The sequence below is a fragment of the Castor canadensis genome, chromosome 9 (genome assembly GCF_047511655.1).
Source record: "Castor canadensis chromosome 9, mCasCan1.hap1v2, whole genome shotgun sequence".
In the NCBI taxonomy this organism is placed as follows: domain Eukaryota; kingdom Metazoa; phylum Chordata; class Mammalia; order Rodentia; family Castoridae; genus Castor; species Castor canadensis.
This window is the reverse complement of record NC_133394.1, coordinates 14,981,483-15,269,840: the sequence shown is the minus strand read 5'-3', so window position 1 is coordinate 15,269,840 and position 288,358 is coordinate 14,981,483. Positions and strand designations below refer to the sequence as shown.

At 38.5% G+C, this 288,358-nt stretch overlaps 1 protein-coding gene and 2 pseudogenes across 2 annotated transcripts; 2 read left to right on the top strand and 1 right to left on the bottom strand.

Moving 5' to 3' along the window:
• Positions 1–81,207: 81,207 nt before the first annotated feature.
• On the top strand, positions 81,208–273,866 carry Ttc29 (tetratricopeptide repeat domain 29). 2 transcript variants are annotated; one of them, XM_074041061.1, is made up of 13 exons: positions 81,208–81,313; positions 81,948–81,994; positions 86,443–86,540; positions 88,312–88,395; positions 111,907–112,130; positions 118,239–118,424; positions 146,139–146,351; positions 153,270–153,355; positions 183,804–183,895; positions 192,006–192,129; positions 200,988–201,216; positions 273,360–273,426; positions 273,747–273,866. In XM_074041061.1, the coding sequence occupies exons 3-13, from the start codon at positions 86,449–86,451 to the stop codon at positions 273,775–273,777; spliced, it is 1,428 nt and encodes a 475-aa protein (XP_073897162.1). In that variant the 5' UTR covers positions 81,208–81,313; positions 81,948–81,994; positions 86,443–86,448; the 3' UTR covers positions 273,778–273,866. The 2 variants fall into 2 exon arrangements, with proteins under 2 accessions (XP_073897162.1, XP_073897163.1); XM_074041062.1 differs by having other exon boundaries at positions 81,208–81,572.
• On the top strand, positions 153,620–153,734 carry LOC141411220 (U8 small nucleolar RNA; annotated as a pseudogene).
• Positions 234,650–234,743, bottom strand: LOC141411176 (U6 spliceosomal RNA; annotated as a pseudogene).
• Positions 273,867–288,358: the final 14,492 nt, after the last annotated feature.

Here is a 288,358-nt window from a genome sequence, read left to right as displayed (position 1 = left end):
AACAGAACTTTTGGGAGGAATGCACAGAGCACTTACAGTTGCCTGTTAGATCTGGTTGCTCTTGAATCCTCAGGTTCAAGCCCCCTCTGAGGCCTCTTGGGAATCTCAAGCCCCTTCGGAGCACTGGTCTTTCAGCCACTTTGTCCCAGCATGCTGCAGAGATCAAGTCCTTGCAATGGGATGTTCTTGTACTCTGAGAGACAGTTATTCCATATCATCTAAAACCTAATCCCTGAGGTCTAATTTTCCACCCCTGGATGAGGAACAGCCTCATCTCTGTCCACAGGGCCTCTCCCTACGGTTCCCACCCAGGCAATGAGTTAAAAATGCAACGAACAAATGTGGAGACATTTTCCAGTTTCTGAGCTATTCCCTCTTCACTTCACTCTGTTTTGGACACCTAAACAGAGCTGCCCAAAGTAAACTTTGGCATTCCCAGGCTTTATATACACACAAGGATAAAAGTAGCTGTCATGGCCTGCCTGACACCTTACAGTCTCTGCTCCCTACCTCTGCCATATTTTATATGTTACTACATTGAATTGTCACCACAGTGCTATGGAATAGGTGTTGTCATTGTGCATTTTATCATTTACTATGCACAAGCTACGAGATTAGGACTAGGATGGGGTCACATTCTGGATAAGGACAGTCAGGCTTAGAAAGTTTGAATGACTTGCCCAAGATTGGCCCAAGGTACACTCTCTTTACGCAGAGAGTACTCTGTGTACTCTCTTCCAATGTCACTCTCTTTGCCAAGGGCATTCCACTGTGCCTATGAACTCCTTGGCCATTTCACTAACTAGCACTGTGTGTAGTTTTTTATTTTTCTGGATTTACAGTGGGCTGTTTGGATGTGTGAGCATCTATCTTCAGTTCTATATCCACAGAAAGGTCACCAAACCACCACTTTCCCAAACATGTCACTCTTGATCTATTACCTATGGACAAGGTGGCCCTTATACCACAACCTCAGGCATCCACAAAGACCTCACCTGATCCCTCCATCCAGACATCTTCCTTCTCTACACTGCTATCAGCACTTTTTCCTTAAAAAAGAAAAAAACAAATAAAATAGCATTTCATTATTTATTACAAAAGATCTTTATTATTATGTACAGTCTTATAGTACACTCTTACACTTTTTATTTCTGGATATATAAGAATCATCTTCCACATGAAATTAAGACTCCTTCAAAGGCAAGGACCATGTCTTAATTTTTTTTTCTCCAAAGAATGTAATATTATACTAAGTATATACCAGATGATAAATGAATATTAATTTGATACATTGTTGATAGAAAAATTAAAAAAATGAGGAATTGGCACAAATGATTCAATAATGAATTCAATAATTCAATATGCTAAATAATGTTCTTAAATTATTTTTCATGAGGACAATAAATTTATAAGTGCTATAAATTACTAATGATAATTCTAAACTCTTTTTTTTTGTTTTCTTGGCAGCACTGGGGTTTGAACTCAGGGCTTCATGTTTGCTGGGCAGGGTCTCTACCACTTGAGCCACTCTGCCAATCCAAACTTTATCTTTCAAAATCATTTAAGGGAGATGAATTTCCTTACTTCATAGATAAATGGCAAAAAAGAAAGCAGACACTCATGGTTTTTAATAACTTGGAAAAAAAGAGTTAAAATAGTCTTAGGGTTTCTGAGTAATAATTTCCACACATGGTCTTATCTAACATTTTCTGAAGTGTTTCTGGATGTCTTTATCATCTGCTTTATATAAATAAATTGATAACATAAGCCTTGCAATTTAAAAAAAAAAGGTAGCTTTTGGTTTGATTTAGAAGACAATTGTTTAATAATAAAACTCAAATACCAGCACCTCTCTTGGAAGCATTTCAACTTCATGAAGGTCTTTTTAACATACATTTAATAAAATCCTGAGTGAAGAGCTTACTTCTTTTCCACATGCTTTTGGAGCACAATGTGCTCTTGTTGCCTATTTGGAAACTGTGCTGTTTTCTGATTACAAATGATACATCTTTTGCCTTGTTTCTTAATGTTTTTAGAATTAAAAAGAAAGCACATGGTAAAGTTAAACCTGCTTCAGGAACATTAACAAAAAAAGCTAAAGATTATCTTGCCATGGGCCATCACTTTGCCCTTAAATGATAAAAACTTGATCAAAATTAGATACGGAAGTAGACAACATTCACTAGAAAGTTTCCATTTCTTTCCTATTTTCTTAAAATCTCCCAGAAACTTGTTTATTTCAGCAAAGAGCCCCCTCTTCCCCATTCCCTTCCAAACACATCCGTCTTTCCGAAGCTTTATTTAAATGCCCTTGCCAAATGAAAGGCTCCTTTCATGCCATTTCAAGCCCTGAAGTACCAAAAGGGTAAATAACTTGAAGTATCATTTTTGACTGACTTGGCTTTGAACCAGGCACAGCCTGCGTAAACAGCTGCTCAGCTGTGAGATGCCTACCTGCCTCTCTAAACACCTCCCACCCCCATCAGTCCTGCTAATGTGGGTAACCATGATAAACACCCTAATTCACTGGATTAATGAGTTAGAGCCCACAGAAAAGGACAAAACCCCATAACTTTTCCACAAACTTAGTTAAATGTCAAGGTTTTTAAAGGCCTAGTTAGCAAGTATATTAGATGAGATATGTCAGTTTCCCAATTTACGACTCTGACTTGTCTCTTGTGATTCCTTATAGCCTCTAGCCATTCTCCTCTTACCTGAGGCGTTCTCTGGCAAAAACCTGATGCTTCCAGTCATTCAGCATTCCTGTGTTTCTTCAAAAATAATTGGACAGGCACCTTTCCATAAACAATCATCATTAGTTATAGACCGTACACAGATGAATACCACACAAATACATTTCAATGCAATGTCTTGAGCCATATAATAATAATTTGGCCTGCATGGTACAGATGTGATTGACAGAGAGTTAATGCACTTAGCACTTTTCCAGGAGGCTCTGGGAATGAGCTCCTTGATGCTCAGAAAGTCCTGCTCCCAGAAAAGTGACACAGACATTGACCATTGAGTTTGTTGCTATTCAATAGCCAGTTCCGTTTCCAGGCTCTATGATTAAAGTCATTACAGGAACTGTCAGCAGAGAGGAAGAGATGGGAACTGTCTGGAGAAGCAACTGTCTGAAATGCTAAAGATTTCCATAGAGTTTAACGGTTTGAAAGCAGGGATTTGAACTTAATGAATCAACCTAAATTGTAAAGCTGCAAGTTTCAAATATTTGCTGACTGATTACTCCCTACATCCTGCACTGTCCTTCTTGGGTTTTTGGTTTTTCTTTAAAAAAGAAAAATCCTCAAAAAATTTTAAAATAAAGCCCCCCCCAAACCTTTGTACTTACAGTTATGAACAAAGTTTTTACCAAAAAATTTACACGTTCAAGGGTCTTTTCTTAAAAGTGTGAAATTCTGCAGAAAAGAGACAGATGAAAGTTTAAACTCATTAAAACAAAAGCATATAATTTGAAAGATTTTAGCACTTACCTCTGTATTCAAAAACCATGATAATGCTAATATTTAACCAAACATAATATTTTTAATCCAATGAAAAGCCCAAACACATTTATAAGTTATTACTAAATCTGTTTTTCACTGAAGTTAAAATAAAAATTCAAGATTTGTAATTGAGATTTATTACTGTTTTATAATCTTATCTATACAGCATTGGGTAAATGTACTATTAAAATGATGTGTACGTTAAACAGTTTTTGGGATTCATGCATTTAAAAGAATTAAATTCTGAGTGCATTATCAAGTGTTTATCAGCCTGACGAGATTGTCGACTGAGTGTTTGGATTCATTGTGTAGTGTGTTTAAAGCAAGAGGGAAGTCTCAGAACCGGCCACAGACCAAAGGAGCCCACAGAGATATGACGACTAAATGTAAGGTAGCATCTTGAATGAGGTCTGAGAAGATCTCATAAAGGCTTAGGGGAACACTAATGAAACTCAAAGACGAGGGTCTGTTGACCTATTCTGGTTCTTTTATTGTGACAAGTGTACTATGGTAACTAGGGTCGCCATGAAAGATGCTTTGTTGTTTAGCTGAAATTTAACTTGGTTTTCTGCATTTATCGGTTAAATTTGGCCACTGATAATAATGAAAGATGCTAAGCATAGAGAAAACTGTATGAACAGGTACACAGAAAGTCTCTGTACAGATTCCTATAAATCTAAAATTGTTCTAAAATAAAAAAAGTGTTTAAATTTAAAAAGCAACTGAGAAAATATGAATGCATTTTGCTTTAATACTTCAGTTGGAGCATTTTACACACCTAAAAAAAAAAGATTAAAATCTGACACCAGCCAAAGCTTTGTCTTTCTTTCCAATATGTAAACAAGTTTGCCCTTTAAAAAATGTATGCTTTTAACCCCATTTGCCAGTGAGAGGAGACCCAGATACAATCATACTACGAGTAATTTTCTATTTATTTTTCCCTCTTCACCTGCTAGACCTGGGCTTTGACATTAAGAATATTGTGTTTGATATTTTCTGCATTAAAAACCACTTTAGGCTTTGGTTCCATTTTACTTCCAGTCAGAAAGATCAGAAAAAGCTCAAGTCACACAGTGAGAGACTTTATTCACTGAGTGAGACATTACCCATTCCACCAGACTGCAAATCAAAGAGTATCTCTTAGCCTGCTTAAAAATTCATTTTAAAATCTGATCCTGATTGTACTTTTATGGTAATTTCATACCATCAATCATCCTTTTACCTTTAGTCTCTGGGTCCACTGCTCTCCCAATAGATCTCATTCACTCTGCCTCATTATAATTCTTTAGGTGAGAAAACAGAGTACGAAACCTTAACAGAAAACGAGAGAAAGATGTAAATTTCTTGAGAAAAGTCAGGTTCACTAAGAAACACAGCTAATGATATGTTCTGATCTTTCTCTTTTTTTTGGTAATTAAATATGGGAGGAAACACACCCTCCCCCCAAAAAAGTCTCCCATGCAAATAACATAGGTGTAATCTGCATTCAATCTCAATCTTATACTTTATAGTTTCTTTGCTGTCAGGGTTCTGACTTATTTCTGCTATTTGAAGTGAATAAAAGAAATATTTTTGAAACTCTCCAGAACTTTCCTTTCATTGGGTGATGTTTACCTGTTCTTCATGGAGGCCTCCTTTCTGATTCTGTGTTCAGTAAGTGGAATTATCAGAGCGTGGAATGATAACCGCATGGCTCAAAGCCATGCACAGCTGGCCCCTCTCTAGGTACATAAGTTCATGTGGAATTATGGGAAATCAATAATACAACTTTGGTTATTATTCTCCATTTGGCAACGTATAGCTGCCTGCTCCGGGTAACAATTAATCACCTGAAGCGAATAGCATGAGTCTGTGCGTCAGCCAGAAAGTGCTCGTGGCAAGTGAAATGATTTCTAACACGCAGTTTAAGTCAAGCCTTCATTCAGCCTTTTCAGCATGATTCAATTTAACGAACAATAAGTGTTGTATTTTTGTTCCATTGATTTGAACGCTGACTCTGGTGTAAAGCATATTTCTTAGAGCAACAAAAAATGCAGTAGATAATAAACCCAGCAGCACAGGCAGCTCAGCCTTGGTACATTTAGATTGGAATAAAAAAAAATAAAAAGTGGCCATTAACCACAAGGGAAAGGACTGGTTTCTCTGAAACCCCAGGTTTGGCTGCATTACCACTTCCCATGTCTTTAGCAAAATGTTGCCATAAACCACAGATTGCCGATAATAGCAATAATCCTCCCAAAATGGATTGCAACAGCAGTTAGTGACCAGTTTCTTAGTTAAAGGCCTGAGGGGAAAGGCTTGAAGAAAGCTGTATTCACTATTTCCTCTCAGGCAATTTAACTGGATGCATTAAACTGCGTGTTCATTGGGATTTCAAAATGTTTGTGCTCTGACAAGGCTCTCATCAGAAGGTCTTTTGATTAAATCTCCATTTTCATAGTCTCAGCCCAAATAAGCAACACACCTAGCATGGAAGAGGGATCACTTAAAGACTCTTCATAACAACGTCAATGACCATCTGAATGATATAAATCATATATGATGATGGAGGATGGGGACGTTCTTTGTTTGTGGTTTCATGCTCTGCCCATTGATGAACTGTAAATGGAACCTCCATTCACTCATTCCTCTGTGGAGATTACAATTCTGGCTGCCAACCTCCCAGGGTTCCTGAGGGTCAAAGTGGATTGTATTTGTGAGACACTGGAAACCACCCAGAACAACCTGGGTACCGTTCATACTTGGCATCTTAATGTAAATATCCATAGAGGTGTTTTGTTGATAAATATTGGAATAGCTAAATAATATAATAATAGATTCAACGGTTACCTCTGGGGAGCTTCAAAACAGTATTTCTTGTGTCATCTTTTTGATACATTGTTTTTTCCTGATCATACCTGAAATAATTTCTTCTCCTGATTCATATTTTATATATCAAATGAAGTATAGCCACTGAAATACTTTTCTTATTTCAGTGCACTATATAATATATATATATATATATATAGGAGTATACTTCTAGATTTAAACTAAAATGTTTTGACACTATTAATATATCAATCATAAATCACTCAAAAACTTGAGAAGGTTAAATAGTGTTATTTAATTCATCTACTTCCACGGTCTATTGGTATTGAAAGAAACACTTCAAGTAATCGTTAATTGCAAGCATTAAACTAACTATATATTAAGACAACAATGATTGACATTACAAAGAAAACAGAATACATTAGGCACAGATCTACTCATATTCATTAAATCCAGTGCTAGCTCAGATTACAAACATTTTCATGTGTGCACCATGGGGACAAAAAAAAGGGTGCTCTTTCTCCATATGTATATAAATATGTATAGATTGTGTTATATTATGTATTGTAAGTATTATTTTTCTGTGTAATAAAAGTCAATGAATGCAAGCGAAGCCTTACATAGTAAGTTTATCAAGGTGAAATTACATTTTGAGGAACATGAGAAATACTCTTGATTCAGAAGTTTTCCTTTTCCTAGTAACCCAAGTTCAAGATTGGTCTAGCCCCCAGTTCCTTGGAACAGAGACTGAAAGATGATGGAGGGAGAGAGCTTTGACTTGTAGTGGATCTGTTAAGCATCAGAGGCCAATGAAGGGTGTAGAGGAAAATGGGGACTGGCCCGCTGAGGGCAGGAGGGAGCAGAGTCTTGCCAGATAGAGACCTGGACATCAGGAGCAGGCTTGAGCTTGGGCAGAAGAGGGCAGTGGGAATTTGCTTCCCTCAGTTTTGCTCACCACCCCCCAACCCCCCAGTGGCCAGCTTCCCCATATCTGAAGTTCCTGTAATGTCATGACATAGAGCTCCTCTTCCTGCCATGGACCTCAGGAAAAGAAGGAAAGGCTTGGCTGAAGGGCAGAATATGTGTGGTCTCTGAAGGGGAAGAAGGGAGCCAGCCAAAGTGTGGGCATGAACTTAGCACAGAGAGGCTGTAGGATCCAGCCTTTCTCTGGCTTCCTGAATTAGATACCATCTTTTGGTCTCTTTCAGTCTCACAAGCCCTCCCACCATGGTGTGACACAGGCACATCACTAGACTGTAGGACCCTCACTAGGGTTGAGCCGATGCCAGACTATGCTCCTGAATCTCCAAACTGTGTGCTAAATAACCTCTTTTCTTTTCTTTTTTTTTTTCTTGTACTGGGGTTTGAACTCAGGACCTTGTGCTTACTAGGCAAGTGCTCTACCACTTGAGCCACACCTATAGATTCTCTTTACTTTAGTTATTTTTCAAGTAGGGTCTAGTATTTTTGCTCATGCTAGCATAGATCACAATCCTGCTACTTATGGCTTCCTGAGTAGCTGAGATCACACGCACACACCATCATGTCCAGCTTACTCACTGAGATGGGATCTTCCTAACTACACCCCTTGCCCCATCTCAGGCCAGGATTCCCTCAATCTCTCCCTCCAAACTATCTGTAAGCCTCTTTTCTTTATAAAGTTAACCTGCCTCAGGTATTTCATTACAGTAACACAAAACTGATTAATATAGCTAATTAAATAACAAAGTCCCCAAATCCAAAAACAAAGACTTGAGTTTTTGCTGTGGCAGTAATTGAGAGTTCCAGCTCCCATGAAATCAGGCGTGGAAGGCATCTGCTTAGAAACACATTGATAATTCATTTGAATGTTTATAAAGTACCTGATACTGCAGTTATATTTTGAAATGTCAACTTAAAGTCTGCAAAATTTTAAAGTAAACATTCTGCAAATACATTTTCTCCCTGAAATATTTCCACACTGGCCTGGCCAGAAAAGTCTTTGAAAAGGGTATTTCTACCTCAAATAGTGGCCTATTTACTTTGCAAATATGGAAAAATTCAAATGCCCTTTTCTGAAATGTCTCCCTAGGATTCTAGTGTGTAAATTTCTGCTATTCACCAGTTTCCAATCTGCATTTACTTTCCAGACATTAAGAGATTTTCTAGGGACACATTTTCCCAAGGACTCTGACTCCAGCCTCCTGTGGCTGCTTATGGAAAGAGAACCACAAAGGCAAAGCATTTGCACCATGGACTTAACAAAATGTGGATCTGTTTTCAATATGCAGGGTTTTCCAGTGAGTAAAGCCACTAAATATGAAATCTCAACATTTCAGGGGCAGAGGGACTACTGAGAACTCACAGCCCAATTCCTCAAATAAGCTTGAAATTCATGCAGCTGGGGCATCTTTTACCTAAAAAAGCTGATTCTTTACCTCCTCGTGGAACTCTCTTATGCTACAGATATTTCACTGTAGGCAATTATAGGTGGTATGCAGATTAACAGCCCATGATATAAACGATTTCAATTAAATCTGATTGTAATGTATAAAAAACATTACACTAGGGCAATGAGTTTCAGACTCTTCCCATTCTGCAAGTTGGACCACTATTACAACTCAATGATGGTGGTATTTTCCAAATTTGTGAAAAAAAAAAAAAAAGAAAAAGAAAAAGAAAAATCAATTAATGGAATTCTCTCCACTAAAATGTTTAACTCACCATTTTTCTTTAAGCCCCTCCACGAGTCTTTCATATAAAATATGATCTAATTCAAAACTACATTATTTTGATGACAGTTGAAAACATTTGAAGGTCACAAGGAGGAGAGGCTGACCACGCCTGATATTTTGATAGAACTGACTATGAATATAGTCAACTATCAAAAATTTTATCACACAGCATGAATGTTCTAATCATGTTTCCATAAATTATAAATAATGCATTGTGAGTCAAAATGCACCACATCACAAATTATGAAAACAGAAAACAATAGGAAAATCCATAAAAAGAAAAGAAAGTCTAGTAGACTTTTCTTCCCAATAAAATGGGAAGAAAAGAGTCACTACAAGCTCTTCAAAGAACTTATAAGGAACTAGAATTTGAGGTCATTTTCTACATATCTAGGAAGGTCTTTAAATTGTACCTGACTTAGACTTTTAATTGGTGTTATTTATTATTGTTGATTCTGGCCTTGAGTGTGCTAGGTAAATAAGTGTTCTACCCCTAAGTTACACCCTTAGCCCTGAAATTTAAAAAAAAATTCCTAAGTCTCTTCTTGTCAGCTTTTGTTTGAGGAACTGTATGGTTCTTACTTGGAATTTCTAAACTCAGGTTAGGACTTCAGGATTTCTTAACTACTAGTTATGAGAACAGAGCTTAGGTGCTATAATGGGAGATGGTGCTATCATATATTAAGATTAGAGCCAAAGAAACAAGGTACCTGAGTATGTCATTTGGTCTCCCCAGCACAGTAGGTCAGCAGGAAAATAGGAAACAATTTTTCTCATAGCAGGTACCTAGGAAAGCTCTTCTAGTTGGTCCTCAATTGTCTATGAAGGATGAGAGGCTATCAATGTGATGAAATCAGCAAATAGAAGTCTCTGGAATATGAATGTGTCAGAAGCAGAACAATCAAACTAACTGCTAGAATTTTCTAGGCTTTATGTTTTAATCACTTGTGTGTGTATGTGGGGGGGTGTTTGTTTTGTCTTGTCTTAATTTTTTTTCTTTTCTTTTTCCTTTCATTTTTGTTGCTGTTTTGGTGCCTTTGCTATGCAAGACTATAGTACAAAAGAGTATCCCATCCAGAACTGGATTCTTAGGATGAAATGGTTTGGAGTTGATGCTGGAGACTGAGCTGACATTTCTTTCCACGTGATATCATCTCCTAACCTGGCTCTGTGTCTGACACATAGTAAGTGTATAATGACTACTGTTAATGAATAAATGGATGCATGCTAGATGTGTGGGATTCTGCAGAGTGAAGAGGCAGTGGAATTATAAGGTGGAATATTACTACTACTTCAAAATTGTGTCTTATTTTTTTTTAAAAATTTCCTCCCATCTCCCCTGTTACCACCTTAGTCCTGATCTTATCAGCTTTCCTGTAAATCACCACAGTCTTCATTCATGGCCTTCCTGCTTCCACTCTTGCCCCTTAACTTCTGTTCTCTATTGCGAGGCCAAAGTAATCACTTAAAAGTATGAATCAGGTCGTGCATGCCACACGCCCCTTCCCACCCATGAAGCCTCTGGTGGCTCCTTGTGACACTTAAAGTATAATCTGACCTGTTCACCTGGCCCACAAAGTTTCTGCCTCGCCAGCACCTGCCTTACCTTCTGTTATTCCATCTCTGTCTGCTTTGATCGTTGTGCTTTTGTCACACTTATCTTCTTCACATTCCTTGTGTGCTACACTTGTTCTCAGAGCTTTTGCATCAGCCGTTCTCTGCACCTGCTAAACACGGATGCTTACAAAGCACGCTCTTTCTTGTCATGAAGCCCTCAGTTGAAATCTCTTCTTGGAGAAGCCTTATTTGACCATCGGTCCCCATATAGCCCCCAGTGCTCTCGGAACATTATTCTGATTATTTTCATCACCATCTGCTCTCTTCTTATTTTTTCCATGTGCTGGGGATGGAACCCCAAGGCCTCACATGTGCTAAGCATGTGCTCTATTATTGAGCACATGAATTTATTTTATTATTATTGAATAATATTATTGAACTTATTTTCTTCCTCCCTGCCTTAAAAGATGAGTACCATGAGAGCCTGTTCAAATATGTGTACCCAGGAACCAGCACAGTCTAGCATTTAATTAGAATAAAAGGCCATTGAAAAATTGAATGAACAAATGTGTCTTGGCTTTTGAAGGATTCATAATGGAGAATCTTGATGAAGAATGGATTGTTCTGTGTGTTTCTGTTTGTCTGTACATGTCCCAAGTGCCCAAATAACATATTAAAACAAGGGAAGAATCAGTTAAGCAAGACTAATTCTTGCTATTACATAGGTATCCCAATGGCTTCATGAATGGTATTCTTTTCAGGCTCCTATTAGGAGCTCTCATCTGATATAAATTATTTGAATTATATTTGCATACACTTAAAGTTTGCAAGTGTCTATTTTCTCCTAATTTCTGACTTGCTCCATAGTGTGTGGGGTTTCAGGTGGTTTATGGAATGTATTGACAAATAAATGCTGCTTGTGTTGGAGGTAGCACATTCCTGAGTGGGGTGTTATAAAAGGAATTTGTGATGGGCTGGAGGAAGAAAGAAGGATGATGAAGTGGCAATCTGCCCACCCACACTGGCTGGGAAACCTACTTTCACACTCACCCAGCTCCAATGGAACTTTATATGGTTGTTACATGGAGTCTGTGCACTGTGATGGCAATGTGTCAGGTCTAATTGGGACCTTCTGAGAGCTAAGAGTCCATGCGATTCTAGCAGGAAGATGTTAATCCAGTCACAAACACTGTAGTCACAGCCCTCCCTGCTTTCCTTACTTAGCTATTCAAGGAAAGTGGTGCATATTTGCAAAACTTATAAAAATTTAAACTATTTGGGTGCTTTTGGAAATGAGTTACAGAGCTCCACTAAACAAACAAACAAAAAAATTCCTCCATGAAAATGAGACACTTAATAGGTCTTGCTCATACCTCTCTCCTAGACAGATAGGTTGAGCCAGGGAGCAAGCCACCTGGATTTAGAGGAATGACATTTGATTCAAATTCAAACCAAGACTACCCAGTAACCTGAGTCCCATGGGATGCACAGGCCTGAATATCAGCCCCCAATTTCCAATTTTAGGTGAGTGCTTCCCAAACCATTTCTGAAACAATAAGTAGAAAATAATATAAAGGAAATCCCTTGCTTCCTAGTTCAGTGGGGTGCTGGGGGCAAAGTCTATTGCCCTTGTTGATCTGATCAGTTCTGGAGTCACTATGACCCAGTGAGAGCCACGCTACAGGGGAACTGCCACACTTATGTCTTACATTTGTGCTTTGTTGGGGTGATGACCCAGGGACAAGGTACTTCTTCAGGTTGTGAGAAGATCCTAGGTGTTGTGACCATCATTTCACTATACTCACCAGCAAATAATCAGCAGGAAAAGCAGCAATGCATAGATGCAAAGAAACAATTTCCCCTTCCCTTCTGTGTAGTGCAATGTGTTCCACCATATAAAAAAGCCTTTACTGAGGAACCATGATGCTTACCAAGTAAGTCTACAGGAAACAAAGCAAGAGACCTCAGAGAGCTGTACTGTACCATGCTGTTCCTCGTATTCAGAAAATAGCCAAACGGACTCACATAGGCTTCACTGGGTATTGATCACTAAGTAGTCCTTACCTTGGCCTGATTTGCCCTAACGTTTCCCGATCTCTTACTGTACATGTATTCAACATCAGTGCTTTCCACACATTAACTCACACTAGCTCTGAGATGTAGGCACACCCATTTTTTAAGAGACAAGGTCACATGACTTTCAAATTTCAGAGTGCTAATGAATAATAAAATACCATGTAATTTATCTCTTTCAAAAAAGGATGTGAGCAAAACTGGAGAAAATATATAGTGTTGTAAGATTTCACCATTTCAGACAGGAAGATGCTTATGAAAGTACTTTGGAAAGGATGAGGAGCAGCCTTCCAGACCGAAACAAAATTCTGAGACATGGAGGCGAACACTCATACTCAGAACCTAGAGTTTGCAAGGGTCAGGAACCTCACAGTGGTACCTTTTCTTCTGCTACCTAAAGCAAACAAGGCTCAGGTAAACAGCATCAGCCATGCCTACTAGCTGTTTACACCTGCACTTGTTTTGAGTTGTGTAAACATCCATCTCAAGGATGCCAGAAGAGAGTCATGGCTTCCTTGTGTGTAGCATGTCACCACAAGTCATTTCCTATGGGTGATGTTTGGGACAGGGTGGGGTGATGTGTCCTGCCACTTTCCCCCAGATCAATTCTTTGTTTATCTAGACTTCTTCAAGATCATCTACAAAGATCTATATGCTTGTGTTTTGGTTCACCTATGTTTTATTTAAGGCACCTTGCTGAGACCAGGCAGTACAGAAAGGGACTTTGTGTTTTGTGACAAGTTCTCCTTTCAAGATCTCATGCTCAAAGAGAATTGACTACAGGGTGTCAGGTGACCTTTGCTAAGGCTTAACAAGCAAGGAGAACACTATGATCAGAAAATGTCCTACGCTCTCTCCACATATTCAAAGTTAGGAAAAATTTAGAAATAAATTTTTAAAATTCACCAAAAGAATTTGATTTTGTCTCTTATAATATTTTCCCTCCTGAAAAAAAAATCTATACAGAAGTAGGAAACAATATTTTTCTTTTCTACTATATTCAGCTCAGTAGGAAATAATGTCGGCCAGAGACATTAACTCCTGCCTTGTTGTGCATGCTAAAGTGTCCTCATTATCTACCATGCCAGATCTAAACTTATTCAAGGAGAAAAAAAAAATCAGATCTCAGCATGAAGCTCATTCTGTCTGCAGGGGGCCCCATGAACTGTGTTTAAAAATTCAGCAGAAATGTCCTCATCCCATGCATGAGGTTCTTTGTATGAACGCCTAAGTCTTCAAATTTTAGGAGCCATTTTATGATTGTTTTTCCAGGGAGCCTACGAAAGGAAGAAAAGATGCTATAGTATGTGGCATAGTCTGCAAGGATGGGTCTCCTTGTTGAGAACACCATGGAGCTGCTGGCGGGCCTTGTTGGATTTCAACACAAATAATCAATATTTTCAACATTGTCTTGTAAATGTCTTCTGAAACCAATGAACTGGTTGTGTTAGTCAGATTTTCATCACTGTGACAAAATACCTAAAACAATCAATTTAAAGAGAGGAAAGGTTTATTTTGGCTCAGGGTTTCAGAAGTTTTAGTTCCTAGCTGCTTTGTACCATGGTCTTTGGGCCTGTGGCAGCACAGTTCTTCATGGTAGGAAGCATGTGAAAAAGAAGATACTTACTTTATGGCAGCTGGAAGTGAAACAGAGACAGGAAGGGGCAGTGGTTCTGCTCTCCCCTTCAAAAGCATACCCCTGATGAACTAACTTCCTCCCATTGGCCTACCAAAAGTTCCACTGTCTCCCAATTGTGCCATAAGCTGAGGACTAAGCCTTTAACACATGGACTTTTAGGGGACGTTCAAGATCCAAACTATAGTGACCAGCCAGTGGCAAAATAAGGACTATTCTAAAAGTTTCAGACATTGAAAAGACTGGCTGGTGAGCATGCATATTACTGTGGTCTATCCCCACATACAACCCTGTGGCCAGCAAAGTGCTGGCCAGCCCTAGGAAAGTAGGGAACGACAGCATGAGGCTCAGGTACTCCACCATCTGTAGTAAGTGTGGAATTTCTCTTTTGGACTTGTTCTCTAAAATCCATCTCAGGTAGCTCTGTTTTTGTTCTTGTGCTTTAAGTATATCCATGTTAGGTCCTGGGGGACCCCACTCTCTCCTGTGGGTCTCCACGTAGTGGGTGGGTAGGATGGGATTCCTGGCACTGAAGGAGGAACTGAGGACTGACTGTGTCACTGGGCCCTGATGGTTTTCCACAGTGAGCCCACCCATTGCCCCTTGTAGACAACAAGGATTTCTTGCTACTTGACATAATCAAATTTAGATATTCCTCAGTGTCTTCCTGAGACTGAAATCATTTACTGTGAATACTCTTCTTTCTAGGAGCAAGGCAGTGAAAGGGTATAGGGGAAGAACTTGAACATGGCTGGGATACAGGCTCTTTGGCCTCTAGCACAGTGGTTCTCCAACTCTCTGCCTGTTTGAATCATCTGAGGAGCTTTTAAAAGTTCTCATATCAGCTAGGGTGTGGTGGTACATACCTGTAATCTCAGCTACATGGGAGGTAGCAGTAGGAGGATCTCAATTCAAGGCCAGACTGGGCAAAGTTAGTGCAACACCCTATCTGAAAAACAAATGAAAAGCAAAAAGGACTGGGTCATGGCTCAAGTGATAGAGTACTTGTGGAGCAAGCTCAAGGCCCTGAGTTCAATCCCCAGTGCACCACAAAAACAAAACAAAGTCATCATATCAATTGACTATGACTTTTGAGGAATGAAGCACAGCAGCAGGATTTTTTAATTCCTTAAGTGACTCCAGTAGGCAGCAAAGTTTAAGACTAAGACTGCCTTGCCCTTGTTATCTTTGCCACTCAAAAATACAGTCAGTAGCTTTTGGAAACTGCAGACTCTGATACCCTTCCCAGAACTTCTGAGTTTGAACATGAGCTCAAACAAGACTCACAGGTGATTCATGTAAACACTGAAGTTGGAGCAATACCAAAGGGGCATTTCTAAGAAGCACTCCTGTGATTCTTTGGGCCACTAAAATTTAAGAATCTCTGCCCTAGCCTCTTCATTTTACTAGAAAGATGCTGCAAGGATCATTTCCCCAGAAGCATGTAATTTCTTCCTTATTGATCAAATGAATCTTGTTTTATGCTCCATCAGTCAATTTTTCAGTCTTCCTTTATTGGGCAATACTTGGGTTTGAACTCAGGGCCCTGTGCAAGCTGGGCAAGCACTTTACCATTTGAGCCACACACCTAGTCCTTTAGCTTTTAGTTCACCTCTCAGATAGGATATCCCACTTTCTCCCGGCCAGCCTCAGACCACAATCCTCTTACTTCCACCCTTCAAGTAAGTCTGTGCCACCACGCCCAGCCAGTCTTCCTCTTCCTCTTTTATATCACTCTCCTCCTTCCTTGGCTAACTCAAACCCCTATCCCACTGAAGCGACCTCACTCCAGCTGTTCAAGACAGCTGTAAACACCACAGGAACAGCCAGGTAAGGAGAGGATTCCCAAGAAGCACATTTGGTATATAGGGCACCAACATATATCTTATGGTTCTTGACACACATAATTTGACTCAGGTATCATTCACATAATCTGTTTATAAGCAGTTACTTTTTCTTTCCTTTTTTTTTGGTGGTACTGGAATTTTAACTACTCAGGTCTTTACATTTGCTAGGCAAGCACTCTAGCATTTGAGTCACACTTCCAGCCCTTTTAGCTATGTTATTCTGGAGATGGGGGAGTCTCACTTTTTGCCCAGGCTGGCCTGGATTTTGATCCTCTTATTTTTTATGCTTCCTGCCATAGCTGGGATGACAGGTGTGCACCACTGTGCCCAGCTGTTAGTTGAGATGAGTTCTCCCAAACTTTTTGCTCATGTTAGACTCAAACCATGATCCTTCTGATCTCAGCCTCCCAAATAGCTAGGTGTTTATTTTTGAGACAGAGTCTCACTATGTAGCCCACATTGGTCTTGAACTAACAATCCTCCTGTCTCAACTGCCCAAAGGGTAGGATTACAAACATGCCCAGCTTGTTTTGCCTTTTGTGTGTTTGGTTTTTATACTTAAGCTGTAAGATTGTGCAACATATTTCAATAACTCGAGGCCAATCAAGAAGGCAGAAGTTACCACAAATCTGGTGCTTGAACCAAGAGAAGAGGGTCAAAACTTTCTAGATATGTATCCTACATTCCCAATTCTAATCTAGATAGCATGCTAACAGATGGAGGTGAAGCACATTAATGAATATTTTGGGAATGATAGACTATATTGTACAAATATGGCATTATGCCTTTAAATCCAGAACACTTAGCCATGCCAGTAATTTCCATCTACTCTTGGCCATTTGCTCTTATTCAACGTCAGTGTTAAGACCTTTAATAATTCACATGTTCCTAATTTTCTCTACCTAAGTTTCTTCTAAAATGCTAGAAAGATTCAGTGCCACACTATTTACTCTCATTATCACATCTGTGTTTACCTGGACATCAGAATGTTTATCCATGGAAGGGATTTGTCTACTTCTATAGTAAGACATTTGAAATATTAAAAGCCTTTATTTGACCTCATTGGAAGAAAGGCCATGAGGCAGGAAGGCAAGGTGGTGTATGCTTGTGATCCCAGCACTTGAGAGACAGAGGTAGGATGTTCACAAGTTTGAGGTCAGCTTGGACACATAGTAAGCTTGAGGCTAGCCTGGACTACACAGTGGGGTCTTGCCTCTGAAAAAATAAAAAAAGAATAAAGAAATAACATGAGGTGTTTCCATTGGCATTCCAGCATTTGACATGATGGCTCACAGTGGTACTCAGTAAACTCTAATTGAATTGCTTTTTAAAAACAGATTTTATTGCTGAAATTAAGCATGGTACAAACTAATGGATATTCACCTTGTCACACAGTCTTGTCATCCTCTCCTCTCCAAATGCTATGGTGTGGTGACTGGAACATCCTACAGTCAGTTCAAAACTGTGTTTTGAAAAAATTACTTGAAATAAAAATTAAGCCATTCTACAACATGAGATGTGCAAGCTTGAGAAGACTTTTAAACACTTCTTCAGTGGAAAATTGCTACTTAAGTATTCATATTGAATCTATCATATAGGAACAAGCTTTTATAAATTTCTATTTACTGTTAAGAGCCTCTTATCAAAATACTTCATTTTTCAAACTGTAATAGAAGAGCAAAGAAGGAGATAATATTCAAGTGGTCTTAAAGCATATGGAGTTTTGTTTAATTCCATGAATGATCTTAATAAAAGTGTGTATTGACAAGGACAGGAGTGTGTATGTAGATGTGTGTCACAGACTACCAGGCAAGGTTTTGGTTTGGGAGGGGACAAGGACAGAGCCTGGTCAGCATGAGATCAAGGGTGATGTCTTATATGTAATCAGGTACGTAGTAGGTGTTTTGTGAGTGATTAGTGAAGTAAAAACTGAAGGGTAACTATGAATATGAAACTCCCAGGGTGCAGGTCGTATCTAAGAAGCCACAAGCCATCCAATTGGGGTGTCCAGGTGGGGGCATGGACTTTGAACCTCCGTGTTCTTGAAAGTGTGGATCAGGTAATTCTTTGTTGGGAGAGGACTTCTGGCTGCATTTTAGGGATTTTAGCAGCATCATTGACACCCCTAATTCATGACAGCCACAGAGTCTTCAGCCAAAGACTCTCCAGGGGACAAAATCAGCCGTGGTGGTTACATCGAGTTGAGGAATTATTGGAAAACAGGGTTGGAGAAGAAAGTCAGCATCAGAATTTGAGAGAATCCTTAGGTCAGGATATGGTATTTGGACTTGATTTGGTAGACATCAGGTATTCTGGGATTTACAGAATCAGTATCGTGATTTGACAGTTTGTAGAACTGTTTGAACTTTTGTAAATCCAATGTATTTATGTTTTATACATCAAATAAGCAAGTCTAACTTCCTGTGCCTCAGTTTTCTCAGATGTAAGTGGGGATAATCATAGCATTGTGATGACAATTAAATGAAGTGATTCATATAAGATGCTTGGAACAGCGTGTGGCTCGTTTTAAGTGAAAAATAAAATATTTGCTATTATTGTTCATCTTAGTTATCAAAATGAAGGCACTCGTGACAAAACAGCTTTAAATCTGACCTAAAGTACAACTGCCATTTCTAACCTGAGCCACTATCAAGTCATTTCTTCCAAAGCTAAGTCCCAGGACAACCAAAATATTCCCACCCAGAGGGACCACTCCTCCCATTTCTCCTTAAATCCCAGAGTAAAATGGAAGAAAACATTCAAGAAGGAATGAAAGCTGGTTTTAAAGGATCTTCTCCAATACATCTTGGAAGGAAGGCAAGCCTAAGCCTACTCTGGGGGGTAACTTTGAATGGGTGGGCTTCTGCAGTGTAATTGCTAACAAGCCGCAGGTGCCAAGCCACAGGAGCAGATGATAGCCTGATTTTGAGAAAAGAAATGACAATTCTTTACCCATCATTCATCCCAAGGCACGCCTGTCATCTCTCATAGCACAGACCGAGTTACCTTTTTATTAGCGGCTTTGGAAATTTTTCTCAAGGAAGTAGCAGAGCAGCCATATCTGCAAAACTGAGCATAAATGAGACTATGCTGGATGGAAGGCATGAGATCCACCGCCAGGAGGATGAAAGGTGTGTATTGAGCTCCCAGGCAGTAAGATCAGGGGCTGCTTCCCTTTCTGCCTGTCTCCTCTCAGTGGCCCAAATGATGAGCGAATAGCTGCACTTCTCACATTTCACTTTGCTCTCTTCCCCCGTTTCCCTGACTGTGTATCCTCACCAGCTTGAAAAGAAGAAAGTAGTTTCCAGGATTAAAAATACAAAACCAAGTTAATTTTATTGGTTTGCCTGATAATACAATCTTACATTTTTAAGAAAGTTTTAAAATTGCTTTGTCATAAGTTATCTTGGTTGAGCCCTACAAAAACACTTGAAGCAGACAGCACAAGTGTTATTTTTGCCTTCTGGAAGGAAACTGGAGTTCAGGGATACTAGGTGACTTTTCATGGAAGTGAAGTCAACTTGATGATACAAATCAGGTCTTCTGACTCCTGACTTGGAGTCCCAGCAACAGCCCTACCCTGGGTCTCTGTCTAATATACTGTTCCAATCTGTTGTTTTTTAATTATCATACTCTTTAAACCCATTCTCTAAATTATTCCATGGGCAAATCACCTGTATCCAAGATCTTTCTGGCTCACTCTCCGTTTCTCTGACCCTGCATGCTTTGAGCTAGAGACCCATAGCACTAACTCCTTCATGAACACAGCTACCAGATGTGACTCAGCCATCCAGCGTGAGCATGGGTACAATTCCTGTTCTTTCTTCTCCACCCATCCCATTTCCTAGCATTTTTCTTGATTTATATTTCCCATCTCAGTTCATAGCTCAGCAGCTATACAATTATTTTCAACATAATTTTTAATACTCCTCCTTCTCTTTTTAAAGCCACTGGTTACCAAGTCCTATCAAGTTCATCTCTTAGTTTTCTTTGAGTTCTTTCTGCTGCTTTAGTCCAGGTCTTCATCATCTGTCTTCTTTCTGAACTCTTACCAAAACATGTGGACTTTAGTTTTATCTCCTGTTCATGGAGCAGTTCTCAACACAGCAATCCTGTGTGGTGGGAAGGAGGCGTAGACAATGCACAATGCTTAGCACCGATCTGGAGTAGTCTTCTTTCTTTCTTTAGTGACCATAATAGTAGTAACTATAGATGCTTCTAGAGGGTGTAGGATTAATGTGCTCTCTAGCTAATTCATTTAGTCGTCACAACTGCTCTATGAGAAAGGCACTGTATTCTGATTTCTGTCATCACAGATTGTTTTGACTGTTCTAGAACCTCAAGTACGTAGAATGATAGAGCTAGTCCTCTTTTAGGCCTGCCATCTTTTGCTCAGTGTGTCTTTGGGATTCATTTATGTTATTGAGTGTTTGAGTAGTTTATTCCTTTTTATTGCCAATTTCTATGTCATTGTATGAATAGCCTATTACTTACATTTTCTCTAACTCGATGGATATTTGACTTGTTTCCAGTTTGGAAGGAATATAAATAAATATTGCTACAAAGAGACTTGCACCAGTCTTCTGTGGCCATACGTCTTCGTTTATTTTCAGGAAATGCCAAGATTAGAATCAGTGGGTTGTAGAAGGTATGATTAGTTTTATGTGAAATATCAAAGAGTTTTTCCAAAGTGGATGCACAATTTTACACTCCTGCCAGCTATGGTAAGAATTCTAATTGCTCTGCTTCCTTGTATGAGTGTTGGTTTTAATTTTTTTTAATTTGTACCCATTGTAGCGAGTGGCTAGTGATCTCTCACTGTGGTTTTAATTTGTGTTTTCCTGATAACTGATGATGCGAGAACTTCATATGTTTATTGGCCATTTGTATTTTCCTTTGTGTAATGTGTTTAAGACTTTTTCTCATTTTCAAACTGGGCTGATTGTATAATAATTGATTTATAATAGTTGTTTTACTTCTGGATGCAAGTCCATTTTCAAGTGTACAAAGTATAAAAATTTTTGCTCTTTATAACTTGCCTTTTCATTTTCTAAGTGTGTCTTTTGATGAACAAAGGCTCTTCGTGTTGATGCATTCAAGTTTACTGATTTCATGATCAGTGCTTTCCAAGTAATCTTTGCCTATTGCACGATCACAAACATAATTGTCTAAGAATTCTTTTAGAAGTTTTTCATGTTTTAGAATTTACATTTATGTGTATTATATGCTTTAAATTAATTTTCATGACTGGGGTGTGTGAGATAAGAGTCTAGTCTACACTTTTCTAATGGAATCTAGCTGTGCAAGCCTTGTTTGTTAAGGAGATTTTTACTCCCCTCATTAGATTGTTTTTGTTCTAAGGTTAAAACTGAATTGACCTCCTAAGTTTGGATCTCTCTTTGGCTAATACATTCTACTGGGCTAGCTGCTTATCCTTCAGCTCATATTGTTCTATCATTATTGTTGTAGTTTCCTATCAAATGTCAAACTCAGAAGTATATGTATGTCCTCTAACTTTGGTCTTTTCAAAATTATTTTCATTATTTTGGTCTTTTGCATTTCCCATACAAATTTTTAGAGTCATATTGTAAATCTCTATAAAAACAAAAAACCAAAACAATTCTTTGGATTTTGATTGGAATTGTATTGACTTGCTAGTTCAAATGGGAGTGACTAAGGTTAAGACACTATTGGCTCTTTTCAATAGTTGACTTCTTCCAACCCATGAATATGGCACAATTTATCAATTACCTCTTTACTTTCTGTCAGCAATGTTTTTGACCTTTCCAGTGTAGGAATCTTTTATATCTTTTGTTATATTTATCCCAAAATATTTGTGGTTTTTTGATACCTATCTAGATGGCATTTAAATTTTTTTTATTTCTCAAATGTTCTCAATTGTTTTATTTCTCAATTTTACAATTATTTCAGCACGTTAGAAGTGCAATACACATTGATCTTTTATCTTGCGATCTTGTCAAGTTATTAGTTAAATTGTAGGGTTTTTGTTTTCGTTTTCTAAATGTATAACCAGGACCCCCTACATGTTTTACTCATTTTTGTTCATATCTTTATGATTTGCTTCCTTTTGACATAATTTACTCTTTTTCCAGATTTTTTAGAATGGAATTATTAATGATTTAAGCTTTTTCTTTTCTAAAACAAAAATCTCAAAGCTATGAATTTTATCCCAATGGCCTCTGTAACTACCACTTGAAATTTTGGTAGACTGTATTTTTATTATAATTAAGTTCAAAATAACTCTAATTTTCCCTGTGATTTCTTCTTTGGTCCATCTGTTGTTTAGAAGTATTTGCTTAATTTCCAACAATGTGGAAGAGTCTTCAGACACTTTTGTTATTGACATCTAATTTAATTCTATAATAAGCTAGAATAGACTCTGGGTAATTTCAACCCTTCGAAATTATGAGATTTTTTTTCTTTTTTTCCCCCAACAAATGGTCTATTTCTGTACATGTTCCATGTACACTTATAAAAGCTGAGTCTAGTCCACAGTCCTGTGCAGTGTTCTAGAACTGGTAATCGTGTTAATTGGCAAAATTATTTGAATGTTCCTTCTCTTTGCTGAGTGTCCAGTCTATCTCAGTGAAAATTGTGAGTTTACCCTTCCCACCTTTTTGTGGCTTTGGGCATTTTGAAGCTCTGCTACTAGGTGTGCACATAATTGGAATCCTTCTTTCTTTTTTTCTTTCTTTCTTTTGTTTATTCATATGTGCATACAATGTTTGGGTCATTTCTCCCCCTACCCCCCACCCCTCCCTCTCTCCCCCACCCCCTCCCTCTCTCCCCTACCCTCTCTCTTCCAGGCAGAAAGTGTTCTGCCCTTATCTCTAATTTTGTTGAGGAGAGAGTATAAACAATAATAAGAAAGACAAAGTATTTTTTTGCTAGTTGAGATAAGGATAGCTATATAGGGAGATTCCTAGCATTGCTTCCATGTACAAATGTGTTACATTCTAAGTTGATTCTTCTCGAACTGACCTTTTCTCTAGTTTCTGATCCCCTTCTCCTATTGGCCTCTGTCACTTTAAAGTTTCTGCATTAGGTTCCTTTGCCTTGAGGACATCAAATATTATTATGTTTTTTTGTGTTTCTTACCTATCCTCATACCTCCCTTGTGTGCTCTCACCTTATCATGTGACCAAAGTCCAATCCCCTTGTTGTGTTTGCCCTTGATCAAAAGTCCACATATGAGGGAGAACATACGATTTTTGGTCTTCTGAGCCTGGCTAACCTCGCTCAGGATGATGTTCTCCAATTCCATCCATTTACTTGTGAATGATAAGTTTTCATTCTTCTTCATGGCTGAGTAGAATTCCCTTGTGTATAAATACCACATTTGCTTAATCCATTTGTCAGTAGTGGGGCATCTTGGGTGTTTCCATAACTTGATTATTGTGAATAGTGCCACAATAAACATGGGTGTGCAGGTACCTCTGGAGTAACCTATGTTGCATTCCTTTGGGTATATCCCCAGGTCTATGTTTAGATTTTTAAGAAGTCTCCAAATATTTTTCCAGAGTGGTTGTACCAGCTTGCATTCCCACCAGCAGTGGATTAGGGTTCCTTCCCCCCACCCCCGCATCCTCACCAACACTTGTTGTTGGTGGTGTTTTTGATGATGGCTATTATAACAGGGGTGAGGTGGAATCTTAGGGTGGCTTTGATTTGCATTTCCTTTATGGCTAGAGATGGGGAGCATTTTTTCATGTGTTTTTTGGCCATTTGAATTTCTTCTTTTGAGAAAGTTCTGTTTAGTTCACTTGCCCATTTCTTTATTGGTTCATTGATTTTGGGAGAGCTTAGTTTTTTAAGTTCCCTATATATTCTGGTTATCAGTCCTTTGTCTGATGTGTAGCTGGCAAATATTTCCTCCCACTCTGTAGGTGGTCTCTTCAGTTTAGAGACCATTTCTTTTGTTGTGCAGAAGTTTTTAATTTTATGTAGTCCCAGTTCTCCATCCTTTCTCTTAGTTGCTGAGCTGTTGGGGTTCTATTGAGGAAGTCCTTGACTATACCTATTACTTCCAAAGTGTTTCCTACTCTTTCCTATACCAACTTTAGAGTTTGGGGTCTGATATTAAGATCTTTGATCCATTTTGAGTTGATACTAGTACAGGGTGATAAACATGGATCTAGTTTCAGTTTCTTGCAGATGGACAACCACTTTTCCCAACATTTGTTGAACTGGCTGTCTTTTCTCCATCATATGTTTTTGGTGCCTTTGTCAAAAATAAGGTGGGCATAGCTGTGTGGCTTCATATCTGGGTCCTCTAACTGTTCCACTGGCCTTCATGTCTGTTTTTGTGCCAGTGCCATGCTGTTTTTATTGCTATTGTTTTGTAATATAGTTTGAAGTTGGGCATTGTGATACCTCCAGCATTGCTCTTTTTGCTGAGTATTGCCTTGGCTATTCACGGTCTCTTGTGTTTCCTTCTTTCTTTTAAAATAACTTTTTCTTTAATAATTACACAATACCCCATATCTCTAGTAATACACCTTCCCTTATAATCACCTTTGTCAGATAGGAATATAACCTCTTCCTTAGAGTTTGCATAGTACGAATGTTTCCATTTTCTTCTAATTTATCTGTTCCTTTATATTTAAAGTGAAGTTCCTATTCACTGCATATAGTCAGGTCTTCATTTTTTTAGCCAAACAGACAATTTCTGCCTATAAAGTGAAATTTTTAGACAATTTACATTTAAGGTTTAAATCTATTAAGCCTCTTTCTTCTTTCTCCCAAGTAGCTGAGATTACAGATATGTACCACCAGGCCAAGTCCTCGTACTTTGTTCTTGTCTATTCTGTGTTTCTTTTTTCCTTTTTCTTACTTTCATTTGAATTAGTCTGGGTTTTTTGAGTAATCAATATTATTTTATTTATGGGCTTTTTAACTTTTCTGTTGGTTTTTCTAAGGATGACAATATGTGTCCTCAATGTGATCCAGTCTACCTTGAACTTATATCATTTCAAGTGTATTATAAAGATTTTCAACAGTACAATACTCCACTTGTCCCACCCCCATAATAAATGCTATTGTTGTCATTTATTTTAGTTCCTCATATGTTAGTAACGTCTTCATATACCATTATTACTTTTTATTTAAGCAATCACTTTTAAAGAAATTAAGATACAGGCAAAAAAAGTATCCTACTTTACTCTCTTAGTTCCCTTTTCTTGTGCTGTTTAGAAATTCCTTGAAGTAAATTCATGTTTCCCTCTGATATCATTTTTCTCCAATGCAAAGAATAAACTTTATCAGGTACTGCAGTTCATGACTGTTATTCACATATTCGAAAATCTCTTCAGTTTGCCCTCATTTTTAAGGGATTTTTTTTCCCTCTGAAAAGTTCCCTATGTCCCAATAACATGACACTGAAGACCAAGCTTTTAGCACATGGACTTTTGGGAGACATCCAGATCCAAACTATAGCAGGGGTGACATGATCACCTGCTTGTTCAATCGGTGGTGTGCAATGTTCTGTTCACTGCTATGTGAGGTCATTTAATAAGGCAAGAACTGACAAAATAGTGAAGGAGAGTCTTGTCTCACCCTTCTTATTACTAGTCCTCCTGAAGATTGTAGAGAAGTAAGACAAATTGTGGCTTCCATCTAATTTCCATTGTTGTCTTGTTCCAATCTTTGATCTCTAAAACTTAGAAGCATTGAATAATTTCCACAATGAGTTAAATGACAGTGACTTCATTCTCATTTGGATTCTTTTACTCGGTAACTATTAGTAAAGTTTTATTTCTTCATTTACTAGCAACTAATACAAGTTTATAATCGGTTGAATTTACCTTTTCAATAAAAATTTTGTTTTAAAAAGAAGACAGCAAAATGAGATTATATTTTGAGGAGCTTTGATTTTTAATATAGAACATTTTAATCTTTAAGGGCAACATTCTAATTGTCACTGCAATTCATTATATTCCCAAATAATTTTTATTCATCTCTGGCAGATAGTACATTGTACTTAATAATCCACTTTGCTCAGAATTTCAGGCTGGAAATGCTAGAACCAATGTGACTCTTAAAGTGATTTTCAAAGCCAAGACTTTTAGTTAGAGATTACACTTAATGGGACAACTGTGACTGCACTGTATTGGTCAGCTTGTGAGTAAAAGTCATGTTTCTTCAACTTTAAAAACAGTTAAAATATTGAAGGTTTAGTTTATCACCAAAAACAGTTAAAATATTGAAGTTTCAGTTTATCACCTGAAAGGACCTGAGAAAGGTGAATGGAAAAAATATAAACCAGCATAACAAATTGCCAGCTGTCTATAAAAGGTATCTTTTTTTTTCTTTTCTAGGTAATACTGGGTATTGAATTCATGGTCTTGTGCTTGCTGTACAAGTACTTTATCACTTGAGCCATACCTCCAGTCCTCTTCTGTGTTCTTTTCAACGGACTTGTGTTGACTTACTAGCTTTTTTTTTTTTTGTAAAGTGTTTCCTATAGGAATAGGAGAATGACTTATCACATTTTTAGACTCCTTTAATATTTTCACAGCACTTACATTGCACAAGTTACTCCATTTACTCTTTGCAAATCATGAGAAGATAATACAACGAGGAATATTAACCTCATTTTATTAATACAGTAAGCCCAAATTATTCACAGAATTATTACACACAGTTTCAATCAAGCATAGTCAAAATATAAGTAAAAAAAGAAATTTTATAAACAAAAATTGCAAACTCTCACAGGCTCATTCCACAGTCCAGCGGATAGGGAGTAGCTGTTAGTCAGTCCTGTGTCACCATCACTTGCATTTATTTAAATTATTGTGTGACCTGCTGAGTATTTCCCTGGCCTTAATTTTGTGAAAATCTGTCTCCCCCAAAAGCAAATGGTGCTCAAAAAGCAAAGCAAAAGTGAATTGCTTAATTCATCAAGTGACAATTTGAGATTTGTTGAAAGGTGTCATCTCTTTAGGGTTTGTTTGGCAGCGTTAAAGGAAAAACGAATCAAGCCTCCAGAGTACAGCACTGACCTCTATTTTTCCTGAGGATGCACGGATTTTCCTCAATGGTGGTCTCCTTGGCAACATATACCTGCAGATACCGAGCAGTGAAGTAAATTCCCCAAGGTCACATGGATTTGGGAAGAAATCCCAGATGATCTTATGGAAGCTATTTCATCGTCAGTGTAGCACACATAGAGTGGACTTTTGTGTTGTCTATGTTTATAGAAGTATGGATCTAAATCACCAATTGAGTTCAGAAGACACATTTGTAGATCATAAATTTAATCATATATTGTCACAGTTCTTTCAAAAATATGGCAAAATGAATTCAAATTTAGGCTGAAACAGAAAACACACAGCCAGCCTTTCCTAAACTTTTTTTTGTCAATATATGGAGTGCTGTTTGCAATTGCTGGTTTTAATTCCTCAAAGGAATAAAAATTGATGCTTTCAAATCCCTTCTACAGGTAACAGGGCAACAGATCATGTTGCCCAAACCAGGCTGAGGATGCAGCTCAGGCGGAGAGCCCTTGTCTAGCATGCACATGGCTCTGGGTTGTTATATTGGCCAAATCAATTCAACTCATTCAACTTTAGACCAAGTCATGATTCTTTCCTATCAAAATTGCTCTTCTGTACTACAGGAGAGGTGGCACCACATGGGCTTTCTTCACATTCTCAGCTCCCTTCTCCTTTCATTTTCTTCTCCTTCTTTGACCTTTCCCTTTCTTCACTAACAACCATTCCTCAGTCCACTCAAGCTTAAAGAGACTTTTGTTCTGGACTCAATCTGCCCATTTGATGAAGTTAATGGTTGAATTGGTAGCACAGGTGAAGGACAATCAAATGCCAGGTTAGTTACCTGTGACTAAGGATCTTACTTTGCTTTTGGTAGTTATATTATGTGTTGTCTTTTAGACAGCCCAAGGCTTATGTTTCTGTAAGTTTTATCATGTAGCCAAAATTTCATCAGCACTCAGTCAGTACAAAACAATAATATAGTATATTGAGCTATATGGACGCACACACATTTTTCATAATGCCTATTGGCCATGAGCTATCACATGAGTTTTTTTCCTTAAAATCATCCTATGTAACATTCAGCATTTATTACATGCTGATAGTATACTAAAAAGTGTGCTCCAAAGAACAAGTGAAACTCCTTTTCATACTGTATTTGCTATTTGTAATTCATTGAGACTAAAAAAAATAAATACCCAAGCCCACAATTAAAGTGCCTGCTCCCTTCTGTGCTCTGAAGAGGACTGCAAGCAGCATTCCTGATAGGGCAGGTGGTTAGCTAGGGTGCTGCAGGAGCTGGATCTTCTCTTTGCTTGGTTCATGTAATCAGAGACCAGAATGTTCTTAACCTTTTTCTGGTGGATGAACAACAAATTAGGACTTTCTAATCGCCTTCTCAAGGGTCCTCTCCCAACTAGGCAGCGAAGGTATTAGCAGAAACTGGTGCTTATCCAGGGTGATGTTAACTTTTTGTGAAATCAAGAGACCTTTGTTTGAAAACAGCTTCAATAGCTAGAGGCACAGAATATAAGAAATGTACTCCAGGCTGTAATAATTGCTGGCTGCCCTGGGAAACGGCTTCAAGGCCAGAACAGTCACGGCTCCATGCAAGCACATCCTCTAATTATGAAAAAACTGGTGTAGCGTCTCTATGTTAATCAGTCTCTCAGAGACTTCAGTTTTATGTACTTAGTGCAGATTTATGGCATTTTTCTTTTCCTGTTATTAAAACTGATATTTCACAAGGAAGAAACTATCTCCAGACAACTGTTAAAATGCAAAGTTTCAGTCATAAAAGAAAACTACAAGACTATTCTGAGAATATTCCATAGAGCATTCCAAACAAGGATAAGAAACAACACATCAAAGACAAGGGGGAGAAATTCAAAAGTAAAAAGGCCTGACTCTAAAATATTAACAAAAAGACTCAACAGTTGGCCCATAGAATCAAGAGGTTATAGTGTAATCAATTTGAGTGCTTGTTACAATTATGGAAATAAACATTTCATGCATAAATGCAAACTGAATTATACATAATTATGAAAGCACCAAACTAATTGGAACATTTGGATGAACATAGCAGAAACCAAATTGCCTTTTAAGCCAATGATACAGTGTTTTGCATGTGTCTTGCATGTACATGGCAAATATTAATTAATAACAGGAAGGGATATATCTAAAAATACATATTTCTACAATGTTAGAATTTTGTTTCTTCTGTATATAGTATGTTAAAAATTAAGCAACTATAGTGAAATATTGTGAAAGAAGTATAAGGGTAGGACTGACTGGTTATGCCATGTTTAACCAAGGTGTAGATGACCCCCGAAAGGACAGAGATGCAGGGTCCCAGACCAGGTTTCCTGACACTTCGCCACCCACCATAGTTTTAACAGTCCAGGCTCCATGGGATAATAGCGATGGGTGGCAGGAATTGGCAATCTGATCGATGTGGAGAGAAAAGTGCACTCAGTTGAGATGAGGAAGATTGAGGGTGAGGTTCTCCCTCAATAAATCCACGTTTGAGAATCAGTCGGACCTCCTAGATCCCTTTTGGCATTTTAAGGTTCTTTGGTTAATGAACTCTCTCCTCTCCTAGTTGCGCAACATCATTTTGTGAACTAAGACTGCAAATATTTATATTTATTGCTGTATGTAAAAACAGACAACTATTGCAGTACAAATCCTCTTTCTTCTGTCACTCAGAAACTTACATACTACAGAGAAGCTGATTCTGGTCATTGCTTGACTTCAGAGAATCAACCTGATGAAGCCACAAGGTATTACAGCTAAAATGACTGATAATCCCTTTTTAATTCTAGTGGTAACATCTTGTTAACCCTAATGAGTCAGTAATTATACGTGACCAGTCTCCAAGCCTTGCCATTACATCTGATAAGGGAGCATGTTAACAGTACTGGACCTGCTCTCACTGGCCTCTTTGACTCTCTGCATCCATGCATCATCTATTCTTTTGCCAACTCTTAATCCATGATTTCTAAAGTCTTGGGAAATGTCTTCTATGTGCTTAGATACAAGTTAGCCAGTTACAGTCCACAATGCACCCCCTGTGATTCTCCTGCCTGACTGCAACCACTTTCACTTACTCTGTATGTGTTTGTGTGTGTGTCTGTGGATGTGTAATGTGTATGTGTTGGAGATCAAACTTAGGCCCAATGTATGCTAACCATGGCCTGTTCTTTCTCTTATATGCTGCCTGCAAGCGTCTCACTCTGACCCTAACAATGCTGGCATTGTATGGACTGCTACTCTGAGAGTATTAGGAACACTCCTGGGACAGAGTTACTGAGTCTTCAGTATTAGAAAGCCATTGCATATTCTCTCTCATAATAGGAGAATGTTCTCACACTGAAATAACCCCAAACACCAATGTCTCATGGAGCTTTATAAAATTAATTCTTTTAGGGCCACAAATGTGGCTCAGTAGTAGAGCCTGTGTGAGGCCTTGGGTTTGATCTCCAGCACCAAACAAAAACTCAAAAAAGGAATAGTTCCTTTAGCTTCTTCCTACAAGTGCTCTTCATATAGGACTCAACTACAGATTCCTGGAGGTGGGACATATGAAACCGTAGACTTAAACTTTGAGTCTATTCACTCTTTAGGCTCTCACCTATGCAACTTAGTCCATGAAAATAGTTGTCAGCGGACCTTTGGTCCACTAAATCCTTTGACTTTCAAGTCTAGGACTGTGCCCGGCCTGTAGCAAGTGTTCAGTGAATCTTGACAGAATTGATAAGTGAGTCAGTGAAAGAAAAATGGATATAATTTGACTTTTAGTAGTAGACATAGTTTGGCAATCACTGAGATTGCCAAAGACATAGCTGTAAGTCAAATTTCCAGCAGAAACTGAGGAGAGTATAGAGGTCTTTCCAGCACTCCTAAAATCCACTCTGCTTCTGTATCTGCATTCACATGCCATGTACACATGAACACACACACACACACACACACACACACACACACACACACACACACACTGTGAACATCAGCTTAGGTTGGGTCTTTTCTGTTAAAGGATTTAATCAGTAAGTAACCACCGCTGTTACAAATGTTAGTCTTACTAATTCACTTCCCATACGCTCATTTCATGGACTCTGCTTAGCATGATAAAAGTTCTATTAAGAACAAAGGATTGTTATCCACAGCCCAGACAAAATTCTGCTAGATGCCCTGGTTCTGGAGCTGATAACCTAAACAGTTATTGCTTCCTTGAGCTTTTAAACTTCTTTGTCTTCAAAGCCCCCTCCTGATGTCCTCTTTCCAATTAGCTAGCTGTGTAGACTGTGAACCCAAAACCTGCCCAATTCAGGGGAGAGGCAGCATGGCATTAGAGATAAAACCCAAGTGCACTCCTTGCTAGGTGTGCTTGCTCTTTGTCTGTGGCACACCTTTCTGCAGAAGTAAATTTTGTCTTGCCTGTTGACTTCCGATTTGTGTCGTCTCTCTCTTATGACACCCGAATATCTTAAAGATATTTCTAACACACACACACACACACACATACACACACTCACACACACACACGAGTACTGCAAAGAGGAAAAGCAAAGTACTGATAGTCTTGGCCTCCGTCTCTTCTTTTTATGAGAGCCCTTTGGGTGAATGCTCTGTTGCTACCAGGGTTAATGGCAGGTCAGGCAATTATGGGCCACTGATCTACCTAATAACCTAGGAAAAGAGAATTATCAGATGATGCAGAATTGGAGCCACACGGCAAAGAATAAGAAACTGCAGGCAATAGTCAAAATGCCCAAGGGAATTAACTAGACCTGGACGCAGCAATGGGTGGGTAATAGATGAAACAACTTTTACTTTATTTCTTCATTTTTATCTTTTGAGATGCGAGGGTCTCACTGGGCAGCCAAGGCTAGCCTCCAACTTTGGATCCTCCTGCTTCAGCCTGCTATGTAACTGGGATTATAAGTGTTAAACACCACATCTGGCTTTGAAACAACTTTTTTGAGTACTGAGTATTTTATAATCCTTTCCTGGGTCTCTGCAAGGTTACAAAACTTGCCCAAAGCCACATGTCTAGGGAAGTTGACTCTAGTCTGTCTGAATCCAGAACAGATAAAATTTCTTCAACCAAGCAATCACAAATCCGATCCACAATGGAGCTGACAACTTTCCAAGACTACCATAGGCTGACTAAGGAGGAATGGGAGCATACATAGGCAAAAGCTGGTCTAGGCTATTAGAAAAGCCAGTTGACATGGGTATGAACCAGTAGGGGAAGAGTAACAAAGAGCCAGACTTTGTGTTTGTATTACTATGCCTTTTAACCAAAGACAATTGAGACTTCAAGAAGTTTAATAAGCGACTGGTCTAACACTGATGTCTGCACCTAGTTCAGACTAATTTCCACACCGGTGTTGGTAGGGAACCCTCACAACTTATCTGGGCACAGAGATGCTGAGTCTTGCATGACAGTGACAAAATGCAATTTCTACTAAAGAAGTAAAAGACTGGGTTTTTTTGGTGCCATTTGTGGTTTCATTGACAATAGTTCCCAATACCAAGTTCCCAATACCTGGGGATAATGATTTGGGGAGCATAGAGATTCTGGCTCCTCCCTAAATCCTCAGAGTTATGGGTCATAGAGATCCTAGATGATATTTTTTCGTTTCATTCTGTCTGCATTTTAAATATATCTCTTTCACTCTACAGATGCCTACATTTTATTTCTTATTTAATTTTAACTCTTACAGTAAATGTGTAGACCATTAACGTTCAGTTCTACAAATGGTACTTTTGTAAACTCTTCTCTTGTCCTGAATCTATTTTTTTTTCATCTACAGAATTATACTATTGTCCATCTAAGTGAAATGAGGTTATAATCTCACACCAGCTTTCTATTTATTAGAAAAATTAGCTTTAATTAACTTAAGTAAAATGTCTTCCTTTCTATTATCTTATTCCAATACAAAATCTCTATCCTTGATTCAGCAATCACTATGTGTCTGGCACCCTACACAGGCTATTTTATTTAATCCTCTACTTATTTTTACAATTATTTGCAACCCCCATAGTGTAAGTAAACAGACTAAAAATAGAATAGTTAAGTGTCTTACCCAAAAGTTCATAAACTAGAAGTGGTAGGGTAGAAGGTGAATTGGAGTTGACAAAATCTGAGTCCCCTCTCAATAGAAATTTGTAAGTGCCCCCTCCTTTCCCATTTCCAAATCACTCTCCATTTTATTGATAGCATTTTGAAAATCAACATCAACATCATGATATCATTTGCAATGCCATATCTTTTTTTTTTCCTTTTTCTTTTATTATTCATATGTGCATACAATGCTTGGGTCATTTCTCCCCCCTGCCCCCACCCCCTCCCTTACCACCCACTCCGCCCCCTCCCTCTCCCCCCCACCCCCTCAATACCCAGCAGAAACTATTTTGCCCTTATTTCTAATTTTGTTGTAGAGAGAGTATCAGCAATAACAGGAAGGAACAAGGGTTTTTGCTGGTTGAGATAAGGATAGCTATACAGGGCATTGACTCACATTGATTTCCTGTGCGTGGGTGTTACCTTCTAGGTTAATTCTTTTTGGTCTAACCTTTTCTCTAGTTCATGGTCCCCTTTTCCTATTGGCCTCAGTTGCTTTTAAGGTATCTGCTTTAGTTTCTCTGCGTTAAGGGCAACAAATGCTAGCTAATTTTTTAGGTGTCTTACCTATCCTCACCCCTCCCTTGTGTGCTCTCGCTTTTATCATGTGCTCATAGTCCAATCCCCTTGTTGTGTTTGCCCTTGATCTAATGTCCACATATGAGGGAGAACATACGATTTTTGGTCTTTTGGGCCAGGCTAACCTCACTCAGAATGATGTTCTCCAAGTCCATCCATTTACCAGCGAATGATAACATTTCATTCTTCTTCATGGCTGCATAGAATTCCATTGTGTATAGATACCACATTTTCTTAATCCATTCGTCAGTGGTGGGACATCTTGGCTGTTTCCATAACTTGGCTATTGTGAATAGTGCTGCAATAAACATGGATGTGCAGGTGCCTCTGAAGTAACCTGTGTCACAGTCTTTTGGCTATATCCCCAAGAGTGGTATTACTGGATCAAATGGTAGATCGATGTCTAGCTTTTTAAGTAGCCTCCAAATTTTTTTCCAGAGTGGTTGTACTAGTCTACATTCCCACCAACAGTGTAAGAGGTTCCTTTTTCCCTGCATCCTCGCCAACACCTGTTGTTGGTGGTGTTGCTGATGATGGCTATTCTAACAGGGGTGAGGTGGAATCTTAGCGTGGTTTTAATTTGCAATGCCATATCTTAACATGCCACAGTTGATATTTGTAATAGGTTATTTTGGTTGTCAGCTTGATTGGATTGAGGGATGCCCAGAAAATTGGTAAGGCATATTTCTGTGTGTGTCTGTGAGGATATTTCCAGATTGGTGGGTGGGTCAGTGAACTGAGTGGGAAAGACTTGCTGAGGAAATGAGAAGGCAGAAGGGGGTGGCTCATGTGCACACGCTCAACCATTCTTGAATGGGTGCATATTTGCTGCTACTGTTGCCCACGGACATCAAACTCCAGATTCTTTAGCCTTTCAGCATGAATTTGAACCCACAGCTGTCCAGGGAGCTCTCCAGAAGGCTCAGATTGGGGTTGTCTATTGGCCTCTTTTGTTCTGACACCTCCAGCTTCCTCATATGAGAAGTTGCTGGTTTTCTTTGCTCTTCTCCAGCCTGTGGAGGGCATTGTGGGACTACTTAGTTTTTGATCCTTTAAGTCAATCTAATAAATCCCCCCTCATAATTATGTATTCTATTGGTTCCATTCCTCTGGAGAACACTGACTAATAAGTACCTCTCTCACAGAGCCAGGAACTCATTTGCTGGCTGTGAGAGTCACCTACTGGACCCAGCCATGTCTCCCCTTCCTTTCTTAGTTACTCTTAGAAATTTCCATCCCTTCTCACTCACTGCACTTCATCTCCTCTACTCCCTTCTTTCACTGCAGGTGGAGTACCCAATATGGAGAAATTGGATATGATTTTTTATGTTTTTTTTCTTTATTCATTTATTCATATGTGCATACATCTTTTGAGCCATTTTCCTCCCCTGTCCCCTACTCCCTCCTTCTCTCCCCCATCCCCCTCACTTCCAGGCAGAGCCTGTTCTGTTCTTTTCTCCAATTTTTTTGAAGAGAAGACATAAGCAATAACAACAAAGACAAAGTGTTTTTGCTAGTTGAGAAAAGGATAGCTAAACAGAAAGATTCCTAGCATTGCTTGCACATGTGTAACACAACCCGAACTGATTCATCTCTACCTGACCTCTTCACTACTTCCCGGTCACCTTCCCATATTGACCTCTATCGTTTTAAGGTTACTGTATTAGCTCCTCTGCAGTGGGGACACCAAACACTTTAAAGTATTGGGTTTCCTATCTATCCCCATTCCTCCTGTATGTGTTCTCCCCTTAGCATATGACCCAAGTCCAACAACATTACTGCATTTGCTCTAGATCTGAAGTCCGCATATGAGGGAGAACATACGATTTTCGATCTTCTAAGCCTGCTAACCTTGCTTAAAATGATGTTCTCCAGTTCCATCCATTTACTTGCAAATGGTAAGATTTCATTCTTCTTCATGGCTTAGTAAAATTCCATTAGGTATAAACACCACATTTTCTTAATCCATTCGTCAGTGGTGGGGCATCTTGGCTGTTTCCATAACTTGGCTATTGTGAATAGTGCTGCAATAAACACGGATGTGCAAGTGCCTCTGAAGTAACCTGTGTCACATTCCTTTGGGTATATCCCCAAGAGTGGTATTGCTGGATCATATGGCAGATCTATGTTTAGATTTTTAAGAAGCCTCCATATTGTTTTCCAGAGTGGTTGCACTAGCTTGCATTCCCACCAGCAGTGTACAAAGGTTCCTTTTTCTCCACATCCTTGCCAATACCTGTTGTTGGTGGTGTTTTTGATGATAGCTATTCTAACAGGGTGAGCTGGAATCTTAGTGTGCTTTTTATTTGCATTTCCTTTATGGCTAGAGATGGTGAGCATATTTTCATGTATTTTTTGGCCATTTGAATTTCTTCTTTTGAAAAAGTTCTGTTTAGTTCAGTTGCCCATTTCTTTATCTGTTCATTGATTTTGGGAGAATTTAGTTTTTTGAGCTCCCTGTATATTCTGGTTATTAGTCCTTTGTCTGATACACAGCTGGCAAATATTTCCTCCCGCTCTGTGGGTGTTCTCTTCAGTTTAGAGACCATTTCTTTTGTTGTGCAGAAGCTTTTAAATTTTATGTAGTCCTGTTTGTCCATCCTTTCTCTTAGCTGCTAGGGTTCTATTGAGGAAGTCCTTGCCTATATCTATTGCTTCCAGAGTATTCCCTGCTCTTTCCTATACTAAATTCAGAGTTTCAGATCTGATATTAAGGTCCTTGATCCATTTTGAGTTGATACTAGTACAGAGTGATAAACATGGATCTAGTTTCAGTTTTCTGCAGGCAGATAACCACTTTTCCCAGCAACATTTGTTAAAGAGGCTGTTTTTTCTCCATCATGTGTTTTTGGTGACTTTGCCAAAAATAAGGTGGGCATATCAGTGTGGATTCATACTCGAGTCCTCTATTCTGTTCCACTGGTCTTCATGTCTGTTTTTGTGCCAGTACCATGATGTTTTTATTGCTATTGCTTTGTAATATAGTTTGAAGTTGGGTATTGTGATACCTACAGCACTGCTCTTTTTGCTGAGTATTGCCCTATTTGAGGTCTCTTGCATTTCCAAATGAACTTTAGGGTAGATTTTTCAATCTCTGTGATGAATGTCATTGGAATTTTGATGGGAATTACATTAAACATGTAGATTACTTTTGGTAGTATAGCTGTTTTTACTGTGTTGATTCTATCAATCCATGAGAACGGGAGATTTCTCCACCTTCTGTAGTCTTCCTCAATCTCTGTCTTCAGGGGTTTGTAGTTCTCCTTGTAGAGGTCATTCACATCCTTTGTTAACTTTACTCCTAGGTATTTGATTTTTTTGAGGCTATAATAAATGGAATTGTTTCTGTATATTCTTTCTTAATTTGTTCATTATTGGTGTATAGAAAAGCTATTGAGTTTTGTAAGTTGATTTTGTATCCTGCCACCTTGCTGTAACTGTTTATGGTGTCTAGGAGTTTATGGGTAGAGTTTTTTGAGTCTTTAAGATACAGGATCATGTCATCTGAAAATAGAGATATTTTGACATTTTCTTTACCTACTTGTATTCCTTTTATTTCTTCTTCTTGCCTAATTGCTCTGGCTAGGAATTCCAGGACTATGTTGAATAGGAGTGGAAATAGAGGGCACCCTTGCCTTGTTCCTAATTTTAGGAGAAATGGTTTCAGTTTTTCTCCTTTAAGTATGATGTTGGCTATATGTTTGTCATTATAGTCTTTACAATGTTGAGGTACATTCTTTCTATTCCTAGTTTTCTTAGAGCTTTTATTATAAAGTGGTGTTGGATCTTGTTGAAGGCTTTTTCTGTATCTATTAAGATGATCAAGAGGTTTTTGTCTTTGCTTCTATTAATGTACTGTATTACATTTATAGATTTGTGTATTCATCCTTGGGATGAAGCAGAGTTGGTCATGGTGAATGATCTTTCTGATATGTTGTTGGATTTGGTTTGCCATTATTTTATTGAGAATTTTTGCATTGATGTTCTCTATGGAGATTGACTTATAGTTCTCCTTTTTGGAGGTGTCTTTGTCTGGATTTGGGATGAGTGTAATACTGGCTTCATAAAATGAGTTAGGCAGTGTTCTTTCCCTTTCTATTTCATGGAACAGTTTGAGGAGAGTTCTTCTTTAAAGGCCTGATAGAATTCAGCAGAGAATCCATCAGGTCCTGGACTTTTCTTTTTTGGGAGACTCTATTGCTGCTTCAATTTCATTTTGTGTTATAGATCTATTCAGGTGATTAATATCCTCTTGGTTCAATTTTGGATGGTCATAAGTATCTAGAAATTTGTTCATTTCTTCAAGATTTTCAAATTTGTAGGAATGTAGGTTCTCAAAGTAGTCTCTGATGATTCCCTGGATTTCCATGGTGTTTGCCTTTTTTGCATTTCTGATTTTACTGATTTGGGTTTTTCTCTCCTCATTTTAATCAGATTTGCCAGGGGTCTGTCAATCTTTTTTATTTTTTCAAAGAACCAGCTTTTTGTTCCCTTTATTCTTTGTATGATTTTTGTTTGTTTGTTTGTTTGTTTCTATTTCATTGATTTTGGCCCTTATTTTTATTATTTTTCTCCTTCTGCTTGTTTGGGGATTTGCTTATTCTTGTTTTTCTAAGTTTTTGAGATGTAACATTAGGTCATTGATTTGAGTTCTTTCTGTCCTTTCAATATATGCACTCATGGTTATAAACTTTCCTCTTATGACTGCCTTTGCTGTGTCCCATAGGTTGTGGTAGGTATTAACTTCCAGGAACCTTTTAATTTCCTCTTTTATTTCATCAATGACCCATTCGACATTGAGCAATGTGTTGCTCAGCTTCCAATTGCTTGCATATTTTTTACTGCTGTGTTTGTTGTTGATTTCTAGTTTTAATGTATTATGGTCAGATAGAATGCATGGGATTATTTCTATTTTCTTATATTTGCTGAGGCTTGTTTTATGCCCTAAGATATGATCAATTTTGGAGAAGGTTCCATGGGCTGCTGAGAAGAATGTGTATTGTGCAGAAGTTGGACGAAATGTTCTGAAGACATCAGCTAGGTTCATTTGATCTATGGTGTGATGTAGTTCTAAGATTTTTTATTGATTTTTTTTGGATGACCTATCTATTGGCGATAGGGAGTTATTAAGGTCTCCCACTATCATTGTGTTGGAGTTTATATATATTTTTAGGTCCTTCAGAGTATGTTTGATGAAATTTGGTGCATTGATGTTGGGTGCATATAGGTTGATAATTGTTATTTCCTTTTCATGTGTTTCCCCTTTTATTAGTATGGAGTATCCTTCTTTATCTCATTTAATCAATGTAGGTTTGAAGTTTACTTTGTCCAAGACAAGTATTGCTACTCTTGCCTGTTTTTGGGCTCCATTGGCTTGGTAAATCTTCTTCCAGCCTTTCACTCTCAGCCAGTGCTTGTTTCTGTTGATGAGGTGGGTCTCCTGTAGGCAGCAGATTGTTGGATCTTCCTTTTTAATCCAGTTTGCCAATTGGTGTCTTTTGATGGGGGAATTTAGTCCATTAACATTCAGTGTTAGTATTGATAAGTACATGGTGATCCCTGTCATGTAGTTGTCTTTGTGGATTAAGGGTTTGATTGTGTGCAGCTGAATCAATATTACTCTTTACTACTTTCTTGCTTTTTCTTCTCCGGTGGTTTGGTATTGCCTGCCCTTTCATGGTTTTGTTTGCTTTCATTTTCTGTGTGCAGAATTCCTTGGAGAATCTTTTGTAGTGGTGGCTTGGTGGTCATATATTGTTTTAGTTTCTGCTTATCATGGAAGACTTTTGTTGCTCCATCTATTTTGAATGATACTTTTACTGGGTAGAGTATCCTAGGATTGAAGTTATTTTCATTCAGTGCTTGGAAGATCTGACCCCACGCTCTTCTTGCTTTTAATGTTTCTGTTGAGAAGTCTGCTGTGATTTTGATGGGTTTACCTTTGTATGTTATTTGTTTTTTTCTCTCTCACAGCCTTCAATATTCTTTCTCTAGTCTCCGTAGTTGTTGTCTTAATGACAATATGTTGTGGGGTAGTTCTATTTTGGTCAGGTCTGTTCGGTGTTCTGGAGGCTTCCTATACCTGAGTAGGCATAGTTTTCTCTAAATTTGGGAAATTTCCTGTTATTATTTTGTTGAATATATTATGCATTCCTTTTGTGGGGATCCTGACAGGGTGTGGATCTGGCACAGACCTGGGACCAATGGCCCAAGGGGCAGGGATCCTGGCGGGGTATGGATCCAGTCATCCCACTTGGAGCTGGGGCCCAGCAGGGCCTGAAGGGTGGGGGACTTGAAGGGTGGGATCCTGACAGAGTGTGGATCTGGCTCAGGGCTGGGGATCAGAGCAGCTGAGAGGTGAGGATCCCGATGGTGCATGGATCTGGCACAGAGCTATGGCCTGGCACAGCCCAAGGGGCAGAGAGCCTGGTGGAGAGGAGCAGTGGCTCTGCAGGTTTATGGGGTGGGGACTTGGCAGGTTGGCTGTTCGTGGCATGGAGAACCCCTCCACGATCTAAGGGTTTAAGAGTGCCATATTTTTGCCTTCCCTGGTGCTTTACCTCAGCAAAGCATGTCTCGTGTCTCAGAAAGTTCCCTGGTTCAGGAGTTCATGAGGTCTGTGGTTCTGTCTCTGTCCCCATCTTGGAAAGGGGGAAGTTCTATTTTGGTGAAGTCTGTTTGGTGTCCTAGAGGCTTCCTGTACCTGAATGGGCATAACTTTCTCTTGATTTGGGAAATTTTCTGTTTTTATTTTATTGAATATATTATGAATCCCTTTTTCTTGCACCTCTTCTCCTTCTTCAATGCCCATGATTCTCAGGTTTGGTCTTCTGATGGAGTTGGTGAGGTCTTGCATATTTTTTTCACAGGACTTGAGTTGTTTGACTAATAGCTCTTCAGTTTTTCCTTTAATTTCCATTTTATGTTCATGTTCTGAGATTCTATCTTCTGCTTGTTCTAGTCTGCTGGAGTGGCCTTCCATTGTGTTTTCTATTTCCATTTCATTCTTTTTTCTGAGGTTTTCCATATTATGGGTCACTTCCTCTTTAATATTGTCAATTTTCATCTTTAATTCATTTATCTCTCTATTTGTAGTATTCTCTGTTTCACTTTGGTGTTTATTTAGGGCTCTTATGAGTTCATTTATTTGTTTCTGTGTCTTCTCGTATTCTTTATTTTTCATGTCTTGAAATATCTTGAGTGCCTATTGTACATTTTGGTTAACAATGTCTAGTAACATCTCCTTGAAATTCTCAGTGATTACTTGCAGGATTTCTTTTTTGAGGGTGTTCTTGTGGGCATCGTTGGGTGCCTTGGTGTTGTTTATCTTTGTTTTGTTGGAGTCCGGAACTGGGCATCTGTTTTCTTCATTTCCCTCTGAATCCTGTATTAAATTATTTTGTGGGGGAGAATGGTTTCCATTTTTCTTCTTCCCATTGCTCCACTTGGTACCATGTAACTATGTTCTTGTAGACTACTTGGTGTTTTCCATCACCTGTTTTCTTTCCCTTGATTTAATTTTGTTTTGTGGCTGTATTAGTTTTTAGCTAAGTGTATATGTGCTATTTTTGTCCCTGATCTGAGTGTAATTTAATATTAACTAATTCACAATAATAAAACTAACAACAACAAAAAAACCCAAAAAAAATCAATGGGAAGAGATGAACAAACAAACAAGAAGCAAAACAAACAAACAAAAATCCCCTCCAGGTTCAGGAACAATAGAATTTCATTCAGCCTTAATTTAAGTTCTGGTGTTATTCCTCCACCATCTAGTCTTGGTGTTGGTATTTAAGCAGAAGCTCTGTCGTGGTCTCACCAGGTAGTTCGCTTGTGAGTAGTGTTTTTTTCTTCTGTCTTTCAGTGGCAGCTGCTTGGTCAGCTTCTCCCTCAGTGAGGTGTGGCAGTTTAAGTTTGCATGCTGTCCTCAGGTTCAGGAGATCAGCTCTGTAGTCCACCAGTTGTCCTGCTTTGAAATTGTGTTTTCACTGTGTTTGATTACTGGGGGCTTGTTTCTTTGCCTTGCCCCCTTTCTCTGGGGCAAGGTCAGTGATCCGTCAGCCAGCCCCTTGCTATCAGTGTGTTGTGATGGTTTGCTGATGGTTTTCAATTTTGCAGAGCCATTTGACTTTGGATGTTGCTCACTGGCCCATGAGATAAGTTTTGTGGTCTGCTACCTACCCTACTTCAGGCAGTGGCTTATCACCCGCCCACTGTCAGCCTTTCCAGCCTTTGTTTACTGATAGTTTGTGCAGAGATTAGCTCCTTGCCCTTCCCCCCTTTTCTGGTGCTCATTCAGTGTTCTCGCCCCTTCTTCTTTGTGCTAGTTTTCAGTTCATTGTTTATTATTCAGTTTGTGTGTGTGTGTGTGTGTGTGTGTGGGTCAGGGGATCAGTCTGCCCAGGGTGCTATGCTGGTTTATCCCAGGGGTGGCTGGAGGAATACCATGTGATGCTTGGCACTCACCTGTTTGATCTGCCAAATGCCTCCCAAGCAGGTTTGGAGCCAGCGTCTGGCGGAAGTGGCAGCCCTCCTGTTTTCCCAGTGTAACGTGGCCTGGGGAGGCTTCATACGGACTAGTGGCTCAGGTTGTCAAAGTTTTGATTCTCCTTGGTGCTTTATTTCTGCCAAGTGTGGCTCTATCATCTCAGCAAGGTCTTTGATTCATGGAGCTCACGCTGTCTGCTTCTGCACCCTAGTCACCATCCTGGACCTCTTGAATATGATTTTTTAAAGATGAATTTAGCCAGATACTCTGTTCAACTCTTTGCCCTGATAGAGTTCTCAGAGCAGGTGCATTTGCTTTGGGGGTATTGGGTAGAATGGGGCAGTGAGGCCAGCTGACCTCTTTGCAAGTGTGGACAAGCAGTTTTTGCTCTATGACATTGGTGTCTGCTTACTGGACATAAGTATCCACTTACATTTTAAGTTACATAGAACTTTTACTAGAGCTAATGTTGGCTACAATAGCCAATTCTACCAATGAGTATCAATGGGCAATCATTGAACAATCTTACCAATTTAATACTGGATTGATTTAAGAAAGAACTTTTTTTTTTGTTACCAGAGGATTTAGAAAATCAGAAAGAGGTGAAAATAATTGAATCCAACAATGATTGCATAAATATGCACAAATAATCATTTTATCTTAATCATATTAAATGTCATCACTTTAGATGAACACACTCACTATCAATTACAGACACTCTCTTTCTGTTTTGAGCAAGTGGAAAGTTGACAGATGCCTGCCCCCAACCCTGAGATTCTGACTGAGTACTTTGAGGTAGGGATTAGTTGTCCATATTTTTAAAAAAACCTCATAGGTAGAACAGATGCATGTATAAATAAATACCTGTCCAGGACTGAGGAGTACTAATATACTGTATATAATTCTCAATAGATACCATTTGCCTTTAAAATATATCTCAAGAAAAAGTGACCCACAATTGAAAAGAGGTAAGCCATCATCCATACTGGGTGAAATGACAACTCAAGGCTCTTTATGAAAAAATTAAGCACCACATCTTTCTTTGCCTCTCCTCTCTTTTCTGCATTAGTAGGAGACCAGGGCTGGGGTGAGGAAGAACCCTTATACACTGTAGGCCTGGCCTCTCACCATGACAGCAATGAAGCTAGCCTCATAATAAAGGGCTCATAGACCTTTCTCAAAAGGAAATTGAGGGACCATGTCAGTTCATAGGATCTAGAGAATGAGATGACTGTTCTTTCTTGACAAGGTAAGGCAAACCCAGTTCCTGGAGTTCTTCAAGTTGTCAGAACTATACCTATTCTTTTCATCCAGCCACTTGGACTTGGGTTTGCCACTCATCCAGAAGAAGTGGAATCAGAATGCTTTCATCTTCTTTTGAGTTGAGGATGCTTTCATTGGATGTCCCCCAGGTAGTGGGAGGGCATTAAAACTTGGTTTGGGTTTACTCTATCACAGGCTTTGTGCATTCTGTGGAAAAGCTTGACTTCATTTTGGAAACTAAAGAATTAGTGTTTCAGAAGATGAATACACTACCATAGTCCCCTTTCTACCTGACACAGAATGCTGCCATTAAAACTATTTTTACAAATTCAGACCACAATGTGGGGACTGTATTCTCAGTAAGATAAAATTTCACATGTCATTTGAGATAGGAAAGTAGTGTGAAAATGATAAATTCTTCTAGTAAATTTAAGACATGAATTAGGAAAAAATAAGATGGAATGTGTTTTCCAGGGAAAAGGAAGTAGCAGGGCAATGTTTAATCATCTCAGTTCTACTGTCAGTATGTCTGTCAGTTTGCTTATGGGCCCAATGCAAAGTGAAAGGCAATGGGTCATTTCATAGATGTCTTCCCCTCTTAATTGCAACATAAACAACAAGGGGCATGAAAACTACCAAAATAAAAATAAAGAATTATGAAATTGGTAGGAGAATAATTCTGAGTAATAATTTAGAATCACCGAATCCTAGTATACCACTTCTGGAGATGACCAACAAAATCATGCAGTCAATGCTCCTTTTCTTACAGATGGAAGAGCTGGCCACTAGCAAGGTTAAATTATGTGTTTCAGACTGCAAAATTTATTATTCATACTAGAATCATAGTTGCTTAATTTTCTTAACTCACTGTTTTCCATTGGTACAGAACAGCTTTAATTTCTAGCTGAAAGAGATATTTTCAATATAGTAGAAGTATATAAAAGTAGACTGTCTCTTGGTATAGTAGTATATAGAAGGTCACATATTTACTCTCAGATATTTTTACTTAAATTGGCTCTCCATATGATCCTCAATAAGTTAGTTAGCCCCTGTAGGCCTCAGTTTCCATATAGTTCTCCAGAATCTGAGACCATGATATGTGAATACTGTATCATTGTTAAATCATCAGAAAACAGCAGAGGTGGCAATGTTTGAAATATGAATATAGATTTGGAGGACATATATTCTAGAAGGTTAATAAACACAAAACTTTAATGGTCTTTCTCTTCTCTCAGTTTCTGAAGTACTTATTGTCCATGTCATCCATGAGGCATTTATCATTTGACTTCTATATGTTTACGAGTACATGTATATACATGTTTACACAACATGAGTTTATTTTAAGTCCCTGGAGAGTAGGAATTATGACTTTTGTTCTTTGAATTCTTATCACCTTGTATATATAGAGTACATAGTAACCTCTGCTGACATTAAGAAGTTAGATGCCTCATTACATTCTTCTTGGCTAATGAAATCATATATGGAAACATTTATAGATGATCTGTATCTGGCAATAATTGTCCCCTTACAACTTGCTTATGTTTCTACAGGTATGACATGTATCTCTTAATGATTTGTTCTTGTTTTGATGAATAAGAAAATAAACAAGGAATGAACAAATCTGCAGAATTAGTCAACAATCTAAATCCAGTCCCCTTTGGTGCTTGGGAATGAACCCATGATCTTGTGCATGCTAGGCAAGCACTCTCTATACACACTCAGCCTTCTTCTTTGTTTTCTGACAAAAGGAAATACACCTAACTTCAATATTCACTTCATGCATTGAAAAATGCACATCATGTGAGTAAATAAAAAGAATTTTACTCCAATACTAGAAATATTGAGTTGTGAGAACTTTTCTAGCCTGCCTTCCCCCTTCGTCTCTCAAAGTGAGTAGAGGAAGTGTATGAGGCCAAGAGTTTGAGTTAGATCCAGTCAAGAATATGCAACAATGTCTCTGTGCCCCAAAATCTCCTTTAAGTAATTATACCTTTTCAGGGAATTCTTTTGAGAATTAAATGGGACAATCCAAAGGATCAAAGATTGCCTGTCCATTGCAAACACTCAATAAACTACCTATGCCTTTGCCAAGGAAAATGGGCTGGAAAAACCACACTGCTTGGTCATTGTTTCCTAGCCAATCACTTTTATTCTTAAAACATTTGTAACAAATTTTACTTTTCTGTAAATCGCTCTGATAGAATGGAATTTATTTTTTACAATCAGGAAATTAATTGCATACATAGTCATTCATGCACACTTTTACTGCTATCCTAGTAAGTTAAGAAAATTATGTTTATGCATAGTTAAACACATGAATATGCATAGATATCATATCATTATTTAAAATAAACTTTTTCAAGGGCAATGAATCTTGGGCTTAATTTAATTTAGTTCTCTTGTGTTGTCATGGCTGCATAATGACACTTCAGTCAAAAACAGACCACACATACTACAGTGGTCCCATGAAAGTACATCACCTGCTGATGTCATGTCTTAGTGTGTGTAAGTACATTGTATAATATTTGCACAATTACAAAATTACCGAAAAGATGCATTTCTCATAATGCATCCGTGTTATCAAGCTAGAGTAAGAGTTTCACTTACCAGTGACTCATTTCTTGAATGTTTCACATTCTAACATTTTTTTCCTACCCAGTCCTCACGTCTCCTCCATGTGTTTGTCTTTGTATTTGCATTGTCTGGTAATTTGGATATTTTTATTTGAGATTATTTGGCCTGTGTCAGGTATTCTTCTCTATGGTCCCCAGGGTCTTGTATCTTGTTTTTAACTTCTTTTTCCTTGCTCTTTTTTTTATCAGATGTCATCCATTGTGCCTTGGTATTTTACCCTTGGGTGTTTCAATTATGCATGAATGAGATCTGCCTTTCAGTCACACGTTTCCATTTTCAGTCTAAATAACTGCACACAAGAATGAAAGTCTCTGCATTCAACTTGAGGGACTCTCAGCTGGTCACAGGCTTCATTTGGGCTCACTCTGGTTCTCTCTCTTAGCAGCAGTTTTGGGGATTCACTTAAATCAGCTGTTCTATTGCGGTCACCCTGCTCTGGAACTTTAGTATTAACCTTTTTTGTGTGGGTGTCCAGGCTTTTCCAGCTTTGGCTCCAATATTTCAACTAAGCCTTTATTTCCGTGTTTGTATACTTGCTATTACTATGGCGACTTTGAGTTTCTGTTCAATAAGAATCAGTTAATTTAGCAGCAGGTTCTCTAAGTCTTAAATCAATAGTGTTTCAGCAGTGCCAAGAAACCATTATTCCTCTGTTAAGGCCCAAGGTTTAAATCAGTCAGCATTTCTAAGATTCCAAATTTACTGTGTTTTTGAGGAGGCAGTAAGCAAAGAAATGGGAACTATTGTCTTGGTTAGATCCCTAAAAGGTGTCCATGCTTATGGCAAGTACGGAAAGGGCAATGGTGATTAGGTTTGGTTTCCTTTTGTAAAACATCAGTCTGGCCATGGATATAAACCCTTGGCACTCCCAGCTCAATCCTGACTAGAACTTCCCAGTCCTTATTACTTACTGCATTACACTTTTAATTGTGTGTCTCCCAGAGCACAAGATTTGACCCACAAAAGAAATGCAAAATTGAGTAGATAAATACAGAAACAAATGAATTGTAAGGATGTTAAAACTGTGACAATAGAAAGATTTATTATAGATCGAGGCATGATCCAAGTAGTAGAGCACTTGCTTAGCAAGTATGAGGCCCTGAGTTCAAGCCCCAGTACTGCCAAAAAAAAAAAAAAAAAGAAGAATTATTGTTATTCCACTGTGGTGATATATGTCTGTAATCTCAGCACCAGGGAGGCTGAGTCAGGAGGATTATTAATTTGAGGGCAGCCTAGGGTACACAGAGAGACACTGTCTTCAAAAAAGGAATTATTATATTATTCATTTTAATGGTACAATGTAAATTAGTGAAGTAAATCTGAGGTGATCAATAAAGTGAATGATTTGTAAAAATTATAGCCTTGAACTAGCATAAGTTTAGGTTTCCTTTGAATCCTATGTATAAATGGTTTTAAACATGCCTATCATCTTTGGATCAGAAGGCTTGTTCATTAGGATTCAATTGAAGGGCCATGCATAATTAAAGAAACAATACAAAATATAGTTGTTCATCACTTAAAGACATTGTTAAGTTTGAGGGATGCTCAGTTAGACAATTTCATCATGGAAGCATCAGAATGTACCTCCACAAACTAAGACAGCCATAATATCACCTGGCAATACAGTCTTACATACAACACTGTGGTATGCACAACTGCCATTGACCAAACCATCACTGTGTCGTATATCGCTGTAACTCCTTGCTTGCCAGAATAATGTGGACTATGCCAATTCAGAGACTCACTTGGTTTTTTTACAGCTCTATTAATGGTTAATTCTCTTCACTCTGCAGAGCCCCAGGTCCTGGTCCATGCTGTGTAAATAATCCTCATTGCTAATCTATACAACCTTGAGTGGGTTTTCCCACCAATCTTTTAGATGAGAAACAGGCTCCATGGCCAAGTGATGTGTGTACAGTGTTCTGGCTCTGTGCCATCACAGGGAAACATCTTCTTTAACAACTTGTGTCAAGCACTCTAGCCATGCCTTGTGGTGACAGTGATCAACAGTCTGCCCCACAAAGATGACAATCCTGTATTCTTCATTGCATAGAAGCTCACTCCGGCAACCTCAGAGGAAGTGTGACTAGAATTTCAAAGCAGCAGCATCAAACATAAGCAAGCAACACGGATGTAGGCGGCATTTCCCAGGCATTAGGATTTCATAAGACAGAAAACTTCAAAAATATTTTAAGGAGAATGAATAGAGCCCACATAGGACTGTAAACTTTTAATTGCAAAATGAGACTGTTAAATGCACGACACACACACACACTCACTACCACCACCATAAAAGAATGCACACGTTAAGGCAAAAGCAAGACAAAAAGATAAGAAAGGCAGCCTTTTAAATCGCAGTGCCCTTATTTTTCTTTTTTGGCTCCTGTGGTTGGTCATGCTGTCTTGGCAACTGCTTCTGGAGGTTTCCTGGTTCATTTTCTTCAGTAACAATCTCTTGGGGCACAAATTGGAGATCTCATAGCTGCTTCTGTTCAGTCCTTGATGGAACGCCTTGGAAATGTTTAGATTTTTGCACCAGCTTTGATACGGTTTGACTATAAAATATCAAACCATAACCTCACAGGCTCCTTGGTTCCCAGCAGATGGCACTATTTTGAGAGCTGATGGAAGCTAGGAAGTGAGGCTTAGTTGGAGGAAGCAGGTCACTGGAGGAGGGTTCTTGAAGGCCCAGACCACTCTCTGTTTTTCTCTTTGCTTCTTATCCCCCATGAGGTGAGTGACCTCTGCCATGTTCTCCTGCTACCATCGTGTTCTGCCTTACCAGGGGTCTAAGGACTATTCACTAAAACCTCTGAAATCATGGGCCAAAACAAGTCCTCCCTCCTTTAAGATGCTTTTTCAGGTATCTGCTCATAATGATTAAAAGCCTGACTAACACAATCTTTAAGTAACCAGATAAAATGTGGGTATGTACCTGAAGTCTTAAATATTCAAAACCTCCCTTGCCAGTATCAGTGGGGCCTCTTGCCCTATATAAATCCATAGACAGTAATATCAAGTAGTAATAGAAAACCAACACAGACTGGGTTTTGCTCACCTTCCAACTAAAGCTTTTCTCTTAAGAAGATTCATTGTCATTCAAACTGGTCAATTATTACCCTTGAGTAAATGTATTCAAAGATAATGAGCAAAATGTTTATGTGAAGTGATCAGCAGTGCTTGCAATGGGACATGCATGAGTAGCAAAGTCAATAAAAATCAACAAACACATGACTTTAAGAAAAATAATCCCTCTAGGGAACTTTGATTTAAAAAAAAAATCAACCTGCTCAAACAAAGACTGGATATAATTATTAGTTAAATCATAGTAATGAAATGTACAGATCTGCGTCCTCTTAGATAGATAATTCATGTGCAATTTTATTATTTCTCAAGGTTTAATTAAATATTTGCCTTTTGCCCAATCAACAGTGATTAATAAGAGATGCTTATATTCATACAAATTATAAGAAATTAGTGGCCTGCCCTGGAATTTTAGTGGTGGTCTGTACGAAAGCAAGGGTAAGTAATGGCCTGAGAGAACATGTGCCTGGCCCGAATGGGGAAACTGAGCATGAGTCAGGGCTCTCCAGAAAAACAGAGGTCATAGGATGACTGAATGCATATGTAAATGTGGTATTGTGATTTGCAAAATGAAATCTATATTTTGGTTCTCATCGCTGGTTTGGTTCCTAATCATCCTGGTTCCTGGCACAGAGTTCCTACAGCTCTTATAACATCCTGGAGATGGTAGGAGAATGTTTTGTTCTAATATTTAGTCTTTGGCCCTGGTTCCTGACATAGAGTTCCTAATGCTCTGACTTTCCGGGGAGATAGGAGATTTTGTTCTAATGAGGCCACTCTTTTTTTTTTCTCTTTTTCTTTTATTATTCATATGTGCATACAAGGCTTGGTTCATTTCTCCCCCCTGCCCCCACCCCCTCCCTTACCACCCACTCCGCCCCCTCCCTCTCCCCCCCAACCCCTCAATACCCAGCAGAAACTATTTTGCCCTTATTTCTAATTTTGTTGTAGAGAGAGTATAAGCAATAACAGGAAGGAACAAGGGTTTTTGCTGGTTGAGATAAGGATAGCTATACAGGGCATTGACTCACATTGATTTCCTGTGCGTGGGTGTTACCTTCTAGGTTAATTCTTTTTGATCTAACCTTTTCTCTAGTTCATGGTCCCCTTTTCCTATTGGCCTCAGTTGCTTTTAAGGTATCTGCTTTAGTTTCTCTGCGTTAAGGGCAACAAATGCTAGCTAGTTTTTTAGGTGTCTTACCTATCCTCACCCCTCCCTTGTGTGCTCTCGCTTTTATCATGTGCTCATAGTCCAATCCCCTTGTTGTGTTTGCCCTTGATCTAATGTCCACATATGAGGGAGAACATACGAATTTTGGTCTTTTGGGCCAGGCTAACCTCACTCAGAATGCTGTTCTCCAATTCCATCCATTTACCAGCGAATGATAACATTTCATTCTTCTTCATGGCTGCATAAAATTCCATTGTGTATAGATACCACATTTTCTTAATCCATTTGTCAGTAGTGGGGCATCTTGGCTGTTTCCATAACTTGGCTATTGTGAATAGTGCCGCAATAAACATGGATGTGCAGGTGCCTCTGGAGTAACAGTCTTTTGGGTATATCCCCAAGAGTGGTATTGCTGGATCAAATGGTAGATCGATGTCTAGCTTTTTAAGTAGCCTCCAAATTTTTTTCCAGAGTGGTTGTACTAGTCTACATTCCCACCAACAGTGTAAGAGGTTCCTTTTTCCCTGCATCCTCGCCAACACCTGTTGTTGGTGGTGTTGCTGATGATGGCTATTCTAACAGGGGTGAGGTGGAATCTTAGCGTGATTTTAATTTGCATTTCCTTTATTGCTAGAGATGGTGAGCATTTTTTCATGTGTTTTTTGGCCATTTGAATTTCTTCTTTTGAGAAAGTTCTGTTTAGTTCACGTGCCCATTTCTTTATTGGTTCATTAGTTTTGGGAGAATTTAGTTTTTAAATTCCCTATATATTCTGGTTATCAGTCCTTTGTCTGATGTATAGTTGGCAAATATTTTCTCCCACTCTGTGGGTGTTCTCTTCAGTTTAGAGACCATTTCTTTTGATGCACAGAAGCTTTTTAGCTTTATGAGGTCCCATTTATCTATGCTATCTCTTAGTTGCTGTGCTGCTGGGGTTTCATTGAGAAAGTTCTTACCTATACCTACTAACTCCAGAGTAATTCTTACTCTTTCCTGTATCAACTTAAGAGTTTGGGGTCTGATATTAAGATCCTTGATCCATTTTGAGTTAATGTTGGTATAGGGTGATATACATGGATCTAGTTTCAGTTTTTTGCAGACTGCTAACCAGTTTTCCCAGCAGTTTTTGTTGAAGAGGCCGCTATTTCTCCATCGTATATTTTTAGCTCCTTTGTCAAAGACAAGTTGGTTATAGTTGTGTGGCTTCATATCTGGGTCCTCTATTCTGTTCCACTGGTCTTCATGTCTGTTTTTGTGCCAGTACCATGCTGTTTTTATTGTTATTGCTTTGTAATATAGTTTGAAGTCAGGTATTGTGATACCTCCTGCATTGTTCTTTTGACTGAGTGTTGCCTTGGCTATTCGTGGTGAGGCCACTCTTGGTGGGCTCCTGGATGGCGGTTAGGCACCAGAAAGATCAACCCATGCTTGGGAGATTAGAACTACCCCGCTCATCCTCAGGGAAATAGAGAAGGGCTGTAGACTCAATTAATAATTGATCATGCCTGTGTGATAATGCTTCCATAAAAATTCCTCAGTTACAGAATTTGAAGAGCTTCCCTTTAGGTTGCTAAGTACATGTATTTGCCTGGGGAGGGGAGCACTGGAAGAGGGCATAGAAGCTCTATGCTCCTTTCCACATACCCTGCCCTATGCATCTTTTCCATCTGGTTCTTCATCTGTATCCTTTGTAATAAACTGGTAAATCTAAGTGAATCATTTCTCTGAGTTTTGTGAGCCATTCTAGCAAGTGATCAAATCTGAGGGAGGTGGGTCAATCTCCAATTTATAGCTAATTGGTCAGAAGTTCTAGAGGCCCAGACTTGAGACTGGCAACTGAAGTTGGAGGGCCACTCTTGTGGGACTGAGTCCTTAGCTTGTGGGGTCTGACTGTAACTCCAGGTGGAGAATGTCAGAATTGAATTGAATTATAGGACAACCAAGTGGTACCTGATAAGAATTGCTTGTTGGAAGAACCCCCTTCCACATGCATTTAAGTGATAATAAGTATTGTGTTGACAGTATAGTAGAGGAAAACATTTTGCCTTTTCCCCCCTAGACTATAGCATATATGCCTTCAACTGACTGGATGAGGGTAATCTATTTTACTGAAAGTCTAGTTATTTAAATGTTGATTTAATCTAAAAACATACCTTCACGGTAACATCTACGCTAGTTTTTGACCAAATATCTCGGTACTGTGCCTTAGCCAAATTGACGCATAAATTAACCATCATGACATGGAAAGAAAAAAAGAAATGAGGCTATTTATTTTTAAATAAGGAAGACAAAAGAATATTCCAACAAGGTAAATATAATAAATAACTTTTCTTTAGGTATAACATTTTTCTGCATCGAACTTACAGAGGAATTTGACTGGATTGAAAGGAAAAGGTACTAATGACAACTGATTAGAATCATTACAAGACTGTCATGGTGGCTTTCTTTATGGATATGCACTCCCAGCAAGTAAAACATGCACCGTTGTCACCCAGGAAGGCATAAAACTGCAAAATAAGAGAAGGGGCACTGATTAAATACATAAAGAACCAAGAATGTCATTTGTTTCATAACTCATCATAGAATAAATGATGACTTCTTGATCCTCAGCTTGGTGCCATCATTTCAAGCAAGCAAGATGACCGTTTTTAAAGCCTTAGTGTCTCTTGAGAATACAAAATCAAAGGAGGAGGATCATGATTAACAATGAACCACAATTATACCTTGTACATTTGGGCAGTGGAAAGCCCTTGAGCAACGCAAGAAGAAATGTTGAGTAACCCTGTGGTGGAAGTCTATTTTGCTTTATTTTAAACCATCTGTTGCTTCATTAAAAATAACTTGGAACAAAGATGTTTTTAAACCCCATTCCACAATAAACCAAGGTTTGGAGGAAGGGGGAAAAGCCAGATCCCAGTACAGAATTTAACAGAGCAACTTTAATTTGGATGTGAAGTTGATCATAATTCATGTGAAGAACTTATTCTGTGGCTACAGACAGCTTTAAAATCACCATTTCTTCATTTAAAGACATTGATATTATTTGGATGGTCATAAAATGGACAGAGAACTGATGCTGAGGCAGGACCCTGGCTATCTTACTGAGACCCTCTGGTTCAGGCAGATAAAAGGCATTCCTTCTGCGTGATTACAGCCCACCAAACTGATACAAGGCTTGGCCGGCAAAAGATACCTCTGTGTGACAAAACACATCACCTTTTCCTCTAGGGATTGCAGCCCTGGTTGTGGAACAAGGCAGACAAGTGGAAATGGGCTGGATTTCAGTTTTGAGAGCTTTTGGGCAAGGTCTGAAATACCTGGTAGATATTTGACCACAAGCTGGTGTAACTCGTGAGCCTAAAAAATGTAGTTAGCATGACCATATCTGATTGGCAAATTAAATCTGGTAGTTTGAGCTCCTTCTGCCAATGGAGGTGGTATCAAGTTTCACAACACTGTCCTGATAGATGGACTTACAGAGCTTTCTAACAAAGGGAGTGTTAACTCATGCAGAAATACACAGAAATAGAAGGAGGAATAAGCCATTCTCCAGTCTTACATGCTACCCACACGTCCTTAAATCTAAAGCTACAACTGCCAGGAAGGGTCACATGTAGTCTTAGATGCAGGAAATAAGTCCTCCCTCTCCCCCATTTACAGCTACTCTCTAGTGTAGAAGACGGGAAGCAAATCCAACTGTGTGTAAAGGAACAACTCACTTTGCAGATTTTGTATATCCTTTGCTTTCTCTCCTTTGTCTTTCAGCTATTTCACTGTTCATTAGCAACTCTGTGAGAAATAGAAGATAAAACTCAAATCAATTAAATCATATTACTTCTCTCCGATTTACTCTAATTTAGCTAGAGGGAAAGTTGAGCATTTTGACTAAAAAAGGCAGTTTGGTGCTTATTTGTGAATATCAATGGTCTAGCTTGTCTTTTGTGGGGAGATCACAAATTGCCCACCTCTCCAGCCTCTTTGTCACCCTAATGATCATGTTACAAGGAGCCAGTTGGAAGGGGAGCAAACTTATGGGTCAGAAAGCAGAGTCAGAAATCTGGCCTTGCTCTCATTCATTCCTCATTCTTCACATGAACCACCTTTCTTTACAAACTTCCAGGCAGTTGGAATTCTCATGCCTCACGGCTCTTTTTTTCTTTAAGTAATTATCAGAAGTGGCGTTCTCTTCCATCCTCGATGTTGGATGCGTGACTTTCATTGTAAATAATGCCTTCATGTCCATAGTTCAGGGACCTGGCTACCAAATCCATTCCCTTAGCACCTATGAGCTGCTGAATATGCAGCCATTAACTCTTATTCTAACACAACTCAGATGTTTATTTTCATCTAACACTAGCTCTTATCCTAACATAACTCAACATGTTATTTCTACCTCTCTTAATTCTTTACTATCATTTCCAAACAGTCCTGTTGCTATGTGGAGTCTTTAACCAGAAAATTCAGTTTGGGTCTGTTGTCTTTACTTTGTGGATATTAGCACAGTAGTTTGATCTCAGAGTGACTTTATGACTTTATTTTTTCACTAATGGTATGATGAAGGCTTCTTCATATGGAACTAGGGTTAATAACCAACTACACAAATGAATTGAAAAGACAAAAAAAACTTTTGGAGGAAAACTTTAATGCAGCTAATATACCATACTCTGAAAAAATTGCTATATAATATAAACTAGAATGATTTTGTTGAAATGTAAATCAAAAGCGTCATTTCTCCCACAAAAAAGTATTCATGATGGATAATTATCTCCATTCCTCTTACAAAGTTTTGCAGCAATTTCATTTTCAAACATTGTCTTCACTTATTTAAAAATAATTATGACAAAATTAAACATGCCTGAGCCTATTGCTGATGATAACCGTCAGTGACTTCACTCTGGTTCTCTGAGGACAGACATCGCTCATCATGTACCAAACTAGATCCTTTTCTGTTGCCACTTGTTCCCATTCTGTTTTACTTTTTCCCCCATAATCCCTGTTTTCATTCTCTCTCTGAAGAAATATATTGAAGTTTTTAAAGCTCTCAGACTCATACCTCATCCATGTGTCTTGAGAAATAGTTAGATGCAGTGAAAGAAGTATGATATCTTTATAATGATAATTTAATGGCTGAACTACTTGATGTTGGGAAATTCCTCAAAGTAAAATAGTCAGAATGAGATTACAATGTGTGCAGTCATTAAGAATATCTGATAGGCATGGTATGAATCATAGATTAAAATGTGTTCTGAGTTAAATTTAAAGCATTAGCTTAAACAATTCTCCATAGAATAAATAGTATCTTGACCTAGATTTTGATTATTACCTTTCATTCAATTCCAAGAAGACCTTCAAACTCACTTGCCTGAGGCACTCGTAAGCTCCAGGTTTTTCATGCTCATGAAAGAAAGATAAGACTCACTCTTGAGAATTGAGAAATTCTATAGTAAAAAATCAGTGTGGGGTTATCCCTTTGTATAGTAACCAAACCAATCTCACTTTTGTAAAAATCTTAATTTATCAGTATCAGTTTATTTGACTCTTTAACCACAATCCATGATATTAAACTGGCTGCCTTGTGTTAGTATTGTAGGCCCCAAAGTGACCACACAGAGAGGAGTGATCTGGCCAAGAGATTCTTTATTGCCTGGTGGGAGAGGGAGAGACCAGAGAGAGAGAGAGAGAGAGAGAGAGAGAGAGAGAGAAGCAAGGGCTTAAATACCGTCAGTGAGACTCGGCATGATCTGATTGGTTAGGATCTTATGGTTCATGCTGATTGGAGGTTGGATGCAGAAGGAGGGTTCAAGCTAGACTTGAGGCAGGACTGTGACCCTGGGAAATAGAAGCTTAAGGGTGCAGTAAGAACCAAAACCTATCGGCGCCATTATTGCCAACATTCCTTCCTTTTTTGTTTGTTAAGGAAGGGGGGCATTTTGTTCACTCTGGCTTCTTTGAGCTGGCAAGGGGAGGCGTAGGGGAAGGGAGGGTTAGTTGGCAAACAATGTTGGGGTGCTGAGCCCCATGATGGCATACACCCACGCTCCAAAAATGAAAATTTCTTCTTCCCTGAAGTTGATGAAGGTCCCTTGCAGCCACAGGTCATAAAGAGTCTCAAACCAGTCCTCTGGGCTCCATATGGTGGGTATTAGCCATCCATCTTTGTGTAGGGAGTTGAGGAATTGAAGCAGGCGTTCTGTGAGGGGTCCATGACACTTATAACCTGGTGTCCCAGTAAGATCCATCATAGGTGTCCTCCGGTTGGGCTATAAGGGGTTGATATCCTTGGAGGAGAAGCTGGTTGAAAGTTTGATTAGAGATTTTGTTTACCTGGGATCTGAGAAATTGTAGTAAACAGGGTAGGAGGGTGCATAGAGTAACGAGCATGAGCAAAGGGCCCAAGAAAGGCAGGAGCCAGGTGACGAGAGGAGAGCTCAGCAGGTCGGTTAGGGTGTTTTTAGTGGGTTTCTTTAGGAGGTCCTCGGCTAAGTCTGTTAACTTTTTGACATTCTGTTCTACAATCCCAGATTCATTGACATAGTAGCAACATTCCTCCTGGAGGAAGAAGCAGGTCCCCCCTTTTTCAGCCGTTAAGAGGTCTAGGGCCCTGTGATTTTGTAGGGCCACCTGGGCTAGAGAAGTGAGCTGATGTTGAAGGGAAGCCAGTGAGGCCGAGGTGGATTCGAGGGTGATCTGTAAGCGATCTTCAAAGTCCTTTGCTGAAATAAAACTATGGCCAAGGGCTCCCCCTGCAAAGCCTGCAGCAACAACAGAGTTCACCAGACTTATACCAACCATAATGGGCAAGAAGGTGGCACGCTTTGGTCAAGCACCAAATAGGAGGGAAAATTCAGCTTCCCCATGGAGAGTGAGTTGGGGGACTATAACTACCAGTATGCAGGGCCCGGGAGTAGCTTGAGTTATGCAAGAGTGTAGGGTGTTGTGGCACCAGAAATATAGCCCTGGGGGGTGGAGGGGGATGCCAGTTGTTCTGTCATCGTGAGATTCATATGACAGGAAAGAGAAAAGTTGGACCGAGATGCCGAGGGTGGGATATAGCAGGTGTGTGTGGAAGGAGGACCTGGTGTAAAGTCAGGTTCCCATAAAGGTACAGAGGGCAAGGGAGGAGCACATGAGAAATTTTGCAAGGCAGGGGAAGCTTTGATAGAAGACTAAGCACTAATGGGAACTGTGGCCATGAAAGGGTGCTGGAGGGAGGCACAAAGAAAGCAGTCAGTGACATTAATGGTCACGGTTAGGTTTAGGAGTTGTAGTGAGGCCTGAATAGTTGGAGCCAGGTTGGGGAGGTGGAGGGCTGGTGAAGGGATTTATGTAAGTTTTGTTCGGATTGTAGAACACTAGTAGCAACCTCCTTTTGAGCGGTAATTGGAAGGGTTAGCTCCCTGGATATCATAATGTGAGCCAAGGGTTTTGAGGAGTCACCCTGGGCATAAATGGCTGCCTGTTCACCCTGGACCCATCTGTTGTCCCATGAGTCAGGGATGTGGAGCATGGTAGTCCCATTTTTTCCCAGATAAAAGTGAAACTGGTTGACTGGTCCCTTTCATCCTAGTACCCAGTAGACCTGACAAGACCAATAGGGACATCCCCTATACTCCTGGATCCATTTGGCTTCCCTTTTACAGTAAATTTTTGTTCAGGTGAAGAAAAGGCAAGCGAATGCAAAGGAGCCACTCCTTAGGGTGGAACCAAACCTGGGTTTGAAGGGGATTGAAATAGGGACCTGATATCCCTTAGGATGACAGTCACCAGTGCCAACTAGGTTGGTGATAGAAGTTTGTGAGATGGTAGGTTCCCCATATCTTAAATCTCCAGAAGTACCCTCCAGTGCTAGTCAGCCCACCCACAAATAGGAGGTTGAGAACAGAGAACAAAAGGGGATGGTTAATGCACATCCTTGGGGACAGGGGAGGGAACACGAAGCCAAGAGATGTGAATTTTTAAGAGGTTTCCAAGGGAAGGGGTACAAATGAAGCCAGGAGAGGAAGTGGGGAGTGGAGGTGAAGGGCCGACGGGGTCGTCCTGCTGGTTGTCGGGGTGGGGGGGGGTCGGGCTGGCTTTAACCTGGAAATATGAATCCAAGATGTTAGTTTTCCTGGGGTTTCCTCTAACCGGGCTGTGGTAGGAGTACAATGGATGATTTTTAGGGGGCCTTTCCATTTTGGGGTAAGGGGTTTCTTTTCAGGGAAAGGAGGAGAGAAGTAGACCCAGTCCCCTGGGTTTAAAGGGAAAGAGAGATGGGTGTGTGAGGGGTCTGGAGATAAGGTGCCATGGTGTCACCATAGCTGGGTTCGAATGAAGGAGAGAAGAGGAAAGGCAAAGTGTCCTGGGAGGGGGCCCTGAGAGGAGGTGATTCCTGGAGGCAGAGCTGGACAACCGAACATCACCTCAAAAGGGAATATTTGTGTGGGTTTCCGTGGGAGTACCTGTAGGCAGAAGAGGGCTATTGGAAGGAATTGAACCCAAGGTGAGTTTAGTGAGAACCTCCAATAAGGTGCGGTTAGTGCGCTCTACCTTTCCTGATGAGGGGGGATGGTAAGGGATATGGAAATGCCATGAGATATTAAGGGTCTTGATAATTGTTTGTGTTACCTGGGATGCGAACTCTGGGCCATTATCTGATAGGAAGGAGGTAGGCACTCCAAACCTGGAGATGATGTGGGTTACAATAATTGAGGCCACAGTTGATGCCCTCTTATTGGAGGTTGGGAAGGCCTCTACTCATCCCGAGAAGGTATCTACTAGGACCAGAAGGTAATTGTGTTTCTTTATTCTGGGCATGTTTGTAAAGTCTATTTGCCAATCCACCCCCGGGATTTGTCTCCTGGCCTGGTGGGTAGGGAGTGAGCCAGGCCTTAAAGGGGTGTGTGGGTTAGTCCTCTGACAAGTGGGACATGTGGAGGTGTGGTGACATAAGTATTGGGAATCCTCTGGGGTAAGTGGGAAGAATGAATTTAAGAAGAGCTTGAGATTCTGGGTGCTAGTGTGGAAGATGGATTGTAAATATGAAAGGAGAATATGTCTAGGGAGTGACTCATGGGCCGGTTCAGTAGTTTGGTCCTGAGGCTTTGCAAGAGCCAGAGTGGAGTAATTCTCCCTTGCTGCCTGTTGGGCAGCCTGATCTGCCTTAGAACTGCCCATAGTTATGGGTGATGAATCTGTTTGGTGGGACCGGCAATGGGCGATCCCAATCTTAGAAAGAAGGAGAGAGGCCCGGAGAAGGTTGGTAATGAAAGTGGAGTTGTTGACAGAGGTGCCTCTTGTGGTTACTAATTCCCTTTCCTTCCAGATAGCTGAGTGGGAGAGGAGGATGTGGAAGACATATTTAGAGTCAGTGTATAGAGTGAGAGAATGGTCGGCTGCCAGCTCAAAAGCCCTCGTGACTGCAAACAGTTCAGCCTGTTGATTGGTAATACTGGGAGGGAGGGGCTGTGCCTCGATGACTTGGGTTAAGGACACTATAGCATAAGCCACTCTCTGTATACCCCCCTCCACATATGAGCTGCCATCAGTGAACCAGGTGTAGGTGGAGCCCTTTAGGGGCCCCTCCTGGATGTGTGAAGGGCTGGGGAGAAGGGCCTCCAGGGTCTTGACGCAGTAATGGGTAGGCATGGCAGTAGAGGTGGGCAGGAGGGTGGCTGGATTTAAGGAAGAGCAAGCACAGAGGGTAATGGAGGAGTCATGGAGGAAGGAGACAAGAAGTGACAAGATCCGGCAAGGGGGGAGGGTTCTCAAGCCCTTATAAGTTAGGAGTTCTGTCAGGTGATGGAGGGAGATGATTGTGATTGACCCCCCGAAAGTAAGTTTTTTTGCTTCTTGAACTAGAACATAGGCTGCTGACAAGGCCCGTAAACAGGGGGCCCATCCCCAGACTGTAGGGTCAAGTTTTTTTTTGAAAGATATGCTACGGGGGCAAATGTTGGACCCTTTTCCTGACCCGGAACTCCCAAGGCTAAGCCTTTATTTTCATGGACATAGAGGGTGAATGGTTTTTGGGTATCTGGCAAGTGGAGGGCTGGGGCCTGGAGAAGTGCCTGTTGAAGGCATCAGAAAGGGGTGTTGACAGAAGTAAGTAGGGGTTCAGAGGGGTCTCCCTTAGTGGCATCATATAAGGGGGCTGCCAAGAGGGAATAGTTGGGAATCCAGACATGGAAGTATCCAGCCAGTCCCAAAAAGGAAAGTATTTCCTTTTTTACAGCTAGGATGGGAGAGTTGTATGGGGAATGAGTGGGTCTGAGGAGCCCCTTGTGGAGTAAATCGGTAATGATTGGTTGTAACCCCAGCAGGCTGGAAGTAGGGAGGGGGTACTTAGGCTGGCATGGAAAGTAATGAGAGTCCTGTAAGAGGATCTTAATGTGAGGACAAGTTGCCAGAGAAAGAGTGTCAATGTCCCATACTTTAGGGTCCACCTCTGAAGGGAGGATTTGACCGGTAGAGTCAGAGGGGCCATCCGTAGCCATAAGGGCTCAGCCTGAGATTAAATGAGATTAAATGAGAGGGAGGCCTGAAATTTGGTTAAAATATCTCTCCCCAGCAAAGGGGTGGGACATTGGGGCATGACCAGAAACTGGTGGGCAAAAGGATGACCTGAAAAGGAGCAGGAAAGCATGGGAGTCTTTCTGGGAAAAATGGTTTGTCCCCCTACCCCAACAATAGGGGTTTGTGATGGACTGGTGGGCCCCCAAAACTCTGTCAGGACTGAGAAAGTGGTGCCAGTGTCCAGGAGGAGGCATATGGGGCATCCATCAATCAAAAGGCTTACCTTGGGCTCCTGAAATGAGATGGTAGTTGCTGGGAGGGAAGTCCCAAGGACCCTTCAGTCATCTATTGCAAGACCGATGAGGTCAGGACTGGAGCAAGAGTCTGATCCGGCCCCCCGCCAGGAGCTGGGGCAATCAATCGTCCAATGTCCACTCAAATGGCATCTGGGGCAAGGCTGGGTTGATGGCCTAGGATTTGGACAAAAATTGGGCCAATATCCCTCCTTTCTGCATCTGAAATAGGGACCAGAGGGGCCTTTGTTCAATGGATGTTGATGCCCTCTCTCGGTCCGAGGGTTTGGCCCTTGCATAGCCTGGGCCAACATTTGGCATTTTTGGCATCTTGCCTTTCCATCACAGGAGTGGAGCACTATAAAGGTGGCTGCCAACACCTCTGTCTGAGGAGTGAGGGAGCCTTTATCAAGTTTTTTAAATTTTGCCCTAATGTCGGGGTAACTTTGGGAGAAAAAATAAATCATAAGGAGTTGTCTACCATCTGTGGATTCAGGGTCAATGTTGGTGTATTGTTAGAGAGCCCTGGTTAACCTGTCTAAGAAGGTAGAGGGATTTTCTGTTCTGTCCTGGATGATTTCCTGGAGTTTTTCAAAATTAATGGCTTTTTGTGATGCCTGTTTTAGCCCTGCCAGGATGCAGGTGGCAAATTGGTCCTGGAAGGTAAATCCAGCCTGGGTGTTATAATCCCAGTTGGGATCATGGTCAGGCACCACAAGGGTACCTGTGGGGTGATTGGGGTTTATCTGATGGACCTCATCTGCATACATACGAACCTGTTCCCAAGCCCTTCTATGTTCCTTGGGCAGGAGGGTATTAGAGAGAATGATATAAATATCATGTTAGGTTAGGCTATAAGACTGGAGTAGATACTGAAATTGTTTGACATAGGCTGAGGGGTTAGTTGTATAGGAGCCCAGGCAGGCTTTGATTTGGGAGAGATGGAGCATGGAGAAGGGGACATGGACCCTGACAATTCCCTCTGATCTGGCCACCTCTCAAAGGGGTTCCAGGAGGGAAGGGGGGGCTGGGCAGCAAGTGCGCATGATCTAGTAGCAGGGGGACTGAAGGAGGGGGAGGGGGCAGAAGGGGCAGAGAGAGTAGTGGGGGCAGAGGGAAACGGCGATGAAGGGGACGAAGAAGGAGGAAGTGGAGGAGTCTCCAAAGATGGCGGAGCAGGTTGCAGAAGAGGAGGATTGGGCGGAGCCTGTCAACAGTATGGAGGGGGCTCATCGGCCGGGTCAAAATCCAAAGAGAGGGCGGAGGTTGAGGTTGAGGGCTTCAGAGCAAGAAGTACATGTTTAGGTTTGCAAATGGTGCAGAGAGCCAGATTTAGACGGAGGTATGAAAAGGCTTGGATATATGGAATCTCTCCCCATCGTCCCAATCACTCACAGTAGTTATATAGGTCCCGTAAAAGGTTGGGATCTAAAGACCCAAAAAGGGGCCAGTGACTTTGATTGTCTAAAGGATAAGTGGGCCAGATTTGAGTGCAAAAGCAGATTAAATTTTTTGGTTTTATATCTGGGGTCAAACCCAAGGTGTCCAAATTATTGAGGAGGCATCTCAGTGGGGAGTCAGATGGCAAAGAGGAGGTGGCCCCCATGGTGGGAGCCTGTTGGAAGGATATATGGAATCATGGGGCATCCCCATGCTGCTCGAATATCCTGAGAACGGTACAATGCACATGAGAAGCAGTTGTCACTGCGTTCAAGTGGCTTGTAGGGCCCCCAGGGCCCGGAGGCTGTGGGTCACCCAGCATCGAGCTTTGCAGATGAGCAGTCTCCAAGACTGACAACAAAATAGACCCAAGCCAAATGGAGGGAAAGGAACCTCCCTCTACCATCTGAGCCCCAGAGATAGCCAAACAGGGGAAATGCTGTAAACCTCAGAGACACTGAAGGGAGAGACTGCAAGGGGAGCCCAATAAGGGTATGTGGACTCACCAAAGAATGTCTGGTGTTGGATGCGAGCGAGGGCAATCGGGAGGATGAGTCCTGGCTAGTCACGTCCTCAGGGTGGTCGTGGGGTGAGTTGGAATCAGGGTCCCCACTAGGATTAGTGGGGAAACCCTATCCGAGTCACGGCACCAAATGTAGGCCCCAAAGTGACCATGCAGAGAGAAGTGATCTGGCCAAGAGATTCTTTATTGCCAGGTGGGAGAGGGAGAGAGCCGAGAGAGAGAGAAGGGCAAGGGCTTAAATACCCTCAGTGAGACTTGGCGTGATCTGATTGGTTAGGATCTTATGATTCATGCTGATTGGAGGTTGGGGCAGAAGGGAAATTCAAGCTAGACTTGAGGCAGGACCATGACCCTGGGAAACAGAAGTTTAAGGGTGCAGTAAGAACCAAAATGCATCGGCGCCATTATTGCCAACAAGTGTCACTACAAGTAAAGGATAAGAGAACTGCTGTGGTTTGAATGTTTATGTCCCCCCAAATTCATATGTTGAAACCTAACTCCCAAGATGCTGGTAGTAGGAGGTAAGACCTTTGGGAGGTGGGACATTGCAGGTGGGCTGCTATGAATATTATTAGTGCCAGTGTAGAAACCCTGACAGAGAGCCTCATCCCTTCTACCACATTGAGGACAAGGCAAAGAAAGTATCATCTATGGACCAGAAAACTGGACCCTTACCATACACTAGCCATGCTAGCATCTTGATCTTGGATTTCTCAGCTTCCAGAACTAAGAAAAATAAATTTCTGTTGTTTATAAGCTATCGTTTTATGGTGACTTGTTATAGAAACCTAAACAGACTAAGATAGAGAATACAGTTTAAATTTATGGTTTGGGCCATAATCCCAAAAGACACAATGCTGAATGTCATATTCCTGGATGTTGAAGTCTGGAAGATTAAAATCCGTAAGCTTTAAAATCCTGAAAAGTCAAAATCTGCAGAAATATAATTCTAAAAACTATTTTTAAAGTCTTTAAGATCCTTGCTCTTTTTGAAATTTTTCTATGATTAATGTACTCCAACACAGCATTCCTTGTTAAATTTTCCATCTTCTAGGCCATGGTGCTCTGTTTTGGGTACATGGAAATCCACCCTGCACACACTCATATATGACAGACTTGGCAGATTCAATGGTAAAATATTAGCCTACCTTCTTCAACAGTAAAATCTCTAGTCAAGAATAGTTCATGATTTAATGTGTTGTAACACAGGAAGAAACTCTATTTCAGCAAGTGTCTTTGGTTCAGAAAGACATAACTTTCCTTTTTAATGGAGAAAGCAAATTGTCAGTCAGAAAGTCTACAGATGAGCCTAGAATTAGTCCCTTAAAAGACAGGGACTCTGGCCATCTGTAGGATTGCTTTACTCTAGTGACATCTCCAGCTAGATAGCTGGACTTGGCCTTTGGAATCAGCACCAGTTTCTCCACATATTGCTGAGAGACTCTGCAAGGTCTCACTCACCCAGTACCTTCTGCTCTTTCTAGCAACCATGACACTAGCTCTCCTAGGTGACTTATACATCAGTGAGACTGATTATAGATTGCATTTCCCAAAAATACAACTAGGTCTTTGCAACCATAAATCCTCAGAAACACTACCTTTACAAGCCATTTCATGTAATGAGTTATTTTTACAGATGGTTAGTCTTGCTTACAAGAGTTGATTTTTTTTCTATTTTTTATAAACCTTAAAAAATTTTGAGTTTTACAGCTCTCAGTTTCATTTAAAAACTCCTTCCTCTCTCTGTTGATATACCCTCTTTGGCACCTATAGCTTCTATGAACTGACTGTATACATTGCTTTTTACTTTATTAAATAATCATCTGCTCAACTAGTTTTGGTGACACAAATAGGGAAAAGTGGAAAGTATTTTTATTATAAATGTCATCAATACTTAGAGGCATATACTATTGGAAAACATCAGCAGTTTTCTATCATAATTTTCAATTTTTTTCTCTGGAACAGAAAGTGATGAAGAGGACCATGAAAACCCTGAAATAAATATTTTGAATGTGAAGTTTCTTGAAAATATTTTATTCTCCCTTCAGTGTGCTGTTGGAACAGTGAAGCATGACACAGATGTGCTCTTCTGGAATTTAGATGTTTAATGACTTGCTCTATGATGAACTGTAACTACTGAAATTAACTATGATGATGTTTTATTTCTTCTTCAACATTGCTGCTGGCTCCATCTCACCTCTCAGTCTGAACTCTTGAAAAAGGAGATGCACTAGGAGAATTTTTCAGACTTATTATGTCATTTTTTCCTACTAGGAAACCAATAGGAATTATCAACTCAGCAATAATCTGCTTATGCAAAAATGTACCTTCTATCCATGAGTTTTGTGCAAAATTAAGTGCATAAAGTGTGGGTCTGTCTTATTTGTGGTAAGCTCTCATTCAACTAAAATAGCCTAGTCAGATAAGCTTCTGCACCTCTCAAGGCTGTTTTTCCCTTCTGCCATGTCAAAAGTAGGTTCTAGAGGAACTATAAAATCTTGTTACTTGTTGCTGGGATTGGCAAAAAGACAAATTGAGCAATGAGACAATCAAACCAGGGGATTTAAGAGGCAGGAAAGAGAAGCAGCAATGATTCTGGTGGTGGAAGCAGGCTGAACAGGCTGCTGAGACCATGCTGTTCTTTCTAGAAAGAGGAGGTACTTAAAATGTTCTTTCTGAAGAGAGGAGGTAGTTAGTGAAGGATACACTGGTGACAGGCAAGTGCACAGATATAAGCAGCACATGAATGATGTAAGATATTACATGAATGATGTAATATCCACTGGGTGGATATTAAAAGTTTCAGTAACAAATACATTTTGCTAATCAAACTGATGGCTAATATCTGTAGATGGTAGCCAGTCAGATAGCATGTAGACTTTATTAATGATGTGATTTTAGAAGGAGACTGACCTTCAAAAGGATGGTTCCCATCTGTGAGACATGATGAGTCAAAGCTAGCAAAGCACAATGATTGGAGCAAAGACTTTGGAGTCAAAATGCCTGAATTAGTGCCAGCTTTGTGGTTTATTACTGGGAGAACCAAAGCAATACAACAGAGGTGAACACCTATTACCATTTTCAGGTAGCTTCACAAAACAGAGGAGGGCAAATCCTGCTCAGACCTGCAACAAGTTACTCAGATGTCAGCTGGCAGATTGCTGCTGGCCCTGAATACACCATATCTCCCCTTGGACTTCTGATTCCACTGCTGTTGGCTGGAGCCATATACAATGCTGCTCTGAAGACTTCCTATGAGTGTGACCAAGGCTCCCAGTTCTTCCTCATTGTTATGTTCCATTTTGTGCAGAGTCTGGAGCAGATATTCTGAGTGGCTGAACCCTGGCAATGTGTCCATGCTCTTACTGCAATGTAGTCTGGAAAGTAACTTTCTGGCTTACTGAGCTTCTTCTGTAAATGAAAGTGAACTCTTCATAGGGTATAAGGTTTCTCAAACATAAGTAGAAGTTCCAGATTTTGAACAATCAAAAAGAATGACAAATTCTCATCATAACTTTCCTCCCTTGCTGCCTGACACCACGGACACCATTATTCTCACGTTCACACAATGTAAGTCCATTTTACACAAACAAAACCATGACCATTCAATTCCCAAACGTCATCTCATCTGTTACTACATACACATCCAAATGCAAGATTGCTCAGTAATGTCCATTCTCAAGTTCTGGTATGATTTCATATCAAAATTCTGGGTAGATGCAAGTTTGTTTCTGCAACTTGTAAGGAATAAGTTCATGTAAGGATGCATAATTTTCTCCTCTACTACCGATTTTCTTTTATTTTTTTCAATGTAATATCTCAGCTGGTCAAGGCTCTTTACCTGATAGAGTAACTTGAATATTGATTCCAAATGGGTACAGGTCCTTGGTGTTCCAAATAGTATAAGATTGTCATGATCTGCGAGTGGCTTTAACCATTTGACACAAAAATCTGGGAGGCAGTCCAGGACTTCCCTTTCTTTTGATAGTCAAGATCAGTCATCCTGTGTCATACCACACCCTTCTGATGAGCCCAAAACACTAGCCAGCAGACTCAGTATCCAATCCAAAGGGAAAAGTTGTGTCCATTAGAGAATCACTTCTCCATTTGGTACTAAGAACTCTAGCTCAGCACATTCTACAGTTGTGTTGTAAGTAGTAAATTTCTGCAGTGAGATATTATGTGTAATATCAAGCAGTACCATTCCCTTTTTCTACCTTTTGGTTCTTGGACCCAAGAATCCTGGCTCTGGGAGATAACACAACACATTGATTCACTCCAAACCTAGCTAGAATGCTGAGTCTTTACTTGTTTCTATTCCTGAGTAATAAGTTGTGGGTAAAAACAATGAAACCATGAACATCGAAAAACAACATTTAAAACAAACAAACAACAAAACCCTTACTACTTCCCCTGGAAGCTACTTGTATTCTGGTCATAAATGAACCATTTAGAGGTCTGAAGGTGAGGCTGCTGTCAGAAGCAAGTCAATCAGGAAGGCACATGTAGAATACATGTCAGCTTTATTTAGGACATAGCATATCCTCTCTGATGGAAGGGATATGCTATAACCAACTTGGTACCAGCTAGTAACTTGGCTGTCCCAGGATACTGTATCCTATCAGGAACTTGGAGCCATTCACCACTTCATACTCTATGGTCTCTCAGTAGTAGCAGAGGCCAGGCCATCCTCAGTGAGGGCAAGTTCTTGTTATGTCTTATTCAAGTGTAGCCTCCATTCCTGTCAGTACAGTCATTCTGCTCCTAAACCACCGAGTAAGCACTATAACAAATTGACTGGTCAGGAAATTATACCCACGTGGTTAGTAAGAGTCTCTTCCATCCATTCTGGGTGATTTTTAAGTAGACAAGAAGATATAAGATTCAATGCTGTGCTCCTTAACGGGTTATTCACAGTCAACTGGGATTCTGACCTTGTGTAAAATGTTGAAGAGAATTTAGGAAAGTCTTTAGACATATATATATCAGAGTCTTTCAAGAAGCTAATGTAGGGCTGGTGGAGTCTCTCAAATGGTAGAGTGCCTGCTGAGTTCAAACTAATCATTTAAGTTCAAACTGAAGTCCTGAGTTCAAACTCCAGTCCTGTCAAAAAAAAAAAAAAAGGATGATGTTTGAAGAAAACCTAAAAAGAATTCTAAAAAGAAGCTGGTGTAAAAATGAATAAATATGCAAGGGTCTTATTGCACAAAATGCATGTTTGAAAGAAAACATAGGGAGGGAGCTGAAAAAGGCTAAGAGAGCCAAGAGACAATGATGCAAGTTTGACCCCCAAATGGAAGAGAGAAGGAAAGGTTAAGTGAAGTATCTCAGACTGCCATGGTTTGGGAAAGCCATGGGAGAATCCTTATGGCAAAATTGGCCTTCAGAGCATGCCAGGGTCTCTGTGCTGCTGTACAGAGCCATTGGCTAGAAACAATCCTTAGGACACATAGAAGCCAGAAATTTCAAAACTTACTTCTGGGTCCCTGGGTTAACTAGAATGCACATAATGAGCTGTCTGTGCAGTGCATTCTCACGGCCAGTGCAACAGATAGTATGTGCTCAATTTTCCTGTTATCCTAGAAAAAAACTGAAGATTTTACTGCTAAAATTGTTTATAAAACTACTGAAGTATTTTTTAAACTCTTTGTCTTATCATCTCCAAAATTTTGCCCTCCTGGTTAGGTCATGCTGTAGTCTGAATGTATGCCTTCAAAGTCATATGTTAAAACTTAATCGCCAATGTTATAGTATTAGGAGGTGGGGCCTTTAGGAGGTGATTAAGTCATAAAGGTAGATCTCTTACGGATAGGAGTATGGTCCTTATACTAGGGTTTGAAGGAGTGAGCTCATACTTTCCACTTATGCACAGTGCACAGTGCCCATTCCCTCCAAAGGATGCACCCTCAAGGTGCCATCGTGGAGGGAAAGATCTGACCCTCACCTTGATCATAGACTTTACCCCTTCCAAACTGTAGAAATATAAATTCCTAGTATTTATGGATTACCCAGTTCTGTGGTATTTTTATGGCAATACAAATAGACCAAGAGAGTCATTAATCAAGTTTCATTGATATTCTATTTTCTTTTATAGCTACTTTTATGTGTACTTATATAAGTTTTAATAAGTCATGTGAATCCACAATTATTGCAGTTATTAGGAGGGTCAAGACAGCGATATCAGCAGGAGAAGTCAGTATTCACTGAACTGGCCCTCATTAGATGGTCCTTTCTGGATGGGCCACTCTCTAGTCAGAGTCCTGCTCTCCAGTTTTTCAGATCTAGAAACACTGTCACATACTCAGTGATCAATCTTAGTAAAGGATTTAATCTCAAATAACCAAATTCACACATGCTAATACATGTCCTAAAATACCACTACATTAAATTATGGCGACAATATAACTTGCAAGAGAACCTAAATATCCATCAGCTCATACTTTCAATTAATCAGATCATGCTTTCCATCCATCCTGGAATCTCTAGAAGAAGAAAGAAACTATAGTGATGTGGTTGCTTGATGAGTATGAGGTCAGAGGAAAGAAAGTTAATTAGAGGTAGATGATTTAGGAAAAAAGCTTTGGAATCAGACCAACTTTGTAGAATCCTCTTGTAAGTCACCAATATTACCCATAAAGGGCTCATGACTTTTTAATTGTATTTCAAAGTAATAACTTTATTTTAGTCTTTTGAGGATTATTCATAATTCTCTCATGTCTTGACTAAAGCTAATACTACAAAATCAATATATATTCTAATTCTAATCTTAAATTAAGTTAATGAACATATCATTGTGCATTCAGGTTTTCTTTGTCATGGAGCTTAAAACTTTGTATTGCTCATTGTTTGGGGTCTAGGCTCCCCATCCACAGGTCTCTGCCCTGTGTCAAGTGAGACATAAGTTCTTGCCATTCTGTTTTCCTTAGTATCCCTGGCACTTTGCTACTTATTTTTCAAGGTTTATGGTCACATTACAGGAATTATTCCCTCTGTGAAGTCTTCTGTGACGTCCACACTTTCATGAAGTTCAGGCAGCTGGATGGTCCCTCCTTGGAGCAGTGATTGTGATATCATGGTACTGGGGCCCCAAGACTGGGGGAATCCAGAAAGGGTACCTGTACAATGGTCTGTGCTGAGCCAGGTTCTACAGAGTAACTCCTTATGCAAACTGGAGGACTGAGGTCAGTACCAAGGGGGCAAGAATCAGATCTGGACAGTGAGTTTGAAATTAGTCCATAGCAGACAGAATCAGGAACAGATTGGGGAGCTGGGTGGGGACAGACCAAATCCTAAGATTTAGGCCATCTGGAAAATAAGGCACTGGTCCAGTTTGCTCTGTTGTTGGTGCAGGTGGATCAGAGATTAAAGCGTCTGTTTTCACTTCCAGGCTATGAGTTCACTGAAGACATGACCTACCCAGATCGTATTCCCATCCTGGCAGGGTACCTGATTTGTAGAAATATTGCACAGACAGATGGACTTAGCCTTTCAAATTCCATGATTAACACTAGTGTTCCACTTCCCCTCTGCTATGCCTATTTCAGCTTATATTTATACTTTTTCACCTCATCAGTGTTTCCCTGTGAGACTATACTGGAATTTAGAGAAGAATTTAACCAAATACAGTATTTGTCATCATTCATTACAGTCTTTGAGAAATATCATTATATTCTACATTTTGTTCATGAATTTAGAATTCCCCTTGCATATGAACAGTTACGTTGTTTTTTGTCTTTGGAAAATGAAAAGCCTCACTTTCAAATTATATTGGAAAAATACTAAGATATCACTTAATATCTTAGGATGACATTTGTGTACAGATAAGTAGCTGGATGGATGCTTACACAGGTAATGTGTTTAACACCATGTTGCTATAGTTTGGATATTGAATGTCCTCCAAAGGCCTGTATAGTAAAGGCTTAGTCTCTAGTCCATGGCACTATTGGGAGGCAGTGGACTCTTTAAGAGGTGGAGCTTAGGGAGGAAGTTAGGCCATTGGAGTCACGCCCATTAAGGGCATATTGGGGGACCCCTCTTATTGCTTCTTGGATACCATGAAAGGAACAGATGCACTCCCACCATGATGTACTGTGCCACCACAAGCCCAAAGCAGTAGGGCCAAGTAACTATTGACTGAAAAGTCTGAAACTGTGAACCAAAATAAATTTTCCTCATAATACTTCATTTACTTCAGGAATTTCTCACAGCATTAAAAAGCTGGCTTACACATAGTTAAGGTTTAAAAAGATTTGGAAAGCTATTGAAACAATTTGTGGAGACCTGTTTCCACTTGTAGAAACATTACCATTGTGGTGTTCATGTGCATTATATGAAGGCTAAAAATGATGAATAAAATTAGCAAGAAAATGTATTTGGATGCTCAAGATCAGATGGTGTTTTATTAATTTGATTTTATTTTTATTCTCATGTTATTATTATGCTGGGGATACATTGTGACATTTGCAAGAGTGTTATATCTTAGTTAAATTCACTCCCTCCTACTTTCTTTGAATAGTTCCAACAGTTCTAATTTTCCATTTTCATACGTGAGTATATAATATTTCTACTATATTCACTCTCATTTATCATTTCCTTATATCCTCTCCCCTCCCACAGGTACCAGTCCCCAGACAGGACTTATTTACCTTCCTTTGTCCTTCATTTTTGAAAAAAGACATTTTTGCTTGGTTAAGATTAGTAGATAGGAGTGTCAATATGACAGTTCCATGTATAGATCTCTTACATCTCAAATTGGTTCCTCCTCTTCATTTTTCTCCTTTCTCCTTTAGGCCCCTGTTTATGGTGATTTCAACAGGTTTAAATATTCTATATTCACTCTTGTATAGAAAGTACATCATCCATACTCACCTTCTTAACTTCCTTCTTTTACCCTCCCTCTCCCATTAGTGACTTCCCCTTAGCATGACATGTTTTTCATTTTTGTCCTTTGTTGTTTAGGTGTCTGTTATTGTTCAGTGGCATTTTTGCCTTAGTATTACACCTGTACATGCATTGTGCTTAAGTCAATGTACCACCCCTTCCAATTCACTTCCTTATTCTTTTTCCCCACCCCATGTTGTTTAAGTTTTCAGTGTGTTTTCTTGTGTCTTGTTACTACACAGTTGTGATATGTTTCATTACTATTCACTCTCTTTCTTTCCTTCTTTTCCTCCTCCCTTAGTAGTAGTGGGACTCTACCAGTCCCACCTTTGGGTACATGTTCTGTATATATTTGTATTTATATACAATATTGCTTGTTTTTTTAATTGCCAGATTTAGCAGCCTGGAAAGACAGGATTGCACCACAACAGAACCAAAAGTATGAAAAAGCTGAAACAGAATGGATAAATAAATTTAACAAAAACTTATGCGTGTAAGTATTATAAAGGGAAGTTGGTTCTTTGTATAACTTGATTTCCCTTTTAGCAGTACTAAATTAGAGTCAGGGTTTCATGCTTGCAAGGCAGGTGTTCTACTGCTTCAGTCAGGTCCCCAGCTAGTTCTTTGTTTACTTTGGATTTAAAATTAATGCATTCTATATATTTTGACAAAACCAACTGTGACTAAATTTAAAACCAAGGAAATACAGATTAGAAGCCAAACAAGGTTACTTAGGTTTCTGAGCTCATTCCTGAAGACTATCCAGGGCTTCTTAGGTGCTAGTGGTTTAAAGAAGTCGTTTTCCAGAGCCTCAGATTTTAAGTGAGCTCTGTCTTAACATTGGCAAGGCTGAGAACTGTGCCCTAGGACTGGACTGCCACTTCTCCTTTGCTGGTCCCCTTTCAGCTTGCAATGTCCTACCAAATGAGGGATGACACTAGAATGCCCAGACATTACCAAATCTATTAATTGAATCTTAAGAGCTATTTTTGAAAGTTTTTTTTAAACTGCAAAACACTTATGACAATTACAAAAGTGCTATACATATTGGTAAAACCTATAAAAAGTCTTTCTACTCTAAATTTAGTATAAAAATTATCACTTGCAATCATCAACAAGCAAATGACTTTTTGTTTTACCTTAAAATAACTAGTGCAGTGCACTGTTTATGTAAGATCAATAAATATTGACTTTTCCATCCGATTTACTATACAAATATAAAATGTTTGAACCTCAAAATATTTCACAATACTTTCAGTCAGGTTAAAAATACATCATCATTTGACACTAAGTTAAAAAATTGTTTTGGCCTCAACTTTTTAAACTAATTTTATCAAATCTCTATGTAAAAATAGAAAAATAAATGTAATTATTACACATGCTCTTTGATGGAACTTCTTAAGTGAATCTTAGAGTTTCAGCTATTATTTCAGAAAGAGTATAATATTCTAAAATGCTTCATGTGAGTAAATGACCTTATACGTAATTAACACTTACTAATTTGTTATTAAATGAAATTTTATTATTACATTTCTATTATCTAATAGTTTCTTAATTATCATTATTTATAAGCAATAGAAATCCATTTTGGCTAGCTTTAGAAAAGATACTTTATTGACATGAATGATATCAGGGGTCCCAAGATCACTGTGAAGCTGAACACCAGGCTTGAAAAAGGCAGATATCAAGGAGCCAGCAAAGAAGAGCTGCCCTGTGTCTCTGGATAAGATACAGCTGTGGAAGTGATAAGGCTATCATTCATCTTGGCCCCCAAAATGTAAAAATAGGCAAATTAGCATTTTGGCTAGGTGGCCAAATTTCAACAAATTATCCTCCATGTTGGATTTCCAAATATCTAAACACTACTCCTTGACTAAGGGAGGAAAGAAGGAAAAGAGAATGATAGAGAGTGAATAATATCTAAATACATTGCATCTATGTGGGAAGATGGAATGAAACACACTGAAAGCTGTTGAATAGTAGGGATAGAGAAGAAAGAGTAAGGGAGAGTAGTAGAGGGGGGTCAATCTGATTACAGTACAATATATTCATGGGTGAAATACCATGGTGAAAACCCTTTGAGCACTGAATATACAATTCTAAAAAATGAAGGACAGGCATATAAAATAGGTCCTGTTAGGGGGTAAATCCTAGTGGGAGGGGGTGGGTAAAAGGAGAGGGTAAGTAAGGGTGAATATTTTCCATGAACTGTATATGCTTGTTTGACAATAGAGCAAGGTAATCTGTTGACATCACCGTAACTAGAGGGACAGGAAAGAAGAGAATGTGGTGGGAGTGAACCTAACCACGGTACATTATAAGCCTATTTGGAAATGTCACAATAAAATTCCCCTGTACAACTAATACATACTAATAAAAATGTTTAAATAAATAAATAGACGCTACCCCTTAAAAAATTCCAATGTGATGAAAGATTCCTGTATTTTCATAATATGTTGGCATGTATTTATGGGATACCCTGCTGTTTCTCTCCAGGCCCATTAGAATATCTATCAGTGCAGTGATTCAGCGTGATGTTTTGTGAGATGATAAGCTATTTAAGGCTCCTGTAGACTAAATTACAAAAAAGAGCTAGCGTTGATGAACTACTACATTGGAAAATATAAGTACACTGCTATCCTGTCTCATTTATTAAACTGTAGGGAGACAGTATCTGTTGCCACACTTACCACACTGCTCCAGCCAAAAGTCACTGTCAGGAACAGCAGCACAATTAGTCATCATCAGATTAGCCTTCTCTTCTTCATGATGTACATGTATTTTGTCCAGCTAACCCAGAGATTAGATGGGAATATAAGAGGAATTATTTTCCCTATGTTTTCAAGTCTGAAATTTCCCCAGCAGTGCAGTGTTACTTTTGACTTACCACTCTGGTAGAAAAGAGTAGGATCAGCTGTAGCTTTATGCTTATCTCCAGGAATGCCTGGCCAAGATAGGAATTAAATGTTCTAGCTAGGGATATATAGTGTGTTGTCTTGGTCTGTGTTCTGTTGCTGTAATAGAATACCTGAGACTGAGTAGCTTATAAAGAAAGGAGTTTATTTAGCTCATGGTTCTGGGGGCAAGAAGTCCCAAGATTAAGTAGACACATCTGGAGGTGGTCTTGTGCTACATCATAACATGGTGAGGGACAGGTGAGAACATGCAGAAAAGAGAGACCTCAAGGGCAGACTTATTTTATAACAACCTACTCTAGCAGCAACTAATCCAGCAGGAAAGCATTAACCCTTCTTAATACTTCGTCACCTCTTAAAGATACTACCTCTAAACAGGCTAAACAGGCCACAATGGGAATCAAATTTTTAACATGAATTTGGGAGGGAACAAACCATTTTCAAACCACAGCACTCTTTAAAGTCTGAACTCCCCTGAACACACTCTGTACTAGCTGGTCTAGACTGTTTATTAAAAAATATAGAGAGATTGGTAATCTCTGTGTTTGGCCTGGTTACTAGCCTGCTTTTTTATACAGTTGAGTATAAATGATCCCTTGACAAACCTAAGTTATAAAGATGAGGTGCACACCGTATAACTATGGGAGGAAGAAAGAAGTTGAGCCTGGGTGTTCAAAGCCAACCTGATGTTGACTTGCTTTCTTCTCCCTGGTTCTGTGTGTCCCTTGCCCATAGGAAATCTTTCTGAATGAACCCTACAGAGTGAATCCTTTCAATCATCTGATCCAGTGCAATTGCTACATGGAAGAAGATTGATCCTGGCCTTCTACAGTAAACTTTTTCCCCACAGGTCAGGTAGCCACTAAAATTTTTGTCATTTTTTTCTATATGTATCTCAGGGAAATTCATTATAGGATATGTTGAGGGGTCTTCTGGGGGATATTTTAGAATTTTAAAAAAAGAAATAACTCACCTGAAATCTAATAGTAAGATTTCTCTGGGTCCCGAGAAATTAGTATTAGCTCAGAGTAAGTGTCTACTGTCTAAAAATCCAACAGTTTTGAATATACACCTTTCCCTAGCACTGTTACCTGGGTAATAAATACAGTTACCTTTGAGAAAGGATAGGAGAAAGATTCACAGTGTGCACTTGTGTTATTTTTTTATTCTAAAATATAGCGCCTTCATTCAGAGTATGTGTCTAGTCTTAGAAGATGGTGAAAGTCCAGTACTCTCTCTTCTCTATTGTACTAACTCAATCCAGGCCTCTGATTGCCAGATTGAGATTTTTTTCTCCTTTCCTCATACCAATCAAATTCTCAGCAATTGAGTTACCCATTAGTTTCTTTCCTTGCAATGTCATGAGCAATCAGTTACAGTCAGTTACAGTCACAGGTCTCTATAGGCCTTGCCATTCTAATTAGCACAAAGGCATGAAGTGTATATTATGGTAAGTACATTTACTCTCCCACTGAGACTTAATCATTTGGCCCTCCTATCAAGAAACATTGCATCTCCATTGAAGGCATGCTGCCTAATTTAGTTATACTACTTCTTGCCAGCACTCTTAGCCTTGGGAAATGAGTTAGCAAAGAAGTTATACAAGCTCTGGCATTTTCCTCTTTACAGCTCACATCCTTGGTGGACAAAAATTATCTAGATTTTCTTGTGGAACATAGTTAGGAGTTGATTCATCTATCATGTATGTACCCTAGCATTACTGTTTCTGAAAGACTTGAAATTTCTTTAAATTAAAACATTTTTAGCACAACTTACTTTTGGCCAGTTTTCATTAACCAAACCAAAGAAGTGTTAACTTCCTAAAATAGTATACGGAATATAGTCTCTGGAAAATGTACCCATTTGTCAAATCTATCCTAATGCTGTCTTCCATCTTTTTTGCTAAAGTTGCCTTAAAACCCATCCATAAGGAAAATAATGTCCCTACAGTTTAGCTGGCATAAACTAGCAAATTCTTATATATCCTTTCTTTATTCTTACTCCCTCCCACCCTCCCTCTATACCTCTCTTTCTCTCTCTCCTGTCCCTCTTCAAATGTGTGTGTGCATGCCCAAGAGTGTGTATATATTCATGTACACGAGCCTTTCTCAGAGTTTAATTTTTTCCATTTCATCCCTTAGGACATATTAGAATTCCTCTTCTAATTACAGATCTGAATATCTTGAGAGGTTTGTAAGAAAGAATACATAGTATTTTTCTTCAAGGAAACAATAGGCAGAGAAGATATAGTTATCTTCATGCAAGGAAAAAACAGCTACATCAGGCAAGAGGGAAATTTTCTGAGTAAAAATAGCTCCTCTATGGAAGAGACTTAATAAGAACTTAGGTTGTTTGGCTGCTCGAATTCTCTGACTATGCCCAGATGTACCCATTTCCGTTGTTAAACTAATACTCTTTTTTTGGCATAAGTTCTAATTCACATGAGAGATCTTCTTGGGCTACAGAATTGGTTTTGTTGTAATTTCCTTTTTTGTTTGATTTTTTTCAAGGTATTTACATGAAGGGCCTGGGTTTTAGTCTGTGTTCTAGGAACAGAATGTATTGTTTTGAATTTGTCCTTGTTTCAATTATCCAGTGTTACCAGAATCAGGTACTCTACCCAAATGCTTGAACTCTTCATTGTTTCTTGTGATTGGTGGTAGCTCCCTGGTCTGTTAGAGTTTTATCCTCAACACACAATTACTTACAAATAATCTCAGTTGATAATTACTAGCTGTTTCACCAGAAAACTCATGGTTTGCTGTTTCCTTACAAGAGCAAGACCAGGGCTTCATCAGTCCACCCAATGCAGGTGAGCAATTCCAAGAATATTCCATTTCTCTGAAGAGCCTTTGTCCACAATGCAGCGTGTAGAACTAACACCTTTATCAGTTAGGATTTAATCCCAAGCAACAAAATTTTACTGTAGCCAAGTCAACCTAAAGGAAATGAAGGAGTTGAAAAACTGGGTGTGGGAAGTAGAGGTATCAGTGTAGCTTCTGAGGCAAAGAGGGGCAGAAACCACAGTGATTTCTTAACAAAGATTATCTTGCTAGGAGACCACTCCTGGTAAGGAATAAGTGCCAAACATTTTAGGCTATTTGCTTTGCTACTCTAAATTCAAATTGCAAGATAGATACCTGAAACTACGTTCTGTCATATTCTTGTTTCTTGGGAACAGGAGTATCGAATACTAATACTAGAAAAGGAAATAGGCATGACAGTCAATCCATATGCAAATAACTTATTCTGATCTAAAGTTTTAGAAAAGTAAGTTAGTTAATTTAGCTGTATAAAAATAAGATGGGAAATTTGTGAATTGGCTATTATAAGTTGATCAAGTCTCTGTCATTTTCACCATATTTTCTATTTTTGTTCTATATTTTCACTTCCTCTTTTCCACCTTGTAGTTTGTTTCCTGTTTAATTTTAGAATTCCTTTCCTAAGAAAGAATCAGAGGCAAACAACAGGAGGATCTATTTATCTCCCCTCTCAAGATTCCAGGAAATAAGAATGCATGAGCATGGTGAACAAACATAGTGAGATTGTGATGAAGATAGGGTTAGGATGTGTTAATGGATAAAGATTTTTAAAATCTTCTGGAGACAAAGTGGGAGGGAGGTTGAAGTATGGAACAGGCAAAGAAAACTACAGCACTGAAAGTATCATGAGCAATTTTCCAAAATGAACCTTAGAGGGTTTATGCACCTGCAGGTAAACATGACAGGGAATGGGGATAGTGGGTTTCTCATGGCACACACCTGTAATCTCAGCTATGTGGGAAACAGAGGTGGGAGGATCAAGTTTGATGTTCTGTGAGTTGTGGCCAACACATTGTGAAATAAGCAAGGGCTATTATTCTGGATTAAGTCTTTGAAGTTAGTACACCATTTATTCCAATTATCTTCTTTCTACCACTGACCAGCAATGCTCCATGAGGTAGCAATTCTCTCAGCTTGATTCTGCTGTGACAATAACATGGAACAAAAACTAAGGCTGACTTGTGACAGTTGCATATTGTATTCAAGAAGCTTTGTTGTTTTAGGCCACTGAGATCTGTGGTTGCCACTATCAATACAGATCTTATTAAAAGATCACAAATAAAGGGAGAAAAAATGAAAATGGCACTAAACTTGTTATGATAAACACTAGGTACTAGGAAAAAGTAAAATAATACCTTTTAAAAACTGAGGGAAATGCTAGTTAACCTGGAATGTTCAACGCTTTGTCAAATGACCTTAGGAAAAATAAGGACAGTGTCAGACATGAAAGAACTCAAACATTTACCTATATCCTTTCTTCAGATGTTACTGGGGGATACATTCAGTAAAATACATGAGTAAAACAAGAAATATTCAAAGCAATTTTCATGCTAGAATTGATGATTGAGATACCAAAAACACTGGGAACAATTATGAGAAGCAGTTGTGATGTACTGGCGTCCACAGGAGAGTTAACATTTGCATCTTTGGGGAGCACACATAATCTAATAGAGCAAAGATCAGAAAACGACATTTGAGACATGACTAGGTCAGTGAAAGCCATCAAATGGTCAGTGGCATTGCCCTGTCCTTACCCTCGAATTCTAGATGGGGAAGGGAGAGGAAGCAATGAGAATTACATAAAGAAGAACCAGTTGGAAAAAATTCCATCTATCCTGTCATTCTCTCAGTAAATTCAATACATATTTTGAGCACTTACTATATATTGGTTTCTGCACTATTCCAGATAATCCAGAAAAAATAAGACAAAATCTACGCTTTCATATAAACTAATCAGTATGTAAGGTGATGTTGATATACTAAAGATAGTCTAACGAGAAGGAGTGGATAGATATTAATTCTGCATGGTAAGAGGTAGGTATGTCCTAGGGGCCTGGAAACTTTCTGAAGGGCACATAAACTGGCAGCTGAGGCTGGCATCCTTCAGTTGTGGGAAAGTTTCCTTCTTTTTTGCTTAAGCCAATTTGAATTTCCTGTCACTTGCAAACCAAGTTCTCTAGCTGAATTTGCTAGCTCTAAGGAATCTCTTGCTAAGCAGGAGAAGAATTAGTCAAAGTACTGTCAGTAGAGAAAAAAAAAATCGGCAAGCAGGAGGGATACATCCAAACAGGCAGAGAGGAGCTGAACACAGCAAAGACTGGGACAGAATTCACTAAATCACTGTGGAGTTGTGTAAAGGTGATGCTGAACGCAGGAAAATGGATTCCAGAGAGTAGATGGGCCTTCCTGAGGGGGAACCTGGTTATAGGCAGTCATGATGATGAACTGAATGGATAGTGGAAACTTACCTGGTGCAAATGATGTGTGATTCCTTACAGCAGAGTCCATGTGGGAATGACAGTGGATTATGGCTGTAGGCTTGCATGCTACATAGAATCAATTATGGTTAATAAAATGACTTAGGTGAGCAAGATTCCCGGCTCACTCTCCTACAGCGCGTGACAAAGGGCAACGGACAAAGCCTCACTTCCCAGCACATCTTTGTGTGGAAGTGGTAAGTGACAAGTCTCTTACCACTCTTTTGCCCCCATGTGTGTGAGAGAAGGAGCAGAAGGCCCATGCCCTTGGCCTTACATGCGACAGAAGAGATAGAGTGTAGGCTGGGATTGACAGGATGACCTTCAGTTAGGTAAATATAAAGCCCTGAGTTTCAGGTCAAAATTCAAAATAACTAAGGACAAGATGCAGAGACATCTCTCTGAAAGAGACCTCGAGCTTTTTGGTTGACTACAACTCAAAATCGGATTACCTTTCTGGAGACAGGATTGGGAAAGTTACTTGTGTGGCTTCTGACAGTCAGCAAAAAGGAAGAGGGCAAAGGATGATTTATTATGTCAATGGAGGTCATGGATGCGAAGCTGAGCGTCTTCTTATTAATCTCGCAAATAATAGGAAAATGTTGCAAAATACTGAAAGTGCAGTCATAAAGGAAATGATTGAGGCGGCAAAACCCTCGACTTAGGCTGGCTTTTCAAGCAGGTAACGCCAGCTCCTCTTGCGAGTCCCCAACCCGGCCCACAGTAGGCCCCGCCCCTCCCAAAGCCCCGCCCCCATTCCCTAAGAGCTACCCAATCACGAACCTTAGTTTCGCCTAGCTCCGCCCTCGGCCGGCCCGCCTCGCCCTCCGTTTCCCTGGAGACGCTCTCCGCGTCCCCTCTCTTCCTCCGGGGGAGCCTGACCTCGGAACCAGCGCGGAAGGAGGAGCAGCGCTGGCCACCCGGGCGGAAAACCAGAGTTGCTCCCCAGAGCCAGCCCTCCGAGGTTCGTGACGGCGGGAGCGAGCTAGACAGGACTCTGTCAGCTCCTAAAAGAGGGGGGCTGTTCTTCCAGGGAGTCGGTGTCTTGACCCCGAGAGACCTTCCTCCATCGGCGGGGCTCAGGCTTCCTCCAGTGGAGGCCCTGCCCTTCAGCTCAAGAACCAAATAGAAAGAGCAGAAAGAAAAGGCGCTCGTCTTGCTCCCGGGTTCACGGACCCTCAATTGAGGGCCCTGGAAAAAGAAACGAGCCTAGGAAGATACGGGTTAGTACTGTACAAAACGAGGTGGCAACAAAAAGGGAACAGAGATGCTCTCACTCCTTGTAAAAATAAGTCCATATTACAAATTTAAGAGAACAACTGATTGTCCCTAATGTCACTTTTGTGTTGGACTATATCAACATGTATACATATTTCAGATGTTTTGGTAATTTCTTGAATTAGTGATTAGTTTCATAGGGTATACACCTTGGATTTTTTTTTTTAAGTTCATCTAAAATACATACTAGGTCCTTAGTATTTTTTGTGTGAATGAGCCTTATTCCATGGGTTGGGGGAAGGCACAGGAGTTATTCTACTAATTTTTAATTTTTTTTCCTTTTCTCCTTTTCATTTTTGTATTTGCTTCCTGGTTTTCAGGCTGAGATCTATAAGACTAGAGGGACCTTCACCAGTAATCTGCCAATGTAAGTCGGGGACGTGGCCTGCCTTCAAACACTTTTGCTACTTTATATTTTAAAATGTAGCCATCAATAAAAGTCAGTTTGTAGGAAATGTGTGATTCCTATTTATTTAACAATCTAATCTAATTGCCCACCGCAGAATGCCAGAAGTGTCCAAAAATGATGAAATAAGGGCTAAACATTTAGTGGTTCTTTAAGCTTATTTATGTGAATTTGATTTTTTCTCTTTTTAAAGAGCATACATGTGGCATTTCTTCTGCTGTTTTCTTTCAACTTTCCTACTAAAGGAACCTGTGATATGAAAAGTTTTGGTTCTTAGGGTTTGGGCAGCGGTGGTAAAATATTTTTCTTGCTGTGGCTGGTGGATTGGCTTTATTTCTCTCTTCCCAGCTCTTACCCAAAGTGACTGAACCCCTGAGACACTGGTCAACCTCAGGCACAGTCCCTCCCCAAGTAGCCTCTGTCACACAGTGATATTCCCCCTCTCCTTTGTCTTTCCTGTTGAGGGTTCCTCTGGGGATAGTGGGCAGGAGGGTTACTCTTTGAAGAATTTTACTTGGGGGCCAGAAATTTAAGCTCACATGGTGCAACACTTCAAGCCTGAGCCAGAACTCCCAAACCTTTCATCCTGTATTTCTCCATTCTCATTTGTCTTTGCATGTGGGGGTCAAACTTAGAGGCCGTAACCAAGGAATGACAGTCAACCAACAGATCAAAGAGTACACCAAATCTCTTCTGAATACCAACAGTGGAATGCTTCGGGCAGCCTTTTGATCTTTGTCTCAGCCCCATGGTGCCCCATGTAGCACTGCCCACTTGCTGGCACCAGGGAGGGGTGGGCTGCCTTGGGGTCCTCCAGAGAGACTGCTGCAGCCTCAGTTCCCCCGCTAAGCTCATTTTGGTATCTCTCATTCTCCTTGTCCCTTACTCTCCTGACCCTGAGACATTCCCTTTCCTGCCATCTCTCCCACCTTGTGTGTTTTCCTCTTTGGTGAGCTGGAAGGGCCTTGATGGCCAAGGGGCATGGATTCCATTTCTGCTACTGTCCAGGGTAGTCACCATATAGCACAAGTGGACTAAATTCCTCATTGCTTAGTCTAGATTGGAGCTCACTTAGGAACTGGGGAGGCCCTCTGACCAATACTGGGGGAAGATGTAATTGATGTTAACAAAGAACAAAAGGCTTTCTTTACAGTTGTGACTAAAGCCTGAAGAGATAAGCCTCTAAACATGTTTGCATTTTTTTCTACTCCTATTTCCCTGGGCTGATGCTGTTTGCTAGAATATAGCTACTTCTTACTTTAAGACAATTCTACATAAATAAGATCAAATTTAGAAGGCATTAAAGAGATGCTGCTTATTTAGATAATAAAATAATTTTGAGCTGGAGGCCATAGCTCATGCCTATAATCCTATATACTCAAGTGGTGGAGATCCAGAGGACTGTGTTATAAAGTCAGTCCAGACAAAAAGTAAAACTCCACCTGAACCAACAAGCTGGTTCATTGGCTTTTACCTATCATCTTGGCTATGAGAGTTGTAAGTAGGAGGATCACAGTACAGGACAGCAAGAAAGCAAGAAAGGGCTGGTGGTGTAGCTCAAGTGGTAGAGCAGCTGCCTGCCACCACAAGGCCCTGAGTTCAAACTCCAGTACTATCAGAAAAAAAAAGGAAGGAAGGAAAGAAGGAAAGAAGGAAGGAAGGAGATATTTGCTACATAATCCCTTTAAATATTGGGTGCATGTCAAATATTGTAGCATCATGAAATCCAGACTCACATTATCTAGTGTATAAAATAGATGCAGTAATGGGTATGTGATGATTATGAAAAACACCCTTGCCTAACAAGCATAGACAGAGTAGGATGTGGGGTTTAGAGCAAGGAGAGAGTCTGCTTAGTTTGCACTCTAACTCTGAGCTTAAACTCTCCAACATAGATTGGTTGAGCACTATTTTTCCAACATTCAGTTAATAACCTTTTTCTCACTTTATAATTCAGCTCTGACCACCACCCTTTCAGAGTTTGTGCCTTGAGGCTTGCCAGCAGGGCTTGCAATCCTTACATTAAACTAAATTTAAGAGTAAAGGTGCCCCTGCTGCTCATGTGCTCAGATCAGAGGAGAGCAAAATGAAGGAACTGGCAGCTGAAACTTTAATGGTAGGAAGCATTGACTCAGAATTTGAAAAAAAAAAAATCGCAGTTGATCCGTGTGACAAAGAAGACCCATTTCTCTCTATGTCTATCACTTGCATTTGATTTCATAGAGGCTTAGATTTTCTAGCCAAATTTGTCTACCCCAAGTAATCATGACAAGGGAACAGTTATATAGAATAGACTGGAAGGCCAACTTTGGTGGGGGTTTGATGCACTTTGATGGGATATTTTGGCTGTATCAGAGCTCCTGGGGTCTGATACATGTATCTGTAAGTAGCTGAGTCTTCATGGTATTTGGGAGGCTTCTTGGTGAATCCTTCAAAGGCCCCTGCAATTGTGCAGGTATTACCCTAGCTCAAGGTCCATGGCACAAAGCCTTGGAAAGTAAATTGGGCCCTCAGAACAGTCTTGACTCAAGGAGGATGGAATGCCCTGACTCGAGCAAGTGTAGTTATGTTTTGCTTCCTCCCTTTTTGAAATCCACTAGGGCTACAGACATGAGAGCTAAGAACTGAGTGGATTCAGATTTACTCAAACATTGGAGCACTCTGGAAAAATCTCCATAGCTTCTCGGGAGTAAGCTGGTGGGAAGTGGATTTGGGGAGGCGGTGGTGTCCTTTCAGATCTATCAATGAGGTTTAATAGGTTTTACTGAAGGTTGTCTGTTAGTAAATTTTGGTTATCTGCATAAATCAACTGTTAATATAACATCTGATCTGAAAAATGCATGTTTTTAAATGAAAAAGAATTCAGTTATCATGAAGATATGCTGTGTAATACCACTTATTTCTGATATCTATTCTGTAGGAAAAGACTAACATTTGCTATTCAGACTACGTGTTTCAAAGCTACAAGTGCATAAAATAAGTAGCCATTATGACTCATATAGCATGTCATGTCTTGATAAACTGGGTAATAGAATTCTATAATATTTAAAACAAAACACAGATGTAAATTAGAATTATCTCTTTAATTATGTGGAAATTTATTTTTGGTCAAGGTAACAAAAGACTGCCCCTATCTGTATTACATTTCAAAGGATTTCCCCTCAATTTTTAGTACTCCCCCATCCCTACCCCAGCCTTATCCCACCATGGCTTTGCAGTGTCAGAGGACTATCATGGCTCAGCTCTCCACGGTTGTCTTTCTCTGATCTTCCTACATCTCCCTCACTCCACTTCTGTCCACATTACCATCCTTTCTCACCCAGATTTCCCAGCAGTCTCTCTGTTGTCTGCCCTTCCTTTCTTCCTTTCCCTACAACAGAAGCCAGAGTGACTCTTTCCAAGTGAAAGTGAGATGATGTCACTTCTATGATCTAAATCCTCCCATGGCTGCTTACCTCAATCAGAACAAAAAGAGTTTTGCAGTAACTTTCAATAATACACTGTCAGGATACTATAAAGATTCCCCCTAACTTCTTTGACCTCATCTCCTCCTGCTTTTTATTTATACTTCCACTACTGGTGAGCAAACGTTTAGGTAGTTTCCGGCTCCCTGCTGTATTTTTCTCTATGTGTTGTGGCAGACAGCTCCAGGTAAGGCTCCAGCTAATAGCACTGACCACTAGACATAGAAATGAAGATACTTGCATATGACTTCTGTCCCCCACCATCGGGTTACCCCAGCTTCTGAGTCTTCACCATAGAGCAGAAAAGAGCCATCTCTCTTTTGTCATGTCCAAACTCCAGAGACATGTGAAAGTGTGAGTGATAAAGTTGATCTGAACACTTTTTAAACCACTGCATTCTGAAGTAATGCATTATACCACACACTATAGCTACGTGCCTTCTCAGAGAAGCTGTTGAGACTCATTCTTAGTTTCTATCCCTTCTGAGGGAAGCCTTTATTTGTAAGTGATGAGGTTTTTAGAAAACAGCAAAGTATGATCTATTTTCTCTTATTGATTATAATAGCAGAGTGAAACAGAAACATTTGAAAGGCACAGCTACCCTAAATATCTTCACTCTTTAATTACAGCCATGTCCCTTAACAAAACCCTTACCAAAACTGCTGATTGTCTCAGTCTTCAATGCATTTTTCACATTTTCTCCTGATCCACATTGGTGGAGATGCAGACAAGTGATAAATTGACTAAAACGCAGACAGCATAAGACAAAATAACAACAGAAGCAGCCAGCAGAATCCAATCACTGAGCATGGCTTCTGAGTCATCCAGACTCTACCTAGAGAGGCATTCTCACCTAAGATAACAGGATGTGTGTTGCTAGTAATGTCTTAAAGTAGTCTTTGAAGATGTAGTCTTTAAAATACCACTTCTGCTTAATCTTTGCAGCCCAAAATGACCACTCTTACCCCACTGCCTGTGACACGTACAAAGCTTGCGGTCTTAGCCAGACAGAAGCTGCCCTGCTCTTCAGGGACAACTTCAAGGTAGGTGGCCCTGCTGCTCGTTTCTTTTCCTACAGAATAAAATTCCGGCAGGAAGAGATGTCACCAGCATGTCTCAGGAAAATAGACAAATACGCTGTTTCACTCAGATCTTCTAATGTGCTATTGCAAAAACAGTTGATAAGCCTAATTCAAATACCACAGATATATTTATCACGCCACTGCTCATTTAATCATTTTTTTCCTATTGCAATTATAGGACGCTTCCTATAACATTATGGGACATTTCATTTTTGAAATATGCACAGAAGAGAAAGTACAAGCTTTAAGAATGATTATGGCTTTTAATCCACAAGACTCCAAATGCTGACTTCTGTTTTGGGAGCATGAGACTGAAGCCTAGGTCATGGGGAAGATAGACAGGCATAATTTAGCTCCCGAAATGACACTGGGGTCTGAAAATGCATCATCAAACTACTGCCTCTTGGGGATGGCTGCTGAGCCCTGGAGTTCTACTGAGAGGATGCAGAGCAGAGAACTTGGTTCATTTTATCACATCTAGGAATATCGACTGGGAGTGTGTTACTTTGAAATTGCCATTTGTAATTTTAGTGACTTTTACTACTATACATATTATTTATCAATACACAACAATTTGCCTGTGTAAGATTGACAATTGTCTTTATGTGCATAGGTCTTGATTCCTGTAAGACATAGCAATCAATCTATTATAAGATGTCTTTGTTCTCATATTTCATTCTCAGTATTTCTTAGAAAGACCCAAGGCCCTGAACTAAAATAAATACATAGCTAAACTAACATAAAAGTTCTTTTAAAATGGCAAATCAAGTATTTTTTTATAGCTGAGAAATCTTTCAGTAGATGGAAGACTCTATGAAAAAACATGTATATGTGTGTTTGTTTGTGTCTGTGTCTGTTGTTCTTTTCTACTCTTGAAAAGTATGAAATATTTACAAAGTCTGAAAAAAGCTTATTTTTCCCATTTTTTTTTTAATGATTGAGATTACATTTTTTTTTCAAGGTGAGCAAAAACATAGCCCAGACTCACCACCCTAAAATCATATGGATTTTAAAGAAATCTTCCTCTTGAAGAAAACATTTTAATCATTAACCTTTTAGGGCAAAGTTTGTATAAGCATTCTTTCATAAAAATGTTCTAAATAAAACAGGTGTTTAGGAGTACTTAGTCCTAAATCCCCATGTTTATGAGAGGTTAACATGCTTATTGAGTATGTTCAAGGGGCTGTGAAGAAACAACAGACTACAAATATATTTCTCAGTAAAGTACTTTTTTATCATTTGCATTTTGAATTCGTAAGAATTTGAGTTTTATGTGTGATTTTAAAAAACATTCAAACAGTATCTCAGGGAAAATCTTATCTATGTGTGGAACAAATGAATTTTAAATGTTTGTATCAAGTAGGTGTTCTTGAGTCAAGATTTTACGTCAAACCAAATATGACTGCCACAGCTGGTTACACTGCAAAATACCATGAATAAGATGGAAGATCTTGTAAGCCTGGAGAGAAACCTCTTCTTACTTAGGAATGTGGATTGTTGCAATGTGTTGTATTTTATTTGTTTATACACTAGGTTTAATATTCTTCCCTATCTTTTTTCCATTTAGGAAAATTGAAATTTTGCAGTTATCCATCAGCAACCCGACAGAACATTTATGATCGATGCTTTTACACCCTAAATGCTTCTGTTCTCCTGGTGGCACTTTATGTGTTTGGTAGCTTTTTAACTTGAAAAGGCAGTGCACTTTCTTATTTCTTTCCATTTCATTTAGGTCTCAATTGATCAAAGAAAAAGATGACATAGATCATTACCTGGAGGTGAATTTCAAAGGATTGTCAAAAGAGGAGATTGCCGCGTAAGTATAACCTCTTAAAGACTCTTTAATATAAAGTTTGTTTCTTTTGTCTTGATTCTTTATTGAAATTTCAATTTTCCCGTGCAGTGCACTTTTTTCATTGGAACATGGCATTTAAAAATTAAAGGTCATATTAAATAGTGATAAGTCATGTCTATTGATCTTACACATATCAAAGTCTTTAATTTTATCACTTTCAAAATTTTTATATTTACCAAGATATAATACTATCACATTTCCAATGTTTAGTTAGGTCCAGGTCATTAATTGTTTATTAGCTTCCATTTTAAGGTATATTGCCTCCATAGGGGAGAAAAAAAGAGAATGATTTATATATCTTTTTCCTTGATAATTAAACAAAAAAACAGAAATAACTCTTACTATTTTGATTCCCCCACCTCCAAGAATTCACAAAAAGAATCAATGTATCATAGCTCATTGCTAAATTTAAAAATAATTCCAAATTATCTGGAATTATTTTTCAAATGAACAATGTAAACTTTGCTATTTTATCACTAGTTAGAATGTATGGAATGACTGAATGTGTTAGACAAATCCATGTTGGTTAGAGAGAGACACGAACAGCAACCTGAAATAACAGCTAAGCAGATTTAATATACTATTGTTTTCCTATGGACTGAGTGACTGCTATGTTCAGTTATTTAGATGTAAGTATTGAAAACTGAAAATCTTATAAATGCACATGGATCATATGGGATTTAGTAAATGTTTCAATTACAATATTTTATGCAACAAATGCTTTTAAAAGATTCTATTTGTATATTTCCTGCTGCTATGGGATTCTACTGAAGAAATATTCCTAATGCTATTTTAGCAGAGATTTCATATATTCTAAAGTTATAAATCTCTTGATACATTTCATTTTGTTTGAAATTATCTCTGTCAATTTGCATATAACATGGAAAAGCAAAGTAGTTTATCTTGTTGATAGCTACTTTATAGAATGACAATATTTTACAATAACTGTTACCACTTGTTTCTACAGAACTCTTAGATTGGTGTGTGTAGTGCTTAAAACCTTTGGTTAAATGTTACTCTGATTGTTAACTCACTAACTTTCCATGGTAACCTGTTGTATAAAAATTAAAGGTGAATATTTTATGATAATACAGTTACTAATTTTAAGAAATATATAAATAATGTTTGCATTCTGACTTAAATATAATGACATCCAATAGCTTCAATTGGCTTAAGAATTAAATTTATGCTTCACAAAAGTCAACAAACCAGAAATCCATATATGCCTAAACTTTCAGAGTAGACTGAAGAAATATTTTATCTAAGAATACACAAATAAACTGGGTGAAGAATGTTCTGTTAAAAATGTTAATATTATTATTTTCCACTAAGTCTATTACCAAGTTGGTTTCAAATTCACCATTATGATACAGAAGACAGGAACAACGAGTAATTCTCAGTCTTTTCTACTACATTCCCCTTAAAGTTTCCCACACTTGAATACTGTTCTTGACCAAAGCCATATCTGAGAGAAAGTGGATGGAAACTTTGGCATAAAGATGGCTTGTCCACAGCTCACTGCTATACTGCCTCAGACAAATGGAAATGAACAGCATATAAAGGAGAAAATAATGATCTCAGCATCTCCCGCAATGTCCAGCAGGTGCCATAAAGAAATATGCATATTCTATTAGCCAAGGAATTGCTGACTAAAACTTTCTGTTAGCCATTCAACTCTAAAAAAATAAATTGGTCAACTAGAAGTTATTAGGTATTGCTTTATATTTAATACTAGGTTTCCCACCTTGGCAGAGACAATGCTATTTTATTGGCCCCCATCCTAAATCCTCAACAGGTGTTTATATGGTTAAGATCTATGCACAGTAGACAAGTACAGAGTGCATGAGTGCTGATTTTACTGTGAAGTGCAGCCTAGAGGCCAGGAGGAAATCAACAAAGCCAGTGATGATAGGGTGAAACTTGTCAAGGAAGACAGATTTTGTGTTGGGCTCTCTGTCAGGCTAGCATGATAAATGATCTGATAAGTCCTAGATCTTCAACATATATGGAACATTATGAGTAGATATTCAAAAAGCTAATTTTTAAGCAGGAAAGAGCATTATCTGAAATACATCTTCAAACCCCTGTCTATTATCTTATCCTTCTGTAAGATGGTAATAGACATATATATACTACTCACTAAAACAGATGATACACACTAGCACTGACACCCCATAATATGCATATGATCTTTTTCTAGTCCCAAATGACCACTCATCATCCACAACAAAATATGCCAGCTTACTTATATGTAAACTCACACGCATGACTTTTCTCTGATTCTGACGGTGGAGGGGTTCTGTTCTTATCTAAGACTTTCCCCTTTACTTACTGTTTTCTGCCACATCACCAAGTTCTCCTTTTCTGTTGACTCAATCTCACTAGTATTTATACCTACACTAGATTTCCCTTGACTTTCCCCCACAGGCCCCACCTCATTTTTTCTATCCTTCACAGAAAGCAGACTCATTGTCTTCATATTTTCCCATTCTATCCTTTACTCAATTTCAATTGAGTAAATACATTTCCAGCCCCAGTACTCATTGAAATCTCACCAATGGGTTTTATTGTGTTTACTGTGTTCAATGCTTATTTTTCTGTCCTCATCTTGCTTGATGTCTTCCCAGCATTTGACACTGCAGCTCTCTCCTTCTTGAACATTCTGTGCCTATGGCTTCCTGGCAGCTTTGTTCTGTGGTTTTCCTCCATACCACCGTCTGTGTCTTCTTTGTTAGCTGGATCTCTGTTTTCATACTCTTGGCTGTGAGGAGCCCAAGGCCTGGGAACCTGGATCTAGCTTTAAATACAGTAATAGTATGAAGACTACCACATCTATCAATCCAGCACTGCCCTCGCCATCAAGCTCCAAGTGTTTATATTCATCTATCTCCTTGATGGGTCTACCTGGATATAACCTAGACATTCTAAGGTTAATCAAACCCAAAGCTAGACTTTTGCTTCTCCCCTACTCCTCTCCTACCTTCCATTCCAACAGTCTTGCCACAGTCCTTCCCCAAGGCAAATTTTACTTGGCCTGAAGCTGTGCAAGGTCTGGACTTATGTCCTATTCTCCCCACCACTCTGTCCTCCCAGTGTGGCCTTATTGGCTGATGTTCCATCTTGTCAGGTGAGTGTCACCTTTGACCTTTGAATGTGACCTCTGTGACTATATAATAAAATTTAAAGAAGTAATCAAGCAGGACAAGCTAATGGCCAAATTCAGCTCATAGGGTTTAATTTATTTTGGAATGGGTAGAAGAGTTCAACTTTAAAATTCAGGCTTTCTGTCATCTGTATTTATAGAAGGAATTCTACTATGTTATTTTTAAATGACTAGATTTTTGTGCCTTATAAGTTAATTATTTTAAATGTTATATTTGCATTTTCAATTGGATAGTGGTGACTTGACTTTATTAGATTAAATCTTTAACTGGTTCACTGATACTGCCCAACTGACATTTAACTCCTAAAGAAAGTGGTGTCTGAAAAGTATTAGTGGACTTTGGGTTTTAGTTCTATATAACACGATCAGACTGCATTACTGCTTTTTTTTTAAAGGGCTTAAAGTATCACTTATTATCCTATCATGATTGCTTTGAGTAGCCGAGTAATAAAAGTGTCACAGATTTAAATAAAAAATTCTGGGGGGATGTTTTTATTGGCTTAACTATGTACATGAGGCTGCACATAAACAATATCATCTGGAGATGGAGAATGTCAATTTGCTTGATATTATTTTCTGCTTCAGACATCAATTTTTATTGTCAGAAGGAGAGATTAGGTTCTCTAAGACTTTGCTTCCTTTCATAGTATCTTGCTTTCAGCATCAGCTACTGAGAGTCATTCTGTGAGTCCAGCCAATGACAATGAGGACTATCAAATATCAACATTTTCCTGGTTTGGCCTGTAAAGAACAAAGAATCATTTAACGTCATGTTTTTAAAACCCTTTTCCTCCTGTCTCATTTTGAATTGTGTAACTCTTAGGGGTTTAAAGTAAATTCTTGTTGGGTAGATGTTCATCTTAAATACCAAGTTTTCTTCTAAAGGTGCTTTTGCTAACTATGAACATGCTTGTTATATACAAGTCTAGCACCTGGGTTTGCATGATGGCCAGGCACTTTGAATAGATGTAATGAGCTGAAGCTGTTTATTCAGGATCTAATATGTCAGTACAACACCGCAGGAAGTTAGGCTCCTTCAGGTATGCTCTTCCTCTGCTTCATTTGTTTTGATCTATTTTTGAATGCTTTTGTGAAACCATTTTGTCTTCTTTTCGAAACATTTTGCTCTTTTGTAAAGTAATAAATTCTGTAAGAAGGTTTGTAAATTAAACTTTCTGGAGAAGTGAGTTGCCAAGTCAATGGTTACGTGACAATTGTATCATGTTGAGGTTGGCCTTGACATTGCATCTGTCAAAACTAAAATAGGGAAGACCCCCAAACAATTCAGACTCTCTCAGTTCTCCATTATGGCTGAAAACAACCCTTAAAATATTGATATTGCTCAGCTATAAAACAAAAAATTCCTCTGCCCTATGATCACACCCTGTTCTGTTTTCTGTGTTGGAAACCTCTAAATTATAAGGGAGAAATAAAAAATGACTCCTTCTGAACTTGCCTGTGCCACTGGAGAACTCTTGCTCATGGCAGAGACTCCAGTACCTCCAGCATACAGTAGGCACTCAATAAATAATCTTTTAACTAAGGCTTGTCACACCCAACCCTTTGCTTACCTTTTCCAGTTAAAGCCCTCCCATTCCCTCTTTGAGATTTGGTCTTTGTAAAAATAATAAAAGCCAGTATTTGTTGAGCACTTAATATTTTTCAGATACTGTTTTAAGTGTGTCTATATTAATTTAATCCTAGAAAAGTCTTTGTTAGTTTCACTTAGAAGTAAGAAATAAAGCAGAGATACGAGTTACTTGACCAAGATCGCCCAGATAGTAAGCAGAAGAGCAGCATTTGAATCAAGGCAGTGTAGCGCTGGAATCCATCTCTGAGCCGTGAGCCATGAGCCCATCCTTTGGCTGTGATGGCTAAAGCCATCTTTAGCACCTTGTCATTCTCTTGGTCTAGAATGCTCTTTCCCCTTACTGCATCATGGCTAACTCTTACTTTTTCTTCTTCTTCTTCTCTTTTTTTTTATTTTATTTTACTGAGATTTGAACTCATGGCTTTGCTCTTGGTAGACAGAGAGGCAGGAGCTCTACCACTTGAGCCATGCTCCTAGCACTTTTTGTTTTAGTTATTTCCAGGTAGGGTCTGGCATTTTTGCCCAGGGTCAGCCTTAGATCACAATCCTCCTACGTACAGTTCCTGAGTAGCTGAGTGTCTGAGATCACAGGCACACACTATCACACCCAGCTTAGTGATTGAGATGAGGTCTTAGTTTTCTTGGGCTGACCTCAAACCATGATCCTCGTAATCTCTACTTCCTGAGTTACTTGGATTACATATATGTACCCCTGTGTCCCGTAGTTGCTTTTGTTTTTGTTTTTTGAATGGCTCAACTATTTGAGGTTAACTTGCTACTATCCTGTAATTCCTAGTTCTCCTCCCATCTTGGCGCTTACATCACTGTATCCTCATTTCTAGCTTATTTGTGTCCTCTCCTGGACTTTAAGCATCAAGAGAAGTTGGGCTGTGGCTGATTTGTTTGTACGTGCACCCTTGGTACTCACACGGTTCTGAGCTCCCAGGTGATAGGGTATCAGTGAGTGTCCATGGTCTCTTACCCTCCATAGCCTCCTCCCTGTGCTCGCATGCTTGCTTGGTGTACTTAGACTCATCTTGTTCTATGATGCTCTCCTTCTTTGGTTCATCATCACCTCACCCATTTGGTAGAGCTCCAAGCTCTTGTTGGAACTTTTTTAATAGCCATCGACAATCATGTACATGTATTTTACTTCCCCCATTTATAAATATTTAACAAGTTATAGATTGTGGCCCATTAGTGAGTAGTGGTTGTAACCCATTAGTTTGAGGATTATGGCCAGCATTTTAAAAATGAAAAGGGAGTCTAGTAAAATAGGACAGAAAAGAGTGCATAGAGTACATAAGGCTAAACATTGAGAGGCTGCCAGGTATGTTGGAAGAGGACATAGACCTAAATTCAGACTCTCTGGACTCAAATCTGAGCATTACATTCACACAGAAATCATCTAGTACTTTGAGTAAATTACTTAACCTCCCTGTGCCTCAGTTTACTCATCTAGGAAAAGAGAGTGATGATAGGAGGTCAAGTTGACAGTCTCATAGAATGGCTATGAGGATTGACTACGTTTATGTTCAAACAGACTGGAATATTTTGTGTAACAGTACTTTTAAAGTTTTGCTTCATATATTTACATATATTACACATACACATACATGTGTGAATTACAACATAAGTGTCTTTCTTGCCGTGAGCTGCCAGAAGAAGGGACTCTGCTCTAAACTGGGAGTCTTTAAAAGCAGGGATTGTGTTTCATTCATCCTGAAGACTCTTCTGACTTACATAAACAAAGCATCTTGTTTTTCACTTTACTTTCTTTCTAGAATACACTGAAGAGACTTAAAATTGACAGTAGGTATCACATAGCTGTCATATTATAATCGAAAGTTAAAAGCAGTTCAAGGGGAAGTATGGAAATGTGCTCCCCACTGGGGATGTGCAGCATCTGTGAGGGATGAGGTTCCACTCCAGGGGATGAGAGTGACACAGGATTCTCACTCCTGTTGAAAGAAAAGGAGGAACAGCACTCCTCAGTCATGGTAGAAGACTCCAACACCAATCTCTCAATAAATGATGGAGAAGTCAGTAAAAATATAGAAGCCTCAAACCACTTGACAGTTCTGTAATTGCCATTTACAGAACATGCCACCCAACCAAGGCAGAAAGCACATTGTTTGCAAGTGTGCACAGAACACTTGTCAAAGATGATATTCTGAGGCATAAAACAATTGGTACTATACTTTAAGGATCGAAATCCTAAAAATTATATTATCTTACAACAGTGAAATTAAATTAGAATCAATAGCAGAAAGATCTCCAGAGAAGCCCCCCAAATTGGGAAGCTAGACAATGTATTCGTATCAAAGAGGAAATCATAAAGGAAATCAGAAAATATTTGAACTGAATGAGAAAGTAAATACAGCATGCCAAAATGTGGGTGATGCAGCTGAATCAATGCTTACAGGGCAACTTATAGCATTAAGATTCTTACATCATAAAGTAGAAATGTCTAAACTTGGCTGAGTGCAGTGGCTTATACCTGTAATCCCAGCTATTTGAAAAGCATAGATAAGAATATTATGCTTCAAGGCCAACCTGGGCAAAAAAAAGTTAGTGGGACCTTATCTCAACAAATAAGCCAGGCATGGTGGTTCACATCTATAATCCCAGGAATTCGGGAGTGTCTAGGTAGAAGCATTTTATTTCCAAGGATAGCCCTGAGCAAAAACGTAAGACACCATCTGAAAAATAGCTAAAGGCAAAAAGGGTTGGAGGTGAATGGTGGAGTGCTTGCCTACAAGCACAAGGTCCTGAATTGGATCCTCAGTGATGCCAAAAGTCTCATCAATGCTCTAAGACTTCTTCTGAAAAACCAAGAAAATTAAATTCAAAGTTAGTACAAAGAAAGCAATAGTGAGCTGAGAGAAGAAGACCAAAACATGATTTGAGAATACCTTGATCAAATCTTGATCTTAGAAGAGATCAAGAAAATTAATTAACTTACTAGTCAGGCTGCTCAGGAAAAAGAGAGGACAGAATTCATAGCCTTCCTGACTATTTTTGGTTTTTTGCTGAGACCAGAAAAGGCGCGCATATATTTAGGCTGAAGTGGGCTACTGAAGTGACCAGAAATAAAAGACAAAAATATTTAAAAATAACCCTCCAACCTAGATACAGCTTCATGAAATTTCAGAAACCTAGCCATCAAGAGGAGATACTAGAAGCTTTCAGGAAATCGGGGAAGAAATAAGAGTGAGATTACCATCACTGCTGTTTACAAAAGCACTTGGTTCAAGAAGAACAAGAAAGAATGTCTTCAAAATCTGAAAAAAAAAAAAAAAAGGGTTTTTTTGCAGTTCAAAAAAAAAGATTTTTTTTAACTCAGGGGCAGGTACTCTACCAGTTGAGTTACACCCCTAACCTTTTTTGCTTTGGTTATTTTTAGGGTAGGATAGGGTTTTGTGTTTATGACCGGGTCTGCCTGGACTATAATTCTCCTATTTATGCTTACTAGGTAGCTGGTATGACAGGCCTGCACATCACACCCAGCTTTCCTTGGTTGAGATAGGGTTTCAACGTCAACCTTCCATATCTCTACCTCTTGAGTAGCCAGGATTACAGAGAGAGTCACTGAACTCAGGTATTATTATTAATTTAGAATTGTATACCAAGTGCGATCAGAAGTGAGGGCAACATAAAAATCTTTTCGGACAATGCAAAGACAGAAACCTCTCTTCTGCACGCTTTCTATACCCAGTCCCTTCTCCCTAAATGGCTGTGTTGTAGTCTGGGGCTGTGTGTCTGGGGTGGGGTGCAGAGGGTTAGAATTCAAGAAAAAAGAAGACTATGCAATCAAAGACATAGCACTTAATCCAGAAGTACAAAATGAATGTCCACCATGTTGCTTTAGCAAATGGTACGATGATGCACCTAAAAGGTCTTAGTGATGTGTTAACATAAGCCTGTCGTATATCGTAGAGGAACAAAGATGAAGAGGACACCGATATTTAAGTGTATCGAATATACTATGCAATACAGAAAGCTAATGTAGCATATTCTATCTGTATTATAGGCATTATATAAAAATGTGAATGCAAAGAATGCCAGCAATATTTGTAAATAAATCACTTGTTCCAAAATCTTTCTCCTGAGCTGAGAAAGCATGTCCCTATGCACACGTGAGTGTATATGTTCTGTGCTCTGGATTTAATTTCCTTTTCTTGTGAACCACAATCCTTTTGTAATATACTTCAATTTCATTTTTATACCTTGTTCTAAATGATCAAGTTTTTCTTGCATATTGCCATTTTGTATGGGTTGCAGAATTATCTTGCAGGAGTCAGGAAAAAAATCATCACATTTTTATGGGGATTGCACTAAATTTGTATGTTATTTTAGGAGAATTGATATCAGTAAAATATTGAGTCCTTCACTAACAAGAATCGTCATTATTAAAAGTTAAATATTAGCCCTGACAGCAGCATTCCCTCACATTCCTAACTAGTGGAAATGATTCTACTATATTGCAAAATGATGTTTTCCAGAGATTTTTTTTTTCAGTAGATACACATTACCAATGTAAAGAATATCTTTGTTTCTGCTTTTCTTAATCACAAATTAGTTAACATTATTAAATAATTTTCTAGCATCTGCTGAGATGGTCACAAAGTTATTAGATTTTCGAATTTTGAACAATTTTTAAAATTATGGGATAAACCCTACTGACTCATTATGAGTTCAGTGTGAGTGTGTGTGTGTGAGTGTGTGTGTGAGTGTGTGTGAGTGTGTGTGTGTGTGTGTGTGTGTGTGTGTGTGTGTTTGAATTTTGCCTCTGAGTCATGATGTTGACCTGTAATTTCTCTTTTCCTGTGCTACTGTTTGGGAGTTTGTCAAATGCACTAAGGAATTTTTCATCTTTGTTTTTCTTTGTGCTGGGATATTTCAGATGAGCTGGGAATTTCTTACTTTTGGGAGAATGGCCCTCGGTCCTCAGTTATCATTGGTCTAAGACTTCTTGAGGCCAGATTTTGTAACATTATTTAGGAAGTGCTTATTTATGTGAATAATTATCAAAATCATGATAATGTGATAAAGTTTAACTATAGTTTCTAAGAATGTTTCAATGTCTTCCATATTAATAGAAGTATTCTCTCTATCTCAGAGATAAGGATAACAATCACTAGTACCTGGGCTCTAGAATGACACTGCTTGGATTACTATCCCAAAGTGTGAGAGCTGTGCTTAATTAAAACCATTTGTATCACTGCTTCTTCATCTGTAAAGTGGGGAAAATAATAATAAACATTTAAAAAACATTGTAAGGTCTAAGTAAGATAATTCTATGCAAATATTGAGAATGACACATGACACATTGTTAAGCAAAAAACAAAAGCTGGCTGACTATAATTAGAACTGAGAGCTGTATTACTTTTTGTACTCCTAGTACTATTTTTGGTGATACCTATTTTCATTTTTCTTGGTTATACTTACAAAGATTTTTTTTTTGTCTTTTCATGTAACCAGTTGTTTTGCTTTATGGGTCAACTTTTGATTTTCTATTTTGTTAATTTTTAAATTTTATTCTTATTTATAACTTTTCTTTTTCTTTATTTGGGTTTATATCATTGTGTTTATTTTGTTAAGATTTTTTCTCTAGTGTCTTGAGTTGAAAACTAGCTTCCTTGCTCCTTTCACTTGGTCTTGACTTTTTAACAAATGTTTTCTCAGCTTCCTTTTGACTATCATAATGATTTATTCCTCCAGAATTTGATATTTAGGTATTTTTAAAACCCTAAATATATTGAAATTTCCATAGTTGTTTCATCATTAGGCAATGGCTAAATTAGAAATATGTTTATAACCTTCAGATAAATAGGTTTTGGTATTTGCTTTATTTTTTTCAGTAGGGAGATACAGGGTAGGGAATGACTATTGTGCTCAGTATATATGCCATTAGAGTATCAGTTTATGAAATTCTCAGTGTGGCTACTACACTATAAATTTTTATAAATAGCTCTTCTATGTTCAAAGAGAAATATATATTCTCTATTTACTGGACAGATTATATAGAAATATCTATCAGAATCTAATAATCATATTGAACCTGTTACACTTCCGTCAATCCAGGCAATGGTTATTCACAAATTTTCCCTCCACTTTAGCTACAAGTTTCTTAGAAATTCATTAAAGTCAATTTCTGCTATTGTTCTATTACTTTCATATATTTTGAAACCACCTCCTGTATTTCTCAGTAAACTAATCTGCTTATGACTCTCTGACAGGACCTATACTCCTTTAATTTTTTTCTGCTTTAATTCTGTTTTGTCTGATGTTAATAATGTAACAAGCACTTCTTTTGTTGGCATTTGCGCTATTGTATGGAATTAAAGAGAAAGAAATAACATGTTCTTTGCCTACTATTTGTCTATTTTATATGTACTCTATGTTTGAATTCAAGGCTTTTGATCTTTTCAGAAATGCTTTCTTTCTTTTTTTTACAATATTCACATTGACACACATATTTGATTTTAAATGCTCTTAGTTATAACTAGTAATTCTCTTAATGGTTAAGATAGCTATAATAAAATTAATGTGACATCCATGACAACAAGGTATTTATACACAGATGTTGACTGGTCAAAGCATCAGAATGACCAATTCGCTTTCTGCTTTTTTTATATAGCTTTTATTTTATCCTGGAAGTTTGACCCTTGTGCACAGTCTGTAGAAACCTGTCTTCACTTTCATCTGTGTAGCACTCACCTTTGTAATGGTAATTAAACAGCATACAGTATGAAAGGTTTCTTCACCTGGCTTACAGTTTGATACTTACCTGTACGCAACTAAGTTTGACGGGGGTGGGGGGAAACTTATTTCTTTCATATGGGTAAAAATAAAATGTGCTTAGTGAAAAGATAAGGCATTCCTAGAATAGAAACTTAAAAACCCAAAGAAATGAAGCCACTTGCTGTACTTAAATAGAGAAAACTTGACCTTTCTCAGTAGATAAATTTCTAAGGAGTTCTCACCCAAAAAATATAGACTGATAGAGCTGGAGTGAGTCCAAAAATCCTTTCGTTTGATTTTCTTTTTAAAATTTTGTCAGAAAAAGACAGGACAAGAGTGTGTAGTATACAGAGTGCTCATGGATAGTGTGTATAAAAAAGATGTGTTATGAGCAAAGATATCCTTTCTCATGACAAAATAGCATTACCTTCTAGAATAAATCTCACAGTCTGAGAACTCTAACTGCAGGGTTTTCTATTTACCTTTGCATTATCTTTTGTTCCACTGCTGAAAGAGCAGGAATAATGTTTTGTTTTCATTTTTAATTTATGCATTTTTCCCTTCAAATTTGAAACATGCTATGTTTCTCTTAAGTACTTGTCATGCTTATAACCCAATGTATATGATTTTTCCTCCCATCCTTTTAACATTTTTTAAGTATCATAAAGAAATATACATTTGGAGGAAGCTAAATTAGCTTATATAGCACTACGGGTGTAAAGAATTGGTTTACTTTTCCCAAAGAAACCTCCTTGTGCAGTTGTTTAATGTGAAAGGTTTTTTTTTTTTTCTTGAAAAGGTTAAAAAAAAAGTTCTAATCAACTTTTGTACATTATGTAGAACTTCATTTTCTAAACTCTGCAAAAGAAAGTTTCATATTTAATGGGAAATCATGAATTATTCCATTTATTATCTACTTCCTCCTTTCAAAGACATGATCTGGATAAAAGGTGGGGTGAGTAATTTCAAAAAATACAATACATTTTTAATGAGAAGGTGCAAACTACAGATTCTCATGACTATTAGCAAGTAGAGGAAACAGAATTTTACTTGCAAAACTCGTCAAACTCTTGCAAAGATAAAATGTATGACACACTTTGGAGGAAACTGAGCACAGTGAGTCAAAGTTTTCTTTTTAAGACACTTGTTGTTTTGACTAAGTTAGCCTTTATATTTTCCAGCTTTCTACTTTTGCTGTTTGGTATTTTCTCTCAACTTTTATGGAAAATTGATAGTTTTTTTATTTATAAAGATGTAGCGAGAGCACTGAAAGAAAAAAAATAGATGCTGCACATTCCTAAATAAAAGAATTTTTTTTAAAAACCTGGAAGACATCACAAAATTATGCTTCAAAACACAGTGAGTATCACTTTCTAGGGAGTTTTATGTTAACAAAATTTAAAATACTAAGTCAGACAAAAATGTACAATTGATAAGATAGCGCAGACATGGCTAATGTGTTTATCGTCATGAAACACGAAGCCCCTGTTCTCCTCATTATATTAGGACACAGAAAATAACAGGATTATATTACTTATTCAGATTTCTTTTTTATCATTATAACTCAATTCAAAGACCACGGTTGTTTTCTGGCTTTATTTCTCAGTGTATGTTTAATTGCTTTTCTTTCTGGTTGAAATTTACAGTGCTATTTGAAAGGAAGGAACAAGAGTCCATATACCTGCCTTGTGCATTCAAGGGTGTTTCCACTTGTGTTTAGTTCTGGCTTGAAAATACTTCCCCTGAAAAATTCTCCTTTAAAAACAGCATTCAGTTCACTCTTTTCCATGTCTAATCTTTAGCTTACATCACTGTTTGGAAAGAAGTTTGAATTTTTCAAAAGAGTTTACAAGTTATGAGATTGTTTTTAAGAACTGTGTGTATAGTTAGCCTCATGTAAGGAGGTTTTCTTCCAGTCTTTCACCCAAATTCTAAAGAAACTTTTAAAAATGTGTTTGAGTTTGAGATTTCTCAATAAAGAAGTTGAAGGATACTAAAATGTGGTGTAATGGCTTTGTGGATAAGTATTTTGGTGATACCCTGTATCTACTGCTGTATTGTTTACTTGTTCCCATTTCATGACAGCCTTTCTTCTAGAAATGTTTGATTGAATGGAAAACACTGGAGTAAATAATTTTTTAACAGGGGTTCCACATGAAATGCCTTTATATTATTAAGGGAATTATTTAAAGCCAGTGGAAGAGTTGCGATCCTATGGTGCCGGCTAAAAAAATACGGCTTTCCTCTGATATCCTGCATATAAAGATTATATAAAGAGTTGTTAGACTCAGAAAAGTGACTGCTTAATACTAAACATCAGTTCTAGCAATTCAATCTGTGAATTAATTTTTATTACATTCAACTCAAATATTCCAGATATCCTAAAATAAAATCACCCATGTTGAAATGAATTCTTATTTTGCTATTGGGAGAATTCTTTACTAATCGGGTTTTTAAATATTTTATTATTTGTTGAAATAATTATATTAGTAATAGTCCTATTTGCAAAATACTATGAATTAATCTTGAGTTTTAAATTATTATTATTAGGTTTCTTTAAAAAGAATTAAAGGTTGAACTTGGGTAAATTTTTTCCAAGTGACCTTTTTAAATTTGTACATACATATTTTTTAAATACTGCAAGTTTAACTCAGCTTTCTTTTGCTGTTAATACATAAGAACTGTATCTTCCAAAACTATAAAGCAAAACTTGCAAATATAGCAGCTTCCTCCAAAGATTCAACTTAGTAAATAAAACTGTTGAGAAAGTCACATAATAATTCTATTTCATAATCTCCTGGAAAGTAAATTTAATTTAGTTATTTATTAATTACCAAGCTAGACTAACTGTCTAAATTGAATATAAACCTAAACTGAAACAAAAATCCTATTATATTAATATTTGTACTCCAATTTCTCGGTAATATTTACATTTTGATTTTTTTTAAAAAACTTGCAAATTCTAAGATTGTATCACATTTATTTGGATAGAAATTCTACTGAAAATTTCACAAAAACTATAAATTAAGAGACACATAGGGGGTTTTTAGGAATAAAGATAAAACAATAGATATTTCAATCTTTATAAGGAAGAGTTTCACATGAAATATATCAGTATATAAAATATATAACAGTATAACATAAGGATAAAACAATATTTATATATCCCAAATTATTTTTCACTTTCTCTTACAATAAACATCACCTCTAAATTTCACAAAGAATATCAAGATTGTTATATTGGTTATGCTGTTAAAACTCTTATTACATGAATAGTCATAACAGCAGCAATATTTGAAGGGGGCTATTTTTACTGAGACATACTTTAAAGCTATATGTAAATTGCAAGTATTGCATTCTACTCATTATATATTCCAGTCTTTGAAATTTTAAATGTTTAAGAGAAATTAGTAATAAATATTTTAATGTTCATTTAATTAGTCATCTTAATGACTTAACTCTAATTGTAATGGCTAATTATAATAAAAGATTCTTTTGATTTGAGTATAATAAAATTCTGCTTTTTGAGATATTAACATGTAACAGTTACACCAAGTCAGATGGAAAGTAAGCAGTGATGGAGAGTCATTAGTGATTGACTGATGTGCTGAGATGCAGAGTGAATTTGTTTTAGAGAAACCCTAAAAAAATTAAGTGTTCTTGATATTCACTGTATTTGGATTAATAAAAATGCTTCATTAAATATGTGAATGCTTATCTCTAGAGTAGCTTTCTAATTTTTCCAAAAACGAGAATTTAATGACTTGAAAACTGTGAGTCTGTCATATATCACCTATTTCCTTTTTAGCAGTGAACCATTTATTAGTGATCTCATAGCCAGCTACGTGTTTTTCTGTCACCAGATGGATGAGACAGAATACCATGCATAACTTTACATTTATTTTCTTTTACTATTGCCTTATTTACATATCAATTAAAATAATATCTGTATTAAGATGGATAATGAAAGGTAGCAAATTTGCATGATGTGACTGCAGTTCACTAAACTTCCAGTAGATGTCCCCAGAGACCAGTCAACTCATTGGAAATCCTTTAAAAAGGAAAATGTTTTGTATTAAAACTTTTTTTTACTATATTTTGAAGCATATGGAAAATAAACTAAAAAAAATCTTAGCTCTCCACTTGTTTATTACTCTTCAATGCTAGTTACAAATATATGTAGGAGCGATGGTAGTGTAATTCTTGATCAGTATTAATCAATAATCTGACTAATAATTATTGAAAACCCTAAGTGTATAAAATAAATGATTTCAGCTGTCATTATAATTCTATCTATGTTTAAAGTAAAGTCAATTTTTTTCTGTCTCACTTTTCTTCTTTACATATTTACATGGCTAGGGGAAATGCTGTATCCTGTTTTAGCTTTGGGGATAAATTACCTCTTTCACAAAACACTACCAAACATACCCAAAGAAATTGCTATCAGTTAGTATGTGTACATCAGGAAATAACTTTTTTCGTTTTAATCACATGTCATATCTGCCTACACTGAGAAGTGCGAGTAAGAATAGTGATTCTCTTGATTTCTTGGAAATTATGTTAACTGAAGTGACTTAAGTATTCATTTAAGCCCATGTAATTATCCCATAGGTGACTGCAATAACATTTATCCCTCCAATACCAATATAGGACAGGGAGAACTGACACAGACTGCCCACTAGTGACTTATAAATATTACCCTAATGGGGAAAAAGTATCAGCCCAACTTTTGATTGGCTTTTACAGATCTTCTGAGTTTATCTTTGTCAGATTAAATAAAATATTTTATGATCTTGTTTTAAAGTATGCTTTTTTTTATTTATTTTTTTTTCATTTTTCTTTTATTATTCATATGTGCATACAAGGCTTTGTTCATTTCTCCCCCCTGCCCCCACCCCCTCCCTTACCACCCACTCCACCCCCTCCCGCTCCCCCCCTCAATACCCAGCAGAAACTATTCTGCCCTTATTTCTAATTTTGTTGTAGAGAGAGTATAAGCAATAATAGGAAGGAACGTGGGTTTGAGATATTTGACTCATGCTTCACCTTGATACCATCATTTCAGTTCTCCCCGAGAAAAAAGGCATTGAACACACTGCCATGTGTGGGGCTAGGTGATAATAACCCCACTGGCAAAGTCCCCCTTCAGCTTCCGCACTGGATTAGGTGGGAAGAGGGCAAAGTAAGTCATGGGGTCTAGTCAGGTCTTCCATATTCCATGCTTGCAGAAGTTGGTGCTTTCCAGCCTTTCAATGCTTGTCTTTGTCAGTGGTTTCCCTGTTAGACAGTCACCCTGGAGTGGAATTAGATCTATTCGGTCTGCTTCTCATGGGTGCTACTGCCTGGCTGCTCCCTCATTTTAAAGACAGTTGTCCTCTGGGAAAGATGCTGGTTTCTGTTCCCAATCCAACATAAACATGGATTAGCATGGATAAACAGAACCCAGTTTTCAAATTGGAGATTAAATTCGTAAATAATTCATGCAAATAAAGAGAACATTGTGGAAAGGAGGAGGAGAAGGAGCAGGAGATGCTACAATATTTAACATAACAAGAAGCAGGTAGGGAAGTGCAAAGAATGCAGACTTTGCAGCCCAAGGGAGCTGGGTGTGAATCCCGGCTGGCTTTTCCATTTACTTGCTTCTATGACTCTGGGCAACTCACAACCTCGCTGAAGACGGGGTTTTTGGTTTTTAACCATAAAAATGGAAGTAGTACTTTACAGAGCTGCTGTGCAAGGTCTGCACGGTGCCTGACACATTGGAAGTGCTCTAGAAATAGGGGCTGTTCAAAATGGACAGAATTTGAAAAGCTCCTGATGTCTCCCTAGCTATCAGTAAGTCCCCCACTTCCCATCCCCTCCGCACCACCAGTGCTGTGGCGTTATGTCCACAATTCACATTTACTTTCTCAGTTTCTACAGAATTTTCAAGGAAATTTTCATGTAAATTCAAAATCATTAACAGAACCACTGGGCAATGCCTATAAGTGACAGTAGAAAGTACCCACATGAAAGGCACAGCTACCTTATTTTCTCTCTCTCTCTCTCTCCATATATATATGTATATGCACACACACACACACACACACACACACACACACACACACACGTGTGTGTGTGTTTGGGGGTACAGAGGTTTGAACCCACAGCCTCACACTTGCTAGGCAGGTGCTCTACCATTTAAGACACACACTCAGCCCTTTTTGCTTTAGTTATTTTTCATAATCTCACCTTGGGCCACAACTCTACCATGTAGCTGAGATCCAGAAGTATACCACCACATCCACTTGTTTGTTGAGATGGGGTCTGCATAACTTTTTGCCTGTGCTGGCTTAAAATCAGAATCCTCCTGATCTTCACCTCCTGAGTGGCTAGGATTGATTCCGTTCTTAAATCCATTCTTCAACTGCATCCTGCACCCAGTACAACCTCAGGTACCTGCAGTGGCAAAGATCTTCCCAGGATACAGATTCATGTCTGTGACTGTCACCTCTTTTGCTTCTGTGAGTGGCATTTTTTTTTTCTGTCAGAACTCACTTCAAATATTAAACACTCTATACATGTTACCAGAATTCTCATTTTTTTCCCAGTATAGTAGTTTCAAGTCAAAGAGATTTTTCTTCCTTAGATACTTAAAAGCAACACCCTTTAGTTTACGTGTTTCAATGTGCAAATGAACCAAAGTCTAAAATCTTCAGGTCCGAATGAAATAATAATTAAAATAATGAATTGGAGTTCTGTTTCTTTTGTGTTTTTGAAAATTCCTTTCCATAAAACAAACTGTGATGTGTTTCTCTGTTAAGAAACACAATATCCATAGGGTGCTGCTGACTCATACCTGTAATCCTAGTTATTTGGGAGGCTGAGATCAAGAGGATTGCAGTTCAAGCCCAGTGGAGGGGGAAGGGATTTGGGGGTGGAGTTCACAAGACCCCATCTGAGGCTGCCAATAAATAGACAAATAAGTAAATGAAAATAAATAAACAAATAGAAAAAGGAACACAATACCTAAGAAATTTAAATATAATTATGGGGACTGATATTTTTATTTTCAGGTAGCCAGCTCCTTTTAATAAGTGGAAATGTTCTGGTTGAATAATTCACATTGCCTATGAAGGTTTAGATAGGAATCTGTTTAGTAGATCATGAAAATTACTCTTTCTTTTTATCAAATACTAGCAACAATGCTTACGTAAATGGTGGTATATACATACACATATGTGAATGCATGTGACTATGTGTATATAAAATAAAGATGTCGGTATAGTTATAAATGCATATTTAAACATATTTGGAATATCTTCTGCAAAGAATGGCCGCTTAAAAATTGTGTATCATGAATGTTTTGAAGCTGAAAGATACCTTGGAAATAATCTCAGTCCAGCCTCTTCTGAGCTGCTTAGTGTTCTCAGGTCACAGGCAGCAGAATCTGATCCTGACTAAGTTAAGTGGAAATGATTTTATTGAGAGGCTATTATGCGAGTAATTAGGTGAAATTTAGGGGAGAACCTGTCTCAAAAGTGAAGGACAGAGCCAGCTGTGGTAGTGCACATCTATAATCCTAGCTACTTGGGAGGTAGAAATAGGAAGATCTTGGTTCAAGGCCAGCCCAGGCAAAAGTTAGCAAGTCCCTATCTCAAAAACAACCCAAGGCACATATATAATCCCAGCTACTCAGGAAATGGAGGTAGGAGGATCACAGTAGGTCTGAGGCCAGCCTAGATAGAAAGCACAAGACCCTATCTAAAAATAAGCTGAAGCTAAAGGTGCTGGAGTGCAGCCCAAATGGTAAATAAAGGGCCTGCCTAGCAAAGTTGAGGGCCGAAGTGCAATCCTTGGTACCTCAAAAAATAAAGAAAAGGACCCTTGAATGGATTTAGGCAGCCGGAAGAGCTTGAGAATCTTGTCAAGACACACTGCCACATTGACTGGGTTACCATCCCTCCCCCACCCCATGCTGGTTACCTTGGCATTTGGAGTCCCTGGAGTGAAGCCAGGTCAACTAAACTGGGTGAATAACCCACCCTTTTTCTAGGGAGTCCTTGAATTCTCGCCCCATCCCACCCCCAGGCTTGACACAATGTGGGACTTCTTTCCAAAAGTACCTGGGAGTGCCACCACCTGTGGAAGTCGAGATCTGTGTAGGACAGGCCACTTCCTACAAAAGTGCCTCATCTTCTAAGCAAGGGGACAGGCATTCCTGTCCACATGGGCAATAGCACTGAGCTGAAGTTCCAACTGCCTTGTGTCACGTTAACTTACATTGTTTCAAGTCAATGCTCTAATTCTTATTTATTTACAGTTTTCTTTCTTTTCACTCCCATAGGCATTCTTCACTCATAGGAAAACATACAGAGGTGGCCTTGCTTGTCTAAAGCAAGGTTAGACCTCCAGTCCCCTGTGCCATCCCCCATACTGCTTCCTGGGGTACCACTTGAATGTGCCCTTGGGCTCCCAAACTCAAATTATCTGAACCCAAACTCTTTATCTTTCCCCAAGTTTGTTCATCCCTTTGTGTTTTGCAAATTACCAACTACCCATTACCCAATCCAAAACCCTTGACACCATTCTAGCTCCTCCCTTCCTTCATCCCAATATCCATTCAGCCACCAAATAATCCATGTTTTTGCCTCCTAAATTCGTCTTGTTCCCACCTGCTTCTATCTTCCTACTCCTACCCCAATTCCAACCCCTACAACCTCTCCCATCATGAGCCCTGGAGTCTCCTACCTCTTCAGCCTCCTCCCAGGTTTATCCTCCTGCCGTCCTTTCTGTCAGATCAGGTGTGAATTTCAGAGTCACAAACTCAAGGATGCTAAATTGAAAGTCTTTATTTTTTTATAACTTAATTTTAATTTCTGGCCTTGAGCCTTGAGCTCAGGAGTGTAAAAATCCAATCTTGTCACTTTCAGGTAGAGTAGGTCCAATTTGGAATTTCTCAGGTTGCTCAGGATTCTAAAGTCTCTTGCTGTGACCCTTTTTCCCTATATAGACACTGCGTCATCCCTCTGACAGCAAATAAAAATATGTAGGAGGCATTTCAATCTCAGTTTCAAAAAGTTAGAGACTTTGTTTCAATAGAAGTATGTCCCATGCAATACTTAAGATATTCTAATATTAAATGTCACTCACTGTTTATCTGACATTCACCTTATTTGGGCAGCTGGGGTGACATAAGGCATGACATCGCTTTGATTGTCACTGCATTTACTTATTCAGCGCCCCCCCCCCCGTCCTCCTTTCTTCTTTGCTAATTTAAATCCAGTTTTGTTGGACCGTATTTGTGTTTCTATACCCTTTGCAACTAGGGAGGGTGACAGGGAACATGGTTCTGGCCAATGGGAACCAAGTGGAAATGTGCTGCCAGTCACAGGAATGCTTTGGTTTTCTTCCCCAAGTCAGGAAAGGCACAGCCATTGCTACCCACGTTCCCTTCCTTCTTGTCTTGAATGTAGACATGATGTGTGGGACTATAACAACCCATAGCAGGGGACAAGCAGGAGAAAGATCACAATAATCCCAGAAATGTCAGCCACTGAACCTGGCCCTCAGCTACCTAACTTTAGGCAAAAAAAAAAAAAAAAAAACCAAACCCCCTGTTTTCCAAAATAGTGGGAAAGCAATGTATCTCTTCCTCATAGCTGAATGCATTCCTAGCCTATGGGGTCCTATACAGGTGACACTGGCCTGAACCCACCCTCCAGAGGTCCCCAGTGATGCTCATTTCAGTATGACTATGGCTTCCTTCAGTCCCCAATTGCAGCCCATAAACAGCCTGTCAACATGTACCTCCTTGCTGTGGCCAGATGACACAGTGGCAGACAAACTGGCCTTCTTTTTGTGTGTCACACACACAGTTCACTGGAATACCCATGCCACTCAAGGGCCATGGGACATGACAGGCCTGGTTCTTGCCCTCTTCTTCCCAGAGACCCTCTATTGCTTGCTGCCTTTCCATGCCTGGTGCAGGACTGGGGAGCATCAGTCACCCTCCTACCTTCAAATCCTATGTGGGGAAGCAGAGTTCAGTTTCTTCTACCCTTAGATCCCCCTGAATGCCATACTGTTGGCCTGCTCTACTCCAAACTCCTCTGTGTTTGACTGGACTAAGGGGCAGGAGAGGACGCAGCCCTTCACGGCATCACCACCACCTCTTCTTAGTCTCCTCTTCCTCCTGGATAGGAAGAAGAAGCAGGGGCAAGCAAAACCCTCATCCTCCTCTCATCCCTATCATAGATGGTTCCTGCTGTCCTGCTGGATGGTGCTGTTTGATCTTTTGACCTGGACCGTGATTTCAATCTGGCTACAATCTGGCTGCCAGGTGGGGGTAGGGTTGCAGCTCGGCTGGGCCTCTCCTTCCAGATGCCCATTCCTGAGCATACTCAGTCACATCCTGTCATGTCCCCTGTCTCCTCCTCTCCTGCCTCTACCAGGATGTCTCTTCCTGGTCTGGGCCCTGCTTTTAAAACACACACACACACACACACACACACACGCACACACTTCGTATTCTTGCCATTCTTTATTTGTTTTGTTCTATACCTCAGCGGATCCACTTGGCAGGTAGAACCCGGGCAGTTTTGATTTAGAAATTCTGTAGGTGAGTCTAACTTACAGCCAGAAGCTGAGACCCAGCCTTCCAGGGTTCACGTCTCCCAGAGTGTTTCCCATACTTAATTTCACTTGGTTCCTGGAAGAATCCTGGAATGTAAGTGGGGCATAAATGAATGTACACTCCCTACATGTGAGGAGAAGTGAGGTGTAGGAAGATCAGGTCACCTTGAGTCATTCCTGGGTATTGAGACTAATTCTGGGCTCTTCCCACCCCACCCTGAAGTTCCTCTTGCCTGTATTAACATCTCTTGTCAGTGGCCTAAATATTGAGCTGTCTCCTTAAAAAAAAAACAACAAGGTAATGTCATAGGTTTGCAGCACTATCTTTTGACACCTCCTTGTTCTCTTTGTGGAATAATGGCTGACACACAGCTCTTACCCCCTAATCTTGTTTGTTTCTTGCATAGCAAATTTCAGTCATTATTTGTTATTAATCGCTAGTGTGATCTCCCACTGGACTCAAACCCCACAATGACACTGAATCTACAGTGGACGCCCCTAGTAGGAAACCTAATAGCAATGTGTTGAATGACTAGATGGAGTGTTCCTCTGCCACTTTGTCACCATATATAGAATTTATCATTGAAGTTACAAGTGAATCATTTCTTGTTGGATTCTTTGTTTTCTGAGGTGGGGGGAGGGTCTTGCTATGTTACCCAGGCTGGTTTTGAACTCTGAGGCTCAAGTGATCCTCCTACTTTAGCTTTCTAAGTGCTGGGATTAAGTAAATGATTAACCTTAGCAGGTTAATTAACTCCACCTGCAAATAGCTTTATGTGTAGATGTATTTAGGAATAGATTGCACTAAACATTGGGAAACATTCAATGCAGAAGAAAGAGTGAGCCTCTATAAAACTGTGTTGAAGCTACTTAATACTGAGAACGATTACTAATAAATAATCATCCATTGCATGCCTTTATTCTCCATACTGTCAATAAAAAATTTTTGATATTAAATAACAAGTTTGATTTCTTTTCCTGGCTTATTGGGGGCTTGAGTGTTGTTCATCTGGTTGCTTGCTTGTTGGTTTTGTGGGAGGCTGGTGTATCAAGCATTTTCAACCTTGTCAGTCAGCTAGTTTATTTGTCCTCATCAAAGAGAGCTCAGATCTGTAACTGATATATTTATAATGTAATTTCATTAAAATTACTGTATCTAGATAGCTCCTGGCATCTTTCATTAAATTGAAGTTGTTCAATTATAAGTGTTTGATGCAAAGATCTTTTGATAGCTTTCCTGCTTTCACTGAGGGGGAAAAAAGGAAGCCTGATTCACCCTTTAATTATGAGAGAATGAAAACAGCATGCAGTGGAAAGGATTAGCACAAAGCTTGAGTGTTCTGATTCTTATTCCCAGTTATAGGAACTCATACAAGAAGAACATCTGTGTGGACATGCTGCGAGATGGCTACCACAAGTCCTTCACGGAGCTCTTCAGCCTAATGGAGCATTGGGAGGTCCTGAAGGAGACGGCCAGGAGGAGGTCCATCTTCTGGCTGCAGAGGCCCCTGGAGGAGCAGCCGGACACCCTGGATTACTTCTATTACCACCTGACCAGGGCCGAGGCTGCAGAGAGGAAAGGTGGGTACAGGCATGGGACCCAAGGAAAAATCCCAGGTTGTTCTGTGTAGTAATCTGAAACGTTAAGACCATGTGGCATGGTACAACCTGGTCCACTAAACGAATTTATGGAATAATGACAAGGAATGCTGAATGCCCAGGCTGCCCAGGCACGGGCTACCTGGGGGATGTCATTGCAAAGCAGGGAAGACAATACAGAGCACTTAAAGACATTTCCAGAACTTTCCGATAGATTAAAATCTTTTCCTTCATTAATAATAAACTTTTACATCATTTTTCTCTGTGTGTTACCTGAATATTGACTTCCCTTAGGACATACTGTGTAAGAGAAGTATCATTTCAAAATGACACTGATTTTCTGGCATCTATACAACGAGCTGTGAAGCTTTTTATCATGAAGTCCTATGAGTTTGTATCACAGAAATAATAGAAGTGAATAACACAAAAAGTCAGCAATTCATAATTGTAATTCAAGATGTTAATTTTATATTTCCCATGAAGTCATATTAAATAAGGTCCTTTTTGTATTCCAAGATTTCCCAGAAAGTTAATATATATTTCAAGCACTGAAGAAAATAATTTAATCCCTAGCATAATTATACTGACATTGCCCTAAATATTTTTAGTTACTTATTAGGAATTGATCATTTTAGTTGGTCATCTGTATTCAAAGAAAAAAAAAAAGGAAATCCTAGAATTTGGTGTTCTAAGTTATTTTTTTTCTCAGTGTTTTAGGTGAAAATACCACAGGATTCAAAGGGAATAAAAAACCTTGGATGTGATATGACAATGTCTGTATTTCATTTCAGAATGAAATGTATTTCTGTGGGTGTTGGGCAAATCTGTGTTCCCCCTATGTTACTCTGGAGTGAGGACAGGGAAACAGCAGCAGAAGTCTTTGAGCCCCTGCAGGGAGGTCACCATGTGTCTTCTACTGAGCTGTGACCTGGCTTAAGAATATAAAATATGAACAACAGATAACATTCACAAACCATAGGAAATATGAGAGAAGAAGTAAGTTTATGTTTGGGGAGGACATGTGAGGTCATTTGTCATTGTATTCCTAGAAGAATAACAGAGGTCACAGAATAGGCAAGCACTAAATATATGTTGATTTGAGTTTGATTTTGGACATATTTAGTCTGTGAGGTCACTGGAAAATACAGGTAGAAATGTTGGAAATTGGACTCTAGGAACTTAGGACAATGCAAATCTGTGAAGGTGTTTTGTGAACAACAAAGTCGGTTTTTGAGTCAACACATATTAAGGGAGTGACACAGATCAGGAACACATATTAAGGGAGTGACACAGATCAGGGACAAAATCCTTTAAAGCACTCAGCACAGAAACAAGGAGAGCGAATGGCAGGGCAGAAAACAGCCAGCCAGAGCTGCAGGAGAACACTAGAGCTGAGAATAAAGCCATGGATTCCAGGAAGGAAGGGGCTGTTGAAGAGTCGTGCTGCAGAGGCGCTGGATGAAATGAGGACTTGTTAGTGTGTGTGTTCATGGGATCCAACACCCCATGTTTTTGTTTTCCCTCCTTCCCTGCCATCCTTCTCTTTTTGCCTTGCTTCACTAGCATGGCACTCCCAACACAGCATTAGCATAAAAGCAAAAATATTAAAAACAAATGTGAGCATCAAATATGGTGTGGGTAGGAGGTTGATAGGAGGTGATTGCTGATATTATGAAAAAGTATTTTTATTTTATTTTTTTAATTTTTATTTTTTTATTGTTCATATGTGCACACAATGCTTGAGTCATTTCTCCCCCCTGCCCCCACCCCCTCCCTTACCACCCACTCCACCCCCTCCCTCTCCCCCCCACCCCCTTGATACCCGGCAGAAACTATTTTGCCCTTATTTCTAATTTTGTTGTAGAGAGAGTATAAGCAATAATAGGAAGGAACAAGGGTTTTTGCTGGTTGAGATAAGGATAGCTATACAGGGAGTTCTCACATTAATTTCCTGTGCATATGTGTTACCTTCTAGGTTAATTCTTTTTGATCTAACCTTTTCTCTAGTTCCTGGTCCCCTTCTCCTATTGGCCTCAGTTGCTTTTAAGGTATCTGCTTTAGTTTCTCTGCGTTGAGGGCAACAAATGCTAACTAATTTTTTAGGTGTCTTACCTATCCTCAACCCTCCCTGTGTGCTCTCGCTTTTATCATGTGCTCAAAGTCCAATCCCCTTGTTGTGTTTACCCTTGATCTAATGTCCACATATGAGGGAGAACATATGATTTTTGGTCTTTTGGGCCAGGCTAACCTCACTCAGAATGATGTTCTCCAATTCCATCCATTTACCAGCGAATGATAAGATTTCGTTCTTCATGGCTGCGTAAAATTCCATTGTGTATAGACACCACATTTTTTTTAATCCATTCCTCAGTGGTGGGGCATCTTGGCTGTTTCTATAACTTGGCTATTGTGAATAGTGCTGCAATAAACATGGGTGTGCAGGTGCCTCTGGAGTAACCTGTGTCACAATCTTTTGGGTATATCCCCAAGAGCGGTATTGCTGGATCATATGGTAGATCAATGTTTAGCTTTTTAGTAGCCTCCAAATTTTATGAAACAATATTTTAAACAGCAGGATTGACAGAAAAGTACAGTCTTTTGGTGAACTTTAAAATGCAATTTACATACAGTTTCTCAAGAAATTAACTTTGCATGTGTGTGGTACTAGGGTTTGAACCCAGGGCCTTGACTACTCAACTTCTTGAACCAGGCCTTAGCCCTTTGATTTTTATTTTATTTTTTAGATTCTTACTAACTTTGCTCAGGCTGGTGTCAAATCATAGTCTTCCTGCCTCTGTCTCCTGAGTAACTGAGACTATGGGCATGTGTCACCACACCTGGCTTCAAGAAATGAACTATTGTAAATAAAAGATGCTACTACACAAAAACTTACTTCCCAGTATGTGCCCAAAATACCAAAGTGATATTTTCACTGGACATAGAATTAACCAAGATAAGTTGGTCATTAGTCATTTTTAAAAGTTGAATTTTATCATTCAACTTTTAAACTAGAATCTTCCATTTGAACAGCACAAACAGGAGCCAAATATCTGACCTGTCACAACTGAGTCAATTGTCATAAAGCATTTTGTAATTCTGAAGCACCTAAAATAGTCTGTTCTAAGATAGAACACATTTCAATTTCCAATCTTTTATTAAAGAAAAGTAATTACATGTATAAATATACTTCTCCAATTTCAAAACCTGACAAAGTTCCAGCTTTGTAACAGCCAATGTCTAATGCAAGCAGTAAAAGAATACTTGATGACTTACTGGGCACCAGTGGCTTATGCCTGTAATTCCAGCTACTCAGGAGGCAGGGATCAGGAGGATCATGGTTCAAAGCCAGCCCCAGCAAATAGTTTGTGAGACCCTATCTCAAAAAACACTCATGACAAAAAAGGGCTGGTGGAATGGCTCAAGGTGTAGGCCCTGAGTTCAAATCCCACTATGACAAAAAAGAAAAAGAATAGTTGTTGAAGTGTTTCTTTGCTGAGTGCTCTGTCATATATTTGCAGTAACTAGGGTTGCATTTGTTAAATTGAAAAAAATTACCTCTTGTTCAGAATAACTCTTCTGTAGGGTCTCTCCTACAAAATACACTGTATTTGCAATAATTTGAATTATTTCAAAAACGTATTAGTGCAAATACTTACTCTAGTTGACCAATACATAAACATTTATATAGTGGTACCAGAGTTTGAACTCAGGGCCTCATTGCTAGGCAAGTGCTAGGCAGGGTCACATGATACAAGTTTTATGCAACACCGAAAGTTTGATAAAATAAGTTTGGGGAACAAACATCAGTGAAGTTGACTTGTCAGAACTTTTAACATGTTTATGTATACCGTGTTTCACTGATAGAAGAAAATTAGCTAGGGCATTTTCCAAATTTATTTCACCTCTTCTTTAGGGATCATGATGGCTAGAAAACACACCAACAATAGATTTTCACCTTCTGAGTATATCTGCTGACAATTCAAAGGAGTGATCACAGCAAAGAGAAAGGCTACTTAGAATGTGAAGAGTAAAGACCATGGCCACAGAAAATGACCCAGTTACTCAGGAGGCAGAGATGGAATGACCACAATTCAAGGTCAATCCAGGCAAGAAGTTAGTAAATTCCTCCTCAAAAAGCAAGCTATGAGTTCAAGCCCCCATACTGTCAAACAAAACAAAACAAGCGGGGCATGATAGTGCATGCCTGTAGTACCAGCTACACTAGAGGTGGAGATAGGAGGCTCAGAATCTGAGGCCAGCTCAGGAAAAAAGCATGGGACTCTATCTGAAAAGTAACTAAGATGTCAAGTGGGAGAGTGCTTACTTTGAAGGCAGGAGGCCCTGAGTTCAAATCCTAGTACCAAAAAGAAAAATACCTTAACTGACAATTAATCTTTATACATGGAATTCTGATAGCTTATATAAATACAATTCACTGTCTAAAAAAACTTGGTTTGTGAAATGCTGGGAATATTTTATATTAAAGCTTAATTATTAAAAAATAAAAAATAATCACAGGACCTTATATAGAAACTTTATATATACCTCTTATTAAGATAGAAGGTATGAAATATTTTACTTATTGACATCTGAAAACAGTAACTGTAATCAACAAATATAACCAATAATATGAAATGGTAAACTTCAGACTTGGGCCATCTCTTCACATTAGGGGTGGGGCGTGTGTGGGTAGGAAGTTTATGTGAAGGACCAGCAGAGAGGTTCTAGAAATCTCTTCTGGGACACCAGATTGACTTATTTATGGTTCTTGACACTTATCTTTTGTTGTGTTCCACCATTTTTATTTTTCCTAAGCCTTCGAGTTCTTCTCCTAAGTTTCCTCGTGGGCAGTATTTCTACACCTGAAGTCCCCTAGGGAATGGCTATCTGGTAGCAGTGAGCAATGTTTCACTCAATTCTTGTACATAATGATAGTTATAAAAAATAGGTGGGGGGCAGGAATGCAGAGGCCACTACATTTTACAAGTGTGCTTTAGGAATAAATGGAAAAACACAGGACACTTTGCACATGTTCCCATCCCCTGTTAGAGGGGGTTTTATAGGACTGAGGCCCAATTTATTAAAACAAACATTTTTGTTCAAGTTGACGACTACAGTGGGGTTTGGGAGACCAATTCACAATTTATTAGCATACTTTTTTGTATAAGTCAGATGCCCCTTAGGGAAAAACCTACATGGTTGTAAGCGATAAACTACCAACAGTCTGAATAAAAAGAATGACCAGTGTGTATGTATTTTCAATGGAAAAAAATCTCCCAGAAAATAGAAGCATACAAGTCTCCTCTTTCTTGGCAATGTTAGAAACGTGTGTTGCTGCAAACTGCCAGGAATGACCAAAGCCTACTGGTCATCTGATCATCGCTCCCTAAACCCATCAGCCCTGAGTGAAAACACCTGACTCTGTCCACTTCCTTTCTTATTCCTTCACTTACATTATTTTTGTCATAGTTAAGGAACATTCCTTTCTTATCTTCTTAACTTTCTTGGCAATCTCTAAATATTTTCGGACCTCCACTGGAGGAAGTAGTCAATGATACCATGTTCTCGTTATTCAGAAGAGCTGAGTACCGTACTAGTAGACATTGACCTGTCCTGTCTGTTCTCTGAAGTCTCCTGTTTGACCCAAACACGTTGAGAAGTTCTCGGAAAAGTCTTTATGGCTTTCTTCAAGTACACATCTTTTCACTAATGTGATTATTAAGATTTTCGAAAGTGATAGCACAGCTTAAAAGAAGTAAAAACACGCTTTCAAAGAAGAGAGTGGGTAATCTCAGAGATGATGTCATCATTTTAATAGTTACAATAAATTAATTTCTGCCTTTAGATTTGATTTTTAAAGCATTTAATCACTTAAGAAAAAGCAGGGAACTGGCAGAGTGGCTCAAGTGGTAAGAGCACCTGCCTAGCTGGCATGCATGAGGCCCTGAGTTCAAATCCCAGTGCCATAAATAAATGAAAGAAAGAAAAGAAAAAGCAGAGTAAGTGTCCCAATATTAGTGTGCCAGTTGCAAGACTGTGCCATAGTCATCTTTCTAACAGAGTTCTTGATGCTCTTCTCTGTCTCCAAAGGATACTTTGAAGATGTATACAGTAACTTGTATGCCCTGGCCTGTTACTTCACTAAGTCTGAAGACAAGTGGGTCAGGAACCATTTCTATGAACGGTGCTTTAAGATTGCACAGCTGATCAAAATTGACGGTGGGAAGAAAGAAGCTGAGGCGGAGGCGCACATGGGCCTGCTCTACGAGGAGGATGGTGAGTGGGCATTGGCCAGGTGACCCCAAACCAGGTGGTCAGAAGCCACCTGAGGGTAAGAATGAAAATTACTGAGGCAACAAAGCAAAGGCATGTGACTTGCCAACCAGCCTCAGGATTCCTTGCAGAATATTCCTGTACCATTTTCATTTGTTTTTTCCTTCATGAGAGCTCTTTGTCCATTTTAACGTGACTCCTCATGTACAGAAATGTTTGGATTTTTCCTAGTGTTCCCCTCCCTTATCAAAAAGTCCAGGAACCAGGAATATAACTCAGGTTATATCAAGATTTCATAATAATTTCTGAAGGAAATACTCTTTTAAATAAATTTAACTTCATACTTAATGTTATCTTAAGATGAACCAAAGACTAAAACAACAGCAAAATGGTCAAAACACTTTCCATGATGGCTGATGAAGGATTGCACACAGGAATTCATTGAAATTATTTCTGGAATGATGGTGTGTAGATGATATACAAAAAATATACAGGGAAATGTGAATAGGTATTTCATTTCCCAAAAACTTTGGCAAGACAGTTAAACAATTTTCAAATATTATTTTGTGGCTAGATCTGCAGGAAACTTTGAAAAATAAAACTTTAAAAGAATTTAGAACTGAATTTATACTCCAGAAGTTAATGAGATTGTAACCTGGAGCATGGAAGGCCCTGGAAGGTGTTCAGGGGCTGTCTAGTGTGATGGACATGGGGAATTCAGAGTGGAGTGAGAGGTCACATGGGCTGGGGTCAAGGAAGGTAGGGTGGAATCCAGAGGCACTGGTGGGGGATGTGGAAGACAGGTGAGATTTAGGCAGGTAAAGAAATAGGATTGTGTTCCCTAAGAGGAACCAGCATACAAGGAAGCAGAGTTAAAGGAAAGGACAGGAGGAACGACCCTCTTAAGTGGAAAGTGGACCTGTGATGGGCAATTAGAGTGAACTCTGGGACAGGCCAGTGTTCAGAGTCTGGACTCAACTTCCATTCATTCAGGGTCAGGAAAGGACTGTGATATAATGCCAGCCGGTCTTTGTTGTAGGCTGTGGGAGAAGGGAAAGAGGAAGGGGATGGTTAAGAAACTGCCATGATCATAAAACTTGGAAGAGATTCTTGAAAGGGATTTAAGAGTTCAATTTACAATATCTCGAAACAGAGGATTAGTTAAATGTATAAAGTAACAGCAACATGTTGCTATGTATAAACAGAGTTCTGCAAAAAAGTTCCAAGAAGTCATGAGATTTACAAATTTGAGGAACATTCATTCATTCAATGAACACTGATTTAGAACCTGATACCAGGTAATAAATCAGTGAACAAACCAAGTCCTTGTCCTTGCAACTTTCCATTCCCAAGCATATGGTTTAGTAATGTTAAGTCTTTGAGCAACTCATCTCCAGAACAGCAAGTTGTAAAACTGAAACTTTGTGTCCCTATCTTGGTTTTTTTTTAAATTTCTGAAGTTATTTCCATTAGAAGATTTATACATTGGTTCAGACATTCATTCACTCATTCAACAAACACTGGAATGTCTCCTAGCTCTCTGGCTAGCAGCCAGGGTACTGTGGTTGCCTGTCTTATGTCAGTGACAGACACACAGCAATTGAGAGCAAGGATGAGTTTGGGAATCGTGATCGAGGTGGGGCTGCGTGCTATGACATCCAAAGGTGTTTGGCTTGCTCGCATTCACTATGGGAAACAGGACATTTGGGCTTTGACAGATTTTGAAGACTTTTGCCTTTGAAATTATATTCAAGTTAGAGTCTGTTACTTTGTTTTGGAACTACCTTTTGTCAGATCTTAAAGCCTGTTTTCTATGCCTTTCAGTAGTGCATAGGCCCTAGAACCAGGCATTCATTGCAACTGAATCAATGTTGATGAAAATTTGAGAGATGACTTTGAGCGAGGGTTAAGAGCTTAGTCTGGGGTAGAATTTTCACCAGAAGAGCACATTAGGAGGATTACATATATGCGGGCAGAATGGAAGGGACTCACCTGGCTGTGGGGCTCCCACTGAGGCCATGGTGGTGTCATTCTGCACATCTGATTTGATTGGTCCAGACAAGCAAATGGAGGCCCTACAGCAACAGCTAGGCGGCAGCTGTGCTTAGGGGCAGGTGGCAGCCCCATTCAGGTTAAAAGAGAATGTTAGCCAGCAGATGGCAATGGGCAGGTTGTCAGGACCTGACCAAGCAGGCTAGAGTCCAGGGCAGGGCTCCAGCACCCTCAGGGAACTGTAGAGCAAATGAGGAACATGAGCCGAAGCCATTGTCACAGAGCATGGGCACATGGTTGCAGTCAGGGGTAATGTTCAGCCCACTGGCACAAATGTGACCAGGCTCCACCCAGAGCCCCCCAGCCAGAGTCTAGCACAGCAGACATATCCGAGTCCCCACTGCTGTTAATGGCGGCCCTAGTATACAGTGTGGCCTGGTTCCCATCGCTCAGGGGCTGGCAGTCATTCATCATGTCAAGAACCTGCAGACCAACAGTAGGCAAGTAGACATGGGTAGAAAATCCCTGGCTCCATCCCCTAGAATCGGGATCTTATTTGTAAGGATCTTACCATGCAAGCAGGACCCATGGTAAGCATTATTCAGACCCCATCTGTGCAGCACCAGAGAAAGAGCCCAGTACTGGATCAGTGAGAGATGTCCTTCTGGAGCATTGCTCTTACATCCAGCAGGGCCAGATGTCAGACCCTGGGAGAGAGAGGACTTTTTCCAGACATGATCCAGGAAGTGCCAGCTAAAGCCTGGATCCAAAAGCAAAAGCAGCTGCCCTGGAACAGCCTTAACTTCAATCCTCTCCTGCTCGGACAGCAATAGCAGCTGGGTGCAGCATCCACCCCTTCCCTGGCAATACAAGGAGACAGAACAGGGGTCCACGCCTTCCAGCTGCATCTTTACTGGTGAGGCGTGGGGGTGAGGGAGAGATGCAAACCGGCTGCAGGGCTAATCACAACAGTGTTCACGGCACTGATCAAGACCTTGATTTTGACCTTATAGACCTAAACACTGAGGCTGGCTTGTTTCTGTAGAGACTGGCAGAAGGCCAGTCTCTCTCTGGGGCTGAGCTTTAAGGGTTGGTGTTGGACACATTAGCTCTTTATTTCAATCCACCCACAGATCCAATGGTGGTCCACCATTAGACCTCTAGGCTTTGTCTCCCAGCTATCCAGCAGCCCATTCCTTTTCACTCCACTGGCTTTGAGTCCAGGTATAGACTCCACTGTGGGAGGCTAGGAGGATGATTCCATGTCCTCTTGGATGGTGGGTGTGGGTATGAGGCTATTCACTGAAAATAAGCAGGGGACTCCATTGTAAGAACAGTAGGAAAGGCACATTTCCAGTTGTGAGGGCCTCGTCTGTGACACTAGCATAGGGCGAGGAAAGGCTACCCTAGATCTATATAGCATTGACCCCCAAACTCTTCACTGACTGGGGAACTTCTGAAGAAAGAGCCAGTTGTCCTGGCTGGCAGGTGCTAGACAGGGCATTGCAGTGTCAACACGAATGTTGTGAAGACACAGGGGAATGACCATCAGCTAAGCATCCAGGAGTGGAAGGCAAGTGCAGCAATAGTGGTGGAGGGGGATACCACTCTTAGGGACTGTCCCCTTGGCCATTCTGATCTCATGGAGAGGAGTTAGAATTTGTGATCTCATGTGTCTCTGTCACGACACCATCATGCAAGTTGGTGGGCTGCATCTCATAATATCTGCTGTACCCATTCTTTAATGATCATGTAGAAAATGTGTTCCCACCATGGGCTTTATTTCCATGAATTTTATGAGGGGCAGCATAATTCGGTCTTCTTCTTAGTAAAGTAATTATCTCATCCTGGGTAACTTCCTTCAATAATTTGAAAAATCAACAAAGTCTCTCACTGAGACCCTTATGCTGCAAGTCTCTCACTCCTCAGGACTTTTTAAAGCTAGATCCTGCGAACAATCACTACCTCTTGGGCAAGTGTGGTGGTACATGCCTCTAATCCCAGCTACTCAGGAGGTAGAGATCCAGAGGATTGATATTCTAGGCCAGCCTGGGCAAAAACATAATAAGACCCCATCTCAGTCAATAAGCTGTGTGTGATGGGGTGTGCCTGTCATCCTAATTACATGGAAGGATGTAGGTAAGAGGATTGTGGCCTGAGGCCTGACCTGAGTCAAAGCATGAGACTCTGCCTGAAAAATAACCAGAGCAAAAAGGACTGATAATGTCTCAAGTGATAGAGTGCCTGCTTAGCAAGTATGAGACCCTGAGTTCAAACCCTGGTACTGTGAAGAAAAAAATAAATAAAAACCACTAACTCCTGAAGGCTGATCGCAACATTACACATAAACTCTTCATCGTTCAACGTGAGTCATTGATCTATCTCTAGTCCCCTGCCTTGCTTCCAGAAGGCCTGCATTGATGTTAGTTTGCTGGGACAATGGCCTCACTGACAGCAGGCCTGCTGCAGCACTGCCCTGAGAGGTCTAGAGTGGAGCTGAGCTGCAGAGGCAGGAGCAGGAGCGCTCATGCAGGTCTTCCACTGCTCCGCAGGGTGCTGTGTGATTGCAGAGGTATTGCCTCATGCTTGGTATGGTCCAAACCCACACATAAGAGTACTATGACATAGCAGACCCTTGATGCATGGCCTATTCTGCCAGCTCAGCATTCATGGCCTGGTGCATCCTCCCTTCCTCTGTGTGACTGGCAAAGGCAGGGGTCAGGGGATAGGGACAGGGCTGAGGTAGAGGCCTTGTGTTCGCAGCCATACAGTATGGCATACAGATAACAAGACTTGCCACATAGGCTTTCATACTAACCTCACCCCTGTCAGCAGAGAAAGACAGGGTTCATCTAACTGGTTTCTCTGGCTCAGGCTGAACTCCATGACTTTTCTGAAAAGCTTGCCTGCAGAGGCTGGTTCTGGGGAAGATAACTTTGCCTCTCGAATCAGATAGTTCTGTATAAAGAGTGCTCTCCTTAAAAAGAGGGGTTGGTACAATGAAAATGAATCCATGATGTTGCAGATAAACTTGAATTTTTGCCTGAAACTGCCAGGGAAAGACTAAGAAATGAAGGACAGGGGGCATGGCTCAAGTGGTAGAGCGCTTGTCCAGCAAATGCCAGCCCCCAAGTTCAAACCAAAGGTTTTATTTTTTGAAAGACTAAGAAATGAAAATAATGAGAGAAGATGGTAAATGGGGAATTTCCTGAAGAACAACACACAATAATTGCAATGAAAGCAATAATCTTGACCCTTAAAAACATCTGAATATGTAAACTAAGATCACTCTTTGTTCTCCAATCAAAATTAATAGAGATCCACAGTTCAATAAATACTTGGAAAGTTTTTGAACACTCAGATAAAAACAGATTACCTACTTTGGGAAAAAATTTAAGCAAGACTCCATTTACTCTTTTCAACAATAGATGTCGTAAGATAAAAAGAACGGAGTCTATGGAACTTGGGGGGAAAGGAAAGAGAGAGGACGGTTGTGGAGTTGAGAAGGTTGGGAGCCTGCTACAGAGCTACATCTATGCTCTGGCCTTCATGGAAAGCAACAGGGAGCCATTCCTCAGATGGGCATAGCTTAAAAAGCACTAAGAGCCTAGTTTCCATTGTATCCTAGAACCCAATGAGTGATAAGTCAAAAATTAAAAACTCAGGGCTAGAGAAGCCTTGTTATAAAAGAACTGATGGGAAATCCCCAAGTCAATTAAATGTATAAGTTAAATTTATATAAAAAGTGCGTGTCAGTAACTTTGGAAGTAGATGATACTATGATTTTAATTTTCTCTTTATGATTTTTTTCATATTTATCAAATAATAATGTTGATTATTTCTCTTATTTTAAAATTAAATTTTCAGAGAAGCATTTTAAAATAAGCTATAAAAAACAAGTAAGAAACTATGGGCAAATATTTACTGAATCATTGATGACAAAGACCTTTGAGACACAAAAGGGATGATTATATCCTTTTCCTGCTCCAAGTACAGAAAGAATTCAAAAGAAACATGGAAGCTGATTGGAGAAAAAAGCACAAATCAGATTCTCTGTTATCCCCTCAGAATTAATCTTACCAATAGTCATTGCAGATGGGTGAAGCTCCCGCTCTTCTGAAAGTTCAAAGCCAGCTCCTGTGAGCTTTAGCATGGAGTTCAGAGTAAGTGTGAGAACTGAGTCCACAGAGGACAGAACTGTGCCATCAAACCCGTTGCTCCTCCTCTCTTGAGAAGTGAAGAGGGAAAGAGATAGGAAGTGTCCTTGTCCTCCTGCTCCCTCCCTCTCCCATGAAAACATGACGCTAGGGGAATAAAATTCCCTCTATCAGAAACAAAAAGTGAGATATTTAATAGATATTTGTAAATTCTTTAATTTTTTTTAAATTAAAGACCTCATTCAATTAAAGTAAATAAAAGCTGGGAAATACTTGAACCAAGCATGGTAATGGACCGATGCCACTATTATGTAAAGAACATCTGTAAATTGGTGTGAAAAAACACTAAATGGCTACAGGAACTTAGAAGACAATTGAAATAAATTCAACCAGATAATAAACATGAAAAAAGCTAACACTGATAATAAAGAAAACAGGACAAGTTAAAGTACTAAAGATACGTCATTTTCACCTGTAATTTTCTAACAAACATTTATCATGTTTCCACTTCATGCAAGGCATTGGGCCAAAGACTGGGAATGCTTGGGTGGGAAAGCCTTCTTGGGCTCTTTACTCATGGGCTCACATTTTAAGGGAAGAGGCAAGTCAGTTCTTTGATAATTGCAATAATGCGAGTATTGCTAGTAGGATAAACACAGAAATCACCAAATGTAACTTTGATAAATTAAGCATTTTTTTCTTTTCTTTTCTTTTTTAATGATTTTATTAGCATATAATAGTTGTACAGGGGGCTACATTGTGATATTTGCATATATACTTACAATACAACTTAATTTGATTTACCCCCTCCATCATTTTTCCTCTTCCCCCTTCTCCTGCTTCTTATAACAATTTCAGTAGGTTTCATTCCTCTATTTTCATATATTGATACAAAACACAACCACCATATTCACCCTCATTCTCCCCTTCCTTGTGGCCACTCACTTCCTACTGGTACTCATCCCCAGAAAAGATTTATACTTTCCTCCTGTCCTTCATTTATTAAATTAAGTGTATATTGATAGTCCAAAGGGGTTTCGCCTTGGTACTTCAGGTCTGTGTACATCGTGTTTTAATCAAATTACCCCCTCCCCTCCATTACTTACTCATTCTTTTATCACCGTGCTCCCCTGATAATCAACAGTTTACTGTATAGTACATTACATTATATTCATATAGAAATAGGTTGTTTCAATATTTTTCATTCTCTAACATTTTCTTTCTCTCTCTCATCTCCTGTAGCCCCCAAAGGCAGACTCACTAATACGATTCTATTCTCTTTGTCACTATACATATATATATATATAATATATATATAATCATATATGTTTCTATATATACACTTAACTTATAGGTCTATCTTCCACATATGAGAGAAAAGAAAGCATATTTCTTACACTCCTAATTTCCTTCATGAAAGTCTCCCAGGAGCTCCCTCCAGACTCACTCATTCATCCAGTGTGGAAGAAGAGCCAGCCATTAGAACAAAGGCATCAAAGAGTGGGCACAGTAGTATGGATGTCAACACTGAGCACTGCATATGGACATCTTTGAAAATTCAGTCCAGTGAAAGTATTTAACTGGTTCCCTACATGTCTTATCCTAGAAATAGTGAGTGTCTGATCTGCTATCTCCAAGATAATTCACTCTTAAAATATCTCTCCTCTATTCCACTTATATCATAACCCAGATAATAGTTCATACAACTAGAACCATCTATTAAATTTCTGGGGACATTTCTCACCCAAATAGGCCACCACTGCTAAAGAACAGCTTTCAATAGGCTTCTTACCTATATAGACACCAAGACCACACACACACACACACATTCTTTGCTGGACCACAGTATTACTCCGTCTGCAGAAAATTTGGTGGCCCCAAATCATGCCAGTATCTTCCAAAACTGAGGGATGTCCCAATATCAAGCATTCCTGTAATCCCACTCACCATCTCATGTCCATAGACTTGTACATCCTGGTGTTTTATCTCCCAGTCACCCCAGCATCAGGGCTTTGGTGACAACAGTAACCATTTTCATCCTTTATTCTCACAGCAGCAAATGTGATTGTTGACACTGACTTAGACAACACTTTCATGAGAATACTGAGATTTAACCAAACCCTTCTCCCCCCAGGGCAGAAGTGAACATCGCTACTAATTATGGGCTATGTCTAAAGTAAAATAAGCTGAAGATGTGTGTATTGGCCAGACTTTCTGGCTCTCCGAGCAAACCCTTCTTCTATAACAGCTTTTCTGGCCACTAATTCTACCTCACAAACCCAAAGCCCCATATGTATAAAGGAAACAGTCAGCAACTTGTGTATTAGACTTTTGGAAGTCCGAGGCCCGGACTTCATAGTGTCAAATGAAGGCCTCCTGCAATGCAGCTTATTAGGACTGTTCTCACGCAGCTCTTCTGCCCCATTTCCTCTCTGCCTTGACTGCAGCCTTGCTGTTGGTGGGCTCCCCATGCACCTCACTTGCAACCAAGTTGGTGATTCTACTTCTGTCTTGGCTTGGTGGGGTGGGACTTTTTCCATCCACCCTGCAGCCTCCTGTCTGTCTATACGATGCCCTTGCTCTGCCTTTACCTCTCCAGTTGGTGCTGACAGCTCTGGTAACTATACAACTAAGACAGGATAATCACAGTAATATTTTTGTTGTCTCATGTCAGTGGACTTTTTCCATCATATTTGTTATGGGTTTGTATTAGTCAGGGTTCTGTGACTATGACAAAATATGAGAAAATAAACTTTAAAGGAGGAAAGGCTATTTTGGTTCATGGTTTCAGTTCATGGTCAGTGGGCTCTGTTGTTTTGGGGCCTGTGGCAGGACAGAATATCATGGGGTGGAGCACATAGTAGGGCAAAGCTATTCACCTCATGGCAGCTGGAAGCAGAGAGAAAGACAGGAAGGGGCCAGGATCCCAACATTCTCTTCAAGGCCATGCCTCCAGTGACCTAACTTCCTTTGGCTTGAACTCCACCTCCCAATAGTACCACAGGCTGGTGACCAAGTGTTTAAGACATGGTGTCTGGAGACACCCCACTGCAAATTGACAGGGTTGAATTGTGAACCTCACATAGACAGTGAACTCTCAACCCCCAGTACCTGTGAATGTGACCTTAATGGAAAGTAGGATCTTTGCTGATGATCAAGTTAAGAGGAGGATGTTATGATGGCCCTTAATCCAATATAACTGTGCCCTTGGATACAGAGACAGATATGTTCAGAAGGCTGATGATGGGAAGACACAGGACGTACTATCCACAGACCAAAGAATGTACAAGACTAGCAGAGGCCAGGGAGAGGCAGGAACAGATTCTCTCTCACAGTCCTCAGAAGAAATCAACTCTGCTGACATATTGATTTTGGCTTCCCACCTCCAGCACCATGAGACAACAAATTTCCATTGTTTAAGCCACCTAGTTTATGGTAGACCCAGAAAACTAAATCAATATTCAACATAGGGCCAAAAGGTATAATTTCAGGAAAGAAAAAGAAAATATCAGTAGTGGAATGATATATATGAAGAACAAAATGTTTCTTCATTTTCAACTTTTGACAGGTAGAACACCTATAGGGTGGTGATCACAAAATGACTTCTAAAAACTCTAATTAAAATTTCATATAAATAATCTTTAACTAACATTTTGACTTTTTCCTTCATTCTATATTCCATTATTTGTGTGTGTGTGTGTGTGTGTGTGTGTGTGTGTGTGTGTATGGTACTGGAGCTTGAACTCAGGGTCTGCACCTTGAGACACTCCACCAGTTCTTTTTTGTGAGGGAGTTTTTTTGAGACCAGGCTGGCTTCAAACTGTGGTCCTCCTGAGCTCTGCCTCCTGAGTGCAAGCCACCAGCACTTAGCTTATATTCCGTTATAAATGTGACTTTACTTTTGTTGTTTAGCATTTGAAGTGAGGTTGCTTATCACAGTATTCAGTGCTTTAAAAAGATAAAAAATATAATAATTTTATATAATCAAAGACACGACATCAAAATTGATAGAAATCTCATTGTAATTTCTTATTTGTTATGGAGTAACATTCGCCAGTTTATTAGAAAAACAACCTTAATAACTGAAAGACATGTAAAGGATATATCAGTTTTTAGTGTGGTATTTTATTTTCTCTTTCATTTTATTAAAAATTGATAGAGATGTAAGCGCAGTTGAGAGGATTTAAAACCCATCAAATGCACAAAAATCTCAATGGGGGCGAGCTCGAGGGAATGACAGGAGACATACTTTGCATGACGTGCTCTCTTGCACAGTTAGGACCAGCTACTTAGTGTATGCATTGTATTTTTTAATTGGAGGAAACCTAATTAGTGCAAAAAGCTCTCCATGAAGTATGGAAAAGGACAGAAGGTCTTTACAGTTGACAAGATATAATTGTGAAGATGAAAGAACTATTATAGATCCAATCACACTATTAGTAAAGCAGAAATGCATAAAGTGGGGGGGTGGCAATGATGCTAATTAAGTGTGTAGATTGAATTGTCAGCTGATAGTGTAGGCAGCCCAAATCTGCAGGGATTTTACAGATGTGGGATGAAAGTTTGAAATCAAAACGTCAATTAGAAGTCTTCAAATTGATGCACACGGGTTAAATTAGCAATAGGTGGTAGACACTGGGTGGCTGTCATGGTCTTGATACTTACCATGCATTTGAGCATCGTGCCAGAGATGAAGGGGACAAAGACAAAGCAGTGGTAATGGTACTAGACTGGGTTACTCAGGCAGATTCTCTGTTGACACTGCCCTTTGCTAATGAGCGACATGAGTCTAGGTGAGTTACTTTACCACTGTGCTCCTTGCTTGCCTCATCTCTAAAATAAGGATGTTGGAGCACATGCTGTCTCCTCTCAGTTCACTGCAAGCTCTGATTTCTATGGCTGTTTAAGTGGTTATTGAAAGATGCATCATTAAAATCTGTGTGTTGCTGGGCATCGGTGGCTCATGCTGTAATCCCAGCAACAGCATGAAATGTAAACTAGAAGAATCACGGTTCTTGCTGGCCAGAACAAAAAGCATGATCCCATCTCCAAAATAATCAGAGCAAAAAGGGCTGGAGGTGTGGCTCAGGCAGTAGAGCACCTGCTGAACAAGTGCAAAGCCTTGAGTGGCAATGATGCTAATTAAGTGTGTAGATTGAATTGTCAGCTGATAGTGTAGGCAGCCCAAATCTGCAGGGATTTTACAGATGTGGGATGAAAGTTTGAAATCAAAACGTCAATTAGAAGTCTTCAAATTGATACACACGGGTTAAATTAGCAATAGGTGGTAGACACTGGTATTGCCAGTAAACCCTGGTATTGCCAAAAACAAAAACTCTGTGTTGACCTATTTAGTTATAATGGTGAGAGAAACATCAGTTTACAAAAAGCAGAGATGAGCTTTATATTAACTTCTTTTTGTCTCTCTTAATTATTCAAAGTAATTCTAGTTCTTCAGAGCTTTGCTGTGAGGGTAAATGAGATTGGAGAAGTGTCCTTGTTCTGTTGGCCACAATAGAAAAGCATCTCGTCTCTCTCTGTTCCTATCCTCTTTCACTCCAAGGTGGGCGTGTCACTTAAAGTAGGGTTGGGAAGATGCCTGTGATGCTGGGGTAACTGGATATCAGAGCTAGTAGCAGCAGTTCCAGAGAACCCCCACTGGAACCTGGAGAAAGTCCTCAAAGAGGCCAGCATGGGAAACCAGGCCTGCGGGACCCCTCCAACCTGTCACTGCCATTCTTCTTCTCTCTCGTCGCCCTTCCACTCATCTCCCAATGGTCTGTGATGTCGTCTGATCTCTTGCCCACCTGTGATGTCCACCAAGGTTCCACTGTAGGTCTACACAGACATGCAAATTTACAAATCAAAGCAATTTAGGGAAACTTCTTTGTGAACTGCTTTGCTTTGGGCTTGTAATTTTGATTCAGAAGTAAAGCCACCTGTTCTAGTAGTGTACACAATTCTCTTTTTTCTCCAGACCTTACCAGCACATGAAGAGGGAGGCTTTGCTCCGCTAAGATTTTCTCTGTGGCTTTCTGAGTGGTCAGAGTTGGTACTTAGAGCACATTCTTTTTGTCTCGGGAGCTGGAAGGTTTATGCCTGTGTCCCCACTCTCCCACTCGATGTTGAGATGCTGCATATAAATGAGCTGGCACTTAGAAGAGCATGGCTTGGGAGGGCAAGGAAAGAAGCAAGAATTATTCTCTAGTGACTAATATTTCATTAAGTCATGATCTCTGAAGGCTGTGCCCCAAAAGAGGGGCTATAAGAATGGCACAAAGGGTCAAAAAAAGCTTGTTTCTTCAGAATAACAGGTAGAGAGGGATGTAATAAATTGTGACATAGTTTTAATTGTTTAAAACTGGGTTGGGAAATTGCATTGTTTAATTCTTTTAGATGAATTAATTTTACAACCATACTGGATCTTCAAAATAACCTAAATAGCAAAATGATCTAAATAGTAAAATGAAAGAGCAATTAAAGAATTCTGAGATAGCCATATAATTTGTTAGTAGCAGGTGCTAGACTTGAACCCAGAGCTCCCAGTATCCATATCAGCTCCCTTCCCCCTCTGACTGTCATAGTCAACACAAATACAAACTCTTCTTTATGCATGGTTTTTCAAACTGATTTAAGAGTATCATTCAGGCAAACTGAGAACAAGTCAAATGCGTCTGTAATGTACATACGGCAGTAGCACAGACAAAGTGTATTCATATGAAAACACAGTTTCTTTCTCACTCATGAGGCAAGTACATCATATTGCAGGTGCCAGTATGAGAGGCTGGGTTTTTTCCTTTTTAAAATTTATTTCAATTTTATTTTATTGCGGCTAATACTAAACAGAAGATCTATCCTTTGGACAGATCTTCATGTTCATAATACAGTGTTGTCATCTGTAGGCACAGTGCTGTGCAGAGGACCACTAGAACTGCTCATCTCACATAACTGAAACTTTCTACCCATTGATTAGCAGCTGCCCACACCCCCTTCTCTGCCCTCCCTCCAGCCCTGGCAACCTCATTCCACTCTTTGCTTCCATTAGTTTGACTGTTTGAGATTCTCCATGTAAATAGAATCATACAGTATTTGTCCTTCTGTGGCTGCCTTATTTCATTTGGTATAGTGGCCTCAAGGTTCATCCTTGTCACATGTTGCAAGATTTCCTTATTCTTTAAACCTAAATCCTTGTAAATGACAACCTAAAGCATACTGGAGCCAGGGTGGGACCTGTGTCTCCAGATATTAGGTTTAATGTTCCTTCCATTAGCCTACATTACCTCCTTGTACAAAGATTTATTGAGCAGCAAACTCACAAAGTTCACCTCCTGGGTTTATTTTTCCTTGCTATGTTTTTACTGTAATTATGATCAGAAAAGGCTTCTGAAATAGGACTGGCCAGGATAAAACTAAGAACAAACATATTTGCTCTCACTTTTTACGTCCTCTTTCATTTACCAACTGGTCAAACCATTTGCCTTCTTGCTTCTGTCCTCAGCCCTATCTCAACTCAAGATTCCCACTCCATCAGTGGGTACCCAGACAAAGCCCTCATTAATTAAGCCACACTTCCCTCTGGACTCCAGATTACACATTATAAAGATGATTCATTAGGAAAGTTAACTTTGTGGAGGTTAGAACAATATAGAGGTCTTCCAAAGATGGAGAGCAAAGTCAAAGAGAAAAAGATTGATAAACTGAGTTAGTGAGAACAAGAGGGTTTGGATGGCTTTATATATTAAACTAGGGGGTGTTTTTTGTCATGCATTAAAATCCAAACACAGATTGAGCTGTTCAGTAATTGTGGGTGGAGTAACCAACGGCAGGGAAACTGGAAGCAGGGGAAGACTGAGGAGGCATGAAGATCTGGACAGACATTCCACAAGAGACAACATCAGTCATTCAGAAATAAAGTGATAGTGGAAAGGAGAAAAAAACTTCATATGCAGCATTCACAAGGAAGAGTTAGTAGCTATATTTTATATAAAATATACCTCAATTGGAAGTGTTTAATTTCTTTTTCTTGACAGCACTTGGGTTTGAACTCAGGACCTCATGCTTGCTAGGCAGGCGCTCTTACCACTTGAGCCACACTACCAGCCTGACAATCTTAATTTCATAAAAAACGATTCAGATAATTCACCACAGTAAATATAAGGAATACATGAGAAAAGAAACAACTTAAAATCAATTTGAATAATTGCATAGTGCCATTTATCACTTCTTAAGATACCAAAAAAAAAGAAAGTAACCATGATTCCTTAAAGAACACTTATATGTGCTGGCCGGTGGTATTGTGTGTCATTTGAATGGTTCTGAAAGTAATATAGCAATATACAGTCTTTTGAAGTGCAGTTATGAAAATATACAATTGGAAAATTAATAAGATAATACATACAAGCAGAAAAAGATAATATAGATATGCATAAAAATTATGATTGGATAAAGAAAAAGAGCAGAATAAAACTCAAGGAAATAAGTACTTGCTGGGTGATTGATGCTGTCATTGTTAGCATTTGAAAACTTTTTCCCCTATAGAGTGTTTCATTCCAACTGACATATTTTTGCCCTTAAACTAAGTAAATGTACATTGCATTATGCATTTGCTAAATACTACTTTCTTGCTTTATTGGATTATATTTTCAAAGTTCTTTTGAATTTGGATGATTATCATCCCAGTGTATAAGGGCCTGACAGAGTTCACAGGACTCGTGGCTTTTGGTGTTAGAACCAGAAGGTCCTGGTAAATTTGCATGAACTGGTCACCCTAGGAAGAGTGAATATTAAGTTTTTATTTTGTCTTTCTAAACCTAGTATTTTATTCATGCACTAACAATAGCGAGGCAATAACATCTTAGTTATTTGCTATTAATAGGTTTTTGACAAGCATAATATGATTATTTTTTGGTTTCAAATGACTTTTATTTTCTATCTAAATTGCTATCATATTTTAAAATTTGTAACAATACAGCCTCCCTTACATACAGGATGTTGCAAGAAAAAATGGCTTAAACTGACAAAGGGCATCTTTTTAAATGGTTGGCCTTAAAAGATAAATTGATTGGTGAGCACTATGGATATTTGGAGAAGAAAAAAACAGACAAATGCAAATCCACACCAACAATAACCCCCAAAACTTTCCATAAGTTTTCCTGTTGGGGTGTCTAAATCTTGGTCACATCTTTAGTGTAACTAGACAAATTCACTGGGAACATTTTTCCCTCTTCATAGTTAAAAAAGAAATCCTACATACCTTAAAAGCTTCTTGGAGGGAACTTTCCCCAAGAGATTCTGTGGAAGAACTAACCCATTATCCCATTCAAGTTTCTTAGTAAAGTCGTGGGAAGAAAGGTCAACCAAGCCAGTTGTGTCTGATCTGATTCCTGGTAACCCCAACATGACAGTCACTAAGAATCTTGACAAACGTGAGCCTGTTGAAACACCTCCCCTTTCTCTAGAGGGTGACTGCGAGGCTCACGACTTCCACCTTACTACCTCCCACACTTCATTCTGGCATAATTCCACAATTAGATTTAGAAAGTGGCTCCTAACATACACTTTCCAAGATGCATCTGACCAGATCTGACCAGATGCATCTCAGAAGCAATATTACAAGCAGAGTGCTTTTATACTTGCGTAAAAGTGAATGTAATAGTTCGAAACTTTTTTTTGATAAGTCATTGGATTAGCTTGCTATTTCTATATAAATTAATTGTCCCTTTTTGGGCCATGTCAGTTTATTCTCCATCCACTCTGTGTACACATGCATAAGACCTCATAGTATTTAATGAAGAGATTCTTTTTAAGTATTGATAGCCATAAAAAAATTATACCATGTTTGATCTGTGTTAAAGAATCAAAGTCCAAGATTTCTGAATGGAATTTAGAATAAAAATGTAATTAGGTTACATCCCTAAAGTCTGATACATCTTTAAACAAGACTGAAAATGAAACTTTATTAAAGCTTCAAATGAATTACTTCGCTGCTTTTTTTGAAAATTCATTTTCTTCCCTTTCTCTTTCATGTCTGTGTTACTGACATTGCTGCTTGTATTTTACCTGTCTTTCTCAGGGTGGTTTAATTATTTACTGCTTAACGAGTAGCACAGAGAGAAAGCCTCCTTCAGAGGTGCCCGCTTGCAGTAGGTTTTTCTGTTTCAAAGTCTTGCAAGGAGGCCTTGGATTGCTGCACCCAGCTGCAGCTTTTGCTATAGGAAGCTGACTCTTCTGGAGGCCATATTTTCTGTCCAAAGCAAGACTCAATCCAGAAATACTTCTGCAGAGGTACAACTGAACAGGAGCCTGAGAGGTGTCAGGTTACAGTTGCCAAAATTCTTTCCAATTAGTGTCTTTTTTAAATTTTATTGTTATTTTTTCAAGATTTTTTTATTGTTATGCTGGGGGTACATTGTGGTAGTTACAAAAGTTCTTACAATATTTCAGATATATCATACTTGAATTCACCTCCTCCATCATTCTCCTTTATCCTCCTTCCCCCATTCCTGAAATAGTTTCAACAGGTCTCGTTTTTACATTTAGCTGCAGGTGTACACAATATTGACACCATCTTCACCATCCAACACCCTTTCCCCACCTCCTCCCCTCTTCCACTGGTACCAAGCCCCCAAACAGGACCTGTTCTGCCCTCCTGTTCTTGGATTTTGTAAAAGAAAAAAGATGACATTTTTGTTTGTTTAAGATAGCTATACAGGGAGTTTCCTTGTGACATTTCCATGAATTTGTGTATTATATCCTGAATTGGTTCATCTGATCTATTTTTCTCCTTTCTACCTTAGTCTCCTTCTTATGGTGATTTCAACAGGTTTAAAAATTCTGTATTCATTCTTGTATAGGAAGTACATCAACCACATTCACCTTCTTCACTTCTTTCTTTTCCCCTCCTTCTCTCGTATGTGACCTCCCCTTGGTGTGACCTGTCCAATTAGTGTCTTAAATGACATTTAATGGACTAGGTGACACTGTTCCGTACCATTTAAGTTTTAAGGCACTCCATCCAGATTCACTCCAAACAGTATGCTTTAAAGGAAATGGTAACATTGCACCAAAAGTTACTGAACTGAATGTCTGTGAAGCAGCAGGCATTCAGCGTGGAGCTGACACAGTCATTTTGAGCACAGTTTGCAACCATACTTTGAGCTTGGCATTGCAATCCTTGCTTCAGAGCCTGACAGAGAGGGACTCAGAAGTAGTGTGGGAAGGGTATGATTACATCATGGTGGTGAAGTCAAACCACGTCCTTTGTCTCAAACTCAAACATTGGGCACATTTTCCAAACAGGCTTTGGCATCAGCTGTGATATGAGAAGTTAGGTAAGATAACCCTTGAGCCTCGGTTTCCTCATTTCCAAAATATAGACACAATGTAGACTCTAAGTGTCAAAAAAAGGTTATTCAAATATCTATTTACATGTATATTTACAAGTATGTATTGTGTATCTATGTATACACACACATATATGTTTAAATACATGACAGCTAATATTGTGCCTGGCACATCTTAAATGTTCAACTAGTGATTTTTCTCTCTTTCCATCCTCACCTAAATAGATTCCTTTTAGTTTGTTAGGTTTCTTCTAATATCCAGAATAACATACATTTATTATTTATTGTCCATTGAGACAAAGACATGGGGTGGGGAATAAGTACTCTCTTCTCCCCACTTCTGTCTTCAGTACTGGTTCTTTTGCTTCTATGATTTAATATCTTCTCTTTGCTCATATAATCACAATATAAATCAGATTGAATAGAATTTATTTAAAATTATGAGAAATATGTAATTCAGGTAAGAATGACATTATTGATTAAGTCCAAGCAATATGATTCATTAGTTAATTGACCTAAGGTCAATATAGAATTTATTTCTCCTCAGACTTCTATGCCTGTCAACACTTTTTACTAAATATTTCTAAATGAGTTGAAAACATGAAAGTAAAATAATCTATTATATGAGGAAAATAATAAATCCTGCAAACCCTACAAGGTTTATTAATGGCTAGTGTTAACTCCATGTATATACACATGTATATACATGTTTTATATAAATGTTCACACTTAAATTTTTTTAGCTTTTTGAGTAAATCCGATACCTCCAGTTATTCCCTTTTAAGAGCAACTCTGTGTTAGTCAGATTGTTTGTTGCTGTGACAAATCCCTGAGAAGGTTTACTTGGGCTCCTGGTCCCAGAGGTGTCAGTCCGTGGTGTACCGGTTCCATTGTTCTGGTCTAAAGCAAGTTAGAGCATCAGAGTGGAGAGAGAGTGGTGGCACAGAGCCGCTCACCTCATAGCAGCCAGGAAGCAGAGAGACAGGAAAGGCCTGGGACAAGTTGTATCTTTCCAGCACACGTTCTCAGTGACCTGCTTCCTCCAACAAGGCCTCACCTGCCAATATGTCATCGTATTATGAATCTATCAGTGGATTAATTGATCCCAGGATTAGGTCAGAGCCCTCAGGATCCAATCACTCCCCCCAAATCCCAAGAGCTGACAACCAATTAGCCTATAACATTTGGACCTTTTGGAGGGCCGCTTCATGTCCAAGCATAGCAAGTGCTTACTCCCTAGAAATTATGAGACTCAGGAACTAATACTGTAGGGTTTACTGACACAGACTAGTGAAACTTGCTCACTGACCATCACTCAGCTACCTAAAGCCATAAATGAGCAGCAGTAATCAATAATGAATATTTTGGAGGGTGACACAGATTTTCTGTATTTCAAAAAATTGACCTGTGCTGGTTTTGCTGACATCAGTCAGAAATGCCTCTGAGAGTTTCCTCCGTACCTGTCTTCCTGTCTTTGTGGGACCCTTTCCGTTGTCGGGTTCAGTGACCATCACCAGTGTCTGATGGCCTTTCAATCAAATATGCCTGACATCTGTGCTCCAAAGGATAAAAAGAGGACTCTATTTTTAAGACATAGCATCTTAAATTTCTTCTAAGTATCCCAAAGTAGCTACCCAAATGTTATGGGCACATTTTCCTCCCAGGTTATTAAGGATGCTAATGAATCACAGAGGAAAATTTTTGTTTTCCAGTGTTCCGTTTTGCAATGGTGTGCAGTGGGTTATGGCACACAACAAATCTCCCCCAGCAGGATATAAACCCTGGAAAGTGATTGTTTGCGTTGGAGCTCGGTGAGCCCTTAACTATTTTAGCACGGAGAGTGTCTTTATAATTATCACAATCGAATGTAAAAACCAAAAGAGAATATAAATTGTTCATGCAGTTAAGCCGAAATGGAAAGCAATGTCTTTTGTTTTTAGGAAAGGGCAATAACATTTTTCTCTTTTTGTTGCTGTTCGATATTGCTCCTAGCAGATTTTATGTCTACATTGTACAGAATAGTAACTTATGCGAAAGAAGTCCAGTGGCTCCAGATTAAAATGTAACGTAATATACATAAACCTTTATTGTTCCTTTAGGTTGTTGTTTTAAACTAAAGTGGACTATTTCCCTAAAGTCCTCAACAAATGTGCACAATTTAGAACTAAATTTGCTCAAGACGTATACCGTGCTGCTGAGGTAACAGGCCTCCTGAACCTGTCAAATTATTTTCATGCAGTTGTTTCTGCAGAATTATTTTTGCTGGCAAATGTACAAGTTGATAGAAAAGGAAATAATTAGCTACTTTCAGAATCGCTGATGCATGGAGCTAAAACAGGCAGAGATTGTGACATTTTAAATTACCTGAACAATACCAGCAGCCATCTTTGGACGTAATTAACACCTTGCCTAATTGATGTCAGGTCTGGAGCGACCTGAATGAAATACTATTTTATTCAAAACTTGCTTTCACTATGATTTTCTTGCAAATTTTGGATTTGTGCACTGTTTTCTTAAACGAAGCAACTTATTTTTCTTTCTCTTTTTCTTTCTTTTTTTGTTTCCCTCCCCCTTCGAGTAATCAATGCACTGCTGAATGAGTTCATTTTAATGCACTCAATCATGCCTCTAATGTTCGTAGCTTACGGGCGCAAGCATCAGTAATGCAGGAGTGTTATATGGCTTTAGTTTGGGCCATTTCATAAAATATTCATGGAATCAAAAATGTGCATCAAAATAGCGGCTGGGAGAATTACATTTATGTTCCTGCTTTTACGGCAGCTTCACATTTAAAGCCATTTGTGTTAATATCTAGTCAATCTTCCTACTTTAAAAAAAAAACTAAAATAGGAGTGATCAGATACATTCTCCTTTGCTTAATATTAGTTCTAGACATCTGCTGCGATACAACGAATATCTATAAACTTTCAGAGATGTTGTGCAGGAAAAGAGGGGTAAGCAACAATTTGGATAATATCCAAATATATAAAATCTTATTTTCTCTACATAGTGTTTGTTTTGCCATTCTACCAAGCATTTTGCAGTTTGCAACATTGTCTGCATTTTGTTTGTATTTTTTGAATAAATGGATGAATTTCTTGTTTTTGTGGACTTTAGCTAAAGTCAAACTCCCTTGTAGTACTTGTAAGAGCTCACTTTCCTTTAGGTCAAAAACGACAAATGCATACCAAACTACTTGTTTTTATGTAATGCCAAATAATTGTTAAAAATCATAATAATGAATCAAGAGACTTGGGCTACGTCTATGCAAACCTAGACATAGACACGATTGATTTAAGATGTCTTTTCTGACACTATTTGATATCACGGAAATAAATTGACCACGGGTGGCAACTGTGGAGGGAAATCAAGGAAACATTTTGATTCCATTTTCTTCTCTGGTTCAGATGAAGTATTAATGGACTATCTGGATTTTTCCTGGGTACAGAACAACACATTCCAGGCTCTTAGTTCAGCAAAAGCTGTTGTGTCTTCCTTGTTGTGGTCACCATGGTGGTCCGAGTTACTCAACACTGATGGCAAAGATTCGCGATGATCCTGGTATCACACTGGGAAAAAAATAAGAAAAACTCGTTTTTCTCTTGGGAGAACTTTAACATCCACAAATATCCGCCAAGCCATTTCTTTCCCGTTCCGGTTTCTGTTGCGTTGTATTTTTGTGATATCTTGTCATCACTACCCCTCCCTCTGCCCCCTTCCTCAGCAGAACATAGTTTCAACAGTAATCCTAGAGGACGACAGATCTTGGACATTTGGATCAAACACTGGTCCTTGCCCTTCTCAAAAATTGAGAGTGGGATCTTCAAATCTACCAGATTCTGATATATTGAAGTTGATTTGGTAACAAAAGGTAGACTGTTTATGAATACTTTCAGGAAGTTATAAAATGATAATATCAGCCAAATTTGAAAACCTGGTTCATTATCTTCATTGATATTTTCATGTAGCTTTGCAAAAGGATAGCTATGTTTGTGGCCTTTTTACAATACTTCTTACAGGAATGGTGAATTCAAAATTCTCAGATAAAATAGATGTGCATTTTAAAAAGGGGGTGTGTATTATGTCTCAATAAATGCTAAGTCAACTAACATTAGAGCCTTTACTAAGAAGGTAAGATGATTTTTAAGGCCCTAGTCACAGTTGGAAATAGACGTTGGATGGAAATCATCCCATTGTTAATCATGCTTAAAGAGAATACTTGCATATTTAAGTTACTATACTGTCTTCATAGCATAGGCATATTTTTAAATCAAATATATCACAGTATATGCTTTCAAATTATGATCAGCCTTTAGAAAATGTGGTCAAATCATTTGTATGCTTATGGCCATTTGGATGAAATCCTTGTTATCTATTTACTGTCACCAAATAATTTTAGAAATGAGTCTCCACATATGAGAAGAAATAGGAAACTCTACTGCTGTGTAGGTTCTTCTGTTTAAAATAACACTGAGCAGAGCCCCAATGTGGTCACTGGGCAAAGTGGTAAAAGATGAGGGTGTAAAATCATGAATGGCTGGATGAAGCCACAGGTGACTACATTTGGGACACGCAGGGAGGAGATCCAGACACACCCATAGGTGTCACCACATGATTTAGGGGAAAGCAGGGGACTTAGATAGAATTGTTTATATATCATACTCCTTCAAAAAACCCTTCAGAAGTAAGTCAGGAGCCAAAACTGTGCTTTTGTTAGAGGTTAACTCGTACAGCCAGAGTAGAGTCAGAATTTCAGATCAGGAACTGGCTTGAAATCGTTAACTCCAGCATGTTTCTGATGTTATTGTTTTTGTTTTGGCAGGACTGGAGTTTGATCACGCTCCATGCCCCCAGCCCTTTTTTACTTTACTTGTCTTTTGGAAGGGTCTCCTTGTTGCCCAGGGCCAGCCTCTGATCCCAGTCCTCCTACCTACACTTCCAAAGTAGCTGGAATTATAAGCTCAAGCATTTTTCAAATCTTTTTTAAATTATTACTGTACTTGGGGTACACTGTGACATTTACACAAGTTCTTATAATATATCATAGTTGAATTCACCCCCTCCATCATTCTCCATTATTCCTCCTCCCCTTATTCCTGGAATAGTTTCATTTTTCCATTTACATACATGGAAATGTATGTAAATGGTACCAACCTCCAAGACAGGACCTGTTCTGCCCCCCTGTTCTCTGATCTTGTAAAAAAAAAATGACATTTTTGTTTGTTTAAGAGTTTCCTTATGCCATTTCCACGTATATGTTTATAACCTGAACTGGCTCATCTCCTCTATTTTTCTCCTTTCTAGTTTAGTCCCCTTCTTATGGTAATTTCAATAGGTTTAAAAATTCCGTATTCATTCTTATATAGGAAGTACATCGACCAAATTCAGCTTCTTAACTTTCTTCTTTTATCCTCCCTCTCTCGTTCGTGACCGCCTCTTTGCGTGATCTGTTTTTCATAACATTTGCTGCATTTCTCTCATATTCCACATATGAGAGAAAACATGTGGCCTTTGTGCTTCTGAACCTTGCTAACTTCACTTAAGATTATGTTCTCCAGTTCCATACATTTACCCATAAATGACATAATTTCATTCTTCTTTATAGCTGAATAAAATTCCATAGTACATAAATACCACATTTTCTTAACCCACTCATCAGGAGTGGGGCATCTTGGGTGTTTCCATAGCTTAGCTATTTGTGAATAGTGCTGCAATAAACATGGGTGTGCAGATGCCTTTATTGTAAGCTGACTCACAATTTGTTGGGCATATCCTTAGGAGTGATATTGCTGGATCATATGGCAGTTCTATTTTTAGTTTTTTGAGGAGTCTTCATACTTTTTCTATAGTGGTTGTTGTAATTTACATTCCCACCAACAGTGTATGAGGGTTCCTCTTTCATGCCAAGATTTAACTTAAGCTCCTGACTCTTGGTTTGTTGAAGAGTGTCTGATGTGGTAGAACCAGGCATATGAATTCTAATCATCATGCATTTGAAGTCTGGCTTACATTTTGAGTCATTTAATCTTCAGGAGTCCCAGTTTCCCCTTTCGTGAAAAAGTAATAATCATATCTGCTTCACCAGTTGGTTTTTGGAAGGTTAAATAAGAATAATGTATGTGGAAGAAAATCTTCCGTTTTGATTGCCACCTTCTAGGACTTCAGGAAAGGGTAGTTGTCTGTGCTCTTCTACTCAGGCTCCTTCCTCATGGGAGACCTCAAGTGGAGCAGGCCCAAAACTCAGTATCACAGAGGCAAGTCTGGCTTACAGGAAATACAAGATATTGTCCCCACCGTTCTTCACTCTTCTCACCTTCCAGTCTCTTCCCCATTCCCTCTACCTCTCCTTTCCCCTACCTCTACCCTCCTCTCACCCTTCTTCCCCATATAGATCAAACTTCCATGGGTATCACTTCCATTACTATTTGCATCATTATGTTTTATTTGCATCTGATTTTAATTAATTAGGTTATGTAGAGAGTCATCTTTTCACAGTTCTTATTTTTTTCCTGGAACTACCTGGTTTCCTATATCCACTATTCCCTATTCACATGGACAAAAAAAGAAATATGTATCTCTACTTTATGAATAGTGTTAAAAAGAAAGAACTCTTGCATACCTCTTCCCAGGGATACAGAGCTACACTTTTTTTGCAGGCAGAAATATAGTTAACAGAGGGAACATAATGCACACAAATGTCAGTGCTCCATTCTAGTTTTTTTAAAAATGATGGTCATGGGTATTTGGAGGGAAGGTGTTTTTGATGAGAGGTGCTGCAGGAGAGGGATGAAAAACTATGCCTGCTTTCGTATGAGCTAAGAAAAAATATGATCCAAAAGAAAAGATAGATTAGAGCTGTGAACTTCAACCATGAGCATTTGTACAAAGTGAAAAAAAGATTGGGCATTATTTTTTAAAATGGCTTCTATAGAATACCTTTTGTTACAAAATAAACACATTTTGATGTTAGAAACTTTGGAAAATGCAATAAGCAAAAAGAAAAACTCAACAAAAAAGAAAATCAGAAATCATCCATCACCTATTATCCTAGATCTGAGATAATAGTTTGAAAATGTTTGCCAAAATTTTCACTTATCATAAACACCTGCCGGTGTAATAAAATATTCTTCTGTAATATAAAATTTATGGCATTATAGCTTTCTATCATGTGGAAAAAGTTTCACAATAGAAGTGAATAAACAGCTCTGCTGTACTTGTTGCCTTCTTTGTAGGTGTCTTTGCTGACGCCCTCCAGTGTGGTATGCCCAAGGACTCACGGACTCAGACTGGCCATGTCTTCATTGAATTTTTTTACTTGTTATTTGCTGATGATACACCATTGTTGGTTATCTTTACTTGAGAATATTATTCTTATTTTCATATGCATGTATTTGTGACATGGTCTCACTATGTAGATCAAAGCTTGCCTCAAACTCCTCCTGACTCAGCCTCCCAAGTGCTGGAATTGCAGGTGTGTGTCACCGCATCTGTCTTGTGTGTGCATTCTTTAATACTAATTTTGATAACCAATTTAGTGCAACAAATAGGAAGAAATCACATGCAATAATCATGGCAGCAGCTCAACCTGCACTTTCCGGTGAAACCTATTTGAAGAAATGTATTGAACCTAGTATGACCTGCGGGGGTTAATTTAATGAGTAACAGTAATGTTGCTACAAATAGCTATCATGGCGAGGATGTAGGGACAAAGGAACCTTTGTACACTGTTGGTGGGAATGCAAACTAGTACAACCACTCTGGAAAAAAATTTGGAGGCTTCTTGAAAATCTAAACATAGATCTACCATATGATCCAGCAATACCATTCTTGGGGATATACCCAAAGGAATGTGACACAGGTTACTCCAGAGGCACCTGCACACCCATGTTTATTGCAGCACTATTCACAACAGCCAAGTTATGGAAACAGCTCCACTACTGACGAATGGATTAAGAAAATGTGGTATTTATACACAAGGGAATATTACTCAGCCATGAAGAAGAATGAAATTTTGTCATTTGCAAGTAAATGGATGGAAATGGGGAACATTATCCTGAGTGAGGTTAACCAGACCCAGAAGACCAAAAATCATATGTTCTCCCTCATATTCAGATTTTAGATCAAGGGCAAACTAACACAGCAAGGGGATTGGACTTTGGTCACATGATAAAGCGAGAGAACACAAGGGAGGTATGAGGACAGGTAAGAAACCCAAAAAAACAAGATAGCATTTGATGTCCTCAATGCAAAGGAACTAATGCAGAAACTTTAAAGTGACAGAGGCCAATAGGAGAAGGGGATCAGGAACTAGAGAAAAGGTCAGTTAGAGAAGAATCAACTTAGAATGTAACACATTTGTACAGGAAAGCAATGTGAGGAATCTCCCTGTACAGCTATCCTTATCTCAACTAGCAAAACCCCTCGGTCCTCCTTATTAATTTTTATACTCTCCAACAAAATTAGAGATAAGGGTAAAACAGTTTCTGCCTGGAAGTGAGGAGGTGGCAGGGGAGAAGGAGGGGACAGGGGGTGGGGAGTGTGGGGAAGGGGGGAGAAATGACCCAAACATTGTATGCACATATGAATAAAAGAAATAATTTTTAAAAAAGGACTCACTTAAGTCTTGCGTTCTGCAGGAAGAGTAAGCTGGATTTAAAGGATATAACCAATTAGCATTTACATTTCAATCGACTATTAGATATTTTAGAAATACTGTTACTGTGTCATCTGATAATCCTAGCGATGCTTTTTAAGCACTAACTCTGGGTCACATTGAGTATGCATTAATTCATTTCTTAGAATAATACCTTAAATAGTTACACTACAATCCTATGTCACAAATAACAAAAGCATACAGAGGGCAGTGATAGCCTGACATTAAACAAAAAGTGGTAATGCTAAAACAAGAACAGGTTGTTTGCTTGAAGCCTGCATCCACTCCTAACCACCGTGGTTGGATTGCCTAGATAGAACTGTTTTTGTGATTAAGTCCAATTTTCTCAAAGACTACTTGTATTGCAGTATATTGTGTGCATTTCCTAGATGCAGTTAACAAGTAAAACACAATCCACAGCATGGAACAGCAAACTACTCTTCCAGGACTATGTTAGCTCAGATTTTAAGGAAGGAAATGACGTAAGGCTAATTTAGAGGTTTTAGCTGCAGTTTTTGAAGCCTCATTTTGGATCAATATATTATAGGGTAAAATTCAGAAAGGCATTTAAACTCCATTCTAGTTATTCAAAACTAAACAGAGTATGTAAATTTCTCCCTTACAGGAACGTAAGTCAAATCCTGTCTGGGGGTTGATAGCAGTGGGAAGGGGAGGATATTAGGAAAGGGTGTAGAAGGGTGAATATGGTGAAAATATTATGTGTCCATGTATGAAAATGGAAAAATGAAACCTGTTGAAACTACTCTAAGAGTGGGGAGGAGAATTTTGGAGGGGTGAATTTAACTAAGATATATTGTAAGCACTTTGTCAGTGTCACAATGTAACCCCAGTACAACAATAATATGATAATAAAAATTTTTAAAAGAATAAAAACAAAAACTGAATGGAACACTAAAAAATGGCTCCCTTCAACTTTCAAGAGAAGGCTAAAGATCCACAACATTTGGGTTTGAAATTCTTGATAGTTGTGTCCTTTCTTAAGATGTCTAAAATCTTCCTAAGAATGAAGAAATTGCCTTCTCTTGAAAGTACAGTGCAGGGTAATTGTTGAAGACATGGACTCTGGGGAATTCCTGGATCTACCACCCACTAGACATGCAGTCTTGACCTAACCTCCTAACCCTCACTAAGCCCCAGCTTTCTCTTCTGCAAAGTGCTATCATGGCAGTCCCACCCCACAGTATTGTTTCAAGGATTAAATGAGAAATGCCTAGAAAGCACATAGCACAGAGCCTTGCATATGTGATGTTCGGTAAGTGTTGGCCAACACAATTGCTATTAATAATCACTGCTGGACTTCCAAGTGTCTGTAGACATGCACCATGGTGGTCAGTCTCTGCTAGCTGAAGTCCATCCCCGCTGCTGTTGTCTATCTAGAATTAATACAGAACCTGAAGTCCCATTAGAGATGGGTCCTGTCCTAGTGTAACTCCTCAGCAGCCTTAGAAGCCCTTCCCTGGATCCCTTTCATAATAAAGCTAAGCTTACACAAAATTTTTGAACATGTACTCTGGCCTGCGATTCATATCTATGAATGGCTTCTTTTCTGCAGGTCAGCTAGCAGAGGCAGCAGAGCATTATGAAGCCTTTCATCAATTGACACAGGGCCGGATATGGAAGGATGAGACAGGTCGCTCTCTCAACTTGCTGGCCTGCGAAAGTCTCCTGAGGACCTACAGATTACTCTCAGACAAAATGCTGGAGAACAAAGAATACAAACAGGCCATCAAAATTCTAATAAAAGCTTCTGAAATAGCCAAAGAAGGTGAGTGGAAAAACATGCTCTCACATTGCTTTCTTTAATGGACAGACACTGGCTGTCCCGTGAGTGAAGTAAAAATCGTCAAGTGTTAGGGTGATTACTTCCTATGAAATGCAAAGACAAATGCCATCAATATACTTTCAAATTTCACTATAAAACAACGGTGCCTTAGTGCTGACAACAAGAAATCCATTAGTTTCTTGAAAGCTTTATCTCCAAAATTACAATCCACTGGGGGTAGTGTTGTAAAACAAGGAACCCACAATGAGAAGACAAAATCTCCTACAAAAGTTACATGTGTGTTTGTGTGCGTGTGTGTGTATTAAGGTTGTGTATTTTTTGCATATGAGAGACCCTTCACTGTTTATAAATCCCTTATTGATAAGGATAAATATTTAGTCAGGAGTCACAGGAAAATAGGACTGTCATATATTTCAGCCCCTTACCTCCCAAAGCTTTGCCTTTGGACTGGCACCATCAACCTCACCACTAAGTGTTAGAGTCTGCAGGTTAGCAGAATCCCAGATGATTCATGTCCACATGACAGTAAGAGTGCTTTTGTGAGAGCTGCTTGAATCCTTAATACTCTATACTATTTGGGTCTACATAAAATATAAGGAAAGTTGGAGCATATCCTTGTAAGATTTTCTCTTTTTTTTTTTTTTTTCTGGCAATACTGGGGTTTGAACTCAAGTCCTCACATTTGCTAGGCAGGAACTCTACCACTTGAGCAACTCCACCAGCCCTTCTTATAAGTTTTTAATCTGTAAAATGCAAGGGAAAATATCCTGGCATTACCATATTACTATATAGTAATTTACTCATATAGTTGTCTTTTCATGAAGGAGAAAAAGGCAGAATTTAGTCTTGAACTTATGTTTGTTAGCTCTTGGATATATTAATTGATTGGTTCGTTAAGTAACATGCCTTCTTTGAAGGAAAACAGGACTGGTTTTCTAGGAGTGATTTTAATTTACTAAATAGTAACAGTAAACACCTGAGTTTATTCCCTCTGTTACTTCTTTTAATAATTTTAGTTGAAACATTCACAAGAAATCACCCTCATTGAAAGACCCATCCCATTAAATGGCCTGCTTTTGAATAAATGATGATTCAGTGTCTTCTCTGCAGGGCTAAATACTGGCATAAATCCTTTGCTCTTAGATCAATTTCAGCAGCAAACTTTAGTCACAAGGGAAATCACACAAGAATCTCAATGTAAAGGGATGTACATTAGGAAAACATTTTACTTTATCTTCACACTTGCCATGTTGTAAGGTCATTCACAAAGAGAAGGCTATTTGAATCCCAACAGCCAGGGCCTGCTGAGCAGTCTGCTTTCAGGATGCATCTCTCCCCTTCCTGCCCCCCCTGCCACCAAGGGCTAACAAGGGAACAGGAGAAAATTTACTTCTTATGCTGAAATAGTTCTTAGTACCAAGTGAAACTTGTAAGTATTTATCCCCTTGTTTTTTTTCCATATAAGAAAGCCACAGGTTGAGGATTGCACACTATTTTACAGAACTGTTTTACAGAACTCCTAATAGTGGATCCTCTAGGATGAAGCATCCCAAGCCATGGCCTCCTATTTTGGACAAGGAGCCTGAAACAGCAGGCTAATGATTGCCTGGGACAGACCCACTACTGGTTTACATAGTGTGTGAGGGACCCCAGTACCCATAGCAGGCCAAATTCTTTGCTAGGGCACCTTCACGTCATGTCCAAATGGGGCACCAGCCAAACATCTTTCATTTAGCATAATGCTGCCAAGAATTACAGATTCTGTAGCACATATCATGACTTCATTCTTTTCATGGCCAAATAATATCCCACTGTTAGGTTTTAGCACATCTTCTTTATCCATTCAGCAGGTGATGGGCCAATGAGTTAGTCCACCTTCTGCCTGTTATGAATAATGCTGCAATGAAGCCCAAATTTTCAACGCTCTTAGGGTACACCCAGGAGTGGAATTGCTAGGCTATATGATAACTCTATGTTTAAATTATTGATGATCTTCTACTTTTCCAAAGTGGCTGCATCATTCAACATTTCCACCAACAATGTATGAGGGGTTCAGTTTTGCCACTTCCTACCCAGCCCTTGATACTTCCATCTTTCTCATTACTGTCATCTTCATAGGTGTAAAGTGGTATCATGAGATGGGTGTGATTTGCATTGCCCTGAAGTCTATGATGTTGAGCGTTTTTTCATGATTATTGGTCATCAGTATGTCTTTGCAGAAACATCCATTCAGGTTCTCCATCCATTTTTGTGTGGGTTATTTGTCTTTCTATTATTGCTAGAATTCTTTATATATTCTAGATACAAGTCTTTCATCAGATATGTGATTTGAAAATATTCTCTCACATTGTGTATGTTTTCTTTTCACTTTCTCATGGTATTCATTGAAACACAAGTTCTTTGTTTAAATATTGTTGAAGCCCAGTTTATCCACTTTTTTCTTTTATTTGTGCTTGGAGTATCATAACTAAGAAGACTGACTGACCAGTGATTTATTCCTATGGCTTACTCTAAGGGTTTTACACTTTAAGCTATCTTTCAGTCTGTGATCTATTTTCAAGTGTGTGATGGGGTGGTTTGAGACAAGTCCAATTTCATCCAGTGATCTAGGGCCATTTGTTGAAAACATTTTCCTTCCCTCCAGTAAATTGTCTTGGGACCTTTGGTAAAAATCCATAACCATAGGACTGGTGGAGTGGCTGAAATGACAGAGTGCTTGCCTAGCAAGCACAAAGCCCTGAGTTCAAACCCCAATACCACCAAAAAAAACATCAATAACCGTAAATAAGAAGGTTGTTTTGTAGAAAATTGGAATCTGGGAAGTATGCATGTTCTGTCATTCTTTCTCAAGATTGCATTATCTATTCTCACCACTTGAACTTCCACGTAAATTTTAAGGTCAATTTGTCAATTTCTGCAGAAAGGGCAGCTGGGATTTGACAGAGGCTACATTGGATCTATCAGTCAGTTTGCCTTTCTAACACTAAGTGTTCCAATATGGGTTATCTGCCTATCTATTCACATATATTTAATTTCTTTCAATGACGTTTTGTAGTTTTACAGTGTATACATCTCGCTTTCTTTTGTTAAATGTGTTTATAATATTTTATGATGCTATTATAAATGGAATTGTTTCTTAAATGGCTTTCAGGTTGTTCCTTACCTGCTTATGGAAGTGAACAACTTCTGTATATTGGTCTCATATCTTGCAACCTTTCTAAACTCATTTATTAACTTTGATAGCTTTTTGTGATTCTTTAAGAATTTCCATGTAGAAGACCACATCATTTGCGAATACAGTTTTGCCTTTACCTTTCTGATCTGGACGTCATTGTTCTTCTTAACTAATTTCTCTATCTGGAACCTCTAGTGCAACACAGTCTTAAATAGAGGAGGTGGTAGGAGACATCCTTGTTTTCTTCCTGATCTTAGTGAAAGTTTTCACTCCTTTGCCATTGAACGTGATGCTAGTTATGAATTTTTGTATATGCCCATTAAGAAGTTGAGGAAGTTTCCATCTGTTGCAACTTTATTGCTAATTTTTTTTATATCTATTGTGATAATCATGTTTCTTTTGTTCCTCAATGCAATATACCATATATTCAGCCAGCCTTGTGTTCCTGGGATAAATACCATTTGATCCTGGTGTATAATCCTTTTTATATGTTACTGAATTTGCTTTGCTAGTGTTTTGTTGAGAATTTTTGTCTATATTGAAAGGGAACATTGGCTTATAGAGTTTTTTTTCTAGTGATGTTTTATCTGGTGTAATGTCAGATACTAGCCTGATAGAATGATTTGGGGAGTGTTTTCTCTAAATTTTATTTAGAAATTTGTAGAGCGTGGCTATTAATTCTTCCTTAAATGTTTGTCAGAATTTACCAGTGATGCTACCTAAACTTGAGCTTTTCTTTGTAGGAAGTTTTTGATTACTAACAAAATTATTTTACTCATATGGCTCTATTTAATTTTTTTCTTTTTTCAAGGTGCTTGGGATTGAACCCAGAATCTTGTACACACTACCACTTGAGCTACTACCCTGCAGTCCTTTTGTTTTTATTTTGTTTTTGAGACAGGGTCTCAAGCTACCTTTGCCTAAGCTAGCCTCAAATTCCTCCTGCATCCACTTCCAAAGTATTTTGAATTACAGGCATTTACCACCATGCCTGCCTTCAAATTTCCTATTTTCTTCTTGAATTAATTTTAGTAGTTCGTGTCTTTCTAGGAATTTGTTAATTTCCTCTAGTTATCTATCTGGTATAAAGCTGTTCATATGTTTCTCATAATTCTTTTTATTTCTGAAAAGTGTGTATTTCCCTCTTCTATTTCTGATTTTAAAAATTTGAGGCTTTCTTTTTTATTCCTTCATCATTCTAGTTAAAAGTTTGTTAACTTTGTTGAACTTTTTAGTAAATCAAATGTTTGAGAATGAGGATGTGGCTAAAGTGGTTGAGCACCAGCCTTGCAAACAGAAGGCCCTGAGTTCGATCGCCAGTTCCAAAACAACGACGAACCCAAGCACTTATCTCCCTGATTTTCTCTTCTTCTCTGTTTTATTTTTTCCATTCTAGACTTTATTATTTCCTTCCTTCTGTTTACTTATGTTTTTGAGACAGGAAAGTCTTTCTTATTTTTAGATATAGACATTTATATCTATAAATGTTCCTCCATGCTTTATTCTAACTGCATCCCATAAGTTTGGTTGGTGGTATTTTCATTTTCATTCATCATAGTAGTTTACAGTTTACCTTGTGATTTCCCTTTTGACACACTGGTTTTAGGAGTGTATTTAATTTCCATACAGTTGTGAGCTCCCCAAATTTCTGTCATGCATTTTTAGTTCCACTTTCTTGTGAGCGCTCTCTTGTCAGTGAAGCCCAGCTTTGCATCATGAAGTCCGCTCTGCACTCTGTCCCCTCACTTGGCACTCCTTCCTCCCCCACCCAGCTCTACTTTTCTCCAGTGTTTTGTCACCATGCAACTCACCACATCATTTATTGTATTGACTTTGTTTTCTGTCTCTTTCTTATCTAGCCTAGAAAGTAGAAGTTTAGGTATATATGTCACTCAATCTTAATATTACTGTCTTCTGTTTCAACAGTTGTCTCAAAATTGCATTTGCAGATGACAAAATCTTCCACTTTTGCAATCTGAGAGAGCTTTCACTTAGGCTCTCTTCCTATTAGCAGAAGTAGATTTCCTTTCTGTCCTCTTTGCTGAGCTTCCCCTACCTAAAATTAAACGTAAATGATGGTACTATATGAAACCAGGCAGTCACTACTGCCTCAAACCACATACAATCAACTTCTAGTTTTCCAAGAGGTAACTTCAGTCACAGCCTCTTTCTCCTTTTCCATCTTCCCGTCCCTAGACCCACTCCTACCCCAGACCCATAAACCTATGGCAGAGAAGTTAGGAGCCAGCTGTACTGTCAGAGTTAAAACTCTCCATGCTGGATCACTGTTGCGACCAAGTCTGCTAAAGCAAGATCTTGTAGTATAATTCTCTACAGCAAATGAAACAGCTAGAGGAGAAAAAATACTATTGTTGTCATTTGCTGTCCTGTGTTCTTAATGGCTCCTAATTGAGCCACTGCTGCACGAGGAGTGATTCAGCAGGCGAATTGTGAGTGAGTGCTGTGGGGAGAATTGCAACCCCTCCAATATCCTTCATGGTTAGAATGCAGGGTTCAGAAATCTAAAGGTGCTTTGCAAAGACCGAAGCCAAATGTGGATCTGCCACCATCACTCAGGAGTTAGTGACATGGGGAATAAATGACTTCCAAAAGGGATAGTGTTCTTTTTTAAAACATGAACTTTTAATGGTTCTTTCAAATATTAAATTTACATTTTATATGTATATAGTAAAGATAAACAAATATATATGGTATCAGGTGCATCATATTGAATCATTTTGCTTTTGGAAAGAAGAATTAAGTAATTCCTGGGATAAAATATATATCCAGGAATTAGAGAACAAATTTCTTGCAAAAAAGATTATTAAAAGCATTCCCCAAGATTAGCAAAACATTCATAGACTTTTGTACCAAGAAGTCAAGACTGTGACACAGGTTACTCCAGAGGCACCTGCACACCCATGTTTATTGCGGCACTATTCACAATAGCCAAGTTATGAAAACAGCCAAGATGCCCCACTACTGACAAATGGATTAAGAAAATGTGGTACCTATACACAATGGAATTTTATGCAGCCATGAAGAAGAATGAAATGTTATCATTCGCTGGTAAATGGATGGAATTGGAGAACATCATTCTGAGTGAGGTTAGCCTGGCCCAAAAGACCAAAAATCATATGTTCTCCCTCATATGCAGACATTAGATCAAGGGCAAACACAACAAGGGGACTGGACTTTGATCACATGATAAAAGCGAGAGCACACAAGGGAGGATGAGGATAGGTAAGACACCCAAAAAACTAGATAGCATTTGTTGCCCTCAACACAGAGAAACTAAAGCAGATACCTTAAGAGCAACCGAGGCCAATAGGAAAAGGGGACCAGGAACTAGAGAAAAGAGTAGATCAAAAAGAATTAACCTAGAAGGTAACACACACACACAGGAAATTAATGTGAGTCAATGCCCTGTATAGCTATCCTTATCTCAACCAGCAAAAACCCTTGTTCCTTCCTATTATTGCTTATACTCTCTCTACAACAAAATTAGAAATAAGGGCAAAATAGTTTCTGCTGGGTATTGAGGGGGTGGGGGGGAGAGGGAGGGGGTGGAGTGGGTGGTAAGGGAGGGGGTAGGGGCAGGGGGAAGAAATGAACCAAGCCTTGTATGCACATGTGAATAATAAAATAAAATAAAATAAAGCATGGGTTTATTTTTCCTTTTTTTAAAAAAAAATGCCTCAGTAAGTTTCTCCATCTTCCTTTAGGAAATGACAGAAAGATGGAAGGAGAAGCCTCTTATTACTTGGGCCTAGCCCACTTGTCTGCTGGAGACCATGAAACAGCATTAACAGTGAGTGGAAGTAAACTTTCATTCTTTTGCATATTATTGCAAGAGCAAAAGAAATGCATTTTGTCCATTGTTAGTGTGCCTATTTACAGAGACTAAAACAGAATAGCAATATGCCAGAAGCATGAAAGTGGGTTCTGTTGTTTATAGAAGGCACGATAGAGTCAACAGCCTTGAAGGATATATAAATGATAGGCCATTTGGGATAAAGCTTAATACATGGATTCTTGTGATCCTTTGTATGCCCACATCACCAAGGACAAGAAGACATCAGGTGGCACAATACCTCTTCCTCCTTTTGGAGGGCAGAGAGAAAATGGTGATTGGAACTTGCAGAATCCATGATTAGCATATTACAGATCCCTTGTTGCTCCTATCTGATTCTCCATGAGGGGACGGGGGAGAAAGAAATAGGTATAAATAACAGAAAAACAAATAATGAAAAATGGCAGTAATTCTATAATAATACTTGGGAAATTTTGCCTAGAGAAATGTGGCTATTAAATGATAGTGTGAGTTGCATTGATGTCTATCTTTAGTGAGTGGGGGTGGGGTAGGTGGCAACAAAAGTGAGGGTGTTGTTTGTCCCAGTCTGAGAAGGACTGTGCTTGATGATAAAGTTAGTGTTTGCATAGTTTGTGACGAGGCTTTCTTTGTTTGGTGGCAATACAAACAAAAATATCAAAATATCAAGATCTATCTTTTCTGTGTTATAACTGAAATCATTTTTCTTTCCTTCTTCTCTTACTGCTAATGTATGTGAAATACAGCTTCCTATTTCATTTCATATGTATCCAAGGCTACAATCTTATTTGATACACAGCATTAGCTTCATTTTTTAGCTTAGGGGATCTTATTTTGTTCCTTTATATATTAATATATTCCTGCCAAGTGGGGTTCCTTTAATTGGGCTAGATGTTTTTCTCTAGCTCCCTATCATAGAAACTTAGGTTTTCCTAGATAACACTTTTAACTTGGTATTTCTCAGTTAATGACATGTGTTGAGCAAGTCTCCCATCCATGTGCTTTGGGGAACATAGAGACTGACAGGGCACCCAGTCTAGGAGTTGGTGTGATATAGTGAGGGTGACCAACTTGTAAACACTACCATAATTCAGACCAGGGTGGACAAGGGTTTTCTGAGGGAAGACTGGTTGGCTCCGTCACTGAAGACCAGAGAGGCTACACAAAATAGTTTCTGAGGGGCAGGGTTTCTAGAGGCAGAAACCTAGGAGTCCAGGATGACAGACACACGCGCACGCGCACACAAAGCACACACAGTAAACATGAACACACTCAGAGTATTTGGGAAGAAATGAATTGTCAGGTGAAAGATGAGATGTGTTAAGACATCCAGTTGGAAAATTGAAAACTACCTTACAGATTCTCTCTCTCTCTCTCTCTCTCCCACATCTCTCTTCCCTTCCTCCCTCCTTTGTCCCTCTCCCCTCCCCCTCTTCCTCTCCCTCTCCTTCCTCATTTCCCTATCCCTGTCCTTCACCATCTCCCTGAAAGCACATGGCAAAGTAAATTGAAACAATACAATGGAGCTAACAAGGAGGAATCCATCTCTATACTCATCTCACAATTCTTTCCTCAAAGACAAATACAGTTACAAATTTCTGGCTCATCTTTCCAAAGTGTTCAGTCTATGCATAGCATCTGAGTACATATAAATATGTCTTTGTTGTTTTTAAATGATAGCACTTTATGTACACTATTCTGCACCTTGACTTAACTTTTTCCATATCTATACTGATATAGAAATGCCTCATTTAATTTTTTATTTCTACAGCTTTATTGAGTGATTATTGACAGATAAACGTTGCATATATTTAAGAGGCAAAACATGATGTTTTGATACATGTATAGATCACAAAGTGATTGCCCTGAACAAACTAATTGGCCTATCCTCCTTCACCCTATATATTTAGCTTACTTTTTTGAGAGAGGGCTTAAAATTCCTCAGTAAATTTCAGGTATACATTACCTTGTTATCTAGGGGCATGTCTCATTTTAAAGGACTGCATGGTGTGCTACTGTGTGGTTTCATTGTAATTGCTTTAACCATCTCCTACTGGTGGATGTTAAGGCTGCTTCTAATATATATATATAACATATATATATAATATATTATATATGTGTGTGTGTATATATTTATATATATTTTGTGAGGAGGATTGAACCCAGGACCTTGTGCATGCTAGGCAAATGCTCCACCTCTCTGAGCTACCTCCCTAGCCCTGTTTCTAATCATTTTTTTTAATGAAGGGTATGTATTATGGTTTGGATGTGAAATGTCTGCCAAAAGGCTCTTGCTGAAGGTTTGGTCCCCAATGTAATGTTCAAAGATGGGGTGTGGGGAAGTGATTGAACCATGAGGGCTCTGCCTTCATCAACAGAATGCTCTACTGATAATGTCATAATTTGATGGTGCCATTGGAAGGGGTGGAAACCTTTGTTTGAGGAAGTGGGTCACTGAGGGGTGTCTTCTTGGGGACTGTATCTTGTCCTGGACCCTTTCTCTCCACCTCCTGTCCACCATGAGGTGAGCTACCTTGCTTCCTCCACGTGCTCCTCACCATGATGCTCTGCCTCACCACAGGCCCAGAAGTGACAGTCAAGTGACCACAGACTGCAACTCTAAAACTGCTGGCCAAAATAAATCCTTCCTCCTTTTAAGATGTTTTCCTCAGATATTTTGTGTGGCAATGAAAAACTAGTTAACACAATGTGGCGATGTATAGCGTTGTCAAATGTGACAAATTTAACCATAAAATAGATTGCTAGATGTGGACATTCTGGTGTACCCTATAATCTAGTCGTATAGGATAGCATTGTAAAGAACGGATTGAAGAAGCTATGTTTGATGTCCAAGTAAAAAATTTCTTGAGACTGTTACTCTTTTCAGGAAAGTATTGAATTTGTTTCTGGAAGCAAATAGGAGCATCCTGTTCACAACTTATTAACTATGTGGCCTTGGACAAGTCCCATAAGCTAAGTCTCAATTGCTTCCTGTATCCTATGGGACTAAATAAAATATGGTAGGTTAAGTGCCTCCCCACACACACACCAGATCCATTTTCTAATCCTGGGAACCTGTGAATTCAGATGTAATTAATTTAAGGACTTTGAGAGGAGATCTTTATCCTGGATTAACTGGGTGGTTTATAAAACCAAAGACAAGTATCCTCACAAGGAAAAGGCAGAAGGAAATTTGAACAGACAGATGAGAAGAAACACATGGCTGAAGGGACTACATAAAGATAAGGACAGAGATGACAGAGACACAGCCACTTGTCAGGAATGTCTGGAGCCACCAGATGAGGGAGGGGCAAGCAGAGATCCTGTCCTGCAGCCATTGGAGGCATCACCACCCTGCTGGACTGCTGCTCTTCCTCCTGAAGAGTTGCAGCCTTTGTAGCCATGAGAGAATCGTTTCTGTTATTTTAAGGCATTTATTTTGTGGTAATTTGGTATGTCAGCCCTGGGAAACGAATACATAGGGTGATTAGAAGAGTAATTTATGTAAAGTTTTAAAGGAGTGTCTGTATTATACATAAAAAACCTTCAATTATTAGCTTTTATTATTATTGCACTAATCTAAGTCTCTGAGTTTAAGTAGTGGTAGTAAAGACAGAAGGAAATAGATTCAAACGTCACAAAGGACTTGATAATAGGCTAAATATAGGAGGGCAGGAGAGAGGTACAAAGGAGATGAAGCGAGTAGCCAGGAAGGTAGGAGGAAAAAAGAACAGGTGATCTCACACACGCCAGGGAAACTAGGTGTTACTAAGCGACAAAAATGTGCAAATTCCCTGCCTCCTATCCCATGTGTTTGGGCGGGAATCAGAAAGACCCACATAGGGGTTTTTCCATTTGCAGTGGAAACCCTACCTCTGTCTCCTAGGCAGGTCCTGACTTTTCCATTTGTTTCTCCATCAAGAGTTTGGGAAAACAGCCAGCCCTCGGGCTGGCTCACTACCATGACCAAGAGTAACCTTTGTGATTAGGAAAAACCAAGGTGGACTACAGAGCCTAGTCTTGGCAGAGGCAAAACATCATTACCTTCTTGGTTAAGCTCACCCAGAACTAAGGATTTACAGAGGCCAAGCACACCATTGGAACAGAGCTTCTGGGTCAATGAAGGACTGGTGGTTTAGTTCAGAAATACATGATATCAAGAGCAAAGCAGAGAAGGCACCACATTCAGGGAATGGGTACCAAGCAACCATCAAGGAATGGAAGTTGGGTAAGGTGTTGCTGGGGTGGAGAATGGCAGTTTTACATAACTCTGGGAGTGAGGAGTGGAACTGGCTCATGCCAGTTTTGGAGGGCATCTTGCCTTTGCCTTTAAACAGAAATAGATTCTTGAAAAACCTAGCATTTTATTTTGATTTCAAATTTGAAACCAAGGTGTTTTGTTTCTTCCCAGTATCTTAATTTAGGCATTTTCTTTCTTCAGAATTTTGTTCGAACTCCTATTTACTCTTTTGTTTCTGGACCTCATGAAGGTAATCACATTGCACAAGTGATCTAGCCTCTGTTTGCAACTTAAAGCATGCCTTTCTGTCTGCAGCCTCACTTCTCTGCCGGCATTGCTTCTAGCTTGCAATATGTCTGCTCAAATCTGTAACAGGACAGCAAACTCCTTATTAACTAAATGAACTGTAAAAGGTATAATGATACAATATAATTAAGTCAGTGGGATTGATTCTCTGATGAACTGATTGATGGGAGAGCTGACCAGTAATCTAATTACCAAGCAAATATTCAATTTATTAAAGAAGATTTTCAAAGTCCTTATTCCACTTTCCTACTCTGCACCATGTCACCAACATTATTTTTATTTGTTTTAAAGCAGTGACAGTGTTTCTGTCCTAGTGCGGCTGTAGAGAGGGGTAAAGATGCCCCAAATCAGTTGTCATTTTGGAGCCAGTGTGAGATGGTGACTTAACACTTTCCTCCCCTTTTCATATCCAGCCTATCGTTAGTTGGTGCCATTAAATCTCCACCCTGTTTTATTTCCTCATTTGTATTTTAGGTTTGTGAGTAGCAATATTTTTAATATTTTGCCCCACTTCTCACAAATTTCTCCTCTCTAATAACATTATTTGTTTATTTAAAGATTCTCACATGAATGTTTTCCAAAAACTTGGCTTAGATAAATCTGTCTCAAGTAAATATTTCTAATCAATATTTGTATTGATCCGAAATGGGGGGGATTTAAAATTTTTGCTAATGTGTCTTTATTTAAATGCTTCTATTTATGAATAAATTATTAATACATGCAATAAAAGACTGCATTGACAAGCCTAAGAATAAAAGTGTAGGTGAATTCCTGGCTGCTTGCTATGGTTTGGGTGTGTCCCTGGAATTTATGTGTTGGAAACTTAATCCCCTTGTGTGCTAGTGGATTTGAAGGTGGGCCTTTTGGGATGAGTTCATGAGAGTGGGGTCCTCATGATAGCATAAGGGAGAGCCCTGAGCTAGCACACTTGTTCTGTCTCTCCATGTGATGCTTTCCACCAAGAAGCCCTCAGATGCTAGAGCCATGCTCTTGAACCCAGCTTCCAGAACCATGAAGCAAATAGACAGCTATTCCCCATAAATTACCCATCTGTAGTGTTCAATTATAACAACAGAAAATAAACAGATAAAGGGTTCTTTACTGAGTGTCAGAATAGAGCTAAACTAAAAGGCAAATAGTGGATTTATTAAGTCAGAGCTATCTATATAGTTTCACTAATAAACCTCCCCAAGAGGCCATGGAGACCCTGGCATCTGAAGAGGAAAATGCTGCCCACGTGACAGGTGCTAAGAAAAGAAATAGTAGTTCCCTTTGGCTATCATTAATTCAGACTTCTAAGTGTTCCAAGCAGAGTAATTCCAAATGTTAGAAGGTACCTTATGAAGTCCTAGGATTTGAAACACAAAAGTGTTTTACTAAAAGCCACACTAAAGGCTTTATGCAAAGTTAAACCAATCACATTCCAACAATAAGGTTATTTTAAGAAAAAGAGGAGACTCTGGATGTGGTGGTGCACACCTGTAATCCCAGCACTTAGGAGGCTGAAGGAGGAGGATCATGAGTTTGAAGTCAGTTTGGGCTACATATTGTGACCCTGCCTCCCCCTCCTCAAAAAACTTTTTTTTTTAAAAATCAGAAAAAGAAAGGGCCTCCTTACCACTATGTCTGGATGTATGAGTTGCCTTCTTTTCATCCCACATAACGATTCTAGGAACACTAACTTCATTCAATTGTTTGTTCATTCGGTCAAGTATTTGCTTCCTATTATTTGACAGTAATGTAGGCTATCAAAAATTACACAATGAAAGCAAAACTCACAGATTGATATTCATTTGCTTTTAGCACAGAATTCATCACATGCAGTATCATTTAATGAGTTCATATGCAGAACAGTAGCCATGTCTATGTTTACACGCACGTTCGCATCTTTACGACAGTGTAGAATGCTTCCAGAATTAACACGAACCTGTATCCATGCTTTTAGCATCTCCAGTAGCACCACAGAGAAAAATACAAATAAATAATAAATCAGGAAAAATAGTGACATTAACATTGCAGCAATTTATGATTTAATCAGTATGTACCTATTAGCAATGGAGGATATGAATCAGGTTTGTAAAATGATACATTCTTAGAGTTTCACTAACTATAGTAAAATCTTATTTATTCTTTCAACTTAACAGATGCAAGCAAAGATAAACCCATAATGTCTCACAAGTCATTTCTAACAAAGACTGAAACATTATTTGATTTGGAATGTTTTGCTAATATTGGAAGGAAAATAATTCGCAATTGTTCCTGATTAGTTCCTTTCTGTGTTAAAACTCATCTTGGTGTTCATAGCATTGACTTTAATCAAATGATACTCTAGCCGACACACAGATGCCTTGGTAAATTCTGCAGTACCATATGAAAACAAATTGTTTGGATGCTTATAAGAGAGGACACATTTTTGGCTGCCACTGAAAGCATCATGCAACCCCCATAAGTTCTCCATGGCCCACTCTTATTATGATGGCAAGTGAAAAGAAAACAAGCCCAATAACCTAAAGGTAATTTTAATTTTGACTTAATTATCCTCAAAGAACAGTAAGAGATAATACCCCTTAACTTGCAGCACCAGTGTTTCTTAAAATCCTTGTTCCTTCTATTTCTCTAATTTTTCAATTTGTCTGTCAATGGGATATTCTGAATCTTGTGTCTTCATGTAACTCCATAAACCCAGAAGTCCCCTCCCATATTCTACTGACACATGGTTAACACTCCTTTCTCTTCTCTTTCTCTGCCTCACTTCCTCTCCCAAGTCAATGCGTCTTGGCTTTTTAGCATTCTTGTCTTCACTTCTTCCACCTCCATTCACTCTTGAAAATTATAACTCTCATCTGCATAATAAAACCCAGGAAGCTAAGGCTAGTTTGGGAGAGGAAGAATAAGAAGTAAGCCATGCTGAAACTGGTAATATGGTACAAGGAAAGGCAAAGAAATAGGTTTACATTAATCTCTCTCTTTCTCTCTCTCTCTCTCCCTTATACTATAAGGACCAGTTTCTTGAAAGCTACATATCAGAAACAAAAAAATGTAAATAAAAAATAATGAAAGAAGCTGGGTGGCAGTGGCTCACACATGCAACCCAAGCTACTAGGGAGGCTAAGATAGAGAGGACCATAGTTCGAGGCCAGTCTAGGCAAAAAGTTCACAAAACCCCATCTCAACCAATAGCTGAACATGAGGGCACAGTCTGTCATCCCAGCTACTTCGGGAAGTATAAAGTAGAAATATCATGGTCCAGTCTAGCCTGGGCAAAAAGTGAGACCACCTAACAATAATATGAGAAAAAGGGACAGGAAAAGTGACTCAAGTTATAGAATGCCTATCTAGCAAGCACAAAGCACTGAGTTCAAGCCCCAATACCACCAAAAAAAAAAAAAAAGTGAAAATAAAAACAGAGAAACCATGAAAGTAAAGAAGTCATGGCAGAGGAGAACCAGAGAGATGCCATCTGGGACTTGTTCAGCATTTGGGGCCTTTGTGCATTTTTTTTCCAATACTTCAACTCTAGAAAGTTCTGTATGCGTACAGGACATAATAATAAGATAAATCTTTCTGCTAGACACTGTACCTATTCATATATGTCACGTGAATCAGTTTGTCTGTGAGACAAACCTTGTGCTTTCATTCTTCATCCTTCCCTGCCATCCTTTGGCTGACGGTAAATGACTGTGGAAGACAGTCAGGGTCAAGGCAATACAGCATCATAAAACTCGCTTAGAGTCTCCTGGGATGGGTATAGATGCTCACTCATCTCCAGTACCGACTTTTGGTTGCTAGATGTCTGCAGGAAGTAAAGGCAGTGAATTCCAGCATTTCTTACATAAGGCGCTCTCAACATGCTGTGTAGAGAGTACATTCAAGTCTCCAGATTGAGGGGGCAGAGCTTTGACGCCAAACTAGCACAGGATGGAATCCTCTGCTCCCAGCTCACTGTGCGACATTGCCCAAGGGACTGAACCTTTCCTCATCTGTGAAGTGGAGCTGACACTAATCCCCACCTCAGCCCGGCTTTGTTAGAATTAAGAAAATGTGAGTGACGCTTGTTACTATTACCAGAAAACCTATTATGTTACAATAATATATATTAAATTTTTCTTTTCAAAGTACTAGTTGGTCATACATGTACAAAATCACAAGTTCTGCTTTTTGCTGGAGCCTGTGGTATTCTCTAAACCCATACTAGCATTGGAGAAAATGTTCAGAGTATATAAAGCCTGCATAGTTAAAAGATGTTTGAAGTAGGACTTTATTTAGGTGCATATGTTACAATGATAAAGAGCATCATATTGATACAGTTCTAATGATATTTGGATTACATTTATCCAAAAAAAGGATTTTTGGAGTTATTTCTTTAATTAAATATCAGGGCTATTATTACACATTAAACAGAAACTGTTTTTACAGACAATTGGGAATCCTTACTTAAAATTTACCCTGTGCCCTTGGAGTAACAGCTCTGTATCTGAGAGGCGTGGGAGGCTGACCAGGGGAAATGGTGGCCTCCTTCTCTCCGGGGAGGGCTGGCTGTCTCTGTAGACCTGCAGACACCCTGCTGGCAGCTGACCTCCTGGTCCTGTGTCAGTCTTCACGTGCTAAGGGGGGCTGGCCGGTCAACTTGAAACCACGCCAGCGATTTCAGGGTCCCAGCCGTCACTCCCCAGCTCTGTGTCAGAGCTTTTGTCCACTTTAGCCTTGTCACCTGGGCCACCTTAGGCACCTGCTTCTTGGGGACTGTAAAAGTAGTAGCTTTTCCAGGCCCTGCTTCCCCCAGTGTGGCCACGCAGACCTTGGTCTCTTTGCCTTCACACTCACTTTGCATGCATGTACACACTCAGGCTCCTACCAGTGTGCAAGGGGCACCAGGTTCCTTGTCATTTTCACATGGCACTGAGTACAGAAATGCTCAAAGTACCCACTGCGAGACAACAAAATTTTAAAAAATATTGTATGCATATATGTATGGTAATATTTCCTAATTTAAAAATGGATTCATTTCTAAGCAGCACAGAAATAGTTCTCACAATGATTTACGGTAATTTAAGGCATAGCATAAGATTGTGTTCCATCTCTGATTTTATTTAATGCCTTTTTGAGTAGTTTGTCTTACCTGGAAAATAGATTTTTTTTAAAGTTGATATGAATTTGTTTTAATAATTTGGGGATTACAAAAGAGTTTTACTAATAATTGTGCTACTTTTGTCTTTGTATTTAAAGTTACGTCTTTTCTAACACATTAAGGCAGGTGGCTTTACGGTAATAATTTAACATATGTTTCTGTAGCAAAGATTGCAAATTAAAGACTTAGTAAACTGAATTTTGGGGTTTTTTTTTTTTTTAGTTTCCTCAATAATGGGGTATCTACCTCTTTTTTCGATCTTTTCTTATTTAATTTAAAAATTCCCTAATTTTTATAATGTTCCAGTTTAAGAAATAATGTGCACTTTTGTCTCTTTTTAAAATGATAAATATAGTATAATATTTTTCATAAAGGAGAATCTGTCATTTACACAATGAAGGCATTACATAAAACTGGAAAGGTCAAAAAAACCTGAAAACTTGTAAGTTTTTAAAACTGGAATCTATAAGGCAAAAATGTATAACTTATAAGCTTAACATTGAAATTATGAAATGTTTTTTATATCAGGAGAGAAATTACATGGCCTAAATGCAAACATTAATTTTCTAGTAATACAACAGATTGATATTTTTAAAATGTACAAGCTGGTTTCAAATTCCCTTCAGATTTAGAATGCCACTTGAACCAAAACTTGCTCATAATCTCATTTATTTAAAAAAGAACTTGCTCCTACAGTAGGTCTTTACAAAGTTGCTGAAATGTTTATTTCCAGTTATTCACAGTTTAAGAAATAGTTTTTAAAATTCTGGTATTCATTTTGAGAGCAAATGAATAGAAGGATAGTTTTTGTTTGGTTCAACTGAAAGTGGGTGAACTTTGGGAACCTGAAAATTGACTAATCAACCATATCGAACAGTGACATATGGAAGGTAATACATGCATACTGCTTAAAGTTCAAGCCCTAGCATCTGAAATATTCTCTGAAGCAATAAAGCAACCTCCATAGTTCATCAAAGTCTAATTGTGTGACAGACCTGGAGGCAATGGCACAGCTGTTAGCACTCGGTGATCTAGGGGCCGCAAAAGAGGAAGAGGCATCGCACCTGGAGGAGCCTAGCAATGGGTACCAGGTAAGATGTGTAAAGCAGGGATAGTACGTTGCTTGGAGTTCATTATTTTAAATTTAACTAAATTATACATATGTATATATGTTGTTTTATTCCTCGACAAGGAATTGAATTGCTTTTGGCTTGTTTGGGTTTGGATTTGGGTTTTTTAGAACTAGGGTCTCTCTATGTAGCTGAGGTTAGTCTAGAACTTGCTATGTAGCCAACGCTAGCCTCGAACTCACAATCCTCCTATCTCAGCTTCCCAAATTCTGGGATTACTGGTGTGTGTCAGTAACTTAACGTCTTAAAAGTTATCCATCCCTGGGCTATGAGTGTAGTTCAGGGATATGGCACTTGCCTAGCATGTACAAGGTTCAATTCAATCCCCAGTACTACCAAAAAAAACTTATCCAAAATATTTTCATGTATCTGTACTGTAAGCAATTATGTGATCTCCAATTAACAGCAATATTGACTTTAGAGATTATTCAGAATAATTAGTGGTCAATGAAAATAACCTATGCTGGGATTTGAAAATAGCATTTATACTACACTCCTAATAGTTAATCTAAGTATTTGTGAAAAAATGATTTTACACAATAATTTCACCTTTTTCCCTTAATAAACATGTAAGCTTAATTAATAACTAAGAAAATATACTTGTTTAAGTTTAAATCTCCACTTTTCCCATGCATGCCCTCTATTTTTTTTTTTTTAAGAATGATTATGATGGCCAGGAATGGTCAAAAAAAGAGCAGGAAGTCAATGAAGACCTTTGCCACTTCACAAAATGGCATTCAGTCCCTGAAGAGTCAAGAGCTGACTTTCTTAGGTGTGGGTAACAACTTTCTTTGGGGAGTGTTTCAAGGCAGGAATTTAATATTCTTGCATAAAAGCATGACTTAGAGGCAAAAAGTTAGAAAGTTAAATAAAAGCACAGGTCAGCGAGGACGTGAGACAAGAGGAACTTCAGTTAGTGAGGAATGTAAACTGTTGTGCGCGCTGTGAGAGTGATGGGAGAGTGACATGCCTGGGGTAGGCCAGCCCATTCCTGGATATATCTGCCCAGGAAAACTCTCCAAGGACAAGGTAGAGAGAGTTATGGGGAAATAGTAGTAAGAGTAGGGAGAAAGGGTGATGGAGAAAAAATTTTAAAACAGTTGAGGAGCTGGGCGCCTGTAATCCTAGCTACTCAGGAGGCAGAAATCAGGAGGATTGCAATTTGAAGCCAGCTAGGGCAAATGGTTCGTGAAACCCTATCTTGAAAAAACCCTCCACAAAAAGGACCGGTGGAGTGACTCAAGGTGTAGACCCTGAGTTCAAACCCCAGTACCAGAAAAAAAAAAAAATTAAAGAGGTTGACACAGACCAACAATACAAATGTGTCCAGCTGTAAGAGTGTAGCTAATTCAATATTGTGTCTTAGAGTCTCAAAATACATAAATAAGACAAATAATCAAAACTACTTTTAATTGCAGCCAAAATGTGTCTCATGGTTCTTGCTCAAATATGCATTTTCAGGTACTTTATGAAATTTTACAAGGCAATTTTCTGAGTTTCTGTCAAAGCGTGGACCATGATAGGTCAAGCATTTTTATACTGTGAAACTAGCAACCTTAAGGTCTGGGTTTGAGTTTCCCCTCAGGAGCCAACCTTGAGACATGGATTTGAGTGCATGTGGTTTAATTAGGAGTCAGTCTACCAGCAGGAGAGCCAGGCAAGAAGGAAGGCAACAAAAAGTATGGTGCCATCCAGTCACCACAAAGGGTAAATGTAGCACAGAAATACTGGAATGAGCTGGAAAGCAGGGGAGAAACAAACCAGGGATCCCAGCGGAGAAATAAGAAAGCTGGTATCATTTCTGCCAGTTGCCGTCTTTCATTGGCTGAGAGTTGCTCCCAGGACACTCAGGACAGTTTCTGTGAGCCCAGCCATCAGATAGAAAGACCCAGGGACTGTCGTGAGCAGCCCATGGCGGCAGAAATTCTGAGAGGACACAAGTGGTGTGCTATGCTTCTGCCAATCATTTGACTTCACAGCTTCTGTTTCAGTGCTGCAAAAATAGGGAAATAAAGTTCGTGCAAGGATTGAATGAGATGAAGAAGTAGTGTTTTTAGCACTTAGTACAAGTTCAGTAAGTGGTTGCTTTCTTTTGTTTTAAAGAGATTGGCAATTCTGCATATCTTTTGACTTAGTAATTATTTGCTGGAAATAATTATTAATGCATAAAAACATTTTGCTACAATATTCTTTGTATAATAAGGATTAATATATATTCAGAGAGTTAGCTATAACTTTTATATGCACCTTTATAAGCACTGTTTATAATGGTGAAAAATCCAGAGGAAAAGTAAATATAAAACAGCAGATTAAGGCATTGTTGAGAATCCTACAATGAAATGCAACACAGACAATAGAAATTACACAATAAATATTTTATAACAATAAAAGTATTATTGATATACTGAGCAGAAAAATCAGATTACAAAACAAGGTACATTATGACCTTACTTATATATGTATATATGCAAACATATATACCATATAATGCATAAATATATATAAAAATGCTAGAGACATCAAATTGTTTTCAGTGATGATCTGTGGAAGTTGGAATAATAAATGATTTTAATTTTCTATTATGGGATGGGGGCAATGCCATCCATATTCCCAACACTTTCTATAGCTCACATATATTGATTTTGTATTTGTAAAGGAAAAACTACTTTAAAAGCAAGCTATTATTTCTTTCTGTTCTATTAAAATTTAAAGGTTTTAATTGATGTTTTCAGTAGGTTTTCTATAGACTGCTCATAGTAAAAATCTTCAGCGTAAGATCAATTATAGCGCGTAGTCATTTCAACAGCTTATCTCAACCTAAACCATTAAAGAAAATTATTAAGTGCTTAACCAGTAATAAAAGAATTTAAAGATGATTTCTGGTGGGGAGTATGATTGTTGGGGAAGTGGGGCTGTTCTGGGGGACAGGCTGTCTCAAGAGAAGAAAGCTGAGACTTGGAGTCAACACGGACACCACGCCAGCAAGTTCAAAGCCAAGCTTGGCATCCATTCCTCTAACTGCTGTTGCTGCTATAACTGGGTGGTAGTAGGATGATGTGAAACTCACTTGTTGAGTCTCATCACAAATCTGCTGTATAAATTTTTAATAACATTCTCATTTATTCTACTTAATGAACAACTTACTGGCATAAATAACATTTTTTGTTATTCTTGTCCAGTAGAAATTATTATTGAATATACTTGAAGCTTAAAAATGAAATCACCTCTCTGCTGCTGGGCCAGTTGAGAATCAACACAGAATTTGAGGAAGAGGAAGAAAGGACACAGAAAGTGGAAGATGCAAGTGTCATTTGGCTAGCAATGACCCACTTGCTCACTTCGGGTTCCTCATTTCCATTTCTCTCTCCCTTTCCATTCACATGGAAAATGGCGTACCATAGAGTCTTCACCTGTTATGACTTAACTCTCGGCTGAATTTGGCTTGTTTTCTCTAGATGTTTTTCTGACCATGAAATCTGTGCCCTTTAGAGTTAATATGCTTTCAGGAAAAAAAAGAAAAACAATGTAAATGTTTTTCAAAAGTAGTGTATTCAACCTATTATTTCTACAATTCCTAACTAGTCTCTCCTTGCTCCTGATGCAAATTTGCTATTAAATGCAAAGGAAACAGCATATGAAAAGTGCTATTTGGGGCTGGGAGTATAGCTCAAGTGGTAGATTGCTTGCTGAGCAAGCACAAGATCCTGAGTTCAAACCCCAGTGCCACCAAAAAAAAAGTGCCATTCGTTACATTTTCAGTTGAAAAATCTGGTAGGGAACAATGTTTAGAATTTTCAGTAAAAAAAAAAAAAAAAAAAATAGGAGGAGAGGGTCAGGTCCTTCTTATAGTTCTTAATTTTCTCTGTTGCCACCTCAACCATTATCACAGAATCATGTAGTATTTAAGAACTCAGACCATCTAGTCACAGCACCAGGGTCCAAGTCCTGGTTCAGCCACTTCTAATTCTGTGACCTTCAGTCAATTAACCTCTCTTGTGCCTTGGTTTCCTCACCTCCAGCATGAGGCTTATGCTAACACCTAACTTAGAGTGATGGTGACCATTACATAAATTAATATGTGAAGTACTCTGAACTGTGTGTAGTGTAAATGCTAGTAAATATTCTAGAATAGTGGAAGTATGACTTGCTGGGTTAGGATTATGCTATTTATGCCTTGCTGCTGACTTCTTGCATTGTAGACAACTTTAGCTCCCCCACTTTGTAAAATGAAAACAATATTTATTAATATAGCATGTTGATGAAATTTCCAAAGGAATAATAAAGAGATAATGGTTTATTGGTCCTTATTATTGTACTGCAAGTGATTTAAGTATATGTTTTTCCTAAATTTAATTAAACATATTCATTTTCCCTATGAGCTTATGTTAGCTTACAGCAGAGTGTTTATTATGTACATTTTATATGTTTATAGTATTATACATATTAAAAGTAAACATTTTCCTTTAAAAATATTATGTAAGTAAACATTAGTGTCTGTCACAGTTTTCAAAGCCAAAGTTACTTTTTAATTGTTTATTGTAAGAAAAGACATGAGAATTGGAAAGGTGTTATCTAGGTCATCGTTACAATCTTCAAAATTGGTTCTAAGAGTACCCACCAAGTTGGGAAACTGGGTTCTGGTTGTGGTTTTGTCACAAAGCTCCTTGGTTTTGGATAAGTTGTTAAACTTCATTCAGGTCCCTTAATGAAATTGTTGCATGATACCATTGTTATAATCTCGATCAGTTGACAATGAAACAGGTTGTACCAAAAGGACCCAGAAGCCTGAGCCTGGCCTGGATGGTGACATTGTCAGGTACCTTCTTGATGAGGAGGTTGGAGAGACAGCTGGATGGGAGTGCTGCCTTTGAAATTACCTGGCCTTTCGTGGTCACTTACCTGTTGCATGGTCTTGGCCCAGTGGCTTCATCTCTATGTGCCTCAGCTTTGCCATGGAGTGCTGAGAAGATTGAGTCTGTTAAGATGTGTGATATTAAGAACAGACTCCATTGAGCCCAGCACTAGTAGCTTATACCTGTAATCCTACCTATTTGTGAGACTGAAATCCTACATGTGAGGATTGTGGTTTAAGGCCAGCCTGGGCAAATGGTTTTTGAGACCCCCATCTCCAAAATAACCATATCAAAATGGACTGGAGGTGTAGCTCAAGCAACAGAGCATCTGCTTTGCAAGTGCAAAGCCCTGAGTTCAAACTCCAGTCCCATCAAAAACAAGACAGAATAGTCTCAATCATTCATCCAGTGCATAGTTTAGTAACACCTATTGCCAAGACCTGTGCTATTGGCAACATCTGTTGCCAATAAGAAAGTGGACAATGATCTTTGTACTCATCCCATTGGGGAAAGACAGACAATGAAGATTAAGCATATCAGGCCATGATAAGCACTGCATTAACAACGAGAAAAACTAAAACAAAGGAATGATTCAGGAGTGCCAGACCGAGTGGCGGGGCAGAGGAAATTTTAAATAAGTGCTCCAAGAAGGCCTCATGGAGAGGCTGGAATTTGAGGAAAGACAGTAAGCAGGTGAGTGTCAGCCTCAGAGAATAGTGAGGGAAGTGCATTCAGGGTGAAGGAAATGGTCAGTGTGAAGCCTGGTATGGCAATGTACCTGGGGGGGGCTAGGATTAGTGGGGCCTCAAAGGACCGAAAGGGGAGAAGAAGGGTAGACTGGGAAGTCAGAGAGGTAAGAGTGAGGCCATTATAAAGTAAAGTATTCCTTTCTGATTTAAAAGATGTTCACCTAAGCAAAGGCATGACATAAACACTCTAGGGGTAGCTATTGTTAGCTATTGTAACTAAGCAATGCGGTGACAATATAGCAGCTAGTGATAGGCAAAGCTGTGACCAGGAAGTATGAAGCCAACACCTAGAGCATCAGAAGTCACTGGGTTGTAGCAGATGTCACTGCTGGTAAGTGGAGAATGGCTTCTGATAACCAGGCAGGAGGCAGCAAGCTGAAGTGAAGGTCAAGGTGAGCACAGTCCTGCTCAGCATGAGCCAGCAGCTGGCATATTGCAGTGCTTTTAAGAACACAAGTTCTGATGTCCCATAAACTTGATTCAAGTCCTTTCTCCTTCACCAATGCACTGTGCATCTTAGAGCAAGTCACTCAGCTCCTCTGGACTTTATTCCTTTCATTTGTACATTGGGAAAATTAATATATATATCTCAAGAACTCTGAAGATTGAACACACCTTGAACATGAAAAACACTGCACTTGTAGGTTTTGCCCCACGGATGGTAGTGACTGCCATTGGCAAGTGACCAGCACTAAGCTGCAGAGACTGGGGCTAAGGGGCAGGACTCCTGACCCAGGAATATGGATGGCAGGCAGGTCCCAAAGTCGAGTCACAGTCAGTAGGGTCTATACTAGGCACTGACACAAAGTCAGCAAGAAGCAGTACTGGACAGCAGGTAGCTCCATGGATTGGGATGCCTGTTGGGGCAGGGTCTCCAAGGACACAGCCAAAGCCCAGCCTCATTAACAAAGGTTCAAGGTCAGAATATGATCCATGGCAAAGTAAGAAGATACCAAGCTTCTGCCCTGGTAAAACAGAAAGAAAAATGGTCCCAGGCACTGAGGCAGCTACAAGTCACTAAATGGAGGTGGCTGGGAGGTGGGGGGGACCCAGCTGGGAGGAGGGTGAGGGTGAGGAAAGACAGCAGCTGCCAAATTATTCCAGAAGTGATGTCAACAATTCCTTCTGGACTCTATAATTCTCAGTTTCTAAGTATCAATGAGCAATGTGAAAACGTCAACTATAATGGTTAATTTCCTAGTTTATGCCATGAAACTAAAGCTTGCTATAAGAATGTTATCAGCAACTTGGCTTGCCATTTTATTCTCAGCTTGTATGTTATTCCAAAGCTGATCAAAGGCATCAGTTACAAAGAATAAAATAAATCACTCTTCTAAATAAACTGCTAAAGAGTGTTAAATTGATTTAAGTGATTTGGGAAATATTAATATTTAAAACTTCTGCATCCTAGCCTCTTTATGACTACCTATAGCAATAATAACTACCATTTCATTCTACCATTTTTCATCTTATAATATTATGCAGTAAACTGTGTACAAACGTTATATTTTTTTTGTATTGGAATGAAAGTGTAGGAGTTTGGCTGCTTATTTATGTTTAAATATCTTGAATTTTATTCGGTCAATAAAAGTATACTCGATTAATGCTTTGTTATTCTCTTTGCATAGGTTGAGGTAAATGAAGTGCAATATTTGGTTTTTACTTTTAAAGAAAACTTTGCCTCCTCCCCACCCCCTACATTCCTTTGCAGTAAATTGGATTTTAAGCAGCCTATATTTCAGGGTTAGTTCCAGTCTGAGAAATTTTCTATCTTCACGATTTTACCTCTTTGACTTATCTGGAAATATTCTTAAAATGGCACAAGTGGTTTTCATAAGCTTTTTAAAATCCTTGGGGCCAAGGGAACTCCCTCCCACAGGCCACAGTAGAAAACAGACTGTGAATGAATGTTCTGCACAAAAGCGTCTCATGCATCCTCCAGTCTGGCTTGGATTGTCCAGGCTGCACAGTGTGACAGCCAGGTAAAGTGGAGACACACTGCGTGATAAAAGCCGCTCAGACACCTGGATCACAGCGCAGCATTCAAAGGCATTTCCGAGCTGTTCATGCCTGTGTACTTACCAGGTCCCCAACCTTATCCAGGGCATGCTCTTCATTTTCTTCTCCACCTCGGCCTGTCTTCATCTTTCTTTGTACTTCAGCAACCTCCCTGTTCCTTGACAAGTCACCTCCATCTGCTGATTTGTCAGTGCAGCCCTTCTGCCACCCAAGCTCACTGAGGAATCCTCAAGATGACGTGTGCGGTCCTCCCTGGCTCTGCCTCTGCCTCAGCATGGTCTCCCGCCTGTCACCGCTCGGCACCCTGCGCCACACTGGCTTGTTTTGTCAATAGCCATTTATTTGTTGCTGGAATACTAGCAGCCATTACATCTGACCTCCCTGTTTCATCAATTATGGATAGATTATTGGATGCGAACATCTGCAAAAGCTGCTGTGATCTCCCCTCCTGGCTGGGATTAGATAAAGTACTAAACTGTTGTTTATTGTCAGGCTAAGAGTCTACTGGGGAGCCGGGGAATTCCAAGAGTAGCAGAGCCCCCATCAGAAGTTCGTCTCACTGCCACCTCCCCTAAGAGTCCAGCCATTTATTATTTACACATGTTACTAGTTGTTATAACCCACTTGATAAAAGCTCTCGGCTTCGTCTCACGTCCAGTCATTGTCGCTTCTGTCAGAATGGAAATGACTCATAAATTGTTCTCTTGTCTCTTCTGTCACTGTGAAAAGGGTAATAGAGGAAGCATCTCCTTAGTGAAACTTTCAGACCAAGCTTTTCTACCGTGTTTTATTTTCAAAAATCATGTTCACACAGCCTAATAGGAGAGCACAACAACACAGATCTAAATTAGGGTTTACCACGTTGACCAGAGTAATGGCCTGTGGCAGAAAGGATATCACATTGCACAAAGAACAGATGCTCAAAATGCTTCTGTGGCTTGCATAGATTTCTGACAAAGGGAAACCAGGATGAAATTTTATTGAATCCCGCCTTCAATGAGAAAGAAATCCAGTAAGAGGGAGTACCAATAGATGATGGCTTTACTGCCAAAGGAGAGAGAATCTCCTCAAATGGTTCATGAACCCCTCGTAAGGGGTTCTTGCAGATATCTAGACATATTCATTATGTCAGTGCTGATTAAAAGCTGCTGGAGTGTCACTCACAAGTGTAGGATGCTCCAAAGCCTGCCCTGTGAGCCACAAGTGCAAGGCAATCAAATGGAGAAAGGTGGCTGAGTGGGTACTGGGAAGTGGAGGACATTGAAGAACTTAGCTTGTCTCCTTGTTGGTGACTTTTCACATCGACCCTCTCAGCCTCACTTTGTTACCTATGAGGACAAGAACTTCATTTGTCTCTCGTTATCCTAGAGTAAAAAGAAGGGGAAATGGCATGCATTCCATCCATAGATTAGGCAGAATCATTCAGAAGCCATGACTGTTCTCACGTCATTCTAGTCTCTGATCCACCTGCCCGCCCCCTTATCATAATGACCACTTGGTTGGGTCATAATGGGGGAAGCTTCTGTTTGAGACCAAAACTGGACAAAACAAGCACAGGTTTAGATAGGGAGTTCTGGTGTCGTTTTGAAATTCATCTAAGTCCTTGAGAGGTCTAGCTCATTTGTTGATACTTAAATTTTGCAGTACTGGTTGTGAATTGATATTTTCCACACAATTTTCTTTTACTATAGTTATACAAAGTTCTGTATTTTTTCCCATTATTGGAGAGATACAGGCAAAAGTCAATACATACAACAGCTCATTATAGATACGTTAGTGTTTCAACAGGTACATCACTACTGGTACCTTCCAGAGACAGCGTTCAACGTTAACATAAATGGAGCTAAGGGGACAATGGAGAGCAAGACAGCTACAGGCCCTACACTCGTACCACTGATCATCTAATTGGCAAGAGACAAATATTAATAAGTAGGTTTGCGTGACAATGTGGTTAAGTGCTAGAATAGAACAAAAGTGAGAGACAGTGTATGTAATGCAGCCAGGTTCAAGGGCCCAGAGACAGAGGGAACCGAGCTCATTCCTGAGAATGAAAGGTCTGTGTGGCTGGAGTAAGGTGCCAAGAGTTTGGCACATTGCAGCAAATTACAAATGCTGATGTTTCTGCATGAACAAAGTGAGTGACAACATGCATTTGGTCAACTAGATTTGACTGCCACTTCATTTGATTCAGTCTGCCACCACCATCTTTAGTTTCTGTAAGTAACAGAGAACTGATGTCATTGATAATGTTGTCATAGGTATAATAGGATCGTTTGTCACATTCATACAACCTTATGGAAACATGACTGAGTGGGGTTTAGGATTTCGTAATTAAAGCAATGCACAAGGAAGCTCATCCCCCGCCCCCTTTTCTGATCATGAAATTGTCTATGTCTACTGCCCTATTTCTCTCGCCAGGGAAAGAATCGGCCTATACTGTTTTCCTCTGATAAACTGGAGGGAAAGCCTGGGGTCATTTCCTTGCCACTTTAGCTCTGGACAGCTGTTTTATCTCTCAGCACTTCTTAGTTTTATTCCTTAGTTTCAATGAAGAGAGTGTCTCAGACTATACCAGGTAAGGGAGATGAGTATAAAGATTTCTGCAGCCATGGAATCCCCAGAAGTAGCAGGTAGCAGGCCTCACTGACACCTAAAGAGTCCTGGAACCAGAGGACCTGGCGGGGCTCCAGGGGCTGTTTTCTTATTACCCTCAGCAGGCACAGTCATAGATTCACCCTGTTGACACGACTCAGCTCCTCTCGATATCCATTTATCTTCGAACACCTTCTCACTTCTGCTGTTACTAACTGCTCTACTGTCTGAATTTCCTAGGAGGACGTGATTGAACTAGCCCACCGCTACAATCTTCCATGGAGCAGAACTTTTTATATCAGGCCGCCTCACAGATTGCGAGACTGCCCGTAAATTGACTACCCTTTGGTCAAGGGCCTCAGAGTCAAATATAAAAGAGCCTCCAATGGATTTCTGCAGCAGGAGGTTAAAAGCAGGAAATTTTTTTTCTAGTGAGGAGCTGTAAATATAACTCACATGTGACTGGCTGCACAGAATAAATATTTCCATGTTTTCTGATTTGCAGTATAGAAAGTAACAGTTGAGAATTAGAATAACAATCCTTCAGAAATGTGTCTCTCAAGAACACAATGCACAACTATAATGACCAAGTTTAACAATGGCAGTTTTGAGCAGTACGTTCTAATTTACTATTGTGAACTCTTCTTTCAACCACATGTGGAATTCTGTCTCATTATGTTGAGGTTTGAGACTCGTGGATATTGGATTGCAGAAAGAGAGTTGTAGGTGCTAGAAGATCCTTGGAGAGTTTCTGAGATATATTTCTATCCTTACGGTTATTGAAAATGCGACATAAACCCTCAGCATGTGCACAATTAATCAGCAATTCTAATTCAGGCTATGTAATATAAGGGTCGCCTTGAATCCTTATCAAATTCTTAAAAATTTCTGAATGTAAAACAGAGATTTGCTATTTTTGAAAAGCACTGGTCACTGGATTGGTTGCTATGTAATATTAATGAATTCTCACAGGATTCATTATTATTATTATTATTATTATTTTTCATCTATTCCAATGTAGAGACATTTTTTAAAAAGCAGTTCTTTAAGAATATGCAAGTCTCATTAAGCGAGGAGCTGTGAGAACCATTTTTGATTACCACCACCATGTTTATCATCTCTGGGTATCCATTGCCAACTTCAGTCAAATTCCCCTGAATGCTGGTGCTGCCCAGTCTGGTCCTCAGCCTGTTACTGCAGTGCTTGTCAGAAATCATTAGTCACTGGTTTCTTTGACTAATGTTGCAGTTGATTGTCTGAATCATGTTAAGACACTGTAAATGAAGCAGAAACATCCTCTCTGCTCACCAACTGTGAAATGGCTAAAGGGGGCTACATTGCCAGAAATCAGAATAAATGTATTTCCAATAAGATTTGACAATGGTTTCAAGCTCAAGATGGCAAACTTGATTTTTTTATTTCTGTTTTTGATTGCCCAAGTGTAAATCTGTATCATTGCCCTTTTTTTCCCTCAAGCTAATGTACTGTATCGAGAGCAATGCTGAGCTTTTGTTATGAAAGCCACACTGTGGGATTTGTACAGGGGATGTAGGACAAAATGTTAGCTGTGCTGCCTTTCTGTGGTGGGCAAGGAGGAAAGAGGTTAAAAAAAAAATGCACCTTAAGCAATGGACTTACAACTCCTCGCTTACAGACAAATCCATTGGATGCTCTTTATGGTTTTATGCGCAATTTTTTATCTGAGTGGGTTTATTTAGACTCTTTTAGTAGTCTTTTACTTTTGGACAAAGCTAGAAGTAATTCATTTGAATGTGGCTAAACTGATGGGGTTTCATTCTCATTTATTTCAGAGCATCCTGCATTGGCTTTGTGTCAGGGGGAGGGTATGAAAACAAGCATCTTTCAATATTAGAAGAACTGTCACATGAAGATGGACAGATTTATCTTGTTGCCACTATAAAACACGATCTTGACTAGCAGGTGGGAGGTACAGATTTTGCCTCAACTTAACCAATAGTTTTGTCATGTAGCTTTCCAGTGATTGAGTGACAAGCTCCTCAAGGGAATAGTTTCCAATCAGGAAAATTGTTCAAGCGAAGGCTAGATCAGGGCTTCTCAATAGTGGCATTACTCACATTTTAGTCTTGATAATTCTCTGGTATGGGGGGAGTGGTGTGCATTATAAGGTGTTTAATAGCATCCTTGGTGTTAACCCACTGTATGCTGGTATCATACACCCACACTATAATAACCTATAATATCTCTAAACGTTGCCAAATAGCTTCGGCAAGGGCAAAATAACCCCCACTTGAGAATCTAATAATTCTCAAGTGTGCAGACAAGCACTAGGGAAATTTAAGCAGTTGCTTCATTTAAATCCTTAGTAAGTACTTTTAAAACCACATCTTATTGGAAACTTCTAACATCCTTCCAAGGTAGGCTTTGTTAACATCTTAGGCAGATTAAGTTACCTGACACATGTCATTCAGTTCATAGTAGACCTGCCATTGCCTATGAGATATGTAGAAAAATTGAACACCCAGAGGAAGACACGATTAATTATCCTAGGAGGTCCCTCCAAAGCATGGTCTTGCCCTCAGAGTAGGAGTCACTGCTGATTCAAATACAGACTCAACTAAGGAAGAAAGAAGCAGAGAAAGGAATATACACAGGAAAAATACCCAAAATATGGGCAAAAGAAGGATTCAAGTTCACTGACATTTTTGCAGAAGTACAGAATTCTCATTTCAAATGGGCTAGATTCTAGAACTCACTTTGTGTGGTGGTTTCTATGGGTTGTTTTTCCACAGAAATAATGGTAGCTTCACCCGTTTATACTTCCAGTTACTGACCAGGGTGATCTGATTGTGTTAATCAGAGCTGGGCCTACTCAGTGAGGTGCCCCCCAAAAGTACTTCCTCTCGTTTCCTGAGGCACAAGAACAACTGCCTGAGACTTTAAAAACTTAGAATAATGGGGATCAAGGCAGCCCATGGCGCCATCTTGATTGTGACATATTTTAACTAAACACATTGAGCTACCCTAGAAGTAGAAAGGCAGAAACTATTATTATTTTAAATTCCTGCAAAGGACTGGTTTTATATGCATGTGGAATAAAAAAACAAAAATGAATAACCTGTCTTCCCAACAATAAGCAAGTCTTTGTAATCAAAAAGATAAACTGCAGTTACAACCTTTTCTATTGGATAGTTGTTGCTTCTCTGTATCCTTGTAAAGTTTTTTTGGTTTTCATTGTGTTACTCATTCTCATCTCCAAATGTTTGCTCAAGCTGCCCCCCCAACTACTGCCTAATTACGGTCATTCCTTTAAAACGCACATTGAGTTTGTGGCTGTATTTCTTCAAAGTTCTAATGAATATCTGAAATTCATTTCCAAATACAACATATGCTGCACAGGGCTGGGAGTATTCTAGGTTCTAGTGTCTAGAACAAGGCTTGGCCCCTGGCAGATACTCAGCATTTGTGTGATGACTTAACATCCTTGGGCCAGATTTTTAGCCCTTTTTATAGATTTATAGCACTGTATAATGTCAACGACTATGAAGTCTTACTTCCTTTAGATAGTAAGATCTTTAGATGAGAAATGTCATTTTATATCTAGGCTTCACAACTAGTGGAATGTACTGGAAGAGTTCTTTGCATGATACACTGATTCTGAAGTTTGAGCAATATGAAAAAAGTGACAAGAGGCAATAAATAGCAGTAAAGTTACCTTCAAAGGTGTCATGCTTGCTTTGGACATTCTCCTCTTCCCTTTCTCTATCTTTTCCATGCTACCATGATAAAGAATATTATGGAAAAGCAAATGGAGTGCCTAGAAAACCTGAAGGTATAGAAATAGACAAGAAAAATGAAAGAAGGAAAAGAGGGAGGGAGAAATGGAGGAAGGAAGGAAAGAATGAAGGAAGGAAGGAAAATTTTTAAGCCAGTATCTGCCTAAGAGATCGTGTCAAGACAAGGCTGGCTTTTGTTAAGCTTTTGCCCCAAATTATTCTGCCACACCTGAATTATTTAATTTTGCTTTGTTAGATGGCATAAAAACCACAAGAAGAAATGATTGGGGGTAGCAAACATTTTCTTTTTGAAGCTGCAACTGTCTCTGGCAGAGTTAATGACCTTTGAGTCATTCACACTGAAGTCTGAGTGAGTTTAATCAACTGCTTTTCTTCTGATTCTTAGCTGAGAGCATTTCCCTGGAGAAATGCAAACACCCAAGCAAAAGGAAGTATGCCAAAAAGGTATAGGACAGATGCCAAATATCTCAGAATTTTTCCCAAGACAGACTTTTCATCCAAGGAAAATAGACAAGAGTGTCTCTCTCTCTCTCTCTCCCCGCCCCACTCTCTCTCCCAGAAAATGAGAAATAAATGGAAAAGGGTAGTATGAGAAGCCTTATAGCTATACGTTTTTCTGTATCTTGATTACGGTGGTGGTTACGTGACTATATATGTGTGACAAAATAGCACAAAGCACACAAGTGCATGTAAAACTGATACAATTTGGGAAAGGCTGATGGATTGTCTCAATGCCAATTCCCTGACTGTGACATTGTACTGTAATTATGTAAGAAGCCATCGCTGGGGAAAACTGGGTGAAGAGTGTGTAGAATCGCTCCACATTACTTCCCACAACTGCATGTGACTCTACAATTATCTTGAAGTCTTTAAAATAAATGAGTTTGTGCAGCATTTTTGTAGAGTGACTGGATGGACAGAGGAGTTTTCCACCCAATTTGGAAAAGTTATATCTGAAGTGATATTCACGATAGTGGTTTAAGGTAATGTGAATAGGAAGTTTAGGAACATGATTGCTGAAATTTTTTCTTTTTAATGTCATCTAAAATAAAGATCCCATAGGAGAGCAATCACAGTGGAGTCAGAAATAAGAAAAACAGAAGAAGGTAGGAAGAGAGACAAATACCAAATAGTCCATTGCACCTTCAGAACTGTTTTGTAACACCTTCAGAACTGTTTTGTAACACCTTCAGAACTGTTTTGTAACACCTTCAGAACTGGTAGTCTTAATCACTGAAAGGAAAGAAAACAGTAAGGTCCTTAATATTATTAAATATGAAAATATCTTTCTCTTGTCTCCTTAAAGATTCCAGAGCTCAGATACAAAAATTTTACATTCTTGGGTAACTTGTTAGTCTTCTGGATGGCAAGGATACTTTGCTACTGTCTTGTTTCTCTCATAGATAGGTAGGTAAGGGATAGGTGATAGATAAATAGGTAGACAGATAAAGGTTTGATAGATATCCTTCTCATTTTGCTGGGCAGGTGACAATCTTGACTTAAGTCTGATGTTCACTTGAAGGCTATTGCATGAAAGAAATTGACAAGCTTTAAAATTTGATTTTGCACCACACGATTCTTCAAAGAGTTTGTAGCATGTTGCCAGTGTTACTCTTTTACGTGTACTCATTTTTTTTTAAGTATTCTATTAATTTTGTCCTTAGGTGACCACGACTATTATCTCATTTTGAGAACTTGGATTTTATTTGAAATTTTTTTTCTAATTTTATCAATTTCATTTTGGTGAGAAAAGAGTCTGTTGTCTTCAAAGTCTAGTGAAATAGTTTTCAAAACTTTATCTCTACCACTCATTGAAAGTATTGGAGCAGTTGAACTTTTCCAACTCTGATAACCTCGTCCCCATTCACAGTTTTGTTATACATTGGGGTTTACATAGTAGCATGAACCAGTACTTTCCTCTTTCTTTTGACGAACATTCATTAAATTCATTCAATGTGAACTTTAAAGTTATTCTCACCTCTCCTTTATTTGCAATGATAGATTTGAACCATCCCAATTATAAATTTGCTTCCAACCTATTGATGAAGTATCCATCAGATTTTCACATTGCATTTTCTCCTTTGAAGTGTTTCTTGGAAATATGGTTGCACTGTTTGTCTAATTTTTAAAATTGATTTAAGTTGTTCAATATCTATTAATTTATAGATTATACCTTATCTACTTTAAAAAGCATGTAAGGTAGCTGTGTTAGTCAGACTTTTCTTGCTGTGACAAAATACCTGACATTAACAACTTAAGGCAGGAAAGATTCGTTTGGTTGATGGTTTCAGCGATTTCAGTGAATTATGGGGGTTGAGGGAAGGAGACATGGTGAAGCAGAGCAGCTTGCCTCATGGTGGCCAGGAAGTAGAGAGAGAATGCCTCAACTCACAGGCCTTCTCTTTTCCTCTATTTATTCCATCTGGGCCCCCAGCCCACAGGATGCTTCTTATGCTCTGAGCAGGTCTTACTCTGAGTTAATTGTCTCTGGAAACATCCTCACAGACACACCCAGAGGTGCACTTTACTAATCTTCTTGGCACTTTTCAATCCAATCTACAAAATTCATAATCTCTACAAAATCCCTAATCTCATATTATTTTTTCCATTTATTTAATGGTTTCGTTTTTATTTTCATGAGACCGGCCTACTTCCTTTAGCCTGAGCCACACACATCACCATCTCCTGGGTTTTGTCATGGACTCTTTCTATGATTTCACCAGTATACATAGTGATTGATCTTTTAGACCAACTCCTCCACTAGACCCCCAGTATGGATTTCATGTAACTGACTGTTTCCTTGTTTGGCCATTGTAATGAACAATATTCTTTCAAATGCCTATATATTTCCTGAATTTAAATCAATTGTTTAAGGAAATACCCAAACTCTGTCAAGCCATAAATAAAATGAGTTATATTTTTTTGTTAGGTTAGTTGGTTTTGGCAATAGTGGGGTTTGAACTCAGGGCTTCACACTTACTAGGCAGGAACTTTGCCACTCTACTACTTGAACTAAAGCCCTCTTTGCTTTAGTTATTTTCAAATAGGGTATCACATTTTTGCATTTTTGACCAGGTCAACCTGAACCTCAATCCTTCTGCGTGGCTGGGATGACAGGTGCATACCAGATGCCCACCTTATTGGTCTACTTAACTTGCCCCGGGCTGACCTCAAACCCTGACTTTACTGATCTCTGCTTCCAAGGTAGCTGGAATTGTGTACATGAGCAACCGCACCCAGCAAAATGAGCTGTGTTTATTTCAAGGAGGGAAACTCTTACCAGGGGCTGTTCACTGGTGGCTGATGAATAGACTCCCAAAGAATTCCTGTCCCTTAGGACAGAACTCTAAGGAGTATAATCCTCAGATTATAGGATAATCATATAAACTTATAGTAATCTTATAATCATATAATCTTATAGTAGCTACACAACTCTCAAATAGGTTTTCTTATTTAATTAAGAAGAAACTAAACACAAAAAGCTTTCCTAGCCCAAATGTCAACATTGGGAATGGAAAATGTAGGACCTGAATCCAAGTCTTGTGATTCTAAGGTTAGTGTTCATCCCAGTAGATCACATCTGTCTCCATACAGAAGCACTGTAGAACCAAGTCTGAGGCCACAGGCAAAAGTCCTGGGCTGCTTTTTGTCCTTGTTGCTCCCTGGAAGCATGACACGCTGATGAGGAGTAGGGGCCATCAACACTTGGACACCTCCACTCTTATCCATAGACTAATGAGTCACACCTCTTGGATAAAATGTGGCACCTCTAAACGTTACCACATGCTTTTACAGTGTCCAGGGGCATGGGAGGGTGGCGAAGTGTGAGCACAGTTTATGCCCTGGAGAAACCTGTCTTTGCTAATTCAAATAATTGCATCAGTCCAAAGTCTGTACCCTGGGCTGCAAATGATGCCTTGAGGGTTTGTAGCATGTTCTCATCTATGTGAGATTTCTAAGGCCTAACACAGTATCTAGGACACAGTAACTGTATCTATTGGGAAAAAATGAACTATTTTTGACACAGATATAATATTCAACCCTTACTTTTAGGTTCTAGAATGTATCTAAAAATATATATGCCAAAAAAAAAGATACTAGAAACTGACTTCCTAAATATTTTGATACTAGGATTCAATAAGGTGTCTTATAAATTCAAAAAACTCAGGGGTTCTGCCTCTTACCTTAGAAAGGTAAAGTCACATCAACTGAATCTGGGTACTGTTAGGTACATAAAACAATGAAAAGAATATTCTCAAGTTTATACAAGGATTAAGAGGCTTAAAAATAAGAATCAAGGTTAATCACCATGCATTGTGTATTTCACAATTACTAAAAGAATAGATTTTTAAGACTCTTAACATTAAAAATGACAAGATAGAAAGGTGCTAGGTAAGGTAGTTACCTTGATTGAATCTTCCTACGGCAGAAACATGGACCAAAATCTCGCATTGGATCCTATAAATAGACGCAAGCGTTATTTGTCAACTAAAACTAAATTTTTTAAGATAAAAAATGAAATTTTTGAATTTTGCAGGTGTTGCAGGAACTGAAACCTGGGGTTAATATGTACCCATGAGTTAGTTTTGGCATTGGCATGATGTCAAACAGTCACTTACAAACCACAGGAAACCCAGTTTTATGAGGCATCACAATGGCTTCATGGAAATCATTTCCCAACTCCTAACTTTAAAGTAAAAGTGAATATCAATCCTGCCTTGATACTTAAACCCTTGAGGTAGTCTGAATCAGGCAGTAGTTAGGGCACAGGCCATATTCGTGCCCCTCCCCCCCACACTGCCTCCCCAATACCATCAAATGACTTTCACTAATTCTTTCTTAGAAAATGTGCAAAAAGGATTTCCATAGAGGTCTTTGGAGATTTCCTGTGTCCTCATGTGTGTAATAGGTTGGGTCAAGTCACAATAAAGGAAGAAGAAAGAAAAAGGATTTTTGTCTTATGTATTTTTTCCTTTTGGTCATTGAAAGGGGGGAAAATAAGGGGGAAAAAGGAATTGTACCATAAGGATGATGTCAGTGTTAAATTAAATTAAGATCATATGTTTGGTTGTGGCAGCCATACTCTTTTGATTACTGAAGAGATCACTGGCAAAGAAATATGTTTGTAAGAACTATTTTTAATGTATACTATGCATGTGTACCCACCATGAGATATGCATCTAATGAAGTGACAGGTTTAGAAATAGCCTGTCCCCAAATTCATGCTTTTCAAATAGCTATTTATAGAAAGAAAAGTGATATTTAAACCACCAGAGTAGAATATTATAATCTGCCTTATATTACCTTAGATAATAGTCCCATCTTTTAAAATAATGTTGTAAACCATTCAATTATTTATTCACACCTAAGTTTTATAAATTGGGAGATTTGGGATGGTACAAGAAAACAATTATTTTTACAAAAGTAAGACCTCACTGTCATGGCTTAAAGAGATTGCCATGAAACAAGTTATCTTACAGATAAAAATAAAACAAGGCAACATGAATTTTTAATAAAAAATATTTTATAGAGACATTAAAAACAACCATTAATTTTAATCTTTTCTGTTAGAAAATGAAACATCAGTGGATCTGGCCGTTGTATATGTTCAATATGTATTTCTCTCCCTGATAGGCCTTGAACACTTACAGTCAAATCTCTGCAGACCTGGATGATGATCTGAGCCTGGGGAGAGCCTATGAGGCAATAGCCAAGGTCCTGCAGAGGTAAGTTAGCACTTCCTTGTCTTGCTGTCACTGTGAATTCACTCAACCATGGAAGATTTAAATTGTTTGAGGTCTGTCGCTTTCCATTACTGCCTGCTTAAATTTTAAGCAGTGCCCTTCTTAAGTGACCCTTTCATTGTAAGTTATTTTAAACCTGTGTGGTATTTAAAAAGACATCTAAACTCTTCTTTGTCTATTCTTCTACCTTTGTATTATTTCCTTTCTGGTTTTCTGTAAGTTTAGCAATGACCTTGAATGAAAGGGGAAAAAAAAAAAGCAGGTCACATCTCACAGGTTAAGAAAGGAGAGAGCTCAGTGCTCTGTGGTATGCTTCAGTAACTGCCTGCCACAACCTTTCCAGAGCTCTTCCTTGAAAAAAGTTTTGTTTATTCTCCAACTACACTTCTTCCATTAAGAAGACATCTCTCCTTTGATCATAGCTGGATAGATGGTTGGGTGCAAACCCAAAAATTCCAGTATTTCATTTAAGACAGAAAACAGTAAAAATTTACCTGAAGAATGTCTAAAGCATTGTTTTTGATGGGAAAATACACGATTTGCCTTTCACTGGTTGTATTGCGATCACTGTGTACTCCGTTTAATCATTCATTGCCCAGCAGTGTTATGACTTAAACCAACACAGACGAGCAGTAAGTTGTCAAAGGGAAGGACTTACTGTTCAGTACTTTATCTTCTAGCCAAAGTTCAGCTTTTTCACGATAGTGATAGTCAGAGGTAATAAGGATTATGCTCAGTTCACACTTCTGTCCATTCGTATTTCATTATAAACATATACAGGGTGATGTTTTAAAGGTAAAAAATTGTTATTTAAAAGGCATTGAATGTTTACATGTCTAGTGACCTGAAAGTGGAATCATTATAAAACTACTATTGCTAATATAATAATCACTGCATAAAATATTAATACCTGTGAAATGGAAGGTGCCCTACAAAATAACAAACAAAGTCATTGCTGGATAAATGGTTTGGGAACACAGACAGATTGATGAGAGGAGGGACGTTTACTGAAGAAAGAAAGGGCCAGCTACAGGTAAGGAAGGCAAGCGTCGAGTGAGTGTCATAGTCCCTCTGCATAAAGATGGCAGGCCAGTCCTCAGAAGACCAGCCCAGCAACCACTTAAAAGTCTTACTTTGCAAATAACAACCCGGAAGATGTTTGAATACAAAGAAGAGACTGGTAAGTATTTGATTTAATGTCTATCTGGTATTCAATTTAATGTATAGATGTAATGTATAAATATAATTTAATGTAAAAGAGCAGCCCTGTGCTCTTTTGTCCAGCTCATTTTGATAGTGAATTATTATTACTAAACTCTCTGTGGTTATCACTCCCTAAAGTCAGCAGAAAATGGTCACATTCCTATTCCTGCTCTGTAGTGAGTGACAAACCCAGCCAAGGCCTGCACAGTTATAAATGTGTATCCCTTCCTTGTTTCTAAGTTTTACAAAATGGCATTTCGTTGTGGTTCCAAGAACTTCCTAGAAAAATGTTTTTTTTTTTTTTTTTTTTACAAATACTGGATACTTCCTATGTCACAGGGCACAAACTGAACTGCCCCTTTCATTACTGATGGTGTCCCCATTTAGTTTTTGCAACTTCTAGAGACAAGAGGTTGACTTCAAATAATTTTCACCTGTTCACCTGTGTCTCCTCTGTCATAGTTTAGCCACATACCCCAGGATTTGAATCCTGGTCTCTCCACTGAAAGCTAACAGGAAAGTTGGGCAATTTATCTACTATTGTTGGCAAGAACAGACAATCTAATGTTTCATTTTGGCTATGTAAGTACTATTTGGGTTTAGGAGTGGGAAAGGACATGGCTGTATCAGATCCAACAGGAAGTCATTGTGTTTTTCTTAAGCATGGGGACAAATTTGTCCCAACATTCTCAGCAGTCCAGCCACTTACCTTAGGACAAACATATGATAGAGCAAGAAGATTTGTCCCCATTTCACGTTGCTACCAAATGAAACTAATTCCACTTATAAGAATTCCCTTCTACTAAAGTGCAGTAAGGCTATCAATGACTTGTAGGCAAACAGGGGTCCTTAATTTTATACAAAACACAGAAGAGAACAAGGGCCGCTTCTTCTGAGGTCACAGGAAAAATTGTCCCAAGGCCTCAAGCTCTCAAGTGCAAACCTATCATTTTCTAAAATGGTTCCACTCCTGAGGAACACTCAGGAGTGTCACTGGGCATATTCTTTCTATATCTGCACAAAATAATTCAAGAGTATGATCTACAGACACCCAAGTATTTCAAAACTAAAACCTGAGATATCAGAGAAGCCTTATTAAATTAAGTCCATTAAAGAGTCAAATCCTTGATATAAATTTCACAGTCATTTTTAGAAACTGTTGCCGTAAGGCTCGATAATCTTCAATAATACATAAATACATGCATACGTATTATTCCTTTCGTAGTCCTAAATGGTCCTCGGGTTTAGCAGCAACATGCAAGAAATAGAATACAGTCAAAGCAGAGGGAATTATGGTGGTGGTAGCTGAGAGATAAACCAAGCTGTACATCAACTTAGCATCACCTCTCACTCTCTTTTCCTAACCTGTGCAGTTGCACCAGTTTCACTAATGGTAGCCTTGTCTCTATAAACATATTTTATCTCTTTAAAGACAATGGAGGAGGATAGAAGTGTATGGCTAAGGCCATCAGCCAAGCATGCGTGAAAAGGTGAATCAGCTCAGAGACTGGAAGCTTCGAAAATGGTGATTAGAATTTATACTAAGCCCTCAATTGAAAAACTCACCACAATCTCTCAAAAGTGGAAATTTGGTTATATGGAGTTGTCCGTTTGGTGATGCTAAATCCAGGCCTGGTGTTAGGTTTTAATAGTGAACACATTTTGTTATTTGGGCTAGTGGTGTAAATAATTCTAACTGCAAGGGTTTAAATTGCATAAAAGAAAATAACCATTGGCAATGTAATTCCCCCCCCTTTCTTATAAAACTAATGGAAAAAAAGAATTGATGTTCTAAAATTGCCTTATGACACTACTCTAAAAGCCAGAATTATGGTTCATAAAACAAAGAAAAAGTGAGTTGAGAAATTACCAAGTAAATATTATAAGTATACAGACAGACAGCTCAAGTGAATACAGAGAAGGAAAAGCCTCAATCTTCTTTGTGAACTACATATGTACATACTATACCTATATATGCTCATTTACTGAAATAGCTCTTTTGTTCATTTCCTGAAATGCCACAACTGTTCAGCTTAATCAGGATGACTACTTAAAAGAATCTAGGAAAACAATCACAAAAATGTGTTTGAGATACACTAGTCTCTACTACCCCATCTCCGGGTTTATTCCAAACCAATTGCTCATTTTCTTGCAAACTCCAGTTAAATGATTTCCTAGAAAACTTTCCACCGTGGAGATCTTTAAATCAATCAGTACAAAGTTGCAAGTGTGAAAATTACCTTTCTGTTATAGCTGAAAATTAATTTCTTCTTGCTTGAGAGAAATGGCATGCCCTAGTAATTTTCATATATTCTTTAAAATGGAACATCCAGGCTTCTATGTGAAATATCCTAAAAAAATGACCCAAAATACATGGAAACATTTCTATTAATTCATGAAATTAAGAAGGGCTTTTTACATTTCCTCCTGTCACTGGTCCCATTTGCCTTATTACTTTCATATGTGGCCCACAAACTTGGTGACACAATCAACAAAGCCCTTAGTGGCTGTTTCATCTCTGCCCTATTTGGTTCTTCTCTCTGAGTAAATGATTAAGTTTTCATGCATTGGTTCAACCAAAATCTATGTTCACTCAACCACATCCTTTATTGATTACTTCTACAGCAAACAGTAGGCCAAGTGTGATATACATAATTGGACAGTTGTCATGGGACGTGGTTTGTTAACAGTCCTGTTTTCCCAGTTGGAAACTGGGATCACCTTGATACACAAATATTCTGCACTGTTTCATTCTCATTCTTTGGACCGAGGAGTCCTGTTCCTCAGAATATATATATGTTTTTAACTCTCTGAGGTCTGGTTGAATGAATTTAATGATTATACACATAATGTGCTTTGCTCAAGGTGCACCTGTGCACTGCATATAGAAAACTGGAATTAACATTTGTCTAACACTTTAACTGTGCCCTTGAACTTATACAAATTATCTGTAGCCTTTCTGTAGGGAAAATATTTGATTTTTCTCCTCTTCCCATGGCAGACTAGCTTCTTAATCCATTGCTAACTTCCACATCTGCAAGCCCTTTAACCAACATCTATTGTTTATATTTCACTTGCTATATTAATGACTTTTCAGGTTAGAGGGCTGTACAGTCACTGAGCAGAGCATATGATGTAGCAGAGAGAGACTTTTCTCAAGCATTATTTTAGAGCAAGTCCAAGATAATTCTGGATGTTTAGAAAGTCTGTTGATCCTTCTGTTGGGAGACTCAAATCACCCAGCAAGAGTTGTAGTTATACGATTTTGTATTTTGGCTCACTGAACTTGTTTCTGTGTTGTTGTTGTTTGTGTATATCTTGCTTTAACTATTCTCCACAGACAAACCTAATCCAAAATGTACTTCCGGGGCTGGTGGAGTGGCTCAGGTGGTAGAGCACCTACCCAACAAGCGTGAGGCCCTGAGTTCAAGCCCCAGTACTGAAAAAAAAAAAGAAAAACCAAAATGTACTTCCACCCCAAAATATATCAGCTTTTAGGGACAAAAAGGTACATAAACTTTAGTGAGCCCATCTTAGCTAAATAATATTAATACTGAATTTTCCCTAAGGTTTCAAAGTCATATGCAAAGAAGTCTTAACCTTTTAAAAAAATTTTTCTTAAATATTACAGTTCAGGAAAGATCTTGAAAAGTTAACATCAATTTGATTTTTAAAAAAAACACGTTTAGTTTTAGCCCTAGAAATTTTATTGCATTTTATATTGTATTTTTATTTATTAATATTTTATTTATTAGCATAAACATTTTATCTATTAACATTTTATAACTTTAACCTCTCGGTTTTTCTATAAAATAAATATTTAAATTAGAATAATTAGTAAACCCCTCATATTTTGCCCTATGCTAACATCTGAATAATTCACAATTTTTCTGGTGAACTGATGGTAGATTAGTCATAACTTTAGTATAAAAAGTGAGTATGGAATTATAAAAACAGTATTCATAACTTCAGGAGTTGCAAAATTCTTTTCTATTTCTAATATGTAGAGCAATCAGAAAGAATGCCTTTGGTGGCACCTGACACTTAAGTAAACAAAAAGTGTTAGCTCTTTGATTCTGTCACTAGAAAAGAGACAGCAGGACTTTCTGTGTCCGTTGTGCAGAGCAGTCACTAAAATCACAGTACCTAGTTCATTGTGGGGTGAAAGGTCTTCGCAAAGCAATGCTTGCCTCAGCTGAACTTTCTTCTGTAGAGGGTTTCAGGTAGAGAACTGAGAATATGGCAGCTGTTTATGTCACTGACGAGGACAAACTTCCATTGGTTGAATCATTAGTATGTGCCAATTTTTCATCTCATGGCAATTTGTGGTCATTTTATTTCATTTTTTAAAATTTTCTTTTTTTATTGTTGTGTTGGGTAGGGTACTGTGGCATTTACAAAAGTTCTTACAATATATCAAATATATCATACTTGAATTCACTCCCTCCACCATTCTCCTTTATCCTTCCTCCCCCATTCTTGGAATAGTTTCAACTTTCCATTTACATATATGTGTACACAGTATTGCCACCATATTCTCCCTTCTACACATGTGTACCCAGTATTCACACTACATAACGAGGAAACAGAAGTCTCCCCCAGTTTCATTATGTTAACATAGCCAAAGAGGCAATGCTGAGGGTAAGGTCCTGCATAGCACACTGTGATTTTAACTTAGTTATAAACACACCACGGTTTATGAAAAAGTTATCATCCAAATCTTGGGATGATATGCCAGCCAACACCCCTAAACCTGCCACCTGTTTAAAAATGGACTCCTGTGGAAATGCTTTCTGACATTGTCCTGTTTTTTTTTCTTTTTGTTCTTTTTTTTTTTTTTTTTGGTGGTACTGGAGTTTGAACTCAGAGCCTCCCTCTTGGTGAGCAAGCGCTCTACCACTTGAGTCTCACTCCCAGACCTTTTTGCATTGGTTATTTTTCAAACAAAGTCTTACTTTATGCCCATGCTGGCCTTCATCACAATTTCACTTAGCTGGAATGACAGATGTGTGCTACAAAGACCAGCTTTTGTTGGTTGAGATGGGGTCTCGAGAACATTTTTCCAGGCTGATCTCAAACTGAAATCCTCCCACCCTCCTCCTCCCAGAAGATTACAGGCTCCAGCCACCGCGTCCTGCCCATCTTCTTTTAAATATCTCCCAAAACAGCACATGATTGGCTGAGAGTTAGATTTGGTCTTTTGAAACAGCCAAAAGAATTTGGAGTCACTTTTAGAAAACAGGGGAAAAAAATGTCCAGGTGTAATCCTAGTTTTGGACAAAATTCACTAAATCACTTAAGAACACTGAAATAGTATATCTGAAGGAGTTCCCTAATGAAGCATTCCAGAAATGCCATCAGCCCCATTGCTAGCTGTCCTGGAAGACAACCTCTTGGAGGGGACCGTCATTGTTCCTATGCATATGAAGAACATCCCGGGAATTAGAAAGGGGGATCCAAGTACAATCAGGGCCAGAAACAGACATTTGCAATATAGCCATAGGTCACATCACAGTAGCCTATTTGACTGCCCAGAGTAAGCATTTTCTGGAGGGGACAACAGAGCTCTGGCAGAACTCTGGAAAAAGCCAACTTGAATGGGCAGAGAACTTAATGTCAATGAAAGACCCAGAAACAAATGAAAGGCACGGCAGAAGAGAAAGAGCAGAGCCTAGCTTATAATAGTGGACACTGGAGAGCAGAAAATACTTGGAGAAAGAAGGGATGGTCCCCAACCTGTGGACTGAACACCTAGTGAGGGTGGAGGAGGCAGGAAGAAGTTGCCTTCTATGAATCCATAAACCCACTAAGTTCAAACTTCAATGATGTCTCCCTTGGCATCTATTACGATTTTTCAAATTTGTTTAAATGCTTTGAGATCATTGCATTCACTAGACCTGGCTTAATTAATTAATTAACCTAATTCCTTTTAGCTACCTTAAAAGACTAAATTTACTCTTTAAACTCGAGACTTGCTCTTAAGAAAATAGTCCAATGAATGGTTTCAAAGCACTGAATACAATTCATGGTATTTATACAAAGGATTTATACACTTATCTCACCAAAATGACAGCGAAACTTTTCAAACATAAGAAACATGTTCCCAGAAGCTAGCATATGTTAGGTCATTTGCTGGTTTCACAGAACTTCTCTGTGGTGTCGAAAATCAGTTTGGTTAGGAACTCCAAAGGCCCACATGGCTGAGGGGCTCACAGTTTACCTTAGTGCTAACTTTCACATGTACCTCATTGTTTCCCTTCTCAAATTTTCAACCATTCTTTGTCCCAAAACTAAGTAAATGCCTAGTGTACACCAAGCACTCTGCTGGAAATTACATACCTCTCAGAGAGTTGTAACAAATGTGACACTGGTGTGTGTGACTTTAGTGATACTTTACATTTCACAGCTCAGGGAAGCTTGTAAGAATAAACTAGCATTCATCTTTCACAATCTTTTTGACCTGTAACCATGACCATTATCTAATTTCAGGACCTCTTCAACTCCCTAAAACGAAATTCTGCACAAATCATCAACCACTCTTCACTCCCCACTCTCAGCCTATAGCAGCCACTAACCTACTTTCTTTTTCCATTGAGTTTGTCTTTGTGGACATGTCATGTGAACGAAATCATACAATAAGTGATCTTCTGTGTCTAGCTTCTTTCACTTAGCATGTTTTCAAGTTTCATCTGGACTTTTAAAAATATTTATCTGCACTTTGTTCCTTTTTATGACTGAATAATATTCCATTGTGTGGATATACCAAGTTTTGTCAGCACAGTCATTCAACCACCTTGCATTTTCTGGAGCCATGACACAAAATCCCTTCTTTCCACCATGACATCAAATGAGATGATACTCCAATGGTTTCCTATTTTATTTATTCTAGCCAAGGAGAGACAATAGAGGCAATTAAATACTTGGAAAAAGTAGTAAAAATTGCAAGAAATAACTTTCAAAGCCTGGATATTGTGAGAGCAAGTACAATGCTTGGTGACATCTATAATGAAAAAGTGAGTATCTATGTCTCCTGTGTTTGGGGAAATTTGCAGTTTTAAAAGTCTACTCTCATCTGATCCTCACCTTCCCACCATATATCACTCAAAGCAGTCCAGACTGCAGGCTGTAATGAATGCACAAGGCAAGAACTGGGAGAGCAAAACCTCTTTGCTCCTCCTCTTTTAGTCCTTTAGGGATGTCTGGACACAGTCCCCATGAGTCACTAATCCTGAGTCATCTATTCACAACCAGTCAGAATGCTGAGTGACTTTGGATTTGAAGGGCAATTAAAATATTTAAATTCAAAGGAACTTCATGATAATGGTTGGCTCCTGTCTCTTTACTCCTGATATCTATCTCTCTAGCTCCAAATTCTTGTTTTGTTATCCAGCTGTGACACCCACTCTTAAGTCCCCCCAGGAGAAGAAAAGACAATCTCAAGAGTGATTCTGAAATAAATTTCGAATAGAAATTTAACAATTTCCAAGAAACCAGGATGAATAGTAAAATGCACTGGTCATAGTGGACTTTTGTCATCTTTTCTCCCAGTTTTACCCATTTTGTTTTTTGCCCAGTCTCCTTTAGCAAGCATAGGAAAGAGGTTTGTTTCTCTAGTTACAGATGCTGGGTATTTTGGGTTTGTTTGTTTTTGTTTTTGTTTTTATCGTTGTGCTGGGGGTAAATTGTGGCATTTACAAAAGTTCTAACAATATGTCATAGTTGAATTCATTCCCTCCATCATTCTCTTTATTTTCCCCTCCTTCCTCCATTCTGTAACAGTTTCAACAGTCTCATATTTCCATTTACATAGATGTGTACACAGTATTTGCACCACATTCACCATATTTCACTTTGTTTCAGAATGTTTTTAGGATGTTTTAAGGCAATGAGTTTGAAATTAATTTAAATGAATGAAACGATATTTCTTTTTTTCCTGCTCTTGCAATCAAGGTGCCCCCTGTCTTGTGTCTCAGCTCTTTCTTACTCCCCCTGTTTCATTTGCCTGCCCTCTCTTCTTAACTCACAGTCTTAAAGCTCCCTTTCTCTTGTCTCTCTCTCCCTCTTACTTCTCCCTCTGTCCTGCCTCCTCCTTCTTGGCCAGGAAATTTACATATATGTCCATTTATTTATGGTCCTTACTTTTCCTAATTCAAACTGTCACCTTAAACAATAAGTAGACTAAAGTTCGAAGAATAACTAGAACAACAATTAGATACTCACATTTCTGTTTCTTAAAGAAGGCAATATTTGAGCTGGGTACTGGTGGCTCACGCCTATAATGCTAGCTAGTTGGGAGGCTGAGATTAGGAGGATCATGGTTTGAGTCCAACCTAAGCAAATAGTTCACGAGGCCTCGTCTCTAAAATAATCAGAGCAAATAGACTGGAGATGTGGCTCAAGCATTACAACACCTGTTTTGCAAGCATGGAATTTCAAATGCCAGTCCTATGGAGCGGGCAGGGGAGCAGGGGAGGGAAGAAAAGGCAGTGTTTGGCCTAATATTATTTTTTCATGTATTTTATCCAGTATCTTTTCTATCTATCAGCATAACCTCTATTTTCATTATCTTTAATATTTGTGCTATTTCTCTGTTTTATAATTTTAACATAAGAAAGAATTGTTCACTTTTCCTTTCTCTCACTTTGTTTCCTCTTTCTTGGTGTCCTCCCTGTCTGTCACTCCTGTGGTTCTCGGGGTTTCCCTCTGTCCTCGGTTTCTGAGCTTTGTCTACTGCCTTCACTTCCCAGTCTTCTCTGAGGTGCTGCTCTCTGCTCTGTTAACCAGCCATCCATACACACACCTTACGCTGCATTGATCTTGGATTTGCTTTGTTTACTCTTTGTAGGATATAGTGGTAAAAACAGGCAAGACTTACATCCTGGTAACACTTCCCATCCAATTGTGGCCTCCATCCCACACTAGCAGGATTGACTTGCCTAATAAAAAGATAGTCATAGTTTTTAAAATGATTGTTCTTCTAAACGGAAGTGCAAAAAACCCACAAATTATTTCACCTTAGCACCAAACACCACCCAAACTCCAGCCCTTTGTGGGCACAAAGTATCAGCCTATTTTCCTAATTACAGAAAATATGGGGAATAAGAAACTTTTTGGAAGGTGATATTATTACACCTACGTTTGCTTAGCATCTTTGCCAAGAGTTTGTATCTCACCACTGTGTACTTTATATTCTTGGATTTCTGATTCCTGGAAGACTTGAATATCCAGAGATTATCAACTATCACAAGTTCACGTCTATCAAATTATCCCTATTCTGATATAAATTGGGAGGATTCTGGGTGTTCATGTTAGTTTCAAATATATATGCTTTGGATATTCAAGTCGATTCAGATACTTTACTGAATCGTGTAATGAATGGCCACTGATAATTTGTTACTCAAATTGTTAAAGCTGCATTTAATTTTTGTGCAATATTACTCTTCGGGAGCATTTCTAAGACAAAAAAAGCTACTGATAACTTCTTGGGGTCACTCTGAGTTGGTAAATCCACAAAAGAATCGTTTTAAGCTATTAGACATAACAAAATAGAGATATTAGGAATAAGTCATTTTTCCTTCTTTTCTGTTTGAGCCTTGGTAACAACCTGAATTTCCTTCAAGTATTAAAATGCCATTTCCCAGGAAAACATTGACAACAAATGATTCTACTCCTCTGTTTTTCAGCGCTTATGGATGCCGGCATTAAATACCTTCATTCCAGTTATGTGACCATAAGCGCTAGATATTAAGCTTTTCCAAGAAGGAAGTTACATCCGCTGTGCATGGTGGCACATGCCTGTAATCGCAGCACTTAGGAGGCTGAGGCAAAAGGATCCTAAACTCAAGGCCAACTTGGCTACATTGTGAGATGTATATAATACCTAAGAGGAGGAGGAAGAAGAAAAAGTTCTAATAGCAAGGCAAGGAGGAACTACTTTGGGTTTTTGTCTACTTGAATTAGAACTGCACTCAGCCGCTAATTAATTAACTGAGACTTTAGGCAAATTAATACTTTGAGCCTCAGTTTCCTCATCTTTCAATAACAAGATTTCTTGAAAACTAGCTATGTAAGGATTAGAAATTTTAAAATAAACACAGGGTACCTGTAGAGCTCCTAGGATATATTAAATACACAATGACATCTCAAGCTTGGATCTTCCCTCAACTCCAGAAGTATAACCACTGGGTACTTGGCATATTCACTTAGATCACTTCAAATATAACCTACCTAAAAATTAAACTCAGCTTACCAAAACATTTTGTTCCTGTACCAGTTGCATCTCCAATCCTGATCTCTTCTTCACACTGCATTCCTGTAAAGCCAACAGCTCACTTAGCACTTCCTCCTGAGTTTCTACTAGACATCTCAAGTTTTGCATTATTCTCTTCCCTTGACCACTCCTCTCCAGTCTTTCCCATCTTAATAAATGGTAGCATTACCAATCAATCCGTTATTGAAGCCAAAAATGTGATTGTCCTTTGATGCTTCTCTCCTCCTTACTATACCCTCAGCCACAAGCCAGTCTCACACAAGAGGCCAAAGTAATCCTTTTTTTTACTAGTCTATGATAGTTATACAGTAGGGCTCATTGTGACATTTCCATATGTACATATATTGTTCCCTGGTTTGTTTTAGCCCCTAAATTATTCTTCCTCCTACCCCACTCCCTTTCTTCAAATAACTTCAACAGGTTTCAATGTTCCATATTCATACATGTATAGAAAGTAAATCAACCATATTCTAAATGTAAATCAAATGATCTTCTTTCTCTTCCTAAAACACTTCCATTACTTCCCATTCATCTAGAACATACAGATAAACCCTCACCCTGTCCTGACATATGAGATGATCTCATCCCATATCTGACTTCATTGCTAACCACTGTTCTCTTTAACCCACTCCACTACAGCCAAAGTGACTTTTATGGGGTTCTTCAAACATACCCAGCTAGTTCCTACCTTAGGACTTGTGCCTTCCCTGGAACTGTCTCCATGCAGTTCTCTTCTATCTGAATGTGGTATTGCCGGTTTCTTGCTATTCAGATCTCTGTGAATTGTTACTGCATCCAAAATGCTCCCTTGGGGACCCAATCACAAGTAACCGCCATGTTACTCTCTATCATTACTATATTTTAATAGTCCATGTCACATTTATCTTGTAGCTTTCTTGTTTATGATGCATTCTTTTTGTTATTATTACTTAATTTGGCTGGAATGTAAGCTTAATGAGAGCAGGGACCACATCTGCCTTGTTAATTACTTTATTCTGATGGCTGTACGTGAACCTGGCACAGAAGTGGTGAGCAAAAACACATCAGTTGATTGAACCATTTTTGTAACCAATTTCACTTAACAATAGTATTCTCTCACTTTTGAAATTCCAAACATCTGTTTCATTTTTTGTACAATATTTTAGTATTTAAAAAACTTGTCCTGAATCTTTCAAAGCAAATCTAACGTTGCTGCCCCTCACTCATCTACCTGTACCTGGTGGGCCCTCTGCAAACACCTTCATCGTGCCCGCCCTCCAACTTCCATCTTTCTCATGCAATGTGGTATAATCATATTTTTAGCAGTAAATTCCAAGAAGCAGTATTATAAGACAAAAATATAATATAAATCTTTATTTAGATGACTATAGTATGGTTAAAATTAAAATTATCACTTTTTTTTTTTGGTGTACTGAGGTTTGAACTAAGGGCTTTAAGGGCTTCACACTTGCTAGGCAGGTGCTCTACTGCTTGAGCCACTCCTCCAGCATCTTAAAAATAACCTGTATGCATGTATATTCGTGGAAGATGGGGCACCTGTCTGACTCTGGATGTGATCTTTTGATGTAATATTGATTGAAAAACTACAATTAATATAAAGTAGCCAAACAAGAATGTTCCAAGGGAGATAATCATGTATTTACTTTTTATGAGATTTCTCAATCCTTAATAAGATCAGGGAATAATCACAAAGTTAAAAGAATGGTAGTTCCAACATTAAGTTGTAAAAAAAGACAAGAAATGATTTGTCCTTTACTACTGAGAAAATGCCCATTTATTTTGATCTTGCTCATTGGATAGTGACATTTTTAGACATCAAGAAGGATTTGGTAAGAATCAGAATAATGCATGGAATTCTGTGTTATAATGTCATATCTCGAGCTTGGTTTCAAGGTCTATGATGTCATTAAGACCCTACCTTGGAATTGACCACTGAGTGATCATTAAATGACATTGTCCTCTTCTCACAAAGCGAATACACTCACTGCCTACCTCAATCTTATATTTAAGTTAACCAGGAATCTTCTGAGTTTTCTGCTAGAATAAAGGTTACTTGACAACAGACATTAACTGGGAAAGTTGTACAGAATTTTTGGAGAAGAGATGAAAGTATAAACTCTTTAAGAGTTAAAGCTCACTCCAAAACAGTAAGTATAAAAATGCTTGCACCTAAGGAGAACTAATGTTGTATTTCCTGAGCAGTGTTTGGAGCTAGAGAAATGTGTCCTGATAGCAGTTTTATGGCAGTTGTGTGTCTACAGAAAAGAATAATTATCTAGTCATAGCACTTCTATTTTAGGGAGGAAAGTGCTTGTTGCCTAAGATTGAATCAGTTTCAGGTGCAGCAATACTTTCACTGATAGCAAGCTCACCCACTCATGCTGAATCGTCACTGTCTGGCATGAGGTCCCACACATAGTGACTGCCTAAGGAATGAATGGATGCGTGAATGAGTACATTTTAACATAACACATAAAATAGCCCTGGAAATTTACATATAAATCCATTTATTTATGGTCCTTACTTTTTCTAATTCAAACTGTCACCTAAAACAATAAATAGACTAATGTTCAGAAGCATAACTAGAACAAAATTAGATACCCACATTTCTGTTTCTGAAAGAAGGCCATGTTTGAGCTGGGTACTGGTGGCTCACACCTGTAATCCTAGCTACTTGAGAGGCTGAGATTGGGAGAATCATTGCTTGAGTCCAACCTGAGAAATAGTTCACAGGACCTCATCTCTAAAATAACCAGAGCAAATGGGGTAGAGGTATGGAGATGTGGCTCAAGCAATAGAGCATCTGCTTTGCAAGCATGAAACCCTGAGTTCAAATCCCAGTCCCACCAAAAAAAAAAAAGGCAATGTTGGGCCTGATCTTATGTTTTCATGTATTTTACCCAATATCTTTGCAATCTATCAAGACAACCTACTATATTTTCATTATCTTTAATATTTGTGCAATTTCTCAATCACACTTTGCTTAATTGGCATAGAAATATCTTTGATATGGTTTTATTTTTTCCTAATTAAGTAATCTTTTTCTCTTGTAAATTCTGTTTTGTAATTTTAACAAAAGAAAGAATTGTTGACTTCAACAAAGAATATTTATTGCTGATATTGAGGGACTCTGTTAACAAATTTTAAATGAACAGTTCACCTGGACTGTCCTTGTGGTCATATAACGTACAGCGTTGCCTGTGCTGCTTCTGTATGTAACCCGACACTAAGTCTTGCTTCTCCCCTGCCTCACCTTGTTAGCAACTTTCTTTATCCAATCAGCTAACTACACTTTGAGCTCCATGATTGTACAGAGGGTCATAGAGTTGAAAATGCATTTTACCTGTATTGGTAAATGGTATAAGGCTGTTTCTACAATATTTTGTGCCCATTTCCTTCAAAAAATGTGAGAAGATGACTTAAAACTTCAGTATAAAGCAGGTGCTGTGGCTCACGCCTATATCCCAGCTACTTAAAAGCTGGAGATCAGGAGGGTTGTGATCCTGGCCAATCCAGATGAAAAGTTAGCAAGACCTGCATGTCAATTAGTAAGAGGCCTGGTGCGATATGCATGTTATCCAACTGTGGGAGAGGTAGAAGAAAGAGGAACACAGTCTGAGCCGGTCTCTGGCAAAAGCCCAAGACCCTACTGAAAAATAACAACAACAAAAGGCTGGCGGAGTGGCTCAAGTGATAGAGCGCCTGCCCAGCAAGCATGAGGCCCTGAGTTCAAACCCCAGTACCATCAAAAAGTAAAAAATTAATCCATCATAAAACATTCTGTGTTGTAAAAATAGTTTCTTTGGAAAATAGTCCTCAGCTATGTTTTTTACATTTTTACATTTATTTGTAATACTTTTTATTAATCATTATTATTTTAATAGTACATATTTACAATGCAATAATTCAATACCTATGTTCGGTGTGATCAAATCATGATAATTAGCGTTCTGATCTCCTATCACTACTTTGTGTCTGGAGTCTTTGAGTGCCTCCTAGATATTCAGTAAAATGTAGACTAAGCTCTGCCTCACTGTGCCATAGAACTCTAGAACATACTGCTCCTGTAGAACTGGTTTAGGTAGCGTGCATGCTTCGTTCAGATGTGTGGATGGAGGAGAAGGTGATGGAGAGGGAGCCCAATGGATTAAAGGTCAGTGAAGAAGGAAAATCTGTTCCCTAGAGTCTTTCCAAGTATAGCTCAGTCCTAGAAAGAATATCCTTCTTTTTATTTGTTTTTTTTTATTGTTGTGCTGGGGGTGGCATTTACAAAAGTTCTTACAATCCATCATACTGAATTCACCCCTCCATCATTCTCCTTTGTCTCCCCTCCCCCCATTCCTGGAGTAGTTTCAACAGGTCTCATTTTTTCATTTATATTAATGTGTACACAGTATTTGCACTATATTCATCCTCTAATGAAGAGTTTTTAGTGATGATTTTTTGGAAAATTTGCTGGTGGTGGAAGACAATCTTTTCTGAGGCTTGATTTCATTTTCTGTACAATAAGAATAATATTTGCCTTATAGGTGACTTGCGAAGGCTAACAACATAACAATGACTTACCACTGACCTTGAGGCTTCATAAGATATACTATTCATAGACAGCACCTTAAAAAATCTTCATATTTTTTCTCTTTTGGTGGTACTGGGGTGTGAATTCAGGGCTTTGTGCTTGCTAGGCAGGTGCTCTACCACTTAAGCCATTCCTCCAGCCCTTTTGGATCTGCTTATTTTGGAGATAGGGTCTCACAGACTTTTTTGCCAGGCTGGAACTGGAGCTGTGATCCTCCAGATCTCAACTTCCTGCATAGCTTGGGCTGACAGGTGTGTGTGTCACTACATCCAGTTATTAGTTGAGATGGGGGTCTCACTTTTTGGGGGGCCAGGGCTGGCCTCAAATTGCAATCCTCCCAATCTCAGCCTCCTACATAGCTAAGATCACAGGTGTGAGCCATCAGTGCCTGACTAAAATCTTAAAACATGACAGTTAGAAATGTTGCAGTGAAGTTAGTCAAGACACAGATATGTAAATGGCCCTTTTATTTGTGTTGGTTTATAGATCATATTTTTTAAGTGCCTCAGTTACCTTAATGTTCTCAGGTGAAGAATGGCAGGTGAAAATAGAAACAGAAGACCACAATCGAGTCAGCAGACAGATACAGTTCTCTTCATGGCCACTGATAAATGAATTGGTCAAAAATAACTTCTTGTTGTGATTGAAAACAAAAGACAGTTGCAAATATCTCATTAAGTAAATCCCATGTTACAAGTGACAGATTTCTATCAAAATCTCTTTCCCAAACTCCTCTCTGTGTACTTGGTTGAACCATATGAAACTGTCAATACATGACCACTTTTTATCCAAAAGGACTTAAGTTTCGTCTCATTCAACATAATAGCTGCAGCTTTCTGACCAAATTAATTTCAAGCTATGGAATGGGGAGTAATGACTGTCCCTGGAGAGCGGTCTGTTCCAAGCGGGCTGGCCTGCCATCACTTTCTTCTCAAAGATGAGCCACTATGAAGAGATAAGGGGAGGTGAGTGAACATGAAATGGTGACACAAAAAGTTTTCAAATGATCACTCTTACCTTTTCAGGGGGAATACAACAAAGCTTCTGAATACTTTCAGCAGGCTTTTGACACAATAGTAGACGTAATGAACGTGCCTCTGATGGAGGAAACAAAGGTTCATTATGGCATAGCCAGAGCTCACCAGATGATGCTCACCATCAACAATTACATAGAATCTGCGGATCTCAACAGCCTGGACTGCCTGCTGTCATGGAAGGAGAGAAGACGTCAACTTGAACTCGATCCGGTGCTAGGTAAGGCTTCAGTGTTTGAAAACACTTTGTTTCTGTATCATTCTTCATGGGTAAGTCATTTTTCCTGGATTGTTTTATTTGACCATTGGTGATTTTAACTTGGTTGGTAGTTTTATTTTTTTTGATTCATTACTACATGAGAGCTGGGTGTGTACCCAGCCATACTGTACCTTCATGCCATATTGTACCTTTGACATTGAAGAGAAGTATTAAAGAGTGGGAATGATTTGTCTCACCTGAAGAGTCACCATTCTGGAGCTGATTTTTTTCCTGTCATCTTAAATAGTTCTGATGAGTTGGAAGAAATCTAAAACCAGCTTATGCATTTTTATAATACTGCCATACCACATACATACAAAAGCAAGTTTTGATACATCTAACCTATATTACTCACTTACTTTACTAATGGTAGCTAATTTTCCTAAGTTTTATTAACTTCTGAATATTGATTCAGAAAACACTTGTTACCAATTTCTCTTAATTCTACTCTTTCCCACATGCTTTTACTTGGGTCTGTTTTTAAAAAAAAAGAAAAAAAAGCAACTAGAGGAGATGTAAGGGCTAGCTTTGTGTGTCAACTTGGTTCATTTCTAATCCCCAGCTAAGAACTCTAGCATATTAAAAACAAACAAACAAACAAGGCCAGAGGGAGTGGTTCACACCTGTAATCTCAGCACTCAGTAGGCTGAGGCAGGATGACTGTGAATTTTAGACCAGCCTGAGCCACATAGAGAGACACTGTCTCAAACCAACAAACAAAAACAAACCCAGAATGCCCATGACAGACCTTTGGCTGAAACAATTATTTGTTTGCATATCAAACTTTTTCATGCAACATATATGAAAGATTTGGGATAACTCAAGTGGAATCATATCTGACAGAATGTCTCTTCTGTGATTCGACTCATCTATCCTCCCCTTGGGTCATTAACAGGAAGCAATGGTGACTGTGGTATATATATATATATATATATATATATATATATATATATATATATATATATATATATCCTCCATGGAATAAAACAGTGACTAATACTCAACAGATTTTATTGACTCTCTTAGGTGAGAGTCCCATCTTGGTCCTCTAATTACAAGATAAGGAGAGCTCCAGTTGTGCAAAGATATTACAGTAAGAAGAAATGAAAGGACATCTTCAAAAGTAGACAGCTTGGTGAATTTCTGAGGTTTCGGTGCCCCAAAATATATACTTGTAGTCAGTTACTAACTAACCACTGCTAGATATTTGCTTACACTAGGATATTGTCTTGTCATATATTCAGGAGTTTGTTCTGTAGTTATAAGTCACCTATTTCTTAGGTTGTTGAATTTTCTGCCCAGAATAGCTAGAAGAATAGCAAAGAAAAATGATCTACATTTCATGACTTCAGCTGATAAAGGTTTAGTAGTGGATAAGTGGGCTGACTCACATTTTCAAATTTATCTTGAATAAAATCTCACCATTACAATGGTTGCTATGAAAAAGATTCTCTTAAGAAAAAAAAAAAAGAAAAATCCTGTCTTCTGACTAGATCAAGGTCTATTTGCTGCAGTTTTGTTTTGGGCTTTTAGATAATCTCCTACTTTTGTTTATTCTAGAAAGCTATTTATTTTTCTATACTTCTTACAATTTATGTCCCTGTCTTTTGAAAGGTCTAAAGGATTTAAGGATAAGACCAAAAAATGCATTTCAAAATATTATAGACATTTAAAACTAAGTTATTTGTTTGATGGAGGAGGAAGATTACATTCTTGAGAGCGATATGAAAACATGCCCCTTTACAGATTCATTTCACACAGATTAGAAATCTATTTACAGATAAGCTACATTGTTGTAAAAATGAAAAATAATAATTCCTCAGACTTAAGTACAAAGGAGAAGTTGATTCTTATGCTACTAATTAATGTTTTATGGGATAATTCTACAAGGAAATAAAACTTGTAGAATATTATCAAACACACTTGTCAATATTAACATATTTTTAGTTCAAAATATACTAAAATCTTCTTTTAAATGTTTCAAAAGTATTAAACTACACCTCTTAATCTATCTTTGTTTGCTTAAAACTATTCATTGGCTCCTCACTGGTTTTTGGTTAAGTAAAAGTCTCTTGACTTTCTGTAGCCACTTCCTTCCCTTGACTCCTGTCCCTCTCTTCCTTTCCTCTTCCCCCCCTGACATTGACTTTCCCTGCCCTCACCTTACTTTGGCTCAGCTTCACCTAGGGAAATCTCATCCATCCTGCAAGGTCTGTAAATGCTGAAACCTTCCCCCAATTGCTCCACTCCAATATGCTCTCTTCTCTTGTTCCGGAATTGAGTATCATTCATTTCTCTTCAAGTACTGGTCCTTTGTCACAGCTCTGCCACCTACCATGGTCATCTCTGTCATTGCCTTAGCTGCCAGATTCAGAATATGAGTCTCTCAAAACCCGGCCCTGATTCTTGATATTCCCTACAAAAGAAGACTTAATGTTTGATATCTACTAGGTGCTGCATAAATATTTGTGGAATTAACTAGAGTTCAAGACAAGGATTATACCGTTTATACTCACTGCTTTTTTAAGATGAAATGTATGCCTCCTTAGCAAGCCTCTGTTCCCCCACTGTATTTGAATTACCATCCAATTATTACATGAAGGAAGGACGATATTCACCAAACACGATGTTGACAAAATGAAAAAATCCAAAACTATTATTTGGAAATCTGAGCCACTTTTAAGTTTTCAATTTTTGCCTTTCTCCCATGAAGAGGTATCTTTAATCTTGCTATGGAGGAGTCCCAGGTATTCAGAAAAAAAGCAGATCAAAGATCTGAAAGATACATTATAAAAGCTGTACAGTTATCGTCACCTCTGAGACTTCATCCTCCAAAACAAATCATTAGCTCAGAGAGCAGGCGATATTCTTTTAAGCAGAGGAACCCGACCCCCTGAGGGAATAGAGCAGTGAGAGCAGCAGGTCCCTAGATGAAATGGAACAGAGACTCGCCAGCAAACTGCTGGCAGCTTTGTGCCTCTCAGAGGGCAAACTTGCGTGTTCTCACTCCTCTAATGCTGAGATACAGTTGGAATGATTCATGCTCCTCTTCCCTTCCCAATATTAATAGAAGAATAGATTCTCCTCCAAACTTAGGAATCCAGGAAAAAAATACAAATTTATCGCACTTCAATAGAATTATTCAAGCCTGAAGCAACTGATACTTGTTGACTCTTGAAGGCGTAGGGCCTAGGAACACCGCTGATTTCTCTGTAACATAGTTCACTTTTCTTACTGGAACTATTATCTCTGCATTCAAGCAGAAATATCCTTTTTTTTTTTTTTTTGGCAGAAAGGCTAATTCATCTTGCCTTTTGAAGATCAGAGACCTAGACATAGAATAGCAATGAAGAAACAAAACCTTTCTTTTTCAACTTAATAGCAATGTTAACCTAGCCATGTAATTATTGCCATTTAAGTGCCAGCACTGGTAACCATGCCATTGATAATAATTATATCAGTAATGGTTTTAATGCACTTTCTTATTGTAGCTAAATGTAAAATTATCTCAGAGAAAAAAAAAAGATGCAAATCCTAAGTATATGAATCATTGAAAATGCTGACTGGGCAGTGCTTAAAGACACCCACTGCTTTCTATGAAATAGCATGCAAACATTCATTTGAATGACTAACGCATAGCCCCAGTTTTACTAATCTTTAATATTCTTAAAAGAAAACAATGAAAATCATTACTTGATCTCAAAACCCCTTGGTTTATGTTGCACCCTGGGTTTAATGTCAAACCATTTTTTCCTACTCTGCTCTTTGCTTGTAGTTTTTATATACAAACTCATCCTTTTAAAGAATGTGGGGGCTGAAGATGTAGATCAGTTGTACAGCACTTGTGAGCTGATTTGTCTAGCATGTATGAGGCCTTGGGTTTGATGCCCAGAACCAGAAAAGGGCGGGGGGAGGTAAAGAACATGAAAAAGTCATATCCCTGAGTGAATCATCAAGCTCTAATAATCAACCACTTCTTTCTGAATGCTCAGAACTCTAGTAATGAGGAGAGAAAGCTATGGAATTAGCCAAAAGGTCAGCCAGGCAGGTGTCATACCATCATCAAATCTGACTCATATTCAAAACTGTAATGTGGACAAAGAAGATTGCAGTGAAACATCTGGCTGAATCAAGCATCCCCTCCTGACAGCATGGTATCACTGAGGAGAGCCATTGCTCCCAAGCCCAGGGATCTGGATTCTGACTTTCTATTGAGCACTCATTAAGTTGTGATTTTCAGCAAAAGATTTCAGTTTAAGTCCATTTAGTTTGTTATCTGAATTTCAAAATTGCTCATTATTGAGGCCTCTGGAACTGCCTACACCTCCTCAATGAAAAATAAGTACAATATCTTTGTAAATACATACAGTATTTTTCAACCCATTCAGAGTGCAATGTGTGTTTTCATGAAGATTTTAACCCCACAAATATAGGTGTTCTATTGGTTTCCACAAAAAGGAATTTATTATTAGTATTATTATTTAAGCAACTATATAAGTGCCGGGTGTAAGGAGTTGATCCTTCTGCTAGAATTTATAACAAAGACATTTCTAGCCATCTAACATCTACAATTTTTCTTTTTCCTATGTGATACTGTTGAGGTTGCCAAACTTCGTGAATTATTTCATGTGAAAGCTTTCAATTCATTCTCCTATTTTCAACCTTATGTCTCACTTCTCAGAATTTCCTCAGCCCATCTTTTTCTATGCTGTTTCTGGGCTCCCAATTCTTCAATACACCAGCCTCTCTACTGGCTATATTCCTTCTCCAGGCACATTAGTTTGTAGCTGCCTCTGGCCTCCTATATCTGATACCATTCCTACCTCCTTTCATCTTCTGAAAAGAAATTAAAATCTTCTTGAGCTTTTATGAGTTATAGACTCATGAAATTGTTGAGTTGCATGATCCCAAAGAAATCCATGGGTTCAGATTTTGTACTTTCAAATATCCTCTGACCCAGGTACATACAGTCATACAACAATAATCTGAAATGCAAAATAGAGGTATGATCCAGTTTTCTAGACTTCTAGTCAAGATTCCCTATATGTGTTGTACTTTCTAATTATTATAGTACTTTATAGTAAGCCCTGTATTACAAATGTTATTTGTAATACATTTTAGATTCAAGTCTGGATAAAAGTAACCACAGTGAAAAGAAACAGTTGGAACTCTTACTTCTGGCCAAGATGAAGTAAACAGAGTCAAGATTTACCCTCCTACTTTAAACAACTTAAAAAGCAAATGATATAAGATGACTCTGTAGCTATTGTAAGTAGGGCAGCATAGGATGGTAATCCTGGAGAAGGGGAAAACAACGAGCTAGCTGTCCCAGAGTTCTGCTTTAAGAAGGTTCCCAGGTGGCACCACAGGGAGGGGAAGCAAGGCAGAGCCTATCAGACTCTCTGAGTTGAGAAAGATGTTTTGGGAGCTCAGGGAGGCCAAGGTGACCAGAGTTCACAACAAAGTGTACAAGAAAAGACAGAGCTGCCCAGAGAGAGCACCTAAATTCTGCAGTCTTAAGCTGAGTGCATGTACATGTGAAGAAACTACCAAAATCCAGGAAAAGTACTACCCACAGGATCAAACAGCACCATCACGCCAGTTCTGCTTACACACAGCTGGGAATAGCTTTCATTACACCACTCAGAATGGGAAACCTTGTACAGCACAGGGCATCAGGAGGATGACTGATACATAACAAGGCTGCTTCAGTAGTGGGAAAAGTTAGCTCTCCATAAAAAGCAACTTTGGTCCCACCTAACAAAGCTGAAAAACAAGTATCAAAAGGATCAAACTGTTTTTGAGTAAGTTACCTAAGAGGAACAAAACTCAGAATATTTATAGGAGTAAAAAATATCTAGTAGCCTAACAAAGTAAAATTCTAAACATTTGGTATGCAATCAAAATTAACTAGAGATGCCAAGAAGCAGGAAAATACGACTCATCATGAGGAGGAAATAAACGAAACTGACCCCAAATGATATAAATGATAAAATTAGCAAAGAAATAGAAGAATTAGAACACTAGTCCATATGTTCCAGGTGGAGGGAGGGAGGGAGGGAAGGAGGGAGGGAGGGAGGGAGGGAAGGAGAGAAGGAACGAAAGAAGGAAGGAGGGAGGGAGGAAAGGAAGGAGGGAGAGAGGGAAGGAAGGAGGGAGAGAGGGAAGGAAGGAGGGAGAGAGGGAAGGAAGGAAGGAAGGAAGGAAGGAAGGAAGGAAGGAAGGAAGGAAGGAAGGAAAGAAGGAAGGAAGAATGTTAGTAAAAATAAAATATCTCTTTAAAAAATTACTTAAAAAAATAATTGACCAAAGACAACTGCATCATATTATAGGACTTATAAGATGAAAATTCAAGGGTGAGGTGGGGGTGTGGCTCAGTGCCAGGACACAGCATTCACAAGGCCCTGGAGTCAATCACCAACACAAACCAAAGTGGAAGTCTGTTCGGTTGTGGCATCTTAGTTTCAGCCTGGCAAGACAACGTCCGGTTTGGGGGCTGTCATCATTTGGTAAATGGACTGACTGTCTTCAGTGCTCTCAACATCAGTCTCTGTTGGAATGGCATTTTAGCAGCCATGTTCTCACTGCCAAGCTATTGAGTTCCTTTAAAGGGGATGTGCTTTGCTTTCCTTTCTCCCAGACTGCAGAGATTTTGTCTGGCTCGCAAAGGTGATGTGTTTTTATCCTGGGTAAACTTTGGTCCCAAACCATCACAGCCTTCTGCACAGAGGAGGCTCTGGAGTGAGCTTCATGGGTTCTGGTGGCTTCTTTGCTGTTTGCTATGAGAAATTGTTTTGGCTACTGGTCTACATCTTTAAATCCAGAATTAGAATCAGCCATTTCTACATGGAACCCTAACAAAGGTAAATTCTGAAAAAAAAAACAAAAGGAATTCTTAAAACAAATTTTAAAAAATGAATGATTCTAAATATTTAGAAGGAATTCAGATGCTTAATGACTTCACTGGATTCTAGATTAACCAACCCCACAATTACCTTCACTTTCTATGGGCAATAAGTATCCCTATTCATTTCATTTTATTAGTTTTAGTTGACAAAAATTTTCCTGATGAAAATTTTTATACCACCTGATGTTTTGAAACATATATTGTGGACTGGCTCAGTTGAGCTAATTAACACATGCATTATCTCAGACATGTTTTTTTTTTATGGTGAGAACACTTAGAATCTACTCTCTTAGTGATTTTCAAAATACATTATTATTAAATATTGTCACCATATTGTTCAAGAGATCTAACTGACCTTTTGAGTCCTTTGATCAATATCTCTCCAACTCCCAAATTTTTCCTTTTCTGAAGCCATTCGTAGCTGGGTTTTGTTACTTGAAGTTCAACACCACTCTTAAAAATAAAATGCCAGGTGATATTAACCATTATCCCACAGTGAGGAGTAACAGTGGTTATTGTGGAAGCCAGGAAAATTCGAAATGTGGAATTATTTCTATACTTTTTATGGTAGAAGTTTATTAAGTATTTCAAGGTATAGGCAATATTTCAAAATATGATTTTCTGAATCGTAAAAATACCCTGTGCTCTTACCTATCCTTCCTCTCAACTTAATTCCTAATGAGAGAGAACATCTGTTCCTTCAGAGAATCAAAAAATGTTGTTAAGGGCTGGAAGAATAGCTCAAGTGGTAGAGTGGCTGCCTAACAAGTGTGAGGTCCTGAGTTCAAATCCCAGTACTGCCAAAAAATAATGTTGTTAAGAAGAAATTTGTGTGATTTAACTGACTGAATACCTGAAAGTCCCTTAACCTATTCAGAGCTAGTAAGATTTGTTTAACTGTTAGAAAAAGATTACCTAAGGTAGAACTTAGAACAGTTTTAATATAGTATGTAATTGAAATCACTCAAGATAATTAGGAATTATGAGGCCAACACATGGATCAGTATTGCAACATCTGGGCACATGCCTTTAAACTTAATTTCTGTAAATCAGTCCTGAATTTCAAAGCTTTCTTTTCTCCAATATCAATCTACATTTTTTTAAGGAAAAAAAATGTTATTAGAGTTTTTAAATGAGAAATTATTTTCCAATGAAAACTGAGGTCTTTCTCTGCTCTTCAGAAAAATGTACAATTACTGCTTATAATTTCAGAGGCTTCAGGAACCGTTGCTAGAGGAGGTACAAGTTACAAGTACCTATGAGTACCTGGTTCTTCCTCACACATTCTCTACCCCTTGCGACTGTCAGGGTTCTGTGACCAGTCAGCCAGTGGGCCATAAGCCGAAGTCACTGCTGGGCTCCAGCCCCAGCCAGCCCACCTGAGACTGCTCTGCTGATCCCTTCCTTTGGGCAGCCATCTTGGAGGAGTCACAAGATGGCAGTAGCCTGGGTCACTCAGTCTCCACATGGAGAACATTTGCCCTGGAAAGTCATTGAAATCTGCAGAATGTGCTATTTTTTTTTATGGGATTTTCAGAGTATTTTGTTCCCACACCTTCCCTTAGCCTGTTAAGAGCCCTACAGAAGCTCCAGAGTTCTTCACGAGGCTCCCAAGGCAGCAGCAGTGGAGACTGTAAGTGACAAATAGGACAGTCATTTCTCTGTAGGACAGTTCACAAAGTTCGTGTTTATTGGCCTGTGTTGGTTTTTTTTTTTTTTTTCAGAAGCTGAGACCTTTAAAATTCTTTGTTTTCTAGTCACAGAAAACAATTTTGATGTGGAAAGGGGCTATAAAGCATGAAAATATGCTCTGCATATACTCTGTACCAGTGTCCAAAAAATATGTCATGAAAGTTACACATCTTTTCTGCTAAGCTAATTATTTAAATCATAACAGATTATATAAGTATATTTCTCATAAATATCAAGAAAGAACTTAGAGAATTCAGTGATTCCTGCAACTGATAAGAAAACAAAGGAATTCCAAAAGGAAAATCATGCTGAAAAAGACAAATTAGTACTTAATGGTAACCAATTTTTAAAAGAAAAAGGACAAAAAAAATTTGAGCCTAAAGTTCAAATTTCCACATTCAAATACAGTTCACCCCACCTTCATCTATTTTCCTCTATACAAATGACAAGTTACTTCCTAAAGAATAAAGTATTTCTTCTGAAGCTAATACTTACTTCATTGGGAAATAATAATGCAGTCTAGATCCCTCGGGGTTGAAAGATCTTTTTTTTTTCTTTTTCCTTTTTTTCTTCCCTCTGAGAATCTCTCTCTCTATCTGCTGCCTTGGTTCAATAAAAGAGAATTCTTGATTGCTCAAACAAAACTACTTCTTTTAGATTCTGCTCACAGTTCTTGGTAGCTGTTGGTATTACCAGTCTTAACTTTCCAAAGCACACTGAACTCACCACTTCTAAGAAACATGTCATTAGGTTTCTCTATTCTTTTTTTCTTCTTTTATTATTCATATGTGCATACAAGGCTTGGTTCATTTCTCTCTATTCTTTAATTGCTAATTTGCAATTAAATTACGGAGAGTTTGTTCATTGGTTAAACCATAGTAAAACCAAAGTAAATGCTGCAGTTTGTTAGTAAAAGACCAGGGTTTAAAGTTTCGGAAGAACACAGTTGTCAACCTTTTCTGTCTCACTCCCCATAAGGGGTCTGTCCTCTCCTCCTAGCTGTGTCCTTTTATGTGTGGTCATAGACTCACACACTGTACTGATATTGCTAAATGCTTTGGACCACTACTATAATTTGGGAGCTAAAAAAAAAATCTTCTCCTATGTGTATTTATCTTTCTTTGGTAAGGCTCTGTTAGGACAATTTTCTCATTATTGATTTATAAAATTTCCTCTAAAAAAAAAAAGTGACATGTCACTGATATTTAAAGCATGAACACATTGAAGGCCTTGTTGGCTTCTAATTCTTTATAAACTTTTCGAATTTGGAGGTTTTTTTAGAAAATTATGTGCTGGCCCCAGAATTATTGACTTTTCTTTAAATTCTCTTATTCTGTCCTCCTATGTTTAACTCCCAGACAAGAGTGAATGTTCTATTATCTACATTCTATAGTATAATTACTACAAAAGTAAAATTTCTTCACCATGAATATTGTTTGGGAAATTACTTATGATGTCTTATAAATGACACTGACTCAAATAATAATCCCTGGGTATATATTTCACTTCTCATGGATAATGCCTGCCTCTTGGTGTTGAACACAAAGTGCTCTATTTGGGAAAGATGGGGCAAAATTCAAATGAGAAGAACTACAAGTATATTTCTTACTTTTAATGCCAGTGTCTTGACTTTTCTGAAATAAATCTCTGAATGTGTATACTTGAACATGTTTCCTTTTGAATCCTCTGAATTATTACAACAACTAAATAAATATAAGAAGAACTAACCAATAGGCATCATCCCCACTATAGTGTGTTGTGAACTTTTTTCCTTCCTTTCATTTCATCCTAATTTTCTAGCAAAGATCCTGAGCCCTTTCATCATGCCCTTTTGGTGAATAAGGTTGGACTTGATCAAAACAATAGGGAAAACACTAGTTTGTTCATTTAAGTACTATGCCTTTTAAGGAACCACATTTTCTGACTTTTAATATATATTAAGTACCAAAAAAGAGGAAAAGGACTGTTCATTTTAGCCTTTAATGAGATAAATCTGACTTCTCTGCATTAAGACTACACATTTCATTGTACCAGCAGCTAATCAAGTGCATTTTACACTCTTGGCAAAGGAAGGTTAGTTCAACATTCTCAAAGGTGTTCTAGCCTTGCTCCTTAGATGCTAAGCTCCTGGGAAGGAATATATTGTTTTCAAGACTACATATATTATAATTTCAGAAATTAGGATAAAAATGTTATGAAATGAAGCTTCAAAACTCAACAGTCAAGAAGAGAATTGGTTAAGAAAAGCCAGGAGAACTGGGTGAACATAGCCATCATAAAATCTTGAGGTTAAAATTTATACCATTCAGATCTTTCTGGCTCAAGTTTTCACCATCACCTGCTAACAGAGTTATAAAAGAGGATAAACTTTACAAGAGGAAGCTATTATGTCCAGCTTTTTTATATTAATTCCCTTTTATCACAATATAAAAAAAGAGTTGTGTTGCACACAATGTTAGCAAAAGATTGGTGCTTTTTCCAAAAAAGTCTTAGTAGGTACACATGAGCTAACTGGTGCTATGATCTGATCATGAGAAAACTCCCTAAAAATATAGTATCCAAATAGCTACATTTGCTAGCTCTCATCTGAACGAAGTCACTTGTTCATCATTCACTCACCTTCAACCAGGGCTTTCCACTGTACTCTTATTTGAGAACTTACATGATACAATGTGACTGTACTGTAGTCCTCAGTAATTTGATTGACAGGAAGTAGAGAGCAAAGCATTACAAGCACTACTTTTCAATAATTTATAATTACCTACATGAATCCACTAAGTTTAGGCACACAATTATATGACTAATTATGTTGAAAATGCAAGTGGATGCTTAAATAGATGACCATGCCTTGAGGCCCTTCCAGTTGTTTCTGCTGTCTCATTTAACCATGCAAATATTATTAAGCATTCCTGACTAAAAATCTTCAAGCATGTGCAAGTGTAATTGCATAGGTAATTATGCATAATTTTGTCACTTTCTATATCTAACACAGAAATTTTTCCTTTTTAAAAAATATATCAGCTTTCTACTGGGTCGCTTTCTCAGTACAAACATAATTTGTAAAAGATTAATAGAGCAAAACCAACCTATGTCTGTTCAATATCCTTTCTTCATGTTTTTGCCCATCAGTCTGAAGAAAAAGAAAGGTCAAGCCATCTACTGAAATTAAAGCAAATTTAAAATACCTATAAATGAAACAATCCATATTCACAAACAGATCTGATTGAAAATATAATTCAATAAATATGATATAATCATAACTGTGCTTTTGTGAACCTGGGTCTGCATAAATATTTATACAAACTTGATAGGGATACAAAAGAACTGCCTGCAAATAAAAATGTAGGCAGAAAATCTTTCGGGTTTGCATACCCCAACCAAGTTTATACAACAGCAAAGAATGTCCAGAACATAGGCTTTTTTTTTTAGCAGACATGTATGTTATCAGACAGGTTAATTTCTTGTCATGAGAACTACTGAGGAAGCTTTACAATGAACCCTGCCTGGTGGCATCCCTTATCAGGTTGTATATGGCACAGTCCTGCATCACTAGCTCCCAATGCCAAGTTTAGCATGCATTCAACTGATTGGTAGAGCCAGGCTCACATGACCCCATCCAAACTGCAAGGGAAGCTGGGAAAGTGAGTATCTTTCCAACATCTACACTAAGAACAAATCTCAGCTGCCAGGATCGCAGAGGTCCTAGACCCAAAAGGGCTCAGGGAAGGAATGAACAGACATGACACATATCGAGAGGGCTAGAAGGCTGATTGACCAACTGGCAAAATTTTATTTTTCTCAGCCAACTTTATACAAAAGAGGAAGAGACTTAAACATCAAAAACACTCTGGCCTAGTTACAACCTTTCTGTTTTTGCCACCCTGCATTCTTACTGCTAGTGTCCTTGACTAAGTATAAACTTCTTTTTAATCAAGGGAAACTATTTAGCGTTCCTTCCCACCATGATATAGACATGGTGCACCTGAGATTCCGACCTTGTCAGAATGCTGCTAAGCCACAGTGACCTTGTGGCTTTTGGTTCCTAACACTCAGCATCATACCTAAATTTATAAAGTAGGGAATTTTTTAAGTGTGGAAACAGATTTAGATGCTAACAGGCATCCTCTAGACATAGGGCTAAATGCAATGAGGAAAAAATAAAGAAGGGTAAAAGGATAAAAAGAGATTGGGTTTATGGAAGACTATGTTGAACAGAAGGTTACAAGAACCCTATAAAAGAGGCACGGTGTAAAGAGAAACCTGACTGAAATGAGGAAGCAAGGTCTATGGATATCTAAGAGGGTGGTAGAAGACACACAGGGAAATCTTGGCTTGTACATGTGACATAAAACATTCAAAGCTTGGACCAAGTTAAATAGGAGAAAGAGAGAGAGAGAGAGAGAGCGATAAGCCAGTTAATTTAGTCCTTGTAAACCTCAGTGATGGCTTTGGATTTTATTACATTGGGATGGAAAATTATCACCAAGGTCTGAAAAAAGGACTCTGATTAGTTTCTCAGAAAGATCACTTCAGCTACTGTGTGAAGAAGGAGTTGTAAAGCAGTGGCCTTTTTGACTAAAATCTACCATAAGATATATATCCTGCCTTGTGACCTAGAATACATAATTGAATCCAGAGTTTAACAAAAACAGTACTTACCACCTGTGAAGATTGGGGGGTAGAAACTAATCTACCCTCAATCTATTCTGCATCATTTTTAAAGATTTTAAAAGAATTATAAGTGGAAGATTCATTCAAGAAAAAATGACATTGAAGCTAGAAAGATTCATTGGTAACTGGAGATAATCTCTTGCAGTTTCTATTATATCCAATTATCTTAAAACACCCTGCAGAAAATTAAACTCCAGAATTAGCCAGAGGCAGGTTCTCAAGGGGCAACTCAAGGGCCACTTCCACCAAAATTATGGAGGGTGGGTGGGATTAGCTACTGCAATGTATATTCTAGGGCCCCTCGGAATTAGTGAACCTAATGACAGGGCTTCGAAACTGATTTTTAACAAGCTCACCAGCTGGTCCTTATATGTGAGAACTGTTCTTACATTTAAGTTTTTCAATACTTAAATGTTAATGCAAGCTTAGCTTTTCCTTATGAATGTGTGTTATTTTGGTAATACATATAAACCCATTCAGTGGGTCTTAAGGAAACATTTCCTTATGACAAAACTTATCAAGTTATAGGTATTAACATCTTTACATCTCAGCAATACCTCTAGAATGTGTTTCTAAGGAAAAGGTTTATCAGCAGTGTTGGTGTTGGTAAGAATTGCTATAAAGTCACGTGAAATTTGGAAAGCGCTTAAAATCAGTGCTTTGATTTAGTGTATCTGTTCCTTTTGCTTCCTTTAGATGTTTATCTTAAAAATCAAGGCAAAATTTCTTGAGGCGAGACATGTTGGTGTATGCCTGCAATCCCAGCTCTATGGGAGGCTGGAGAAGGGAGGGTTGTGGTTTGAGGCCAGCCCAAGCAAAAACAAGTTGGATGTGTTTGTACATTTCTGTAATCCTGGCTATGTGGGTATTGGGGGTAGGCTGACCTTGGGCAAAAAGCACAAGACCCTATCTGAAAAATAAACTAAATGCAAAAAAAAAGGAGAGGCAGGATGCATGGCTCAAGTGGTGGAGCACTTGCCTAACATGTGCAAGACCCTCGGTATCGCTCCCCACCCTCAAATAATAATAATGTTTATTAAACTCTTCCCTCTGTAATCCCAACCCTGCATCAATTCTCGTCACTTCTTAATTTATCTAAAACCATCTGCTTTTCTCTACTCAGTTACCTCTCCTTTCCCCTTTCAAATGTCTCTAAAATGTTTCTTCACCAAGAAGCCAGCCTCCCCGTGTTGAATTGAGCTAATAACACATACTCCCAGCCCCACTCTTGTGCGTGGGAAATGACAGGGTTGTTCTCCATTGTTTTCATGTCTCTGATTTATCTAAACACCATACTCCACTGTGGCACCAGCGGGATTTTCTCTTCATGTCATTCCATTTAGATCATCTGGACACAAGTGGGATAGCTTCTCCAGGAAAGAGCTTTCCAAAGCACAGTCAACATGGAGCAAAGTTTTCTCTACTTAGCTTTAGAATGAATTACAGGAGACCCCAGACAGAAGGCACGTTGCAGATCACAAGCCTGCAGAGTGACACTGGCACGCTTACTGCTTGTGAGGAACGGGATTGCACATCTGATGCTATAAAGTCATTTTGTAAGATGTTTTTCAGCTTCATATTCACTTTTCCTGTGGGTAGAACAATAGCTCCATATTAACGAGATCACTAGAGTAAAGGGTGTCTCAGGGACACCCTCCTCACCCCTTGGCCAAGCAAAGCATCCTGACTTCCCCATGCCTGTATGCCAAAGGAGTCAACCGCCATCAGTTCAGCTTCAAAACCAAAAAGGGGAGAGAGCACTCCTGTGCTAGAGGGAAAACACGGGGTTAAGGTGGCTGCATTTCTGGAAGGGCTGTGCAGTGCCAGCTAATGACTTGTAGATGCCGAATCCTCAGGTCTCTCCGGTGGGTTCAGTCCATCAGTTTCAGCAGGATGATGAAAAGGCTGAGATAAAATAAACTGACACTTGCTACTCATCGTCAGCCGCAAGCTGTACCCAGGCAGCTGAGACCCTGGGAGCCCTCTTTCTTAAACAAAGGTCCTCACTGCAGTGAGCCATGAACTCCAAATAAGAAAAAAAAATGGGGGCAGATTGGCAGCTGGTGACCGACAGGAGGAGGGAAAGGAAGGAAACCAGGACACACAGCAATTGTTAGCTAATTAGCAGCCATTCCCACCCACTTAACACCAACCCATTAAGCAGAAACAGTTTCATCTTTCTCCCCCTGCTACCCATGACCCTATACTCTGATCAATACCCCCCACTGGCTACCTCAGTGCCCACACATGACAGCACAAGTTAAAGAATGCAGTAATTGATTGGGGAAGTGACACTGCAGTCCTCACAGTCTGTCTTCTGAAGATACTATTGCAGCTGTTTGGGAGGCTTCAATAAAGTGGTCACACCTGTAAACTGACAGCTGTCAAAAGTTGACAAGCCTAAGAGAAAACCTGAGTGTGCTGGACTTATTTGAGCCTAAATAGCAAACAATTGTGTAAATCAACTTCCCAAGTTTGGGGAAACAACTCACATATTTGGCTTAAATCTCTTAACTATCAAGCATCGCTGTTCCTAAACACACACACAATTTTTAAGAGGACATATGGAAAGTGTAATAGGTGACTGTGTAATTATCTTCCTTTACCTTTTGAGTGGTACGTTTAAGTAGAATTATTAGTTCCTTCTTTAAACTTGGGGCATTTATCACAAGAACCTAAGTAAACTACTGAAAATTCACCCTAAATGTGATAAGATTCTGGCCTAGTTGTTTTGAACAATTTTCCATTGTTGCTTAGTTAAGTTTGGTAGCTCTCAGAAACCATTCTACCCTAAATAAATATTTATATGAAAATATTGTATATATCTAAAACATGATTTTTGGTTTGCTTAGCTCTGTGACTTTTAGAAAGACTAGATTTTATTCAGAGCTTAAATATCAGCTGCTCAATTTTAGACCAATTTTCTAACTGTTGTTTGGTCACTTCTTTGCATTCTTATGCACTATTTCTGGAACTTTGATCACAATATGAGTCAAATACTTAGTAGATAGTAGAAAGGAAAACAAATTGTTCTCCTAGACTAGATCAGATTAACTAGGAAAGAGCTGAGGAGTCAATAGGATTTTAGAAGCTGAGGTTTAAATGCATTGCATGAAAAGTTGCTGTACCATACTGCCTTGGGATTTCAGAGTAAGATTTGCAGTGAGTGAGAACTTCTTTGGAAACGATGCTACCCAAATAAGCACAACTTGGTGTTGTGATTTCATCCATGTGCATAAAACAAGATCACTTGGATCTTGTTTTATGCGAAAAGATTTCTTTTGGCTTACGAATGATCTTTTAATAAATGTGAGTAGAATGCACTAATTTTTAAGCATATACTTCAAACACAGGCGTGATCATTATCCAGAGTACTGCCTGGCACTGCCAGACTTTGATAAAAGGACAGGCACCGACTACTCATGCATTACTCCCTATATGTATCTGCGTGGTGAAAGTGGACCAGTGAAGCTGGGACTGTAGAGGGAGATGAAGGACAGCCTTCTTGCTATAAGGTTAGGGTCTGCTTCCAAACCCAACCCTACTCATCACTTTTACTTCTCAGCAAGAATTCAAACTACCTGTATCAAGCCCTATGATTAATTCATAGAAAACTTCTGGTGTCTGGAACCAACAAATGGTGTGTGTGTGTGTGTGTGTGTGTGTGTGTGTGTGTGTGTGTGTGTGTGTGTAGGTGAGAGGCACGTCACACACACAAATGCACATATGTATATATTCCTTACGCTATTAGAAAAAACATGAGAACATGGCTTCCTCCGTATCAATAACTTAGTGACTTTTAGTTAAATGCTTAAAAGCTCTTGTTTTAGATTAGTCATTAGTAAAATACAAATAGAATGGAAAGTGTTAACATCATTTTAAGATAAGTTAACAGAGATGTTAATAGGAATGACAAACCTTTTGTTATTTGACTGCAATTTTGCTTTTGAAAGTGGCCAGCTCAGGAGACGTATGAAAGCCCTGAAGAGCATTTATAGAATTATAATGAAAGAGCTTAATCATTTGGAAAACATGACACATGAGCAATGGTTGAGATGTCTTAGACTGTGGGAAAAGCTTCTCTAACGACCCAATAATGGTGTCCAAGTCACATCATTAAGAAAGGAGAGTTTAACAGCTGTCCTCCATCTCCTCAGAGGATGGGGCCAAAGAAAACAGACTTACATTTAGAGCATGAGAGATTCATTTCAACCTCTCTTGACTGGAGTGTAGAAATACCTCCCTTATCCACCAGTCAAACTCTGGTGACCTCCACAAGCCAAACATTGTTTTGTTTCTGTTGTCTAGGAAATTGTAACCTAATTTATAAGAAGAATCTAGTAAGTATATATTCAAATAAGGCAGCAATTTATAAATAGACATAGTGACATCATCAATACACAACAGCTGAAAATTACAAGAAGGTCAAACACAGACACACACGTACACAAAACTGTTCATACGAGCATGCAGTCACCTGATGTAGGAACCAAGGGACCTTGAAAACTCAATGACCTCCTACTATATCGAAGAATCAGTTTTTCTACTGATGGCCTCCACCCACCTAGAAAAGATTAAATTATGAATGCAGAGAAATATAAGGGGCATGCCAAGTCCTTTTGTGGAGCTATCATGAGTAAAAGGTCCCCAGATTTATTGTTCATCCTCCACCATACAGATGGAGAATGAATTCACAGAAGGAAGTGTTCTGTCCTCATCTGTTCAGACTGTTGTAACAAAAATGTAACCAACAGGGTAGCTAATAGATAGCAAAAATTTATTTCTCACACAGAGGCTGGGAAGTGCTCTAAGATCAAAGTACATTCAGGGTATGATGAAGGCCTACTTTTGGACTTAGAGATGGAGTCTTCTAGCTGCGTCCTTACATACTAGAAGGTGTGAACAAGCCCTTTGGGGTATTGTTTTAAATAAGGGGACAAATCCCACTCACGAAGGAAAAGCCTCCTAAAGACTCCACCTCTTACCATCATTCCCTTGAGGGTTAGAATTTCAACGTGTGAATTTAAGAATGGTGGAAACATTCAGATTACAGCACCTACCCAATACTCACATAGAGCAGATGGTGGCACGGAGACTTGAATGCAGATCCTCTAAAAGCACGTGTGACACTGTCCCCATTTCACTGGGCTGCCTCCAATAATTTAAAATGTTTTAAACAATGGGATTGGACTTTAAGCACATGATAAAAGCGAGAGCACACAAGGGAGGGGTGAGGATAGGTAAGACACCTAAAAAACTAGCTAGCATTTGTTGCCCTTAACAATTTGTTGCGGAGAAACTAAAGCAGATACCTTAAAAGCAACTGAGGCCAATAGGAAAAGGGGACCAGGAACTAGAGAAAAGGTTAGATCAAAAAGAATTAACCTAGAAGGTAACACACACACGCACAGGAAATTAATGTGAGTCAATTCCCTGTATAGCTATCCTTATCTCAACCAGCAAAAACCCTGTTCCTTCCTATTATTGCTTATACTCTCTCTACAACAAAATTAGAGATAAGGGCAAAATAGTTTCTGCTGGGTATTGAGTGGGGGAGCGGGAGGGGGTGGAGTGGGTGGTAAGGGAGGGGGTGGGGGCAGGGGGGAGAAATGACCCAAGTCTTGTATGCACATATGAATAATAAAATAAAAAAATAAATAAAATAAAATGTTTTTAATTTTAGTACCTATTGAAGTCAATTTAAGTTACCTAAAAAGTTTGCCTTCTCAACAGGTATTGGAAAAACAAGGGAGTACTATCTTTACTATACTACATATAATATTTATGCATTTTATGTAGTCTAGTAAAGTGTCCCGATATTATATAGCATATGCTATTGTGTACATGATAAATATCGTACATATACTTATATTCTAAACAATACCTGAGATTTAGCTTCTGTCTCCATTGAGAAAACTAGCTCCTCGTTACTCTCCTTTCCGTAGAAATTCTTGAGGAGGGCTGGAGACAGAAATGACTCTCAGGCTGCCAGTTATAAGCACCCTTTGAGAGAAAAACCCTAAGCTAATCACTGTCTGAAATTTCCACCAATCTCTGGACCCTGTCTTTCTCTTCTCAGCTTGAAAGAATAATGAACATATCTGTTAACTCTGGCAAGGTACTATTTAGCAAAATATGTACAAGACAACTATCACAGATGTTGCTAAGATGCTAAAACTAAGAAATATCAAAATGATGAGGAATTGTTGAAACTATTCATTCTTTTACTCTGCCTGCTTATCTCAGGAATCCACTCTAGTGAAGTTATGTTAAGACATGGCTGATGACTTTAGAAGAAGACATTTTCCTATGATGAATCAAGAAGTGTGCACTTGTGAGTGTTTACAGGCTTCCTTCATCCCACACCTGCTCTGCTCTCCTCAATGGAAAAGGATTTTCATTGGCTGAGAGAGGCAAAGTTGATTTACCTAGAGGGTTTAGTCTTCATGCATTGAACAAAAATAAAGAAGAGGGTAAATGGAGATAGAGACTGGGATGCTGAGCAAGAGAGAGAAGAGAGAGGAGGCTGGTGTATAGTGTGTGGGAGGTGTGGAGAGTAAAGGAATTTGACAAGAAGAGAGATGTGAGGTCATGGGCGTACTAATTAGCTTGATTTAGCCATTCCACAATGCAAACAGATATCAAGATGTCCTGTTGCACACCATAAATATATACGACTTTTACTTGTCAATTCAAATAAATAAGGAAAATGAGAAGGCTAAGATATGACACATTGGATTATGGTGATTTCTGGAGAATGCAAGTAAAGAATGTGACTTACAGTTCACCACTTTTGTGGATGAGTCACTTCCTGTCCCAACACAAAGCTGAGACGGACCACCTGGCTTCGGGATTTTAAGTTCTTTTGGGTCATCTGTTTGTTTTATGATTCTCACTTATGTACCTGTGATGATAAAGCTTTGGTCAACCTAAAGAGAACATACTTCCTTGCCTTCAGGCCACACTTCCCACATTCTATTCTGAATAATCTCATCCCTAGCACAGTAATAACTACAGAATAAACCAGTGGGATTGGCCGGTTCCCACTCTTGCATATATTTCCCCAAAGGCCTGACAGGAGAGTTTTAAAAATAACAAAGCCCTGTAATAAAGGGTTGTATGTCATGGAGTAGTAAATTACGTTGACATCAGTCACTAGCATCTGTTTCTGGGTTTTTGGTGTTTGATTTGATTTTTTCATTTGTTTGGCAGGGATTTGATGTGTGTGTGTGTAGTAGTGAGGTTTGAACTCAAGACCTTGAGCAGATCACTCCACTTGAGCCATATCCCCAGCCCTCTGTGCTTTTGTTATCTTTTTGGATATTTGCCTAGGTACCCTGGACTTTAATCTTCCTACCTATACCTCCCTTATAGCTGGGATTAGAATACATACCACCATGCCCAACTTGTCTGTTGAGATGGGGGTCTCAATAACCTTTTTTTTTCCCACACTGACCTCAAACCATCATCCTCCTGATCTCTGCCTCCTTAGTAGCTGGAGTTGCAGTGTAAGCCACTGTACCTGGCCCTCATTTGTTTCTTACTAAACAAAAGCAGTGAGCTAAGTGTTTCATTGAATGTAGTATTCCCTAATTTATTTCTTTGTAAGCTTCTCCAACAAAGTAAGGTTAGAAAGCTAGTTACATACCTTAAGAAACTTTATAGGAATGCAAATAGCAGTTTATTTTAATATTTATCTCAACTTCATCCCTTCTCTCGATGATTAATACACTTTTAACAATTTCCTAATTTTAACTAATATTGTCCTTGTGCCTGGCTAACATTTTGCACAAAGGTATGAGGGAAGGGAGTGGTGTGAGACAAAATAAGATTATTGAGAAAAAGGAAAGAAGAAATGTTCTACAAGGAAGTAGAACTTTCTGTGTCTTCCGTGTCTAAATCACAAGGCCAGCAGTCAATTTGTAGAAAAAGAAAGATAGATTTGTGATGAACGGCTGCACCACAAGACTCATGAATGAGGGAGCTATGTTGAGAAAGCTGTCATTGTGGCCACGGTGTCCTAAGTGGGTGAACAGCCCGTTTAATAACTGGTGGTGTTCTGGGCTTCTGTCTGTTGGCTGACTACTAGCAGGAATTGGCCTTGAGATTTGCTTGGAATTGTCATCTTAGATTTTTGTTCACTGAAAATTAAAAGTCATGGTTTTCTCTCAGCTATTGGAGTTTTTATGTAGCTTACCCCCTGAGTTTCTTCTCCTACTGAATTTCTTTAATATTCCACGCATGCATAAAATGACTTTTGTAGAGAGGCCCTCCATGTGCTGGCTAGGTGGATTTCATTTTCTCAAAGTGAAAACATTTCCAAGTTACTTCCGTGATAAAATTTCATTTTCTGGTGGTCCTATACGAGAGGTGAATAACTTCAGGTAATGTGGTATTGGTGGCATGTTTGTGAGCTTGGCTTGTAATGAAGTTCTACTGAACCTAAAATAGAGTGAGTTGGTTTTATACAATGTTTGCTTTTATTGAGTAAATCTTTCATAACACCATCCTTACCTTAACTTCATGCAGTGCTGAGCAAGCTTTACAATCTACCAATTTGTCATGTGCATTTCAGGATTTTATTCTCAAACTATAAAATTACAGGTTTTGAACCATCATTTGTTTAGAGATATTAGGATTAGGCAATATTTTTATTGGGGTTTTAAAATCTTGGTTTCAGAAGTCTTAAATGAAAGGAATCTCCCACTAAGAATTTGATTTTCTTAATTTGTTTTCTCTAGGTTAATTTGGAATTTAGCTCATTTCATTATGAGACAATCTAAATAGTTACATTGGATGAAATTTTTGATTGGGAAAGGGCTCCACTCTATAATAATAGATAACCCAAACTAGCAATTCTAGTCACATATGGCTATAGGTTCTATTGTTCCAGACACTGGGTTGGCAGGCGTTATTTCTGAACATTCACGTATTTCAAGAAAGGGAGGATGTATTTTTTGTTACAAAGCATGTCTGGCATGTTTTCATTTACACTATAAATCATTGCCTTCCCTCAGGTACTTTGTATTGTATATGCACATCTAAGTAGGAAACAAAAGCTTACCTGACTTTTAGAATCTTCAAGTGCAAGATCACTGGGGTATGTTGATGTTTGCGAGACTCATGCAAACCCACAGGAAAGGAATCAAGAGAAGTTATCCATAGTGAGACACAAGAGATGTGGGCTGTAATCATAACCCCCCTTCATTTACTATCTGATTCTCCATTTTCTCATTTGTTATATGAGCAAATCATTCCAACATCACAGGACAACTCGGTTTGGACATGGTTTGAGGGTGTCCCCCATAGGCTCACGTACTGGAAGTTCTGTCCTCAGTGTGGTGAGGCTGAGAGGTGGTGGAACCTTTAAGAGGTCAGGACTAATTAGGTCCTGGGGATTTGCCCATGGAAGAGATTAATGTAGTTCTCTGAGCCACAGGTAGTTTTCATGAGTGTGAGTTGTCCTAAAACAACAAACCTGGCCCCTACATCTCTCTGCCTTCCTGTCTCGCTATGTGATCTTTCTTTCACACATGCATTCCCGTCGTGGTACCAATGCTGTGTTCTGATGCAGACAACAGACAACAGAGGCTGAGGCAAGACACCCTCCAACACCTGAGGACCCAGCCTCACGTTTTTTGTTACAGCAATAGAAAACAGACTAAAATAAGGACTATTGGAATAAATAAGGTGGAAAATCTGGTGCAGCAATTTCTGTACATATATTTTAAGAAATATTGTTCAGCAGTTAAGCAGACAGAAGGCAAATGGAAAGGACTCCTTTTTACTTTTGTGTTCATTAAAAATTTATGCATTTTAACAATATGAACATTTGTAATGTACAAAATGAAGGTTCTTACGATAGCAACACACAACATTAAGTATGGAAAGGTTTGTTCACTTGCTAACACTACACCTCTGAGGACAACTAGCCCTGTGGACAGCTGGGATGAAGGGGACATGGCAGACTGTACTCACACGTTACCCAAAAAGCACTTTGAGAAGACATATTTCCCTAAGTTCAGTTTTGGAGAATCAGATGGATTTTATCAGATTGGAATGAATATATGAATTCTGGAAATATAACCTTAAAATTTTCCTTTCACCTCTACTTAAATTTAATTAGAGTATTTTTAAAGTTCTGCTACAAGCCATATTGTCACATTTATTTCAAGTGGGAGGATTTTAGAAGGAAGTAGGTAACTCAACGCTTTAAACACTATTTATTTCCCTTTTATCTCTCATACTGAAAATTGATACAGACTTAAATGCTCTTTGCTTTCTCTTAAAGCTGAATTTTTTTGTTAAATTTGTGCTTACTATCCTTTCACAGAAAGGTAAAAAATATATGTAATACTTTCAAATTGTAAAATATTCCAATTTTTGAGAATCTCTACAGGTCTAGAATCCTAAGTAGCTATAAATGTCATTACTAAGCATAGGTGGGTGTGAAATATAACATCTTACCAGGCAAAGATATGATTCAAATGTAGTATTGAATTTAAGATTCACTTTCTAGTTTCAGCTGTCTGGTTATGAGAGGCTCTAAAAGCAGGGGAAATAGCAGGTGGTTCCATTCTACAGGAAAACCTATAAATTCAGCTTTATTTGACCAGCTTCCAGGTTACTCTTCCATTAAGTGGAGATTCAAAACCAATGTGAAGGAAGTAAAACGAACCCTTGGCAGCCTTACCAGTAGCTGAGAGCCAATGACCGTGGGATAAATAGAGTGGTGACCAGACTCAGCTGCCTCGAGCTTCATCTACTCCGACTGAAACCTGCTCTGACACCCTGGCCTGCAATAGCTTATTTTGCCAAAAATTAAAATGGAAAATTATGCCATCTACTTCTTATACTTAAAATAGTTAATTAGCTAATAAATAAGTATTAAAATTACTGATTGACATTGAATATTTTACCACTTGGTCTAGTTTAAGAATGTGCAACATAACTTGCTTGAATTCAAGCTATAATATTATAATATATTATATTATATTATATTATTATAATATTATAATATTCAAACCTTTCTCTAAGCCATTTTAAATTTATTTATTTTGAATGTATTGCTCCTATTTATGTTCTCATGCTATCCCTAAACATTGAGAAAATTAGAAGTGATTTTTGAAATGTCTGGAAATTAGTTGGAAGAAATACAATTATAAAGGAAAGGCTACAGATGGTAGCCAGGAAATATCAATATCCATTTAAGTTGCCAATAAAGAATTATTATAAAACCTTTTTCAAAAGGGCCCACACAGTAATTCTGGATGTGGCATTTTATTTTATTTTTATACATTATCTTTAAATGATTTCTGAGCAGGTTGTGTTGGTACCAAGTACACTTCAGATTTAAATTCCCTTATTCCCATTGTTCAAGACCATTGCTGCCTAGCCTGTACATTTTATGACAGCATTTCAACACTGCTTTTTAAATTTTTTTTTCAAAGTTGCTCATTAGCACTCATCATTTCTAGATACTAACTCAATATTCAGTATATTTCTTTCCTCATGAAGAAATGCATATTTATACATTTACAGATGCAAGTATAAGATGTTATTGAACCTGAATGTGGGTATTAAAGTTGCTGTACGTTTTTTTTGTTTTATTTTTGTGGTGCTGGGAATGAGGCCAGGTCCTTGAACATACCAGGCCAGTGCTCCACTGAGCTACACTCCTAACTTGTAAGTTGCTATTTGACATGTATTTTTTGCACGGTTGCTACTCTGCACCACAGTTTATAAGTACTTAAGCATGCAGAATACAAAATGCAAAGTAGAAGTGGGATCTTTCAACTTAATTTCTACCAAATAAAAGTTGAAAAGAAAAAGAAGAAAGTTAAATGACATCCTGGAATTGCCTCTCTGAATATGTGGCTGGCCTCAAGGTGGTGGAGTAGATCTGATATAAAGCAAGGTAGACAGACTAGGGATATGTTTCTGTGTAGATCAACAGGAATTGTTGATACATTACATTCAAGGATGGGGAAGAAAATGAGAAATAAAGGATGATTCTCAAATTTTCCATGTAGAGCTGATTTGGTCTGGAAAGAAACACATTAGTTAGGAAAACTGCAGGGTCTATTTTGGGCATGTTATACCTTAGATGTTTAAGACATTTACTAGATCTTCAAGTAAACACTTCAAGCAGAAGTTGGATATGTGAGTCTGGAACTCAGAGAGAAAGACTGGGCTGCAGACACAAATTTGAGAGTTATCATTGTAGGTAGTATTAAACAGTGGTTTCATGAAATAAGCTTGGAAGTTTATCTTTTAGTTGTTCTAGTATTCATAACACAATAAAAATTCATTATCTATCAGATTGGGAGACTTAAAGAGAGAAAATAAAAGGTGCATTAATCACCTTTCTCGTACTACACCAAATGCCTGAAATAATTAATGTATTAGGAGAAAAGGTTTATTTTGGTTCATGGTTGGGCAGACCTATTAGTTTTAGGTCTCTGGTTGGCAGACAGCACATCATGGTGGGACCTTATAGCAGTGCAAAGTCATTCATCTTATGGCCAGGAAACAAAAAAGTGGACATGGAAAGGCCTGGGATCCCACAATTCCCTTCTAGGGCACACCCCCAATGACCTAAAGACATCCCACTGGACCCCACCTCTTAGAGACTCTACAACCTCCCAATATACCACTCTGTAAGACTTCAACACATGGGCTTTAGAGGACATGTAAGATCCAAACTGTAGCCGAAGATATGAAATTATTTTCTAAAATGACACAGGGTATAAATTAGGTAAATAGATGATTTTCCAAGGTGAAGCTAATGAACCACTTGAGGTAAGAGTTCTTTAACATAGAGAAGGACTAGTCAGCATGCTACAGTTTCTGCCAAGCTAAAAGTAAGCTACTCTTTGGACACCAAATGTGAACATATACAGACTTACCTAGGGGCTGGTTTACTAAGTTGATACTCAGAAGGTAAAGGGAGAACTAAGAACATATGCAGAGGAGAAATTAATATACTAAACAATGAAATAAATGAAGGAAAATAAAAATCTCCATGGATGGGGTAAGCATCAGATGAGATAGCTAAGTGGAGAACTGGTACAGTAAACAATAGGTCTAAAAAATTACTAGAAAAAGGCATGTTAATGGACAAAGAGAAAGATAATGTTGACCAGCACTTAGGAATAGCCAAAGACAGAGTAAAAAGACCCCTCTCACAATAGTTATAGTAATATGGTGAAAAAATTAGAAAAATTAGAGAGAAACAACACCCAAAGGAACAGTAGCTGAGAAGGGCCAAGAGATAACTGTTCAGCTGTAAGAAACACAACACAGTTCAGCAAGATAAGTAAAAAGATATCTACAACTTGAAGACATCAGTGTATTACAATACCAAAGATAAAGCAAAGATATGAAAAGTGGCCAGGAAGAAAAAAGAAGATTGTCTTAGAGAATGGTAATTCAATAAATTGTAAAGAAACAGTAGAATACTATCTTCAGTATAGCCAGAGAAATCATGATCAACCTAGAATTGTAAATCCACCAGAACTATCTCTGAAGACAAAAGGCAGAGTAAAGATATTTTCAGAAAGTCCAGTCCACTCCTGAACCAGGTGAAAGAACCACTAAAGTGGTTACTAAAGGGTAAAAGGATCTCAGAAGATAGGTCTGAACTGCAAAAAGGGTGGTGAGGAAAAGGTAAAACTAAATCTAAAGTAAATCTAAACATACAAAGAAACATCATGAAATCTAGTTTATTGGTCAAGAAGTGATGGAAAGTGGGCAATGATTAAATATAGCTCAGGATGGAATGGCTAGACTTAAAGTGGAATAAGGCCCTTGTATAAGAGGAGGTGAAACACTAGTTTACTTTAGCTCTTTAAACTGCATTAAAAACATATCTAAAGTATTAACCAGTAGAGAGAAAGAAAGCAAAAGCTCAAACAAACCAAAAAAAAAAAAAAGAAACAGAGGGAAAGAATGAAACACAGAAAAATCAAAATAAAACACATATGATATAGTAAAAATATACCCATAATAGCAATGAATAGCAATGAATATAAATTGATTATCTTGTTAAACTGTCTTATAAATTATTGTGTTTGTTTATTTTCTTTTTGGCAGTTACTGATGTTTGAACTCAGGGTTTTGCACTGTCTTTTTTTTTTTTTTTTTGCTTTTTTAAAAAATTTGTTTATTCATATGTGCATACAATGTTTGGGTCATTTCTCCCCCCTTCCCACACCCCCTCCCTTATCCACCCCCACCTCCTCCCTCTCCCACCCACCCCACCGGCAGAAACTATTTTGCCCTTATCTCTAATTTTGTTGAAGAGAGTATAAGCAATAATAGGAAGGAACAAGGGTTTTTGCTAGTTGAGATAAGGATAGCTATACAGGGAGTTGACTCTCATTGATTTCCTGTGCATGTGTGTTACCTTCTAGGTAATTCTTCTTGATCTAACCTTTTCTCTAGCTCCTGGTCCCCTTATCCTATTTGCCTCAGCTGATTTAAAGTATCTGCTTTAATTTCTCTGCATTGAGGGCAACAAATGCTATCTAGTTTTTTGGGTGTCTTACCTATCCTCATACCTTCCTTGTGTGGTCTCGTTTTTTTTTGTTTGTTTGTTTGCTGTCTTTTTTTTTTTCATTTTTCTTTTATTATTCATATGTGCATACAAGGCTTGGGTCATTTCTCCCCCCTGCCCCCACCCCCTCCCTTACCACCCACTCCACCCCCTCCCTCTCCCCCCCCTCAATACCCAGCAGAAACTATTTTGCCCTTATTTCTAATTTTGTTGTAGAGAGAGTATAAGCAATAATAGGAAGGAACAAGGGTTTTTGCTCGTTGAGATAAGGATAGCTATACAGGGCATTGACTCACATTGATTTCCTGTGTGTGTGTGTGTTACCTTCTAGGTTAATTCTTTTTCATCTAACCTTTTCTCTAGTTCCTGGTCCTCTTTTCCTGTTGGCCTCAGTTGCTTTAAGGTATCTGCTTTAGTTTCTCCGCGTTAAGGGCAACAAATGCTAGCTAGTTTTTTAGGTGTCTTACCTATCCTCACCCCTTCCTTGTGTGCTCTTGCTTTTATCATGTGCTCATAGTCCAATCCCCTTGTTGTGTAAAGATATAAATTATCAGACTCAAACAAGTCTAGCTACATGAAACAAAATATATATCTACAACCATAAAGGCTGAAAAATCTGAAGAATGAAAACAGATATGCAAGCAAATGCTGACAAAATCAGTAAAACTTTTATTTACCAGATAAAATGGACCATCAAAGCAAAACCATGCCAGAGACATAAAGATATTATATAGAGATATATAGAGAGATATTATGAAATCTAGTTTGTTGGTTAATAAGTGATGGAAAGTGGGCAATGATTAAATATAGCTCAGGATGGAATGGCTAGACTTAAAGTGGAATAAGGCCCTTGTATAAGAGGAGGTGAAACATTAGTTTACTTTAGCTCTTTAAACTGCATTAGACACATATCTAAAGTATTAACCAGTAGAGAGAAAGAAAGCAAAAGTCAAACAAACCAAAAAAAAAAAAAAAAAGAAACAGAGGGAAAGAATGAAACAGAAAAATTTCTGTTTCATGAAACACAGAAAAAGAGATATATAGAGATATTATATTGTTTACATAACAATAAAAGATTCAGCTCACCCAGAAGATACAATTCAAAGGTAAATGCGCCTAATAACAAAGTCTTTCAATGTAGAAAGCAAAAAGTTAACAAACATGGAGAATTGCATCTCCACGGTTAAAAATTTTCACATAGTTTTAATAATGTGTAAAGCAACCCAGAATATCTGCAAATATAGTTTAGTTGAATAATCAAATCTAAAAACATGACAAAAATATATCTAATAATGGGAACATATGCATTGCATTATTTCCAAATATATAAGAAATATTTTTAAAAATTGATTTCCAGGAAACAAATGTTGATTAAAATTAATATTAGATGCAATTAAGTCAGAATAATTTAAACAAAAATTTGTTTGATTAAAAAAGCATAAGTAGACTTCAAAAAAGTCAAATGGGAAGAAAATTTTTAGAACTGAGTAGCTGTGAAAACACTAAAATACCAGAAGTAATGAAAAAGCTACAGCAATTTTTTAATGGACATTTAAAATCCTAAACATTTACTGGTGGCTCAAGAGGTGGAGCACGTGCCTATCAAGTGAGAAGTGCTGAGTTCAAAACCAAATACCACCCCAAAAATGACATCTTAAACATTTATATTAGGGAAGAAGAAGTATACAAATGAATGGACTAAGCATACAAATTAACAAGTTAGAATAACAGAGTAAGCCTTGAGAAAGTAAAAGAGAAGGAATAAAGAAAATAACAGAAATGAAATAGAATGCAAAGATAGAAAAGAAAGTATAATATATCATTCCCAAATTTATACTTCTAAGCTTCCTTGAGTTCCAGGTCATCATGGCCAATGCCATTTCACTTCTCCACTGAGATATTTCAGAGCCATCTGAAACTCCATGTGAATTCCTGATTTTCACCCACTCCACACCCCAGACTTGCTCCTGGAGCAAAATTCCTTCAGTCAAATGTGAGTCCTTTCTTCTGGTATCTAAAAGCAAAATCCTGGGAGTCATCTTGCCTTCTCTCTTTTCTCACACCCACCTCCAGTGGCTGAGCAAATCCTAGTGGCTCTTCCAGCAATTTGGTACTACCGGATCTTCTCTACAGAGGGGAAACCTCACAAGCATTCTATTATAAATCCTGACAAAATTTTAGTCATGCCAAGGTTGGCACGCAATACCAAAGGCATTTATTGGGGTTGCAGCGCTAAGAATCTAGCATGACAAAAGAAAAATTAGGAGCTTAGAAATGGCAGCTGGGAAAGAGAAGACTCACAAAGTACAGACAAAGGACAAGTACAGATAAATGAATACTTGATCAATGTACAGCCCAGTGGAAAGTAAAGGAAAGAAACAGCATGGTTGCACCAGAATTCTTCAATTCTTCTAAAATTCTGTCCAAGGTATTAGAACATTTTCAGTCTACAACTTCTCTGCTCAAATAAATTTCTAGGACACATAAATAATAATGATATGAGCTCCTCTTTCCTAATTTAAAAAAAAAAAAAAGGTCAGTCTGGCACGCACAAAACCAGTTGGGTCTAGTCTTGGCTCTGGTGCCTGATAGATGAGTCGATGGGAACATTCCTACTCTTTTCCCTCTGTATAATGAAGAAGCCAGAATTCCTGTGGCCCCAGAAGTACCTTCTCAGAAAGGCCAGGATGCCAGCAGATGGAGTATAGAACAGAGAGAGCGGTGGTACCCTCCACTTCAGTCATTCATCCAAGAAATAGTACAGGCTGACTTGCAAACCAGAAATTTGGTTTAAAGTTTAGCTAAAACTTTACTTTAGTTAAACTTTAAAGTTATGTTGGGACAGGATATTTCTGTGTTCTTCCTGTATGAAGTCCCAGTGATGAAAGAGGCCCAGTTTGCTTGAAGTCTGATACAAAAGGAGAATATTGACTTTTGTATTATAGTCCTATACTCTTCCTGTACCCTGTCACCAGTGAGGACTATTTTTAGCAAAATTGTCTCTTTTTATGCTCTCCATATTTAAAATTTTGCAGTTGAGACAAAATTCTTTCCTTTTTTTCATTTTTATTAGTATATAGAGGGAACTCTCTTATTTTACACTTATGTGTTGGGCCAGACACAGTGGTCATACCTGTAATCCAGCTATGCAGGAAGTGGAGATGTGAGGCTCATAGTTGAGGCCATCCCAGGCAAAAAGGTTAGTGATACCCTAGCTCAAAAAACAATCTGGGTGTGATGATATGCATCTGTAATCCCAGCTATGCAGGAAGCAGAGTAGGACTATCATGGTCCAAGGCCAACCCTGGGCAAAAACACAAGACTTTCTGAAAGAAATAACTAAAGTGAAAGGGCTGGTTTGTGGCTCGAGGTAGAGTGCCTGCCTAGCAAGTACAGAGTTCAACCCCCCCCCGCCCCCAGTACTACCAAGCACACACGCACGCACACACACACGCACGCACACACACACACACACACACACAGTGTGTCTTTCTGGAGATGTAGCTCCACGGTAGAGCACTTGCCTAGCATGTGCAAGGCCCTGGGTTATACCCCTAGCCCCAGAAAGAAAAAGAAAACTATCTCTTAAAAATGCAAAAAGTGGAAAATCTGCTTAGAAAGAAAACTCTTACATAACTGAGAAATTTCCAAAAGTAATGAGCTAATGAAATGCAAAGCTTTAATCAATAAACTTAAATTCAAGGAAATTAAAAAATTTTTGCAGCCTTGCCAACCCTTGCACCTACTGATCGCAAACCCATCTGTTTTCTCAGAAACATCTGAACAGCATGTAGTCTTTGACCGAAATTGACCTTGAAATTAACAGCTGAAGCCCATGCATTTGTTAATGATGAAGACTAAGGTCTGTGCTCCCGGGCATATCCACATCATCTGCCTGGAAGTTCTGTTCTGCGTCCAGAATTATGATTAGTATCTTTAATCCATGGTTCCTGTCCTTATCGGGGTGTCAAGTGATCAAAGAAGTATGTGCTAATTGGACACAGCAACAGATAAGACTTTAGCACTAATAAAAAAGTAATGACTCATGTTTATTGAGGCCTTGCATGTTAGGCCTTCTGCTAATAACATGTCTATGCAGTATCTCTTAATACTGCAAAGATATTGTATGTTACTTATCGTAGACTAGTTTGCACAGAGACTGTGGCCACCTTGCTCTCTGGATGGCACCAGATATCAAGAGGGCTTCCGGCATATTTATTGACTAAACAGAACAATCTCCCATTTTACACACTGGAGAACTGAGACTTAGAGATACTGGGATGCACTGGGGCATGGCAGAGCTGGAGTCTAAACTGAGGTTTGTTCATTTTCAGAATCCATGCTTTAAAACCACTATTTGTGCCCTATTTTGTCATTGACCCCAGGTTTTCTGAATTGTGCAATGTTACCTCATGAGAGTATGGTTAACCTGGGGCTCCCTGAAGATTAGAGTTCAATTGAGTGTATTTCTGTCTGGCAACTTGTAATTTGTTTAAGTCAAAGAAATTACAGTTGCGCTCAAAACACCACTTGCTTCAGATGCCTTCAGTATGAAAGAGCCTCTTTATAAAAAAATGAAGTTATGCCAGTTTTCCTGTGGGGAGTGGATTATGAGAAGCCTATGAGAGCTTGACATAAGCAAAGCTGTGCCCAATAACTGGCAGGCTGAGTTTGGCATGGCCCCAGCCGCAGAAGAGTGGAAGATGTAGCACAGCTGCTTTTCCTAAGTTGTTCACATTCAGAGAAGTAGGAAAGCAGGTTTCTCTTGTTACAATGTCACACCCGACTCAGAGAACTGTTGCTCCACCTCCTTGTTTACCACTGTATATAAAAGACTCACTGAAGATTGATGGGGATTGGATTGGAAGATGGTTGGATTGGTGAGCTGCTTGCTAGAATGCTGCTGCTGCTGCTGGCTGTTTGTGTGTCTGTGAGAAGGACTGAGACTTTAAGAGAGAACATGGGACAGTGCAAGTCTGAGGGCCAAGACTTTAAGAGAGATTAAAGAAAACATGGGACCGTGTGAGTCTAAGGAAAGAGACTTTAAAGACTAGAAAAGAAGAAAGACTTTAGAAGTAAGGTTTTAAAGATAGAGAGAAAGAAACAAAGTAAAAGCATTAATCGAGAAAAAAAGTAATGATGCCGTTGTGCGTCTCCATTCAAGTGCCCAGCACACCGGCCCCAACTTTGTGCATGTTTGTTATCTATCCTTTGTCCTTTCTGCATCTCCAGTCGCTCCCAGTTAGGCTGGTGGAACAAAAGCTTGAGAAAGCTCTCGAGATTTTTCCACCAAGGAGACCATAGAAAACTGGTGTGAAGAGGAAGTACGGTGGCATTACTCAAAGTCTGGCCTGTGCATGGTGGTGTGGGTGCTACTCCAGGGACAGAAATGTGGAAACTGGGGCCTCCCCAGCTCTGCCAGGTCAAAGTTAACCTTTTGACAAAACCTTCCTCCTTTCCCCCAGAATTCTCTGCCCTGGTTGCACTTCAGAATCCTCTAAAACCACTGACACAATAGGGTGACTATAAGTGATAAGGTACTCTCTATATAGTAATTAATCTTTTTTTTAAAAGTGGAACACTCTGAATTTACATGTCATCCTTGCACAGAGGCCATGCTAATCTTCTTTGTATTGTTCCAATTTTTGTTCTTGGTGGTACTGGGGTTTGAACTCAGAGCCTCACACTTGCTAAGCAGGATTGTACCACTTGAGCCACTCACCAGCCCTTTCTTCTGTTGGTTATTCTTCCAGATAGGGTGTCGCAAACTATTTGCATGGGCTGGCTTCGAACTGCAATTCTCCTGATCTCTGCCTCCTGAGTAGCTAGGATTACAGGCGTGAGCCACCTGCCCCAGGCTTGTATTGTTCTAGTTGTAGAAATGTACTGCCAAAGTGAGCACTGTAGTGTATATTTTTTTAAGCTACAAGAATTTTGAATGTTTGCACCACAAAGAAATCATAAATGTTTGAGGAGATAGATGTGCTCACTGGGATTCAAATGTTACATCATGTATCAAAATATCACAGGGTACCCCATATTTTTATGTGTTAATTAAAAAATAAAACTCTTATGTAGAGACCTCCCACACAGAGATTTGGGCATTTACTGGCTGGCACTCAGCAATAGTATTTTTGTAAACTTCCCCAAGTGAGTTCAAGGAGCAACTAGGGTTGAGGACCACTTGAATTAAAAATCTGAAAACCATAGTCTAAATTCTTTTGTCAGTGTTCACACTACCTAACCAATCAGCTAATTGCACCAGGTCTGCCTTGCAACTGTTCGATGAATCTGATACACTATATACTGTTCCTGGTTCAAGCGAGTTATAACAAGAGAAAGCCTTAAGAAGTTTAAATCAAATTGCAAAATACTAAGCTGACTATAGGTATAACCTCTAAGCTCATCATTTAAATGTTAGTATCAACCTGACTTTAAGTGAGCCATAGTGCATAGTGTCATTTTTCAGAAATTCGGAAATCTTGAAAGCAACTAAAAGTATAGAAGTTCCTTAACCATGTGAAGAACAACAGCAGCTCATCAGAATTAAACCAATTCTGGGTCACTTCTGTACAGAATTAACTGTCAGCCCAGAGTCTAACTAAGAAGGTAATTGTATCTAAGGCCTAGTCATAGGTGAAGCCAGCCAGCACATTTGTTCATGTGGTTTAAATCGCAGCAGAAACTGACATTGACTTTCTTTGTTTTTGATTCTGAGTAAAGTGTCTTTGGGTCTACATCTTTCTTCTGGATGTGGATGAAAAATAGATGTGTGGCCCTTATATTTATTTTTAGTATCATAATTAACCAATGGTAGACCCTTTTATATATCTTTCATAGCTATACTTTAGTCAAATTTCATCTTCACACAGAAATCTTTTTAAGAATCCTAGAAGTCAGAAAAAATACTCAAAAACATGATTTAAAAGGATGAGCATTTGATTTTTATAAGTAGTCTCTATCTTAAAAGTAAAAAAAATTTGTAATCACTAGAGCAAAATGTTCATAATTTTATGTCATGTGTCTTCAGAATTTTAGCCACAAATGTTGACATTAAGAATTTAATAAAACTCTGAATTATAAGGCAATATGAATTTTTAAGAAAAGGAAGATTTGAAAGTGGGAGAAATGCTTGAAAGCCACTGTTTTGTTGCAGAAAGTTAGACATAGTTAATAGGTTAATTTTTGTTTATTGAATAAGAGAGCCCAATGCTGATTGATATAGTAATTTCAGTGTTTGCTATGGCAAATATTTAGCTCATTATCAGTTTTAATAGCATTTTGCAGAACAAGCCTTTTCTTGACATCTAGAAAATACTATTAAATTTCCCTGCATAGATACATTGTTATGACATGCAATAACTACTTGAATATAAAGGGGATTAATAATTTAAAAGGTGTTAACAAATTAGGGCCATCATTAAAAATAGACTTTGAACCATTTTGTAGCAAAATCAGATTGAGGTAATGCTCTGCTCTTATGATAAAGAATTGCTGCATTAATTCTGCAAAGTGGACTTATTACTCCTATTCGTCTCCAGAACCCTGGAGCATTAAAAGACAGGAAGAGTGAGATGATCACTGCCGTTTTTTCAGACACACCAGCTCTAATATTTCCATCACAGTTTCATAGTTCAGCAAGCCTCACTGTGTTAATAGGGAGGAAAATCGTCAAAACTACATCTCTTTCTTTAATTTTGCTTTGAGCCTGCTGTGGAAAATGGGACCAAATTTTCACGGACAGTTTATAATAATAAATATAGAATTGTATTTAACTTGGGTAATGTCAGGGTTGACCACATGGCTTAATACTGTGTTGCATCTGACTTTTTACAATTGAATCCATGAGTACATTCATGATCTTGTTCTCATCGGTTACCCTGCCAGTGGCTGAGTTCATTTAGCTAATGGGGATGGCTAGGTGGTGTCCCCACCCTGCCTCCCACTTCTTGTACAGTCCTCCTAAAACCAAGCACTTTGGGATGTAGAGGACAGCACTACGGTAGTTCCTGCTCAGTTAGGAGACATAGGTAGCTCCGCTCTCCCTCATGAATCTTCACGTTTCATACTAAGTTTTCTTTACTTCTACTTCTTTCCTCTTAAAAACGTTATCTATCAGAACACATTTTGAAATGCTGTTATACTCACTGACAACTAAATTCCTTGTACAACTATTAACATCAACAGAAAAGAAAATTGACATAAAAGCAGCTATAATGTATATAAAATTGTGGGCTATTAAAACTACAGTGGACCTAAAGTTCATTTTCTCCAACCCTTCCATTTTAAAGATGAAGAAACTGAGGCCCGGCCAGGTGACATACACTGCCTTCATCACACGTAAGGATGAGTGGCAGGGCCTCTCCACTGTTATATCTGCAGCATCAGTTACCCTTCCTGTCTGAAACACTCATATTTTTCAATATTACCTGAGCATCTTATTGGTTACAGCTGTGATAGAGGATGAATGCTAGACTTAGTGTTAGCTGACCTAGAACTGGAGTCCTAAAAGCAGATATCCTTGGAGAAATGGCTTGACCTCTTGTTGGTGTCTGCTGCCTCACCCACTCAAAGTAGATAATAACATCCTACTTCAGGTACACTGTGTGAGGTAACTGGGATTACACATGGGCAACCACAGTAAACTATATATCTTTATACAAATATAAGTTATTATTACAAGGAACGTCTGCTTCCACTAAATTAAGGCATTTTGTTATCTGGAAAGGGAATTATTAGTTAGCAGACATGTTAGAAAAGCCCTGAAGCAATGAGAGAAAATAATAAGTTTTCATTTGGGGTAGAAGAAAGGTAGAGAGAAATCTAAGGATTTGGCAATTAGAACAAGACAGTCAGGGACCCAGAGCAGTTGTCGAGATAGAATAAAAAGCATGGAGAAGATGGGAATCCCCATCTTACAGTTAAGAGAATGTCAGCCTGGAGAAGTGAAGTCATTTGACCCAGAAAATGGTAGGACAGGACTAAAACCAGGCTCTTTGATTCTAGAGACCAGACTTGATTAGCTACTAATCTCTGCACTAAGATCATAAGGGAACATTCCTTTCTCATGTCACATCATGGAGATGACACATATTATGAAGGAACTCTGGGGAAGCTCTGGTGGAGATCTGTGATCCAAGGTTGCTAAAGCAATGGCTAAATGATAAAGGTTTTTATTTGAGCACGATTGAGTGAATGAGTCTAAAGGAGTTCCCGTTGGGATTTGGCAATGACCTTTTCCTTAATCACTTCTACATGGCTGGCTCTAATAATACCAATTTACCACTAACTGACTATGTCTTCCTGATTCACAATCCTTGTAATAATCCCTTGTATCCTAGACAGAGGCTACATTTCCTTCTTGGGTTATAAATTGAGTTGAGAAAAAGTTGTTTACAATTTGTCAGACCTTGTGATTCCATCCTATGCCAAATATTCCCTAAAATATAATGCAGACCTATATATGAGGCCATTAAGGTCAGTTTTGAAAATCACTACAATGGAATTAGCAAGTATGAAATTCAGGCATTATCACAAACTCACTTTAAAAACCACTAATTCAGTTTGCTTATTTAATTTTTATCACACAGGAAGACAATGTGCAATAAATATATTATTAAAGTATTCATGTACAAGTATTTAGCTCTACCTGTCCCCTCCAAACAATGAAGCCATCTTCACCCACCATTAATGCCATAAGAATGTTGAAAAGAATTAGGAAATTTGTATTTGAGTGTACCTGTTGGAGGAAGAGAAGTAGCTATGAAAATAGTAATAAATAAAAGGAGAAATTTGTCTTGCAAATTGCCTAGCCCAATGACTGAGCTCATATGCATTGATCTCCTGACCAAAAGCATTTTTATCACATCAGAATTATTTGCTTACATACATCTTGCTTCTCTGAGTGTCAGTAATTAGGATTCTTTAAGCTAATAAACATTAGTTTTTAAATGCAAACAACTGTATGAAGGTCTGGCATTTATGCATTAGAATTGATTGCTTTCTTCCCAGCATTTAGCTGAGCTCAGCTGCACAAGGACACTGTGAGTTTGAGTAAATAATACTTTGACTGTAGGCCTCTGTGTTCCTCAGATTTACTCACTCCTGGAGCCCAGGCTTGCCCTCAGTGTTTTCTCCCTGAGATGTGGTTACCTGACCTGCATCTCTTCTTGGGGCAGAGACTGTCTGTGCTGAGCAAAGTTTCCCTCTAGAAATAACATTTCAGCCAATGTCATTGATGGTTGATAAATATCTTTTGAATTTGCACTCCCAGACTGTCATTTTCAGCCATGAAGTATCATCCTCATTTAAAATGGTAAGTCCGGGCAAATGTCAAGGTCTGCCCATCTTCTGAAGGTTGTCTGTCTCAAACGCACTTAATTCAGGACCACATGAGCACCACCTTGCTATCTGAAGGCTCATGTGCTTTATATACTGAGATGTTTTCACAAGGAAACTACACAAGATGCCCTCATTTTTGTAATTAGTATAAAAATTAGAGTTGTGTTCCAAGCTTATTCCATTTTTTGACTTAGATATTAATATCTGATAAGTCAAAGGCATTTCATTTAAATGTTACCTTGTGACTTTTGGTTTAATTTAAAGAAATAACTGGGTATTTAGACTATGATTTGGCTTTATAAAGAGTTGATTTCTCTGTAAATTGTTGACTCTTCTATGTGAATTTGCTTTAATCTACACACTTCTTTTTTTATATTGAGGATGTAATGGTCTAAATTTTAAAAATAGCAGACAATTACATTTTAAAAATAGATCAGCATATGCATGTCTTTAAGATCAATTTTTAAATAAGCCCTAAAATTCTCCCATATACAGCATGAGGGGACTGCATTTAAGGTGTGACTTATGACATTAAAGCAGGAGTTTTTTTGGTAACACATATAAAAATGCATAAATACTGCTTGTGGCTAAACTCAAAGTTAACAATCTTGACTGTTAAAAATAAAATCAAAGTAAACTGGAAACCAACACTCTTCACGGAGTGTTGAAAAGACCTCTCTTTTTCCTCGTCGTCACTTTTAGCCATCAATGAGGAAAAATGCTTGCATCTGTGTACCTCAGGACATGAGCATCAGTTTGAACTGAATTTTTTCAGTGCACTTCTGTGTCTGGGCACCACGTCTCCAAGCATTGCTTTACTCGACCTTGTTAAGAGCCTAAGTCTGGCTGTGATCCTTTTATTATATTTCGATCATCTGTAGATAAGATGTCAAGTACAAGTGATGAAATACAAGCAAATGATACCTATGTTTGAACATGATTTAAAAAACCATTATATAAGTGCACCTAGGTGTATGTATTCTATCTTAAACTGTCTGCTTTCTTTTTTAAATAATTATTCTTATTGAAACACTTGTAAACAAACCAATTAACCAGGGAACTGAACATCAGAGATGCCTTAAGAAATATTACTTCTTGGGGTGAGTAAGGCTTGGAGTTGTGATGGAATATGATGTTTTCTACCCTCCTTGTCCTCCACCCCATGAGAGGTAGAGGAGGCTCTGTTTCTCTCAGTGGTCCCTTGAGGTTAGCTGAGAGCAGCACTTCTGCTTTGGAAGAAGCTGTCAGCCCTCTGGGCTACAGGAATATGCTGTTTTTAATAAGAATCTTGCACAGATAATACCCACGAATTGGAGTCTTATTTTCTCCCCTATATCACTCTCGAAATGGAACAGATCACAAGGTGATTGAATGTTTAGTTCCGAGTGCTGGAGATCACCCAGAATTTCAAGTCCATATGTGGAACTTTCAAAAAGTGCCTTGATTGGGATGTTTTGGGGAGTGTATCCTCCACTTTGTATCTTTGGAACACCCTTAAGTTCCTTCTCCTTAACAGAGGCAGGTAGGTAGGTGTCATTATCAGGCTCTCCTGTGGCTTAGTTATAATCAGTCCTGTTATCCAGTGTGGTCTTTTCTTAGAGCAAAGTTTAGAACTTGCACGGCATCAGCCAAAAAATATTAAGACTCCACATCTGATAAAGGAATAAGGCACAACCTGACGAGCACTGGCTTTCAGGTGCAGTCCATTAGTGCAGCAATTTTGGTGGTCACAGCGTGTCACATGTTTATAACTCACTATAGTGACTAAGAGGAGGAAACTGATACCACATTTACTTCTGTAATCTTGCAACACTCTCTGCCCTCTGTCAGTTAACCTCTGAAAGATTTTACTTTAAAAAAAATGTGTCACTTAACTAAATATATCTGAAAATCACTCTACAAGTATACCTGCTCATTGTGTTACCTTAGCAACATTCACTTAAGTTCAATTTCTCATTACCTTTTACAAGTTCTTTTTAATCTCAAAGTTTACTTAAAGTCAGTATTTGTATATGGATGAATATTAGGTTTTACTGTTCCCTATACTATATTCTGGTGAAAGCAGAAGAGCCTGGGATTAGCACCCCAGAACTGCAGTGACACCAAAAAAAAAAAAATATATATATATATATATATATATGTATATACACATATATGCCCTGTCCTTAGTAAGATCTGAAACAGTAGAAAAGTGAAAGTTTGTGTAGAATCGGGTAAAACCAGCTGTAATCACAGGGATATATGGTTCTTCAACAGATACTGAAGAGATTAAGACAAGCTTGTCATTTACTTAGCACACCTGTAGCCGGGGAGAAGGGCAGACATCAGAAGCAAAATGCAAGCATCAAAGAAGAGAATGGATGGAATTCAGAGTGGCTAAAAAGCCTTGCAAGTCCTAAGAAATTGAAAGTTGCACAATTAAAATAAAGACAGATAAGAGAAATTTGGGTACCTAAAATACTAACTTTGAGTAATCAAACTGATGAACAGAACTATTGAAGATGCACTGACTGGACACCAAGAAAACTTCATCCCTAGGGAGTTGACCTTACACCCCAAATCCAGAAATAAATTCAGCTGAACAATTCCAACTCAAAGTGGAAATAACAAAGCTTGGTTTTGGTTGTCCACTTTTAAGAGCATATACTGTTCATATATTTTTAAAAAGAAGAAGGTCATTCATGTTCTGAAAGGGTATCAGAAACAAAGAATAGCAAATCGTATTTCAGTTCCACTCAGTATTGGACAAGCCAGGTGATCCATTGATTTGAGGCCACTGAAGCTCTAATTCTCATCTGCTTTTTATCCCAAATTCTTTTATAACTATTTAATAGCTAAAATTTTTAAGTGTAATAATATGCATTTGGGAAAAGTTCCTTGTTCCTTAAAAGCTCTCTGTGAACTAATAAGTAGAAACTGAATATATACTTATATATGTAGATATATTTTCACTGTCTGGTATGCATCTTATTACTTGAATTGTGTTTGTTGGGAAAGCAAGATCTATCTCCCAGTTCATCTAGGTTAGAGAAGCTATTCCTAAATCCAAAAGTGTCAAAGCAGGAATCGTGTGCTAATTACTAAACATTTTCTTTAAATCAAAATTGAAGGCACCAGAGTTTTAATGGAGTTACTATTCCCTTGAACCTTAACTGTGTGTTTAGCAGTTGCCCACATACACTTTACCTATGGAGATGATTCTTTGTTGACTATAACAGCAGTGGGATCACAGTAAAAAGAGATGGCCAGTTTTTACAGACTGCAGACTATACTGCCTTAAGAGACATTGAGACCCGCAGAGAAAAAAGAAGAAATTACACTGATTCAATATACATTCTGCTGATAGTGTTCTGTTATATTCCTACCTCACATATTGTAGTACCATTAAATTCACACATTTAAACCCTGGGAATCAGGCCAGCCTGACACAGAAGTTTGCTCAAACGATTCTACTGCATTGGGTTTTGTGAAAATGATTAAGCTCTATGAATTCAACCTCAGTTCTGTTTTTCAAGCAGTCAAAGCCCTGTGAGAGTAGCAAATAAACCCTAATATGAGACACAATGTGAGAGGGGAGGATATAAGGAAAGGGTGTGGAGGGTGAATATGGTGGGAATACCATACACATGTATATAAATGGAAAAATTGGACCTGTTGAAACTATTCCAGCAAAGGGAGGAGGGGAGATAAAGGACAATCATGGTGGGGATGAATTCAATTATGATACATTGGAAGAACTTTTGTAAATGTCACAATGTACCCCCTGTACAACAATAATAAAAATAAATTTCTAAGAAAAGAGGCAATATGAGAGGAAGCCTGGCAAAGATTTAACAAAAAAGCTGAATAACAAAGGCATAGGACATAATTCTAGGTGGAAAAAAACACAAGGTCATTGATATGGCCAAGATTGTGTGTGTGTGTGTGTGTGCGTGTGCGTGTGCATGTGCGTGTGCGTGTGCGTGTGTGTGTGTGTGTGTGTGTATTTTTTAATTTGCTAACAGGCATCATTTTTAAAGACTTTTACAGGGGCTGTCCATAACAAAAGGCATCATTTTAATCAGAATTCTTACAGCGTTTCCCAACTTCCTTACGGCAATCAGCTGCACTCAAATTAGTAACTCAGATAAATCACCATTAATTAGCTAATATAAGCCAGCAGGTGGTTTTGAGCCCAGAGACATTCCCTGGTTATTTAAATTATGTATATTATACCACACTAAAGAAAGAGTAAGTAAAAGGGACCCACAGAGACAAGCCTAGGAGAAAAAAAAATCTGTTTAGGGACAATACTCAACTAAATTCTCTTGCAAATTCCATATCTTACCCAGAGGGATACAAGGTAGCTTTGACCCCCTATCTCAAAAAAATATCACAGGCCAACATTCAGTTCTTATTTCAACATTGATTATGCATGCCATGTACAAAGTCTGCATTGGAAGCTTACTTGAATGTATTTGTTCTGGAAAGATTACCAATTGCTAAAGAATAGAAAGGGAAGAATTGTTTCCCATGTCTAATTTGTGACACGAGAGAATCTTCTTCATCTTCTTTATGTCCTGGTGTTCTTTAATTGACCTGCTCTAATTTGCATAATTGAGGGTTACTTCCTGGACTATAAAGGGAGAGAAAGGCTCTCTATGGCTGCTTACCATCCAATTTTGTATTTGCAATTGGTTGACATAGAAGACAGTTGGTTTTCTAGTAGTAGGGTGGTTTGTATTGAAAATCCATGTGTCCATTTGGGGACGACTTTTCTTCATTTTGCTGGGGAGCTGTCCCTTTATTCTCAATACTGTCTTGCTAAACAGACAGTGAAACTTAACACTGTTCGTACAGTCATGGTAGACTCTGGTACCTAACTTTATTCTGTTTTTGCTAATGTTGCTCATAGTATCACTTGAACTTCATGAGAGTAGGGTCTACTCAATAGAATTTCTAACGCATGAGCATAATGAAATAAACAGACATCTGAGCCTGACTGAAGACCTTGCTAAAGAAAGTCGCGGGGTCTGATTCTCTAAACACGAGAGTTGAAATTTCGTACATTACAATAGGTTGATTCTGGAGACATACTCATTTAATCGAATTGCAGCTTCCAAAGATAAACTAACTCCTAGAATAGGGGAGCCTTGGTCTGGGTCATTCCCTTGGACTTCTGATGCCAAACCCTGAATTCATATCTCAGCCACTCCTGGAAAGGTATGGAATTCTCACCAAAACAAAAAATCAGAGAAGTGAGGAGCTGTCCCTTTTGGCATTGCCCTGACCTCTCTCTGTCCTCTGCATTGTGGGGAGGCAGTTGACAACACCACCCCCAGTGCGTGCTCACACAGTAAAAATTACCTGAAAGTGGCATTTTTCAACTAAACTAAGATTGTATCTGGGAAATAACTTAAAAGCCAAAATTTCACTATGTTTGCAGCAGGATCACAACTACTTTAATTTCTGGAATTCAGGGTTCATTATCAAAATGCATAATTGCTTCACAAATACAAAAACCTAACATCATAATGCTGAGTCAATTAGAAAATCCATCCTAAGTCAATTTGGAATCTATCTTTAACATCTCTAATTCCTATGACAGCTCTGCCCTTTTTTTTTAGAATATTAAGTTCTGCATGTTACCGTAGCCCTGAATGATTCAGAGAGGCAAGAAGTGACTTGTTGCTCACTTCATGTAACCAATGCCCTTTGATATCTTGTTTTTTTCTTTAAGTTTGTAATAATGCTGTGACTACTGATGTTCACCAATCTTTTATTTATAAAATCTGTCCTCCCCTAGGGCTGACACAGAGGATCTACAAGCTGAAAGCTAGTCTATAAACTCCACTCACTCTAGGAGACCGAGCTTTTTCCAACATCAATCACTGAGCTGGGAGTTTAGACAGAGTAAACTAGCTGTGTTTCCCAACTGCAATATAGAAAGCAAAGTATCTCTTTGCAAATAGGTTTTCCTATTGTGGCATTCCTTATACAAAAAGAAGAATCCATTGTGAGGTAGCAGTGGTCTTGCGTGGAGTATTACTGCTGGTCCCAGCACTGAAAGCAAAAGAAAACAAAATGCTTTTGAAAACCTATAACCATCTCTAAATGAACATTTGGATAATAAATCTCACACATCATAAGTAAAACACTGAATGTTGTTCATGTATTCCACTTACTGACACTGGATTAGATGGTTGCCTAAATTATTGAAGCTATTATATAATGTGAGAGTGACTGTAGGGTGAGCAAAAGAGCACATCTTTGCGCATCAGAGGACCTGGAGTTTCTAATGATGCAGAAGGCTCCTTCAGCTACAATTTAGGTAGCCTTCTGGCCATGATGTACTAAACTTGGCTAGTCAATAGCTAAACCTTGGCTATAACCAATACTTTAGACTTTAGCTAAACTTTATTTAATAGCTAAGCAGGGAGAAAAAGGCCTTCTTCTTTTCCCATCTCTCTTTTGTTCCACCAAGCCTGGCATGCTGCAACCAACAAGAATCAGCAGACAACATGGCCATGGATAACCAATCTGAGGCCCTTTCCTTCAAGGCCCCAAATTATGTGCCAGTCTCCTCTTATGACTCGGAGTTTGCTACCTTCCTGCCAGCATTTCATTTTCCCCTAGTTTCATGAGCCTTTGATTCTTGCCACCAAATCTTCTATGTTCTCTCTCTTAGCTCAGAGTTGCAGATGTGTGAGCCACACATCTCCTCTAGGTTCTTGTCCTACCGATTTTACCTGTCAGTCCATCAACTTCTGGAGTCCTGTCATATCTGCCAGTCTTTCACAGACCCTTTGTCCAATATTTCCAGCTGTGACTACCACATGTGCTAGACCAAAATTGGCAGTCATCTATTACCTACACCAGGTACCTGCACATGAATGTTAGCATTATTTACACTTTGAATATTGGTTAAGCAACTTTTGGTGATGACTGACATGGAGACCTCTCAACTTTCTTTTTAATTTTTCAGATTTTCATTCCTAAAGTATCATAGGGTAGGAGAACCACTCCCTTTCCCCAGATCTAATACATGTTCACCCATTTCTGTGGGGTAACTGTGAGCCCCCTAGCCATTCTTCAAACATGGCTTGAATACAAACTATAAGCTAAATACTTTCCAGGCCCCAGAAATTTAAAATGAATAAAACACAACCTCTGCCCTCAGAGAGCTCATGTGCATACAAATAAGTAAGCTGATGACTACTTTGATAGTTGGGGACAGAGGCTTATTCAGCACCTGTGGGACACAGAGAAGCTGTCATCCCTCTTGTGATTCCTACAGTGCTGATTCAAAACTCTGTGTCGCACTTTGTGGGATTAAAAAAGGAGAAGGTGGCTGGGGAACCTTGTAGCCATTCAATCTCTGTCTGTCTCCCTCTCTCTCCCTCTCTCTCTCTCTCTCATACATATTCACACCCTAAACACACATCTCTGCATGGGAGACATCCAATAAAAGCCTTCTTTGGGTGGTGTAGGTTGACCGGCATTTGCTCCTTACAGCTTCAGCTATTCCCATCCATGACAGACTCTCTGCAGCCTTTCCTCCTCCATATGAGGAACACTGCACCAGCAGGCTTTGTAGCTATTTCTCTGGGATCAGTCCCAGATGCAAAGGGTCTACACACAGCTGTTGCAGCAGTTTAGTAACTATGCATTCCCTTCCTCAGACAATGTAGATGAAATGCTCTGTTAATTTCAAGCACTGTGTGAATTTTGGTTTTTCAAAAGCTAAAATGGCCAGCAGAAGGAAATCAAAGCAGTGTATTCTGACCCTCACACTAGATGCAGTCACCCCTACAGGCAATTGAAGGAAACTGATGTACTGAAGACAGGTGCATGGAGTTGGACTAAATATTTCTTTGGATGCAAAAAAAAACAAAGGGTACCTGGATTCCAGGCTTTGTTGTCTTTAAAACACGAAAGGGGAAAAAATAACCAAGAAAAGGCAGCCTAACTGCAGTTCCTTCACTGTTGAGCTCTGGAAAGCATCCATCTCTAATTCAACCTGACACTGCTAATTTTGGCATTAGAGTTTGAAATGAAAATCAATACCTTGTTTTGAGCTTGAACACAGAGTGACTGAACCTTGGGTAGAGTACGGCCAAGCACTTATTTTCAGTGATCTGTAAGAGAGAGAACAGAAACTTTCCAGTCTAGAGCAGTTAAAAAAAATCTCATTCAGATGAAATCCCACTGTCTTCATGAAATTAATAATATACTCCATCCTCCCACCCTACTGAGTCCAATTAGAAATTGTTTTTCAAGGTTTCTTGTATATTTCTTTTTTAAAAGCCTATGTTTCTGGGACTATTTTCCACATGAGGTTTAGACTTTGCCTGACCCTTCCTCCCAGAACAGAAGGTCATTTCCTAATGTGGGTGGAGAGTCAGAGGCTGTCAGAGCTCTTGTGATACCAGGGTAGAAGTTAGCTAAAGCTTTTGCTAAAAATGTCCTAGCTGAGGAATTTGCTTTCCTTTGTGGTTTTGGTTATCTTTGTTTTATATCTCCTTTAAAAATCTCTTCAGAAAAGGAAATGATAACATTAAAAGATGTTTTATGTATGTAGCCTCATCTGAGCTAGTCAGGATTTTATTCTAGTACTGAAATCAACTATTTTGCTTTAAAAGAGGAAGGAAGAAGAGGGAGGGAACGCAAACAAAGGGGAGAGGGAGGAAAGAAAGGAGAAAAGGAGGAAAGAATGAAAGGACAGAGGAAGGAAGGATAATTAGTTATGCCAATGTGTGCTAACAAAATTTTTCGATGTTTAAAACATTTCTTTTGCTCTTAGTTGTTAGACATATTTACTACACAAACTGATTGCTATATTATCCCAGCTCTCAAGGTTACAGGAGTTTACCTCACAGAAAGAGAGACTAAGAATGTTCTTTCTTGGTCCTTCTAGAATTCTTTAGTCACCTCATCAATGCAGCTCTCTTGCTACTCCAAAAGTGCCAAAAAAAAAAAAAAAAAAGAGAGAGAGACATTCATGTGGTTGGGTTTCAGCACAGCCTAGTGTCACAAAGTGTGCACCTGCTTATAACCCAGAAGTCAGATTTTGACCAGCCAAGAGCAATGTGTCCAATGTAGCTCTGTGGCAGTATGGAGGATGGATTAGACATAGAGACCAGAAGCCCAGTGAAGAGGCTCTTGCAGTGATGCATAGAAGAAATGATGACCTGAGTAGGTATGCAGAAAGGGATGAATAAAGAGAGCAATAAGATCTTTGATTCTTTTTCTAGCATAAAAAGACTTCTAAGTAGTCATAGAAAAGTTTCACAGCTCATATCTAGATGGTCTCCTTGTCAGAATGTCAAACACAGACTTTTTCATTTGCCAAATCACACTGCTGAGTGACTTTTCTGTGCTGGAAGGATCAATTCAGACTTCAAATATGAAATCATTAAGATACTTTAGTATCTCATTTAAATTTTCCCTGCTGAATTTTTTGTACATTTTTAGAATTTTAAGTCTAATTCCTCTAAAAAATGAACTCTATTACATTTATTTTTTGAAATATCTAGTCTTTCATCAAATACTGCCTCTGGCCTGAACTGGGTGCTAAGGTAACAGTGGACAAAACAAATCCATCATAACTAAAGATTCTTCTTAATCCATTCTCATTCTTCTATTTTCCATGCTAATAAGAGAATTCCTTCAGCTCCTTCAACATACCTTCTTGTTACTTGTGAGCTACAGTAAAGCCTGGCCATGATAATGGTTCTATCTGACAAAAACAAGGAGATGATCCTCCCAAGCCAGTGAAATGTAGTTTATAGACACCATCACTTTCCCTACTGTGTCATAAGAGCAGACTAGATCATAGTAATAAAAAGATGCAGACACACAATGAGGCTATGCAACAGAGCCCTGCTCTTTATTTGTTTAATAAGATAGAGAGGTTCCAGGTCAGCATCTGCTCCTCCTATCATTCAGAGACCCTATATTCTTCTATCATGTAGCTCTGCCATCCTCTCAGGCCCATGACTGTTTGCATCCAACCAGCTAAAGGAGAAAGCACTTGAGTTTTTTTTATAGGATTAGGTATATAGGAGGCACATATCACTTTTATTGACATTTCTTTGGAGGAAAACATCTCAGCCACACCCAACTGCACAAAGGATGACTGGGAGATGTCATCTAACACTGTGCCCAAACAAGGACACAGAGCAAATCTGGCGACTAGCTAGCGGTCTCCACCGCAACTACTTACCACCACCATCTGTAGAGCAAGGAAAAAGGAAAGAAGGGTCACCATATTTATTGGTCAAAAGTGATGATTGCAAGGAAAAATGTAAATATGAACACAACTGTTAGACTACGTAGATTTTTTTAATAAAATGTTAGGGCCAGTTACTCCCACTCCAAATGTCCGGGAAGGCTACAACAGCCCTTTTCTAGAAAGTATTGAAAATCATTCAATAGTATTTACCAAGTACTTATTCTCTATAAGCTGTGCTATAATTTGAGTTGGGGGAACAATGGAGGAGCAGTGAATAGAAATTTAGATATTAAGTTCGAGGCCTTTATACTCGTAATTTGGAAGAAAATTATACATACAAATACCCAGAATATGAGGTAAAATATAAGATGTGCTATAGAAGAGTTCCAAAGGACAGAAAGGTCACCTTCAGATGTAGGCATAAGAAATTGTGTGTCTATAAACAGCTACAGTAATGTGGCAGGATACAAAATCAATGTACAAAAATCATTAGCTTTTCTATCCACCAACAATGAACAAACTGAGAAGGAACACATGGAAACAATTCCATTCACAATAGCCTCAAAAAAAAATTCAAATACCTAGGAGTAAATTTAACAGAAGATGTGAATGACCTCTACAAGGAATTACAAACTCCTGAAGAAAGAGATCGAGGAAGACTACAGAAGATGGAAAGATCTCCCGTGCTAACGGATCGGTAGAATCAACATAGTAAAAATGGCCATATTACTGAAATCAATCTACATCTTTAATGCAATTCCCATCAAAATCCCAATGACTTTCATCACAGAGTAAAAAATCTACCCTAAAGTTCATTTGGAAACACAAGAGACCGCGAATAGCCAAGGCCATACTCAGCAAAAAGAGCAATGCTGGAGATATCACAATACCTGACTTTAAACTATATTACAAAGCAATAGCAATAAAAACAGCATGGTACTGGCACAAAAACAGACATGAAGACCAGTGGAACAGAATAGAGGACCCAGCTATGAATCCACAGAACTATACCCACTTCATTTTTAACAAAGGTGCCAAAAATATGCAATGGAGAAAAGACAGCCTCTTCAACAAATGTTACTGGAAAAAGTGGTTATCCATCTGCAAGAAACTGAAACTAGATCCATGTCTATCACCCTTTACAAGTATCAACTCAAAATGGATCAAGGACTTAAATATCAGACCTGAAACCCTGAAGTTACAAGAAGAAGCATGAAACACTCTGGAACTAATAGGTATAGGCAAAGACTTCCTCAATAGAACCCCAGCAGTCCAGCAACTAAGAGAAAGGATGAATAAATGGGACTTCATAAAATTAAAAAGCTTCTGCACAACAAAAGAAATGGTCTCTAAACTGAAGAGAACACCCACAGAGAAGGAGAAAATATTTTCCAGCTATACATCAGATAAGGGACTGATAACAAGAATATGAAACTAAACTCTCCTAAAATCAATGAACCAATTAAGAGATGGGCAACTGAACTAAACAGAACTTTCTCAAAAGAAAAAATTCAAATGGCCAAAAAAACACATGAAAAAATGCTCACCATCTCTAGCCATAAAGGAAATGCAAATCAAAACCTCACTAAGATTCCACCTCACCCCTGTTAGAATATCCATCATCAAAAACACCACCACCAACATATGTTGGTGAGGATGTGGGGGGAAAGGAACCCTTGCACACTTCTGGTGGGAATGCAAGCTGGTGCAACTGCTCTGGAAAAAACTTTGGAGACTTCTTAAAAATCTAAACATAGACCTGCCATATGATCCAGCAATCCCACTCCTGGGGATATACCCAAAGGAATGCAACATAGGTTACTCCAGAGGCACCTGCACACTCATGTTTATTGTAGTGCTATTCACAATAGCCAAGTTATGGAAACAACCAAGATGCCCTACTGTTGATGACTGGATCAAGAAAATGTGGTACTTGTACATGATGGAATTTTACTCTGCCATGAACAAGAATGAAATCTTATCATTTGCAGGTAAACGGATGGAACTGGAGAACATCATTCTGAGCGAGGTTAGCCAGGCTCAGAAGACCAAAAATCATATGTTCTCCCTCATATGCGGACTTTACATCTAGGGCAAATGTAGCAATGTGGTTGGACTTGGATCACATGACAAGGGGAGAGCACATACGGGAGGTATGGAGATAGGTAGAAAACCCAAACATGAAAGCCTTTGATGTCCCCACTCCAGAGGAACTAATATAGAAACCTTAAAGTGACAGAGGTCAACATGAGAAGGGGATCAGGAATCAGTGTAAAGATCAGTTAGAGATGAATCAACATGGGTCGTAACACATGGGTATAGGAAAGCAATGTTAGGAATCTCTCTGTATAGCTGTCCTTAACTCAACTAGCAAAAATGCTTTGTCTTCCTTATTATGCTTGTGTCTTTTCTTCAACAAAATTAGTGATAAAGGCAGAACAAGGCCTGCATGGAACTGAGAGGGGTAGGGTGGAGAAGGTGGGGAAAGGGGGCAGGGCGGAGAAATGACCCAAACAATGTATGCACATGTGAATAAATGAAAAAAAAAAGAAGTACATAAAAAAACATGAAAATAAGTGTGTTACAAATTTAAAAAAATAAATGGTGTGAAGGTGCAGGAGATATGCTGTCATTTGTATATGAAATGTCCCCCAGAGTCCCATGTATAGAAAAGGTTTGTTCCCCAGGGTGGCACCATTGAGTAGTGGTAGAGCCTTTATTTAGGAGGTGGGGTCTAATGGGAGGTCTTCAGATCATTGGTGGTACACCGCTGAAAGTGGATATTGGAACCCTAGTCCCTTCTTTTTTCTCTTTTTTTCTCTACCTAGCCATGAGATAAAGGTTTTTGCTTCATCATGTGCTCCTGTCATGATATACCACCACAGACCCAAAACAGTGAGGCCAATCCATGGTCCTGGACTAGTACCTCCAGAACTGAGCCAAAATAAGCCTTTTCTCTGTATAACCTGATTTATCTCAGCTACCTGCTAAAGTTGCAGAAAGCTTGACTAACACAGGATATTTGAACAAAGCCTTAATGGATATATGGCCATATGCAGGTCAGCAGAGGAAACAGCCCAAGAAAGGCCGAAACACAAAGTGTGGGTGAGGATTTGGAAGTAACACATTAGCAAAAAGAATGTTACCTGAAATTTCTTACCAACGGATGTAGATGGTATGCCTGATGAGGATTGATGTAGTAAATACAAACACCAAAGTTCTGCAAAACTCCAAACTCTTTAATTGATGGCGTGAATCTTGAAAGCATAGCATTGTAGAGGACAGCGCACTCATACATCAAGACATACCATTCACATGGCAAAGCAGCAAAGGAAATGCTTGTTATGAGTGCCCACCATGTGCAAAATGACAGACGGGACAACCATTACTTGGAGTTCTGCAGCCAACAGCGAGATCATTCCCCATTATATGACTCCATGTCAGGTTAAATTTCCTCAGTGTCTAAAATTTCCCTAGTGACTTCTAGGATCCGGAATTGTCATTGATATCTAACCTTAAATTTTATTTTTTTTTTGTTCGCAGTAAATGCAGAAAATCATCTCCTGTAGCATTCAACTATTTTGTTGAATCCCAAATATGTTCATCTTTTTTTCAATTTTCCTCATAGTCTTCATCCTGTAATATTAATGGACAGTTTATATAACCAAGGCAATTTAAAGCAGTAGGCATGAAATGTTGCTGGAAATTTATATGTATTTCTCTTAAATCTAAAATAATAAAAGTTATATGTTTATGTTTCTGAACAAATTTCAAAAGAAAAATTTGTAGCTGAAATTGTGTTTGAAATTCTTAATTATAAATAAATTCAGTAATAGAGAAATCAAAGGAAAAATAGAAGTCAAAGAAATAAATAAGAAATTCTTAAAAACTGACCAGTCATTTCACTTAGAGAAAAACACTGGAATTTAAAAGATTTACAGATTTTATCTCGGTGGTACTTACCGACCATGTATGAGGCCCTAGGTGTAATCTTTAGCCATCCCCCACCAAAACAAAATTATATCCTTCGTTTAGCCAAGAGTGTAAAAATTCTTTAATTACCTAGCATTTCTGTTTATCAAAAAGAAAGAATTGCTCTATTATTTTCTCTTTCAAAAAGATGAGGAAACATTTTAAATCATTGATGCTATGCTAGGTACAATTTAGGCTAGAGAGGCCCATGAATATCAATGTGTGGTTTAAAAAAAAATATCATGGTGATGTGGTAAAGAGATCCCTGCGGTCTCTCAGACAAAAGTAGCAGCCTAGGTTTTTTAGAAAAAAAAAAATGTGTTCATGTGGTAATAACAGCCCTGCTTGTTTCAATATTTATCTGGAGGTCATTAATGTAATAGTACTATTTCTTCAAGCTCTTATTAAAGTAAGATGTTGAAAAAGTCATCCAAATGCATTTTTGGTAGGCATTTGGCACTCTTAATATGAAAGCCAGTTGATTTTAAATAATAAGTCCCATTTCTACATCTAGATACCACACTATCATAAAGCAAGATAAATAAGCAGAAGTCTGTTTAAATAATAGTTTGAAATATGCTTCTTAAAGTCCATTAACTATTAACCTACTACATTTTCAAGGAAAACAAGCTGGAAATTGGGTGACTGCCATTATCTTACACAAGCTCATGAATTCTTTTAATGGTGATATAGATCAACTTACAGAAGTATGTAAATATGTATATATTTTTTCATTTAAATGTTCACATGTTAATCAAAATATGATGCTAAATTCCATAGCAGGTCAAACCCATACTAAGTTAGAAGGTTCATTGCCAGCATCACCTTCACTTTCTGTCTAAAATATCAAGAGAAATGTGGTATCTATTATCAGCATTTATAGTAATAACAGCAAAGAGTCTCATACACATATGTTTCTCTACTTACCCTTCTGATGTCATCCCCCAACCCTTCTCAACTACTGAGTTCCTTCCACTCAGCCCTCAGGAGCTCAGGGACAGACAAAGTGGTATCCTCCACCTTTTATCCCAATATTCTCTTCACTGCCTGTCCCAACTGAAACCTGACTGGCCCCCACAGGTCATTGTTTTCTCTGCCGTGCTCTCAGAGAGTTTTCTCTCCCATATCCTTAGGATCTTTGGGCCTTCAGGTGTAATGAGTTGTCTTGACCTATTGTCACTTCTCGCTGGCTAAAACCCTACCTATGAATCTCAAGTAATAACACGATACTATTCTACCTTTTTTTGGTTGTGGCTACCTACCTCACTGTCTCCTCTGTATTCCTTGAAGCTTTTAGCTCTTGGCTGGTTCATTGTCACTCTATCCCTAAGCCTCATAATTTTTGGTAGTTTTTATATCTCTATAATAAATATTCTTAAGTTTTTCTCAAATTCTTTGACCTCTTCTCTTTCAATGATCTTTACTTGCACTATCCTCACCTACTCATTCTGGTAGTCAAACCTTGACCTTCTCAATACCTGCACCTGTACTGTCATCCATCACCTCCATCTCAAATATCCCACCATCTCTTGTCCTTCAGTTTTCTCTATACAATAAGTGGGCTCCCACCAGGAGCTATCATCCGCTGATCTGACCACTTTTTCCTTCATTTCCTCATGTTCATACTTTTCTCTATTTTTTCCAAATTCCCAGTAGATTAATATTCAGTACTTGGAAACAAGAAAGAGAATTCCTGGAAATTCTCAGGAGTTCCCCCAAATCCTATGGTATTCTTAAAATATATCCAATAGCTTTCATACTCTTTGCATATTATTAAATATAAGGGATCTCTTCTAAAAATATAGCTATCTAAAAAAATACTAAGTTTAAAAAATTTTACAAAGAATTGTGACCTACAGCATATATTGAAAAACTAGAAAATGCCAGCAAATTACTGGGTTATATTCAAATTAAAGAAATTACCGGATGGATTCTCAGCCACTTTCGTTCAACAAAAAGTCTATTATCAATCTCTCATTCATCTTTTTCTTCCTCATAGTTTTCTGGGGAGACTAGAACATTAACTGAGTACAATTCTCTGTCCAATTCCTGTTTATACCCTCACAACTGTATGTTGCTATTGAAAACATGCAGCTGTGCTGGCTGATCTTATTTCAAAGTCATGATCACTAACTTCCAACCACTCTGTTAACCTAGTTCATTGTTCTTCCCTCTCTTCCAGCAGACCACTTCTTTTTTGGTGGTGTTTGTTCAACACCTCATCCTCCATTCTCATTCTCAACTAATGACTCTACATCCTATGTCAACCAGAAATTATCAAAGGAGAACTGTAAGATACCGCATCTATCCACCTACCTACATCTCTGCTCAATATACACTTTCTCCTTTTACTAGGGATTAACTGTATGCTCCTCTGCCAATTCCTCTAATGTACTCAGACATTCTCACTGACTCAGTCATTAACTCCAGTAATTCTCCCTGCTCTCTCCTTCTGCATCAAATAGCTGTACATCATTCGTATCAGCATACAAACATACTGCTAGTTCTCTTGCCTTTAAGAAAACTCTTACAACCTTTCAATCTCCAGGGGTTATTGTTCTATTTCTATGCTGTACTTCATAACCACACCACTTTAAAAAATCATCTATATTGATGTTTCTAACTCCTCTCTTTCCATTCCCTCCTTAACCCACTCAGATCAGTTTGCCAGCCCCACCTTCTACTGAGACTGCTGTTCTCAAAATCATCAATGACTTTCACATTGTCAAATACAATAGTCATTTCTCAGTCTTCCCTGTCTTACTCGACCTATCAGTAACAGTGAGAGTCCTTTAATACTTCCTTACCTTGGCTTAGAGGATATCATCCTGGCTCCTCCTTCCTGACCAACTTCTCCTTCCCAACATACCTTGCTGGCTGCACTTCATTTTCCTGATCTTTAAATGTTAGGGTAACCCATGGATCAAGCTTGACTTTCTTCTCTTTTCTATTTGCACTCATTCTGTTATTATCTTACCCAATTCCATGGCCCCAAATGTCATCTATTTGCTAATGATTCTCAAAATTATATATCCAGCCTGGAGCTCTCCCTTGAATTCCAGACTCATCAACACAAATTCCAACTTGATATCTCCACTTGAATATCTAATAGGCATCTCAAACTTAGAATGCTCAAACTTATACTCTCACTAGTTCACCTCAAGTGTGGCCCAAATGGAGTTCCTCCCTCAGGCTTTCATCTCTCAGCTAATGGGTGCTTCATCATTCCATCTGCACAGGTTTAAAATCTGATTGTTACTCTGCTCACACCCTCACATCAAATCTGTCCACAAATCTTACCAACTCTCCTTCTGACATTCTGATCCAAATCACCACCATCTCTTGCTTGGATTTTTGCAATAGCTTCTGATATGGTCTATTCTCAACATTGTAATCCAAAAGATCACTTAAAATACATGCTAGATTGTCACTCCTCTGCTCAGAACCCTCCAAAGAATTTCTTATCTTGCATGGAGTAAAACCTAACAGTTTCACAATGTCCATAAGACTCTGTGTGATCTAACCCTCTCTTAGTACTTATTCCTATCACTCCCTTCCCTGTGTAGACCACTCTTCCTGTACAAGCTTTCTTTTTGTTCCTGGACCATAACCTACATTCTCCCTCTTCAGAACCTTTGTTTTTAACTGTTATCTGTACCCATGCTGTACTTCAAGATAGTTTTGTGGCTTACTTCCTTCAGGACTTTGACCAAACTTCACCTAATCAGACTTCTAAAGTTGCCAACCACCCCCCCAAAATACATAAATACACCTCCTCACACCCATATGTTATCATCAAACATATCATGTTTTACATGTTGATTTGCTCTCTGTCTTTATTCAGTAGGATTACAAGCCCCATGAGATGAGGATTTTTTTTTCTGTTTTCTTTGAACACTGTATTATCTCCAGAACATAGAACATCAGCACATTATAGTCTCTTAGCAAGAATATGTCAAATGAGGCTGGGAACTGGTGGCTCACATCCATGATCCTAGCAACTCAGGAGGCAGAGATCAGGAGGATAATGATTTGAAGCCAGCCAGGACAAATAGTTTGAGAGACCCTATCTCAAAAAACCCATCACAAAAAAGCAGGGTGGGGGGGGCTTGTCGAGTGGCTCAAGGCAAAGGCCCTGAGTTCAAACCTTATTACCACAAAAAAAGAACATGTGAAATGAATGAATGATTGGAAGAGAATGATCACATAACTATTCAATGGATACTCATAATACATTAATAAATTCATTAGGTATTCTAGCAATTATTCCACTAAAAATGATAATAAAGCAAAGATGCCTACTGTCACTGCTATTCTGTGACATGATTACAGAGAAACGAGATTTATTACAACTGGTGATGAGAAGAACTATACTAATAACATTGATATAACACATCCTGGCTCAATTGAAAAACCAAGGAAAATCAAATCAAAACCCCTATAAATTAAATGCCGCAATAAGAGAACTTGTTAGGACATCTGGGTACAAAATTAATTTATAAAGATTAGGACTAGTCCAGCTTTGCTTATAGCATTATAGGAGGAGTGTCAAGCATTACAGACAAAAAACTTTTCTTGAACTCATAAAATACCTGAAATCACAGGCCAACCAAACTTTATGGAAAAAAGAAAAAATGATGACATGCCTTCATAAAAATAAAAATTTCTGTATAATGAGACACCATAAAAATTCTAAAAGTAAAAAATAAACTTGGAAAAAATCTGCAAATGTCACAAAAAGTTTATCTCTTTTTGTGCATAATAATCTCATAGATCATTAAGCAGAAGACCAAAAACCCAATAGAAAAAGGAAAAGGAGTGGGGAGTTAACTAAAAAGTAAATCTTAATGTGGAAAAATACTGAAATTTATTCTCAAAAGAAAGGAATGTAAGTTAAAGGTATGAGGCAGTTTTTCAGCTGTCAGATCTGCAAAAGTTTGATAATGCACTATGCTGGGGAACATGGGGACCTCCCACACATTACTGATGAAAGAAGAGGTGCAATATTCAAATTTGAAGTATACAAAGCTTTGACATGGTAACTGAGTTTATCCAACAGATATGCTAACACTCAGTAGCTATTTCCTACTCATCTCTATGTGTCACACATTGTCTAAGGCACTATGGATTCACCAGCAAAGAAAACAGAACAAAGCTACTTCTTTCATGGAGCTTGGTCAATAGAGGAGATCCAGACAGCTAATGTGTAATTATTGGATAGTAAAGTGTGTTATTTAAAAAAAAAAATGACCAGGGAGTGACAGAATGGGGCATTATTTGGCTAGAATGGACCTTTGAAGACAGATTCAGATAAAGTGAGGGAGTGAGTATAAGAACTTCAGGGGGAAATGGTCCAGGTTCAAGGACAGGCAAATTCAAAGGCCTTATATACGTGCAAGGATTGATTTATAGCATTATAATGATAGAAGATTGCAAACAAACAAATGTTCAGCAAGACATTTAATAGCTAGTTAAATGACAGTACATCCATACATAAAGTCTCACTCCACTGATACCAATGAATGAAGCAGCTCCCTACATGCTAAAAGAGAAAGAGTGACTGAATGGAAAGATAAGTTTGGCAATTTCTCTCATCCAAGCACTAACCAGGCCTGACCCCACTTAGCTTCCAAGATCAAACAAGACCGAGCACATTCCTGGTGGTGATAGATAAGTTTGGCAATTTCTTATAGAACTATGCAATGCTCTTACCATATGACCCAGCAATCACACTCACAAGTGAGATGAAACTTATGTCCAAAGAAACTCCTAAACTCTGATACATATAGCAGATTTATTCATAATTGCAAAAATGTGGTAACAACCATGATGTCTTTGGTAAGGTGAGTCCATCCAGACAATGGGATACTATTCAGCGCTAAAAATAAATGTTATCAAGCTATGAAAATACAGGGAGGTAACTTGAGTGTCTGTTACTAAGTGAAAGAAGCCAACCTGAAAAGGCTACATCCTGTATGACTCTAACTATAGCACATTCCGGAAAGGTAAAATATAAAACAGTAAAAAGCCAGTAGTTGCCAAGGATAGCAGGGGAAGTAGGGATGAGTTGGCCGAGCACAAAGGATTTTTAGACAGTTGAACTGTTCCATATACTATAACAGTGAGTGTAGGTCATTCTGTGTTTATCAAAACCCGAAGAATAAACACCACCAAGGACTCTGGGTAACAATGTTGTATCAGTGCAGGTTCATAGATTGGAACAAATGTGCCACTCTGGATGTCAACAGCAGGGGAGACTGTGAATCAGTGGGGACAAGGAACTCGTTATTTTCTGCTTAATTTTGCTATGAACCTAAAACTGGTCTAAAAAATGAGTCTATTAAAAAAAGAAAGTGTGTGCCATGCAATATATGGTGCTCCTTAAAAAGTACAAAAGTAAGTATAACATGGTGACATTTGTACAAATATAAAGCATAGATATGTATTATATGTTTATATATGAATATAGAATCTTTTATCTCTTTAACAATGCATAGAGTGTTTCTGAAAGAATATTCAAGAAACAGCAACAGTAGTTCCCTCTAGGCAAGAAGAACTAGGAAGATGAGGATCAAGAAGTTCAAACAGACGTGTCACTGTCCATCTTTTAAAAAGATTGTATCATATACATGTAGCATGTATGCAAAAAATAATTAACTTTTCAAGTAAGGGACATGACCTACAAAGGAAAAATTACAGAACTCTTAGTGTCTATTATTTACTCCTTCACAAAGAATCGAATGACATTCTTTTATAATAATTTTGATGCATAGGGATTATTTTATTCATTGACCTCACTGGATAACACTTGCTTTATATATTTTATGGCTTAGAAAAAGTAGCCCCATAGAGTGACTGGTTTGCATAAAGCAGTCATTTCTCACTAACAGCATTCCAAATAAATATTGTAAAGCATCTTGGTCAAAAATACCACTCCAGCTTGAGCAAGACAGCAAGTGCCAAAAAGAAGAACAATTTAAATATGAAAACAGGTCAGCTCTAGTAAAAGTTGTAACTGAGTAGGAGATATGAGGACTGTGACTGTGTTGGGGAAATTTATTTATTTATTCTTTGCAGTATGGGGGTTTGAACTCAGGATCTATACCTTAAACCACTCGGTCAGCCCTTTTTTATGATGGGTTTTTCAAGATAGGGTATTGAGAACTATTTGCCCAGGCTGGCTTTGAACTGTGATCCTCCTGATCTCTCCCTCCTGAATAGCTAAGATCACAGGCGGGAAAATTTTTAATAGGTATTTTAGATATTTAGAAATATGGATTCTATGCAAGTTGCATGACTTCCCCATCATGTGGGATGAAATGCCTCACAATGTGGGAGTCAATCAACCCAGCTGTAAACTACATGAGGTGATTCTTCTGTTTCTTAGATCAGAAGATAGTAAGAATGAGGCAAAACAGACTTTTTGGTGAAAAGACAAGATCAAATTTTTCTTTAATTCATTTACATAACATTAGTCATAGGTTGTCTTTTCCCAGTCTTTTCTTTATCACTATGTATCATTACAATTTGTAACAGCATCCCATTCACTTGAGTTTAATATATGTACCACTTCTTTTTTCTGAACCACAATGCAGTGGAACGAGAAAGGATAAACATAAAGAGGCAAATTATTTCTGTAGTAAGTATGAACAGTCTTCCAAGACCTAGTTCTCCTCCTTTATTCTCTCTCTGTGCCCACAAGTACTCCAATCACACCAACTGGAGAGAGGAAGGGCGCCTTGGTACCTCTTAACTCTTTAAAACTATTGGATCTGTGAAAACTAAAAGGTGAAGCTTTCCTTCTTTAAGACAGAAAGTAAAAATAAATAGGCATTGTTTTAGGCTTAAAAGTTTCTTTTAAATTATTTTAAGGAGTTGAACATAAAAATCTCATTTCTTCTCTGAATCACTTCGGAAATTGTGACTAAATATTTTCCTACTTTTAAGATGAGAAAATAAAATATTCAAGTGAAAAATCAGTTCTTAAAAATTACTTTTTACATCAGGCATGGTAGTACAACCCTGTAATCCCAACACTTGGGAGGCTAAGACATGAAGATCACAAGTTCAAAGCCACCCTGGGCCACACAGTAAGTTGGAGGCCAGCCTGAGCTATATCGTGAGATCGTCTCAAAAAACAAACTACTTCTTTTGTTCTCATTAAATAGAGTGCAGATCATGATAGAGAATTTTTAAGTGTCATTTCAAATCAAAAACTTCATCTTTATTACATGTCAAACCAAAAACCTTGTCGGTATTACATGTCTTTTGTGCCCTCATCTAAGCTTTTGAGAATAGACATATTCATTCTGTCTTTCAGAGACATTTAGTGGCCATGTTCTATGGGCCAGGCAACATTTTATCATATCAGACTTTTAAAAGTGAGCCATAAAAGTAAGTTGCAAACTGTTCATTCAAAAAAATTAAGCATATGTTATATCTAAGCCATTGGGCAAGGTTCTGCATTACAGGGACAAATGTGTTGGTTTTCAAAAGAGAAAAGTCTATAACATAATCTGAAGATGAAGAAGTGGCGAGTAAGCCTGGTGCCAAAGGTTCATATGTCTAATTCAGGATAGTTGGGAGGCTGAGATTGGGAGGATCACTGTTGAAGGCCAGTCCAGGCAAAAGTTTGTAAGACCCCATCTCAACCAATAGGTAAATGGAGTAGTACATGCCTGTCATCCTAGCTACATAAGAGGCAGAGGTAGGGAGGATTGAGGTCCAGGCAGACCTGGGCAAAAAGAGAGACCCTATCTCCAAAATAACCAGAGCAAAATGGCTGAAGGTATGACTCAAGTGGTAGAATGCCTGCCTAGCAAGCTCAAAGCCCTGAGTTGAAACCCCAGTGCCAAGGAAAGAAGAAGAAATTATGATTATATACCTAAGTTCAAACCCCAGAAAGTTTTTTTGCAAATGAGTTCTATTTATCTAAATACATACTCCGTCAGATAATGTGCATATATGTTGAGTGGTTTTCTTCTTTTCAAACTTTTGGTCCACCAGTCCTGCTATCAAAGAATCTGAGTCCAACCATGACAAATGTAGCAGACAGTTTGTCCTGAAACAAATTTAAATGCATTTGTATTTATTCTGTTAAAGTCAGCATTTGTTTCTGAAATCCTGTGCCACCTACTACATTAACTGATTTTAAGGGAAAAAAAGTCTCATTTCTTCTCTGAAGACCATGCACTAATCCAGAGAGCTAAACTAAAACTAAAGATTGACCCCTCACCACCCCCACCCACAGGATGGAGCCCTGGAGCCATCTAATTTGAACTCTGCTACAAAATGTACCCCAGCACCTATCCCACAAATGTGTGCATTTCTTCTCATGGGTGACCAGTAAGTATCTATCTGTTCAATGAATGATAAATGAATAGAGATTACTATTTGTGACTGATGCTGTATATTTGACATAAACTCTATCTACGAGTGGAAAACCAGTTTAAAACCTGTGTCATTCTGAGAGTGCAGGAGCGTGAATCTCTCATCTCACTCATTATTATACCAGTGAAGTGAAAATATGTTTAGATGAAACACTGTGCACTGAGCAATTGGTTTGCTACTTGGGTTCCATGAAGAGGATGTCATAATGACCAGAGCCAGGCTAAGTGGCATTTCAGGAGTCTTTGAATGTGATTTTTATTTCTCATTGTCTTTACCTTCTCAGAAAAGAATGATAGATAGTCCTTCCATGTGATATCTTGGCTTTTAAGGATGTTGTTTTATCTATATTTTATGACTAACCTTATACTTGTTAAGTGTAATTTTTGCTTTATGTAACATAAAAAAAAGTCTGTGATATGATGCCCCATGAATTAACAAGAATGGCTAGACGAAAGACAAGAAATCTTTCAAAACTGAATGTTCACATTAAATATCTCAAATGGGTAGGCCTTCTGGGGATTTTTCTTTAATGCAACAAAAGTGCACCGCTTCTGTTTTCAGAAATAGTTTCTTTCAGCTTTATACTGAGCTTGTCTAAAGTCGTATTACAGAAGTAAGGGTTTAGTCTGAACATTAGTATTTTACATCTGAGAATCTTACTAAATCCTTTTTTGATCAATCTGATATTGAACAGCTCTAGATTGATTTCTTCTACACTTGTTTATGGTATTCATTCTGATATATCTAGGATTAAAAGCCAAATTAACAAGTGTAATCAATTTTCTTAGTGATAGAGACAAGTCCTCTAGTATCCTTAGATACGTGCATCTAGGGATGACAGCCTTAAGTGAAGATGTTGCAATAAACGGATCGATTTATTCAATCACTGAGCATAAAAACATTAGCCCTGGGAAAGGCTTTTCCTCTAAGCGCTTTAGCTACTGAGTTTCACTTGTGTAGCACCAAATGATTTGCATTTTTAGAGAAATTTCATGTCTGCCGTGAGCTCCAATGAAAACATGAATAAATTGCTTTCTTTTCCCCCTTTTCTGACTTTTTGAAGCTGACTGCATTACATGTAGAGGTAAAGCATAATGAAATAAAGGCAACAATTTACATGATGGGAACCTTGGATTAGGTGCCTCACCACCAGTCCACGCTCAATTGTTATGGACAATGGATCAAATTAGTAGTTTTCAGGGAGATCTCATGGGTGTCTGGCTTTTTTTTTAACTGCTACATTAAAAATGATCTCTAAAAGACAAATTAATAGACAATGACTAAAAACAAAATAGGTTTGCTGGCAAAAATTCTTGCCACAAAGTCAAATAAACCAATCTCACCAAGCCCAACACAGTACAGTTGCCTAAGAGGCATTGCTGTCACTCACCTTCCTTTTCAGAATTCACTGATGTCAAATGAGTAGAGGTGCTTAACATCCAAACCAACCTGAGTTTGAATCTCCAATAAGTCAGTTTATCAGCCGTGTAACTTGGGTTTCCTTATCTATGCAACAGGAATAATATCTACAGCCTAGTGGTTGAGAGATTTAAATAAAGTGCTAGCCACATGCCTTGTACAACATACGTCCTCAATCCGTGAACACCATCTTATTTTTAGCTTTGATCTGAATCGTGCACTTACTGCTATTTCCACGACTACTCCTCTTACTGACTATGCTATTTTTTCCTACATTAAATAGTTAAATATAAATAAGAGAAAGGTTATATGAAATAATGGTTCTCAACCTTTAACGAGCCAGAGGGATTCTATTAAAATGCAGATTCTGATTTATTGGCTCTGGAGTGGGGTCTGAAATCCTGCAGTTCCAGATAGATGGTGGTTTAGAGACCACACTTTGAGTAGCACATACACATATACGTCATCTGGTCCATGGTATTTATTTCTAGTTTAATTTGTCATTGTCATTGCTTTAAAGAAACCCATTCATTCTTATGAAAAAAATAGAAAGGAAGAGTACCTTGTTGGTATAAGGTTTTAATGTTTGATTTTTGTTTGGGAGTTGTTTTGGTTTTCTGAGAAAGATATATTTCCGGGAACAAGGTACATATTTGCTCCTCTTGCTATATTTGAACTGGATATTGCATAGCTACAACATTTTTTTGGGGGGGGTGAGAATCTTAACACACTTTGGAGAATTCAGTTTTTTTATAAACACTTTACTTTTTACATCTCAGGATTATTTATTAAAACTATCATCTAGTTGAGAGATATTTTTATGCATAAATTGTGGCTATGGTTTTACAGATACAGACTTATTTCCAAACTTATCAGGTTGAATACAGCTGATACAGCCATGCAATATATATGTTTAGCTTTAACATATAGCTGTATACAGTTCCTATTACATTGGTCATACCTCAATAAAGTAGTTTTTAAGAATCATTTTCACAGAGTCCTGTGTTCTAAAATAATCTTTTCTTGAAAAGAACACAAGCATGGGCTTTGTGCCTTTTCCAAATTCTGTTATTTCATAAAAGAAACAGAAAAAAATCCAAATCTAGTTATTAACATTTAGTCTCATGCTAGCCCTATTATACTTTGGCCAGGAAAAATTAAACTTTAGGACTGAAAACAAAATGAGTTTTGTCCTGAATGTATTGACTCAACCTCAAGATTCAGTTCAGAGATTTTTCAAATTAATTTTTAAATTACAGGCAGACTTTCTCACTTCCAGATTTGAGGAATGTTGATTTTAAAATCTACATTTTTTTTCTCTTTAGCTGACATAGGCAAAATGAAAAATGCAAACAAAAGTGTAACAACAAAAGTAATGACCAGCATCCATCTTTAACATCTCAGTCTATCTGCAAGTGACATCAGATAACTCAAGAGATAGTCTAAGAATTTTATGGCATCAAATTTCCATTTCTGTCCTCCTCACCCTTGCACCATTGTTAAACATTTTCCTTTTACATATGCTATGAATTCCATACCATGTTATTAGTTTTGCTTAAATAGTCAAATATCTTTTAAAGAAATTTAGTAATTTTTAAAAACATTTTATATTTTCCCACTTCAACCCTTTGCATAGGTCCATCGTTTCCATGTGGTATTTTCCTTCTGCCTGAGGACTTTATCCTTTCTCATAATGCAGCCTTTTAATGACGAGTTGCTTCAACTTTTGTCTGTCTGAAAACTCTGGTTTTTTACTTCATTTTTGAAAGATTTTCACTGGTTGTGGAACTCTAGTTTGACAGGTTTTTCTTTCCTTATTTCCTCCTTTACGTTTCTTAAGCTCTTGGTTTGTTGACCTTCTTGGATCTGTGGATTTATGGAGTTACTGATTTTGGAAATTTTTCATCCATAATTTCCAAAGTTTTTATTTCAATTATCCCTCCATCGCCTTGTAGAACTCCAACAGCACGGATACAGTACTTAACCATGCAGTTTCAGTTTCAGTTGTGGGTCACCAATAGTCTAAAAGCATAAAATGAAAACGTTTCAGAAATAAAGAGTTCATAAGTTTTAAATTACGTCCCATTCTGAATAGTGTGATAAAGTGTTATGCTATCCCACTCCATCTTTCTTGGGGTATAAGTCATCTCTTAATTTCAGCAGATCCAAGCTGTATATGCTACCCTCCCATTTTAGTCACTTAGGACATGTAGGGTCAGTATATCTGCAGTGTCAAGAATCTACAAAAGTCTTGGAATGAATCCTGTCTTAGACAAGGAGAGACAAGTGCCTTGGGATGCTTGAAGCTGTCCTACAGCTCATAATTTGCTCATCATTTAGCACTTATTCTTTATTTTCTTTTGAGTAGTTTCTACTACTGTCTACATTCACTAATGTTTTTTCTGCCTAGCGTGGGCAGGTTCTGCTGAGGGCTCTCTCCCTGGTTTGTAGATGGACTCTTTGCTGTAACTTCACATGGCAGAGAGAACTCATCTGTCTCATCTATCTCATGTCTATGCTTACAAAGGACATGGATCCATTCATGAGGGTCCACCTTCATGACCTAATCACCTCTCAAAGCCCCCACCTCCAAATACCATCACACTGGGGGATTAAAGCTTCAGTATATGAATGTAGGGGGTGGAGATGGAATCAAGACAGAGGCAATCTGATTTCTGTTAGTCTGTCTTGGCCAGAAAAGGGTGTGAAGGATTTGTACTGTAGCAAAAGTGGGAGAAATAAAAAGAGCTACATGAAGATATCAATACTATATTTATCTTGAGAAAATATTTTGTATCTGAACACATGTATAGACCTGAATCAGATACTTCTATTAAAAGTTTAGATACATAGAAGAAGTATAATTCTGTGTCAGTATGGCATTGCAATGTTCCATCCAAATCTACTTCTTTTCTGTTTAAGATATGGAGCTTATGGGGAAAAGAACCTATAATTCTGAGTTAAAATATATTTCTTATCCTCACATAAATTTTAATAGGCTTCAAATATTAACAGAAGCCCTTGGAAAGTGAATTGCTATCTATCAGAATCTGTAATATGAAAGACACATGTCAGTTTTTGACACTTAAAAGAATCTATCCAAGCCTGAAAGATACCTCCTGCCTTAAAAGCTTTATCTTGATTATTGTATGCATTAAATATAGAATTACTACATTATGACTTCTATTTCAAAGCACAAATAGAAACTAATTAACTTTTTTTATTTTTTAACAACAAAATGTAGGAAAATATTACCAAGAAAACTAGCATGTTTTCGATATAGTGAGAGTTACTCTATATTTTAGGCTTTGGTTTGTGAGATTTTTACAAAACTATGAGATGAAAAGGTGCATGAATAAAAACCAATATTATACAAAAAGAAAGAAAGAAAAAGGAAAGGAGGAAGGAAGAGAGGGAGGGAGGTAGGGAGGGAGGGGACAGAAAATGAATCACCAAATCAGATTTAAACATTGAATATACTGACACCTAAACCAGGTTTCACATGACAGAATTTTTGCTGAAAGATCTCATGTATACTTTGTGATTAGTATATGTTATCCACTCCCCCCGCCCCTTTTACACACACAAGATCAATTCTCCCACCTTCTCTGCTTGGTGTCCCAGGAAAACAACTTCAGACTGCATCACCATTTGGGGTTTGGGTTTAGCTACAAGGGAGTCATCAGGAAATCAGAGGTCAGAAAGGTGGAGAGGTGAGGATGTTATTTTTCTGCCTCTCACTTCAGCTCAGTTCGGACAGCTGGGATTCACTATAACTGCTGCTTCCAGATTTTACTGGATAACTGTTTTTCTAAATCTCTGCCTCTCAGTCAGGGTCCAATAGCACCATCCTCTCCCCATTAGCCATTAGGCCTAGGGGTAGTAACAGCATGGTATCCCTCTATGGCTGGTTCCTGGTTATTTGACATCCCTTTGGTAGTTCCTAGCTCTGCCTTCATCTCTTAATAGTCCTTTCATTAAAGTCTCTTCGAAATCCCAGTTAAATGTGCCATCTGTTTCCTTCTGACTGACTCTAATACTTATCTATTGTAAGTGTCAAGTGGGGTGGCTAACGTACAAGAAATATTAGGAAATGGCCACTAGATGAAAACTTGAGCTGATCAGAGAACAGTGCTAATGATGTCAAAATTAGTGTTTGGCTATGTTCCAGGATCACAGCCTGTCTCATCATACCATCAGTTATGAGGAAGATTGTGTCAAAGAATACATTAGAATCTATGCCAACCCATCACCATTTCTGAGAACACAATTCAAGGAGTAGTTGTTCAATAGAGAAACTTTCAAAGTCATCTCTGTCCCCAAAAAGACAGCTTTTGTTGTGTGATTCTAATGAAATTTTTATGTTATCATAAATAATAAAGCCATATTTGGCAATATTTTTTTCAAAGATAAACTTTCATTTCATTATTTATTTGTAGCTAATTCATAATAAAATAGATTTTAAAAATCAAGCTTATCTGGATATGCCTTATTTAGCAGTGGGATTCAAAGTTTATAAAATGCATGTTTTAACTCATCAAAACTCTTTAACTATTGTGATTGAAATAATGAAGTTACACAACTATTGTCTATTTATTTATTGGAAGTAATTTTCCAGTTATCAAATGTGAATACACATATTTCCTCAAAAAAAAAAAAACAGCTCTGTTCTCTTTAGTATAGTGGCCTTGTAAAGCCATATTGTAAGCAAGCCATTCTGGGTACACTATTGCATTAGTATTGATATACTGTCTCACTTCCTCTGTGTGAATTTTATATGACTGAACACACAGTGGGGGAGAGGGGACTTCAGTTCTTTTCTCAGAGATAACGTTTCTGAGACTTTTTACCATCAGTGAGTATGAAGTACCATTTCCACTAAAACTGAATCTGTGACTTTAAGTCAAATGGGTTGGAACACAAAAGCAAACTACCCTCTCGTCGTCATCAATAACAACATAATGCCAAAATCACCCATAAGATATGGACACTTTTATACATAGTATTTGTTCTTAATCAGCTTCGTAAAACATAATTTGAGTTTTATTTTTTAACAAAACCTCTGGAGACATTTTGATAAGGTCAACAGAAAGCCCAGTCTTTTAACATTACATGATCAACTTTTTGACAATGGTAGGACCAGCTGAGCTAATGGAATAATAGCCTGCAGGGTCCAGCTAAATATGATATACGAATGTAATCAAGCTCTGAGATGACTATTCAAAAGTAATCCCTTTAGCTTTGAACCACGGCATATATTTCAACAACGCAAGACCCGTATGAAGAAATTCTCTGCAGACCACACTGATACAATACAGCCTTCATATCCTGCTCTCTGTGTTGGCTGCTTATAGTGAGTTTTAAATTTAAGGTAATGACTACTGTATATTCATGTGAGCATACTACAATACTTTTGATTTGTTATGGAAAGGTTGAATCCATTACCAGGGGTCTAGTCTATAAACTCTGACACAACCTTTATGTATGAGTTATTATTTACCCTTTTCTAGAATAAGGCCACTAAAAATGTTTTGCATGACAAAATGATAAAAATTCATTCACCTTTCCAGTCACCAAACTGCCAAGGAGTGTCTTTTCCATTTCAATTCATACTCCCCTGCAGATAACACCCTTAAAAATCTCATTTATATATAATACTGCATTATATGAATATTACATGCCATTGTTTTCAAACAAAGGGATAAGATAGTAGGTTTATTGCAATTCAGTATTGGCTGGCTTATTACATTGCAGAATAGGCCAAGAGACGGTGTAAATGTGATCCTTCTGTTGCCCACCTGACAGAATCTACAATTAGATGCGCCCAATTCTACTGAAATGGGAGATAGCACAAGCAAATCCTCAAACAAACACTTCAACTTTGCATTGGCTTTTATTGGCCTCTTGCTGGAGTACTACTTGTCCCAGTCTTCCAGCTCCCTTAAAATCCTTAGATTAAACATCTCAAATCATGCCCTAAATCAGATAAACAGCACAAAAGCTAGATTAGGAATCAAAGTGAGTGCTTCTGCAATTACAAAACCAAGAGTCAACAATCCTGTGCTGCTCACTCCACTGCAAATGAACAGAAGCATCAGGACACCGGAAAGACAAGTTTAAATGTTCCCTATGAAAATTAGTGACTGCTAAGATTTCCCAGCACAAGGGGTATGCCAGCTATAGGGTGTTTATTGTCATTGTCTGCATGGCAGAAGCTGAATGGTAGAATAATTGTGCCATGTTCAAGACTGAAAAAAAGAGAAAGTCCAGGGAAGAGCATATGTCCAATGTCTTAACACTAGACCCATGTGCAGTACATCTAACTGTTCATGTCCACTGATGAGAACTTAGTCATGTGACCTCTACTAAATAATTTATAAGCTGATGGAAAAGATTTAGTAGAAAGTAAAAAAAAAAACTGTTAAGTGAGAAGCAGAAGGAATTATTAGAACCATGTCTTGTGTGGACAAGAAAGGACAGGATCTAGTGACGGAAGCAGAGGACACAGCTTCAGATGGGTGTTTAGACAGTCTTCTACAATACCAGAGGGGAGGCAGAGGACACAGAACAGAAGCAGGTATGGGAGTTGCTCTCACAGGTGTGAGAGTCGCTGTTGCTGTTGTAGAACTTCTTTTCTTACTGTTTTTTTTTTTTTAATCTTCTCTTGGAAACTAGAACTAAGCCATCAGCTGAGAATGGAGAAAATGCAGAGGAGGGCTGGAGATTTGAGAAAATAAAGGGGTTAAAGGAGTCATCAAAGAGAGTAGAAGAATAAATGATCTAGAAATGTTTAATAGGAAGGCCTAAAAGCATTCAGGGGCCCCCTAATGTTTGTGCCCATGAACTTAAAGTGAGGCTTCTCTGCCAGGCTGTATATTTTCTCCAGTTACATGAAGCTTCTCGGTGCAGGACAGGAACAGGCAGACAATTGGATTTGACTAGGGTTAAAGGTTTGCCAAGTGCGCACGATGCAGTGGGAAAAAGGTAAAGAAGTCAGGGCTATATGCAAGGGAATGACCATCAAGTTCAACTTGTTTGAAGAAGGTTAAGAAGATGTCAAAATGTAGACTGGAGGTTCCAATGGGTAGAGGGACTACTGGCATTAGGACCACCAGAAGAGACAATCTAGAAGGACAAAAGGTGATAGCCAAGGAATTGGTGCAGGAAACAGATTGAGAAGGGCTTGCATTTATTGAAAATGACCAGATCTAAGTATGATCAGAAGAATCAATGACTGAAGTAGGACGAAGAACATGATCTGAGGGAACAAGGGCTTGAGGAATTTAGACTGAAGGTGGAACATCCCACATGTGCATTGAAATTCCTAAAGTAAAAAGTCATAATAAAGTGGCAATAAGTCAATGATAGAATGCACTGAGAATGACTCCAGTTATAGGTAGAACACACCAATAAGCATGAAAGGTCGATGGTATAATCCAACAACTTGAGTTGTAGGAAGGGAAAGAGGGGGAATGAATGTTCTGAAAGAACAGTTGGAACAAGAAAGACATCTATCTGTCTCCATATCCAGTAGTAAGAAAACAAATAAATATAAAAGCAAAAAAGCATTCTTGTGCTGATAGTGTTTTCAGAGGAGAACCAAATTTCTCTTAGAGAAAAAAAATTTCTCTTAGAGCAAGAAAGTAAAGATAATTTCAGAAAATAGAGTGAATATAAAGTGTATTTTACTGATCATAGGCCAAATATTCCATTTCTTATACTCCAAATAGAATGCAGGAAATGGGTGGGGTTGAAAACTGGAGCTTGCCATAGCAGGGTTGGAATACCTTATTAGATTCATCCCAGAAGATTCAAGTCAGAAGCATATGAAAGTTAAGTAACAAATTAACATGTCTCTTGATATATTTATAGATACATACACAATCTTGCCATATTTGGTCTCATTATTTATATTGCTTTCCAAATTAATATTCCTTCTGAGTATTGTTTCAACAAGTCATCTTATCCCCAAAGAAGGCCAGTCTGGTTGCTATTTTATTAGGTCACAAAAATTCTGCAGATTAAGAATTCAGGCAGAGTTTGGCTGGACATCAGTTGAGATGGCTAAGTGGTAGTCAGCTGACAGGCTGACTCACAGACTGGCTCCTTGGTGGGATGGCTGGCAGGCTGAACCTAGTTGGGAGTCTCTACTATAGCAGTTATCCATGGCCATTCCAGCATGGCAGTCCCAGGGTGGTAAGACTTCTTGTGTGGTGACTTGCTTCCTCCAAAACAAGCTTCTTAAGACAACCTGGTGGAGGCTGCCTAGCTTTTTCTGACATAACCTTGGAAATGGTATGGGGCTACTTCCTCCATATTCTGTTGATTAAAAAATCCTTAAACCTTACCCAATTTCAAAAGGAGAGGAGCTGTATTCCTCTTGATGGGAGACTGACAGTGTCACACTGTAGAAGAACATGTGGAGTGGGAGACAGTCTTGCTGCAATCTTTGGATCATACATTCTGCCCTAGTTGTACATGTACCCTTATCACGTACGTGATAAAGACTGACATACCTAAAAAGGCAGTCTCAGATTCAAGCTCAAAATAACTGCGTTAAAGAGCCCGGATACAGTGGCTCAAGTTTGTAATCCTAGCTCCTCAGGAGGTAAAGATAGGAAAGATCAGAGTGTGAGACTAGCCTGCACAAAAAGTTAGTGAGACCCGCATCTCAACCAAGAAGCCAAAGATGGTGGCACCCACTAGCGATCGCAGCTCACTCAGGAGGCCGTGAGTAGGAGGATCAGAGTCTGAAGCTGCTCCTCCAGTGAAAGTGCAAGACCCCATCTGAAAAGTCACTAAAGCAAAAAGGACTTAGTGTATGGTTCAAGTGGTAGAGCATCTGAGCAGGAGGCCCTGAATTCAAACCGCAGTACTGCCTAAAGAAAAAAAAAAACTGAATTTAAGATGAACCATTCAATGTATGTATCTTTTTTCTTTAGGAGAGTCTGGAAGATACACAGAAGAAAATAGATATCAAAATTTAGAACCTGTGGATGAACTCAGAAGGTACAAGAGGACTTTCTATTAAGTAGCTACTGTGTGCACTACACTACAGCATACTTTGTGTAATCCTAGCCTCCTACTATAAGAGCTGGTTCATCTGGTACTTGATACTGAGATACTGCTATAAAAACTCACAGAATTTTAATCTTGACATTATGTCTAAAAATTATAGCTAGCAATTAATATAGTGTAGAAAAACAATGTAAGCCATATATGTCATTTTAAATATCCTAGCAGCCACATTAAAAAATAAAAACACATAGCTGTGTTTTTCACTTTCTGGTTCAACATAAAGGCTAATTTTATAATTTATTTTATTTCAGATTTTCAGATAGTCAAAACAATGAAGGTTGAAGCAGCTTTGACGCCACATCAGAGCAAGAAAAAAATATATCCTGTCTCCTCAGACGTCATTCCTGTAGAAGGAGCATGTTATAGCTAATTTAGAGTTATTAAAATGCTTATGATTATTTTATTGGATTTTGTGTTGTGGTGTACTACTACAAATTTAGTGGAAAACTTCTAAATTCGTGAAAATAAAACATACCCCAAACACTTAGAAAGATCAACAATTATCCATTGAACAAACTATAAAATGTTTCCTTTTATCCACTATGTGATAAAAAAACTGATCTCACAGGGATCAAAATTTGATTTTCTGATGAGAAAATAATTACCAGTTAAGGAAGCCTTCCTTGCTGAATAAATGTAAGATAATATTCACTAAAATTCCAGGGAAAGTTTTCAACATAGATGAAAGGACTATACGCATGATAATATTGGTAAGTTCTGTTCAAACAGGTTGCTTTACCACCCTTGTGAAAGTATATTTTATCATACCTTTAGCTGGTAATACATAGCCTAACTTATCCATGTCAATTTAAGAAGTTTAAGAAAATCCTTCAGTCTTAGGAACCTTTTCTAACGTGTCCCAAATGAAAGGTTATGTGTACAGTTCCTAGAGATCATGCAAGGGACTCCACGAAAGCAATACATTGCCAAGAACAAGATCCTTATTCCCCTGTAACCTTGGTCAGTATACACTGCAGTCTGCTTCCTTTCTGTGCTTCACAGCAGGAACACCACGGTGTGCAGAGCAGTTCTGCTTTCCACACCACAGTGAGTGAAGCACCAGCACTCAGCCAAGGAGATGAGTCAGGGCAGTGCTGCGTGAGCATCATTGAGCACAGATAGCAAAACACTGCAGATCAGCAAAACACAGATAGCAAAACCTGATCCTAGAAGTGCTTCCTTCAAGCTATTCAGACAAGTGCACCAAAATTTACACACAAGGATGTTCATCACAGATCATCCGTCATATTGGAAATTTGGAGCCATATTAAAAATCCATTAATTTGGGAATGACTAAATAATTTATGGTATATTCATTCTATGATATAATATGCAGCAATAAAAGCAGCAAGGTAGACCAGTTTAATGCATTGACAGTGGATGACATCTGTGGGACAACAATGACCTTGGGGCCGAGTTCTCACCCGACCCCCAGCCCCCAGCTTGTGGTTTTCAGAATAACTATAGAACTTACTAGATAGTCACCATGCGGAGCTCAAGCTTTGCTCCCATTCCTTGAAAAAGAAAATTCTAGGGCACAATAAAATCCAAGCAGCTGCAGTGCAGAGTGGGGCCCCAACAGAAATGCACCACTTCCACCCTGAAAAGCCATCTTGAAACTTGACCGACTGGCTGACCACGAGTCCCCAGTTTCTATCGTCAGTGTTGCCCATCCATACATAATAAGACAGTTTTGTTCTACTTGTCAGAGTGTTCTATGGCACCATGCTTGTGCAAATGCATTGATACTGGTACATGACATTGGTGAGATGTTTGCAGTCCTCCCCTGGGGTTGATACCAGTGCCCAGTGCCCCTGCTTCACAGTATCCATTTTATATTGCTGAGGTAAAATCAAGTGATGGTCATACACCAAAATACAAGAGCTAACACTCTAAAACTTGTAGGAGAAAGCATAAGAAAATAGTTATAACCTTGAGTTAGGCAAAGAATTATTTTTTTGTTTATGTATTCATTTTATTTAACTCACATTTATTTTATTTTATTTTTATTTTTTATAGTTGTGCTGGGTGGGGTACATTGTGTTTTTTACAAAAGTTCTTACAATATATCAAATATATCATACTAGATTCACTCCTCCCACCATTCTCCTTTATTCATTCTAATCCAGGCAAAGAATTCTTAAGAAACAAAATTCATAAACCCTGAAATAAAAACTAATATAGTGTACTTCATCAAAATAATTTTTTTAAATCTGTTCTTTTTAAAACAACATTAAGACATAAAGATGTGTGGTGGCTCCTGTCTGTAAATCTCAGCATTCAAGAGGCTGAGGCAGGAGAATTTCCAGTTCAAGGCTAGAGGAAGGAACGAAGGAAGAAAGGAAGGAAGGGAGGGAGGGAGGAGACAAGAGGCAGTGGTAAAAATTATTTGCAAAACATCCATCTGATCAGGACTTGAATTGAGAATATGTAAAGAACTTTTATAACTCAGTAGTAAGCAAAGATAAAGAATGCACTTTAAGAAATAAGCAAAAGATACGAGCAGGCATTTCAGCAAAGAAAATACCCCTATATCAAATAAGCATATGCAAAGATCCTTAAAATTAGTCGTTGGAGAAAGGCAAACTCAAGTCACAAGGAGATGTCACTACAGACCTAGGAAAACAGCTAAAATTGAAAGGTTTGAGTATCCCAAGTGCTGACAAGGTTGTGAAAAAACAAATGCTCAAAACCACTGATGTGAATGCAAGCTGGTACAGCTTCTTTGGAAAACAGTTTAGCGATTTCTTATAAACTTAAGCTCATATCTTATGACCCAGCAAACCTACTCTAGGAATTTACACAGAAGAAATGAAAACACTGTCCATGCAAAGACCTATATATGAATATTTATGGCAGTTTTATTCATAATAGCTAAAAAGCAGAAATAATCGAGTGTCCATCAACAGTAAATGGATAAACTGTTGCACATTCACAGAATGAAATCCAACTCAGCAATAAAATGAAAGAAAAGCAAAATAAATCTCAAGCATTATAAAATTAGCTCTGAGAAAACTTATATCTTCTCATAAGAAGAATTCTAGCTTTGAAGTTCCAAATGCAAATAATATATACTTTTTTATTCTTCCTCTGAAACCCTTTCAATAATAAATGTCTTTGGTTATAGTATCTTTTTAAATTAATCCTCAGACCCCTTAAAAAAGATATCTGGAAAGTTTTGTAAGAATATTTTTAATCAAAATGCCCTCATCTTTGAAGACATTTCTTGAAATTAGATCTATCAAGCATAAACCTGTCAACAAGGTCAACAGAAACGAATTTGCAGTCAACTGCTAAACAGCCTTACTGTCTTTGCTCTCCTGTTGGATTTATTCAAAAGCTTTCTTTGCTGCTTTCTCCTTAAATTTTGATTTCAGGCATTTTTATTTGTGAAACTGAAACAAAAATCAAAATTTTATGGCTGACAAATGCAAATCACAATTGTATCAAACGCTACTTCTTATCTACAAAAGGTCCCTCCAAAAGTAACACATCCAAAACCACTCACTGAGAACATGTAAGTATTTATAATGCTCCCTAATTCCTTTTTACCAAAATGGCAGTGCCTAAAACACAACATTCAGTACTGTGCTACAATTACTCTAACTTTCAGTTTCACCTTTAAGAACTCACTAAGATTTCACTCCTTTTCTAGTTTATTTACTAAGGCTGATAAGATTCCCGAAAAATAGTGGGGGAGGAGGTATTACAGCTGCTTATGGATGATAAACAAATAGGTGTGTGCTCCCACATTTACAAAAAGCTGGAAAAGTCCTGGACTGCATCCTTTGGTAGAGCTTTTTTGAGCCCCCTAACTTTCTCCCCTCCCCCACTTCTTCCCTTCCAGGGGCTTTATTTTCTCCCACAAGGACCGCCACAAGTATATCCACATAGAGATGATGGTATATGTGTTAGTCAGTTTTCTGTCACTGTGACAAAATACTTGAAAAAAATCAGCTCAAAGGGAGAAAGTTATTTTGGTTCAGGTTCACTGTTTTGGAGTTTTCAGTACATGGATGGCTAGCCCTGTCACATGGGGTCTGTGGTGTGGCAGAACATCAATGTGAAGTTCAAGATGGAGGAAACCTGCTCACTTCTCGTGGTGACTGGGAAGCAAAAGAAAGAACTTGGAGTCCCAATGTCTCTTTCAAGGACACACCCCCAGTGACGTCCTTCCACCAGGCCCCATGTCTTAAAAGTGCCACCACCTCCCAACAGCATCAGATGCTGGACAGTCTTCAGGGGACATTTAGAATCCAAACTACAGCAGCATATATCAAACTGTAAACGACTGGGGAATAGCTCAATGGCAGAGTCCTTGCCTAACAGGGTCAAGGCCCTGTGTTTAAGTCCCAGCGCTAGGCAAAAAAAAAAAAATCTGGGGTCTGGAATTGTAGTTCATAGTAAAGTACTCGCCTGACGTGTGCAAGATCCTGGGTTCAAACCACAGCACTGCAAAAGCAGGTTAAAAGAAAGAAGAAGAAAAATAAGAAAAGAAATGGCAAAATGTAAAGACATGTATATTTGGTTAAAATATATTAAAAAGTGAAATCTATTAAAAGTGAAATACAGCAAGTCTTCAGACTATTAAGGCTAAAAGTTTACCGCCTTGCTTCCAGTGTTACTTCACCCAGATGTTTTCAAAGAGTACATGACACTATTATTGTTGCTACTTATATTTATCTTCTGTTCACCTCCACACATATGTGTAGCATGGAAATTATAAAATACATCCTAGGGAAAATGTGGCCACTTAGTGATTGTGGAATTTCTGGTTTTGTAAGCATTATTCAAATTGCTTGAAAATTAAAGAAAAAGGCCCAAATGATGTAGGTTCAATTAATACCTCACTAAAAATTGAGTCCAAACATCCTGCTTTTGTATCTAACTTCTCCAGCTCTACCTCAAACTATTGTTCTTGGTAGAATCATAGCTATAAAATTGGATGACAATTGCAATTGATTACATTGCTCTTCTCCAAAAAAATTGAATATGTATGAATGACCTCAGTATTTTGTTTAAAAATCATTTTCATTGGTTATTTGCTTGGACACCTAGAATTTATCAGGATGAATAAATATGGCCTCAGAGAACAAAAAGCTTATCACCATCTATAACCTCTAACTACTTAAACATGTTCTGCAATCACTCGTAGTCAAAAGTTGCAAATTTAAACAGCAATATTTTTATCTTCTCCCTATTACTTCATCAAAAATTATGAAGACGTAGGGCAACTATGACTCACACCTATAATCCTAGCTACTCAGGAGGCAGCGATAAAGAGGATCTCCGTTCAAAGCCAGCCTGGGCAAATAGTTGGTGAGACCCTATCTTGAAAAACCACATCACAAAAAAAGGGTTGGCGAAGTGGTTCAAGTAGTAGAGCACCTGCCTAGCAAGTGTGAAGGCCTGAGTTCAAACCCTAGTACCACCAAAAAAAAAAAAATTACAACAATAAGAATATCCAGAGTTAAAATCATAGGTTTAAAAAAAGGAAACAAAAATGTAAATTGTTTTTAAAAATCTGAGAACAATTTAGCTAAAGTATGTACCAAAAGCCTTTCAGAATTCTTTGACCCTGAAATTTTATGTCTGAGAATTTGTCTCAGGAAACGAGACAGGTGAGAAATACTGTAGGTGCAAAGCTATTTATTGAAGACTTATTGTTTTGTATTTCTCATGCTACCGTAAAAAGAAGCAAAACAAAACCTACATTCAGCCTAAATATCCAATAATAAATAATTGGTCAAATAATTTATACTATCTTCATTTTCTATTGCTGCTATACCAAATAAGTATAAATTTAATAGCTTAATACAGACCCATTTATTGTCTCACAGGTCTGCCAGGAAAAAATCCAAGCAGTCTAGGCTGAGTTTCATGCTTAGGGTCTCACAAGGTCAAAAATCAAGGAATCTGCTGAGCTGGGCTCTTTTCAGAAGGATCTAGAGGAGGACCAGTCATAAAGGTGTGTCCAAGTGATTTGCAGTTGGAGAACCTGAGAGGCCCATTTCCTTGCTGGCTGTCAGCCAGGGGCCACCCTTGGCAACTTGAGGCCACAGTATTCCTTCATCTGGTCTCTCCCTTCTCACATTTAAAGGCTCTCTGACTTCCTCTTCTGCAATCAGCCAGAAAATATTCACTGCTTTTCAGAACTCCTTGATTAATCTTGACCCACCTGGTCATCCCCTATCATAAGGCCACCTGTGCCCTATAATATAATATAACCGAAGGATTAATATTCACAAGTTCCAGGGATTGGAGTGGAGGGAGCATTTTGGGGGAAACCATGAATCTACCTACCATAACATGAAACAAAATTCAATCATTGAAAATGATGGCAATAATTTGTTATTTGGCTTCCTTGTCCAAAAATATAAAGTAGCTATGAAATACAGAAATACTTCTGAAGCATTTGGCAGTTAACTACTGTCTTGAGTTTATACCTTTTACTCAGAGCCTGGATACTCTCCCAGCCCCTCCCCTAAGAAAACCACAGCTTTGCCTCCTGATCTGTCAGTGACGCCTGTTATATCCAGAACCCCAGGCCAGTCTGTCCCATCTGGTGTTTGGTACCTATCAAGTAGTATGAGGCCCTGAGTTCAAACCCCAGTACTACAAATATAGATATAGCTATAGATATAGATAATCATTGAATATCTTGAGCATAATCCTAGGATGTAGTTCTATATTTAATAGCAGGAGAGAAGGATATTATAATACTATTGAGTGAGGGAAAAAGATGTTCATTACAGTGAATAAGATAACAAACAAATACATCACACGCATATATATTAACAGGTACTTAGATAAACTGATAAATCACACACACACACACACACACACACACACACACACACATTCATGCATACACATACATACTTGTAGGCTTGTTTTAGTTTATGTTGCTGAATATAAATTGGAACAATTCCTGAAAGCTCCACCACAATACATCGATTTATTTTTTCTGAAAGGTAGAATTTCAGGTGACATTAATATGAATTCAATTTTTTAATTTTTCTTTAGTTTCCATAACAGAAGAAACATATTATAAAGACAAAATAACTGCTGGATATTTCATTCTGTTGAGCTTCTGTGACCTTGGGGGGGGAAAAACCCCTCATATTAGCTGCATAATATTTTCCACCCTTTTCAGTTCTAAACCTGCCATTCAACTCTATACTACTCACATTAAAAAGAAAAAAAGAAGCCAGGAGTGATGGCTCATGTCTATAATCCCAGCACTCAGGATGCTGAGACAGGAGGATTTCAAGTTCAAGGTCAGCCTGGGTTACATAGCAAAATCCTGTAAAAAAAGAAAAGAAAGAAAGAAAGAAGGAAGGAAGAAAGAAAAGGGAAGGGAAGAGAAAGGGAGGCATGAAGGAGGAAGAGAGGAAAGAAATAAATCACCCAAGTTGCATAAAATTGTGTTTATTTTGTCCATTTTGCACATTGCAGAAAAGTATAGTTTCTGTCATCAAGAGACCAGATAAGAACTTACACTGTATGTACCACACAAGGTAAGGAATCCCAGAAGCACCTTATCAGACTTCCAAAGACTTCTGTAAATGCTCCCACGTCTTACATTGGCAAATGCTCATAAAATCTGCCAGTGGGATTGTGAATTGGTACACCTCCCCAGAGGGCAATTTGGGAATTGGTATCAAAATGCTTTGAAAAGAGCATAGCTTCCCACTGAAGGGCTCCTTTTGCAGGGATTTATTCTAAGTAAACAATAAGCAGTGCACACAGAGTTTTCTCCATTGCATTGTTCATATTCATAGTGAATAATTAGAAAACACCTCATGTCCAGAAAGAGGGTGTAAATTAAATAAATTATGGTACCTCCTCATGATGGAAAAACTATGGTCCTTAGAGTGGAAGGGTAAATAAAGGCATGTTCCAGATAAACTGTGAAGATTTTAAATTCGTCTTGATTATTTCACCTTCTATCTTATGTTTTTCTCAAATAAGAAGCCAGAATTTTTTAGTTTGCCTGAGTGAGCTTTACCAACATGGAAACCCCATGACATATTTTTAATGAAACAAGCAAGTTGCAAAGTAAAACAAAAATAAAGACAAAACTGAGTTCAATTTATTCTTGATTTATCTTTAATTCAAGATCACATTCATATCCTGGCTCTGCCGCTTACAAGCTGAGTGGCTTAAAGCAAGTTATTTGCTTCCCTCTGCCTCGGTCTCCTTATCTTTTAAAAAAGAAAACATATAGAGAACTCTTACAACTCACCAACAAAAAACATACAACCAACTTTAAAATGGGCAAATGATTTAAATATAAATAGCTACTTTTCCAAAGTAGATACACATACAGCCAATACTCACAATATAAAGATGCTCAGTCAATATCATTCGTCATAAGGGAAATGCTTATCAAAGCCATATGAGATACACATGTGACAGCTATAATCAAAAACAAGGAAGAATAACATCTGTTGTGTTAGAGAATGGAAGGATCTGGAGGCATGGCTCAAGTGATAGAGCGCCTACCTAGCGAGAGTGAGGCCCTGAGTTCAAAACCCCACCAAAAAAAAAGAAGAAACGTTAAACATAGAGTTGACTTATGACCCAGAGATTCCACTTCAAAAGAATTGAAAATGTATGTTAAAATAAAAACTTATACACACATAATCAATGCATTATTCTTAATGTCCCCAAAAAAGTGGAACCCACATGTTCAGAACTGATGAAAGGGTAACCAAATTACCAAAATTACATGGGCTATCTCCATGTAATGAACCATTAAAAAGAAATGAGATACTGACAAACGTTACAACATGGATGAACTTTAAAAACTACGCTAAGTGAACAAAGGCAGGCACAAAAAGCCACGCACTGTTTGAGTTCACTTATGTAAAATGTTGAGAGCAGGAAAATCTGTAAAAGCACAAAGTCGATATTAACCAATAATAATCCCCTGGGACCAGGGGATGGGAGTTACCTGAGGAGAAATAGTGACTGTTAATTGGGGTGGAGTTTCTTTGGGGACGATAGTGCTAACAGTTGAATATCCTTGTGAATATACTAAAAGTCACTGAATTGTTCAGTTTCTAAAGGGCAAATTTTATTTATATGAATTAAGCTATTATTTTTAAAGTAATAATAACAGAATGTGAATGATGATAACACCTATGTTGTGGATTGTTATAAAGATTAAAGTGCATTAATATTTGTAAAGTGTTTAAAGAAAAATACTAGACCCATTGTACGTCCTGTATAAATGATAAGTAAGAGAATTTCCATCAAGGTAAAAGTTCATGTTTTGGTATATATGCCTTCCCCTGAAATATAACATTAATAAAAAGTAATTTGCAATATATCCAACCAATACAATATTATCGGAAATATCACAAACCATACAAGTGAATAGGAAGAGGACAACACCATGGGCAAGTGAGCCTCGGATCAGAACAGACATCCGGAAGCAAAGACCTCCAAATAGCCAAAAAAAATGAAGATACAATCAACCTCATAATTAATTAGAAAATGCACAGAAAAGAAGAGACACTTAATCCTCATCTAACTTCGCAAAAAATAAAAAGTTCTAATAGCTCAGGGTGCTGGTGAGGCTGTGGAGGGAGAGGGCACCTCGAGAGCAAGTTGACACTATGTGTAGAGCTAAAAATGTTTATGGTCTACACCTCAATTCCATTTCTAAGCACACACCCCAAAGAACCTTGCTCACCTCTGCAGGAGGAGGCGGGCTGAGAATGTTTATTGCAAGCTTGTCTAGGATAAGGAGAAACTGGATAACTTCTGGTACTATGAGAATGCATTCATACAATAAAAACCCCATGTGCAGTTCACACATGGGGCAATTTCTAAAACCATAACTTTATACAAAAAGAAATCTTTAGGAAATACGTGTGTGATATCATATTTCAATGAAAATTTTAAGATATGTAAAACAATGCTACATATTTTGCATATATAATACACATATGTATTTTATTCCCAAATATCTACACAAGAGTGTAAGTAGGTGGATGGCAGTTCCAGGCTTCCCCAGGCAATAAAAGACTATCTGAAAAATAAATAAATCCAAAAAGAAGGTATGGCTCAAGTGGTAGAGCACCTACCTAGCAAGCGTGAGGTCCTGAGTTCAGTTCTGCTACTACTATTAATAACAATAAAATTTCAAAAATAAAAAGATCCAGCTGAAGTAAATACAAGAACATAAAGATTTAATAAAGGTGAGTGATAGTTATAATTTACAAAAATATAAATTACATTTTCCAAACATGTTTTCATGATAATGTTTTGTTTTTTTTTTTTTTGAGACCTGGTCTCTGTACAGCCCCAGCTGCACAGTGTGATCCTCATGCTTCTGCTGGGATTACAAGCACGCACTGCCACGCCCAGGAACAACGGTTTTCAAAAAATGAAAAAAATGATGCTGTCTAGTCTCTAATCAGAAAGAATTTTAACATACAAAAGAATTTGTTTTTCTAATTTTTCTTGATATTTTATTCATTTTTGGTTGAATTTCTTACTTTTTTTTGTTCTTTCTGTTTTATTGGTTTCTTTTTGAAACAGGGTCTCTCTCTCTCTGTAGTCCAGGCTGAAATCAAACTCACAAGACTCCTGCCTCAGCCTCCCAAGAGCAGGGATTACAACCTTGCACCACCATGACTGGCTCAATTTTCATATTTATAATAATATTCAAAGATTCAAGGAGGAAATTATTCAGGCAAAGTTCAATGTCATTTTCTCCAAATTAAAAAATTTGAATTGTATATATTTCTAGTGTATAATATAGTGTGGAATGGCTAAACTGAGTTAGTTAACGCGTATACTTAAAATCTACTCTTAGCAATTTTGAAGTGTACAGTATGTTGTTAAAAACTACAGGCATCACGATCTCATTCTTCTTATTTAACAGAAATCTTGAGTGCTTTTTCAACACCACTCCAATCCCTCCACCTCCCAGGCCTCTGGTAACTACCATTTTACTTTCTGTTTCTATTAATTCAGCCTTTTTAGATTGCCAATATTAGTGAGATGCTGCAGTATTTTGTCCTTCTGTCACTGACTTGTTCCACTTAATAGAATGTACTCCAAGTTCATCCATGTTGTTGCAAGTGACAGGATTTTCTTCTATGGGGGCTGAATGGTGTTTTCCATTGTATATATACACTGCATTTTCTTTAGTCATTTGTATTAACCACCTTCACCCATTTATATTGGCCAGATTTCCCACTGTAACCAAACACCTGAGGCAATTAGCTTCTAAACAGAAAGGATTTGGGAAGTTCCAGCTCATGATGAAATGACCCTATTTTTGTGAGTTCCTGCCAAGGCAGCCCATCATGATGGGAGAGTAAAGCAGGGCAAATAGCTCACCTCATGAGCCAGGGAGCAAAGATAGAGGAAGCACCTAGGATTCCACAGTGTCCTCCAGGGGCATGACCCAAATGACCTAAAGACCTCCCACAAAACCCTACTTCCAAAAGGTTCCACCACCTCCTGGTAGCACAACCCTGGGGACCAAGCCTTTAACACATGGGCCTGTGAAGGACACTTATCCAACACATAGTAGTATTCACCAATTGGTGAATACTTAGATTGATTCCACTCCACAATTACAACTTTATTAAAACCAGTAGTAAGTTTTTTAATATTTGACATAGTCTAGAAAAAAACTATTTCTCAATACTGTCAACTGAGGTTGGAAGAGAAACATTTTCCTTTAATGTTTTTATCCTCTATAGCACATCTCATGTCTAGATCAAAGATGACTTATCACAGATGTTGTTATACATGACTTGGGTTGTCTCCCTGCCTTGTGAAGTTTTAACAAAGCAAACCTAACATTTTGCTTCTTATTCATCCTTTAAAATGTGAAGAATTCCCTAAGAGAAACTTTTCCTGAAAACCTCATAGCCTAAGTGGAATTAAATAATTAAAAAGAAAAATGTAAAGTTTATTTTCTTTTGTATTTAGATATTAATACAACAAATAATTTCAAAGGTTAAGTTTAATCATGGTGATGATATTTCTATTTTTCTTAGATTTAAAATTTAGAAATATCTACCAGCTTTAATAGAATATAATGTTCATCTTAGTTATCTAGCCAATATATTATGTCTTAACATTAGTCTTTACTTTGAATCTATGGCCTTATGCCTTTGAAATATAGTCATATTGTTTCATATATAAAGTTTTAAAAAGTATCATTAATTTTTTAACATTTCTATTGGCGTATGTTGGTTGTACAGGGAGTTTCACTGTGACATTTCCATATATGCTTGCAATGTACCTTGGTTAGGTTCATCCCCACCATCATTCTCCCCTACCCCCCTCTCCAATACTTAAAATGGTTTTGACAGGTTTCATTGATCTGTTTTCATACACGTATACAAAGTACATCAGGCATATTCATCCTCCTTCACCCTCTCCACTTCTCCTCCCCTCCCACTAGTAACCACCACCTACCAGACCTGCTTTACATTGCTGTTCTTCACTTATTAAATGTGTGTTCATTGTTCAAAAGGGTTCCACCCTGGTATTTCACCTGTGAGTATATTGTGCTGTATCAGATTACTCCCCTCTGTGACTCGCTTACCCTTCCCCCACTCCATACTATTCAGCAGCTTTCAGTGTATCTCATTACGCCATCTTCTGCACAGATGCAGTGTATTTCAAGTGTTCATGTTCTATCATTCTTTTTTCCTCTCCCTCCTCTCCCATCTCCTCAAACAGTCCCACTCTTGCAAACATGTTATAGATGACAGACAGGTGGATAGATAGATGAATAGATATGGATGTATGATCGTGTATGTTTCTTTTGCATATAACTTCCACATATTGTTGTGTTTTGCTCATGAAATGTTTACATTTCTACTACAACAAACCTGCAGACTAGCAACATTTTAAACATATACAGGTATTTTTCATTCCAAAGTGCATATGGAATGCAAATCTTTATTTAATGGTGAAAATTCAGCTAGCAACAATAAATCAGATTGTAAGTTTTGTTCTCTCAGTTGCCTTTGCTATGCATATTAAATGTGATAGTAACCTACTCTCACCCCACTGATCCTTCAAGTGTGTAGAGATACCAGCTGAAGTAGACACTTGGCTCCTCAGCCTTCCTAACCAACAGACAAAAATTAGCCCAATACCAAGGCTAACGTCAAACTATGGGTGTCTCTAGAAAGACTTATATGACCAAACACACATCTCCTAGACAGCCTATGCTGTCTAGGAGACACACACGAATTCTTTGACTGCACACTTGTAATTTGCAGGCATAGAAAAAACAGAGATGCGACGTAAGTCCTAGTGAATGGTCCTATGATAGGTCATGTTCTTATTGCTGATGATTATTCATTCCATCTGCAACCCACTGCTGCTCATAACACCATGGCATCCTCTCAAGCAACTGTCACACATATCCAAATCCTGTTCCCAATATATCCCCCTACTGTCATAGCAGTCCTCCACAACGAACTTGGGCAAAGTAGGCTTCCTGGTGAATTCTGAATAAAAGAATAGAAACAAGGTCATTCAAAGCATAAAAACATGGATATACAATAAATCAATCACACAAATCATCTGTTTTGAATCAAAATGATAAAAATGGGAAAAAATAAAAGCACTCAAAATAGTTTGGCTCAGTGGATACAATATTCTAAAGCAAAGAAACGTCCACTTGTGGTAAGCAAGATGTGATTACAGCTAAGAGAACAGATCGTGAAGAATTAGCCTTGAACCTTCAGACCTCATCCACTTTCAAATTGCCCAACCCTCACAGGATAGCAAGAATAATGTTTTTCAAACTTTGGGGTTTCAGCAGACTCTAAAAAGTTATTGATGATCATGGAGAATGTTGTTTATGTGAGCTGTACATATATATAATATATGGATGACTACTTGTATTACATGTTGAAACAAAAATTTTAAACATTGGTTTATTTTAAAGTAAAAAATAAGCCTTGTAGAAGGCTTATTTTGTGGAAAATATGATAAATGGCATATTTTATGAAAAATAACTCTATTTTCCAAATTAAAAGCCATTAATGAGAAGTGTTTTATACTTTGGCAACTCTCTGTAGTCTGGCTTCCCAGAAGACAGCTGAATTCTAAGGTCCGCTTCTATATTTAATCTCTTGTACAGCGCTATTCTGAAGAAAATCAATCCATCCTTAACACAGTTACGCAGTTGGAAAAGGGAGGAGGGCCCTTCCAGACAACACAGGATGTTCTTTGATATGAGACCAAAATTTGACAAATGATAAATTCTTAAAAGTTGGTTGCAACATGGACTTTGAAAACAACTGTTTTGTCGCTCTGACAATTGGCTTTTCTTACACGCAAACCTACACGTGATTTTTGTAACATCAAGCATTGATCATTTGGAAAATACTGGCTCAAGAAGTTAAGCAGATCAAGACCAGGACAGTGGCTTATGCCTGTAATCCCACCTAACCAGGAGGTGGACATTGGGAGGATTGCAGTTCAAAGCCAGCCTGGGCAAAAAGAGTTAGCAAGACCTCCCCCATCTTAATAAATAAGCAGGGCATGGTGGCACTCACCTGCCATCCCAGCTACATGGGAAACATAGGCAGGAGGATTGCAGTCCCAAGCCAGCCCCCAGAAAAAAAAACTTGAGACCCTACCTAAAAAATAACTAAACCCAAAAAGGGCTGGGGTTGTGGCTCAAGCCATAGAGCACCAACCTAGCAAGCACAAGGCCCTGATTTCAGCCTCCCAAAAGTTAAACAGACCTTAAATCTTGACATGCTTCTTTAGCTAACATTTTTAAATCTCATTCATTAACATCACTTCCATCCTCATGAGAAAGTGTCCAAGGACCGGGAAATGACGAAGCTCACGGTGGCAG

Coding starts and splice junctions, on each gene's coding strand:
- Ttc29 (XM_074041061.1), top strand. CDS start 86,449: ATGACCACTCTTACCCCACTGCCTGTGACACGTACAAAGCTTGCGGTC. Junction 86,541..88,311: donor TCTTCAGGGACAACTTCAAG/GTAGGTGGCCCT, acceptor CATTTCATTTAG/GTCTCAATTGATCAAAGAAA. Junction 273,427..273,746: donor CCTGTGGATGAACTCAGAAG/GTACAAGAGGAC, acceptor ATTTTATTTCAG/ATTTTCAGATAGTCAAAACA.